Here is a 288358-nt window from a genome sequence, read left to right as displayed (position 1 = left end):
GATAGTGTTTTTCTCCTTGAGTTGTGATTGAGCAACGGTCTTAACGTATTTAGACCTAACATTCACTGGTGCCGAAACCCGGGACCTTATATCTTTTCTTCTGGATCGGCGCGGGCGCAACCGGACCATTAGTAAAACTGCCGGCACCCCCTCCTTTGCAGGGGTGGTCATAGTTTGCTCCAGCGCCGACCCGGGGGACGAGTGACGGGTCCCACGAACCAGGGAGAGCACTGATAAGGTGAGAAGCAGTTTTCTTTTCACCATAGTACCCGTGACGTACAACGGGGAGTGAAGACCGTGGTGGGTGACGTAATACTCACACGGCGTGGTAAAGGGACAGAGGGCAGACGGGAGTTGTTGTGTGGTGTTTCTTTGTGTGGTGTTTCTTTGTGGCGACAGTGTCTGTAAATCCTGTGCTGAGAACATGGGTAACGCGCAGCGTAAAGCATTGATGGAAAATAATGATGTGAAATTCATGCAGAGAAAGTATCCCGGTAGTTGTTGCTATCTGGAAAATTGGTACAAGAATTGTGGGTTTGCAGGGAAATTGTCAGATGAAGCTGGAATAGAGAAAGTGTCTATCTGGTGTGAGGGAAAGACAGTGAAGGCATTAAAAAAGTTACGTCCTAAGCAGGCTGAGTTAATAGCAGACCACTTAAGAGTAGTGTGTATCTGGAAAGATGCTATGAGTATCAGGAAAAAACAGATAGAGAAAGGTGAAGAGAGAAGGAAACAGAAAGTGTTAGCAGCAGCTAAAATACAGCCTTGTGATGAGACCGTGTGTGCACCGCGTAGAGTTGAGGAGACAAATCAGCAACAGATTGGGGCTGCAGGAGGTTTACAAGAGGGGGGTGCAGTTGTAGGGCAAGGAACAAAGGGACCTGTGACTAGGGCAGCTAAACAAAAGTCAAAACAGATGAAAGAAAGTGTTAACAGTGAGGAGGATGGGCAATATAATATAGCTCAGACGGGAATAGAGAAAAATCTATATCCAATTTTACCCATGATAGAGGTAGCTAATCCTCGTGCAGGAGAGCCCCTCGATCCACAGGATCCATTACAGGGTGCCCATCCCCCACAGCTGTTGTTGTTTCGGCCATGGACGGAACAAGAGGCATTAGATGCCTGTAAGGGCGTATGTGATGTCGAAAAAGACCCGACTGCTTATGCTGAACAAGTACGTGGGTTGATTGAGACATGGCATTTAAATGGACTGGAGGTGGAAAAGGTTCTAAAACTAACACTTAGACACCGATATCCAGTAGTGGTGGGCGGTTTTACCGGGAGACAAGTTAACCGTCAGCCCCTAGCACATAACTCTAATGAGCTGCGACAGCAGGTTGAGGCACTGATGCAAAGATGAGAGCTACTTACACTAAACCCCCAAGCCATGAAGAAATAAGTGCGTGTCGTCAGAAACCAGACGAGACGCCAATGGAATATCGTGCCCGTTTAGAAACGGTTTTTAGGACTAATAGCGGGCTTCCTCATTCTCCACTGGCGGATAATCCATACCAAATACAGCTAAAAATGTGGTTAATCAGTGGTTTGTTGCCAAACGTGTCAGATTTCATAAAAAGAAACTGTGTCACACACCGCACCCTCACTGTTCCAGAGCTAATGGAATGGGCCGAACATGCTTATGAAGTCACTGAAAGAAAGAAAGCAAAAACTGAGTCAGCTAATGTTAATGTATTGGCTGAGGCCATGGCTGCAGCTCTAGTGAGCCAACGCTCAGGGTTTAAAAGACAGGGAAAAAAGCCATACCGCACTAGAACGCCTGATGAGGAAAAACAAGCAAAAATAGATCGAGAAAAAAGACAATGTTTCATTTGTCATGAGGGAGGACATATGGCAAGAGATTGCCCAAAAAGAAAGCAAAAAACAGACCATACGTCGTTCGGGCAAACTCCTCGGCAGTGACGCCAGGACTGGCCGGAGGAAAATGTAATCAGTGACTCCGGAACAGATAATGAAACCTCAGAGTGTGACATAGCCTTTTTAGGGCAAGATGAGGATGTTGATCAATATGACAATGATTTACCTGCAGAATATGAACATCCCCCACCTTTAAATCCAAATCATTTTGTTGATTTCTCTATTTATGCAGCTGTAACATTAACACATGACAAATACCCAAAACGTACACTGTTGGTGGGACCAAAACAAACACCAGTCGCCTTTCTGTGTGATACAGGGGCTGATGTTTCGGTCCTCCGTGATCAGGTGGAGGGCGTAGTCACTTCCAAAAAGGTTATTGGCATAGTGGGAGTAGGTGGAAAGCCTCAATATGCATGTTGGTCTGAGGAGGTCATTGTGCAAGATGAAGATGGTTCATATCACACACACCCATTTATTTTGACAACTGATTGTCCTTTCAATTTAATGGGAAGAGACCTCCTCAGTAAATTACAGATCAGTTTAGTGCCAACGGCTAATGGAATAGTGCCAAAGAAACTTTTATCAGATACTAAAGAATCACTTATGGTGTTGCAAAGCCCAGTCATTCCTAATAAATTCTATACATTGGATCCAGTGTCAACAGGCCCTCGGTCAGTGGTTGGGTCTATGGAAGAACTGCGGGCTAAAATAGCTAAAACATTTGTCGTTCCCACAGATGCACAGACACAGTGGCCACCACATGTTACAATGATTTATGTCAGACCTGATGGGCCACTGCCAGGTCAACCAGACTGGCTACGGAGACCAGACCTGTCCCCTGAGGGCAGAGCAACTGCTAAAGCCTGGGAGGAAAAGTTCTTGCGATTGTCACCACAGAAAATAACATTGACAGACGTTTGTTGGTCTCCAGATGGATGGATTATAATCAGAGTGACGTTGCCTCCAGAGCTGACACCAATAAACCCCCCACGGTTTCCACACATCTGCTTACAAAAACCTGCACATAAACAGTGGAAAGATGCAAATGATCTGTTGGCTGCACTTCCTGTCAAGAGTGACCTTTGGAGGAAGGAGAGAAACAATGTATTCACATACAGAGGCTCCTTTTGTGGCTTTGTGAAAAAACAAATGTTGAACTGGTGTACTTTGGCGCCCCCTGCTGTGCATTTGGATGCATGACTGTCTGTGTGCACTCTGACTTCAGATGACTTTCCTTCAGTACCATCATGTCTGTGGGCTACATCAAAAACAGATGTTGGACTTATGACAACCGCAACATCTGTAACCATAGATCCAGCCACATCCCACAGGCCTCGAATTAGACAATATCCACTCAAATCAGATGCAAAAGAAGGAATAAAGCCTGTTATTAATGATTTACTTACTGCAGGCGTGTTACAGGAACATGACGCAGCTGAATGCAACACCCCCATCTTCCCTGTAAAAAAGCCACAAGGTGGCTGGAGAATGGTGCATGATTTAAGAGCAGTAAATCAGGCTGTTAAATCACGAGCTCCAAATGTACCAGACCCACACACATTGTTAAATGAATTACAACCCCATCAAAAATGGTTCACTGCAATTGATTTAAGTAATGCATTTTTCTCCATCCCTCTTCATAGTACAGCGCAGGGGTGGTTTGGATTCACATTTGAGAACAAAAAATATTCTTACACTCGCCTTCCACAAGGGTTCTGTGACAGCCCTACGATCTTTTCAGCGGAGATTAACAGATGCATCAGCCACCACACGTGGCCAGAGACCACACAGATAATTGTTTATGTTGATGACATTTTATTGGCAAGTCCCACCAAAGCGGAAAATGAAACAGAGGCAATCAGGCTGTTCACACATTTGGCAAAAACAGGAAATAAGGCCTCATTGGAAAAACTCCAATTTACACAGGAAAAAGTAACATTCCTTGGACATAATATTTCAGCTGAAGGGAAAGAACTTACCACATCACGTAGGGAAGCAGTACAAATGGCACCAAAACCGCTTACCGTCAGACAAATGATGGCCTTTTTAGGCCTAGCAAATTATTGCAGGTCGTGGATCGTTGATTATGCCATCATAACTGCCCCATTACAGAATCTAATGTTAGACACACATCAAACTTTAAGCGCACCTTTGCAGTGGACACCTGAAGCGGAAGAAGCATTTACAAAAGTGAAACAAATCATAACAGGAACAGGGGTTATGGCGCTGCCAGATTACAACAAGCCATTTACACAGTCTGTTGACTGTAAGGACGGTTACATGACATCAGTACTACTACAGCAATATGGTGAGAAGCAACGACCAATAGCCTATTACTCTAAACGATTAGATGATGTGGCTAGGGCGCTTCCCCATTGCGTTCAGGCGGTTTGCGCCGCGGCCATGGCTGTGCACGCGTCTGCTGAAGTAGTGTTGTTCCATCCTTTGACACTGTTAGTCAGCCATGCAGTTGACATCCTGTTGACACAAACAAAAATGTCATTCTTATCTCCTGCCAGGTTTTTACACCTTACTAATACCTTGTTGACACCAGCCAACCTCACTCTAAAGCGCTGTGCTGCTTTTAACCCAGCTACATTGATACCAACAGCTGACGATGGGACACCGCATGACTGTGGACAGTTAGTGTCGGTGACATGCAAACCACGTCCAGATTTGACAGACATTCCATTGGAAGACGGAGATGTAGTTTTTGTAGATGGCTCCTCCTCCAAAGCACCTGATGGAACAAATCATACTGGTTATGCAGTAGTTACATGCGACACTGTGTTAAAATCAGGCAAATTGGCTGGAAATCAGTCTGCACAGGCAGCTGAAATTGTGGCCTTAACAGAGGCCTGTAAACTTTTCAAAGGTAAGAAAGTCACAATTTACACTGATAGCCAGTATGCTTTCTCCACAGTTCATGTGTTTGCTGCTCAGTGGGCTAGGAGAGGTATGAAGACATCTAGTGGTAGGCCTGTGCAACATGCCTCCCTGTTAAAAGACCTTCTTGCTTCAGTCCTCTTACCTACATCATTGGCGATATGTAAATGCAAGGCACATACTGGCGCCACTGATGCTGTCTCTCTGGGTAATGCGAAAGCTGATGTTGAAGCTAAAAAAGCTGCCTTTACTGAAGCACTTACTGTTCAGTTGTTGCCTGTTGATGTTGTACCACTTGGCTTGCCGGATGAAGTCCTGATTGATATGCATGCTAATGCTTCTGAAAATGAAAAAACAAAATGGGTTACTGAAGGTGCTGTTAAAAATGACTCTGGAGTATACATGTTAAAGGACAAGCCGTGTTTGCCTAGAAGTCTGTTTGACGTCGTTGCTAGAATGAGCCATGGGTTGGCCCATGTCTCAACAGGAGGGATGGTAGACATAGTCAAACAGTCATTTCATATACCACTAGGACTCCAAACCCATTTTAAAAACTTTTGTCGTCAGTGTATCATCTGTTGCCGTCATAACCCTCAGGGTAATGTTAGGCCCCCTCGGGGTAAAACACCAGCTGGTACATATCCTTTTGAGATCATTATGATGGATTTCATAACACTGCACACTATTCAGAGGTATACGTATTGTTTGGTTCTGGTGGACTCATTCTCAAAATGGGTCACCATAGTGCCCGCTAAAACAAATGATGCAATGACAGTGGCAAAGGCCCTTTTGACACGTATAATACCTCAACATGGCATCCCACGACAGATTTGGAGCGACAATGGACCCCATTTTGTTAACAGAGTAATACTCCTGCTGACAGAAGCCATGGGCATTGAATTAAGACATCACTGCTCCTACCACCCAGCCAGTGCTGGATTGGTAGAACGCAACAATGGTACCATTAAAAACAGATTAAAAAAGGCTGTAGAACAAACAAACAGGCCCTGGCCAGAGTGTGTTCACCTGGTAGAAATGTATATGCGCATAACACCAAACACACAGGGTTTGACCCCCTTTGAGGTTGTCACAGGACGACCTTTTCACCTACCCCTCACCAGTTCTAAGTGGGTGCAGGATCAGGAGGGAGAGTTGGATCCAATAACAAAATGGATGGTTAAATTATTCACAGATGCTGAAATTGTTAAAGCTAATACACTGCCTAGTCTCTCTTTACCTGTTTCAGATTCCCTGCGTCCTGGTGATTGGGTCCTCATCAAGGTGATTAAGAGAAAACACTGGTGTACTCCACGGTGGGACGGTCCTTACACAGTTCTGCTAACCACACCAACTGCATTTAAGATAGCTGAAAGGCAAACGTGGATACACCAGTCACACGGGAAAAAGGTACTGAAACCCACCACAGCAGGTGATACACCCTAGTAAAACACAGAGATGGATCTGTTGTTCCTCCTCCTCCTCGTGGGATCCCAGGAAGTGCTAGCAGGGGCTCTAAGCTCACCTTGGTATGATTACACAGGTAGATGCCCCAAGGGCCTAAGCCTCATTATGTGCATACCACAAATACCGGACATTTTAAGTGACGTTACAATTCCACTAGAGGCCCTGGTTAATAAAGGCTACAAACCATGGAAACATGGTAAGGACTATGCAAATTATGATTGGTACATGCAAGTCCGGAGAGCAGACCAAACATGGTCTGCTCATGGTTGGTCTGACGTACCCCTCCATACAAGCTACACCCCTATTACCTGGCCCCTCACACCATCTACACGTACCGTTACAGCGGCATATCTGTCATTGCGAAAAACAATTGTCCAAAAACAAAACATCCTACTCCTAACCGTTAACACCACCGCGGTACCTCCTTCTTGTTTAGTTATGGGATTCTGCCCTGATGTACAAGGAACGGATCCCACCTTTTGGGTGAATATTTGTATTACACCTCCGGCCACTCCCGTTGTAGTTAAACCATGCATGGACATAGTGTTGTCTCCTGAGGCTAGACAGAATATACAAGTTATCAATGTTAAACCCATGTCAGCAGAAGAACCTGACTCGTTACTCGCATTACTGTCCGAGCATAATAATCACGTCCATCATCGTCTGCGCGCTAATTCTTGGTACCGTATGGTAGAACTATCTGCACGAACAGTAACTAATGATAGTTGCTATGTTTGCTCACATCTGCCGCATGCTGTAACATCCCCAACTCTGTTGTCTGCGTCCCTGCCAGCCCCTGACTCAAAGAACGTGCTAGATTGTTTACAAAATAAGTCCATGATCTCGTGCCCTCCTGTTCTACCAGTGCTAAAGACCCTCGAACCCCTAGGTCAGGCTGCTAAACACCTAAACACGCATGCTGTCCCCTGTGGTAATTATACTCACTGCTATCCTTTATGCGTACGGTTTATTGGTCCACCAACTAACACCAAAAGTCTACCATCAGTAGACATAAACCATTGTGCTACCGTTCAGAGCGTCAGTACGGTTGCCCCAATGTTTGCTAGAGACGGTGTTTGGTTGAAGTGCGGTGACAAAGTTTATCCTTCCCCTCCACTTAATATGTCAGCCGTTTGTGTACCAGTAGCAGTCACAGATGGGTCTTTCATAGTTCATATGACAATGCCTAGTCGTTCTCGTCGTGAGATTATAACCTTCACCCCTCATGATCCAATATGGGGCTCAAACGTCCCTCACGAACATAGACATTGGTCAACTAGCCAAAAAGTCGTTCTTGCTCTTTTTCCTAACATAGGCGTGGGTAAGAATTCCCTTATGATAGAGACCCTCCAATACCGCCTTCACATGCTTCTTAATGCTACTTTAGCTGTTGATAACAAAATGAATGCTAGAACAGCGGCCACCGCGCAAATGGCTATTCAGAACCGTATGGCCTTAGATACGATTTTAGCTTCCACAGGTGGTGTGTGTGCTATGGTGGGTGCTACCTGCTGTACATACATACCTAATAACTCCTCGGAGTCCATCGAAGACGCCCTGCAAACACTCCGCAACCTGGAAGGTGCCATGTCAGCTGATGAGTCCAATGTCCATTCATCCGGGTGGGACTGGCTGTTCCAAGGCTCCTGGTTCCAATTTCTGCTACGTCTGGGTCTCCCTCTTCTGGCTGTGCTGCTGGTCGGTGGTCTTGCCTGCTGCTGCATCGTCCCCTGTGTGAAGAAAGGCATAGACAACATGATCATCGGTGCTATGCAGGTCCAGGCTTCCCCAGAGTACCAACTCCATGTTATGGGTCTCTCCCCATCTGCCCCATTGATGGACTAAGACCCTGCCACACCTTCCCATCATCACAGTGAGCGGTAAAGGTTCACTGCTACTGAGGGTCATGTGCTGGTAACCTCTGACCCTCCCTTACCAACTCTAAAAACACACTGAGACTTAAAGCCCCATTTTCACACCATGGTTTTGGGTCATCATTTGTACATACACTCAGAACTGTCTCCAGATCACCGTGGATCAGAATCGATGTTCGCCCCAGCAGGGGGGGACGGTGGGGAATTTTTCCCGTACTAGCTGTCGGGTTTTCGCCCCACCTCACGGTGGTCATCCCTGTTGTTTTGGTCCTATGATGGCACCGGGTAAACCTGTGAAGACGCCCGTCGGCTTGATGTTTTCCAAACCCACAACAGGGCGGATATGTAAGATATGCTATAGTGTGTGTGTGTTTTTTACTACTTTATTAGTTATAATTAAATGATTAAACGATAGTTAGAATATGAAATTATCCATGATTAACTGTGTGTGTGTGTTTGCAAAACATATCCATTGTCCACCACAGCTGGTTTAAACTAGTTTGGGCCAGTGTGGGTGTACGTGACACACTGCATGGACATATGAGCTGTTTTCTCCCCCAAAGTTTTTGTGTTACCATATATGGTATTAAAACTGCACCCAGAGCGTTGTTGCACAGCCCATCTGGGTGTGGTCTATGTTTTCCTAATAAATACCTAGTTCTGAGGCATCACCTCAGAGCAACTCAACTTATATCGGACTTCTGTGTCTCTTTGTTGGGTTTTTCTCCGAGCTGCAGCTCGCACCTCTCTGCCTCTGGTCGCCTTTTAAGTCAGATAGTGTTTTTCTCCTTGAGTTGTGATTGAGCAACGGTCTTAACGTATTTAGACCTAACAAAGACAATAGTTTTTCGATTCTTTTCTGAGTTTTCTCCAATAATCAGAGGAGGACGCTGTGCATCTTGGGGCATTTGCTACTATATTGACCCAATGGCAGCAGAGGAAAAGAGAACACAAAACATTGATTGGTAGGTCAATTTACTCCCATTTAGTTTATGTTAAGGCTGCTGTGAACGATAATTTTATAATCAGATAAAGAAAGAGCGTAGGGCTCATTTTGGTTCTAATTTCTTCCCAGTATTCTCATTGATATTGCCTCACTTTGCACTTTGCTAAATGTTGGCCAGGTACTTTTAGTTTCATGAAAACACCAGAAATGTGTTGGGAAGTCACTTTAGCAATGTTTTGGGGGGCGTATGCAACAAATCACAGTATGAATGAAGTAAAAACACTTCTATGCAATGTTAGAGTGCTCACCTCTTACTGTAGCTGATCCCAGCCTAAAACATCAACACTAAAGCAAAATCAGAAGTTTCAAAACAACCCATTGGGAAGTGTTCAGAACAACGGATGCTGCTGCTAGTTGGACCAGACCATTGATCTCTCCTCAGTTTTATCACACAAATCCATATTTTTCAGTCCAACGGGACTTTTTGATGCCGTTGAGGTGTTGCTACACCCACCAGCAATGCATCTTTCCCCCTTTTTGTACAGAAATGTAATGAAATGTCAAACTTTTTGTGATCTTGTATGCATGTAAACAAACCCAGCATTCCAACTTTACGACACTTATGCTTTTTAGGCCATATCTGTCTTGAAATTTGTGAAATATTTTATGACTAAAACACTTGCTTTATGGTGAACAGTGCACAAAAAAATGTCATTACTGTTAAATCGGTTATAATACATGAAGATGTACTTTATGAAGAGTATAAGTTGTGTTGGTGATGGCACAGACAGGCAGTTTGTAATTGCAACGTCCATTTTCATGTTCCCTAATCCATGTGTTGTGTCCAGTTCAGGTTTGTGTCTCCAAATGCTGAGTCTTTTCATCAGCGGCTCCTCTTGCCTATTAATAATATAAAAGGCTCAAACATACTTGGGCGGACTCCGTGCACAACTGACTTTGTACAGACTGTCCGCTCTCCTCAGAACTTACACACCCGGGCGCATCGCCGCATAGTAGTTTCCATAAAACTCCTACATTCTACTTGTTTGAGCCTTAAGTGTATATTGCACTAACCGCTTGGTCATGGCACGGCAATCTGAAAGTTCTCACTAAATGTTCTTACCTAAAAAATAAAAAATAAATAAATAAATAAATGTTCTTACCTGTAAGAACCTCTCCATGCTGAGACTACTAATGTTGGATGCAGGCTCTGTGTAATCAGAATAGCTTGTATACGATCATCAATACTTTATGACACATCTCTAAAAATAAATCTGTTTCTAAAATATATGTAATGCCAAAAGTTTAAAAAGATTTCTTTAGACTTGAACACATCAAAAACAACAAAATGATTGACAGCTTTTCTCTTTTTTCAATTTAATCCAGGAGAATAACGAATTTATTAATTTATCCATCTATTTATTTATTCATCTAATCTGTATAGTGTCTACAAAATCTACTCTGCATTTCATGTCCTTCCTGAATACTTTGACTGTGACTGTTGCTACTTTGAGGACATCTGTGGAGCAAAGTACTGCTAAGGCCAGACACTGCCAAGTCTAATTAATCTCTGCATTCATATCATTGTTTCAAGAATAAAAGTCTGGGAGAGCAGATATTCATGCTAATGATAAACAGTAATCAATGAGTCCACTGTGTACACTGTTTTTTTGTCTCACACACTATGTTGTTCTCTCAATAGTTTCTGCTTTATTTCACTGCTTGGCAAACGGTGGACATTCTAACGAACTTTTGCTAAATCCGTTTATGTCTCTGACAGGTTTGAAGAGTGTCCTTTTCTTTTGAGAGACTTTGGTACTTTGAAGCATAGGCCTGTCTGAGCCCTGAGGGTGTAAACATTACATGCAAAGCTTGGCGGCACACACTATTAATGGGCTTGTCTCGTTTGCATGGGCAAAGTGATTTAAAGCTGTGGCAGGTGCCTCGGCGTGCAAAGAGCTGCACTGCATAGAGCGGCCTCAACAAAGAGCGCTGCTGTCCGGACGCTTTGTGGACAGGATATCCACAGATGTGGAGCCAAACCAGATGGCATGAACATCTGAGAGAAGAGGGAGAAGCAGGAGACAGAGGTATAAAGACACACTAAGTTGGAGAGGGACAAGGACAAGAGGACCAGACACAGGCCTAAGTTAAACTGTGTGAGCGTGGCCATGTGCGCCTGACATTTAGCCAGCCAAAGACTCTCCATTGACTCAGTCTGAGTAGTTCAAACCATGCCTGAGGGCCACGAAGAACAATGCCTGCTTTCTCCTTTAACCACCATCAAACACATGAATACGGCCACACGATAGAGCGCCTGTCAGAAGTGTAAAAACGCATGTAATGTATGAATACAGCTCTGTGGTATGCCTCATGCCGACAACCAGCCTTTAAACAAATTGCCCTTGTTTAGTGTCGTCCACTGCCCCATATCCCCCGGCACTTCATATCTGGAAACTTATCTGTATGAAGAGAATGCAAGACATGTGAAAGTGATGCATAAAATCAGGAGAAAAAAACAACTCCTTCTGAGCCTTTTACATCTGAGGCCATGCAGTTGTTCTACGATGAGACAAAGAGAATACGAGATGACAGTGTTAAAGCTGTTTAAATAACTTTTTGTCTTTGTGAAACTGAGATCCACAGAGTGGGGAGAGACAGTGTCACCCTAAGAAGGTTCACCACAGCCTGTGTGAGAGAAACTAGTGTGGAGCTGCAGTTACTGTGCACAGACGCCTCTAATCTCTCAGAATGGTTAGAATTAGCAGCAGGCTTCAAAAGGTTGAAGGTCTCTGTAACCAGAGTTGCCAGCTTTTAATAAAACATTGGAGTGAGATTCAGGGGGACAGACTAAAATTTTGTTGTTTAGGCCTACACATAATAGTTTAGCTTGTCAATTGATTTGATAGATATGATGCTGATCCCCTGCATCCTAATGACTTTGGGGGTTCCTGCTAGACATGGATAGTGTCAAATAGATTACATACCAATACCATACAGAGAGAGACAATGGTGGAATAGTGGAGGTCTGGCCAGTCCTGATCCACAACAATTTGATTGTGGTAGATAGGATTTCCTGCATTCTGGTGGTACATTGTCTGCACATGCTGTTGAAGGTCAACACTAGATGTAGTGCAATCCTTTTGAAACAGCAATGCATGTTTTAGTATTGTGAAGATTACCAACCCTCCCTAAAGAAGGGTAAGAAACACTTTATTAAAGGGAAAATATAAAAAGAGAGGGAAGTGTTACACCTAGGTGAGGGAGAAGGGAACAGGGAAGAGAGAGTCAGGGTAGGAAATGGAAAGGGTCGGGAGGGGTCCACTGTTTTAAGGTGAGAGTGAGATGTGATGTTGTGCATATTGTGTTGTGTTACACATTCAGCCAGTCTGGTGACAAGTGTGGAGAAATATAAGGTGATGACACAGCACCCAGAAGGTGAGTATTAGACTGGCATCTTTGTGTGTGGCCTGGTGGTAAAAGAAACTGGCTTATAATCGGAGGGTCACTGGTTCAAATCTCACCCGGGCCATCACTGTGGGATGTTTAGCAAGTCGATTACACTGCTCCTCAGGGATGGGTCAAATGTAGAGAACAACTTTTGTATATGTATAAACATATATGAAAATATGACAATTGTCTTTGGCTTTAGAGTTGTTTAATGAACCGATGATTTTGATCTTCATGCTCTATTTCTTTCATGTTAAAAACAGATTGAATCTGATTAATGGGGCTGTAGTTATAAGCAGGTGGAACAAATAGCTTTAAGATTTCTTTGATAGATATCTTTAAAAAAAAAAAGGGCTAGCACAGAAACTTTTAACAAATCTGACAATGGACATTTTTGAAAGATGTGGAACATTTGGCAAAGTTTGACCCTGTAATGAAGCAGCATGTTGTTAGGGAGCAAAATGGGACAGGCAGTCATATACATTATTTATGCAAAAGATTACAAAAGGAACTGATCAATTCGATCGGCACAAAAATATTAGAAAAAATCGTGGAGGAGATAAAATAAAAGTATTTCTCTATCATTTTGGATTTTTGGCCTGAGCCATGAAGAACAGCTTGGTGTTATTGTGAGGAATATGTCACTTGAAAGCATCCCAGAAGTTAAAGAACATTTCAGGGGGGTTTCTTGTGGCAGAGGAATCAACAGGTGAAAATGTATCCAAACTTTTCCTTGAGACACTAGAGAAACTAAACATCCCATATGAGGACTGCAGAGGTGTTTAGGCCAGACTACTTAAAAAAAGGCAAAAGCCTTTTATGTTCCATGTGCTGCCCACACTTTAAGCTGATATTCAGAGCTTCTGAGAAATCTGTTTATGTATCAATCTTTTGAAATGTGAAAAAGTACTAGTTTTACTATGGTCTACTGCTTCTGGTAGATTGGCAGAGGCAGTGGGAGGAAGTGGAGCTATTTAGGGCGGGACATCGAGACATTTCTCAGAAACTCGGGATATCAGCTTTAAGGCTTGGTTTCATTGATAAGGATTAAGTCTAGTCCCGGAGTAAAATGCAAGATTTCCCACATTTTATTTAAGCAGAGGTTTTTCATACTCACTCAGTATATGATAAATGGTAAAGGGACTTGATTTATATATGTGTATGTGGCTTGACCTAAGTGCTCTCATTTAATCTTACTACAGGACTCTGCAGTTTGGGACTAAGACAAATGTAAACCAAGCTCATGCTAATTACTGAAATGACCTAGCTTTACTAGTCTGATTTATACCTACTCCTGGCTTGATATAAGCTTTGTCTATGAAACCAGGCCTAAATCTTGAAGTAGCTGATGCTTCTAAGAGCCTCACCCCAGCGATGAGAGCACATGGATACGCACTGAGTATACACAACGCAGGCGAACAGTACACACGGCCAATGCGCAACATACTGGTCACCCTGTTTGTCCTTTTGAGATGGCTGAATGAGCTTTTTCTGTGGAACATTGCCAGCTCCATTTTGCCTGCTTAGTCTGGCAGGTTTATATTTCTGAGGCACAGTCCTGAATAATGAGGAAGTTTGCGGAAGGTGGGCAAGAAAAAGTGCCCGTACTGCGTACTGTTGCATACCAGCCCACTTAAAGCACTGACAACGACAATAAAGGAATCTCAATTTCCGTAGACTCAGTCGGGTGAGGTTAAAACTGTAATCATAGGAGTTCTTATTGTATTTGGCAATTGAGTATTGTGCTCAAACAGATACCTTTGAACAACATTTCCTTTCAAATTGTAACCTTGACCTTCACTCAAAGTCAAAAAATATTTTTTCCCTATAATTGAATGACACGTATGTCATCTCATAGGGGCAATGTCAAGGATGTGCAGTTGAACTTTTTTGGTGCCAAAATGTCAAGGTCAAGGTTGCGTCAAGTGTCAAAAACCAGAAATGTCCATATCTCTATGAATATTTATTGTACAAGTATGAGGCATACATTTATGACAAGCTCATCTCATGTGGAGTATTTTATTTAATTAGACCGAAGCTGTACGACCTACCACTAAAAAGATTGGTTGGGGTCAAAGTTCATGACGTCACAAAAAAATAAAATAAAAAATATTCCCTTTAACCTGGCCACAAATTGAGATACAGTGCTCAGACTGCTACATTGAAGAACATTTCCTTTCAATGTGTGAAATTGACCTTCGTTCAAGGTCAAAAAACAATAAAATATACATTTTTCTGTTTAACTTGGCCACAAATTGAGATACAACGCTCAGACTGGTACAATTGAACAAAATTTCCTTTCAATATGTGACCTACCAGTAAAAGGATCGGTAGGGGTCAAAGTTCATGACGTCACAAAAATAAATCATTTAAATTTTCCATACAACTTTGCCACAAATTCAGAGACAGTGCTCAGACTAGTACCATTAAACATTTCCTTTCAATGTGTGACCTTGACCTTCGCTCAAGGTCATATTTAAGGTCAAGGTCAGTCTTCTGTTGTTCCTGCATTATATAACTTGTCAACAAATCCAGATACAGGTTGTCATTTTTGTCAATTTTCAATTGCCAAATACGTATTCGCCTTGGGGTCTATTCACCTGTCTGGACTTAAGCCCTTTTTTACGCGCCTGCAGTTATGCGCTTCTCTCCTACGCGTATTCTCCAGTCCAGGTTCCTGACACGCCCCCACTGCGCGTAAGTAGACCAAAAGCATGTAGCATGTCAATGAAGGTGGTCTGACGCAAAGGAGGTGGACTGGGCCGTGATGTCATTTTTTTGGGGCTGTCTAGAAATCAGGGAACATGGAGTTTTCCCAACACGTAAATGTCATTGAAATCTGTGAAAATGATTAAGTGCACTTTTAATTTGAAACGCCTTTGTTGATAAACAATGTAACAGGTTGATTTGATCAGATTATTGATCAGATTATTGCAGTGTGAGACTTGGCTGCATTCTTCTGTCCGAGTCACTTAAAATCTCTCCTTTTTTCCCCTCATACTAACAGAAATGATCAGAACATCATCATCATCTGTCATCTATACGATACCTGCTCTAAAGCATGACAATGTGTGATGCGCTGCAGATTTGAGGAAATAACCCCTGCAGAGCTTCCTGCTTTAATACAGAGGAGACAGATGTTTGCAGTGAAACAGAACCATTGGGTTCCTACATAATACGCAGTTTTAAATATAAACAGTTTTATGGCTTATGGAGCTGATTTGAGCGAGTTCGAACTAAAGATGAGCCTCATTTAAATATGTGTGAGAACAGTTTCTGGTATCCATCCTGTCATGCGCATTTCACCAACCTTCGTATATGACAGCTTTTTTCACATATTATTTACTCTGTAGTGGGTCAAACTGTGGCTTTACGCTGGACATAGCATGAAAATAGTTGGACATCACTGTGGCAACTTGGACAGAAGTCTGACGTCTGTCAGTGTAATTAATAGATCTGCAGCAGCTGAGACACAACTCGGGTGAGCACAGCTACAGCTCCACAAACGCACGACCTGCCGTCTCTGCAGAAAAAAGAGTGGACGACACGGATAAAATATAATGAAATGTAACACATTTTGTCTCATCTACAACTGGTAAATGTGAACATATTAGAGACGCTGATGGTCAATTCCTTTGGCATGCTTGTGTGACTCCCACCACCCCCATGACAGCGTGACAGTGACAGTTTGGATAGGTTCTTTCCGGTAGTCTCTTCTGCAATATTATGAGTATGTGTGGCTTCAATTGTAACTAAGTCCATATTACTAGTGCAATATAATGTTTCACCTTATCGGGGTGCTGCACTTATTCCACGTTCAGAAGCGGGTAAGAGGAAAATGACTTAAGCAGACGAGAGAATGCACGCAAGACCAGATTTTAATGAGAACACCCACATTTCAGTGCTGCTCCACCCATAGTGCGTAACTGGGATGAAGGCGCACTGTGACTGACTTAAAGAGTAAGTACAACCCTGCCTTCTGCTGACCTCCCACTAGAAGGGAAAAAAATGTCTTGATTATGGGCGTTACTGCTGAAGCAGTAAGACACGTCCACTCAGATAGCCCGGTCGCTGTGCGCAGAGACAGACTGTAATACAAACAATGATGTGTGTACACACACACATAGCGAGTTCATAAGCTGAAATTTGTTACTACAATGACAGGCACACACAATCACGACATGAAGCTCACACACAGCCTTACAGACACCACACGCAGTAAACGGGTAAGACGGGAATATGCACAGTATGCGTCTGTAAATATGCACATGGCTTGATGAACCCTCTGATTAGCGCAGAATCTGTTCTTTATAGAAGCACAGAGACCAGTGGTGGCTGGCCAATAGAGGGCGCTAGGGTGCCACCTCACCACTCACCATGTTTGTTTGAGTGAGACGTAAAAATTAATAATGAATTGAAAATACTACAAAACAAATGTATATCTGTATTTAGACAATCAGAATAAATATTATATAGATGATGATGTGTGAAGTTGTTTCGTTCATCTGTGTCTGATTGGTGACATGTTTCCTCCTTGGGGCGCACTAATCTTTACCGTCTATTCTCTTTCAAAGTTGGGGTTGGGGGTAGAGGGCGGTGGCGTGGTGCGCCGGTTCCTCGGCTCCTAGGTGCTTTCTCGGGTGTGTATGTGTGGGGCAGTGGCTGCCTCTCGGCTTGGTGTCTTGGGGGCGTCTGGGGGGCTGCTCGGCCGGGGGGGTTGCCTGGGCTCCCTGGGCCCCGCTCTTTCTGCTAATCTGGCTGCGTCCTCAAGATTAGCGCTTGGGTTTGCAGTGGCGGTTTCTTGCACATACACGATGCACTAGCATGCCTTGGACTGTGGGATAAAACTTGTAGTGGGCTTAACTTTAGATACGTTGATCCCAAATACCTGTTTCAGGTATTACCACTCAATCCTTCCCTCTGCCCACAGCCACCACCATTATAGTTAAGTCTCACGCCTACATTTTCACATAGTGGCCAGTATACCGGACATTTTACAGTTAAATACGTAAAATTAAAACACTTTTACTAAAATGTTAAGCATGGGACTAGGATCAATCAACAGCTCTACTTCATACCCAAATACATATGTATTCAGCAGAAAAAAAGTTAAGTACAGGGGGAGAATAGCAAGCATTCAAAAACAAGGCTTTTTTGACTTACGCGCATGAGAGAATAGACCCCCTTGTGAATACAGGTAGTTATTATTATTTTTATTTCATAAGGACCCTAACACTGCAGACAGATGTTGACAGCAGAGTAAAACAAAGCCAAACACCCACACTGTGTCTAACAGCGCTGCTAACATGACCGGCCACGTCTCCTCTGACTTTAAAGCGAATTCTATTGAAAAGAAGATCCATTAAACAAGGAATTTCAGTCCAATTTGTCTTCAAAAGGGGTAAAAGAGCTCATTATGTGTGCCCTGCGCTTTCTTGACTATTAGAAAGAGACGTTAGTCATGCCTGCTTATCTCACAACCTTATGAGCACAGGATTAAAAGATCAAAGCCTGACTTAGGTTTAGTATGATCGAAAATGTAAGCTCCTTTTTCAGATGCACTATGGACTGGGCCTTTTATCCACTCTCAATGCTTGGATAAAAATATTGAAAACACATCTTTGATTCACTCCCAATCCAATGTGAATTTTTTGCTGCCCATGGCTCCCATAGCCAAGGATTTAAGTAGGTAGGCTACTGATCTATTTCAAAGTGGACTTTTTAAGACCTTTGAAGTAATTTCTTCTTGATTCGATGGACTTTAATAATGACAGTCACACAAACTCAGCTATTTTTACCAGAATTTTGGACTCCTCTAATGCTGGAGGTGTGGATGTCATCACTGATCAACTATACACTTGAAGGTTAAAGGTTTGAATTGATGCCCAAATAATGACACTCACCTACCAATGTTGGGAACTCTCTGTTCCCCATTACTGTAAACCAGTATAGGATGGACATTTACAGCACAAAAAAGACAGCATTGCAGTATGTTATGGCCTCAAGTTTTATGTTTCCAAAGCAGAGTGCACTTCACAATAAAAGAAGAGCTGGCATTAAACAGTAAATTAAGAATAGTTGCTTTCATGAAGAAGATCATTTCTCTGTTGTTGTTGTTGTTGAGGATTTTTGAAAGTGTACACCCTAAAACCATTTTTTTTTATAAGATTAGGCATGAAGTAATGTAATTTATTGATCCTATTCCCACTCTTTACATTTTAATCAAATTATTTAAATTTTTGGTTTTTCAGTTGTAAAATGTCAGAGTGACTACCCTCAATTGGTTGAATGCCAGTTGATACAATTGAATTTTGCTGTTGGCTGAGAATAGATCAGTGACATCTTTTTAGTGATGTCATGAACCATCACTGTTGGCCCCGCCCCTCTCATAAAAGATGGGAGGAGAAACTAGTGTTTCCTCCTATCACAGCCCTCAGTGAGCATTTATTGGCAGCTTCAATTTATTGACTATGGTGCCCCGGGGGGGCAGGGCTGCTGTGACTGGGCGTGTCTTAACTACTCTAGGAACCACGGCCATAATTAAGGCATTTTTGAACCATCTTCATTTATTCTAAGAACCCCAACAACATAGTATTGGAGGTTTATTTTTCCAAACTCGCCTTTGGAAGTGTTTTCGTCTGTCTGCTACAGCTGCTCGTGTAGGACGACCACAGAAGCGGCGCCCTCTGAGAACGCAAGGCATTGTGGGTAAATTGATTATCGTTTGTTGTTTAGCTCTGGACAGTGATCGTGTGTATCAAATATGAAGCAGTTTGAACTTTGCACTCTAGAGTTATAAGCGTTTTCGTATAACGGCGTAGTTATGGAAAGGGATTTTCCTGTGTGATTATAGGCCCCTCCCACTGGCCATGATGGGTAATTTGGTCATCGAGCGTTGTTTATGGATGGACAATCAACCTGTGTATCAAATATGAAGCAGTTTGAACTTTGCATTGGAGCGTTATAAGCATTTTCCTATTATAGCGTGCTGATAGCTAAGGATTCTCCCGTGTCATTATAGGCCCCTCCCACTGATCACAGCCTGTTGTTTCTTCAATAGGAATTTGCTACCCTCTGTGTAGGTTCATCCTACAGTGTTTTGAAGTCAACACGACATATCGTCTGTCTGCTACAGCTGCTCGTGTAGGACGACCACAGAAGCGGCGCCCTCTGAGAACGCAAGGCATTGTGGGTAAATTGGTTATCGTTTGTTGTTAAGCTCTGGACAGCGATCGTGTGTATCAAACATGAAGCAGTTTGAACTTTGCACTCTAGAGTTATAAGCGTTTTCGTATAACGGCGTAGTTATGGCGAGGGATTTTCGTGTGTCATTATAGGCCCCTCCCACTGGCCATGATGGGTAATTTGGTCATCGAGCGTTGTTTATGGATGGATAATCATCGTGTGTATCAAATATGAAGCAGTTTGAACTTTGCATTGAAGCGTTATAAGCATTTTCCTATTACAGCGTGTTGATGGCGAAGAATTTTCCAGTGACATTTTAGGCCCCTCCCACTGACCACAGTCTGTTGTTTCTTCAATAGGAATTTGCTCCCCTCTGTGTAGGTTCATCCTACAGTGTTTTGAAGTCAACACGACATATCGTCTGTCCGCTACAGCTGCTCGTGTTGGACGACCACAGAAGCGGCGCCCTCTGAGAACGCAAGGCATTATGGGTAAATTGGTTCTCGAGTTTTGTTTATGGCTGTACGGTCATCATGTGTATCAAATATGAAGCAGTTTGAACTTTGCATTCTAGAGTTATAAGCTTTTTCCTAGAACGGCGTCCTGTAAATGCTAACCGTGTACATGACCTTAAATGACACCGGTCGAAAACACAAGGCATGATGGGAAATGTTTCAAAGCAGTCATGACCAAGCTTGGGCACATGTCCTTTGTGTGAAATTTGAAGCTGATAGAAGTTTGTGTGTCAGAATTATGGAGATTTGGAATTTTTTGCGTGCTAACGAAAATTAGCATTGCATTTTTGTGGCGGCGCCACGACCAAACCGTGACAGATACGAAAATTCTTTCGATAACTTTTCATCTTCAATGGGTCCTATGTGGTGTTGCCAAGTTTTAAGCGAATCGGATGAATCCCCTCAGACTAGTTCGCGCAGATGCGTTTCGAGGGCGAAACGCCATTTTTGACCTTTGACCCATGATGGCTGACTTCCTGTTTGGTTTTGGGCGGGGTCACAATGTAACTTTTTGCTCATTCTGGGGCGAAGACTATATGTGGCGATTTTTGTGCAAATCGGTCAGACTTGGCGGTCGTGTGGTTCCATCGTTTGTTTTGGCGGCGAAAACGCACGCAACGCGTGCGTTTTCTGTCCATTTTTTTTCACGCCACCAAATTATCAAATTTTTCGCCAGGCCTGAGGTGCGTGTAAATTTCGGTGAGTTTTCGGGCATTTTTAGGGGGTCGAATTAGCGATCAAAGGTTGCCTGTGTATAATAGTGAAAAACATCGAAAACAATAGGTTCCTCTGTCCCATTCTGGGACATCGGACCCTAATAATAGGAAATAAAAGCGAAAACAATAGGTTCCTCTGTCCCATTCTGGGACATCGGACCCTAATAATTCACTGCACCATCATTACTTCAAAGGTACGTGAGCTATAGATCAAACAATATTACAATATAAAAAAACAATTGAGCCTCAAACGTGGATTCATTTAATCCTTTATATTATCCACAGGTTTGTATTCAGGGAACTTTACAACAGACGTCAGTAGATGTTTTAATGCAGATCAACCTCTCAGTGACTTTCACTTAATGCTCTGTATCCACAATGTTATAAAGAAAACTATCGTTTGCACACAAAAAAAATACAAAAAGAAAAACGTAAAGCAACACAACATTAGTAATGATGTGAGCACGTCTGTGGTGTGTGATCTTACTAAAGTGTTTCAGAGAAAAGTGTCAAGGTTCAGGTTCATTTAAGTGGTTCAGGTGGGCGGAGCCAGGTAGAAACCTGCCAGTGAGCAGGTTTAGTTCACGGACAGTGTTACCATGGTAACATACTCAGAGAAGAACATACCTCGCGTTTAGGAATTGGATACTCAGAGTTTCCCTCATTTGAGCCCGAACATACTCAGTTTGAACATAACCCGCTTTATGGAATACCCCTCTGAAGTTCCAGTATAAATATATTACACAGTGGTTCACAAAGTTTGTTTTTTTTTAAATTTCTGAATAATGATAAACACTTTGCTATGGAAAAAACAACTATAGAGCAAAATGATGAAATGAATGATTGATAACACACATTTTAAGGAAACTGATTTTTTAAACAAGTGAAATGAAACAGTATGTTGTGCCTCCTGAATAGATTTATTTCTAGTTTTTAGTCAAGACTGACTCTTGTATTTCAGTTCATATTCTGATCGAGATCATTTCTATCATCATTATTATGATTATCATTTTTAACTAAAAGTAAACATTACACTCTCCTGTGTGTGTCCATCTCAACAATTAATACCAACACCTGCATTGAGGGAAATTTGTTGTATTTGCTCGTTTTCCCCCTTGATCCACCTTAAAATTCATATTAGTGAATATTCATTAAGGGCGTTCACCTGACCTTTTATAGGCATATGGGAGGAGTATGACTCACGTGCGACAACTTTCGAGTTGATTGTCATTTATAAACGAAAACAGGCGTCGGACGAGTGTGCGCCCTCGTTTATAAGTCTGACAGTTTTTTTGCGTATGCACTTCCTGGTTTTTAGCGTACGTCAGCTGAAGTGATTTTACCTTGGCACAGTTTTAGAAATGATTCCCCTGGTGTGCAGGCTTGTGCAGTGGAGGAAAAGAGCAGAGACGGGCCGAGATGAAGATCATTAGAGCTTGTCCTCACTGTCTGGGAAAGGGGGCTCCTTTTGGGGTACCACTCCTTTGATACTACAGAAATAGTAAAAGCATGTAGTTTGGGGATGGGGGTTTGACAGGAGGCAGGGACAGAGTCCCATTTAAGGGGTGAGGGTCTTTGACACATTTGTAACACCAAACCCTCAGGGACAGCCCAGCAGCTGTGCAGGTCTAACTTTAATCTGTCTGAGTGTCTCCTCTCGTCATTTCAATATTTAAATTGTCAGACTCTATAAGCGTTTGATGTCAGCTCTTAACAAGCTTTGTCTGAAACCCTGACAGGCTATGGACCAATGGCTGTTTACTGCCAGGGATGGAAACAGCTGCCTTCCATTGTTTCGTCATGTGTCGATAAGATCCAATGAGACTACGTTGGTTGAATGACTGTATTAAAGGCTTGAAGCTATGTGTGCATCAGCAAGTCTATTTCATTCTTTCAGCAATCCTGATGACATTTTTGTCAATGTTGAATTTCTGTCAATATCAAAGGCTCTGTGTCTGATACATAAGTTGATGCAAATCATCAAGAAGCTCTCAGATTTGATCTGATTCCAGGCAGGAGATTGTGTGACAATGAATATATCAGCTCAAACAGAAAAAGGGACAACATAACGGTATTTATTTATTGTGGCAAGATTGCTTCCCAAGTAAGGGTTCATAGACAGGTCATGCACACGTTCTTCCATTTGAAAGGTTTTTATTTGCCAGTACATGCCTTAAGTCCACTCCTTGTAGAAGTAAGTGTCCTAATGTTGTTACATGATTAACCACAATGCACCACACCTGTGTATAATCAGCTAGAGTCTCTCACTGGCCCACATTTCTCCATAGATCCTCTCTACCCTGCTAACCACACACCACATTTCTTTTCTAAACTATATGTGGCAAAGGTAGGATAATAAGGATTAAAGAGCTTATTTGAATCACTAAAGTAAAGTCAAGTCAGATACCTCACGAGTTAAACTTTAACTTTTAATCAAACCCAGGTGGAACATTGTTTTGAAGATCAGCTGTTGCCCACTCTCTGTGCTGTATCCTCAAACTCTCATGTTTTGTGTCATCCCTATGTTGACATCACGCCGCTGAAAGATCCATAAGCTTTCAGGCTACTTGTGTATGTGTTCACTCTGACATTCATGTGTGACCTTCTTTTCCCCCAAGCTATGACATTCAACCCCCCACCAATCTGCTGTTTTTGAAAACCTTTAGTGCGTGTGAATATAAACCATCACAATACCTTATTTTCATGAATTCCCTCCATGGATGTGGGTCTTTACGTCACTACGTGCATTATCTATAATCCCCGTGTGGATCCTCTGCATTACTGGCAGCAGTTTAGCTTTTATTGTTCATGGACCTATCATATATCATATGGTGATCATTCTTTACGGCCGTAAAAACAGCAAGAGCTCATGAATGATTTATTTAAGCAGCCCAAGTTACTGAAAACACCCGCAGAGTTTAAAATGTAAAGAAATACTTCAGGAGACACTAGTTTTATACATATATTCTATAATTTTAAACATTTGTATAGTTCTGCCTCTGACTTTTTATATTTCCTCTGCACCATTTTACCGTAAAAGATTCCTGAGTTCACTAGTTTCAAAGGTTATTATAGGACACGTCATCTTCAGCGAGCTTTTAACAGCATCAGGGTACATTATTACATGTTTACACACAACCAGACCCCAGCATGGATCGTAGAAGTGGACTTTAGTATGGATACAATAAACAAAAACGCTCCTCCTGGCTTGGAACAAACAAACATAAGAATTAAACCAAATGGGACAGAACACTCAGTATTTTGGATAGGAAGAACTGCCCACAGCATCAAACAGCTACAGCTGGTTCAGAACGCTGCAGCTCGGGTCTTAACCAGAACAAAGAAGTCAGAACACATTACTCCAGTTTTAGTCTTTACACTGGCTCCCAGTCAGCCTCAGAATAGACTTTAAAGTTCTGCTGCTGGTGTATAAATCTGTGAATGGGTTTGGTCCAGAATACATCAGTGACATGTTAGTCAGGTATGAACCCAGCAGGTCTCTCAGATCTATGGACACAGGTCAGATAGTGGAGCCCAGAGCTCACAGTAAACATGGTGATGCTGCTTTTAGTTGTTATGCTGCAAAGAAGTGGAACAAACTGCCAGCAGAGCTGAAGTCAGCATCCAATGTGAACATTTTTAAATCAAAGTTAAAGGCACTTTTTTTCTCTACTGCGTATGAATGAGAGAGAGATTTTTGGTCATGTTATTGATGTCATGTGTTTGTTGATGATTTTAATTGATTTTACTGATGATTTTAAATGTTCTTATTGATTTTAAACAATTGAATGTTTTATCGTGTAAAGCACATTGAGTTGCCTTGTGTATGAAATGCGCTATACAAATAAATTTGCCTTGCCTTGCCACAGTGCAAAAAGGGATTTAAAAAAATCCACAGAGAGTTGACAAATGGTGCATGCGTGGACAGACTTGGAGCAACGAGGAGGTGCAGGTATTTGTAGTCAAATGGTCAGAAGATCAAAAAGTATATTGAAGATCAATGAGCCAGACTTCTTCTTCTCCTTTGTTATTTTTCTCCCTGTGAAGTGCTCTGGATAACAATCCCCTAAAGAAAAGCTCTTGCAACTGCACCAGGCAGTTTGGAACAATTCAAAGAGTGCATTATGAAAGTAAAGTCTGAGCCAATTCTTTAAATTATCAGCTTGTCCCTTCCTACTCAGACCGAGTCCTGAATTAGTCTGTTTGGGGAAGCAGCATTTGGGCACGATATCACCAGTGAATCCTGGAATGTTTGTCCGCCTGGAATGTGTGCTTCGATTGGAAGTTAACACACAAGTCTAGAGCAGGCAAATTTTAGAGCGTTCATGCTGGGCAATCTCAAAACATTTCCAATTAAATTCACCCCTGACCTGACAGAGAGCTGACTGACTGCTGCATCACCTTAAAAAATACCATAAAACATTCAAAGTGGCTCTTATGCGGACAGCGAGCAGTGAATAGGGGCAGGCGTGTGTAGATGTTTGAAAACTGGCCCTTAAGAGTATCCAAATCAGCCAGCAGGAAAAAGTAAAAATCACAGAGAAAACATTTGTCATTGTGTAAATTACTCAATAATTCAGTTGTAGATATCTCACAAAGTGGGGCACATTAGTGTTTCCACCCATAATCTGAAGCCCACTTGAGCTGAAACTGCTCTGTAGACAAAGTAATTGTAGACATTTGTACATTCAGGACTTGTTATTTGGCTTAATTCTCTTTTGTTTCACAAAGTATCACACAGACTGAACAAAGGATGAAACATTTAAAGATTGAATGAAACTAGATTTTTTTTTTTTTCCAATGAGAGGCTGCAGAGAGTCATAAATGTGAAAAGCCTGATTTTATTTAAACCATGTTTTTGATCAAACTTGCTACTAGTTAAAGCTGAGTGCACCATAAAAAAATAGTCTAAAGATTTTGACATTCACAGAATTAAAGGAGATGTCCAAAAAATGTAAGGGAAATTTGGTGTTCTCCTCAATTAATCATTAATCCATACGAGAACAAATAGAGTAGTGGGGGAAAGAACAAAGACTTTTTGATCATTTTTCACCATTCACTCCCAGATCTCCTTATTTAACTAGAAATGTGTCATGATCTCCCTTCAGTCTGTCCTTAATCTGGGTCAGGATGCTACACCTTTTGAGGACTGAGACGAAGAGGAACTGTTCCCCTCATCCCACCTCTCCGCCCCAGCTGGCTCTCCCTCTCCCTCTCGGTAGGCCTCCCCTGGGTCTTAGAGAAGATTAAAACAAACAGGACTTTAATCAGTGGGCCCAGTTTTTTTCTGCTTAGCTGCCGACAGAAGGAACCCTCTCCAGGAAGGCTGCCTCAAATCAAAGCTTCCTGCTCACCACTTGCTGCTTCGCCAATCCGCATCACAACAACAAAACCAGCAGAAACAATTATTTATTCCTTTTGATGTAGGTTTTGAAGTTACCCCACCTCTTCCACACACACACACCCCACCCCATCATCCACCCCTCCCGTTCCTCGCCCATCCCCTCTAGCTTTCTGTATCTTTTAATCCCAATGAAACAAGGTCATGCCAGCCTCCCTCTCGCTAAAGGAGGATCCTTTGAAGGAGCAGACACTCATGAATTGAGACCTTTTTCTTATTTTACACTGAGCTACAGAGTGCTACCGTTCAAGAATGAGTTCTCCAATTCAGGCTTGGCTTTAACTTATCACCTCCCTGCTGCGCGTGTCAGGGTGTAAATGTCACTTTCACAGAGTAATGTTCCCCACATCCCCGAAAAATTCTATTGAATCTGCTCAGTTTCATGGTGCAATAAGATTATTCACAGTTACTTCAGCAAATATGTTGCCACAACATCTGTGGCACAAAAAACTCATTTGTAGATGACCTGAAAACTGAATGTGCATATTATAATACTACAGTTTTTAAAGGGGCAGTATTATGAAAAAATCACTTTATAATGGTTTTGCTACAGTGATATACCTCTTTATCCTCATTTGAAGGGCCAAAGTTGAAAAAGTTCTTTTCCCTCGTTATTCCACATTTTGTAAAAAGTAAGTCAGTTTTTTGGCTGAAAACAATAACAACAGTGTGTGGATAGCGTCCACAGACATGCCTACTCATGAATTTGCATAAGAAGGCTGCAAATCAGCCCGTTTTTAGAATTGCTCAGAAATACAGTGACTTTTCAGAGGGCTAAAACTCCAGAAAAAATACGAGTTTGGGAAAATAAACCTCAAATACTATGTTGTTGGGGTTCTTTGAACAAATGGAGATCGAAGGAAAATAGCATAATAATGGACCCTTAACACTTAAAAGCTTCAATGTGAACTTTTTTGTATTGTTTGCTGTTATCTTGCAACATTACAACATTTTAGAGCTCAGCAAAGAACAAGATGCCACGGCTGATTGGAATAACTATTCTATGTGGATCCAAATCATCTGCTTTTTAGTGTGTTTAAAACAATCCCAGTCTTTTAAGAAACAACATCTGCTAAAGCTGTTTCATAAGACAGCAACCTCATCAAAAGGCTTTGCAGGAAAAAAGCTTGCATGATTACAGAATCATGTTTTTATCATTTCACAGATGTGCTTTGTTTAATGGCCCAATGGGGTTGTACAAGATAGTTCCACTTTAGATGAACTATAATGGAGGAACTCACAGGGTGAGTTCTTTACCCTCATAACTGTCACATTGAAATATAGATCTGGCAGTGCTGTGTTTGTAGATGATTTCCCAGTGTCCTAAAGTCACCACTATATTTGTCAGGGTTTAGGAGGATTGAACCAGGCTCATTGACAAATGTCTGCAGAGAAAGTTCAGTTCATTTACAAATAAAGGTTCAGTAGGGAGCAGAGTAGAGACTTCTAATTCACTTAAAAAACTGATGGACAAAACTTGGCAATAAACCAGATAAAAGCAAAAAAGAGATTTATACATAGGCACCTTCACTACAATATGAACAAATCTGAAATGCAAACCTAAATGCTAAACCACCAATTAATATATTATAATACACATAAGAACAAGGTATGTCACTCCAACTGCAGGAACAGAAATTGTATTGAAAGAATAAATGTTTTCAAAAGGCTACGTTCACACTGTAGGTCTTAACGTACGTTTTCTTTGTGTGTATCTGTGCTTGTTTATGTTCATATTACACAATAAATGTGTCTTCTATCAATTTGGAGTATGAACTGAATGCGACCCGGAAGTGACCCGCATGCGCAAAAGAAGCACTGCAGCACTACTTCCGCATGCAGGCACGCACTGAGTTTATAGAAGTAAATATGGAGGCATTTCATAGCGATGTGTGTGTGGCACAGATAATATGTATAAAACAATAGCTATTTATGAATATTAAAGATCCAGTCTTGTGCTATTTTTCACCCATCTCTATTTGTTCTAAGAACCCCAACAACATTTATTTTCCCAAACTCGCCTTTTTTCTGGAGTTTCAGCCCTCTGAAAAGTCACTTTCAGCCCACCCTTAAAACAGGCTGTTTTTGGGCCTTCGTGCATATACATGAGTAAGCTGCTTCAGAGTGTGTTTATCACAGCAGCAGGAGAGTAAACTGTCACTTTCTTCTCCTCCTCACCTCGTCTGACCACAGAAACAGTCCATTTAAGATGATTGTCCATTGTTTTGTCCTATTGCTGCGTCGCATTGGGTCACAAACACATCAGCGTACGGAGCCTCGTACCAGAGGAGCCCTGTACTAGCGGAGCCCCAGACTAGAGGAGCCCCGTACCAGCGGAGCCCCGTACCAACGAAGCCCCGTACCAGCGGAGCCCCGTACCAGCGGAGCCCCGTACTAGGGGAGCCCCGTACCAGCGGAGACCCGTACCAACGGAGCCCCGTACCAACGGAGCCCCGTACCAGCGGAGCCCCGAACCAACGGAGCCCCGTACCAGCGAAGACTCTTACCAGCGGAGCCTCGTAACAGCGAAGCCCCGTACCAGCGGAGCCCCGTACCAGCGGAGCCCCGTACTAGCGGAGCCCTGTACCAGCGGAGCCCCGTACCAGCGGAGCCCCGTACCAGCGGAGCCCCGTACCAGCGGAGCCCTGTACCAGTGGAGCCTCGTACCAGCGGAGCCCCGTACCAGCGGTGTCCGCCAGCGGAGGAGACGTAAGTGGTGTGATTGGAAGCAGAAGCGGGGATGTCGAGTATTTTTTTTTCCTCGTCTTTCACCTCCAAACAGGCTGGATGACAAGATGGTTCACCAAAAGAAGCACTGCAGCACTACTTCCGCATGCAGGCACGCACTAAGTTTATAGAAGTAAATATGGAGGCATTTCATAGCGATGTGTGTGTGGCACAGATAATATGTATAAAACAATAGCTATTTATGAATATTAAAGATCCAGTCTTGTGCTATTTTTCACCCATCTCTATTTGTTCTAAGAACCCCAACAACATTTATTTTCCTAAACTCGCCTTTTTTCTGGAGTTTCAGCCCTCTGAAAAGTCACTTTCAGCCCACCCTTAAAACAGGCTGTTTTTGGGCCTTCGTGCATATACATGAGTAAGCTGCTTCAGAGTGTGTTTATCACAGCAGCAGGAGAGTAAACTGTCACTTTCTTCTCCTCCTCACCTCGTCTGACCACAGAAACAGTCCATTTAAGATGATTGTCCATTGTTTTGTCCTATTGCTGCGTCGCATTGGGTCACAAACACATCAGCGTACGGAGCCTCGTACCAGAGGAGCCCTGTACTAGCGGAGCCCCAGACTAGAGGAGCCCCGTACCAGCGGAGCCCCGTACCAGCGGAGCCCCGTACCAGCAGAGCCCCGTACTAGGGGAGCCCCGTACCAGCGGAGACCCGTACCAATGGAGCCCCGTACCAACGGAGCCCCGTACCAGCGGAGCCCCGAACCAACGGAGCCCCGTACCAGCGAAGACTCTTACCAGCGGAGCCTCGTAACAGCGAAGCCCCGTACCAGCGGAGCCCCGTACCAGCGGAGCCCCGTACCAGCGGAGCCCCGTACTAGCGGAGCCCTGTACCAGCGGAGCCCCGTACCAGCGGAGCCCCGTACCAGCGGAGCCCCGTACCAGTGGAGCCTCGTACCAGCGGAGCCCCGTACCAGCGGTGTCCGCCAGCGGAGAAGACGTAAGTGGTGTGATTGGAAGCAGAAGCGGGGATGTCGAGTTTTTTTTTTTCTTCGTCTTTCACCTCCAAACAGGCTGGATGACAAGATGGTTCACCCTCAGCACCTGCATGTTTGTTCCATAGCGGAATGAACGGAGTAAACTAGAAACTATTTGGTCCATACACCTCTGTGTATCAATGTTTAATATTTATTGCAAATGAAATTTAGTTTTTTAAGAGAGACTTGATAAACCATTTTATTTATTGCTTTGGTTGTGTGTGGTTTTGCATTTGAGGTAGGTTTTTTTTCTTCATAGCGGGTCTATTTTGTTGTTTTTGTTTGTGATATCTATTGAAGTGCAATTTTTTGCTAACAGACTAAGAGTCCATTTTATTTTAAGTGTTTGTTTTATTTTATCTTGACGTTCCAGTTACAATGGTAAAAAATACTAATGAGAAATACAAGTTGATTGCATTTGAAAGGGTGTACTTGCATTATTATAATATGTTATCATTACATTAGTGGTTAATTTGGTCTAAAAAAAAATTCAGCCAGTTATGGCACAGTTATATCATTTATCGGCAATAATTTGTGGGACAATATGTTGTCCAGCAAAATCTGTTATCGGCCCAGGCCTACGACTGCTAAAAATGAAACTGATTGTGAACTCTCAGGCTGTGCTTCGGATTATCTTTACACTGAACGTAAAGATATTAACTGTGATATTAACTGTAATATCAACCTGCGTTTGCTATGTTTGTGTTACCTGTGAGGTAGTTTGAGAGGTAGGAGCTCACATTCTTATAGGGTATTAGGAGCCAGGATGGTCAGGAGGAGGAGTTTCCTCCTTATGAGTCATAAGGTGAGAAAAATCCAACTGGCCTGTTTGGATCTGACTTTTTATAAAATGTAGAACAAGGGAGGGAGGAAACATGACTTTTTTGACTTTGGCCCTCTGAATGAGGCTAAAGGAATGTATATCACTATATCAAAAATATATAAAGTGATTTTTTTCACAATACTGCCTCTTTAAGACACCTCTCTACTTCCACTTTCTACTTTTCACCTCTTCCTCCACCATTATTTTTTTTTCCAACCCTACAGCTCCTCTAGGCACACAGAATTATGACGTTATCACATTTTGATGACATAAAGGTCAGATAGTAATCGACATGGCCATGCAGACAGCAGTTGCATTGCAAAATATCAGATACATCTCAGATTTAGGACCACATATAAAAGTGACCTGGGTCGAATAAAAAAAAATTGATTTGTGCTGTTCAGTCTTGAACAGATCAGATTTGGGTCGCATTTGCCTGAACGTAGCCAAAAGCTGGACAATTGTTCTCTTCTTCAAGCTGTGCCAGACTCCAAGGGCGAAGCAAACTATATGTGCCTGATAATATCCGACTACTAAACAGGGCTGTAACAATCTGCCACAGCTAAGTGTAATAATGACACTATTACTACCCTTCAGGGGTCGCATGGACCGAATGTTTTCCGTCATTGTTGGTTTTGGTTTTTTTAAACAGTGATGGAAAAATCTGAAGGCCATCTCTAAACCCCAGACCACTTGGTGGGTGTAAATTGCATATTATTTAGCTATACCGTGGGATTTCTTCCTGCAGAAGTTAGTTCTTGTGGGATATGACTTGCAGACTTCTGCTCTTTTCGCTTATTCCCTGACTTAAAACTTTGGCTGAAATGGTACTTGTACGATAATTCCAGTCCCCAGTCTGGCAGCAAAAGCAAATTCAGTTTCCAGAACAACAACATCCAAATATTATCAATAAAATCAAATGTAATTCAAGTGACACGTAAAAATAGTTTATTATGGCATTTTCATGACCCAGTCAGTCAAAATGACAGACAATGAAAAAGTCTAGCGCAATCTCTGTCACACCTACCCTCTTCCAACAGCAAGAACCATATATAGGGCCCTATAAAATCTGCGTTAACGGAATCGCGGACGGAATCATGGAATCGACCAATGAAAATGGTTAAACGAGTAAATGGACAAAATCGGCATGAAACGCCATCACCGTGGGGCAAAGAACGTTTTTTATGGGGAAATGTTCCCGGGGGCCACTTATAAGGTGCACTGCCCTTCCCCCTCCTGTCCTGTTCTTATTAAACTCTGTCTAAACCACCAAAACTGTCTAAAAACAACGTTGAATGTCCGTTTAACTTTGCTGTGCCTGTAATGCTCCCCCCGTTTTTCGTGTAGCGTTATGGTGCTCTGTGAGAACGTGATCAGCTTTAATCATCTTCCCCTACTCAATGTTCGAACTGTTGTGCCAGGCTAACTAACTCAGTCCGTGTTGTCCTTTAGTTCTTTTTATTCCAGCCTTTTGAACGTGCCACATTCAAAGTCAGGAAGCTACCTCAAGTACAACCGTTTCAGTGGGAACTTCCAGTTTATAAAATAAAAGTCCGTTGGAGCAAAGTTATTAGAATGTTACATTCAAACAGCATCTCATCTGAGCTACAGAAGATAGGATCATTTCAATGATGTTAATTTAAACTAAGTTGATCAAAACTTAACCATTAAACCTGATCAGATTCAGTAAATCATTGATTCCTGAGAGGAAATTTGGTGACATTAATGCTGTTCTCATACATCTTCAAAAAGGAGAACTCCACATAATCCATGTCACTACAACTTATATCTACCTTTTATTTGTACTACTTGAGATACTTTATTGTTGACATATATTTTTGTTTAATTATGAGGTTTCTTTTTTTATTTATTAGTATTTATTGTGTTTCCTCACAGGAGATAAAAACTTAAGTTTTCTTTAAAAAATGATAAATATTAAAAAAAAAAAAAAAAAAAAAAAAAACAATTAAAAACATTAAAGTGCAAAAAAGGGAATTTGGGGAAAAAATAAAACTGAATTTGTAAAAAAAATAAAACTGATTCAATAGGGCCCTACATATACTTAAATGTTTTTAGCAAGAGTTCACAATCAAAAATGGTGAATGTCGTTAAATTTAAAGTGACTGATTTTAGATTGAAGGAACAAAAGCCAAAGATTTGAAGATGAGTAAAGGAGTTTTACTTAAGTATCTGCACAGGAGTTTACCGAAAAATCAGTTGGCTGAAAGTCTAACGTGGTCTCCTCAGAGTCACTGCCAAGTCCTTACCTCTCTTCCTTGGTACTTGTTTATATACCAGAGGTGATAGCTTTAGGCTGCTAAAGCTGTCTGTTATCTACGACTGTCTGTGTCAACTTCATAACATTATCTAACAAATATGTGACCTGACCTGCAACTCAGAAAAGACAGTCCAGTGACAAGGAGGACAATAAAGGCCAGGGATGTAGGACATAAGTATTATAAATAAATATCAAATTTTATTTGGCAAATTTCCCACATCCATGTCTGTTTGGCACGCGCGCACACACACACACACACAAGATGCATTCATAACATTAGACAGGTAAAAACAGACTAACTGTGAGTCAGGTCCCTGAATAGCATGGCTGGGCTTGTAAAAAAATTCATTTTCTGTTTAACAAGTGCCTTTAATGAGACTTTTTGTCTACTTTTTTGCCCATTTAAATTGGTGTTTAATTAAATTCTGTTTTTTAAAAAAAAAAATTAAAAATTCAAACTCTGGAAGGATTTCAGGGAAGACAGAAATCTGGCAGAGCTGAAAGGAAAAGAAAAAAAAAAAAAAGCTGACACCCAGACATTTCAAACAACCTGAACACAAAACCAGACACATCTGCCAACCTTCCACTGGTGCTTCTTCCACATAAAGCTGGAGATCCCTGCATTTAACCCATTGATCTGCTCAACCACACAGAAATTTTACTCTCCTAACTTTTTAGATATTTTTTTCTCACACATTCAAAATATTAATAAGCAGTGTGTTGAGAGGAAAAGTTTAAAATATACTTGTCATTGTTAAGGATGAGAATTTTGCTTGCAATCACATGAGAAAATGTTTGCAAATTATTGACTCAGCAAAGGTACAGATACTTGACTGGCTCTCTTTTCTCATTTCATCCATCCATTTATCCATTTTCTGACCCGCTTGTTCCTGTTTTCAAAGTTGCGGGGGTCTGCTGGAGCATATCTCCAGCTCTCAATGGGCGTTAGATGGGGTACACCCTGGACATGGTGCCAGTCCATCGCAGCATCGCAATTTAGAGACTGTTCTTATTCCAGAATGTTTACAAGATAAGTAAAACAGTATAAAATAAATGTATAACGTTACCTTTAATACCGCATGTCGTATCTCCTCTGCAAAATGTGCCTAACACAGTAACAGTCTTTATACTCATTACTTCCCATCTCATTTTACACCTCCATATTGGACCTCATGCCTGGACACTATATATTCCAGAACAGCATACTTCACTTTGTTTTGGTCTCATTGTCTTTTGTCATACCGACAATACTTTAAAAAACATTTTTTGTTTAATCACATATTGCAAGAAGCGGTTCTGCTATTGAAACCATTTAATTGCTCAAAATGCTTTGGAATGAGGATATACTAAAAACGGACACAAAAACAAAGAGATCTTTGTAAATATAGTCACAAAATGTAATTTATTGGCTTTGTTTCATCACTGCTCCTGACATTTAGATGTTGCAATTATTCCTGTTCAATTAAATTGTTGATTTTGTTACTTACTGCACACTTTTTATTGCTCTTGTAGGTGGTGTGTGTTTTCCCTGAAAAATACGAGCAATGAGAGTCTTTGACAAGCACTCCACGGCCCATTGGTTTGTCAGAAACAAATTGGGAATGTGCTGAAATGAAGAGTGTTTGAGTTACCCCGAGAGCTGCTAACAAGGCTACTCCGAGCTGGGTGGGGGTTTGCAAGGTGGGACAAATGCAGGCTCGCTCCACTGAACCTGTCCATACTGTGCACTTTCCCCACCCTGAAGATGTCTAAGAGCCTCCAGGGAACTGCATAATATCTAGACTTCCCTACACATTCTGTGGAAAAAAAGTTTATGGTGCAAGAGGGAAGGATGTTCTTAAGAGTTGTAATGGCTCAGATTTTCCGTGATGGTGGAAAATGGACGGAAAAAATGCACTTCCTAAAATAAAAATGGCTTTTTTTGTTGTTCTTTTAATACATAACAATATGCCCTGATATGTGAAGATCATGCTCTAACATGCAATTTTTTGGGACACTATCAAACATTTACACACAATTTTTCACTGTAAATATGTGGGCAAAGAGACAGACATTAATGTCAATTCTCACACAAAATACGACTTGACATGACCGAGTTCATTGGAAATATATAATGACATGGATTAAACTCTCACTGACATGTTTTGGGAAAATATCTATAGGTTATTTACATAACCACGGTTCTGCCAGGGACACTCCCACCTCCTATAAAAGGAGTGAGTGGACAGATAACCTAAGATATCTCCAGTGACGTGTCTAAATGACTATTGTCCTGACGTGAGGTCTGTTCTGATGAAGACTTTTGAGCGGCTTGCACTGGACTTCATTAAGAGCCAGATCCCTGCGTGTCGATCCGCTCCAGTTTGAGTACAAAGAAAACAGGAGTGTTGAGGATGCAATCTCCTTTGCTTTGAACTCTGTATACCAACATTTGGACAATGCTAAATCTCACGCGAGAATGATGTTCATTGATTACAGCTCTGCATTTAATTCTCTTGTCCCAGGTAAACTGATTGAAAAACTTACATCTCTTGGTCTGAGTGATGCTATGTGTAAGTAGATTTTTAGCTTTTTAACTGGTAGATCACAGAGAGTAAAAATCTATGACTGTCTTTCTGACAAAGTGTTTGCTAGTACTGGATCTCCTCAGGGGTGCAGTTTAAGTCCTTTGCTTTTGACTCTGTACACTCATGATTGTGCAGCTTCTTCTGACTTCAATTTGATCATCAAATAAGCTGATGATACCACCATTATTGGTCTCATCACTGAGAATGATGATTCATCTTATAGAGCAGAAATCAAAAATGTTGTTCAGTGGAGTAAAGAAAACAACCTCCTGCTGAACACATTTAAAACATGTGAGCTTGCTTTTGATTTTAGTCGTGGTAACTCACATGCCTGTTGTCATTGATAACTCTCAAGTGCAAATTGTTGAAGAGTGGAAGTTTCTGGGTTTAACTTTGTCTAATGACCTGAGGTGGGACAAAAAACACGTCTTTCTGCAGATACTTAGGGAATTTACAAATAACTAAGATTCTGCTTAACTTTTATTGCTGCACCATAGAAAGTCTGCTTGTTAGCTCTATGACTGTGTGGTTCGGGAACATCACAGCCAAAGAAAAGAGAGCTCTGAACAAGGTGGTACGCTCATCTCACTAATATTACTCATAGAAACAAGTTTATGTAAATAACCTAAAGTTCAATTTCATAATATTTTGTGAGATGTCTCACAATGAGATAGGGTAGCTCCCGTATTGCAGACATGATTATCACCGGATTGAGCCCATGTGAGGTCACCCAGCTGGAATTCCTTCATGTGGAGGCGACCAAGGCGGATCATAAGGTCGTCTGAAGCCATCAACCCAAGGAACCACAGACACAATCTGAACGGAGGGATTTGCCCGCCCTTCACCGCTCTGCGGAAAGGTGACATAGCAGAATGCGCGTGTGTGTCCTGGCCTCCATGTGCCAAAACCAGCCAATCGTCCAGATACGTAGCCAGGAGAATGCCCCGCCTCCTCAGCTGGGCTATCGCCGTTTCTGTGCAATGCACAAACATCTTCTGACTCAAAGAGAAGCTGAAAGGGATCCCACGGTATTTGTAACATATCCTCCTGAAAGCAAACTGTAGGTAGCTTCTGTGGAGAGGATATATTTTAATGTGGAAATACGTGTCCTTGATGTCAACAGATATGAACTAATCGCCAAAAAAATTATATTTGTGGATTTTCTTTTTCTTTTTTAAATGAACAGCTAGTTGTTCACCGGCCATTTTAAAAGAGTAGAATATGCGAGCAAGATGCATAGTTAGGTTTAAACTTCAGGCACAAAAGCCAGGGTTGGTGAATACAAATGAATGGATGTGGCTCATTGCTGGTGATAAACAATAGTTTCCAGATATGACAAAGGAGCCTGTGATTACTGCTGCCGCTGACAGCACCACTGTCACATGAAAGCTACCAAAAAACCCAAGCAATCAGTGACATATCCTGCAAAGCGAGAGAAAACATCAACAATCTTCATTCTTTTTTCTCCATTCTGCAAAGACCATTTAGTCTGAATTGAGTCATACTCACTGTGGGAGGAGGGCTTTGAAAATAACTTTTTAATCGGTGTGTCTCTGTTTTTCAGGGACTACAAAAAACCAACGAGTCCATTTCAGTCAATGTTTTAAACAAAAAAGAAAAGGGGGGAAAATGCCAAGCCTACCTGATGTTTCTATCTTTTTACTTTTCTTTTTTCATGAGGCACTGTCTCTGCCAGCGATCCCTTTATCTGCCTTTCATTAGCGCCTCTTAGTGGGGCGGGCATCTGGGAGCCAGTCACTTTCTCCCTGCCTGTGATGTTCCTGCAGATTACAGGTCTTTGAAGCTGCTGTACTCTACACACAGGCCCATGCCATCTGTCAGAGTGACGGCAAAGCAGTGGAATGGTGCTGAGACATGCTCCGTTAATCTGTACTTTTGTCTTTTATGTGTCACGCTTGGATGTTTCGCAGTGGTCTCACCTTTGTAATCTTCTGCTGGGGTGGGCCTGAAAGACTGTTCTCTGCACCACACAAACACACACACACACACACACACACACACACACACACAGACGGACCTTCTCTAATTATTCTCACCTGTGGGCATCAGTCTCAAATACAACAATTACCGTCATTCTCTCACAGTAAAATCTGGTTTCTTCCCACTTTTCCGAAGCCCCGGAAATAACTGTAATGTTTGATGTCCAACCAGTAGGAAAGAACTAATTGTTCATGAGTTTAGGACATTGTATGTTGGACATTGCTTCATAATTAAATGCCACAGACCAAACAGCCACAAACAACTAACAAAAATGGACTTTGATATTTTATCTAATCAGGTGATATGCTATTTAAGCAGAGATGGCCAACTCGGGACAAAAAAAAAAAAAAAACATCTGTGATTTTGTGAAATTTTCTGTCTTCTGTGTTTTGCAAGTGATTTTGTGCATTTTTTTGTTGCTGCATCGTGTTTTTCTGTTGTTTTGCTTTTTCTTCTTATTTTGTATTGTTTTGGGTCATTTTGGATATTTTTCCTTCATGTTGTGTGTTTGCAACTTGTAAAGAGCCATGGGTTGGGCTGACTGAAACCATCAGTCACATATTGTTGGGAAAGAAACTGATGCTCTGTGGGACACACACTCAAGCAAAAATGTAAATGCAAAGCCACAATCTGTGCAAAAATTTGGATTTCATGTCATTTTCTGTCAGGCATTCACACTGTCATGACCTCCGGAAGGCAAAGATCTTTGTGTTATTAGTTGTGGTTGGATTGTTAAACAAAGCCTCCAGCAGTGTGCCATGTCTTCTGAGGTTGGACACTGTAAGACAGTCAGTTGGAGTTTCCTAAACGATTCCGAGGAATATGAAATAAAAGTTCAAGTGACAGACCAGAATAAAAGGCCAAGATTTCGTCTGACGAAAACAGGTTTAATGTTTTGTGCCGTAATTGTTAAATTTTTAATCTTCTCCGTAATTTGTGCCATACAAATCTAGATTAAGTATATAGTATGTGTAACATGTATATCCTGCTACTTCTATAGACCTACAGCCTAAGAATTAATGACAGAAAGCTACAATCTATGTCTGTAAATATTCAAGTGCAGTGATTCATTTATTTACGTGACACACATTTTTTAATTGGAAATTACATGTTTGCCAAAAGCCTCACCTCACATCACTGGGCAGAGCAATAAACACTCATTAAGACCGGGAAGTTGTCTAGCAGCAATAACAATGCCATCCAACTGCATGAATGTGTTGGTACAGTACCTTCAATTTTATTGAGTGTGGAAAAACTCCTCTGACTTCTTTTTCCTGATCTATATGTTTTTAGCTGTTGTACCGGTACTTACTGTTTTTACTGTATTCTCTAGAAGTTCTCTGATGACTGTGCAGTGGTTATATGTATCAGGAAGGGGGACCTGCCACTAGGGGGAAATTTGATTATGGGCGGGGCTCCTGGAGAAGTAAGACTGCCCAGTCACAGCGCTGCAGTGATAGAGAGCTGTCTTCTCAACTACTACACACAAAACTATTCCCACCTCCCAACTTTTATAAGAGGGGCGGGGCCAACAGTGACAGTTGGTGATGCGCAATGGTCATAGCCAATAACAAAATTCAATTATAATAGCTTGCGTTCAACCCATATAGGGCAGTCACTCTGACATTTTACAACTAAATAGTTGGACAAGCATCAATCAAGCACTACTTGATACCCGAATACATATGGATTCAGCAGAACAAAGTGGGTTTGGGGTTTAGTTCCTCTTTAAGGAGAGACTGGCTCCATGGATGTCCACCCGAGTATGTTTGAGCCTTATGCTGCGTTCACACCAGATGCGTCACAAAATGTTCGTACGTCCTGATTACATACAAAGTCAATGGATAGATGCGTCCCAGATGCAAAATCTTTCCTGTGTGGCCGTGCGAGCCCGCTCCCAATTTTACGCATATTCGCAAGAGTTGAAAATATTGAACTCCTGCAACTGTTTCACATGACAAAAGCCAATCAGAGTCTATGTTGACGGACACCGGTCTGTTCACCCATTCAACCATGGAGTAGAAGCTGTGTGTGACCACCTGGAGCTGTATAACACAGCCTTTATAACTAGGACCGGACCAGGAAGGATTTGGCGTGGAGGAGAATCAGCGAGGAGGTGGTAGTAGCAGGTAAAAGTTCTCTCTGTTGTTTTCACCTTTGAAAGTCGGCACTGAGCAAGGATAACATTAGCTGCTAATCCCACCGGATTTTTTCACTGGTGTTTTATGTTTATGAGAGGAGAAAAAGGAGTGCAGCTCCTCGCTTCAGCAGACGGTGAAACCCACCGAGTTGGATGTGTTGCTGGTGGAGGAGTACAAATACCAGGGACAATGGGAAGAATACAGACTCCCTCTACAGGAAGGGCCAAAGCCGCCTCTATTTTCTGGGATGGCTGAGGTCCTTTAGCATTCAGCTGTTGTTTGCTGGGGGGGTTAACGCCAACAGACTCAACAGACTCATCCGCAAGGCCAGCAACATTGTTGAGGTAAAACTGGACTCTGATGGAGGTAACAGAGAGGAGGTAAAGTCCATCTTGGTCAATGTGTCCCACCCACTCCATAATGTGCTGGTCAGGAGCACCTTCAGCACCAGGCTGATCCCACCACAGTGCTCAACAGAACACCACAGGAAATCATTCAATCAAATCCTCACTTTGACCCAACAGCTCCTTGATTGTACAGTGTAGTTGGTAAATGGCTTACTTGACTTGTATATCTATACACTGTATCTGTATTATATTTGTACAGTATATTTGTATAATATTCTACTGGAATGTGTGCACTGGTATTTAATCCTATTTTAATCAACCGTCTTTTACTTAATTATGTTAGAATAATAATTTCCCCCCTGGGATCATTAAAGTATTTCTGATTCTGATTTTGTCAATACTAGGTCTATGTGTTTCACAGTCGCTTCATTATTCATCATTTTTAATGAGATTCATTAAAAATTATATGATGATATATCAGTATTTAGGGTTGGGACGATACACTGAGCTCAAGATACGATATGATCGATGATAATCGATTCCCAGTAAAGATAGTGTTTTTGGAAAGGAAAAACCACCAAAAATAATTAATAGTTGGAAAAATAACCATGCCTTTATTTAAAAGGTACCTGTATTGGAAATGTATATAACAAAACATGTTTAATGTATTACCAATAAACAATATATGTGCACATTTTTATTTAAAAAAAGCACATTAAAAGGGCTTTTTAGAACAATTTTCTACCTCGGGTTATATGGAGAGCTGCCATTTTGGTCAGGATATGAGGCACTATTGGTAATTGGCATGGCCTGTATTCTGTCTTCCTTATGCACACTGTACACGAAGACAGTAAGCTCAACACCTTCTGCTTATCAAAACTCTGCACACCAGGTTGACTGACTGAGCCCAGGTTTATTGACAGGTGAATGGGTGAAACTGAGTGACACGAGACATTTCTAAATTTAGCTGCATGAATTAAATGAATTACAGTAACTTAATGTTTTATCACTGAACAGAGAAAGGTAAAATCCTACATTTCTCACAATCCTTAGCCGTTCTCTGTAGTCCTTGTTCTCTTGGGACATGTTTTATCTATCGTAGCTCATCTGCCAGTCTCTCCTCTAAACTTTTGTTCATCTCTCCTGCTCTGTTTCACCTGGCAATGAAATACAGGTCGATGTTAGATTTAATGCGCGTCGATACAATGCCGAGCAGTGTTTTTGTGTGACACAAACAACACGGAAAAATCCACGCAGGAGTAAAATCTGAGCTTTGCGTTTAATTGGCCTGGTAAACTCCTCGTGGACTCTGCTTTGCGAGTTTCTGTATGTTTGAGCCTTTAGTGATAACAGTGCACCATCAAGATTGTAAGTTACGAGAGTATTAATTTTGACCTTTCTCACCAACAAGACAGAGCTGTTAACAGCAGAAACGAGACATGACTGAGTCGTAATGTGTTGGAAGTGCACAAATATGGCTAGCAACTGTGATGAAAGCTGCATGAAATGATATGTGTTCATTACTGGATGATGCTCCACTACCTCCGAGGACCAGCACCTGGCGCCGCCCGAACGAACAGGTAAGTTCTCATGACAGAGTTAATCATTTAGCCACAAAGAAATAAGCGTGAACAATGTGTTGGGGATTAAGGCTGAACAATTAACCTTAATCACATCAATATTAAAGTTTTCACTACTGAGATAACGTTATCTCAGATGCTGGAGGTTTTTTCTTCCGTCTTCATCATTTGAGTGATATATATGTTCAACAATCAGAATTGCAAAGAATCACCTTCCTGGGCTTCTGGCGAATCAGAAATGGTTACAGGACACAAGCTTGTATGCCCTACAGTGAGTCTGAGTTCGCTTACAACTACACTAGGCCCTATAAAATCCATGGAATCAAACAATGAAAACCGAATCTAATGTTGAACGCGGAAATAGATAGAATGGGGTTTAAACGCCATCACTGTGAGGGAAAGGACATTTTTTTTTTTTAATGCGGAAATGTCCTTCCCACTCTCATCCTGGCTGCTTCAAACACCACCTAAACAACGTCTAACCTGGCAAAAGAAAAAACTATGCAAATCATCCCTGACTCCTAAATCAGAACAGACCAGTGCCTGTTTAACGTGTCTGTAGAACTTTGTCTGTTTCTCATGTAGTGCTGTTCTCCGTGACAACAGCAGCTTTAATCAGTTTTACATGCTCAGAGTGTTTAAACATCTAATCAGAGCAAGAGAAGATCTGTGGTAAAAGTTGATCTATTGTGGACGGGACCACCGATACCAGGGATTGTAGAGTCTTAAACATCGTAGATTAATGACAATTTCTGATACCATTGTTGTGATACACACGGTGTGTATAATGTTTTGGACCCAGACGCACGACACAGAGACAGAGTTAACAGTGAACAAGTGATTTAATTTACAAGTGATGTGAATGTGCAGAGTCTTTCCTTCTTCAGTGAGCGGTGAGGTGAGCGGAGATCCCCGTCACAATCCTGAAGTCCCAAAACATGTGAGGTGAGTGTGGAGCAGAAGAGTAGCAGGCAGGCAGGAGGTGAGTATCGCTGAATGCTGGAGAATAAGGAGACACGAGGAGGTGGTAACAAAGACCATTGGGAAGAATACTTTCACTTAGAGCCGAGATCTGCGCGTTCGATACCACTGGGGTAGATAATAATCCGGCACTGAGTGGAGGTAGAGTCTGGTCTTTATGCACTGGAGGTTGATGAGCTGATGAGGAGAACCTGGCTGCCACACCTGCCGCTGATTACAGGAAACCACAGAGGAGGACACATCGGAGGAGCAGACAAAAACAAACACACACAAGTGGGAGGGCACTGCACAGAACTAACCATAACAACTATAAAATATTCTAACCCCTAGTGGTGAAAAAACACTTCTTACACATGATGTGTCTTGCACATTTATTTTTGTGTAATCATTATGGTCTGGAATGATGTCATCAGGAGCATTTAAATTAGATTCATTTAAATTAAGTTGATCAAAACTGAATCAATAAATCTGATCATATTCAGTAAACCATTGATCCCTGAGGGTAAATTGAGTGACAATGCTGCTCTCATACATCTTTATATGACATAAATAATTAAAAAGCAGCAGTCAGAATAATCCATGTCAGTACAATTTATATCTAACTTTTAAATGTATCTTACTCATTATTTTAAATTACATTTTTATTTTTGACATACATTTTTGTTTTGTTTTTTATTAGTATTTATTTTGTTTCCTCACAGTACAACTTTTATCTTTCTTTTAATTGTATCTTACTTTATTTTTGACATGCATTTTGGTTTAATTATGGGTTTTTTATTTATTACTATTTTGTTTCCTTACAGAAGTTAAAAACTAATATTTTCTGGAAAAATTGATTAATATTTAAAAAAAAAAATTGAATTTTTAAAAATGTATGTGGAAAACAGAATTTGGAGGAAAAAAATTAAACACATATAGACAACAGAGTAAACCAGAATACCAAGAAAAATCTGACAGACTCAGAAAGCAATAAACTAGTTTGTTTTAAAAATTAAAGATAGTGTTTAGTGTGGAGTGGATAGTGATGAGAGAAAAAAGAAAAAGAATGTTAAAGGGTGAAGACTGGAGATAATACACACGCACACACACAGAAACAATCTCACGAGGTAACGTGACACAAAAAATGATGTTTTATTCAGGGTTTGGGTTATGGTAAAGATACTAAATCTAGATGACGTTCATTGTTTTGCAATTGGTTCCCTGCAGCGCCACAGAAATTCATGGAACGCAGCACAAAAATTATTTGTGTCACTGAGGACAAAAACGTTTTATGCCAAGCAGCTTGAGAAATATGATCAAATCATGTTGCCACACATGAAGAATTGCCTAAAGTCATTTCTGTGACAGTTCCATGAACTCCACCATTTATGGACACTTACTGTAAAACCCTTTTTGGACTTAACAAAGTCAGTGTACTTTAATAATTGAGCAAAATCAGATTTTTTTTTTTTAATTCATGAGGCTTTTTGCTTAATTTTCTCCATTCTTTGTTCAAGCATCCAAAAGAAGCAGTACTGATTTTTTTGAGGGATGTTACATGTTTAGACTGACGACAGCCTTGTGTATGAGAATCTAGTTTACCTCTTCAATGGCGAGGGAGGGCTCAGAAAAGGGAGAGATTACACGCATCACGCTTCCACCTCAAACGGTGCTTCTCCCTGTCTCCAGATGATGAACTCTCATTGAGTTTGCAAAGACCGTCTCCCAGCGGCTGTCTTTCTGTGCATATGAACTTTTTTCAAACAGCCAACGATCTGACGTGGGATCGTCACCGAGCTCGCAGGCTTTGAACGCACACACCCCCTGTGTATTTCCCTCACCCCAGGACAATTGTCTTCACAGGCTCCGAGGGAATAAACGCCCAGTCCGACAGAAAATCAACCGCATCACACACACACACACACACACACACCACAAATCTAACCCCCAAAAACACACCTTGCTTGTCCTGTCATATACACTAAAATTATGACACATGTAAGCAACTGCGTATGTGTGAACAACACACTTTAGCAATTCCACTAGGTGTCCTCTGTCGAGTCTAACGTCAAACCAGCCTACTTATAAAAACTACTTTATCATTTTCGAAAGCAGAATAATACATTAAGTATCACAAAGCAGAGGGTGACATTAAACTACAAAAACATTAAGCAAGCCCAATAAAAAATACATTAGAGGGTGTGGATCATAGAACACGAGAGCGGAAAATTGAAGATGACAGCTTCATAATAAGAACAAAGGCTGGAACTTCAAATAACTTTGGTCAGGTTGGCTCAGTAGTCAGCGGTCCTGGTTTAGACTGGAGCTCAGGATCTTCATCATTACGCTTTGATGTCTCTTTGTCAATATGAAGCTGTTTTTAAAATGGTAAATCAAATTTAGTGAATACTTTATCTCCCTTCCCTCAAAAAACTCAATATGATGACGATAAACAACAGGACTGATAGTTTTGTCGTACAAACTGTGACAATAATAATGACACAGGAATCTCCAGCTGAGCCCACAGTGTGTTTTGCATGCAGATAAAAATAGTCGCCATACACAAACCGCTTTGACATCACGATTGATGTTCAATGACGTCAGCATGACAAAACTGACAGGCACGAGAAAAACACCAACCGACACAGAGTGAGTGGCATCTCTTCTTTGATGTTTCTGTCTGACGTACTTGTGATGGTTGGTCACATCATCAAAAACCCACTCGGCGACGGCGGTTGTAATGACCCCAAACGTTTCATGTGGCATAGCAGACAACTCTGACAACTTCCTGTCAAAAAAAATCTCACTCTTCAATGACTGCTCATTTTTCTCAATTCAGTGAATATGTATTTGTCTTCAGTCTGGTGTAATTACAGAAAATAGAAAGTAATATGTTTAATATCCACATTGACAAACAGGTAAAGGAAACAGGAGGAAAATGAGAATCAATAAGAGAATGTGGGTTTAAATTGGTGAGCACTGTAGGATTTGGTCTTTTGATAAAGATCTAATACATTTTTTTGTTTCAGTTTGTGTTGCTCCATTGATTTACTCTCAACATGAAGCATTAGGCTATTTGATACATTATTTGAATGTACTTTATTCAACTTCTTACATTGTAACAAGTATGAGTTCACTCAGAATGTTTTTCCGAAGTCTGGGTGGACCTTAAGGGGTTAACACTTTTAAACAAATGTATTTTGCTTTTGGAGCAATGATCTGAATAGCTTTAACAGAATCACCTGAAATAAATTCTAAAATGTCGTTTCTTTTCAAAAAAAAAAGGAAAAACAGACTTGTTTAATGGTTGTCTAATGAATTTATTATCCAAGAAATAAACATTGTTCAAATAAAGTAAAGGTAACTATATACCCTTTATATAACAATAAAAGTATGATGATATTTGAGTGTAACCATTCCATCTGAAATGTACTTTCGGCTTGAACTGGGATTTCTCCGGTTACTGAACCACTTCCTTACCGCCAATCTACGTAAGCCTCATTTGAATAATATGGCTATAGCAACTTTTATATAAATCGTATGCTGGTTAATTTCACATGATCTCATGCCACACCCCAAATTTCTCATTGGAAAATAAAAGTGGGATCACTGCTGTAGGTAGGACAGTGTCAGAGGGGAGGGGCTACACACTCAACTCAACTTTATCTATAGAGCCCTTTAAGGCAGACACAGCTGGCACAAAGTCCTGTTCACAGTAAATACAAACAACAGCAAAACAATAACATAAACTAAGTAAAACAAGAATAAAAACTGATGTCATTATAAAACACAACAGTGATGACAGACAAGCCACAAGACACTAAAACAGGGGCAGAGTTTCATACTGAGTTAAAAGGCAAGGATTAAAAATGGGTTTTAAGAACAGTTTTTAGAGAATACGGTGTAAAGAAGAGGAGAGAGTGTTTGGTCACAGTTGAACGTGATGGACAGATGGAAGTTGGAGATTTTTTCAGCCACATGTGAGTGGTCAATAAGTGTGGCTCCGTCTGTATGTGACCAATAAGAAGTGGAGAGGGGTGGAGTTACACACATAGAAGCACATTGCGCTCAGCGCGGCACAGAAAGTGCAGGAAGAGAGAGACAGAGTGAGAGGAGGACTCGTACACAGTGAAGGTGAGGGAAACGAGTAAAAGAAAACAGGCAAACAACCTGCACACACACACAAGAGCAGTCCCTTCATTACTAACACAAACTGGACCTTTATTACTGTAGCACTCTGTTTAATGTTAAATATACAAACAAAACCCTATACAATATACTAGGATTTGTTAAATAAATGTGGTTTCTCCTTCATGTGAAGCAGAACAGCCTGGGTGTATAGGTACAATTAGAGTTGCATAAATATATTTTTAAAATCCAATGTCAAGCCTGAATTGGCTTTTTCTCGCCCCATTATTAGCATACAAGGCTTACTTGTAGTGTACTCACACACTAGTAAACCAAAATTGAGTACATATACTAAATAGTGTTTAACTATGGTTAATATCACTATAATCTGCTATAGCAGATCAATAAAGTCCTGTCTAACTTCTCACGCAAAGGTCACTGCAGATTATTTAAGTGGAATGTCTAACATACTTAATATTCAATTTATTAAAAAAAAAAAACATTATTCCCAAAAATATTATGTAACTTGACTCACTGAACTATCACTCAACACAATCCTTGTTTATGTTGTTGATATCTTTTTAAACTTTATGGTTAAATATCAGCATACTCCTTCTGACAGTGATAGCAAAAACATCTTATCTAAAACATTTAATTAAAATTGGCTTTAGTCATGCATAAAATGATGAAACCAGTTCATCAAACACACACAAAAACAGGTCAAAACATTAAAAAGGATTTGTATAATTTTCTCAAGACGACGGATGTTATCAAAACAAAAACGTTCAAGTTGTAAGATTCAGAATAAACATTTACAAATCCCAAACATGTTTTTTTGTTTTGTTTTGTTGTGCTACTGATTATCACCAGAGAAACTAACACTGCACAAGTCAAATGGGATGGTTTCAAACCACAGTCGTGGAGCTAACCCAGTGTCCTGAGCACCAGTTTATCAGCACCACCAGTTCAGTCAAGCCATGTGTGAGGCAGATAAACACTTCAAAGCAAGACTTTGAGGTTGTTTCTTTTTGTGCGTGTATATGTATGTGCAAAGACCAAAACATCCCAGTTTCATCCCGTCTACAGAGCAAGCAAACTGTTTCCAGTGGTTCTACTGGGGTGCTGCTTTAATGTGGAAGCAGTCTCTGGTTCCTTTGGACCTTCTGTTATGACATAGTATATTACATTTTACTACATCTGCCATTTGTTACTTGTGTTTGGTGTAACTGATCTGCCTTTAATCCATGGACCTCTAATGCATCATAGCTTTGCAGCTGGACTACAGCAGCTGGATCCCACAGCGTCTCTGGGGCTGCAGAGGAAAGTCCTGGACTGGTTTGTTCAGCTCTTGGTTTAACACTACATCCAAGAAATTTCTTTGATTTTAACTTTGTCAGTCGAAACTCTTCTCGTTAAAATCTCCCACGCCAGTTCCGTTGAATCTGCTATGAAGCCTTTGAAAGACTTGTTAAAAAAAGCTCAGAGAACGAATAAATATTGTGGTACAAAATAGGGGAGATAAAGTAGAAGAAGTGAAAATGTTTCCCATATAGGTCACCTTTAGTAACATTCTTTAGTTTTAAATCTAATCCAATTAATTATTTCCTTTTTAAAAAATTATTATTATTACTACTTAGTATGTTTATATGCTAATAACACTTTTTATACTTCAGACAAAGGTTAATTTTTTTTTTTTTTTTGCTTTCCTGATGCAAACTCAGTCCGCTTTAATGGAAAAAACAAAAGCAAAATAATATTTGAATAAAGAAAATCAAAGAAACAAACCATCTGAATTATGAACCAGACACAAAGAGCAAACATAGAAGCAGGCAATCCCTAATTAGTGCAGGAAAGGTAATCAGGGAATGAGGAACACCTGAGTGGAAACAGGAGGATTCACTCAATGGCTGCATCCGAATAGTTCCTCCTATCTCCTTTACTATCCACTGTTCCTTCACCCCCGGAAGTGTTTAAGTGGTGGCCATGATAAAGAGTGTCCAAGTTCTCTTTAAGCTGAGGAAAAGAGGCTCAATGCTTCCTTTATAACCTCCTTTAGCCTAGGAAACACTGATGCATCCTTTACCAAAGGAGACGAGATGATACCGACCCACAATTCCTTGCGGTGACAACTTTAAAAAAAACAACCGAGCGCTTACGGAAACTCACGATGACCGACAAGTAACGGAGATCATGTAAGTTACCAATGCAATAATATGCCTTGAACAAATTTAAATAAATAATCAAAAACCCATATGTTATTATACATAATTCATATTTCTGATTGGAAGGTGAGTGTGAGTAACCATTCTCAATGTGACGTTTTTTTAGTTTCATTTTTGATCCTCGTAGCCTGGTAGCCTATTTTCCTTTGATTTAATTGTGATTTTTTTTTAGATTATAACAGGGGAAACTGTTATAAATTAGCTTTTAGTCCATTTTCGGAAATGTGTAGTTTTTTCACCACGGCAGACGTCATTGATTGTTAAAAAAAACGTGATGGCCTTTTTCTTAATCCTCTCCTAACACCTTTCCTTAATCATCCACGAAATTATGGAAAACTGGATAGGAAAGGAGATAGGAGGGACTATTCGGACGCAGCCTTTCTCTCTGCTCTTACCCACTGACAGGACCAGTGACATGCAGTTAGGGAAGGCAGGTCATCATGAGAATGAAAGTACTAACAATTATAAGGGAAATCATTTTCCTCACCTGACTGCTCATTGATTTAGTTTTCTGTATGACTTTAATAATTGTATGGTCAAAGTTGCTGAACTTATACATTTCCTATTGAAATGCATGGGAGAAGGGTGAGGTGAGGCAGGGATGATGTCACCCTCACTGATGCAGGCAGTTGGCACATGCCCATGTGTGTCTCTCTTTGTATATCATAATATACATGTTTGATTACACATGTAATAGACATATACAGTCAGTAAGATTCAAAGACAGATTTCACTTAAGGTGATTAATCAAGGTTAACATTTATTGTTTTTTCATTCAACTGCTAACAGGTGCACGTTGCTGAATGCTCTTCTGCTACGCAGAAGGTGGAGGTTTTATACCAAGTCTGTAATGATACACTCATTTAAATAGAATGGACTTCATAGTTCATATACAGTACAAATAAGGGTAAAGACAATACACACTTTTTTAGGAAAAACATAGATCAGCCAAAAAAACTAGGTAAATAAATACAAAAAAGAGCACAGCTGATACTAGAGGATGGACAAACAAACCGAACCCTGACGGGACCTGACAGTACCGAACGAGTTGAGTTCGGACAGATATTTATAACTGTTGTTTTTGTTGAGCAGCGTTCTTCCTGTCCTGTTGCAGCAGCTGTAGCTCTGAAGAATGCAGCTTTAACTGTAACAGTGAGAGCAGGATTCACGGTGGATGGAGAATGGAGCAGAGGAGAACAATTATAAAGGAATACACCACTGAAACATTCCTTTTTCTGCACAATAACATCCTTATCTTTGATACATGGATTATGTAAATAGATCCAATGGGTCTCTTGCGTGCACTGTGTCCCTGTGTTTCACTTTCGCTTGTTAACTGTGCGCTGATCTGATGTTGACATTTATCAGTTGTTTAAATATGTAATTTCTTTAAGAAAAAAATGAGGCTTTCAATGTCTGGTTGGACTCAGATGAGAAAATGCAGCTCGATCCACACTCCAACTATGGATTACTTATTTGCTCGCCGTTCATGTGACTGTTTACTGCAAGACCTGTGCACATGCCTCCGCATGCATCTGTGGCTGTTTTCTTTCAGTCTCCAAGCCATCTTCTTCTCATTCTTTCAGGTATTCAAGCCGTCGAGAACGCGCACCAGTGTGACGTCACCATCAGTGTCATTTTACTTCATGTCTGCAGAACTGCGTGGGAAATTTGTTGCCGGAACAGCAGTACAAATGTATCACACAATCTGTTCAAGACAATAGGGAGAAAAGTGTGTGGGCTCATTCTCTCTGGTTTAGAGCGCTTCATCAACCATTAGCATAAAAAGACTTAAAATAAAATGTCAGTGGGTAGTCTGTGCATGTTTGTTTTATGGTATGACTGGTGCCTGATTAGAAAATGTTTGAAAAATGATGTTTAAGATATTTCATAGAAAGATGAAAAATGCATCCATAACTCCAACAAAAACAAAACAAAATAAAATATTGTTGGTATTTTCAACTCTAATCATCGGTTTAAAAGCTAAGAGAATGAGGAATGTACTCTCATACACAGAGGATAACACAAACTGTTGGATGGATTTGCTTCGATTGAAGACTTAACAACAGAGCATCACAGTCACCTCTTTACCTGGAGACATGGATGACTCCAACAGTGGATTCAGTCAATCCTCATTCCTTTCAAACCTTGGCCCCTCATCATCTCTTGCCGTCTTCATAAAACCTGGAATGTGCTTCAAAGAATGCATACTATCTTTCCCGCATGAATAAAACATCTGTCGTTCATCAGGCCATACAACATGTGTCGATTTAACAGAGCAGTTCTGAGAAGCAGGGAAGCTCCAGTCTGCGTTAAGTCCCATGAAGCCCAAATCCAACTAAGTGTCATCCGTGCGCTTTTGGAGATTAACCTGATTTATTTCATCCAGATGCTGCTTTTCAAAACCTGGTGAAGTCAAAATTCCTTTTCAAAAGAATCCTGATGCAATTCGAGGTCAGCTAATGTAAACGCCCTGAATTACCAAAAAAAACTATAAAAAGGATTGAAAACAATTTTTTTTTTACCTGATACACCAATTTAAACAGCAATGGTACAAAACAGAATCAGCCGAGGGTAACTTTAACTATAACAGACGACCAGCAGACCTTAATAGGACAACCAGAGGACTCAAACACGCCCATTAAATGACTGAATATATTCAAGAAAACAATCATCATGGACTGACACTAAATTTTTAATTAATTCACAGGCCCAGAATCCACTTACGGTTTATAAAGTAGGCCTATACATTTAAATATATAGTTATAACTTGGTTAGTACAAACTACCACTATTAGCTAATGGCTAACTTTCATTAGCTAACAACTTTAGCTTGTAAGTTAGTTGTTATTCTTTTAAAGCGTTAACTGTGATGCAACTGGAACATTTTTCTTCATTTTTTAGTTGCCTGTGAACTATTTTATATTTTTGTAGGTCCTGACACTTTGTTTCATTAGTTGAATGCCTAGTTTCAACATTCACACAGTTGTACACTGTTTTCACATAAAACCTGAAGGTCACAGGGCAGAAGCTGGACTGCTTTGTGATAACTCGACCAATCACATCTTGCACCAATCTCACTCCTTGTACGGGCAGAGCCCAGCCCAGAAGATAATTGTTCTCCCATTTTCATATTGTACGGAGAGTGGAGCGCCTCACCATTCCACAAATTGCAGCTTTAAATGCTTTTTTACATGCCTGCAATTACGCTCCAGTCCAGGTTCCTGACACGCCCACCACGTATAAATCGACCAAAAGCGCATTTTTTGGGGCTGTAGAGAAATCACGTAACATGGAGTTTTCCCAACGCTTGTAAATGTCATTGAAATCCGTGAAAATGATAAAGTTCCCTTTTAATTTAAAAAACAATGTAACAGGTTGATTTGATAAGATTATTGCAGTGTGAGGATCGGGTGCATTTTTCTGTCTGAGCCACAGTTAAAATCTCTCTTTCCCTTCGGTACTAATGACAGATTAACGTTTGTTTGTATGGAAACCCTGATTTTATTAACTCCATACATTCCTACATTCATAAATGATGAGCACGCATTAGTCATTATCATCATCTGTCATCAATGTTTAACTTATTTATTATTGTAGTGGATCAAATTGTGGCTTTATGTTGTACATAGTATGAAAATAGTTGGACAATAGTCTGAGCCGCATGGACAGAAGTCTGAGGTCTGTCAGAGTTTCATTTTAATGAGTTTGCAGCAGTCGACGCAATCCTCGGCACACAGCGGCACCTCTGTACCCATGCACCATCCTCCCAGGAAAAGGAGTGGACAGAACGGCTGGTAAATGTGAACTTTTTAGAAATGCTGATGGTCAATCCTTTGGCGTTCTTGGGAACGCCCACATTTCAGGGCCTTTCCTTCATCCAAGTGCAAAACTTGGATGAAGGCGCGCAGCCAGAAACAGCGCCACTGCGAGCATGGGAGAATAGAGCCCGTAATGCCTAAATGGACTTTTCCATTGAAATGACAACGTGATGCTGGAGGGCAATGGTACGAAACATGACTTTCTCTGACCTCCATTTAAACTCTGGCCTTTGCTTTTATTTAGACAAGCAGGCAGATGTTTGGACAGTGGTGACCAATTGTTCACAACCAGTCTGTGACAGTTATGCATAATTTTGTCATGCTATCACAGCTAATAGGACCTAATCACAGGTATGATTAAAAGGTATTTTTTCTGCAAAATGTGTATTCAACCTGTGATTAAAATGGACATAAAATAATACATACATTTTTATAAACACATTATTGATTTAAGAGAAGAGTATTAAGGAAAAAAAGACACCAACATGCTCCATAATCCCAGCTCATTCAGATGATGCAGGGTTGGTGAGCACCTAATACAGTATTGTATGTCACTTTAGGGATCAATTACATATTGAAGGTGAGACGATATTGCAATGTCAACACGTCACAAAATCATCGTCGATGGTACAAGTGGTATCGCAAAGCTTACCTTGCCATCTCTGCTCGTGCTACAAACAAGAATGTATTTTCAACTGCAGGAGACACGGTAATGTAGAAAGGTGTCATTTGCCCCCAGAAAGTGTAGACATGCATGGTTATTTTCCGACAGCAAATTTGATTGATTTTGTATAAATTTCTTTACAAAACATTGTATTGTTTTTGCGAGACCGTTGTCGTCTATTGCATCTAATGGAAGCATCAATATAACCACAGGGTGCTTTTTGCTCGTGTGCTGTTATATATATATTTCAAAGCACATCCCACCAGTAAAAATGCTTGCCAATCTCTAACAGTCACTAAAGTCGTTCCATTATACAAAAATGGAGATAAACAAATTTTTACAAATTATAGGCCAGTCTCGTTGCTCCCACAATTTTCAAAAATTCTTGAAAAAGTATATGATAACAAATTAAAATGTTTTTTTTTTTTTTAGAAAAATGTGAAATACTAAATGAAGGTCAATATGGATTCTGGAGTAAAAAATCGACATCTATGGAGATCATTGAAGCTATAGAAGAGATTAATAATGCATTCGATAAGAAAGAGTATGCTGTGGGCATATTTATAGATCGAACAAAAAGCTTTTGATACAATTAATCACTCAATATTGTTAAGAAAATTAGAACTGTTTGGTATTTGGGGAGCTGGAATGGATGCAAAGCTATTTGTTGGGGAGCTATTTTTATGTTATGTTGTAATAAGCCACACCTACTTTGACCAATCGCAATTAACTTTGAGATACGGCCCCAGGAGCGACCCAAGGTCATACCCACCAAATTTGGTAAAAATCAGTCGTGCCATTTAAGAGATATAAATTTCCCATATTTTCAGGGCCCCCTAGTGGTGTAAATATTTTTACTGCATTTTAATTTAACTATATTCACAAAGTGAAAGTATAGAAATGCGGCTGTTTAGGATTGTGTTGTTTTATTAATAATAATAATAATAATAATAATAATAATAATAATAATAATAATTACAAAAGAATCATTAAATATTTCAGAAATTTCAGGCGACCCCACATAGGTTGAAAAAAAGATTTAGTGGCTCCAGAATAGATTTATTTCTATCGTTTTTATTATTTCCAGCCATCTCATGCCTGGGGGGACAAAGACTGACACTTTATTTGTTATTTTTCCACTCTGTCCCTCAAGTCCCCCCTGTAGTGCCATTGCGTAACCCTAGGAGTACACGTACCCCCATTTGAGAAACCGTGCTGTAAAGTAACGTCTAACAGGCCCCCGTACTGAAGACTTTCAAATCCTACTTTAAATCCACTTTTAATACATGGCTTTTAATTCACCTGAGTTTTTATTTAAAATGCGTTAGCACCCATTACAGCGCCACCTAGTATTGCACATTTTGGTATGACTGATCTGTGTGCTTTTATATATGTACCCTGTAAATTTCTCAGCCCTCAACCTAATACTCAGCTGAAATAAATGTTTGTTTATTTATATGTCATGATGTAATAAGCCACGCCCACTTTGACCAAAGATTTAGTGTTGTTAGAATTTATTTTGACAGAGATATGCAACAGTTATACATTTTTATAGCTAGCTAGAAAATTTACCCAGTAATTATTCGTGCATATTTTGAGCCAACAATGTAATGATGTAATAAGCCACGCCCACTTTGACCAATCGCAAATAACTTTGAGATATGGCATCAGGAGTGACCCAAGATCATACCCTCCAAATTTGGTAAAAATCGGTCTTGCCATTTAGGAAATATAAATTTCTCATAATTGCAGTGCTAGTGTTGGGGTGGTCAAGACCGGTCTTGGTCTCGAGACCAAATTTTAAAGGTCTTGGTCTTGTCTCGGTCTCTGAAGCATTTTGACTCGGTCTTGTCTCGGACTCGGGCTGCCCGGACTCGGGATTTTCCGTCAAGACCGTTCGAGACCAGCACTAATTCCTGCTATTTTTAAACTTTTTTATAATGTGATAATAACACGGAGAAGAACGGGATAAAACAATCCTTTATTCATTATTTAATCCACCCCGTATAATGACCACAATCTTCTTTAATGTGACTGTGTGTGTGTGTGTGTGTGTGTGTGTGTGCGTGTGTGTGTGTGTGGCTGCGGTGTCAGTTTGGACCGCGGAGCGCAAGGGAGAAATGAACTAATCACCGGTAAAAATCCCAGTAAAACTCCAGAAAACAATCACCAGTAATAAATATTATCTCCCTGGTAAAGACAGTAGCTCTAATAACTGGTAAAATGATAAACTGATGGTATTACAGCCTGTGAAGGCTGGATAGGGGACGCACTTACTCTGCTTCTGGGTCCTAGTGCCAGCCGAGCGATGAAGCCTGTTCCTTTTACCGTGTTTACTGAGGTCCGTGTGTGTTTAATAAGTCCGTGTGTGTTTAATAACTCCGTGTGTGTTTAATAAGTCCTTGTGTGTCCGTGTGAAAGTCTGCATGTTTATGCATCTGTCCATCCACTCTGTTCATTATATCCATGTCTTTTAAGGCTTTATTACATAATATCGGCTGTAGTCCGGGCCGCCGCCATCTTGGATTATGTCGTCACCAGCGCGTCATCGCCGCGCATCACAGAATGAGTCAAATAACTGTAAAGAGGTCTTATATTAGTCTATTATCTTTTAAAGTGTCTTTAGACTCCAATTACATGTATGTATATAATATGTTCCCCACAATATAAACAGGTTCACAATATAATTAATTTTTATAGTTTCTGTTTCCAGAATAATAATAATAATTCTCAAGAAGAACTATTGATTAATTTGTTACATGACTTTTCCAGGGTTTGAGTTTGTTTTATTTAGTTTCACATCTACCTGTAGCTCTATGTTTTTTACACTGCTGACAACTTGTTTGTAGTTTTATTTCAGAAAGTTTCACTTTTACAGTTACAGTTGGAAACCTTTGTTAATTGAATATCCTAGTTACATTACAGTAACCAAATTAAACTATATCACCTAAGTGAATTAATAAAAATAACCTGTGTAAAGGCTTTTTCAAACTAAAAAAATATCTTGTGAAATCTGTGACCTGTTGACCTGCACAACTGAAAGAATCAGAATCAAGAATCATTATTTCTTGGCAGAAATACTTTTAAACACTTGCTGTACATTCAGCAGACATAAAAATATTGTTTTTAAATATGTAGAATAATTGTGAATTTATCAGTAGCAGTAGTAGTTTTAATATTTTAGTTAATTTTTTGCAGGCACCTTTTTTGTCCGTCAAATGTATTTAAAATAAACTAAAATTAAAGAGAGAATGTTATTTAACTGTTGAACCTTGCCATAATTTTTATTTATTTATATATTTTTTTAAATTGAAAAAAAAATGTTTATGGTCTTGGTCTTGGTCTTGGTCTCGGCTTGTCTCGGTCTTGGTCTTGACTCGGTCTCGGCTCCCGAAAGTCTTGGTCTTGTCTTGGTCTCGGTGCATTCTGGTCTCGGGCAAGTCTTGGTCTCGGATAGTGCGGTCTTGAACACAACACTATGCAGTGCCCCCGAGAGGCCTAAGTTATTCAAATTTGGCTCATACCCCCACAGTCTCATGACAAGCAAGGATCTAAGAATTGGTGGTGTTAGAAAATATTTTGACCAAGATATGCAACAGTTTGCGTTTTGATAGCTAGCTAGAAAAGTTTACTCGTTAATATTTTGCCTGAACAAATTTTTTTGCTGAACTGTAGAACAGGTCCAATTGAAGACTCTACGTGCCAAGTTTCACGCTGATTAGACAAAACCCCAAAGAGGAATTTGAAAAAGTAGGTTTTTGATATGTCGTGACTTACAAAGAGCAATGTGCTGTGGGAGTGGGCATGGCCTATGTCAGAAGATGCGACTTTATGTAGAGAATATCTGGATATGAAGTTTTTAAAGATATGAATTAAATTGTGAAAGTTAGAGGCCAAAATGTTTTTGCAATTATCGCGCCACCTAGTGGCGCAATTTTTGGTCTTTGTGGTCTTCTTATCTACCCTGTACATTTCACTGCCCTCAAAATAATAATTCAGCAGAAATAAATGTTTGTTTATTTATGTGTTATGATGTAATAAGCCACGCCCACTTTGACCAATCGCGAATTACTTTGAGATATCGCCTCAGGAGGGACCCAAGATCATACCCTCCAAATTTGGTAAAAATTGGTCATGCCATTTAAGAGAAATAAATATTCGTTATTTGTAACGCCCCCTAGTGGTCTACATCATTCAAATTTGGCTCATTTCCTCACAGTCACATGCCAACTAAGGATCTCAGATTTGGTGTTGTTAGCATTTATTTTGACCGAGATATGTGCCAGTTAAGGTGTGAAAGTTACAGGCCAAAATGCATTTGCATCCATTATAGCGCCACCTAGTGGTGCACATTTTGGTATGGGTGATCTGTGTGCTCTTCTATAGTTACCCTGTAAATTTCACAGCCCTCAACATATTACTTCAGCTGAAATAAAGGTTTGTTTACTTATATATTATGTAGTAATAAGCCACGCCCACTTTGACCAATCGCTATTAACTTTGAGATACGGTCCCAGGTGCGAACCAAGGTCATACCCACCAAATTTGATAAAAATCGGTTCTGCCATTTAGGAAATATAAATTTCTCATAATTGCAGTGCCCCCGAGAGGCCTAATTTTTTAAAATTTGGCTCATACCCCCACAATCTTATGGCAACCAAGGATCTAAGAATTGGTGGTGTTAGCAAATATTTTGACCAAGATATGCAACAGTTTGTGTTTTTATAGCTCGCTAGAAAACTTTACTCGTTAATATTTTGCGCATATTTTGCCCGAACAAAGTTTTTTGCTAAACTCTAGATCAGGTCCAAATGAAGACTCTACGTGCCAAGTTTGATGCCGATTGGACAAAACCCCAAGGAGTAATTTGAAAAAGTAAATTTGTGATATGTAGTGACTTACAAAGAGCAATGTGCTGTGGGAGTGGGCGTGGCCTATGTCAGAAAATGCGACTCTATGTAGGAAACATGTGGATATGAATTTTATGAAGATGTGAATTAAATTGTGAAAGTTAAAGGCCAAAATGTTTTTGCAATTATAGCGCCACCTAGTGGGGCAATTTTTGGTATGGGTGATCTGTGTGGTCTTTTATATCTACCCTGTAAATTTCACTGCCCTCAACATAATAATTCAACAGAAATAAATGTTTGTTTATTTATGTGTTATTAGGTCATTAGCCACACCCACTTTGACCAATCGTGAATAACTTTGAGATATCGCCTCAGGAGTGACCCAAGATCATACCCTCCAAATTTGGTAACAATTGGTCGTGCCAATTAAGAGATATAAATATTCATTATTTGTAGCGCCCCCTAGTGGTCTACATCATTAAAATTTGGCGCATACCCTCACAGTCACATGCCAACTAAGGATCTCAGATTTGGTGTTGTTAGCATTTATTTTGACCAAGATATGCGCCAGTTTGCATTTTTATAGCTAGCTAGAAAACTTTACTCGCTAATAATTTGCGCATAATTTACCCGAACAAACTCATAGGGTTAACAGGAGATTACGTCCAACTGAAGACTCTACGTGCCAAGTTTCATGCTGATTGGACAAAACCCCAAGAAGGAGTTCGAAAAAGTAGGTTTTCCAGTTTTTGCAATTTTGCTCCGAGAAAAGTTTAGGCGGAAATGGGCGTGGCCTAGCCTTGGTGATTCAGTGCTATTCAAGGAATCTGTGGATATGAAGGTTTTAAATTTGCAACAAACGGTGTGGGAGTTATTGGCCAAAACGCGTTGACCTTTGTTATAGCGCCACCTGCTGGCGAACATATGTGATTTTTTTTGTGTCCAAGGTACACGGGGTGGTCTGGACCCAACCCCCAAGGGGCATCGCCCTACCTTGCACTGTTTAGCCTGCAGCACCACTTTTACCAGGGGAAAAATAAAAGGTAACAATAATCCTTACGATTACGTAATAATCGCTGGTCCTAGGTACGCGGTTCCCTGGCCCCGCGGGCTTGGCCCCCTAAATATAATAATAATAATAATAGGCAATAACAATTCTAAAAAGATTGTTGTGCTTAAAGAAGATTAACTATAACAGTAGCGATGATTTTTGTGATAAAACATTTTTTTTAATATATAGACTATAAATGTAAAGGGTGTATTTGGGTAAACAATGTAGGAGGAGTTCTTAGTTAACTAAGAATTAAAAAAAAAAAGCTGTTACATAAGAGATTGACAATAGATTGTGATCTACTAAAGTACTTTCCATCATTGGTAACATATACTTTTGTATATGTATATGTGTATATATAATTATGTGTATATGCATGCATATGTTTCTTGCATGTAAACTGTTTACCTGTTATATTAACTGTTTTGTGAAAGGAAGCAACTACTGATATGAAATTAGGATACTTACAGGGGTTGGAGGATCTTATAAGTTTACTTCTTCCCACTCCTTTTCGAGTTTACATACAGTGTTATGTATATACAAAAGTATGTTAATTCGAAGAAAGTCATGTATATATGTAATGTACATTGAACTCGGAATAAATCAAGCGATCAAATCTGAACAGTATTTTAATCCTGTCTCGCCCTCTCTCGGTCAGTGGCTGCAGGCTCTTTCTACCCGTTAGTACCGCCGCTGACCATGGGGTGACGCTGTGGCCCATATGTGCTCTATGTGCCCTATCCGCTGTGCAGTCAAGACAAAAGAAGAAGAACTAGCGCCTGACTAAAAACAAACAATGGGCAAAAAGCACAAGAAGTACAAGTCTGAGAAGCACGCTCACCAAGGTATTTGTTTTTAAATGTCTCACCGTTTACACTACATTCTATCTACTGTAGTGTGTTAAGAGGAAGATAGCTCCTCTGAATTGTAGTTAATAGTTGTGTTAGCTTCTGGATGCTAACTTGTTAGCTGTTCAGTGAGCAGCTTCTGCTAAAGACACCAATGATGCTCTCCAAGTGTGAGTGTGTATTTGATTCATTTTAACTATTTTAAAAACCATTAAACAACATTTGTTACACGAGTAATACGTATTTCATCTTTAATAGCATCGAGCTAATTGCCCTCGGCTGTTTGTAGCAGCCCTGTGCCGTTATCCGGAGACAGATGCGTTTAACTCTGCTGCACTGGTGTTATCGTGTTATTGGTAGCCATGGTAATCGATTACCAACCTCTTTTGTTGGCTTTGTCTGTAGGTGTTTAGCGTAATTAGTATAATACATTGGTGAGTGAAATAAAAACGAGTTGATAAATAATCCATAAATGTGTGGTTTCTTTCAACACCCATTATTTAAAAGAGATGTGGAAATAATTTCAGTAATTCTTTTTAGAAATATTGTCACTGAGAAAAATATTGTATCAGAAGTTTTACTTTGTAACATTTTTTTTTATACAGGTGCTGGTCATATAATTAGTTTCACTTTTTGAATGGAATTACTGAAATAAATCAACTTTTTCATGATATTCTAATTCTTTGACCAGCACCTGTATAGCATTTGTAAGGCACTGTATATTTTTAGGTTTTACAATTATTACAAATTAATATATAATCTACAGTAAGCGTTCTTAACCTTCTGCGTCTTTTAATTAACTTAATTTACGCACGTTTTCTCACCGATGGGGCCACAAAAATGTGATTTGAGGGCCACATTATCGATATTCATGTCAGTATTCCGAATAATGTCCAGTGTGGGCATTGATATAGAAATGAACAAATTGTGTGTGTGTGTGTGTGTGTGTGTGTGTGTGTGTGTGTGTGTGTGTCAGCTACAAAATTGAATTTAACTGCAGGTCTGCTTCCTGTAATATTTATGTATATATATATATATATATATATATATATATATATATATATATATAACAAACAGTAAAACTTCCATCTGCTTTCATCAGAGTATGGAGAAAGGCCACTGAAGCTAGTGTTAAAAGTCTCTGGAAACGAAGTAACAACAGGCAGCTCAAGTCGGGACACATTTTATGATGAACAGACAATGGACAACGACAAAGCCAGAGACAAGAAAAAGAAGAAGAAGAAGGAGAAAGACAGAGGCCTGAGTTCACCAGAGGATGAGCGGGCAAAGAAAAAGGTAGGACGGTGTCAGTGACAGCTGGTCAGCCACTGAGTCTTTTATAGGCAGATTTACAAACACAAATGAGCCCAATCGAGTGTCTTATTCATCATTTGATTGACAACAGACAATGGATTTAGTTTTATATCTCATATCTGCATTTTTTACACAAACGTGACATTTTTCATTTGAGGTGAACATTAATTCCAATTGAACCTTTTTCAAACTAGTGTTAACCTTCCCGCTTTAGTCTCCTAACTGGTTGGGGGACACAGAGGAGATCTGACTTTTCTGCCATTCCAACTTGAAAAAAAAAAATGTTATTATTGGATTTTCATAGAAAATGCATTTAATACATATCAGCTGACAAATATCAACATTTATTATATTTTATAATTAACTTTTTTTTTCTGCCTCCCCTTTCTGCACGTCACTGGGCAGTGTCAGAGTTCAGTTTTAAGGGGGTGTGCATGACGTGGTAATCATATTGGTATTTTCTCTTAGATGACCAAGAGGAAGAAAGGACATGACGCAGATGGAGATGATGACCGTGAGCAGAACAGGACACCCATACGATCAGAGATCAATAAACAAGAAGGTAGTTTCTCTACTCTAACTGTTTTTGACAGTTGCTTTCAGATTTAATCATGATGTGGTGTTTTTTGTTTTTTTTGTTTTGTTTGTTGCAGAAAAGGAACAAAGTCCTCTTCAGGAAGCTCTGAATCAGCTCATTAGACAGCTCCAAAGGTTCAGCTTCACTACAGAGTTAATGCACTCCCAGGCTCCCATTCATACTTTGTTTGTTCTGCAGGAAAGACCCCAGCGCGTTCTTCTCATTTCCAGTGACGGACCTCATTGCTCCTGGCTACTCTTTAGTCATTAGGCGTCCCATGGACTTCAGTACGATGAAGGAAAAGGTGAAGAAAGAGAGCTACCAGTCAGTGGAAGAACTCAAGGTCAGTTCGTCATGCATGACGTGCTGCTGATACATTTTTACATGTTTTTGCCAATTGTTTATTTTAAGGAGTATTTATTGTAGCAGTGTTATTGATGCAGGTGGACTTTAAGATCATGTGTGAGAACGCCATGATTTACAATAAGCCTGAGACCATCTACCATAAAGCAGCTCGAAAACTTCTGCACTCTGGAATGAAGATACTCAGCCAGGTAGGATAAGATACGCAGTAAAGAATATGTCAAAATATAATCCAGTACTGTTTGTTCCTGTAACAACTTATGTTAACCCACTGGTTGATTATCCTGTTTGGATAAATTGATTATGTAATTGGGATGAAGGGAAAGGGGATCAGGACCCTGTTCCAAGTGCCTAGATTAATAGTAAGTCCTGGTTATGTTCAGGCTAAGATAGGCATATACAGGACTTCCTTCTCCTAAAAGCTGGCTCACAGTAATCGAGACATTGTTGCCATGCAGACAGGTGTTCCCCCCCACGACAGAGCTGCTGGTTGCAGATAAAAATATTATTTTGCCATCAAAAGCCCTTTCTCAGTGTTGTTTTTGCTGTTTTATAGAAGGAAACCACTGTTTAGATGTTTGAGGTGTCATTATAGCAAAAAATATTAGCGCTAAAGTCACTGTTCTGCTTGATATGTTTCTTTTACAAAAAGCTCATTTTCTCTGTTTTTTGGTCAGAAACGGTTGTTTTTGGTGAAACCAGCCTATGTTTTACTGCTGATAACTAAAGAACGGAAAAAGATGTAAATATATTTTTTTCCTGATGAAAGAAGAGAGTCTAATCTTTGTTTTGGTGGTTTCTATGTTTACATCGTCATAGCACACAATACTCTGTGGGTCATGATAGATCAGTGAAAATCATCTAAAACGCCTGGCAATATGGGGTTGGCTGCTCTGAAAATGGCTGGCAGCCAATGAGTTAATACTAACCATAATTTTTTTTCTTAAATTAAGTACCTATGTTAATCAGCTCATATGCAACATGTACCAAAATGTGCAACTGATGGACACTTTACAGCAATAAATTGATCAAAACGGAGCTCTGTGGGACAGTTTCACCCAAAAAGATGAGGTCGTTGGTAAAACATGAGGTACAGCCAGGGCAATGTGAGCGAACGCCCAGGGTCTAATCTATGTTGGGGCGAGAGCTCACCCCACCTCAAATAAAACAACTCTCCAGTGGGTACAGGGGCTCCTCTAATATCACATCAACTTGATGCTGATAGTCACCCAAGTGTGTGTACACGCAGCTGATGTGACAGAAATATGTCCAAACACGGCCTGACCCGTCTGGTTCCGACGGGCATGGGTCAGGTATGATATGTATCCTGGAGGAGAGAGAGTGATAGACTGGTATCTGAATAATTATCCCAGTGAAAGTAGCTGAAGTAGAGAGGCGGGGCTTACAGTTAACAGACTGCATGCCAGGCTGACAACTTGTTGCTTTTTCTTCATAAAAACCAGTAGAAAGATAAATTAAGATCAATCCTATCCTTGTTTAATGCTGTTCAGCAGCACTGCAGGAATGTGGTTTAAAAAAAAAACATATACCGTACCATACAGAATTTCATTCTCGGCCTGTCACTGTCTGACAGTGTGTAATTGAAAGCCTCGTGCCTGCAGAATTGTCTAATTCTACTTAATAACAATGTAATGCAGTGCAAGTATGCCGTAGAAAAAGAATAGCTGTGTCAGTGTGACGATTAATGTGATTGCATACTGTCAAAGAACAATAGGCGGCACTCCATCCACTCGTGGTGCTCGTCATTTGCCGCAAATAGTTTTAGAGCTTGAAAATCCAGCCCGCAGACCCAGACACGACCGCTTCCTGGTCGCTGCAACACGTCGGTGACGTCATTACGCACACCACACGTACAACATCTGACCAGACACTGGACTGTCCGTGAGTTTCCTTTTAAGTATGTTTATTTTAGATCTCTTTGTGCTGTCAAAACGGCACTTCCGCATTCCGTCTGTGTGACGCCATTGACTCTTTTGCAGTACGTAAAAACTTTGTTTAATGTTCTTATATATAATGTTGAAAGTGAAAAAAAACGAAGCCAACCACAGTTCTGTTTATTTGTATACGCTGTGGAGCAAGGAAATTGGGGAGTGAGATCTTCTGACTCCTCTGGACCTTTTTGGATATTTTTGAGTTGGAGCTTTATTGTGTGTATTGGAGAGCAACTCACTCACACGTCACACGTCCGTGTATATATTTTCTGTGTTTATTTTTTCAATATACTTGCAAAGTTTTGTTTTTTTTTCAGTCTGTGTCATCTGTAAACAGGGTGTGTGCCTAGAAGCATATGTCCTGGTGAGGTTTGACATTTTAAAGGAAACTCACCGAGTATACAGACAAAATAAAACATATACTATATACTTGTACAAATATCCTATATGTCAGGAGGGAAACCTGGCTGGCACCCATAAAAACAGAACCTATCAATCATAGCAACAATAACCATTAACCAACTGCCAAACCGTCACAAATATACCAGTACGTATTTCTATGTTCAGTAGGAGACCGTGTGCTTCCTATTTCCATGGACTATTTATTGTAGGTGTAATAATTGACCGTATTTAACAGGAGGGGGCAGCAGAGAGCTATAGGTTGTTTTCTGTGAGTCTTTGCTGCATCATTGGTTCCACACTGAGTGTAGAAATGCTTTGTTTCCATTAGGAGAGGCTGGACAGCCTGAAGCAGAGCATAGACTTCATGTCTGGCCTGGAACCCTCTGGACCACATGCATTGAAGCCTGAGGAACAAGGGGATCAGAACAAAGAAGGACCAACAAACTCTGACACCAGCGAGCACTCCCAGACACCAAGCACAACAAGGTGCATCATCAACGCGTTCCCTCAGCCGTGCACGCATCCATTCATTGTTGTGAAAACGAAAGAGCTCAGAATGTTTTAAAGTGCATAGAAACGGTGCACACGTCTGCTTCCTGTGAGCCTGTTTTCCTCACCCTGAATAAGAAAATGTGTTCCACTGTACAGCTGCAGGCTCACAATGTGAGGAATGCCTCCCAACGTGCACAGACTCGTTGACACCGTGCTCGTTCTGCAGCAACATAATACTGGCAAAGCATTGAATTACCTTGGATCAGAGTCTGAGTCATCATTAAGCATACTTTCTACATTTTCATTTAACCTTACATACCCAGCACTTGTAAAACCTTAAAAGTTCACTGACGTCAGCAAAAGCTTTAAAGTAAAGGATGTGAGGACAGAAAGCAGATGTAGGCGTTAGAGGAGCAGAATTTCATTCCTTGAGCGTTTTTCATGCGTCACACATAGCTTTTTGGAGTCTGTGCAAGTTAAAAACATTTTTGTTCCTAGTCAATGCACATCATTTACTTTCTTTAATATGTCTGGTTTAAAGACAGGACAAGGATTCCAAGGACGAAGCAGCAAAGGCTGAGAAAGAGCTGGAGGAAATCCGCAAGGTCATCGAGGAGTCTGGAGGAAAGCTATCCAACAGAATGCTGCAGAGTGATGTGAGCAAACAGCGCTCAAGTCGCTTTTTCAATCACCTTCACAGTTAAATACTAGTTCTTCATGCATAAAGTAGAACCCAAAGTAAAAAAAAAAAGCTCTGAAGTTACACCAAGATTCATAGTGTGATTTAATTCCATGAGCTTTTGCACAACAGACTCAGGGATCAGAGACAGTGGATTTGTCCTAATAAATAAAAAGTTTTTCTTGTTTTTTGTCCCACTGTCACTGTTGTTGTTCAGGTGGAGTTTGTGAGACGGAAATCTGACGGCTCCACCACGCTGGCTTTCCTCAACCCAGCAGATCTGTCGGTAGGAGGTACGACCAGAGTAAGACTGTAGCTGAGCTCCAACACAGAGCTCATTCATTAAAGCAGTGTTTCTCAAATGGGGGTACGTGTAACCCTAGGGGTACGCAATGGCACTACAGGGGGTACTTGTGAGAGAGCGAGAGGAAAATTAACAGATAAAGTGTCAGTGTTTGTCCCGCCCCAGGCATGAGATGACTAAAAATGATTAAAAAAAAAAAACTATAGAAATAAATGTATTCAGAGGCCACTAAATCAGTGTTTTTCAGAAAAATGTAAAAAGATTTTTTCAATTATGTAATTATTATTCTTTAAAAAAATAAATAAATCAAAACAACACCCAATCTTAAACAATTGTATTTCTATACTTTCACTTTGTGAATCTAGTTTAAATAAAATGCAGTAAAAAAAAAAAAAAACTACTTCCAGAAAAAAAATGTCTTTGGGGTTGCCAGAAATTCTTGATAACAAAATGAGGTCACGATCCAAATAAAGGTTGGGAACCACTGCACTAAATACTGTTTATTTCTACTTACTGTATTTACAAAATAAGATTTTTTTAAAATGTGTGTTATCACTAGTTCAGTCCATCATTATGATCTATAGTTGTTTTTAAATAGTTTCTAAGCTAAATATCAGACAAAGGGGGACTTGGATTCAGAAATAAGAAAAAAGGTACTTGAGCCATAAAGGTTTGAGAATCACTGCTTTAAAGGAAACAAACTGATAACGGGAAAAAAATCCGGGATCATTGTTTTGAAAAGATTCAGTTTCTATCGTAGGTCGTAAAAGTGTTTTTACCTTTTTTTTCCCAGCGTTCTCAATTTTCTATCTGAGGTTCACCCCACAGATGTTAACTAATATTTTGTTTTAGTTACTTTTAATTGGCAGTTTTAAAGCAAAACTACTGTATTATAAAAGCTATGGTATGACTTCCAGATGTTGGCTACTGCCCTGTTAAACTGGGCATGATGTCCAAGCGGCTGCAGAGTGGCGTCAATGCGCTGCAGGGCTTCAGGGAGGACAAGAGGAACAGAATCTGCCCTGGTAAAGGAAAGATTTCTGTGGATAATGGATCCATGCCATGGCTTCCTTTCTGTCATTAACCATTACTCTCACATTCTATCACAGTCTCCTACGTGAACTACTCTCCGTTCACTTCCTACGCACCCACGTACGACTCCAGCTTTGCCAACATCAGCAAGGACGACTCTGACCTCATCTACTCCTTCTATGGAGAGGAGTCCAGTCTGCAGGGCTCAGACAGGTATGTCTACACGACCACTGACGCCCTGCATCTCTGCTACAAACGTCACTCAAAGCATTCCTACATTGATTGCCCACAGGTGTGTGTTTCTGTCTGTGATGTGACTTTGTTCTACCTGACGAGGTCAGTGGTCGGCCTAAATATGGACGTCACTGGTTTCACTTTGATCTCCTCCTCTTACAGGGTCCTAAAAGGCGTTAGATTCATAAATCTAAAAATAAGGCCTTAATTGTCATTAAAATGTCTTAAAGCAGCATAGGACAGGTTCTCTCACAACCAGAGAGAACAAGTCCACACACATTTCTCCCTATTGCTTTCAACAGATTGTGTGATACTGTTTGTACTGCTGTTCCGGGCACAAATTTTCCACGTAGTTCTGCAGACGTGATGTCAAATGCCGCTGATGCACATTCTCGACGGCTTGGAGAGGCGTCCCAGTACCGGAAATAAAAAGGAATTAGAAGAAGACAGCTTGGAGACTGAAAGAAGACGAGCACAGTGGACTAAACTACTGTTTGGTTCCACAGATGCATGCTGAGGCATGTGCACAGGTCTTGCAGTAAACGGTTGCATGAACGGCGAGTAAATAAATAACCGTGTCACAATTGGAGTGTGGATCGGGCAGCATTTCCTCGTCCTCGTCCTACCCAAAAGTAAAAACCTAATTTTTTTCTTAAATAAATTACATATATTATGTTTGTTTTAGTGGTAAGCAGTGATTGTATTAACAACTGATAATGTCAACATCAGATCAGTGCAAGGGTAACAAGCAAACGTCAAACATCAAAGATAAAGATAATCCATGTTATTGTGCAGAAAAAGGAAAGTTTCAGTGGTGTATTCCTTTATAATTGTTCTCCTCTGCTCCATTCTCCATCCACTGTGAATCCTGCTCTCACTGTTACAGTTAAAGCTGCATTCTTCAAGGTTGCAGCTGCTGCAGCAGGAAAGGAAGACACTATGTGACCGAACCCGACCATTAGTTCAAAATATCTGCCCGAACCCGACCCGTTCGGTGCTGTCGGGTCCCGTCAGGGTTCGATTGGGTATCCATACTCTAGTATCAGCTGTGCTCTGGTGATCAACAGTTCATGCACTCCCCCACGGTGGCTTGGCTAATGACTGTAGTTACACTAACCACCGTGGTGTCACTATAGAGTCTGATTTCTAGATCCTGCCCTATGCTCCGTTAAATAGATGTTTCAAAAGTCTTACATTTTAACACATAAGTATGATTTTATGATTGTAATTAGTCTCACATTTCAAAATAAATGGTAACATTGGTTTTTTTTTTTTTTTAAAAAATGTATAAACAACATGGGTAAATGTAAATTTATATAAAAATTGGCTGCCCAACAAAGATTTTTCTATGAAAAAAGGTCCGCACAACTGCGTGGTTAGCTCCCAGATTCGGTTTTATTTGACACCAAAAAAGTGACATGTCTGATGAAGGGCGGTCAGCCCGAAACGTCACTTTTTTGGTGTAAAATAAAACTGAAATTGGGAGCTAACCACGCAGTTGTGCGGACCTATTTTCATAGCATCTTTGGACCTTTTTGGTCCAGCACGCTGCCTCCAAAAAAAGGGCAGTGCATGTTTTTTGATTGTGCAACAAAGATTTTTCCTCATGGTTTTTATTTTTTGTTGTTTTATAGATTTCTTTGGGGGCCGCAATTTGCACGTCTGTACTAGACACTAGAAAAAAACGATCCTAACCCTCTGTAATAGGCATTTTTCTCCCCAAATGTGTTTACTGTGAAATTGTCTTAAAAATAATTTAATTTGACTAAAGCTGTAGAAACCCTGTTATTCTATTGAGTCTTAGCCACGATGCTGCAAGAAAATGTTAATTTTAACTTTATTGCGGATGAAGAAATGTTTATCTGATGTAACCACAAAAATATCATCAGACTCTCATAACTAAATACGTCATATTTTCATTATTACCTTAATATAAAACATGTGAGTTCAGTCGGTACGAAAGTAACACGTCCATTTATTTAGACCCAGCTGAACGTTCACTTGTCTAATGACGTCAACACGTAAAGCACGCAACACTCGTGTCAGTAATGGTCATTTAAAAGATCATTTAGTTTTTTAACATTCTGAAGTTTGAAAAAAAAAAAACAGACTTTCACTTTGGAAACAATCCTGTTATCATTGTCAGTAGTGACTGTTGATACTAAATTAATAATTATTATTTTATTCCTCATCTGTTTATGCTTTTTCAGATAAATGTTTTAGAAGCATCTTAAAATAATATATGAATTTAATAAATAACAAAAACATTTAAAGCAATAAAAAAATAGGTTTTGGTTGTTTTAGAGAGAGAATCTAAATGATTCTAATTATCTTATGGCAGATGTTTTGGCATAAAGTCCTACAGCTCTCCATTATTTATGTATATGTATATATGTAAGAACTGTAAGAATGTGAAACATGTTTTTGTGTCACAGCTTGTCAGAGTTCCTGTCCAAACCAGACGAGTACATTTACAAACTGGCAGACAATCTTTTGGATGCAATGACAAACGGCGAGCATTCAAAGGCTCTGAAGGAGAGCAACACTGTAAGGCCACACTGAGGGCAGCAGCAGCGCACGGTAAACGCATCAGGAAGTGAAGTGTGTGTTGTAATGTTTGCGTTTCTGTCGTCCTAACGCATTCAGCCCCTGGAGGAGATGGAAATCACACCCGAGGACACGGTGGACATGGAGGTTAGTGATGAATAACAAAGCAGCTCGTTTCCACTCTGCAGTGGATGTGATGTGAAAGAAGAGTTCTGCTGTCACGTCACTCGTCTGCTGGTGTGGATGCTTCATTTCACCAGCTGTGTCAACTCAGCCGCAGCCTCGTTCTTAGATGAAATCCATACATGCGTTGAAAACATTTTCCTTTGAAGAAGTCTTGGAGAGGCTGTGTTTTCTTTTAGCACCCCCTGCTCTTCAGAGCACAGCTAGCAAACAGCTAGCTCTCTGTGCTGCTGTTTGCTCGTCTTGGCTGACATCCAGCCCCCCCCCCTATGAGGTCTGACTGAATAGAAGCAAAGTAGTGTGACATGAGGATCCAAAATGGCAGCACTATTCCTCTGATGTGTCATCTGTTGAGTGTGTAATGCTTTCCTCTCATCTGTGACCCAACATGTCGTCTCCTCTCTTGTAGGTAGACGCTGACTCAGCAAACAGACAGGACCCTCTACACTCTGCTGGGGAGCTCTCTGGGGGTAAAATGTTTCTTATATTTCACTTTAGGGTTAGACACAATAAACTCGTCAACTTCTTTAGGGCCTGTACTACAAAACTGGATTTCCTCCTGTCGCGCTCATTTCTGGGATTTAAGCAGTGTGTGCTGGACTACGAAGCTGGATATTGTCTTACGAGGCTAAATTATCATGGTAACTTAGACTGAACATCTAACCTGATCTGGACCAAGTTTTGTTCTGGATAAGATCTGAGCGAGTACTAAAGTCCCGCCTCCTGACCAATCAGTTCTCTTATGGCGCGTTTCCACTGGCGGTACGGCTCTACTCGGCCCAAATCTACCTACTTTTTCCCGTTTCCTCTGGGATAAAGTACCTCCTCCGTGGTACCTGGTGCTGCTATTTTTTAGTGCCTCCTTTGTACTAAAGAAGCAGCCCTGGTCTGAAAATGTGACGTAGGCTCAAAGAAACACTGATTGGTTCTGAGAATCATTACAGCGTACAGTCATCAGCTCACACACAGAGAGGAAGCATTTGGCCACCATTGATTTTAATTGCAACCTTGTGAGGATGGCAGCAAAAAAGTGTAATCTGTGGAGTCTGGCAGTTTCACGTGTCAGGTTGGTGATCAATGGAAACGCCCCCAATAAACAGAATCCGGCCTTAAAGGTGAGGAGTGGGGAGCTGTGTAGAGAGGATACCGCCAATGGAAACGCACCATTAGAAAACAACCTGTCCAATAAAAGGAAGATCATTGTGAACACGTCTCTGTGTGGATCTGATGTGACGCTGACAGGAGAGAAAATATTTAGACATTGATGTAATCCTTTAATTTACCAATGACCTCCTATAGGAAACATATAGATGTACTGTATATGTGATGACTGACCGACCTTAGTCAGCTGATAAAACCTGCATGTGTCGGACGCTTTAAATCATTATTTTGTGGTGACACATAGAGCCTCAGTTTTGTAAGATAATATAAAATATGCATATATTTTACTTTATGATGTAGGCTGAGCTGTATGAACGCAGCATCAGAGCCACAGACAAGGTGAAAGTGATCAGTGTCTGTTTATTTTCTGTTTATAATCTCACTAATTTAAACATTATCACTCATCAGTTCCTGCATTAATTATTGCTTTTACTGCAGCAACAGTGTTGTTTTTGGTCTGATGTATGGATTTTAATTCTTCCTATGTTTAAAGAATTATTCCTTAGTTGTGACAAAAAATGCTCTCCACAGTGTCTCTGTGATTGGTCTGAAGCTGTAATCTCCTCCTCTGTCACAAGAGGGCGCACGTAGCCAGGCTGTATATATATATATATATTTATTTTTTTCTTTACACAATTCCTTAAAACAAGGTTACTGTATTTTCAGTTTGTTTAAATTCAGATTTTATGTCACCATGTGCTGCAACCTTTCAAGAACCTTCTCACACTCAGCTTTGTAACATTCAGTAAGACAATCAATGTGTCACATTAGCATGAATGCTACTCTGTCCTCCATCACAGATGTCCAGCAGAAACTCAATCAGACCACAAAGCTGTTGCAGGACTTACAGGAAGCACAGAAGGAGCGTCTGAGTGCCAAGCAGCCACCAAACATGATCTGCCTTTTGGCCCCCACCACCAAAGAGCTGGAGCTGGGTAAGACCCCCTCAGTACCCAGGCTGCACCAGTACAGAAAAGTATTAAGGCCACAGAAAAAAAAAATCATGCACTTCGCAAAAAAAAGTCAAAAAGCAAAGTCGAGATTTTTTTTTTGAGGTAAAAAAAAAAAAAAGTCGAAAATCAATGTCAACATTTTTTAGGGCCACTGAAGAAAAAAAAATATCCGAAGTAAAAAAAAAATGAATGCACTTCAAGAAAAAAGTCAAAAATTGATGTCAACTTTTTTCCATTTTGCTGACTGTGCAAAATGCCTGACAGGCAGTTTGAGGAACTGGTTAAAGGATACTTTAGAATAATACAGATGACTGTTGCTTCAAAGTGCAAAAACTGCGACTCTGCTTATGTTTCCTCGTTAGTCTGATGGTCAGTATCCCCGGCTGTCACGTGGGAGTCTGGGTTAAATTCCTCGATGGGGAGATTACATCATTATTTGTCCTGTGCTTTTTTTCTAAAACTCATGACTCATGTTAATGGAGATTTCTTCCTTCTCACTGCCCCACGTCTACATATCAGATCATTTACAGCTTTTTATGGTCACTTTTTACTGGAACCAGACTCTGTTCTTCTTACCGCGAACGCGATCACAGCAAGTTCAGACTGAGTCAGAATACGGACGCGATGGCTTCTAAACAAACTAAACAAGGTGATTTGACAACTTGATGCTGCTTATTGTTTCCTTTTATTACAAACTGGCTGACTTTTCCAATATCCAGGCTGTTCTGATCTCCGCTTCGTCTCCGTCCGTCAGTTCTCCTTACGTAAGCTTCTCCATCAGCCTCAGAGTCCAGGGAGTGTTTGTGACAAAATGACTGATCAGAATGATTCAGTGGGAGCGCTCGATTTAATGTAAACAGTTTAATTACCTTAACGTTCCTTTTATTCATCTAATGTGACAAAGCTCAATTTTTCGGCAGCATGAAGCTTGTAAAGCAGGAAAAATCACGAAATTAGCCGCCTTATTGTTTAATCCGCAGAATCCAAAGCATGGGAAACAAGTTCAGATGAATTACGGCCGGGCATGTGGAAGGTCTCGGTGCAGAATAGCATGTACCATGTTCCCGAGAATTCAGTCAAATGACTTGGTTCCACCGAGTAACTCACAAATAAATGAGAAAACAACTTTAATGGAAATTGCCAAAAAAAAAAGGATGGTTGTCAAATTGTGCGAGGCGTAATCATAATCTACGTTGAATTACCTTTGAAACAATATATCACACGACTTTTTCCATAAATTTGGAAATTACTGGAAATGTTGGGTGGGCCCCCGGACCCCACTTCAAAAAAAGGGCACCGAGCGTTGCATCATATTCATTCATAGATTATTCATACCAAACTGCATTCCGATCTAATGAGAACTAACGTAGTAGTAGTCATTTGAAAAAATACGAGGCAATGGGCCCCATTTTATATATTGGTATGTGCCAGTGATTCGTAAATAATGAGAAAACAACTTTTTTTTTTCTTTCTTTTGGGGCCCCAATTCGTAAATCGGCCCCGAGCGTCAATGCATACACATCCATAGATTATAGTTACCAAGTTTCAGCCCGAACCGTTCACGAATAACAGAGTAGCAATTTTATCGAGTGTACACAACAACAAGAACAAAGTGAGGTATTTTGTGTCCGTTAGCCCTGAAAAGTAGCGGCTTGTAGTCCAGCAATGATGGTATTTGCTGTCAAAGTTTTATTGAGCTGCTGATGTTTTTTTTTTCATGCACTAATAACTTTGATGTTGTGCAACCTGCAGCTGAGAAGGTGAAGATGAGCCTGGCTGAGCTGACGGGTCAGGTGGCTCCCTGTGATGTCAGCAGTGTTTACGGCATCAGGAAGGCCATGGGCATCGTTTTACCTCCTGACACAGAAGAACCTTTGATCAGCCTCACCACAGGTACGACATCTCACTATCACAGGCCAGCTTCTACCAACCACAGCATACCTCTAACTTCTCTTTCTGCCTTTCAGTTCAGGCTCCTGTTGAATCGACGCAGACAGCGACTTCAGTCATCAGCATGTAGTGAACAATTCAACAACAAGAACGTGCATCTGTGTGAATTTTAGTCAATAAATCATGTTTAATATAAACCTCATGTTTGGTGTTCTACTGCTGTACATGTAAGAAAACATGACATTGTTTAACTGTACAAAAGTCAAGGACTGGTTTGTTCACAGAAAGTAGATCATTGCGTAACAGTGCAGACACGAGATAAGGTCTGCAGACAAATCAAGTTTCAGAGTGGTTGGGTTTACGCTCTGAGCTGGGACAAATATTCACTACAGTCACAGCAAACAGCATCACAGATGTTCCTCACTGCTGCGTTTACACTTAAAAACATAATACTTTAACACACGCCATACATGCAGCTCACGCATTATCTACGCTAAAATGTAGAGCTTCAAATGTACAACAACAAACTATGGTCTGTAACAGTTGTCAGCATTCATCTGTCATCTCTCTACCACAGGTTTTCAACTCGTGGGTCAGGACCCAAAAGTCTATTTCCTTCCTGGGTTCATGTGGTCACTAAGATTTACTTGTGCAAAGAAATAAAAAGTATCTGTGATACTATAAAAACTGGCGATATTATAGTAGAGCTTAATCTGATCAAAGCTAAATCTTATTCAGAATATTCTGCACTTTTGGATTGATTCATGCCGTCTGCATACACTGGTTTTTCTATTCAAAAGCTCCATTAGATGGTGGCTTTTTTGCCCATAAAACACTAACTGTTGCTTCACTGTGGTGCTCTATTATTCCTAGAAAATGTTAGAACATTTCCCTTGATTTGGGGGTGAGTTCTCATTCGGGGGGCGGTTGAGCTCAGCAGTTTTATACCTATTTATTGTAATAAGGGCTTTGTGGAGAACTGTTCCCTCCACATTGTCAGAGTAGGATTTGAATATAAACCTCCTGTTTTACATTTCCTGCAATGGTGAATACTTTTTACATCCTGTCTGACAAACACTTCACATACGTCTTGCTCATTACACAGTAACAGCAGAGAATCCATGTGTTCTCATACCTGGATACAGGCAGCCTTCAGCGAAGTCCATTAAACAGTTCGGTTATGTTTAGCATTAGTACAATACACAGTTGTTTCACTATAATATTAGAGAGAGGAGAGGACATAGAAGCCACTAATGAGTGAACGTGGTTAGAAGAAGATGGTGTTTGTACATCCTGACCATGACTCCTGTGTGCCATCCATAGATTTTACATTCTGAAACTTTGCAAAAACACATGACTGTAGTCCCGGTCAATACGAGCCTTTGTAGCATTCAGGAGTTAAAAACCCCTCAGTGTGTGTGTGGGGGCGGGGGGGCGCAGTGGACAGGCCTCAGCTCAGGCCCATGCCTTGCTGCTTACTCATGTCAGTGCACAAAAAGAAGGTTTTCAGCTCTCCTTTCCCTTTGACGTTAATGAAACCTCGACACTCGCACGAATAGCCCAGCTTCATCAGCACGTCTGATGTTTCCTCAGTGACCTGGAAGAGTTCAGATTTTAAATGATCACCTTCATGTATGTCCAATTAGGGCTGCACAATTATGGCCAAAATGATAATACCCATTATTTGGATCAATATTGTAATCACGATTATTCATGTGTGACGCGTTGCTCGCTTGTTATTAAGGAAGCTCCTGGTGGTAGGACGACTACTGGGGTTGAGAATGTTCCTGGTCTGATATGCAGCAGAGCCTCATTGTAAATTTAATATGATTAATTGTGCAGCCCTACGTCCAATGGGAGGCTGTATCATTAGCAGCTCACCTGGATCTTTCCAAGCTCTCCAGTGCTCTCCATCCTGCTGGCTACGTTCACCGTGTTGCCCCAAATGTCGTACTGAGGTTTCCTCGCCCCGATGACTCCAGCTATCACTGCACCATGATTTATACCTGGACAGAGAAAAAAAGCAGGTGTGGCACATACCTTAGTTGTGAATTATTTAATTAACACAAAACTTAAAAGAAAAAGTTGCGGATCAAAGAAAACCAATATCACAAAAATAATGCTTAGCTAGCATTTTTTTTTTTTTTATCAAGGACATTCTTTAATAAATCAGATATTCAGTCAGCTTTCACTAGCAAGCTAAGAAGTTAGCATAACTTCCAACAAGGTTGACCTTTACTATGTTTAAATCTACTTCTCTAACCCTGGGACAACATGATAGAATGAAACCATACGTCATTCATAAAGATTAACACCTTAAAGCTTGACATTGTAGAAGGAAACTGTGTTTGTGGGCAAACATACCTGCACACATCCATTTGTCCATCAGAAATAATTGTGTTTATATAGGTTTTTAGTAAATTTATTGAAATAAACCATTTGGTTTTTGAAGACATAACATTTATTTATGGTGTGCAGAACCTAAATGTTAAGAAGTGCTCAATAAATAAAAACTCAAGCCAACACACACTTGAAATTCCTTTTTCATAAACAGATTTTTTTGGCATATGTTCAAACAAAGCTGTTAAACAGACAGTGGACTGACAGATTATTTGGTCACTCAGTGTGGCCATTTAGTGTTTATGTAAAGTAGTTTTATCTCAAAAGAATTGTAAATATTTGAGCGAAAACTCTGTTTTTGCTTGAATAATTTCATTGAAATATTTAGATGAGGATATCAGTCAGTCTGGGCTAAAGACAACAGACTGAGGAAGAGCTGGAGACAGAACCTCAATGGGCTGGGTCTGAATAGTTTCTCCTATCTCCTTTCCTATCCACTTTTCCTTAACCCTCGGAAGTGTTTAGGTGGCGGCCATGATAAGGAGCGTTCCAGTTCTCTTAAAGCTTAGGAAAGAAGGCTTAATACTTGTTTTATAACCTCCTTTAGCCTAGGGCTGTTTCTGAATAGTCCCTCCCATTCTTTAAATAATCTAAAACCCATATCTTATTATATGCAAACCATATTATCAGATTATAACTGACAAAACAGACACACTGTAGTTTAATGAGACATTTCTAGCCACATTTATTCAACATAATTTATATTTCTGAGTAGAAGGTGAGTATGAGCAACCATTCTCAATGTGACGTTCTTTTAGTTTCTGTTCCTCGTAGCCTAATAGCCTCTTTTCCTGTGATTTACATTCAAACCTTGTGATCTTTCAGATTATATCAGCGGAAACTGTAATAAATGTGCTTTCAGTCATTTTTTCAGAAATGTAGTTTTTTCACCACGGCAGACGTCACTAATATTATTATTAATATTATTACATCACCTAGTGGAAGTGCGTCTGATTGTCAAAACAACGTGATGGCCTTTCCCTAACTCCTTTAGGAAGTCTCTTAACACCTTTCCTTAACCCTGTGATGTCATCCACAGGGTTAAGAAAAGGTGGATAGGAAAAGAAATAGGAGGGACTATTGGGACACAGCCACAGCCATATCACGTGTGTGCATGATATACACACCTGTGTGAACCCTGAGTGGGCGGTTCACCTGCAGGTGTTACTCTACAGGCTGAGTGCTGGTGAAAGCCATCACACACACGTTATGGGGACACATGGTGTGCAGGGTGGGGTGTAGGGGTCCCATTCCTACCAACTCACTCACCTACACGTAGCCTGAAGCTGTTAAAGGAATGCCTGTTGATCCCGTCCAGTTTACCCATTAACGCGATGGCAAACTCCACCATGATCCCAATCTGTGCCTGCTGTCGCTCTACATCCTGCACACGCACACACACACACACACACACACACAGTAAATGATGCTCTGGTTGATTTTTCTAACATGTAATAAAAAGTCATGTGATCAGTCACTGGTCTGACCTGGTTGTTCTCCTGCCCCGGCGTCCCACTCAGCCCAGCAGCAGCCATGTAGGTGCTACCGATGGTTTTGATCTTCTCCACACCGCTGAACTTAGGCTTGGACAGCAGCTGCAGTGATGAGGAGGAAAACACAATGAGTGACAGGAAATGGGACTAAAACCGGGATTAGACAATAACAAAAAAAGAGAAACGCTGTCTTTCTCCTCGTTTTCCGACCTCATCAAAGTCAGCGATGATTTCGTTGAGGAGCCTCAAACATTCCAAGCCTTCTTTGTTGATATCACACTCAGTGTAAAACTCTTTGAAATCCGGTACGGACGCAAACATCACACACACGCAGTTGTAGGACTTGTAATAGAGATCCTGTTGGCACGAGCACAGAGAAGCAACAATGAGCAGATATCAGGGATATGTCTATAAAGCCTCCTGTGCTCATACAATGGAATAATACAAAGCAGTAGATATAAAAGACGAAGGCTAGACATGTGTTTCGTAGATTTTCAGCCTCTGTTTAAAAGAAGCACCTGTATAAATTCACCTAACGACTACTTCATAAGACACACCTGTTCAACACCTCATTACTTATCACCAGTGATCATGTTTACAGCCATTTTAGATTTAGTCTTATATTAGTTTTTCTCATTTTTATCCTCAATAGTTTCCGTCCAGTTTTATTCGATGAAAAGTAAATGGTTTTTAGTCAACTTTAATTATTAATGCTAGGCTAATACAGTGGTTCCCAAACTGGGGGACGCGAGACCAGCATGCTGAACATCAATGTTATTAATCAATATCAGTTTTGGAACATAAAATAACTTTGGCACAACAGCAAAAAATGATGGTATCATTATACGTTTCCTTTAATCTATTTCTCAGGTTCCCAAAGTGGGGTACGGGGGTTACATAAATACAAAATGAAAACTGGAAACTAGAATATAAATGGAGCAGCAGTCAGGAGCCTCCATGCAATACCACAAATTACACATTACCCATGGTTACAGATTATTGTTTATTATTATATATTATTCCTCAACAGAATAAGTCAAATTCAGACACATTTTTTACTGTATGGCTACATTATATATGACATTACATCAGTGGTTCTCAACTTATTTGGGTCATGACGCCATTTTAATATCACACATTGTTGACGTCTCAAGAGACTGTTTTTTCTTTTTCTTTCAAGAATTAACTTTTGATGTTTGTTGTGACACGTTTAGTGCTCACAGTTGAACATTTAGTGTGTGGTGTTATCATTTGAAATAAAATAGTAATTAAAACAGTTTAAGAATTCATTCTTTTACAGTATTTTTTCTTTTACTGTCAGAAATTATTAGACATTTCAGTGGACCCCATGTGTGGTTGCCGGGATTTCAACGGCAACCACACATGGGGTCACGACCCCAAAGTTGAAAAACCCAGCATTACATTATTATGTTTTTTAAGTGTGCAGGAGTAAGGGGTACATGGATTCAGGTTAAAGGATTGTGAAAAATTTAGGAACCACTGCTTTATTTAGTCAGAAAATGTGTGATGTTCTCTATGAAGGTGTTCTATCACGTGTTCTCTCCTACTGTACAAAAATGTGAATGTTAGGTTTTTAGATATCAAGTAAGAACAGAAGTCCAATGGTATGATGGGAAGTGACGTGGATTAGTGAGTAAAACAGTAATACACACAGGAACTACAGGAAAAGAAAACAGAAAATGCTGAATCTTCCTGCAAAGCTGTTGATAGCAGGAAGACATGTTCCAAAAAACGTGAGAAAGTGAGTAATGAGTGTGATATCAGCAGCACACAGTGTTATGAATGAACGGTACGTTGATTATTCAGCATGACACACACAGGCCTCAGCACACAGAGCAGCTCTTCTTATGCTCACATCACTTTTCCAAACTTCCCATTGCCCTATGGTCATTTTCCCCATCACAGTCCAGTCTTTGTCAGTGTGGCCCCTGCAGGCCACCAGTAGACAGTGGAAGCTCTGAGTGAGGCTGTGATCATGTTTCTCTGAGGCTGCAGCACCCCCCCCCCCCCCCCCCCTCACTGGGTGACAAGATGAAGGACTTTTCCCACAGTTGATGATTTATCAAAACATCCAGACACCAGCACAGCCTGTTCAATAAATCATGGGAATTATTGATTGATCTTCTCAAGTGGTTTTTACTCACTTTCACATCCTGAGTCAGATTTTTTAGTTTATCCTCTGATCACCAGAGGTGATGTGATGAAGTACAAAATACTTTGTTACTGTACTTTAGTAGTTTTTTCTGGTATCTGTACTTTACTTGAATATTTATTTATTTTTGGTGACTTTTTACTTTAGTGTACTTTCTACTCCTTACATTATAAGAATGAGCTTGTTACTTTTAAGACCTTGATGACATCACAACGTAAAAACACGCAAACAAACATGGCTATATTTAAATTATTTTTTGCAGTTGTTGGTGTTCAGAATAACTTATGGTGGATGCCGAAAAAGATTGTGGCATTTAAGAACTCTGTCAAATCTAAACATTTTATTTACAAATTGTATTTATTATGAGTGCTAAATTCTCCAGATATTTATAAGTAAGAGATTTAACTTGTTTCCATGTATCAGTTTCTCAGGTTCTTAAAAAATAAAAGATACGGAATTGGCTGGTTTAAAAACCTTTGCTCCCTTACTTTTGCTCAAGTAATGCTGCGTTCACACTGAATGGGTCTTCTGCGGCACCGGATGCATCTGCCGCACGAAACGTACCACAGGGTCCGCAGGATCAACAAATGTCCCCATTTGCTTCATAAACATGTCTTAAGCGAAGCCCCGCCCACCAGCGACGCATCCAACTCAGTGAGTTTCACTGCCTGCTGAAGCAAGGAGCTGTGCTCCTTTTTCTTCTCTCATAAACATAAACCACCAGTGAAAAAATCCGGTGTGATTAGCGACTAATGCTATCCTAGCTCAGTGCGACAGAGAGAACTTTTACCTGCTACTACCACCTCCTCACTGATTCTCCTCCACGCCTAATCCTTCCTAGTCCAGTCCCAGTTATAAACGCCATGTCACACAGCTCCAGGTGGTCACACACAGCTTCTACTTCATGGCTGAATGGGTGAACAGACCAGTGTCCGTGTTGATGACCTGACGTCATCGTCAACTAGTGTTGTGGTGGTCAAGACCGGTCTTGGTCTCGAGACCGGTCTCGAATTTTAAAGGTCTTGGTCTTGTCTCGGACTCTGAAGCATTTTGACTCAGTCTTGTCTCGGACTCGGGATTTTCCGTCAAGACCGTTCGAGACCAGCACTAATTCCTGCTATTTTTAAACTTTTTTATAATGTGATAATAACACGGAGAAGAACGGGATAAAACAATCCTTTATTCATTATTTAATCCACCCCGTATAATGACCACAACCTTCCTTAATGTGACTGAGTGACGTGTGTGACACACTCATACGTGTGTGACACACTCATACGTGTGTGACACACTCATACGTGTGTGACACACTCATACGTGTGTGGCTACGGTGTCAGTTTGGACCGCGGAGCGCAAGGGAGATATGAACTAATCACCGGTAAAAATCCCAGTAAAACTCCAGAAAACAATCACCAGTAATAAATATTATCTCCCTGGTAAAGACAGTAGCTCTAACAACAGGTAAAATGATAAACTGATGATATTACAGCCTGTGAAGGCTGGATAGGGGACGCACTTACTCTGCTTCTGGGTCCTAGTGCCAGCCGAGCGGTGAAGCCTGTTCCGTTTACCGTGTTTACTGAGGTCCGTGTGTGTTTAATAAGTCCTTGTGTGTCCGTGTGAAAGTCTGCATGTTTATGCATCTGTCCATCCACTCTTTTCATTATATCCATGTCTTTTAAGGCTTTTATTACATAATGTCGGCTGTAGTCCGGGCCGCCGCCATCTTGGTTTATGTCGTCACCAGCGCATCATCGCCGCAGATTTGCACAAGCCAGAATGAGTCAAATAACTGTAAAGAGGTCTTATATTAGTCTATTTTCTTTTTAAAGTGGTGTATTTTTGTGGCTTTAGACTCCAATTACATGTATGTATATAATATGTTCCCCACAATATAAACAGGTTCACAATATAATTATTTTTTATAGTTTCTGTTTCCACTGTAGAATAATAATAATTCTCAACAATAACTATTGATTAAGTTGTCACATGACTTTTCCAGGGTTTGAGTTTGTTTTATTTAGTTTCACATCTACCTGTAGCTCTATGTTTTTTAGATTGATGACAACTTGTTTGTAGTTTTATTTCAGAAAGTTTCACTTTTACAGTTACAGTTGGAAACCTTTGTTAATTGAATATCCTAGTTATATTACAGCAACCAAATTAAACTATATCAACTAAGTGAATTAATAAAAATAACCTGTGTAAAGGCTTTTTCAAACTAAAAAAATATCTTGTAAACTCTGTGACCTGTTGACCTGCACAACTCAAAGAATCAGAATCAAGAATCATTATTTCTTGGTAGAAATGCTTTTAAACACTTGCTGTACATTCAGCTGACATAAAAATCTTGTTTTCAAATATGTAGAATAATTGTGAATTTATCAGTAGCAGTAGTAGTTTTAATATTTTAGTTAATTTTTTGCAGGCACCTTTTTTGTCCGTCAAATGTATTTAAAATAAACTAAAATTAAAGAGAGAATGTTATTTAACTGTTGAACCTTGCCATAATTTTATTTATTTATATATTTTTTTAAATTGAAAAAAAAATGTTTATGGTCTTGGTCTTGGTCTCGGTTTGTCTCGGTCTTGGTCTTGACTCGGTCTCGGCTCCCGAAAGTCTTGGTCTTGTCTTGGTCTCGGTGCATTCTGGTCTCGGGCAAGTCTTGGTCTCGGATAGTGTGGTCTTGAACACAACACTATCGTCAACAAAGACTCTGATTGGCTTTTGTCATGCAAAACAGTCGCAGGAGTTCAATATTTTCAACTCTTACGAATGTGTGGATATGCGTAAAATTGGGAGCGCGCTTGCACAGCCAACGCTCTTGACGTTGCGGATTGCACCGCATTGCCGCACAGGATTTCGCATCTGGGACACATCTATCCATTGACTATGAATGTAATCTGGATGTACGGACATTTCGTGACGCATCCGGTGTGAACGCAGCATAAGGGAGCAACTTCACTACCTTTACTTTTACCAGAGTCATGTTTTATTCAAGTATCTTTACTTTTACTTGAGTACTGAAGACTAGTACTTTTACCACCAATGCTGATCACTAAAGCAATCTAAAGATCCCATTCATATCCACACCTCGTTCTTCTTGTTCTCCCCAACGAACAGCGCTGCTACGTGGGCTGGCAGCACGTTCTCCAACAGAAGGCGGTTCAGGTTCTCCCTGGTCTCAATCTCATCCTGCTCTGTGCGATTCTTGTACTTCAGCAAGAAGTCCTGTCGGAAACACGACTCGTTCTGCACCACAAACGAGAGAGCTTTCAAGTTGGCTGATGATGCAGATCATAAAGGAGTTAAAGTATGTGATTACCTGTTGGGCGATGATGAGCATGGTGATAAGAAACAGTGTGATGTATAAGCAGCTCATCACCTGAGGGTGTTTAACCAGCCCTAAACACCTGAGGATGGGCTCGTCTTCTCCACTGCAGGAAACACAAACACTGCTCACCTTCAACTATCTATACCAGTGTTTATAAAATGTGGGTACATGTACCCCTAGGTGTAAGCGACGGGACTACAGGGCTACAAATGTAACAAATTTAAGCATTAAAAATATGGGGTTTTATAATGTTTATTTTTAAATGATCTTGTTTAGAACATGAACTGAAAATACAAGTGTCAGTTTGGGTTCCACACCAGGAGGGAAATGACCAGAAATGATAAAAATGGTAGAAATAAATCTATTCAGGATGCACTAAATCAGTCTTTTTCAACCTTTGGGTCGTGACACCATCTGGGGACGCCTGGAATTTAAATGGGGTTGCCTGAAAAATGGTCACGATCCAAATAAGGTTGGGAACCACTGCACTTAACACTGTTTCATTCCACTTAATTACAAAATTACATGATTAAAAATTATTCATTCCATTATTATGCTCAGACTTAGATTTAGGAATAAGAGCAACTTGAGCCACAAAAGCACACGAACCACTGATTTATGCAATACACGTTGTGGGCTGAATTACGTAGACTAGCAAATGTATTTGTATAGCACATTTCATACACAAGGCAATTCATTGTGCTTTACGTGATTAAAAGATGCAGCAGAAAATATTCAACACCTTAAAAATCAATTTCAGCAGGTTGAAACTGAATTGACTTTATTTTATTAAACAAGCTCTCAGTGAATGAGGAAAAAACTAAATGTATCATTTTTGGGTCCAGTATGGCTCAACCCGATATAAAATTGCATTGGAATGGGATTGAAATAGAGCGGGATTATGAGACAAGGTTCTTGGGAGTGATTATCGACCATCAGACTAGCTGTAAACGTAAAATATCTAAAACAATTGGTATAAATCTTACATATTTGTTAAATATGAAATGCTTGCATATATTATACTCATCATTTGTGCTTCAATAACTGTCTTACTGCTCAGAAATTTGGGGAAATGCTTGAAAAACACGCATTGACCCAATATTTAAATTACAAAAAAGGGCAATAAGATTAATTAATAAAGTGGGATGCAGTGACCATACTAATGAACATTTAATAAAATCAAATATATATATATATATATATATATATATATATATATAAAATGTATGGATATAGTTACTTTAAACATACTAGAAATTTTGTTTCGAGTTGTAAACAAAGATCTTCCTATAGGTATTCAAGCATTCTTCAGATTAACAAACAGTCGTTATAATTGTAGAGGTTTTCTTCAATTTGATACAAAAAAAGCAAGAACTAAACTAGAACTAGATATTGTGGATCTGTTATTGAAATAAAAATGTGGAACGATCTTAATGATCTACTCAAATCAATTTACACACTATCTACATTTAAAAACACTTTAAAATATGAAATGATTAACGCATAAAAGTTGTCATAAAAGTAAAAAACAACAACAAAAAATCAGGAAAATAAGTTATTAAAGAAATTGTATTTTGAGTTGGAAATTATGAATGTATCAAATTTAATTGAGAATTGCTGTTGTGTTTAAATAGTTAAAATAGCTAATTTGTAATGTCTGGATGGGCAAGTTGCTTCAGCCCAATTCCTTTTTGGTTGACATGTATCAGGTGAATTTGGTATTTGTCAATGTACTGTGCATCGAATGAACAACCAAATAAAATTCATTCATTCATTCATTCATTCATTCATTCATTCATTCAATAAGAACATTAGAATCAGCAGAAAAACTTTAAATCTACAATAATATGACCAAAAATCTCCTCAGTCATATTCAGCAGAGAAAAAACAGTTCCTTTACTTTAATTTAAAAACGTTCACATGTGATGCTGACTTCAGCTCTGCTGCAGTTTGTTCCACTTCTTTGCAGCATAACAACTAAAAGCAGTGTCACCATGTTTACTGTGAACTCTGGCTCCACTATCTGACAAAGTAAATCTTCTACCCTCTTGTAAAAAAAAAACTGTATATTATTATATTTTCACTGACCTGCTGCAGTTCCAGCTGCCATTGATCTGAGAATTGAGGAACTTCCCATAGGACACAAAGAGGTCCCTCTTGGTGCTGAGGATGATGGTGTAGTACGCTGTGGAAGCCACGGCCAGGAAAAACACTTTGAGCTCAAAGCTCACCCGCAGGAAAATGCCACACGCAACCAGCGACAGGATACAGCAGAAGACGGAGTACTGAGGGAGAGAGAGAGGAAAACACACATTCCAGCTTCAATAAAAACACCTTTTTAATTCAGCCATGTTACAATGGAGTTTTCTTAGCGATGCTACTGTATGTTTAGGCATTAATGAACACTCTCTCCTCCATGGCATGCAAAAAGTAGAAATGTTAGCGAGCCTTTAAGAAGGAAAAACACAATGGCCATGTGGAGTAAACAGATGATAAAGAGACCAAACAACCCCGTATCTGCCCACATTTATCTACTATTGTAAGCTCATAAACAACAGTTCTCTTCTGTTCCATCAACAAGCAAAACCGCAGAGACTCATTTTAAAATCTCACGTGATTTCCGTCACAATTTGGACTTTCCCATCACATGCTGTTCTTCTGCTCCCAAAACTTTGATAAGATCCACTGATTAAATGATGTGACAGCAGGTTTATGGTTTGGAATTATGCCATTTAACCCGCAGCTTTGCACAAATATACCAAAAATGACATGGCTGAGGAGCTAATTTATTATGATGTGGCTAATGCAGGGCTGTCAAACTCATTGTAGTCCAGTTTAGTTTAAACACTTTAAATAAATCCCACATCAGCTAAACCAGTAAAATCATGTCATAATGACCTATTAAAAATATAAATAGCAACCTTTACGAGTGGTCTTGTCCAAATGAGAGAAAATACACTATTTTTGCTTTACGTTATGAACAATATGAAATGTCTTGCATGCATGTGTACATTACAACAATAGGAAAATAGGTCTACAAAGAAAACATTTAATCACAGGTATTTGGAGCTAAACCATGTAGTATTTTACTTTAAAGCTAAAACAAACTCGTGAAAAAAAAAAAAAAAATTGGGGGAAATCTCACTTGACATGCGCACACGCAAATCGTCTTTTTACTGATACTGGGCAAATGGTCAAGGACACCTTGGGAATGTTGTCGTTATTTTGTGTGTGTGTGTGTGTGTGTGTGTGTGTGTGTATGTGTGTGTGCGCGTGTGTGTGTGTGTGTTTAATAATGCTATCACTCACAGGCAGGCTGTAGAGGTCGTCATTGACATCTGTTTGGTCAAAGCACTGCAGGGAGAACCAAATACACAGAGTGACAAGCACGCAGTGGACAATGGAAGTGCTTTGAAGTTTGAATTGACGTCTGTGATTAGCGACGAGGCTAGAAATAGCAAAGTGCATGATGGTGAAGACATGTGAGCACATAGTATTACCAGGTTAAACACAGCTAAGATAATAATGGCTGCAGCTGTGATGATTGCCAGTGGAAGGCGCACACATGGGCGTTTGACCACGGCCTCAGAGACGTTGGGCAGCCATTGACACCTTGACAACTTCTCAGGAACAAAATGCTGCAAAGAGAGAAAGAAACAGATGGGTGAAGAGAGTCATGTAGTGAATGCTTTACACAGGAAACACTGCGTGTCACACAGTGAATGTCAGATGTCACCTGTGCAGTCACTGGGGCAACTATAGAGAGCAGCCATAGCTTCCATTACATGCTTCTTTACTCACCCAGGCTATTTCTGGCACAGTCTAATACGCACACATCCTTTACCCTTTGCTATATACACAAACTACTAGGAGTATATATCTATGTACCAAACTTTAATTTACAGTAAACACATTATTAGGTTAGTAAATATTTTTATTAACATTAACATGAATAATTTTATCCCTGTTGAACCAGGAATGTCAAACATGTATTCGGGCCTATACTACGAAGCTAGATTTTCTCTTATCGCGCTAACTTCCAGGATTTTTTCCATGTGTGCTGTACTACGAAGCTGGCAATCTTCTTTCCGGGCTAAATCTCCATGGTAACAGGCTGAACACCTAACCTGCTCGGGACCAAGTTATGAAGTGGACAAGCTCTGAGTGAGTACTAAAGCCCCGCCTCCTGACCAATCAGTTTTCTTGTAAAATGAGATGCCCATTGTTAAGGTGCTTTCACACTGAACGCGACCGCAGCGCTGCAGTAGTTTCCATCGCCCCCCGATGTGTCGTTTGCACATAGCGGTGCTTTTTGGTCCACGCTCTTGTTTGAACACTGCGTATGGATACACATATCAGAAGCTTTGCAATTGGTTTAAAAGTGTGGAGAAAATGTAAATAGCCACATGATTGGCTGAAAGCAAACACACCTGATTGGCTGATGAATCTGTCAATCAGTTTTATCAGCCAATGGTGACGTTTGTTGACCCGCAACGTCAGGGTTCACCGTACACATTTCTCTCACAAATACATAGCACAGAAGCAGTTTGTAAATGCACATTCAGCAATTTGCTGAAGTGTGCCTCAAAGTAATATTTGTGAAGTAGAACATGTGCATTTCAGAATTTATATTACAAGTTTGCATAAAATATATATTTGCGAAACAGATCATGTGCATTTGTGAATTTGAAATACAACTTCGAAACAAAGCATTCATGAAAAACCCTGCAAGAGTTCATTCATTATGATACTGTTCTGATTCCATAGACAAGGGATTTGTCGCTTTAAATCGCTTAAAAAGTTCAGATTTTTCAACTTTGAGCGACGACCTCGTCACTAAAATTACATGTTACGTTGCTTTAGGGGAGATAACTTCAGATCACGTCATTTACATTGATTTTATTGTAATCGCATTGCTTCATTCACTTCAGTCGCTTTCGGGGTGAAAGCACCTTTAGAAGATCCTGGTTGGTGCAGATCTGACAGCTGCGTTGAGGAAAGAAATATTATTAATGGATAAATGCAATCCTTTCATTTAGTGATGACATCCTTTAGGAAAGGTATAGATTTATATCTGGTGAACTGATCTACAGTCAGCTGATGAAGCCTGTCAGGTACTCTCTGTATCGGTGGATGGATGAACTCATTCATCCTTTCAAACGTACGCCATAGTGACATTGACAGTCCCAGCAGGAACATACTACAGTGAAACAATGTGCTCTCTCATCCCAGTGTGTGTGTGATAAATTGAGGAGGACTACCTGAATAGAAACATGTCTGTGCTGTAATAAAGTGAAAGTGATCAGAGCACTGTCCATTTATCATCCCGTGGATGAATATTGTATAATCATACGCTTTTACACATTAACAGTGTCAGCAGCTTCCTCAATTGTGACGTAAGTTGCTCTAAACAGTTTCTCTGTGATTGTGATTGGTCTGATGCTGCAATCTCCACCCATGTCACTGGAGCATGCACATAACCTGGCTGAAATCACCTCGCTTAAGTTAACATATTTATATCCTGCTTCATAGGACAGGGGCTCTCTGACAGAGAATGTTTGGTTAGGTGAGGCCCGCTAACGGAGATATTTCCCAGATACACCTATCCAGGATCGTAGTACTGGGCTCTTAATGAGAGACATTTGAAGTTGAAGCTGAGTGTGAGATTAATAAAAGGCATTGGTGAGATCCAGGAACATTAACAAAACTACCGTCCCCAGCAGTTTTAATTGCGAGCTCATTACGCAAATTCATGCAATTGACACATAGTAATTCACAACATAGTGTAACTTGTTCTTCGGTGCGCAGCTCACAATGTTAAAACAGATGGACGCACATTGCTAATGAGTCACAATGGGAAAAGTCAATTCTCTCACATTATTGCATCATTCTGAATATTTCTAATATGGCTTCAATCCTAAAGACAATATGACGTTCAGCTTTCAATTTCCATAATTTTAAATAAATTCCTCCATTTGTACCAGACCATAATGTTACTGTATGTGAATCAATTATTTTTAAGCAGAAAAAGCCAAGGTGGATAATGCTTCACAGGCCTTTAGTAAAGCACAGCTGGGAAAATGACAACCCGCAGCTTTTAGTCGTGTGTGGGAGAGTTCCCTGGCCATCTGACTTAACACACTGACCTGCAGGTGACCTGCGAAACAGATGGAGAGGTTCAGCAGCAACACACAAAGCAACACTCCAAAGGACATCGCCAACATCTGCCGACTGCAGAGAGAAGAAAATATCCAAAACGCAGGGTCAGCTTTAGAGATTACTGCTTTAAGGAGAAATTAACTGACATGTAAAGTTGTTTCAATTCTGCTAATTGTGCCATTATACTCACTCCTTTGTGACAAACATCTGAACCACAAAGATACAGAGGAAGATGAAGGTGGCACAGCCAACATAGTGTTTGAACATGGGTAAGTCCAAGGCTCGGTACTGAGAATAAACAAGGAAAACATGTCAGCCTCCTACAACCTAAAAGTATAATTCTTTACAAACCTGTTTTTCCAGATCTTTCTTTGGGAACCAGAGAGCTAAGCTGCTGCTCTCCTCAGACTTGGACCACTGCCTGGGACAAACAAAGACAACGCAATCATGAAAGCAAGTCAAAAGTAGTGTTATAGAATAACTCTACTATGCATATGCTAGGGTCTGTAGTGCATTTACAGGTTACTCAGATCTGAATGTGGCCTCGTGTAGATACTATGTTTTCATCTGTTCTGTTTTTACTCACAGTAAATGGAATAATTTCATAACAGTAACAACTCAACAAACAGCCCAGCAAGCTGCAGGCTAATGCACTTGTAATGTCAGTAGGTCAATATGCAGCAAGCTACTGGTGGACCGAAGGAAAACATTGCGCAGAAACACTGGATGCACTATATTTCAATGAGATATATTTCTCAGAGCCAATCTAGTGTAAACAGTGTTAAGCAATGCTGTAGTAATTTTGGCTGAAGCACAAAGAAACCTCAAGTGTTTGGCAGGGATTAGAAAAGGATTATGAAGTGTAACATTTGTTGGAGGTTTTCAATCTGGGGGTATGCAGTGGATTACAGGGGTGCACATGTAATTATTTGGTGAGGATAATGAGAGGCTGCCAATCTAAATGTGTATGCATTGTACACATTCTTCAGAAATTACTGCTTTTATCCTGACAACACCTGTTTTGCATTTGTGTGTGAATATGTGTGCACAGTAACTGTCGAGATGAAAAACAGAAGCAAGACAATCCTCAAAAGTCAATGTTCTGCTTGTTGAAACTGGGTTCACATGTTGATAAGTTCAATTTACCACAAACGTATTGTCTTTTCTTGTTTTTTTTTCATTTGTCTTTGATATTTTATGTTTTTACTGTTAATATGCTCTTTGTTTTTTTGTTTTTTTTTACATATTTTTCTTAAATTCTTGACACATATTTTATTTACAATGTATTTGGTAACACAAAGTTTATTTGTTTTGGAAACATTTCTCAACGTGGCCCCTCTCTTTTTACGTAAAATGATTCAGTCTACCTGCTCACAGCTTGTAAAGGCTAACTTTTCACAGACAATGAGTGGAGGTCATGGTGTACAGACAGAAATGGGTGGACTGTGTCACCCAGTTCTTCCACAGCCAAGGTTGGTCTGTTAGTGGTTCATGTGATGGAAAGTTCTGGAACACTAGCCTTTTGTCTATTCCTAACTTTATACATACCTTCTAAGACAGCTCACTCTTCTCCCCATAGTATCTCATATTACTGAAGAAAACTCTGGATTTTCACTGTCGTTTCAGTTTAACTCATTTATGCAGGCAAACGTTTAGTAAGCACTGCTAATATTTAATCAGTCAAGAGCAGCAGCAGCTGTCTGTCAGCCCCCTGCCCCACCTCAACAAGCCCAAGTACCCCCTGAGGATGGAGGTGAGCAGCAGTGTTAAATTAATCAATTACTAGAGAGAAAAACATTAAAGAATAAAATTTGTTGTGAAATTTTTAAAAATTCCTGAAAACACAATATACAACTAGAAAATTCTCATTCTTTTTTTAACCAAATTGTTTCACTTTCTACTGAAATTACAAAAAAAATTCAACATCTCCATTCATTCATTTTTATTTTTATTTTTTGTTTTTAATGTAAGTAATTGTCTTGAAATATAGAGCTAATAATGTAATCTAAATACATTTAACTGTATTTTCAGTGCTTCTCCTACCATTTAATGAAAGTCATAAATATCATCAAAATTTCCCAACTGGCCTGGGACCCAGTGAGGTTTATTTTCATGCCCAAATACCCTGGGAGTGCCCCTGGGTGGGAATGATTAAATATTAATACAATACATGACAATCACATGAAAATGCAATAGCCAAGCTAGAAACAAAATATTTTTTTCTGATGAAACTAGAGAGTCTAATATTTCAGAATCTGGTTTCAGATGTCAGATTGTTATAGTACAAAATATTCTGTGGTTCTTAAAAAATCAGTGAAAACCATCTAAAACGCCTGGCAATATGGGGTTGGCTGCTCTGAAAATGTCTGGCAGTGAATGAGTTAATAACCTGGCCCCTCCCCCTCCATACCTCTCTGACCTTCTGCAGCACTACCAACCCTCCAACCTCCTCAGTCCCATTGTCAAATCCAAGCACTGTACTTTGGGGGATAGAGCCTTCGCCACAGCCGCCCCCACCCTCTGGAACTCTCTCCCCACAAACATCTCTGCCTCAGACTCACTACAATCTTTCAAAACAGTTAAAAACCCACCTGTTCACTGAGTTTTCTTTAAAAGCTCTATATAAAAGTGATTATTATTATTATTATTATTATTATTATTATTAATAATAATAATAATAATAATAATATTATTATTAACATGAAATGAGTGCCGCAGACACATTTTAGCCTTACCTAAAGAGAAACCAATTATACTCATCGTCCCAAGCACTTCTCAAAAGTCATTGTTGCTAATAGTAATTGTCCCAGTCCCCCCGTCCCCCCCAACACACTTTTCAAAACAAACTGACGCCCTTGGCTATGAGCACTTATTGCAGTGCATATGTACGGAGGGCACATCAATTATGTCTGTATTAATGAATGAATGATTAATGGACATACTTGCTGCTGAGTTCATCTATGGTCGTGGTCATCTCATTGTGCAGTTCCTCATCAAACTTGGTCTTCTGGGATTTGTTCCTGCACAGAGAGCATCAGGATGGGACTGACTGACACACACACACACACACACACTATGACCAGAACAGATGCTGGAAAAACAGATCAGGTCATGTGGGTTTTCCACCATGGAGGAGAGTTAAAGTGATTGTGACCATTAGTGAGAAAAGACGACGATGGTTGGAGACAGTGAGAGGGTAGCGTTCAATGGATTGTTCTGGATGTGGGACACACACGACGTCGTGTGGGATAAGAAGGGGGCGTGTCTGTCCTGCTTCTCTCTGGAAACACCCTAGTAGGAAAACACTCACCCAGATGCCCAGACGTATACACACACGCCCAATATGATGTTTAGTCAGGGATTAGTGATTAATAGGAGTTTATCAATCCATTAACAAGGTTTAATGGGCAGCTTGTGTTCCTTTGATGGGAAAAAGGACTGTTAGAGGAAGGAATTACAACCTTTATTGGGAGTTAGTGTTGGGATGGCAAGGATCTCCACCTGGACAGTAGTTGTCAACTTGAATAACCACACTCCAAGTACATTACTGAAATATAAAATGTCAAACTGTAAACTAATATAGTGTATTTCACTGAGTTCTTCAAGTTACACTTTCAATAAAGTGATATAAATGTAAGAAGCAGGATTTATATTTCAATAATGGAAATACAATTTTTGACACAACCAAAAATATGCTGTTTGTGTGGGCTCATTTGCCAACTACTGCTCTGTCAGAATGGAGTCCTTGGAGGCTCCACTCACTTATAGCTGCTGAATGGAGAGGCAGACAAAGAGAACGGCTCCTCGAGAGACTCATCAAAGCTGTCAGGGTCCAACAGTAAGACACACAGACACAGCACATCACAACAGAGACACACACCCAACCAAATAACATCATATCAGATCAGTGGTTACACTGACGCTGCATGCTGGACATTGAAATCAAATCAACATAATCTGAAGGACACTGCATTCTCTTTCACTCATCTACTCTAATTACATCCCACACTGTTTGTGGAGCCAAGTCTCTGCCACCAATCAGTAGAAAGTTAGAAACCCTTTGAAGCTTTCTCTCTCCATTCACTGCCTGTGTCACATGATTACAGCCAGCCAACCAACCACTGATAGATTTAAGACAAATTACATATCCATAAAATATTTGAAGCAATAATAACAGCAGCAACCCAGCTGTAGGAGTTAGGGTGCTTTGTCACTTCTTTTACTTTGAAAAACAGGTTTTAAATTGGGAGATGAATGTTGCTTTTAAGTCTTTGCTGGACAGGCTCTAAAACAGTGTTTCTCAAATGGAGGTACGTGTACTCCTAGCGGTATGCAATGACGCCACTGAAAAGAGAGAGAGAGAGACAACCTTGGGGTTGGGAAACCATGTAGGGTCGCCAGGAGTTTAAATGTGGTTGCCTGAAATTTCTGAAAAATTAAAATACATTTTTTAAATGTTGTAATTATTGTTTGTTCTTTTTTATTAAAACAACACCATCTTAAATAACTGTATTTTTATACTTTCACTTTGTGAAATATAAATCGAGTTCAACTAAAATGAAGAATTTTAATTTTTTTTTATCTGAGCTTAAACATGATCAAAAAACTAATTCTAGAAAAAAATGTCTTTGGAGTCGCCAGAAATTCTTGACATCAAAATGGAGTCACGATCCAAATAAAGGTTGGGAACCACTACACTAAATACTGTTTCTTTCCACTTATTTACAAAATGAGATTATTTAAAATGTATGTAATCACTCATTCATTCCATCATTATGATCTATAGATGATTTTAAATAGTTTTCTAAGCAAAATGTTGTAGTTGTGAATTGGATTCAGAATTAAGAGAAAGGAAACCAAACTAGTTTGAGAGCCACTGCTCTAAAACATAATAATGGTATGTTATATATATACACATACATATATATATATATATATATATATATATATATATATATATATATATATATATATAATATATAATATAACATTGTGTTTATGTAAACTGAGATGTGTAAGAATTTGAAGATGCAAGATACTGTTTTATTTCTTGATGTCAATTTATTTAACTTTATTTTAAACTGTTTTTAAGTTTCCATTTACATGATCAATATAAATCAAATCAAACATTGTTCTTTATAATTGTAATTGTATATAATTTAATTTACTGTATTGTCTTCCTTGACAAGGTATTTTTTTGGCTCCAGGAGGACTTTAATCCAGGTGAGATGAAGTTAAATGGTTCCTTGTAGAGTAAAGGTTGCAGACCCCTGACCAGTGGAAGAAGGTTAGGAGACCCCACTATCAGAGCTGGACCCTCTGAATTTAATTCCATGGGGTGAAGCAATGCAGATGCTAAGTTGGTTATGCTACTGTTAAGTTCATTCAAGTACAATGTTTCTGCAAAATAAAAAAAAACAGAATACATGTAACCTGTTGTTATGCTTTGCTGTTATTTAAAAAAAATTTGTTACGTCTTCTTTTAAAATTATTACCTGTTATTTTAGCCACTGCTTGTTGCAGAAAAACTTAATATTGTCACTAAAACCTGAAAACATTTTGCAAATATCTGAAGTCATTGTCAATCTTTACTTCAAGTTAAGTCAACTAGTCATCAGCATGGATGGATATGCTATACACAGCTACTGTTTTTTTGTTTACTGTTTATTGTTTAACTTTACTTTTTACTGTTTAGTTTTACTGTTTTATTGGTTACTGTTTACTGTGTATTGACTTATTACTGTTATAGTGTTTACTGTCTACTGTTTATTGGTTACTGTTAATTGTACTTGTGTCTTGTGCCCTGCCTGTCTTGTATACTGATACTGGATGCCTTGAATTTCCCTCAGGACCAATAAAGTATCTATCTATCTATCTATCTGGCTATTCATCTTTTGCACCAGAAAGTCTGTTAATATTAGACGATGCTAATGTTAATTACAGCTAATGTACAGTACACAATGTAGGATTTTATGAACACACCGATATAGTGTTTTTAAAATCACACACCTTAAAGTTTGGGGATCTGGTACAATTTAAGACTGTACAGATAATGTATAAATCAAAAAATAAACAGCTACCTGGAAACACATCAAAACTGTTCACAGACAGACGGGGGGTTATAACTTTAGACGGAAACTAAACTGGGAGACTGTGGCTTAGTGGTAGAGTGGGTCGTCCAATAACCAAAGGGATGGGGGCAGGGGCGTAGCACCATATTTGGGCCCTGGGTACAAACCATCTTGTTGGGCCCCTACTGTAAGTTATGTACAGTTTAGTTTTTTGCCTTTTATAGATCTGTTCTACTATATTTTAGTGGTTTACTGAATATTGTGTTTGTGACTCCTAATAATTTTGCAATTTTGGCTGTTTTCCTTTCTTGAGGAAAGACATGGTTTCCTGCTGCTGTCTATCACCTGCTCCACGTCACAGCCACAGCGCAGCAACAGAACCACATGTGGGTCATACCATTTGAACTGTTTTAGGGTGGGGGAGGTGGAAAACTGTGCTTAACAACCAGCTTATTTTCACACAAGGCCCTTTTCATTCACATATACTATAAATAATCTAAAAATGTTTAAGTGCATTTTCGTACATATACTGTATAGAAAACAGTCTTCTGACCCCCCCCTCCCGCCTTGGGCCCTGGGTACTCAGTACCCTTTACTCCCCTAGTCCGACATCCATGGTTGAGGGTTCAAATCCCTCTCTAGCTGAGTCATTGTCATTGTGTCCTTGAGCAAGGCACGTTACCCACATTGCCTCGTATGAATGGGTATGAATTGTGCATGAATGTAGGTGCAAAATGGCAGCCACACTTCTGTCAGTATGCCCCAGAGCAGCTGTGGCTACATTGTAGCTTGCCATGACCGGTATGAGTCAGTGAGTGACTGGTGTGAAAAAAGCGCTTTATAATTCCAAGCCATATTATTATTATTATAATTATAATTATTATTATTATTAAACTTGAAACAACAGTATGCTCTGACTCATTTAAAAAGCAAGTGTATTTCCATTTGTGGGCTGGATTTGTGGAATGATCTTGATGAAACATTTAAACCAAGTTTGAACATAATGCAGTTTTTTTAAAAAATGTACAAAAGATATATCTTTGGAAATTACAGAAATGAAGGAGAATGTAAATCTCACAGATGTTGATAACACCTGTGCATTTTCTTTGTTTTTGCTGTGTTTTTCTCAATAGCTTGGTTACAGTATTTATTTGTATTGTCCATTTAGTTTATTTCATTGGATTTTGCAGTTGTTAACGGTGAAGAATGGGGGTAGGACATGACAAGCACAGGCTTCTTCCTATCCCTTGTCAAACGAATAAAATGTATGATACAGAAATGTACTTTTTTTGTTTCATAGAGATTTCTGTTGAGATTTGTTTATTCGTTCTCATACATTTTTTTTATTTGTTCGTTATAAATAAATACATAATGCTAATAAACTCATTAGTTAAACTGCAAGATAAAGATTATGTTTTAAAACATGTTCTACCTTATTCACAACAACCAGTGTAATACAGAACCTGTGCATGCCCTAATTAGTGTAATGAATGACAACCTGGGGAAGTCATTTGGCCAGTGGCAGTGAGAAACTGTGTTCAATAAAAACAGTATTTTAATAAAATAAGAAACTAAATAAGTGATATTAGGAGGATTTGTGATTTCACCTTTTTTAAGAATGGTTAAAAAGTAAAAGCACTTTAAACGAGATCTTTAGTTTCCCGATGAAAACAAACTAAGTATTACTCCAACATATTGTTCTCCCTGTTATATAAACAGCTAATTAGTGCCTACCTCTATCTAGAGACTTCCCAGCATCTTATTTCATGGTTTTGCACATTTGACATAAAGCAAGAAATAGGAAGCATTTGTGCAGCATCAGGAACATGAACAACAACCTCTTATTAGAAAACAGTTAAAACAAATGTTTTATGAAAAGTTTGACATCTTAGGATGCAAACATTGTTTGAATTTTGAGATCTGGAAACTATAAAGTAAACTTCTTTTGGGTTGTTCATTGTGAAGAACATTACTGAACATATTTCAAGTTGTCTCTGTAAAAATCCTTTATAAAGCTTCCATCACCTGTACTGTAAACTCTTATTACTAAAATGTGATGACACCATCTCTCCTCGTCATCCAAACACCCCTCCCCCACACTCCCCATACAGTACACACACTTAATACTCATAATTGGGTAAGATTTGACTCACCTCTCAGGGATCTTGTTACCGGGGGCAGATCGCAGAGGAATGTCCTGGAGAAGATTAAACAATAATCCCTCAGTGGAAAAAAAAATTCTGAATGACCTCAATGTTATGAAGTAATGTATCTTGATGTAACTCATCAGAACATCCTCAGTCTTGCACAGTTACCTTGAAACGTGACTTGCCATTGACGATAGTGTCCGGGGTAAAACCTTCTCTGTTCTGGAGGTGGGCGAATGGTTTGACGGCCCCCCAGGATTCAAGGTAGCGAGTCATACGCACAGACGCCCTCATCTTCAGACCGTCATTTACTCGTGGTTTAGGAGCAGCACGGGTGTTCAGGGAGGAATCCTTGGACTATTAAACATGAACAGGATTCATTTTACTGTCATAAATAGCAAAAACTCAACACATAACTGTTGTTATAGTAGGAGAGTATGTCCATATATTATATATTGTCCATTATAATAAAACAAAAACAGAATATGTCAAAGATTTAAGAGCACGAGAGTAAAAAAGACAGAAGAGGAATTTATATTGATAGACATCCAAAATAATATGAAATCAAAAATTATGACAATAGAAGATTAAAGGTCCACCCCTGTTCTGGACAGAAGATCCTTTTTCCAAATAAAAGTGGAAATGAACTAAACCAACAGAGCATTTACCCTTGGATCGATGACTAGGTAGGTTTGGATATTCAGCTCCTTGAGGTAGGGGTTCCTGAGGTGACCGTTGCCGTCTTCCACATCATAAGCCTTGTTCAGGTGCTTTAAAGTGGCCTCTGTGATGTGAACACGCCTGTTTAGGGAAGGCATAGGACCAGATCAGCAGCTGGTGCTGTTCTCTCTGAATCACACTCACCCTAATGTACCACTTATTGGAAGTACTTTATTAGAAAGATACCTGTGCTGTGAACTAATCCTTTATTCATGCTGATCTTAGAATACAAGTTTAAATGAAGCTATGGTAGATTTACCTGGATAGTCAATGTGGATACTGTAGTTTGCATTAGTGAAATGGTAGAACATTAAGGGGTGGATTCACTACAGGTTTAGGGGTATTAAAACGTGTGCAAATGTCACTCCACGTGCTAATAAGGGGTACAAACCCCAGGGAATCAGGACTGTACGTGTTCAGCGCGTCACAATGTGCCCACATTCCATTTAGTGCATTTCCCTCAGATGAATATGTAATGTAGGCGAATCACAAGAAAATGGCAGGGATAAATTCAAATAAATTAATGCAGCGGACGCAATGCAATTCATCAAATCTGGAAATGTTTGCGGTGACTGTTTCTGCGCTGAAAATAATACGACCCACAGGAATGTGCAAACACACACACAGATATAATAACTGCACTGAATGACTGAATGTTGACACAAAACACAGCGGAGATGGAAAAAATGAGAATGAGAAAATGCAGAGTAAAGTGTGTGTGTAATTTACACAGCGATGTTCACATGTTAAGTGTGCTTGACACAGTGCTGCTCAGAAGTTCAGACCTGCTGGATGATGTTTTCCATGGACTGATCACAGCAAAGTTTCAGGAACTGATGGAGCACACACATTAATTTAGGGGGAAAAAATATAATTAAGTTTAAAAGTTTATTAAACAGGATTTTTATTTGTTTATTTAGTTTTCTACATTATTGAACATTTGTGCAGCAGACATAAGTCCACCTGCCTCCAATTTCACTTCTTCAAATGCAGCTTTTTGCTTCTGTGCACTCATCTCTCCATGTTGAACAAGCAAAATGTTCATTTATATAGAATGGTTTCAACCACTTCTATACACACACCTATTTGCGCCGCAATCTTAGTGGATTCCCTACAGCAGGTGAAGAAACAGCACCACCAAAGGATTTAGGAACGCACCTGATTTACCACCCTTTATTTCAGATCTTAGTGAATCCTCCCCTTAGTCTGTTGCAGTGTTAAATCGGGAAAATTGTATACATTTATTTAGTTGCAGTCCTTGAATTACAAACAATAGAATAGCTTTCAATGTTAATATGGCGTTATGTGACTCAGACATAAAGACTTAATCGACACTATCACAAAGCAAGACAAAGGTTAAACAATTCCACATTCAATATTCAGTTAGTAAAAAGTGAATAGATTTAATGTTGATGTAAACCTAAGACAAACTTTTTACTGATATGACATCCTTTAAGTAAATCTATAAGAAAACAAGGTGAGCCTGAGGATGCACATATACTTACCCAGGGAGGCCTCCTGACTCCATGTGATTGGCCAGAGTGACGTCATGTGACCAAACATCAAACTGCCACTTGCGAAGGCCGATCACTCCACAGAGCACGTTTCCTGAGTGAACTCCCACCCTCATGTTGATTTCTGCTCCTGTGGCTTCACGTACCTGCCTAGAGGCGTTTATTACATGTCCATTTAAACTGCAAACAATCAGTCAATGCCAGATATTAAGAGAAACAAACACTCACTTGATGGCTTCACACATATCCAGCCCCATCTTGACACAGTTCTTGGCATGTTTAGGCAGAGACACTGGCAGCCCAGATACACAATAGTAGCAGTCTCCAAGAATCTTAATCCTCATGCATTCATTTTCCTTCAAAAAGTCAGGAAAACATTCACAATAAAAGTGACTACTCATCAAGTCATTCATCAGAATGTTTTCTAGACTCTTAGAGCTAACGTTTTACTTTTCAAATGTATTTTCTTTGCAGGAGAAAATTTAAAGTAATGACATACCTTTGCGATTTGGTCAAACTTCCCGAACAGTTCATTGAGCATAATAACGAGCTCCTTTGGAGAACAGTCACTGGCCAACCGTGTAAAACCAACAATGTCTGCGTACAGAATACTGGAGGAAAAAGATGAGAATCCATAAAACACATAAAATGAAAAACACAAAACTGTGTATGAAAATTAAACCAAAAACTCTTTTTTTGCACGACAAATGCCACTATGACTGAGTGTGAAATCTGTGGTCTATTGGAGAGGTAACAGGCCATCTCAACATATTTTGATTAAGAAAACTATTTCTACATACCACAGATTGATAATTCATTAGAAGAATTAAAAAAAAGCATAACACAGCCTGCAGAAAATCATTTAATCGTGCATTTATTTAATTATGTTTAAGTTATTATCAAGAAATAAGATGGAGAATATCCGTATATGCAGTGGAATCATTGAACCAGTGAAAGAAGGAGTGAAGGACACTGTTTAAACGTGCTCAAAGTAAACTATTCTTCACTGCACGGCGGCCTTTTGAACCCATTATGATCCAATATGGCCTGTTAATTGGGATGTTGCTTTACAAACAAAAACATCAGACTCATTTCCCATTAACCTACAGCAGACGTGATAAGTGACTGATTAAAAGGCCTGTCTGGTTCATTGTTGAATCATTAGAGTTGCCTGTCAGCAAACCACAGAGAGGACAAGAGAGAGAGAAAGAAAGAAAGATTATCTGAGTGACCTCACAGAGACCTCCATATACTGTGTTTATATACGAGCCACACTGTGTGAATCATGTGATGAAACTTGATCAGTTCCTCTTCCCATAATAATATAATTCTACATAATTCTGCAAATGAAAGCAAAGCAAAAAAACTACAGCTCTTAAGCTGAGTAATGTCATGACACGCACCCCTAGGGGTACACAATGGCACTACAGGGGGTACCAGAGAGAGAGAGAAGAAAATTAACAAATAAAGTATCAGTCTTGGACCCACACCAGGCGTGAGATGACCAAAAATAATTTTTAAAAAAGTATAGAAGTAAATCTATTCAGGTGCCACTAAATCAGTGTTTTTCAACCTTGGGGTCAAGACCCCATGAGGGGTCGCCTGAAATTTCTGAATTTTTTGAAGTTTCGTAATTATTATTCTATTTTTTAATGAAAACAACACAATCTTAAACAACTGTATTTCTATACTTTCACTTTGTGAAATATAAATCTATTTTAATTAAAATGTAGCAAAAAAGAACAGCAAAAAAAAAACTAAATATGAGCTCAACAACATCAAAAAATGTCTTTGGGGTCACCAGAAATTATTGATATCAAAATGGGGTCACGATCCAAAAAAGATCTGGAAGCCACCGCACTAAATACTATTTCATTCCACTTATTCATAAAATGAGATTATTTAAAATGTGTTTTATTACTCGTTCATTCCATCATTACGATCAATAGTTGTTTTTATATAGTTTTCTATGTAAAATGTTGTAGTCAGACAAAGAGGGTACTTGGATTCAGAAATAAGAAAAAAGGGGGTACTTGAGCAAAAAACTTTGAGAACCACTGGACCAAAGAGCTGTTGTCCACATGTTGCAGAGGAACAGTGACACTGCACTGGCTTAAAAAGTCAGGATGCATCAAACAACAGCTGATCAGAGATTTTCTTAGTGGTAATGAAAAAACTCAACCAATTCCTTTACAATGTTTAAAGCTGCTATCCCCAATATTTTTCATATAATAAAATCATAGCATACGCCAGATTGATCAATGAATCAAACATAATTTAGTCCAAAAAGAAAGGAAAAAGGTTGAAATTTCCACTGGACATGATGAACATATCACTTTCTATCTTGTCTGGTGAAGAAAAAAAAACAGGAAATCACAATTAGAATTAAGTGAAAACACTTAAATGCATCTGTTTGGAGGACTCAACATCCCACAATGCAATATGCAAAAATGCGCATTTCTGATCTTTTTCCTTTCTTTTTGGAATAAATGATGCTGGATTTATTGATCTATGAAGCATACACTATGATTTTATCTAATTAAGAAACTATCGGGGTAGCAGCTTTAACCTCAACTCCTAACTTAGTTAGAGCACACATGACAATAGCTGGGTTTCCATGACAGATTTTCACAAAATAAAAGCAATATTTCTAAATGTCGACAAAGTATAATTGCGCTTTGAATGTTGTTTCCTCGTAACTCCCGTGAAATCTCATCCCCTTTGCTGCAGGAAGACGGACACTCAGAACCTCCTAGTAACACTCTGTATTCCTTTGTCGTTTCACGTCTTATGTGGCAGTAATAATTTTAAAGTGTAATGCTAAGAAATGTTCCAGTCTCCTCTTCTTTTCACACGTACCGCGTCATGTTTTCTCTGAGAGAAGTGGTCATGTGACCAAGTACGTCACACTGTATTTGTGGAAAAAGTATTCCCATAGCGTTTTTGTGATACATTTCAATATCAAAATGTCTGAAATTCCTCCTCATGAAAGTGTAAAAAAATGTCGTGATATTACAAATTACAAATGTTGTGATATTACCAGTTTTTATTGTACTATTTGGATTTTATGAATTTCCAAGGGTAAAGGAAACCCAGCTATAGATTCCATCCTTGCTAGTGGTCAGTTTCACATCACAGTGTATGTACTGTCATCTGAACTCTCTCAATAACAGTGCAAATCAAGAACAGAGAATGCCTTTTCCCTTAACCCTTCAAACTTGGATCCACTAATTCTACAATGGCCACGGTTACATGATGTTTTTTAAATCAAAATTAGTTATTCCGAATTAAATCAGTCGGAATTAAAGGGTTTTGCTTCGTGTTTACATGGAAATAGTAATTGCCGAATTGAGGTTTACATGGAAAACCGGTTTATTCAGCTTTATTCAATTCCGCTTTAGGTCTGTAGGTTGGGAAGGCTCTGATTAGACAGGGGAAGAACATGACGTATCACGTCTATCGGGAAAAACACGCAACAAACCTTTTCTTGTCGGCTATAACACAGAACACCACACATGAGAATTGTTTTCACTTTTATTTTGATTTTAGTTTTGAAGCAGCAGCTCAACAATAACACACGGTTTCAGTTTGGACCACGGAGCGGAAGGGAGATTGGAATTAATCGCCAGTAAAAAGCCCAGTAAAACTCCGGAAAACAATCACCAAGAATAAATATTTGCTCCCTGGTAAAGATAGCAGCTCTAACAACCGTTACAATGGTAAACTTGGTGATATTACAGCCTGTGAATGCAGTACGGGGACGCATTTACTCCACCTCCGGGTCCTAGTGCCAGCCGTTCTGTGAAGCCTGTGTGTTTAATAAGTCTGGGGTGTCCGTGTGAAAGTCTGCATGTTTATGCTTCCGTCCATCCACTCTTTTCAATATATCCGTCTTTTAAGGCTCTTATTTAATAGTCGCGGCCAGAGTCCGGGCTGCCGCCATCCTTGATTATGTTGTCGTTGTGGTAAAGCGTGCATGCGCAGAACGACCGGAATTAACTTAAAGCAGAATTAAAGGTATTGTAAAGGATGTTTTTTTGACTTCTAATTCCGGGTGGATCATCAAGACTATTGGTCCTCCTAATTGTCAATCATTCTGGTGATTCGTTTACGTAAGGATGTCGTACGCACACACCCCTAGCTAATTTTGGCTTGCTGCGCATGCATACTTTCAAGTGTTTATGTGTCTCATGAGCAAAGGTTTCAGCCATTCATTGAAGCTCGCCATTCTCACTGGGTTAGGAGATTATTTCACACAATGGCGTGCGCTGAAAGCACAGGTTGGGCTTCCTGCTGATGCCTCACTTATGAGGCATCAGCAACTTGTAAACAGCGCTGTGCACGAGGAAAACTGGGCTTGTGCACGCTCTCTCGCACAGGTTTAATAGGCGTTCCCTCTTGGAAGCAGGTAGAGTGTTGCGCATGTGCATTTTTTTTCAAAAAATGGACAGGGCTTTCCTTTTCTAAACTTTGGGAAAATCATCCTCTATACCTTTAAGCGTTTACAAGAAAGAGGAATTATCTAATTCGGAATTCAAATTGGAATGAACCAGCCACCTAATTCGGATTTAAATTTAATTCTGAGTTAAATTAGCATTAAGAATAGTGTTTACAAGATCAGTTTAAAGAGAAATTAACTTTTATTCTGTTTTAAAAAGGAATTAAAGCTCCCAGTTAAACGTGGCCAGTGTGTAAAACCATCTGCTAGTTTATATATAACAAAAAAATACAAAGTTAACACTGAACTGATATACCTTTAAAATAAAGGAAAGAAAGCAGGTGGCGAGGTCTCTCACAGAGTTTGGTAGAAGCTTTGCCAACATCTGTCAGCACCCACTATATTAAAAATGTAGAAACAAAGGCGGCACTGAAATCACACTCACAAATCCTCCTCAGAGGGGTTAGCTTCAGGTGCACGCTTAATACTTACAACACAAGGTGAAATACACCAAGAGAAAAGCCACAATTATTCAGAGAAAAAGGAAGCCTCTATATATTTATGTTCATGAAAATATGCCTCAAAAGTAGGAAGAAAATGGTATTCATAGCAAGGAAAGTAAAAGTAGATGAGTTTCACATATCTACGTTGCAATTAAAACTGTCTAGAGACTAAACCCTATGAATGTGTGTTTGGTTGCTTTGTGCTTATACCTGACATTCTCATGCCTCTTCACATATAAGCTGTGAAAGTTGTTATCCTTGACCAGTCTCTGTTGCTCCTCTTTATCTTTGCAGTCCTGCAAGCGCTCCATTATTGCCAGTTTCATCTTCATGGAGATATAGACAGGCAGTACAGACTGCAGCAGGTTCTCCTGTATGTACACACAAAGAGGAAGATAACAGCCTTTTATATGAGCCCGGAAATTAAGCTGTTTTGACTTAGCATTCAGTGTGCAGTGACGAGTGGTCAAGGACACAGACGCACACACATGCACAAACGCACGCATACACAGAATAATGCACAAAAGCCAATTACTGTTTTGTCAAGCTTTGACAAGAACACTGTTTACCTTCATTTCACCATTGATTATTTCAAACATCATTTTACCTGTGTCCACGTTTTAGCTTCATTACTGTTGTCATGACACCAAAAGGCTTTTACCAGTCACTACCTGTTAATGCTTCAGTATCAATCCATTAATCAATGCTTCCATCCAGCAAATAAAAAGAATGACATCAACATTTGCAGGTTAGCATGTCGCTGTAAATGCTACTTCCCAGGGGCAAATAAAACACCACTTTTTGCACAAAAATCCAGTTCTATGCCAGATTGACTGAGCTGCAAAAACAGCACAATAGTCCGCAAGCAAGCATCTTCCATTCATAATTTTTTTAATTCAAAACAAATCAATCATACACTAAAGTCCACCACTTTGGGGTTTTTATTTATTTATTTTAAACTGTAACATTTATGTAACTTATCTCCTCCAACAATTTGTGCTCAATTGAGACCAGACTTGCTACAGCACATCTTCACACTGTCCTACACAAACAATCCACACAGATTTATGATTGATCTAAAATGTTTGACGGTAAACATTGTTGTAAACATTTACTTGCCAATTCTTGCTAAATACTTTTTCAATGTTAATTTTTAGGCCGGGGGCTACCGGCCCAATTTTTGATTTGGGACCCCAAAAGAAGAAAAAAGTCGATTCATTCATTTGCGAGTCAAATATTACAAAGTTTGGTGCTAGCGAATAATTGTCACATACCAATAGATAAATGGGGCCAATTACGTGTTACGGGGCGCCATTTTTCAAATGACTCCTCCATTAGTTCTCATTAGATCGGAATGCAGTTTGTTATGAATAATCTATGTGTAAAAATGATGAAACGCTCAGAGCCCTTTTTTGAAATGGGGTCCACTCCCCATTTCCGCTAATTTCCAAATTTATGGGAACATAGTCGAGTGATATATCGTTTCAAAGGTAATTCAACGTAGATTACAATTATGCCTCGCACAATTCAATTAGGGGCCCGGGGAACCACCCCCTTTTTTTCGGCAATTTCCATTAAAGTGGTTTTCTTATTTATTTGTCAGTCAAATATTGCGACAGTTGGTGGTTGCGAATCATTGACACATACCAGTATATGAATGGGGCCTATTACTCCGTATGTGCCACGGGGGTGCCAGGGGAACTCCGGGGGCCCCATTTTTCAAATGATTACTCCTCTGTTAATGCTCGTTGAATCAGGCTGTAATTTTACATGGATATTCTATGAGCGGATGTCAAGAGCCTCTCGGAGACCTTTTTTACTCGGTGGAATCAAGTCATTTGACTAAATTTTCGGGAACGTGGTACGTGCCATTAGGTGCGGAGACGTTCCACTGGCCTGGCTGTAGTTCATCCGAACTTGTTAAAAATGACTAAACTTTGGAGTCATATTCGATGATGTTTGGAAGATATACAAATTTCATCGTAAAAACAGATTTTTTAGAGCATTTAGAATTTTGCTCTTATGTGAAGAACTATGTTCAATGCAAATATGACCTTTTCAACATCATTTTATCACTTATGGCGCCAATAAATCATTGTTAAAAAACAAATCACCAAAATCTCCATGCTGTCTAGATGCAATATGTGTATTTTTGGATTTTTGTCCAATAATACCTGAATTTTTGTCAGCCATTGGAAATCTACCTTTAAATGCTAACATCTGCTGTCTTGCACACAGGTGACTGGCTTAGTTAATTAATTAAGCTACAGGTGACTTTTCCATGTACTAATTAGCTCAGTGACATAAAGTATTGGCTTTGTTTGAAGTCGCATAATAACGTACTACTCATAAACGAGTATGTTGTGCGTTCCCATTAGATAGGATGAAAAGATTGAGTATGCGAGAAATACCCAGATGTATACTATATGGGGACACTTTTTAAGTGTGTGTGATGGCCATGGAGGGTCTCCAAAATGTCAGCATGAAATGTGTTTTATGGATCAAATGAGCACATGTTGATACTTAAAATGTTTTCAGAACTTCAGCACAGCTAGAATACTTGTGCGAGCCAGGAAGTATAACCACATCACACCCATTCTGTTTTCACTGCACTGGCTTACAGTCTCTGCTCGGATAGAGTACAAAATCCTGCTACTCACTCACAAATGCATCGCTGGTCATGCTCCATTATACCTGCAGGAACTCATATCAAGCCAACCCTCAACCCACACCCTCAGGTCATCCAGTAGCCTCCACTTTCATGTTCCTGCCACCAAGCGCCAAACCACAGAGTCTTCTGCTCTGCTGCGCCAAGGTTTTGGAACAGCCTCCCCGTGGAGCTTAGAGAAATACAAAACCTGAACTTTTTTAAAGCTAAACTGAAACATAACTTTTTAAGAAACCTTATAATTGTGGATGTTTTTAAATGTTTGTGTTTTCCTGTAGCACTCTGAGATTCCCTGAATGAAAAGTGTGTTACAAATAAAATGTAATGTAACTTTGGGATAAGGACTGGCTCTAAGGACTGGGGTGCGAAACGGGGGTGGGCTCGTGTTGCGGCTACAGTCTATGGGCTGGAGTATGGGCTAGTGCAGCGGACAGGCGACCCCACTCACGCCGGATCTGACTTGCCGACTTCCCTTACTAAAGAATCCACATTTAACTGAACTATTGTGGCGATTAGTGCACCCAGTTAACCCAACACGAAACTACCATATTGTGCTCTTTTGGCTGACTCGTTTCAGCTGCCCACAGCAATGACGTATGTTGCCCGTATGTTGTGACGTCACATGGGAACTATGTATATCCGAGCCCGTGGTCACGTGACTGCCGTAAAGTGAAACATTCTCCTGGCACATTTCAGCAGGTCACATGACCTGGTGAAAGACTGTCCGTCTCTCCAAACTTACATAGTCAGTATTTCAAGAGGGAAGCCCCACTCGGAGCATTGATACTGTCAAGCGCTGTATATTGGCCTGAGGAATCATTTAAAATAACTCATATGGGTCAACTCTCAAGGTCAAAAAGTCCACGGTGTGCCTTTAAAGTAATCTAATCTAATGTTTTTACACATGCAAACTCTTTGTTAAAAAAAATAAACAAAAAAAAAAAAAAAAAAAAATAAACAGCAGTTCTGTAAATCCTGTTGCTTCACTTTTAGCTGTTTCATGGTGCGACAAAGCAGGACATAAAAACATAAACAGCTCTGTAGTGATTGTGCTACAGCAGCCAGAGGGCAAAAGAGAGCTCACTTTAGACAGAGATTAGAAGAGGCAACTTCTCATGAAATGATAAATCCTTCTTCATATCATCAGAAGAACATCAGGTCACATCATCTGACTTCAATGGCTAAGTTTCAAAACTTTAGTAAAACAGATTAATAAGTTTTATTACAGTAAGTCATAATGATGCATTTATATTGCAATGTGTGCTATTCTGAAGGAAAATACATTTTGACCATTATAAATTTAATTTTCAAACACCAGAGTTTTATTCTGTTAAATCATGCACAAGAAGATTAATATTGACTTTGACCTTTTTCTGCAGCTTAGATGATTTTCATTTCTTGTTGTTCTTATAAGAAAAGAAAATAGCTACATGTGTGCACAGTTACAAATACTTCATGTCATTACACAGATAGTTTGAAACTATTCATACTTAGAAGAACTCACTTCCTCTGTTAATTTAGTTGAATACTTTGGATCGGCGTGCTGCTGGAACACAGGTTTTTATTGGATCTAAAAAGGTAGTGTTTATTGAGGTCTAACCATAGATTCTTTTATTTTTTCTGAGTCAAAATCACTTCACTCTGGCTTTGATCCTACTGCAAACAGGCTTCAAGGTAAACAACACATGTTATGAACTCAGTGCTGTTCATCTCAGGCTTGGTCTGACAATGTTTCGGATTAGCTTTTATTGGATCTCAGAATCTTCTAGTTTCACGTGTCAAAGGTTTCCATTTCGCTTTGTTGGAAAGGCGCCATCACGAGCCTTTTATTTCTTAGGAGTGTTCCTGGATACTTTCTAGACCAAGGGTAAGACTTCTTAAGGACTCAGGAAAATGAAATGAAAAGAAATTTAATTTGAAGAGGTATTGGAGAGAAGGGAATAATAATATTTTTCACTGTTTGGTCTTTTTCTTTTCATAAACTTAAAAAAAAAAAAAACGTTTTAAAAAAATTCTAAAGATGTGTTATGGAGTTTGACTTTGATTCTCCACTATGTATTATTCTTCCTTCCTTACTTCCCTCCAATAAAGAATGTGTTCATGATGTGGCATTATCACAGAAATAAAACTTTTTTTCACATGGTAATATTTTTCTGCATTTATGGCATATTTTCCAGTACATTTTCAGTAGAATAACAGCTTGCAGAGACAAAACTCATCGAGTAATAATTGGAAGCATTGGGAGTAAAAGGTCAATTTTTTAAACAGTGCTTGAATAGGAATGTGCTGAAACTTTCCAATTGACACCATGTGATTTTATCATCAAATTCTCACCCGTCACCTCTGCTGGATAACTTTCAGAAGCCTGGTTTGAACAGCAGAGTATGCATATGTTCATGATTACATTATTTCTAGGAGTCGTGCCTGTAAAGAAGTGCTGCTTCCCCCTCAGAGCCTTTAATATTCAGTACCCATTCCTCTAATAGTGGTCGTGACCAATATAACCTTTGTTTGGTAACCACATTGAAAAAGGGATGTTATCTCAATGGCAATATGCAGCATTTTTAGTTTGGAACCTTTCTGCAGCCAGGAGCAGGGTTGGGGTCAGTTACAACTGTAATTGTGTAATTGGTAATTAATTACAATTATGATGTAATTATATTTTAAATCATAATTTAAAAAGATGTATTGCTGTTATAATTGTAATTGAACTGTAATTGAGTTCTGATAATTTACTTTGTAATTGTAATTGGCATGAACATTTTATCAAAACTGTCATTTGCAAGCTAACACAAGAGGAAGGCTGTTTAATGGGGTTATTTATTAAAGCCTCAGTAATTGTGATCAATTGTAATTGAACTTCAGTAATTGAGAACATAATTGTAATGGATTTCAGAGGAAAAATAATAATTGTAATTTTAATTGTAATTGGAAAACATTCTGGTAAACTTAATAATAATTTAGTTGAAATTTTTAATTTAAAATGTAATTGACCCCACCTGGCCTTTAGTGTGGTTGCATTTGTGGAGCTTGGTTTTCTCAATTTAGTAGTTGCATAACATTGTGTTCGGCATTATACTGGTTTACAGTATACCGAATACATGACCTTTTTTTTTTTTTTTTTAATGAAGTTTACATTTATCACAATAAGAGTATATAGTGGCTTAATGGTGTTGAGCAGTGGAATGTGGCACTGTAGAATATTGTATTATTTCAGTTGTATGTTGTAAGTGTGTTTCAAGTATGTTAAAGCCACATCTGTGTGAAGCACGTTGATGCAAATCTTCAAAATATTTCACATGTGGCAGAAGTCTCACACAGTGTCTCCACGATGCTGCAAATCTTTTATTATTTCCCGAAAGTAAGGGAGAGACTTGCAGCGTTGCAGATTTAGCTACTTTGTTGCTATAGTTAGCGAGTTTTCAGACTCCTACAGCGACTTCTTATCACAAAGAGGTACTAGCGACAATTATAGAAACTTTTTTCGCTGTTATGGGAGACTTTTCTCAAACTATTTTGCCCCATGTACCATGGACATTAGTGTGGATAGTAATGTTAATCTAGAATATTCATCCCCCTATGACTGTATAATGGGTCACTGTAAATTAATTTACTACAGTAATCATTCTCTAAATCTTTTGAAAATATGGTAAATTCCCAGTCATGCTTGAAGAAAAAAAGTCATACATTGAAATTGTTATATATTTTGCACTGTAATAACTGCTGCTTGATTTACATTATGTTTAATTTGTAATTGTTACACTAGAACTATGTGGTGCATGTGTTGTTTGTGTGTGCACAGCAGCCTCCATGTGGGCTGCTGTAAGTGACACTCTGTTGCTGCTGCTGCTAGGTTGGTGTACTGTGTGCACATAGAGAGAGAGAAGCGCTGCAGTAATATGTTTTTAACAGAGCATGTTATATTACTATGACTGTCGGATTAACGTTAGCTTGTTAGCTCCTCTGAGGGAGGGACTTTGGAAAGTTTGGAGGCAGGGAGAGCAGCGGGGAGGGAGGGAGAGAGAGGGATCTGAGAGTTACAGACGGCACCGTTAAAGTAACGTAATAAATGTACAATTACAAATCTGTTTCAAGCTAATTAAATACACCCGTAGAGAAGGTCTATTAATAAAGGACCACTACCTTTAATGAGCAACCCAGTATAAAAAAATTTATTAAAAAAAGGGGGCAAATTGAAAAACTGCTTTTTTCCCAGCAGGCTCTGGGAGTCAAAGAGAGTCACAGCAGATGTATCTGAAGACAACATAAGAATCTGACAAAAACCAATACAGCAGAGAAGGTTGTATCATTTGTTCCAACTTTTGGTCTTTGTTTGGCTGCGAAAAATAAATCATGGAATGGACAATATTGACATCTCAAGGTGTGCTGTGGTATCTGCAACCAAGACATTAGCAAGAAATGCTTGGAAGGCCTCCGTGGAAAAGCTTTGTTAGCCTAGCACAGCTTAAAGATACTCAGTCACACTTAAATCAGGGGAAACTTGGAGTTTAACGAGAGCGCCCCAAATATTTAAAGCAGAACAAAGTAACTTGCGCTTAGCGCTCCCCCTAAAGGTCCCTTGTGGTTATGTCACTGTCGTAAAAACTCAGCACCCCCCCGCCAACTGCCCCACCCCACAGCTACATGCGCACCTTTGCTGTCCCAAAACGGTAGCAACTGATCACTGAAAAATCCTAATACAACAGTGACACTAAGGGTGCTTTCACACGTATTGTCCCATGTGACCATGTGAACAGTATGAGGAAGAGAGACAAGTAAAATAAATGAATGATGTGGGAGAATGGATGAATGGATGGATGGATGGATGGATGGATGGATGGATGGATGGATGGATAGATGGTTAAAATTTGTAGACAACCGTGTGCAGCCACGTGGAGGATCATAATCTAGCATTAGTTTGTATTGGGCTGCCGTAAAGCAGTACGTCTTGCCACCGGGTCGGAGGCAGGGAAAGTTGCAAGTGCTGTTTTATGGCCAAGAACAGCAGGAGGAAATGAAAGACCCCCAATCACCCCATAAACACTTGTATTACCCTCACAGGGACTATGACAAGGATTTATAAAGGTGAAAAAAGCTCCTTAGTTCTGCTTTAAGGTGTTTTTTTTTTTTTTTTTTTTTTAAGTATTCCTGAAAACATTGGGATTATTGTATCCATTACCAGACTATTGTTACTGTAGTAGCTGTATTTTTACAATAGAAAAAGTGCCAATGGCTAGATGCATTTATTTCTGTTTTGCGTAGATTTGTCAATTTTATGGTTAAATTAAACAAATTCTGGCACAAGTATAGTATGTGTTTGGAAAGAATAAAAGCAAACCCCAACAACAGAACCAGGAAACAAACTGCCTGAATGTAGTGGAGCTAGCTAGTCAAGAACTAATGTACATTTCTTCTCAGTTTATTATAAATGATGATACAATTAGAAAATAAAAACTGTACTGGTATTATGATGTACAGGGAAGAGGAAGAGATTCTGATACACCAACCTGTTGTCTCTTCTCTATCTCCAGCTTCATCCGCATGCTCAGGCACCTCAGTGTATCCTGGAAAGTTTGCCGTAGGGTTTTCTCCATGAGGACTTTATGAAAGGCACCCACCACACTGCCACACAGAAACACCACCACGTTGGACAGCAGCTGCAGGAAGAAACACACCATAAAAATGCTGGAGCTGATATGGAGACATTACATAAGCACATCAAACATCTCTGCGATTAATGATCTTCCACTGCGTGAAATTTGTAAAATGATATTTGCAATGTAGAGAAAAAACAATTTCATGCCAAATAAACTCCTTTAATGTGATCGCCACCCCTTTTATCCTAAGGATTTAAATAATCTATTTTGAACTGGAGTTAAATGCTGCCACTCAGCTTCCCTAAGCATGATTCACTCTGATTATTCTCTTGTTATGAAACCCAGGGAACCTTAAAAAAATGGGCAGAAACTCCACAAAAATTAAGTCAAAAATCTTTGCAGCCAATTATGCTGATGGAAACTTGGCTGCTCAGCTGTAATACAGTTTCCAGATGAGGCATAAATCCCTCAGCTTATAGCTTTTTGTACGTAAAAAGGAACCCCTCACCAATAAAGACAGCACTAACAAGGTGCCAAAATACCCTTCAAATATCTGGCAAGACAATACTGCTCCATCACTTGCAATTTTCAACTAAAAAATGACTTTAGAGTGTTTCAAAGCGCTAAATATGAATAAGAAGTCATTAGATATATTTACATGGAGAAGCAAAAAGTATTTAACTCAAACTTTCTTAAATCATCCATTCCTTTAATGTATGTTATACAATATGGATTTGGTAACTTTGAGGTGAACACTGCTCAGATGGTAAAAGTTGAGAGGTTGACGGATCGATCATGAGACGATATTCTGTCAAAGTGTTCATGAGCAGGAGGACACAGAAGTACAGTAGCTCCCAGTGGATGATTTGTGTTGTATGGCAGCTCTGTCACCAATGATGCATGACTAAATAATTATATCTATACATATAATATAAAGCCCTTTGGAAGTACATGACAGCATATAAAAGTATGTGTTAGTCACCCCTAATCATATATTAAATAATGGTATAACCAGTTCATTCACAACTCTATTTGCACAGATAACTGGGTTCACTAAGGTCCCCATAACTTCCTGTCTTACACTTAGGAGTTACACACTGATTGATATAATCAACACAATACACTTGTATGCACAGTCGTGAAGGGTAAATTATCTTAAAGGTGTTACCTGCTGGGCCAGGTAAGGGGTAGTGTTATTGTTGTAAATAGTCAGACGCAGTGTAAGGGCCAAAATATGAGACAGGGAGGTGATGACGCTCAGCACCACAGCGTACCACAGCTGGAACGGCAGCATAGTGTACACTGTGAAGATGATGAAAAGGAAGAAAGGCACCTGGAAACGAAAAAGTTCAATTGAGTAAAAAAAACCTTTCATTGATCTTATATAGTCACAAAACCAATACTGTAGTAACCTAGCTCGCATGGCTTAGAGTGTGCACGGTGCATAGCCTTCACTACAGCAGACAGATACAAAATAGTCATTTTCTCTGCAATAGTTTCCAGAGGTGTAATGAGTACTGATATGTCCTACTCAAGTACAAGTACAAGTAAGTCATATATCAAATACAAGTAAAAAGTATCCCAATTAAATAGTACTCAAAGTAAAAGTTACTAGCTACTTTCACCCCCGACATTCATTTTTGGTAATAAATCTTGCTCCCTTGCATACAATAAACATCTCATGCATAAACTTATAAAGGCAGAGACCAAATCTTGAACTTAATTTATCTTCCACAAAGGCATCTGTATAAAATAAAAGGTTTGTGAAAATGTACAGTTATTTTTTAAATAAAATAACACCAATGAATTCAATTTAAAATAAAATAATCAGACTCTAAGTATAGCTCAATTCATTTTTTGTAGTTTCACAATGTGATCATCCGTTGATCATTTTAAAACTAAAAATAATAATTTACTCAGTAATAGGTATGTAACGATTAATCGTAAGGCAGTTAAAAATCGATTCATAGGTATCACGGTTGATATCGATTTTCTGGAAATTGAATCGCTATCCACAAGTGTAGGCGGCGGGCGGAGTCTGCTAATAGTTTCTTTCTGGCCGCCTTCTACTCTTGAATATGTTAATAAATGATTCATTACCCATTTAGCACCGAAAGAAAATCTGTAATATTACTTGAATATCTGTAAAAGTCACGTTTTTCTATTAGCTCTGTCTGCTAGCATAGCTTCTTTTCTTCACTGCAAGATATCCGCATGCCAACCGACCACTGTATTACCAGCGCCCTCTGCTGGTCCAAACAAATATGACATAAATCAGTGCAATCACGTTTTTTTTTTTTTTTTTTAAAGTCCAATTGTTAAGGCACAAAATACATTTTCAGTTGCACTTTTAAAAAGAAAAATAACTATTATGCAGTTTTGCATTGTTTATTATAGAACCAGAATTTAAATTAATAGGCTTCATTTTCATTTGTATTATTCCTTTATTTATTTAATTCAAGATTTATTTTTAGTTAAATTGCATTGTTTTGAATAGTTTATCAAGGAATTCTTTTGACAATGAAAAATAAAAGGAAAATAGTACAGTATTTTCTAGTTTTTTTCCCAAAAAAAAAATTTGTCTACAGTCTCATTTTGTAAAATAAATCGTGAGAGAATCGTATCGTGAACCCAGTATCGTGAATCGAATCGTATCGGGAGTTGAGTGGATCGTTACATCCCTACTCAGTAATGATTGGGTGTAGAAATGTAACAAATGACTTTATTACTTATAAAACATACTTAAATACAAGTAAAATTATTACTGATATATGAATTTACTCAAAAAGCACAAGTACCCATAAAAGCTACTTAACTACAGTTACGTGAGTACTTTCACCTGAGATAGTTTCTATGATGTTGATGTAACTACAAGTATATTTCCTCTGAATCTAGCCGACCACTGGTGGCATATCCTTTGAAAATGTTGATTTTACTCAGAGGTAAAAATAAATCAAGGAGCCAAAGAAAAAGCAGAAGAGGATAATATACATTAACATCTAATGAAGAACATTATCCATTTAGAATGACATTTTTATTTCCAGTGTGTAGAAAATTACGATTAATCATGTGTCCAATGTAGTGGATATCAGGTATCATCCAAGGTTTTTTCATGTCATGTAATTGCTGCACTGATTCTATAATAATATTCTACATGTATATAACTTGTATTTACAACCTGTTCATTTAAAATAAATATTTTTTGTGCAGATCAGCAATGTTTTTGATAATATAATAATATTTTATCATATTTTATAGACTTAAAAAGCAACAAAGAAATAAAGCAGCCTACAGAATAGTTCAGGAAATTAAAAATGTTAATCAAGATTGACACATTCATGTGTCAGCTTCACAGCTATGAGTCTCTTTGGTTTTCTTATTCATTCAGTCAGTTGGAATTTACCAAACAATGCTAGAACGACCTTGATAAACCTTGAGCATGAAAAATAGAACACATTGTCTTTGAACTTTATTAAGAGCTTCATTACTGTGCTAAATTTTTTCAGTCTTCAAAATGTTTGGGAACCACTGTCATAATGCATGTTTTGGGGTTGAGGGAGAAAGCAGGAAACCCACACACACTTGGTAATAACACCCACATTAGCACTAGTTATTAATCTACCATCTCTGTGCTGCTAGCCATGCCTCCACTTCCAGTTTATCAGAATGAAATGACCATTAATGGATGGTTTTTTAGTCGTATGTCTGCTCACCTGGTCCCAAGGTAAGATGATGGGACTGTTGAAGATGAAGGTGTACCCCAAGGTGAGGTGTGTGGCCCAGACAATGACACCAAGCAGACGCCTCCATCGCTGAGAGAGCATGTCTGTGCACACCAGCACAAAGACAGCCAAGAACACACACAGGCTGCCGCTCACCACACTCACAAAGGCACAATGCTCCTCTGGACTCTACAACAGCAGAGCAAAGAAAAAAATAAACATACCATCAATTACAGACAACACAGAAATAGCATGTATTTGAATGCATGGTGTGCATGTTGCACAGTTTTCCAGTTGGATTTCAGTTTTTTTTACCTCGGCCAATGAGGTTGATTACGTCAAAAGTATTTAAAATAATTTTTTTAAGAGACCTTAAGCTATGGAAGATTAAATTACATTTTGGAGGGGACCGGAGTCAATATACTCATTTTGCATCAGTTTCAATAATCGAAAAATCTCTCTCTCTCTCTCATCATTGGCACAAATTCAATGGTTGAGAACGTGCCTGATTTGGTATGCAGCAGAGCCCACATTTTAAATCTAAATATTGCAGATGATCAAGTTAATTTAATTGTTGCAACCAAAATTGTGATCATAATTCAAATTCGATTAATTGTGCAGCCCTACTGTGCATACTGCTGTATTTAGGTGTGCATGTTTGCAAGAAGCAGCACATTTGTCCATAAAAATCCCCTCACGTGTCCGAATAGATACAAGCTGTCATTTTGCTGTAAGTGGGACGAAGAGAGAGAGAGAAATGAAGAGAGAATGTGTGTTGGAGGAAGCACATGGGAGGAAACAAGGGGTTAAGAGAGCTCTTAAGAGTCAGACAAACGCACAAAGTCATTGTTAATGGAGCTCTACAAGGAGAAGGCCATCTCTGAATTGTATGGTGAGCTTTCTGGTTACCATGGCAGCGTTGGAAAAGGCCAGATCTCAACTGAAGCATTTCCCTCTCCCTGTATCGCCATGAGACTTAACAAAACATTTTTTGAATGTAGAAAAAGAGCAATTGCATGTAACAGCTGAATAGAGAAACCATGAGAACACAGACAAATGAAATGTTCAACATGTGGTATTGGAACAAAGATTGAAATAAATCTCTAATCTCCAAACTTCCCCAGAATTTAAAAAAAAACTGCATTTAACTATGGAAGAAGTGACAAATACACTTTACAAGTATCTCACTCCAGCCTTTGAAATGTACATCTACTTGGTGGGTTTGAGAGAAACCTTCAATGCAAACACTTCACTGATCTTATCTGTAGGCCATGAACATAAGTAACATTTTTTATTATTACTTCAGTGGGTTTTCCTCTTAGCTTGACACTCCAATGTCCACGGAAGAGGCGTTACGTAAGTTAACAGTGACTTAGTGACATCTACTTCCTGCCCATTCTTTACATTAATGTTATGCAAGCTTCAGCCTTGCCATGTCCCCTTGCTACTCTGCCAACACATAACAGTGTTTAAGTGTGTGTGAGAGTGATGGAAAAGAGAAAAATACTTGAGTGATGGAGCCTCAGCTGTCAAGGCACTGAGTGAATTTTGCATATTTAGACTCAAAACAAGAGATTTACTAAGACAGACAAGAAAATAACAAAATGGAAAAACAGTGTGGGTGTGTGTGGAGCTAAAAGGCCAAAACCAGTGGGTGTAAGCACACATGCGGTGTTTCATGGAGGAGGACATATTGTAGTGTGTGAGGACTGCTGCACAATAAAAGGAAGGTTACCAGCTGTGCTGATGCCTGCAGACAGATCTGCACAAGCCAATAAAAATCTGACTGTTCCTCACAGTCACAACTGTGCAGCTGAACACTCAACAGGATTGTTTTAAACACCACTTCCTGTCATCTTGTTTCATTTTCTAGTTCCTCAAACTACGTAGCAAACACTTTATTTGTCCTAAAAATAATTTTTGTGAATTATTGTTGAGAATGATCTCTGTAGACATTGATCGATTGTCTTCTTTTTTAATGAGCTAAATATTTATTTTCTTAGACTAAAACTATATGTTAGGTAAGGATGTCCTTACCTTGCTTTGCTTCATTTACAGTTTCAGCCATCATCAGAGCTGTCAAAACTCAGTCACCATAATAATAAATAAATAATTCAAGTAAACAGTATGATTTTATTACTAAACAGTACGGAATTCAACTTCCTATCCGGTACAATCTCATAGTGTCCTTTGCAACACGAGAAAGCAGAAAGAATGTACGATGAAACAAACAAACTACAGACCTTATACATAAATTTAATGGATACCAGGAAAGTTAAGGGTACATTTCTCACTAGAAGCCACAAACTATCTTAATATATAGCAATGTCCAGTAGAACCTGAAGGAATGTCTGCTATGTTTTCCATTTCTCAACAGGACTGACTCGGCGGTCACGTTACCTTAAGTATTCCCCATTGAAAAGACTGAGCAGATGATGCATAGTCACTAGGGTGAGTAAGGATGTTGCAATACGATACGCAACACGATACTTGGGTCACGATACAATATTGTCACAATATTGCAATATTCTACCCAGTTAATATCAAAATTAAACGTAGAGATGAAAAATCAAGTTTCTGTATATGTTCGACAGAAGATATTAAACATTCAGAGGACAAACTGAGTCAAAACTATTTGCTTCAAAACATCTTATTTATTATTATTATTATTATTATTATTGTTATTATTATTATATCTACGGTGACATCTACCGAAGTGGAGGTGCAGAAGAGGCACAATTTTCAAGGTTTTTATGTAGGAACAGGAGCTGGTCAACATTCCCAGTAGTTAAGCTGCTCCGCTGAGGAGTGACAATGTCTCCAGCAGTAGAAAACACACATCCATGAAAATGTGAAAAATATTGTTTAAATATCAGGGGAAAAAAAAAACCTTTATTTTTAATCGATTTAAAAAACGGCCCCCCAAAAAAATCGCAATATATATCGTGAAATCGATTTTTTTCACACCCCGAGTAGTCACTTTCAGAGGCGTTTGTGTTAAACGTCAATGCATCGCGCAGTGGACAAGCGTAATTGTAGTGAGACTGGGTTAAAAGTAAAGCTCACCAAGACCCCCTCACCCCTGTTGATGGTGATGCCCTTACGCCTTATTTCTATGGTCTTCTTTATTCACCTTTTGAATTTTTGCTCTCTTGAGCTCAAAAAAAAGCTTTGAGGATCCCCGGCCCGATCAGCTGTTTATAGATGCATCACACTAGGAAGCAGGGACTGTTTTGACAGCTCTGATGATGCATGAAGTGTCAGCAGAAACGGTCAGCAAAGAAAAGCAAGGTAAAGACATCCTCTGTAGACCTACAATCTGTATCACCAATAACATAATAATTTGTTGGTTTTACATAATCTAGCAACAATCTAAATTTACATCAGCTATTTTTACACCTTCAGCTCTCGACTCTTTTACATTCAAACAGTTACACAATCACTGACTTGTTCACTCATCCATCAGCTGTACTGCGATGGGAAGTGAAGAGCATTTTTAAAGTAGCCATCATGGTAAAGGAAGAGCTTCTCACTGCCTACACTTTTTAAATTCAAGTGAACTTTACAGCAAACACACAGTCACATCTTTGGCTTATTCTCACTTTTTTCTCCAGGACCCTCCTTTGTGCATAAACTGAATTAAGACACCACAAGGCTTGTAATGCATCTTAATCAGTGTATATGATCCTACTTTTTAAACTTAAAAAGTTTTGTTCATGTGATGGCTAAAATTTTTAGCCGTTAAATAAAGGGATTGTTAATCAATAGACTGTACTCTAGGAGAAATACTACCTACTTGAACCACTCTAGGGGGTGAAAGTTTTGCTTATCGAAATGAAGCATCTTAGTTGTAATTTTGTAGGTGTGTGGAGTTTAATAGTTTATCATCATTTCCATTTTGCTTATCTCATGCACTGGCATTGAGCAGCTAGTGAGATCATAACAACTTCTGCACACATTCTTCTGTTATCAGTTTTACGATATAGTCTACGCTAATTGCATTAGTGTGCAATTCATGTACAATTCAATGAACTTTATTTATATAGTGCCAATTACAACACTCACTGCAGTTTGCGGCTGAAAGAGATCATAGATCACACTTTTTCAGGTTTATTACACTGTTTGACTCAACTAGAAATGTGAAAATGACCTTTATTCTTTTTACTGGAATTAAGAGGAACCCTTTGAACCCTGTAACCCATGCAAATTGTTGATGATGTTTCGATGATGTTTGGAAATCATCGGACTTTTAACTCAAAAACTGAATTTTTTTACAGTATTTTGAATTTCGCTCTCACGCAAAAATAGCATTTCTAAACATCCGTTTTGCATTAAGGGAGCAATACATCATTGTTTAAAACAAATTACCAACATCGCAATTTGTGGATTTTTGTCTTAACTGAATTTTTGACAGGCGTTTGAAATCTGCCTTTAAACGCTAACAGCTTTTTCTTTTGCTAGTTACAGTAGCTCAGTAACAGAGGATGTTATGAAATAGTTGTAGATTAATTATGTGTTTGACTTATTGATTTACTGACTAATCATTGCAGCTGTAGAATTCCTATAACAAGTGACAAATAGTTTTAAACATAAGTTCTGCAGTAGTCTCTTGCTCATTAAAGCAGAACTAAGTAACTTTTTCACCTTAATAAATCCTTCTCGTAGTCCCTATGAGGGTAATACAAGTGTTTATGGGGTGATTGGGGGGTCTCTCCCTGCTGTCTCTGGTAGAAAACAGCACTTGCTATTTTCCTGCCTCCGACCCGGTGGCAAGACGTACTAATTTACGGCAGCCCAATACAGTGTGTGTGATTGTGCAACAGGCACGCGCGCACACATGCAACCAAGTGCTCCATCAGGCAGTACACACACAAATATTCATCCATCTATCTAGCCATCCATCTTCAGAGCCGCTTTGTCAGCACACAAACAAACACATCACACACATTTCCACACTCTCTCTTCCTCATACTGTTCACATGGTCACATGGGACAATATATGTGAAAGCACCCTTAATGTCACTGTTGTATTAGGATTTTACAGTGATCATTGGGAGAGCAAAGGTGCGCATGTAGCTGTGGGGTGGGGCAGACGGCGGGGGGTGTAGAGTGTTTACAACAGTGACATAACCAAAACGGAACTTTAGGGGGAGCGCTAAACGCAAGTTACTTAGTTCTGCTTTAATTCAGTGACAGAGCATTGTCTCTTGTGCCAAAAATTGTGAGTTCAAGTCTCAACTGATGTAAAATACACAATAGAATGCCTCCTTTTTTCATCTTCCTCCTCTATACCACCTGAGCCATATAGGTCGTCTTCTTATCAAGAGGTTGTGGGTTCGAGCCAAAGGCTATACCTGACTATATGTCAAAGTGTCATTGGGCAAGACACTGAACTATAAGTTGCTCCAAACGGTCGACTAGCACTATACATGGCAGTTCTGTACCATTGGTGAATGAAAGAGCTGATAATGTAAAGTGCTTTTGGAACTGCTTCAGAACTTTATAAATCAAGTCCCTTTAACATTTGCTTAGAAGTTCCTAATTTTGCCTAAAATATCCTGGCCCCTACCATTGCTGCACAGCAGCTATAATTTCATTGTTTTACAATTCGTGTGTAGCAAAATGTGCCATTATAAATAGAGGGTTAAATTGGATTCCTTTAATATTTTTGGACATTGAAAATTCCAGAACTTTTAAATGCTAACTAAAGCAAGATAGTTTGTTTCACATGGATCATCTTACAACTAAAAGTAACAGAGGTTGATGTACTTAAAGAATGAAATAATCACAAAGTAAAAATCAAGGTTAAGTTAAAGGATACAACCGGGGCCGGTTCTACGGGGATTGCACCGAGCCCAGGCCTGCGGGGGGGCCCTCCTCACCAATCCTCCCAAATAATAAAATTCTGATTATTATTTTTTTTTTTTTTTTTTGTCACTCAGTACAAGAGGCCCTTTATGTTGCTCTTACGTTTTCCCCCTCCATAACGAGTTATTTTCAAAAATGTCTCAAAACGTGTGTCGTTACGCCCTCCACCTTTAGTTAGTATTGCCCATGCTGCATACGCGAGAGAGACTTGAGGAAAACGCTAGACATTCAGACCGTGACTTGCCAACATGTCGGTAAATAAATTAAAATTGGGATGCCAGAAATGGAGAGAGGTAAAACGAAAAGTAGAAAATACAAAAAAGGAGGCAGAAAATGCTAAAAAGGTTTACCAGGGCTCTACACTAACTTTTCCAGTGGTGGGACCAAATTTTGTGCTGGTGGGACCAACTGAAAAAGTTGGTCGCACCAGCACAGAATTTGGTCGCATCCTTTTTTTTTGAAGGGGGGGTGTACAGCATAGCCATGCATGCTAATGAATAGACTTAACTGGCGTACCATAGTTTTGTATGAAGTAAAGACTCCACAAAGACTCGAGATACATTTGCTCAATGTTTTAGTGTCAATATTAAGTTTTTCTGCAAAAAGCAGTGGCTGAATAACAGGTAATTTATTTTATATAATTTTAAAAGAAGATGTAACATTTTTTTTCAAATAACAGTAAAGCATAACAACAGGTTACATGTATTCTGTTTTTTTTATTTTGCAGAAATGCTGTACTTGATTAACTTAACAGTAGCATAACCAACTTAGCATCTGCATTGCTTCACCTCATGGAATTAAATTCAGAGGGTCCAGCTCTGATAGTGGGGTCTCCTAACCCTCTTCCCCCTGATCAGGGGTCTGCAACCTTTAAGGAACCATTTAACCTCATCTCACCTGGATTAATGTCCTCCTGGAGCCAAATAATACCTTCTCAATGAAGACAATACAGTGTGTTAAATCATATACAGTTAAAATTATATAGAATAATGTTTGATTTAATTTGATGTGATTTATATTGATCATGTAAATGGAAACTTAAAAATAGCTTAAAATAAATTGACATCAAGAAATAAAACAGTATCTTGCATCTTAAAATTCTTTGCACCTCAGTTTACATGAACACAATGTTATATAAAGCAGACTTTTTTTTAGTTAATGTATTTGAAAGTAAAAAGTAACTTGAATTTGACACATGATCATGTGATCAACACATGCTAATTACTCATTTCTTGCCACACACAAAACATACATATTTACCTGCACATTGGTGGTTAAATTAATCTGTTCTCACACAATTGAAATCTCTATTTTTCTTCAAGAATAGTGTTTGTGTTGGTTTAGTTATTTTACCAGGGATTTAAAACTCAGTCATTGTACAACGTGATTTATGTTAGGTTGACAAATTGTTATATCTTGATTTTATTTGTCAATAATCATTAATAGCCCCTGTAAAAATTAACTTTATTTCAATAGTTTTTTTTAAAGCTACAGGGAGCCATTGCAAAAAAGTCAAAGGTCCAAATTAGGCCCCAGAGCTGCAGGTTGCAGACCCCTGCCCTGGGAGAACCACAAATGAACATCTGGCCTGGCATCATAGTCCATCAGTTCTGGTCCCTCCATGCTGGTTCTGATGAGCGTGTACATTGTATCACTGAGCTCAGCATGTTTTTCCTTTTCACTGCTGCCCTCAATATGAGCGCACACTCAGTGAAGGACTCGTTATGCCTGGCTCCATTCATAGCGGACCACACGCACTCCAAAGGAGCACAATGGTGTTTATACTCAGCTTATTCACCGTTGCATTATCCGCAGTAAAGTTGCATGAGCGTGGACCGTCTCCTCACCCGCAGAACTGCGGTCAAGACAGCCTCTACTCCAAAATCCTCGCTCAACCTAGCCGCCAGCCAATTTGCAGTGCCTGTTCATAGACAGTTTTACGGTAATCCCACAGCGCGAAAAGAAAGAGAAAGAGAAGTGCACTCTGTGGGACGTGACGTAGCGCTCAGGCGCTCCGTGTAACACCCTATACAAACTCGCACGGATGCGACCAGATAAAATTTTCACTCGCACACACTGAAAAACTACTCGTATATGCGACCATTTTGGTTGCAGTGTCGAGCCCTGTTTACGGTTCGTGGTTTAATGTTCGGGCTGCCGCAGCAGAAGAACAAGAAGACACTGTGGATGTCCCTCTGAGTACCAAACCCCCCTCCTCCACTTACTCCCCTCAGCAGCCACAGAGACGAATTAAGAGTTAGTTAGTAAAATCACGCTATCATGCTAAATCCACCTTTTTAGCCCTTAAATGCATTTTGATGTATATTTAGATTGTTTAGAAGTACAGAAAAGTTCAAATTAGTCTCTTCAGGTGCTCTGTAGATATCTTTATATTCTGTTTTGCTCATATTTTTCAATCTGTTTCGATTTTTCTATTCTCTATTACGTTTTTTGAACTATTACATCACAGTATTTGCAGCGGAACTGCCAAATTAGGACATCGACTCCAGGCCCAACATTTCGAGCAATCCGCCATTTTTATTTCTCGCTGCGATTTTGTAGTCCAGGCTCAAGGATGCCGAAGTTATGAGAGAAGAAATCAAAATGTTCGGTTGTTGGATGTAGTAACCCACACGCTTCATTACACCGTCTCCCAGCATCAGAACCTTTTCGAAGTGCCTGGTTGAGTTTTATTTTTTACGGAAATGTACCCACATCTGTGGGTAAGGTCATTTTTGTGTGCGCGAAGCACTTCAAGGATGACTGCTTCTGCAACCTCCGCCAGTATAAAGAAGGATTTTCCGAAAGACTTCGTCTGATTGAGGGGTCAATTCCTTCCATCTTTGGAGACGACGAACAGAGCACTTCGGTAAGCTGTAAATAATGCTAAAAAGTGTGATGATAAGACGTCCCTGTCATTGTTTTGTTAGCATTAGCAGTTGCACCGTCTTCATATGTTAGCGCTGTGTGCTCGTTTTAGATCCTTGATGATATGGCCTACGTGATTTAATTTAAGTCTAAAGTTTTCATTAGTCATTTCATTTTGCCATTTTTGTCTCCGAAAAGACTGTATTAAAATGCATTTCGTGACGTTAGCTTGGCGCTAGCGTTAGCTCGGCACTAGCGTTAGCTCGGCGCTAGCTTTAGCTCGGCACTAGCGTTAGCTCGGCACTAGCGTTAGCTCGGCACTAGCGTTAGCTCACTTGTTAACATCCATATGAAGACATTGTTCTGCAGGTTCATCATCTTCATTTTCATCTCGCTCTGCTGGGTCCAACTCTGGCTCGAACATGTAAGGCTGGATGGACAAGTCTTCCGTTGTTGACATTTTGTAAATAACGTGTGAATAAAAAATTTCTGCGCCGCTAGACAATCGAATCTCTTCTATCAAACTACAAAAATGGCCGAGCAGGGTGGAGTTGAACCGAGTGTCACCTTTGCAACCTGGAGAGGGGGCGGGGCATGGAATGTCTCATTTGCATTTAAAGAGGCCGCACCAAAACGAGTTGCTCTCAGAAGCACATCAGAAAAGGGGTAGAAAAGGGGCCTGTGGAGCTATAATAATGAGGAATTCAGACCCAAGCATTGCAGTTACGCTTTATATAGACCACAACTGTATGATTTATATGTAAAAAGGAAGGATTTAAAACCATGATATGTCCACTTTAAAGCTCCGTCCAAGCGCTCAGTACAAATCCGGAAGTAAGCAAGTCTGACTCAACTTTGGCATCCCATTACCATGGCTCCCTTATAGGGAGTAGTGGTGGCCTAGTGGTTAAGGACGCTGGGCTTGTAATCGGAGGGTTGCCGGTTCAAGCCTCACCGGGGCCGTCACTGTGGGATGTTGAGCAAGTCCCTTAACCCCTAACTGCTCCCCAGGCGCCGCAAAATGGCTGCCGACTGCTCCTCAGGGATGGGTTAAGTGCAGAAGACAAATTCCAATAATGTACTAACATTACATGGCCAATTAAAGGCGAAAGCCCGATTTAATCTTTAATCTTAATCTTAATCTTAATCTTAATCTTAATCTTTAATCTTAATCTTAAGTGTTATATCGTAATACTTCTGATGATAGTATCTGATGAATTCATAATTGTCAGTAATAATAAATCAATAATTGATAGTCAATTGTAGTAGTACAAAAAACTGTAGAGCACTTTGGTCAGCTGAAGTTGTTTTTAAAATGTGCACAAATGCACATAATTTGTTTTACAAATGATGATATTGTTCTCTACACTTATGTTAATAAAGGTCTCTGTGTGACATTAGACATGTGGCTTTAACTGACTTACCATATTTTAAGGGTTTGCCTCTGAAAAAATAAACTAATAGGTACGTTATGCTATAATAGTTAGGGGAAACCCCAATGCTCAATATATATTGAGTATTGCCATTCTGGTTCAATTGTATGCATCAAAGCATCATCTCAAGGCAGGGGGACAAATATTGAGATATATATTGCAATATATTTGATAGCTTGTAAATATCGCCCAGCCCTAGTTGGTGGTGGTGGTGGGGGGGGCGGGGGGGGGAGCTACGCATTGGTTTTGCTCCCCGGCCCAGAATTTGATAGGACCGGCCCTGGATACAACCTCTGTGTAATTGCCAGTTACCACAATGTAACAGCAAGGATTATTAACTGTATTATTAACAATGCTGATCAAAGATAAACATTTAAAGTTTGAGCTATAGTGTTTCAAAAGCTTTTGGACACATTTCATCTGCTTCGTGCAGGCTACTGTGCAATTAATTGCGCGAAGATAACTAAAGTAAGTGTAAACACTGATAAAACCTCTGTGACCACAGAGATATCTTTAAAAAGGACTCACCAGCCGAAGGGCAAAGAAAAGGATGAGAAGAATTCCACAGGACAGCATTGACAGGCCCAGCAGGAGAACCAGTGGCTGATACTGGCTGATGCAGGAGAATTTGCGATACAGCGCCTCATTTTTCAGCTCCTGGTCATTCAACAGGTACTTTCCCTTAGCTGGCATGGCTGACACCACTTAGAGAGGCATATCAGATGCAGCCACAACTAAGGTTTCCATGTGCAGGCCAGCTGATTCAAGATAAAGTAGACATCTGTTGGGCTTTTGATGGTCCAGTAAAATGTGTGTATCCTCTTCAACATGGCATGTTGATACCAGTTGCTGCTTTGCTCAGATTTGTTGTGGCTCCACAAGTTGCCCTCTTTGCCTTGCTCTCAGTCTCTCTCCACTCAGCTACTTCTTTTGTGTCTGCTATCCTCTGTCTGTCGCTAGCAAACAGAAGTGCTTCATCTTTTGCCAGCTACTGTGTTGCACCCTTTAGTGGGTTTGCGTAATAAGTTCTGGGCCGTGAGACACAGGAGGATAAGAGGAGAGGGGTGTAGAAGGAGAGCTGGTGGGAAAGAGGAGCTGGTCAACAGCGTTCTCACTTGGATTCAGCAGCAAAGAGATCAGCAGCTCAGGTCCGTAGTGGCAGCTGAACCTGAGAGAGGTGGAAAATAAAGTGTGGATGAAAAAAAATCCACACACTTGAAAACAACAGCTTAAAGAATAACAAAATCCCAAAACTTTTTCTTCTGAAAACAAATCAAAATAAACAAAAGCAGTGTTTTTAATTAATTCTTGACAAACTCTTGGGGCCTATACTACAAAGCTGGATTTCCTCTTTTCACGCTAACTTCCGGTATTTAATCGGTGTGTGCTATACTACAAAGCTCCCAAAGTCTTACGGGTCTTAATCACCATGGTAACTTAGGCTGAATGACTAACCTGGTCAGGACCAGGTTTTATTCTGGCTAGGATCTGAGTGAGTACTAAAGCTCCGCCTCCTGACCAATCAGTTCTCTTAGTAAACAACTTGCTCAATAAAAGGAGGATCATTCTGTGGACACGTCACTGTGTAGATCTGATGTGACGCTGACAGGAGAGAAAATATTTATCCTTTATTCACCGATGACATCCTACAGGAAAAATATAGATTTATATCTGATGGACTGACCTCTGCGATTGTGATTGGTCTGTCGCTGTAATCTCCCTCTGTCAATAGGCTCAAATCAATGCGCTTAACTTAGCGTGTTGTAATTGAGATTCGTAGGACAGTTTCTCTATGACGAACAATGTTTGGTTAGGTGAAGCCCACTTACAGAGATAAATCCAGGATAGGAGCATTTTTTTACATTTCCAGTCGAGACGCACGTCAGCCAACAAGAAAGAAACACATACAGCAAGTTTATTGTTAATAGAGAATCACATTTTCCTTAATTTCCTTCTTCCCACAGTGTGTGTAGAAAAAGCTGATTTATGTTTGCCTTTGGCAGGTATCTACAACAGTTGTAATGTTCCATAAAAAGAGTAGAGAAGGGGAGAAGCAGGCTTTCTCAAGCCTTAAAGCTGATATCCGGAGTTTCTGAGAAATCTGTTTATGTATCATTCTTTTGATATGCAAAATAATACCTAACTATTATTTTACTATGGTCTACTGCCGGTCATTCATATACATTAATGTATATAAGTCCCTCCTTCGTCCTATAGACCCCTATACAAATAGAACTGATCGCCGAGGGAGCCCAGCCAATAGGCTTTGACTTCCTAGAGTGTGAACTGTGGCACAAACGTAGAGGCGTAGATTTTGGTAGATTAGCAGAGCAGGAAGTAGAGCTGAGTGGGGCCGGGACATCGAGACGTTCTCTCAGAAGCTCAGGATAGCAGCTTTAAGCAGCACACCACTGGAAGTCCGAGGGCAGTAAAAGCAGTCGGACAGGTGGGGAGGTAACCCCTGACTGAGCGTGTCTTATCTGCTCCATGAGCAATGCCCATAAGCTAGGCATTCTTTAAATTTCCCCCCTAGTGGCAGATCAGCAAAAAACGGTGTCTGTATTCACAAAACATTCTAAAGCCCTATTCGCACTTGATTAGTTTTACCTAGGGACCACATGCAATTTGTAATAATTGCGGAGAATGTCTCTGATGTTAATCCAGTGCGAATCGGCCATGTCAGTCATTTGTAAAGTAAAAATTCCCCCGCAAATGACCTACTTTATTTTGCTGAACTCCGAGGTCCTGGGATAATACTAATCTAATGTGAATAGGCCTCTCTGTGATTTGGACAGAAATGAGCGGGATCTGATGAGTGATTACACGTTGTTCTGTTTCCGGGATGCATGTTTATTTAATTTTGGCAAAGAATGGAGGCTGCATATGAGTGTTTAGAAAACCTTTTGGGTCCCGGGCCAGCAAAACCTTATTGGCCCATAACGTACGGCAACAAAAAGAGAAATGGAGCAATATCAGAAGCAAATGGTGGATCACGTTGTATTTTGCACTGAGCGGTAACAATCTTTTTTTCCTGTTTGTAGCCTTCTATTTAATACAGCTGGCTAGCGCTAGTAGTAACACAGAAACAAGCTGTGGTCATAAGCCTGCAAAGTTGTTTTAACACCAACTAACACATACATCACTCCGGGAGTTGTCCGTACATTTCAGCAAAATCTCAGGCTTCGATTATTCCATGCAAATGCGTCACATGAAAAGCAGACGTTGGCGGGTCATTTATTTAATACATGGGGTCCCCAGATAATACTGATCCTGTGCGAATTTGGCTTAAGACTAAAAGAATTACAATTCCTCGAATTTAAAGATTTTTTAGAATTTTTCTCGTTAGGATAAAAGCATTTTAGGCCTTAAGAAAGCTCCTAAGGTGAAAAGCTGTTAGGAGGAGTGAGGAGGTGTTTTAAGAAGCGTAAAAGTGTCTTAAACAGACGCTACTGGTTTGATCGTGCAGAGATAATGTTTGAAGTTAACTGTATTGGGGATGTGTACGTGTGCTTTTCCCAAACACAGCGTAACGTAATAACAGAGTGCTCAGTCAGTCTATTACAGCGCTTTCACAGCCTTGTATTGCGTTTTGTTCGCTCCCCGCGATACTGAAAAGGAGCAAGCTGCTGGTCATTTCATGCCAACAAACGTACATCCACAGCCATAGTGGGCTTCCCTGGCATTGTTGGTGTTACTGCGTTTGCAGAACTGCACCATCACAAGATGAGGCATTTATGTTAAACAGAAAACTTTAAAAGCATAAATAATTCTAAAACATTCATACAATTATTAGAATTATAATAGAGTAACTTCTACAACATTCAACTGTTCAAGTCAAACTTGTGTGCTGCGATCAGTACCAGCGCTTCTCACACTCACAATAAGCATATTATAGCAAATATTATATGCAAATGATCTTTATATTCTGTATTTATGTTATTTCAACCCTGTGTGCTGCTTTTCTTTTCTTTCTGTAATGCTGCTGAAAATGTAATTTTCCTGACGAAGCCTTCCCAAGGGATTAATAAAGTCTATCTAATCTAATATCATCTAATCAAGATAATTATCAGCATGTGAATGAGGAACGTTCAAACATTTTTTTAGGCTATGTACAAATTAATTTAATTTTGCTGAGTTTTACCATAATGACAACATTTATTTCACGATTACACATTTGCTAATGTAGTCAGTTGATTTTACTGTCTACTCATAACTAGGACTAAGTGAAATGTTTAGTGAAGTGAAATGCTACGAGCAAAATCATTTCATATTCATCCACGCACTGTAGGAAAAAGAATTAAGAATAAGAATTTTGAGAACATCAATAAAGATAAGTTACCCGACCCCAACCCAAAAAAATAAAAATAAATCTCAACCGATTTACACAATTCACATAAATGATTAATTTGAAATAAAATCGGTGGAAGTCCGGAGATCAGCGGAAGATTGCCATCTATGATAGTTAGCAAATTTTTCAATAGTGTGCCGTTATTGATGGCAGCCCCTACATCAGACACAATCCCTCACAGCTGCAGCACAATCACCGCTAGCATATCCGCAGCCTGGCTGGCTTTGCTTCATTTCATCATGTAGAGACTATGAACAGAGCTGTAGGGGCTTACATATCGTAAAACAAACTATTGCAATATTAGTGAATTAAAAAGAGATTACTATTAAAAGAAAACCCCTTTTTTTTTAATTCAGCTTCATTTGATAATTATTACAATGATTCCTTCTAAACTGCTAACTAGGCTAAACAAGCCATTAAAGAATAAAAAGACTCCAATTTCTTAAGTGATTATGATTAAATATGTAAGAGGAAACGTAAAGATAGTTGAGCTGATGACACTATTAGGTGTGCCAAAAACAAACGCTGAAGTAAACAGATACAAACAATATGTTATGTTATAGATGTGGTATCTGAAAGCCACACAGAGACCAGATTATACAACCATTAAGTGAACCCGTTGGCATGAAAGCCTTTCTTTCACACCAAAGTGAAACAAACCTCGTACCAAGCTTTTTGCCTTGATTGGTTCCTCCTCAGTGGCACACAGGAACAGAAGCCATAGCTCTAAGCTCTCCAATCATTGATGGTTGTCAGATGACCCAAGACCTCATTTTTAAACTGGCATTTGACAGGGCAGGAGAGCACATCCACCCTGATGGAGCTTTTAACATGAGATTGTAATGTTACCTTAGAGCTGTGAATGTACGCTTCATTAGTGCATGTAGCCCCCCAGCAAGCTGTGCTGCCAGCGTTCACCATAAAGCCTCAGCACAGTGGTAAACAGGCGTCACTGAATCCTCCAACAGGAGAGGAACAAAAAACGACCAGCGTCACCGAGCTGTTGCTTGTGAGCTGTAAGAATGTGTGGATCACTGTGTCCATAGCGTGTCCATAGAGACTGACGTGTGATGGAGAATGAGTGCTTCTCTTTCTCTGGGTTTCTGTGAACAGCTCAGGGACAACAGCTACCTGACTGAGACAAATGTGAAGCATTGAAACGTTACAGCAAATGTGTCTAAACTACGGCACATGGGCCAAATGGGGCCTGCAGTCCAACAATTATGCCCCAAAACTGAGGATGCTCATGGTTAACCGTTTAAACGATAACAAAAACTTATGTATGATATGTATTCTGTGTGAGCGCGTCTCAGAGGAAAAACAAGGAGGAGGGGTGAGGGATAGACTGACATCTGAACAATAGATCCATGTTTTGAATCTACCTTCATGATCATAGCTAAAGCAGAGAGGCAGGTCTTACAGTTAAAAGACAAGCTAGGCTTATCCGTGTATCATTCATTCATTCGTTTTTCATTACGTAACAAAAACATGAAAAACAAAAAAAACACTCATTATTTGATATTTGTTTCTAAAACCAAAATGAAAAAATGGAAAACGCCTTATTTTTCAAATTCAAGCTCTTTTGCTTCAGTACAAAAAACGGAAAACGAACACCTCGTTTTCTCCATTACCGGTTTGCCAAAGTATTTGACCCGAAAGTGAATCGTTACACATTCTGAGATATATTCAGCTTTGCAACACTTAGGAGTCTCTAAATCCTCCGAAATGTCCGTGAGGAGGTTCTGTGCCCAACACCAGCTAAAACGAAAAGGACACGTTTCGGATGCACAGTTGGAAGCATCTTGTCATGCCGAACTGCGGTTAGCATAGCCGTTAGCGTCGGATGAGAGTACACTTCCGGGTCAAGAACTTAGGCAAATCGGTAATGAAGAACATGAATAAAGGTTTTAGTTTTCCGTTTTTTGTTTTCTGTACCGAAGCAAAAGAGCTTGAATTAGAAAAACAAGGCGTTTTCCGTTTTTTCATTTTGGTTTTGGAAACAAATATCAAATGAGTGTTTTGTTTTTGATACATAATGATAAACAAATGAACGAATGATACACGGATTTAGGTTGACAACATGTTGCTTTTTCTTAATAAAAACTAGTAAAAAGATAAAGATAAATGCTATCCTCGTTTAATGCTGTTCAAGCAGGACGGCAGGAGTGCAATTTCAAAAATCCTAATATTCTGTTAGTGTGTATGTGCAAAAATGAAGCCAAATGGAAAATATTTTTTCCATCAGTACGTCTATACTGAATGGGTCATTTACAGACTGTGACTGTCACTGTTTGAGATTGCAGGCCTTGTGTCAGTTTTTGTTTACACCTTGTGCCTGTAGAATTGCAGTATAATTAAACTGTCTTCTCAAGAACACTATATGCCTCTATACTGGCTGAAAAAACGTGGGTTTTGAAAGCATTGAAAACTTTGAATCTGACAATTTCCAATGTCCTGTGGGGTTCCTCAGGGCACTGTTCGCACATAACTACTGTAATTTCCGGAATATAAGCCGTTACTTTTTTCCCACACTTTGAAACCTGCGGCTTAAACAATGACGCGGCTAATTCATGGATTTTTTCCCAGTTTTACAAGCTTCATGCCACCAAAAAAGTTGAGCTCCATCACATTAGACAAATAAAATTACCGTTAACGTGGACCAATGAAACTGATTACATTAAATTGAGCGCTCCCATTGAATCATTCTGATCAATTATTTTGTCAGAACACAGCCTGGATTCTGAGGCTGATGGAGAAGCTTAGATAAGGAGAACTGATGGATGGAGACGGAGCGGAGAACAGAACAGCCTGGATACAGTTAAAGTTAGCCGGATTGTAAGAAGGAAACAATAAACAGGATAAAGTTGCATCGTTTGTTTAGAAGTGATCGCGTCCTGATTCTGATTCAGTGTCTACTAGACGTGATTGCTCTGCGGTAGTTCATGGTAAGAAGAACAGACGAAGTGGTCCATCAGTCGGGATCCAATAAAAAGTGACCATCAAAATGTGTAAATTAACTGATATGTAGACGCGGGCAGTGAGGAGGAGACTTCATGTGGAGATGGAAACTCATCAGTTGAAATATAACAGCCCGCCTACCTGTCCGTTCTGATTGGCCGAGTCGTCTGAAGGCCACCCTTATCAGCCAATAGAGAGCGGCCTATGTGACGATGTGGCATTTGTGTGGATTTTTCTTGGAAAATGGCAAAATTATTGGAATGCGGCCAATACAGCGGTGCACTCTACAGTCCGGAAATTACGGTATATCTATCACTGAACCCAGATGACTATGGTCCCATTGTGGTGATGTGTGACTGCTTAGAAAATATAAACTGCTGAATGTGTGAAAACTTCCTTTTACTGGAGGTGAATGTGCTTGGTAACAGTGAAAAGAGGACTGCTGTCAGCAAGTCTCCATCTTTAAAAACTAAAGACCAGGTCAAAAACCTTGGTGTTCTGACCGACTCAGATCTGACATTCAGCTGTCAGATCAAATCTATCCCAAAAACAGCTTCTACCACCTAAAGAACATCTGCAGAGTGAAAGGTTTAATGACTCAGGAGAAACTGCTCCATGCTTTTATCTCCAGCAGACTGGACTATTGTAATGGTCTTCCGACAGAAATCCCCCAAAAAAGCATCAAATATCAACAGCTGGTTCAGAACGCTGCAGCTCGGGTCTGAACCAGAACAAAGGGGCTGTCCAATAACCAAAGGGTTTGGGGTTCAAATCCCACTCTAGCCAAGTCATTGTCTCTGTGTCCTTGGGCAAGGCACTTCACCGACATTGTCTAGTGTGAATGTGGTGTGAGTGTGTGAATGTTGGGGGTGGTTGGAGGGACCAATGGTTCACTATGGCAGCCTCGCTGCACATTAGTCTTAAGTGCTTTGAGTGTCTATGAAAAAAGCGCTATATAAAATCCAATGCATTATTATCAATATTATTTTATCGTAAACTACACCTGAAATCTGGCCTTAAAAGTTTGACCAGCCCGGCAGAAATCGGCCCGAAAACTGTACATAACCAAAGCCCATTTTTTCCAAAGCCTGAACCGTTACAGCCCGACATTATTCAAACTTGTGCTGCATAGACAGTCTTTTGCTTTTTGTCAAGAATGAGTTGCTTTTGTATTATTTATTTTAGATCATTTATCAATTTGCCGAAGGCAAGCCTTTATTTCCCCCAGGGTCCATTTGTGTGTGTTTTACGCATTACTCAAAACAAAGACTGCAATGATTAGTCCACATATTCGATAATGTCAACTACAAAAATTCGTTCACGTTGTAATTATGTTGTAAATTGATCAAATCCACCACCAGCCAGTGGCCATTTCCTGCTTTAATGTTACATTAATTGCTGGTGACAGTGTCATCCCCACCATTTACTTTCAACAAGTAAACAGCTAAGAATAATGAAGCAACAAACAAATAAGCTCAAGTCTGAGTTTCTAAAGTTTGTCACCATTTCAAGAAAAACAAACTTGCAAAAAAATTTCAGTGTAAACTGTGAAGTTCAGCTCTCATTCCAAGGCAGCGCCACAGGAGACAAACATCTTAAAGGCAAAAACCCAGAACAGCTGTTTTCGAGTATGGCAAAAAGCAAAATCATTGCAACGTTGATATCTCATGGATGTTTTATTTCTAACCAAATGCCGATTTGGTGTTTTGCCTAGTTTATGTTTAATGTGCCAAGGTGCGCTTACGTCACGCACTCAAAGGAAGAAGAATGAAATAGTGGACATTTTTGTTTTTAGCAGCAAGAAGACAGAAGAAAGATGGGACGATGAGGAAAGTGAATAAGGCACTAAGAAAAGTGTGGGAGCATTTTAAGCTGGACAACAAGGCGAACACTGTTATGTGTGTTCACTGTAAGACATCCCTTGCATACCACAACAGTACATCTTCAATGCTGCAGCATCACCATCGTAGGCACTCAGTTAACTGCGACAGCACTGAGCCCTAGACAAGGTCAAATTAAGTTAACGAAGCCGCAGCGCAAAATAATGAGGTTAAGAGTGAATGTACATTGCCAGGTTTCTGTTAATTATGACTACTGTTGATGGTGGCTTGGTAATGATGCTCCTAAAACTGCAAGTTAGTCATACAGGATTTATTTAATCTGTAAAAACACAACGCTGTAGGATGACGAAGATGAGAAATAAAAACATAGTAATGTTAGCTAAAAGGACAAGATTGTTATACTTAAATTCTGTTATGCCTGTAAATTCTGATACTTGTGGCCAAAGTGAAGATGCATATTATGAATGTAATGTTTCATTTTATATTTTCAAGTCACAGATTTTCAAGCTGCAATTGCCATTTGCTGTTGTCCAAAAAAGGAAACAATTGTTCGTTCAGTATTAAGTGGAATGTCTTATTCTCACGTATATTTTTAATAGGTCTTTATCTAAACATATATAATAAATAATAAAAGACATTTAATGTTCACAATAAAGATTAATAAATGTCTATTTATTATTATCAACATCACACAGTGGACCAACTGTGTTAACTACATTATTAATCTCTAAAGAATCTGTGATCTTGCTAATTTTGAACCAGAATTGAATTGGATTGTGTGTGTGTGTGTGTGTGTGTGTGTGTGTGTGTGTGTGTGTGTGTGTGTGTGTGTGTGTGTGTGTGTGTGTGTGTGTGTGTGTGTGTGTGTGTGTGTGTGTGTGTGTGTGTGTGTGTGTGTGTGTGTGTGTGTGTGTGTGTGTGTGTGCGTGTGCACTTTAAAGAGGCTTCCTCAAAAAATATGTTATTTATACTTTAAAGCAGCTCTATAGGTTTTAAACTTTACAGTGGTTTTGTTTTACTTGTTTAAGACCACTTTCAAGTTTGTATTATTCATGTTATTTTTGTGATCACAATGATGTACTATGTTACAAATGCTGAAGCTGCTACAGCACATCCAGCCACAGGTAAATAAGACAAACACATATCGGAATGTTAAAGGGGACAAATCATGGTTTTAAATCCTTCCTTTTTACATATAAATCATACAGTTGTGGTCTATATAAAGCGGAACTGCAATGCTTGGGTCTGAATTCCTCATTATTATAGCTCCACAGGCCCCTTTTCTACCCCTTTTCTGATGTGCTTCTGAGAGCAACTCGTTTTGGTGCGGTCTCTTTAAATGCAAATGAGACACTCCATACCCCGCCCCCTCTTCAGGTGACACTCGGTTCAACTCCACCCTGCTCGGCCATTTTTGTAGTTTGATAGAAGAGATACGGCTATGTAGCGGCGCATAAACTTTTTATTCAGAGGTTATTTACAAAATGTGAACAACAGAAGACTTGTCCATCCAGCCTTACATGTTCGAGCCAGAGTCGGACCCGGCGGAGCGAGATGAAAATGAAGATGATGAACCTGCAGACCCCTAACAAGTGAGCTAACACAAGCACCGAGCTAACGCTAGCGCCAAGCTAACGTCACGAAATGCATTTTAATACAGTCTTTTCAAAGACAAAAACGGCAAAATGAAATGACTAATGAAAACTTTAGACTTAAATTAAATCACGTAGGCCATATCATCAAGGATCTAAAATGAGCACACAGCGCTAACATATGAAGTCTGAAGATGTGCAACTGCTAATGTTAACAAAACAATGACAGGGACGTCTTATCATCATACTTTTTAGCGTTATTAACAGCTTACCGAAGTGCTCTGTTCGTCGTCTCCAAAGATAGAAGGAATTGAACCCTCAATCAGACAAAGTCTTTCGGCAAATCCTTCTTTATACTGGCAGAGGTTGCAGAAGCAGTCATCCTTGAAGTGCTTCGCGCACACAAAAATGACCTTACCCACAGATGTGGGCACATTTCTGTAAAAAATAAAACTCAACCAGGCACTTTGAAAAGGTTCTGATGCTGGGAGACGGTGTAATGAAGCGTGTGGGTTACTACATCCAACAACCAAACATTTTGATTTCTCCTCTCGTAACTTCGGCATCCTTGAGCTTGGACTACAAAATAAAAGCGAGAAATAAAAATGGCGGATTGCTCGAAGTGTTGGACCTGGAGTTGATGCACTAATTTGGCAGTTCCGCTGCAAATACTGTGATGTAATAGTTCAAAGAACGTAATAGAGAATAGAAAAATCAAAACAGATTGAAAAATATGAGCAAAACAGAATATAAAGACATCTACGGAGCACCTGAAGAGACTAATTTGATTCTAAGCACTCTAAATATACAACAAAATGCATTTAAGGGCTAAAAAAGTGGATTTAGCATGATATTTTAGCAGACTAATACAGGTTTCTTTATTACAATGTTTATACTTCATATGTTGTAACTAGGTGGTTTGTTCACAAAGCTACTTCTTTTCTTATCTTCATAGCTGTGAATATATTCTTCATGGAAGAACTTATACCCCTTATCAAGTTTATTTGTTCGGGTATTTGCCGCTGCAATTGTATCCGCGTCAGTGAATGAAAAAGCTGGCAAGTTGAGCAACGCTGTTTAAAAAACAAGTAATTTTCCCTTAGACCCGCAATAACAGGAAGTTACTCGACACAAGGAGGCACTACTTCTGGTTGTCATGAAAAAGGTCTATTGTCCCACCCCTAATGTTATTTGTGCAGCATTTGGGGTGAAAGCTTTTAATTAATTTGGAGGGTTTTGTATCTGATGCATACTCTATGGGAGCTCATAATCTTTCCTACAATTGAATGCATGCTTAGTTCCATGTAGTATTTTGTTCATCAATATAATGAAACTTCTTTTTAAAGCTTGCCTTACACAGTGTGTCCCATCTAAAAGCAGCTATGCTAAAACCTTAGTTAATGCTGGCTGGAAATGGCTCGTTCATTCCCTTTGTGATATATAATCACCTCATTGGTAATAAACCAATCTTAGCTAAAGATTGGTAAACATATTTAATGATAGTCCATCCTATTCAAAACCTTTTCATGGTGAGCAAACAGACAAAAGTTGTTCCAAAACTAACCTCCCTGCTTTTATGGCCGTTTTAGAGCTTTTGTGCTGGTATTCACTAAGCTTAGAGAAAAAAGCGGACAAAGAGTGACCTCAGTCAAAGAAAATAGAGACATTTCTCTGTCCATGCTCCAAGGGCCCAGTGTTAAAGGTCATGTTTAAAAGAAAAACAAATTCCAAATGGCTTAAAGGCTCATCAGCCAAATATTAGAGTCAGAAAACACTGTTATGTACGGTATGTCTTCAAACCTATTTGACTGCCAGACATGAGGAAGGTTAATGTCTGCATAATGGCCTAAAAGAATATTACAGCTGAAGTGTTTTTGTTTTTTTTTTTTATAGCCTCAGTTTTAATTAAAAAAAAAAACACTTAAAAACATTAAAATTGCATTACATTTTCAGTAAACTATTTGATTAAGAATAGGAGATTACTGATTTATTGATCAAACCAGTAGTTAAATACTATATTTGTAATTGATGCTGGTTTATATCCTATTGTGCCCAACAGGATTAGCTTGTATTAGTGCTCGAGCTGCAGCGTTCAGCTTTGTATTTTATTAATTGAGAATTTTCTGAGTGGAATTGGTGTTCAGTTACTTCTCAGTTCAGCTGTAATAGAACTGTCAGGGTCTGTTTGTTTTTTTTGTTTAGCCCTTGTGGCCCTCCTTTAGTTTTTCTGTAAGTCTTATTTAATTCTGTGAAGTCTTAGGACTTAATGCTCAAATCCAATTTTTTTGCCCCAATGCGACCTGTATCTGATCTTTTTATGGCAGTCTGAATGACCCAAATACCATTTTTTTAAATGCGAACCAGGTCACTTGGATATGTAGTCCTAAATCAGATACGTATCCGATCCTTTGCCATGCAACTGCAGGCGGATTTAATGCGCGTTTGATAAGTTGACATCATTATTACCAGCTGGAGCTGTGAGTGCAGCATCGCTGCAGGCTGTGAGCTGTCCTCTGGAGCAGAGAGGGACAGGATTTCAGCATCCACTGTTGATAAAATCCCATTTCTGCACAAGAACATGGATTATCGTTATGTTTGATACGTGGTTTATGTATTAGATCCAATGTCTAATGCCTGTGTGTGTTTAACGTGTGCTTGTTACCCCGTGCACTGATCTGTTATGTTTACATTAACAGTTGTCTGTTAATAAAAGCAAACTCACCACTAAAATGAACATAAATATATCATTTGTATGAGGAAAAAATAGGTTTTAATTGTCGGGTTCGGGTCAAAATGTGAAGGTTCATATAATTCATGATAACTGATCTGTGTTTAAAAGCAAAATGGCAGAGCAAAAAGCCAAAACAAAATATTTGTCTTTTCTTTTTCCTCATCCTCTGGTGCAAAGGAGGACGAGGATCATTCATTCTCCAGCTCCACTGCACAAAAACTCTGACAATGCGCATGCAGGTCAGTTTGGAGCAGCAAACCTTTCAGACTGGAGTCTGATACAGGTCACATTTTAATGGTGATGTGAACGGACAAACAAAAAAAATCAGATCTGTAAAAAAATCGGAATTGAGCATTAAGGCTTGCAGTGTGAACAAAGCCTTAGTTTCTAGTTCTTGTTTCATGTTTTAACACTTGTCTCTCTGTGCTTCCAGGTGTCCTGTTCGTGTCTCCACCTCTCGGTGATGTTTGGGTTGTCAGTGATTATCTCCCTCATGTTTTGCACTCAGGTGTAGCCAAGTGTTACCAATAAAGCCTCTCTCACTATTTAGCTGAGTGTTTGACACAGAATGATTGCAGGATTACTGTCTATGATACCCTCCTTGTGTACTGCAGCATTTCTCCCCAGCAACTAGTTTTCCCTGTGGCTCCTTTGGTTTTTGAGTTTTTATTTTGTTTTATTTTGTTATTAAATTCTGGACACTTACTTTAATTGTTATACCTGCCTGCTGCCTCCTCCACCACCACACTCACAGTTCCCGACAAGGACTACTTAATGGAAAAAAACAAGCCTAACACCGGATTTCCACTGGATGCGTAACTGCTCTGCTGCGTAACTGCCGCGCAATCTGCAGTCCTTCAATCCCCACCGCCTCTGGTTTTGCAGCTTATCTGTTGCTGTACAGACTCAGAGGATCCCGCTAATTCACGTGTAATATACAGTATATGTGATACAACCATGGATAAATGAAAAAAAAAAAAGGGTTAATTTTTTTCAAAAATGTGATATCAGCAGAAATAATTTATTTTCCTGAGTCCGAATCTGTGCTCGGTTTCTAGATATAGTCCGAAATGGGCCCGCTGGAGGCCCCGGAATGTCTGTGTTTTCGTCAACATGGGGTAACCTCGGTCAAAGGATGGAATTACGATCCGCTTTGAACACGAAGTATTTTATTTTGAAAGTAATCCAGGTATTTTATTCTGTTTCTATGCATTACTTCCTGTCCCGCACAGGCTTATTTTATTTAAATTGTTGCAGCACAGCTCCAGCGTCAAGCTAAAAACAGGAGGGCTGTGTATCTGCTGCAGAGGGTTCTGGAATGATGGAGCAGGTACGGATGTGGTGAAAATTGGCACATTGACTTTAATGGAAACCTATCAGCTGAGTTGCGGTTCCGCAGCAGTTTCGGAGCAGTTTCGTTTGCGGTGGAAATTGGGGATTAGATCTCAATTTTCAAAATTGGTACTTAGCTGATACTGTATGTAACAGTACAATACATGCTGTACATTGAATAATCAAACCATTGTTACCTGGTTTAATGGTTGATCCTTGTGTCCCTTTCAAAATTAATATGCAATTCATTCTCTAGCTTTTGTGCTTAGTATGACCCAACACAAGACAATTATAATGGAGGACCTTTTCTGCTTTCCACAAATGGATACAATTTGGTTGATGTTAGATTGTCATTATTTTGAATTTGAACTCTATAAACATTTGTTTTAGATTCACCAAGGATTAGTATTAGTATTGATTACAATATACATTTGATTAAATTGTTACATGTGTTTTTAATGACTACATTGAATATTCTTTTTGGACTGTATTGAGCCTGGACTGCCAGTGCCAATGTTATCATCCCAAAGCTGAGCTACACAGAAGCCTCTTAAACCAGCCGATGACTGATGTATGTACAGCGATGCGCCCAGTATATTAGATTAGGCTCTTTGTCCTTTCCTCCAATCCGCTCGGTACTGTCTACTGGTATTGAATTAACTACATTCACCAGGAGGAGCTGCTGAAACCTAACAATATTAACAGGATGCTATTTCAGCCCTGTTTTCAGGCCTAAATGCTATTGTTTATAATAAATACAGGAAGTGCAACCAGAAGCACCACATGTTGAAGCCAGCCATTACAACTAAGACACTTAACTTCTATAAACTGGGGCCACATCAAACCACCCCAGGTGACAACATTATATTTTGCATAAAATAGGATTGTGTAGAAGTTAAAAAAAAATAATTATTATATGATCATAATTAATCACAATAATGAACAGCCATGCAAAGTTTACAATTACTTCTATGTATTTTCTTTTAAGTGAACTTTTAAAAAGTTCTCACTTATTGAAGCACCTCTATGGCTGCCAATGTTCTGTGATTGCAGATAGAACTGCGATATAAAATTGAAAAATCTGTGTGATCTGTTTATATTCCGGGTTGTAGCTAATCCCCCACTTAAATTCTGATCCTTGTTGTATATCCATCAAACTGCTTACACACCATTTACACTGATGTCCACCCCATACTCATTCTCATTCTACTCACACATAGTCTAGCACCAGGTGTTTCCATGCAGGCAGACCTGATAATACTGTATCATGTTTTTCTGCAGTCTGTGCCTTCTCCTCGCCCTCCTCTCTCTTTTCTGTTTCAGGTTCTTGAAACTGGAGCTGGCAGTTCCTGATCTGTGGTTCACGACTCAACTAGTCTGGGACACTGATGTTCTATCTCTCTATCCTGTTCTGTTCTCTTCCTTCTGTCCACTAACCCCAACCAGTCAAAGCAGATGTTCTCCCCTTTGAGCCTGGTTCTAACTAGGGATGGGCGATATTGACAACAAAAAAAAATTATCCCGATAATTTCTAGTATTTATCACGATAACGATAAACATCACGATAAAAAAAAAAAAACTATAAATAAATTCCCAACTTAAAGTTTAAACATGTTACTTACAAACACAAATACATTTGAACACATTAACACCTTAAAAATCAGATCACTCTATTAGTGTTATTGTATGAAATTAATTGATTTCCTCACTTAAAATAAAATTATTTTCTAAAAAAAAAAAAAAGCACATGAAAAGCACAAATAACTCCATCAGTGTTATTACTGTTGCTGAATCTTGTTTCATTCATTTTATGAGTTACATAAAGTTATGGTTAATAAATAACTCTCTGATTTCCTAAAATTAAACCAGATCAAGCTGATGATTTAATCATTCAGTATATTTAGGTGTAAATATCTCAATAGTTACATTAGTCTAATGGGACCAGTTTTGTCTGTGAACACGTGAAATACAATTAAAAAATATTGCGTTTCACAAGTTTGAATGAATACATAGTGACATTAATATTATGCTAATATTTATTTCACACATGTGACATGTTTAGCTTTTATCCTTCCATACAAGTGTTAAAATCTGACCATAAACAAATCGATGGCTCTCTGTGGCTTTATGACAGTAAGACGTGTTCTTTTTACTTGGTCTATTTCTTGTATGAAATGATTAGCATTAGCTCTTAGACCAGTCTGTGTGTCGGTGGGTTAGCTTAACATAGTTAGCTTTAGTTGAGTTTCCAGTTCATAATCGATGCCATGGGTTCATCTCTGTACCCGTGTTTGTGGAACTTTGGGTGGACATGATGGAGGAACTTGGACTAGTTCACTTTGTTGGATGGTTATCTGGTCTGAACCAAGTAGCGATCCATGATGTATCGCAGCTCGGCAGCTTCAGGTAGCCGTGACGAGAGTGGGTGCGAGAGTTGGGGGCGGGAGGCGTGGTTCACACCGCGGCCGCAGAGGCTTTGCTGTGGAGCTCCCATAAACAGTGTTCCGCTCCGAAGAATAATAAGTTGACAACATACAGGGCCAGTTTTGGCCCGTGGAACAAGGATTTTATGGGACATTCTTGGCTAAATTGAGGGACAAATGGCCCGTGGCCCTCGCTAATTTCCGACATGGGAATTTATTGTTTATATTCTTACCGGTGAGAGTGTTTTTGACGATAAATCATAAATGATAAAATATTGCACATTCTTAGTAAACATGTTCCTTACAAACACAAATAAATCTGAATACATCAACACTAGACACAATTAAAATGGCTACAATAACTGCTGACTCAAACAGCTCATGATCTGATATTTTCTGGAATATATTTGTGCATGTGGATCACTATTAGTGTTATTGTATGTAATTCATTTATTTCTTCACTTGAAATTTAATTTTATTAAAAAAAAATTTTAAAAGCACATTAAAAGCACAAATAACTTCAATAGTGTTTTTACTGCTGATGAAATATAATTAAAAAATATTGCGTTTCACAAATTGGGATGAATGAATAGTGACATTACTTATTATGCTAATATTTATTTCACACAATGTGTGACATGTTGAGCTTTTATTTTTCCATACAAGTGTTAAATCTGACCATAAACAAATCGATGGCTCTCTGTGGTTTGATGACAGTAAGACGTGTTCTTTTTACTTGGTCTATTATTCCTTATATGGAGTGGTTAGCGTTAGCACTTAGCTCAGTCTGTATGTCGGTGTGTTAGCTTAGCATAGTTAGCTTTAGTTGAGTTTCCAGTTCATAATCGTTGCTACAGGTTCATCTCTGTCCCAGTGTTTGTGGAACTTTGGGTGGATCTGACGGAGGAACTTGAATCGGTTCCCTTTGTTAGATGGTTATCTGGTTTTAACCAAGTAGGATAATAGCTTCTGGTAGCCATGACAAACACCTCAAACACATACCGACGGCAGTGTGTGCGGGGGGCCGTGGCGGTGCACACCGTGCAGAGCTTCCGTAAACAACGTTCCACTCCAGAGAATAATAAGTTGTTGACAGCAAACAGGTAGTTTTGGTCCTTCAAGAATTTGTGCTAAATAAATAAAGTTAAATTGAATTGAATCCCGATATATCCCATTTAAAATCTTGCGCTACTTGTAACAGTTTGTCCCAGTAATCGTGTTATCCTGTGATTAAAAACACATGCAGAGCTTCATAACATCATGCACCTGGTATCAAGTAAAATGAAAGAACTACCATTATTCAACCTGCCTGGAACTGGAACACCTAACAGTTTGGGCTTAGATTGGATCATAGATAGCCCACATGGTTAGAGATTTTGATGTACATTTATACACGGGATTTTTTCTCATAAAAACAAAAAAGAAATTCTTACCAAAACTAAATTCAGAACAACAGAAATAAGAGGAAAGCATTGCATGAAGTGAGAGGGCTCCTTGTTTGCAGTTACATCACAGTCAAAGGGTTTTCTAACTGGACAAACTTTAACTCTGGCTCAAAGAGGCCTCTCTGGAAGACCCACACACCGCCGACACCACCAATAAGAAAACCATAATTACCTGTCTTAACGCCAGCTGGCTTACCGGCATCCAAAGAGAAAACCACAACATCTGCAGCCAGTACAAAGAGTTGTTTACAGAGCTAAAAACCTCATAGTGCACACTAACATGCAGAGCTGCAACAGTGCAATTGTGCGACATCTTCAGAACAGCATGATAATGATAATTTTCTAGGTTACTGTGAAGCTCTAGCTGCTGACAAGCCAATCTGGTGCATTTCTGTGAAAATCTACAGTCATAACGGTGTTTTTTTAAATGTATCAGTGATTCATCATCACCCATGTGCACCGCTCTCTGCACTGGCTGCCTTTCCTTGTCTGGCAAGGCAATGAAAAGTAAGAAGTACCTTCAAATACAGGATATCAGGTTCACACAGAAGTGGACAAGATTATAGGTGTAATACCAGCTTGCCATGCTCTAATTAGCTTCTTCCATAGAGGAGGGATTAGTTATTCCTTTGTGTAATCTAATGCCATTAAAGAGACTCATTGCATAATATGCTCATTCCAAACACATTGTTTATTATCTTTAGGATGGATGCATAGACTATGTAAGGCCACACAGGACTAAACACCCACAAATGCTTCAGTTAAAGCATCTTATCTAAATTAATGATTAAAATTATGCGTAGGTTTTTTGGCTAGACTGTGACACATTGTCCAAATACATAAAAGGTAGGTGTGTGTGTGTGTGTGTGTGCGTGTGTGCGTGCGTGCGTGCGTGCGTGACTAGCCTTAAAGCACAGCAACTGGTAAATCTCCACCAGTCATGTCAGGCCAATGAGGAGCCACCAAGATCAGTGCATGGCCGTGATCCCTCACCCTGGACAGAGTGGGGGTATCAGGGCCAACGGGGGGAATGAGTAGCACGTGCAGTCAACCATCTGCTAGTGCGTCTACGCCAAGGGGAGCATCCGTACTGCGCAGGGAGTAAAACAATGCGCACTGCACGTTTTCCCTCGCGGCACCTCAATCCGTCCCTAACGGGCCCACAACTGTTTCACCACCTCTGGGTGTAATATCCACTCCCCGTACATTGGCGCAACTCTGGACAACAGGTCTGCACCCGTGTGCATCGCCCTCAGTGAGAGGAGACGACCACAGCTCCACAGGATAAGATTGCGTGCCAACATATGCAACCAACGGGAGCGCAACCCACCCTGGCTGTTGACGTACGCCACAGAAGTGGTATTGTCCATCCTCACCAGGACCTGATGCCCTAAGAGAGAAGGAAGAAAGTGCTTCAGCGAGAGGAACACCGCTGAGAGCTCCATCTAATTCATGTGAGAGTGCTAGAGGTCTGCATTCCAGCGGCCCCTCACAGACAAGCCCTTGTGAACTCCACGTGAGCCCACCGGGCTGGCATCCGTGGAGACCACCTTCCCGAACGTGATGGTGCCCATGGGTTCACCATGCAGGAGGAAACCTGAAGCCCACCAGTGGCGCAGAGCCGCGTCACACTCTGGCGTAACCACACCCTCTGTGTGCCATGATGCACAGGGCTCAGCCCATGTGAGGCCACCCACAGCTGGAATTCCTTCATATGGAGGTGTCTGCGGTGACCACTGTCCTGGACATGGTGGTGCCCATAGGCATCCCTTGCGCCAGGAAAAATGGGGGGTGCCAGTGCACCGTCCTTTTCATCACTACATTAAATTCCAACCCTTTAATTAGAGGACGACCCCTAAAACTAAATTAATGTGAACTTTCAAATGTCAAAACGTGCACATTACATTTTACCTTGCACTGGGAGTGTGTGCCAAGAGAAGTCGGTGTGTATGTTCAAAGTTTTCAAAACCCAAACACTCCAAAGACTTTGCTCCATCACACACTCAAAAAACAGTTCTTTAACACTGAGGTTCCACAGGAGCTGAATTCTCCAGTTATTTGGATTAAGGTGTAAGCTTCTACACTGAAACTGGAGCACAATGAACTGCTTGATTGGTCTAGTTAAGACATGTCATATTTCTACCAGACACAAAGGCAGCCTCTGCATATGGTTGATGGGGGTTACTCTCTGTTGTAGGCATGCTACATGTAAACCATTTTAATATACTGAATGTGTAACAGGGACACGAGACGCTGACAGCATGCACAAGATGTGCTGCATGGCATGGCACACTCTGCTAAGCCCACAATTACAGCTGTGCAGCAACAGAGAGGTCAGACGATGGGAGTGACGCAGAAAGAGCATGAAAGGATCTCATTACCTCAAATGCCTCCTGAGAGCTGTGGCTGATGCAGGTTGAGAATTTACCTGATTGCGCTGTTGTTTCTCACCGAGTGTCTTCATTAGCACTTTTCCAGATAAATTCTGTCCCATTTGTACTTGGATGAACCACAGCTTTTCGTCTTGAAGTAGGCTTTACATTGGCATTGCCAGAGGTACGCCGCTCCCTCAGACTAAATAGAGGCTTTGTCTGGGGTAACTTTGCAGCATAGGGCAGTGCTCCCTTTCCAGCCCCATATTTTGTTTCAAAGCTGAGAAAAGCTTGGGGAAATGTTGCTGCAGTGTAGCCAAACTGTCAGAATTGTCTCCAGACAGCATAACCCTCACTAGTTCTACTGTAGAAGAAGTTTGGCTGAGATTGGTGATCAGGAAATTCCTGCTGCCGGCTCTTACAGCTCCTATGGGCAGGAATTGGCTCCTGATGACTAGTGTTTCACAGCTGCCTCTCCCAATCATGAATCACAACCTGACTGAGCTGAATTTAGAAAAACTGAAGGTGTGAAGACTTCATTCTACGTCAGGTGTATGACTCCAACAAAAACTACAAAATGTGACTCAGGATCATGAGTTAAGGACAGAATAGTTTTCTACACTAATGAATAATGATTCAAAACAATAACCAAAAATATTACTTTACTTTAGGCTTTACACAATCAGGATTTTTGGGCCGATCACCGATCAGTGAGTTTAAAAATACCGATCACCTATCCCATCATATAAATTCAGATTGTTTTTTTTAGGTACCGACCGAATTCCTTCAGAACCACCTGATACAGATTCACGGAAAATCAAACGGTACCATTTTTTGGCACCACAACGCACCCTTGTGACTGTGAGGAGTGGAAAAGTTGAAGAATTTCCATGCAGGACATAAACATAACATTTGTTGTCAGTGTGTGTGTGTGTGTGTGTGTGTGTGGATGCTTGGCCCTTTAATTGTGAATTAATGCCCAAGTCGCTCAACCAGTGTGCAAAGCGAGAGAGCGTGAGAGACCGGAGCAGATCGATTATAAGCTGTATGCCGTTTTTCAGTGATTGGCAAAATAAACGTTGCAGCTGTTGATAAAACCGGAGTCCCATGTTATAATGACTGCTGTGAAGCAACAACAAGAGAGTTGGAGATGAAGCTGCAGAGGCAGACTACACTGGAACTATGTAAAGCCTCAATCAGCATTAGCATTAGGAGCAAATACATATTTACTGACTGTGGAATCGCAAAACCTGCTGTTGCTTATAGTCCATATTCACAGGTACACGAGGGTGTGGCGCGCACACACACACGTACGCTTCTGTTTCCACCACCGCCCTAAAATGGACAGAAGTGTCGGTATGAAAGCGAAAGTGAATGGGAGGCATCGTTCTGCTTTAGGACTCTCACATTTAACATGCGCGAGCTGAATAAACAACACAAGCGCGCACACATACAAACACACACAGGCGGTAACAGCAGATGCTGCCCCCGCTTTCAGAGCCAGTAGAATGGGGAAGAAGTCCGATGCTCAGACGCTTTGCTCCAACCGAGAGATGTTTGCTAATAGGTTTTCACCTTTGTGCACAAATGTGGGTGAAATAAAGCCATGTCACGTAAAGCAAACAACTCTTCGGCATAAATGAGATGATAAAACAATGCAATGGGAGTTTCATCACGACAATGACGTCATCGGATTGGCGAATTAAGACAATACAGCTGATCACATGAATTGCATAAAATGTAAAATATCGCTCGATCCGATATATAACTGATGAGATTGCTGTAAAGTCTACTTTACTTACTTTAACTTGTTTTTCATTTAGCGTCGACTTACTTTTAACATTTAGCTGGCCCTACGACCTTTTTTATGTCAGCTCTGTTCTTTCTGTAATTAAATCAGAGGTTATTTCTTCATATAGGATTTGGACAGGTGTGAATACTTCATTGAGCTCAAATGGGAGTCAAGAAGTGTCTCTGGTTCTAAATTCAGGGAGTCAGTTCAACAGCCAGAGAGCTGTATGAAAGCGTGAGCCAAATAACTGAAAATATGCACACCTGCAAGAACTTTCCCTTTCATAAATGATTATCCACTTTAAAGTTTGAACAATTGAAATGCTGATAGTGTTGTACACATCCTACAGGCCCAGTTTCGTATGTACACAACAGTTATAAATGAGGCTGCCGAAAAGCAAGTGAACCAGAGAGACTGCTGTAGGGAGTGTGGCATGCGAGTGAGTGCCGCCGGCGTGGAAAATTTGGAAATTTATAACTCTTGGAGGGCCAAAATTAGTGAAGTAAAGCTAAAGCAGTTTTTTTCATCTTTGTTACTGCCTTACTTTTAGGGGTGGGCCATCTAAAGGACCTGCCGATTCGATTCGATTTTGATTCAGGGTGCTACGATTCGATTAATCAACAATTATTGCGATAATAATGATTATTACAATTTTTATGCATCTTTTTTTCTTTTCCTCACTTTGTGGCTATTTCATACTTTTAAACAAGGTATATGTGTTGCTTAAAAATGGATTCATAGGTATCACGGTTGATATCGATTTTTTTGAAAATTGAATCGCAGTACTTTTTTTAAACAGCAGAGCAGAGCTATACATTTATCCTTCTCGCCCAAAAGTGTAGGTGGCGGGCGGAATCTGCTACTAGTTTCTTTCTGGCCGCCTTCTACTCTTAAATATGTTCATAAATGGTTCATTACCCCTTTAGCACCGAAAGAATATCTGTAATATTACGTGAATATCCATAAAAGTCATGTTGTTCTATTAGCTCTGTCTGCTAGCATAGCATCTCTTCTTCACTGCAAGAATTTCTGCATGCCAACCGACCACTGAGTTACTAGCGCCCTCTGCTGGTTCAAACAAATATCTGACCTAAATACAGTGCAGACTGTTTTTTTTTGTTTTTTTTTTTAAAGTCCAATTGTTAAGGCACAAAATACATTTTCAGTTTCACTTTAAAAAAGAGAATGAACTATTATGCAATTTTGCATTGTTTACTATAGAACCACAATTTAAATTAATAGGCTTCTTCTTCATTTGTATTATTCCTTTATTTATTTCATTCAAGATTTATTTTTAGTAAAATTGCATTGTTTTGAATAGTTTATCAAGGAATTCTTTTGACAATGAAAAATAAAAGGAAAATAGTACAGTATTTTCTAGTTTTTTTTTCCCCATAAAGAAATAAAGGAATATTTTTCAGTCATCTTTTGTCTACAGTCCCATTTTGTAAAATAAATCATGAGAGAATCGTATCGTGAACCCAGTATCGTGAATCGAATCGTATTGGGAGTTGAGTGAATCGTTAAGAGTCCCTGGCAGGGACTGAAAGTGCTGAGACAAATGTGCAGCTACTCATCATCGTTAATGTCTTCACTTTCAAATTATTGTGTAAGAAAAGGTGCTGGTCAACATGCTTCAGTTTACTGTGCTCTGCTGTGCAGTTACATAGCGGTCCGTGTTTCTAGACGGGCCCTTCCAGGCCACGGTTTGTTTGAGCCTCCATGCACAGTGGAGTCCGGGCTGTCTGCACTCCTCAGAGCTTAAATACGTGGACAGTGAGTACGGTTACGTAAGCAAAGGATGCACACAGGCAGCATCGGGGGCAGCTAAAGGGCGGCAGGGGTCCTCAGGTTAAGACGGGAGTGTTTGAGCCAATCGCTTGTATTAAATAGACGGTGCAGCTGATGAATACGTTTCTCGGTTATGCAGATTAAAAAGAGGGTTAAAACAACTTGTGCACACCTGAGTCCCTTTTGTGTCCAAGTGTGCAACAATTATTACAACGGTACCGATTTAAAAAAGGAAAAAACAACAGAAAATCCCCCCAGCGTTGCTGAAAATTGAACGTAGGGGGCGCCATTGCTCCGTAGGGGAGCAAAATTACAATGGTGGGGGACCCTATGCTTAACAGCACTGGCAAAGAACCCTGATAGTATCTCAGTCCATTTTACCATGTGTCTGCATAAACCTTAAATATAGTAAAATTACGACATACAGTGAAACATCTCCAAACGCTTCCTTGTGCTGACAATCTGAAAAACAGCAAGAAAACATCTATGCACAACAACAGAGCAACAAACTAAACTAGATACATTTAGATACACTGTACCGTTTACTGCATCGTGAGTCACTTTGGACATTACTGAATAAAGCATTGTCCTAAAATACGAACTCTGTAAATTTCCAGATGCTTGGTTCAAAGTCAAACCAAACCAAATGTGAGCAAAGATTAAGTTAGACAAGTCCATAACCCAAGTGTAGAATTCACTGCAAATCACTGCAGAAGGTGTTCTGGGAACTTTGGTTTGTTTTATGTCCAATCCATCTTATTAGTTTGTCCTTAACTTCCTCTTTGTCCCAAAACTTTTGCAGAGTTGGCAATAGACCAAATTTGTTGTCAAAGAATATCAACTGTCATACAATGGCCTGCATTAATTAGGCAGACCGAGGGCTGGCACAACAAATGACAGGGCATACATGAGTTTCAGGGTTTACCCATTTCTGCGTCACATCCACATTATGTTACACTTTTCTGTTTTCTTTCTGTTTAATCATTTGACTGTTTTGACTTTATAGGCTATTGAAAATCCAAAAATCATAAGAAACATGCTAAATTCTTGGGTTAATAAATTCAATTACTAGCCACGCACTGCTAGATCTCAGCCTCCCATTTAATGGAAAAAATACCATGGAAATCTGTGATATGGTCTCAAAACATTATTTATTGAACCTTATTCATCTCCAACCAGCGAATCACCCTCACATTTTGCACAAAACCTCGTGCAGCCGTGTGATTCTAGAAGTTTCTGCCATGATGTGTCACCAGGTAAACTGAGCACCAGTTCAAGTAATACACCATTAGCTAAACCTGCCTTTTTATTAGTGCCTTTTCACATTTGAATGCAGGCATAATAATATGATCTGCATGTTGTCCACAACACATTAAAAACACACTTCAGATGAAACTCTGCATAGAATTATAAAATTATGGTCATATTTATCAGTTTGTCAAACTTATTAGTAATATATCCCCAAAACGGGCAGGAGAGGAATTTCCCTGTCTTGTTGGGGCCAGATTTTATATACTGTATATATATAAGGATGCACCGATCGATCGGCCAGTGCTGATTTCCCTTATTTTGGGGGACCGGCGATTGGCCAAACCTTGCATATGAAACCAGTCTTTTAGGCCGATCTTTTTTTAAAGTCTGTCCTAAAGTCAGCCACAGTTTTCTTCTACTGCAAGATGAATGACAGATTCGCCCACCAGGTCATGTGTGTATGTGCGTGCATGCGCAGGCCTTTGCAACACAGGATATAAAAAACAGTCACCCGGAGCACGGTTAGCTTAGCATGTCGGAAGTATTACACAAAAAAACAGAGCAAAGGATCGCAATTTGTAATTACTGTAACGTGAAAATAAGTGGTGGTGGAGCTGCAAACAAAACGCTACCTAGCAATCAAGCTAATGCTAAAGCTAATGCTAAAGCAAGCGGCGCAAAGATCCAGTGGTCCGCTGAGAGTGCTTATCAGTGAAAAGAGCAAAGCTACTTCGAGGAAAATGATGGAGTTCACAGCTTTGGATTTGAAGAAAAACCTTCCACTAATGAACAAGTGACTGTACTAAGACTGAGAACAACTAACCTGTGTTATGTTCATTCTGCCATTACCCGTTAACTTATGAAAATGTTACACGTGATACACTTTATTATTTCTGGACAATGTTTGAATTTTAGGAGCTTTTATCTTGTAAGCTGTTGCAAGTTATTTTTAGAATAATATTTTTACATTTAAATATCCACAAAGCTGCTGCATTTGAACATTTTTTATTTTTTCTCTACAAGGAAACTTAAAACTCAGGACACTTTATTGATGCTTTAGGATGTCTTCTTAAAGCTGGGGTACTCAATGTATTTACTTTCATTAAAAAAAAAAATCTTATTAGCATCATATAGTATATTGTAAAAGTAATCACTTCTGAAAAATCATACGTCTGCGTGCTGTGTGTGCCTTATAATTAAGTATTTTAGTTAATAAAACCCCGGAAAACAAAGTCTTGGCAGTCACCCCCTCCAGCTCCAATCACAAGATTTAGAGAAAGGAGGGATGAGCAGAGCCCACGAAGGAGCCTCCTCTTTGGCTACTGCCAAAGAATAGTGAAGCGCGTGCACGGTGCAAACTTGTTTTCAGTCTTGGACTAACTTTGGACGTGCAAGTGGCTGTTTTCCTTCGAGACAGGTAATCTAATGTTCCATTTTCCAATATTTTGTATGCATCGTTTTGCGTGGCGACGTGTTTAACCGGTAGTGCACATTAAGCTCTTGTGCACGATTTTGTGCACTTCCATGAGAGGAGGAGACTGGGAGGGATTATCGGAGTGGGGGATGGGATTTACGGTTCGAATTAAGCCATGCCCCTCTGTCATGGTTCAAGATTCAAGTAGTGCAGCTTTAGTTTGTCCTGTAGCTTATTATTATATCATCTACCTCAAACCCTGTGATTTTCTGCATTTTTCTTTATTTGCAAAATAATGCTGTGTGCACTTTATTTTTGGCAAAGAGCTCCAAACAGGTCTGCAGTGGAACCTGTTGGGCATGTTTATTTTGTTTTTAAAATATGAAAAATTAAAGACTAAATAAAGTGACATAATTTAGTATTTTGGGCAGAAATGTTTTCAACTTTTTAATTATATTTGAGATAACTACCTCATGTGCAGTTAAAACAACACTTTTGTATTGTTTCACAGGTATTGTTCAATGTTTTACAATAAAATCAGATTGGAACATTCAAGGTATATGCTGTCAGTTATGAAAAAAATTGGGATCGGCCAAAATCAGTATCGGCAGGTCAGGCTTTTAAACAAATCGGTGATCGGCCAGAAAATCGGTGCACCCCTATATACAGTGGGGCAAAAAAGTACTTAGTCAACCACCAACTGTGCAAGTTCTCCCACTTAAAAAGATGAGAGAGGCCTGTAATTTTCATCATAGGTATACCTCAACTATGAGAGACAAAATGAGAAAAATATCCATGCAAATCACATTGTAGGATTTTTAATGAATTTATTTGCAAATTATGGTGGAAAATAAGAATTTGGTCAATAACAAAAGTTAATCTCAATACTTTGTAATGTACCCTTTGTTGGCAATGACAGGTCAAACGTTTTCTGTAAGTCTTCACAAGGTTTTCACACACTGTTGCTGGTATTTTGGCCCATTCCTCCATGCAGATCTCCTCTAGAGCAGTGATGTTTTGGGGCTGTCACTGGGCAACACGTACTTTAAACTCCCTTCAAAGATACTCTATGAGGTTGAAATCTGGAGACTGGCTACTCCACTCCAGGATCTTGAAATGCTTCTTACGAAGCCATTCCTTCGTTGCCCGGGCCGTGTATTTGGGATCATTGTTGTGCTGAAAGACCCAGCCATGTTTCATCTTCAATTCCCTTGCTGATGGAAGGAGATTTTCAGTCAAAATCTCACGATACATGACCCCCATTCATCCCTTTACACGGATAAAACGTCCTGGTCCCTTTGCAGAGAAACAGCCCCAAAGCATGATGTTACCACCCCCATGCTTTACAGTAGGTATGGTGTTCTTTGGATGCAACTCAGCACTCTTTCTCCTTCAAACACGACGAGTTGAGTTTTTACCAAAAAGTTCGATTTTTTTCAATCGTTGTATCAGCTCTAGCTCAAACTCATGTTCTCACACCTCTTCTGTGTCAAATGACTCTGAGTAAATGGGCAAAAGTTGTAAACAGAGGCTGTAAGGGGACTTTCTAGAGAAGTGCTGCACCTCGTTTCGTGGTGGATAACATGATACAAGATCATTTTTATCAAACGCAGCAGAGTAGAAGTCTGTCTGTCGGTTGTTCTGTGTGGTGTTATATATATATATATATATATATATATATATAGGCATATATATATAGGCAAGGCAAGGCAAATGTATTTGTATAGCGCATTTCATACACAAGGCAATGATCAAAAAGTGCAACAGAAAACATCAACAGCTTCAAAATCAATAAGAACATTAAAATCATCAGTAAAAACATTTAAAATAATCAGTAAAGACATTTAAAATCAGCAACAAACACATTACATCAACAACAGCATGACCAAAAATCTACCTCTCATACGCATCAGCGAAAAAGTGTCTTTAACATTGATTTTAAAATGTTCACATTAGATGCAGTTTGTTCTACTTCTTTGCAGCATAAAAAGTAGCATCACCATGTTTGCTGTGAACTCCAGCCTTCACTATCTGACCTGTGTCCATAGATCTGAGAGACCTGCTGGGTTCATACCTGACTAACATCTCACTGATATATATATATATATATATATATATATATATATATAGAGAGAGAGAGAGAGAGAGAGAGAGAGAGAGAGAGAGACATTTTGACTTTTGATGTCTGGTGTACTTACAGTATAACATCTGGTGGGAAAAAACCTCACCAAACAAAGAAAAGTCAACATTTGAAACAGCAAAACAAGACGAGCACACTCCATGACACAATGAAACAATTTCCCTCTGCGGACATTAGGATCAATCACAGAAACAAAACTACTGACAGCAATGAACCATGAAGGACCCTCCATGGTAAATCACCACCACGCTTTGTAAGTGGAGCTTTATAAAGAGCTTTTTTCCTAGGTTTCTGAGTTTCTGACAGAGCCAGGTGAGCTCTCCATGGGGGGGAGAGAGAGAAAGAGAGAGAGAGAGCGAGAGAAACATACAATGTAATAAAATCAATGTACACACACAAGTGTGTCATTAAGATCAACAATAAACACACGTAGTTCTCCCGTCAGAGCAGAGGTGTCAGACATTTACATTAATGAGCTAGCACAATCATTAGAACAGTCTACAGCACCAAACATCCTGCTGGCAGTCACCATACAGCAACACCTGTACCTCCAGCACAAATCCTCCCAAACCTGGATCTTACAAGTGAACCAATCCAAAACTAAAAAAAAAAAGTGATATTCCAAATATAGCCCCCAGCACTCCAAACACAAATTCTTCCTAAATAAGACGGCCCAAGAACACACCAAAAACTACACCTACCTGGGCCTGAACATCAGCTCCACGGGAAACTTCAACAAAGCTGTGAAAGACCTGAGGATCAAGACCAGAAGAGCGTTCTACTCCATCAAAAAGAACATAAAATTAGACACCCAAGTCCAAATTTGGCTTAAAATATTAAACTTGGTTATAGAACCTAGGTCTGGGCCGATAATCAATAAATTCATTAACAGGACGATAAAATAAAATGAACTCGGGAAGTTTGTCAGCCTTGATATATTGCCATATGCATGCATATTTGGCGACGCGCATGTCGGCTGCAGAGGCTTGTGTGAGCAACGGCTAGTAAACATCAGATAACTCAGTCAGTTCTAATAATTTATCAGTGAACCTGCAGTGTAATTACTCTAAAATAGCCTACGACCGCCAGGCAATTTAGATATAGGTAAATCAAACACTTATAGTTCGGTAGATGCGGCAACTCTGGCTACACCCAGCAGCCTGTGAGGAAGCAGAGCCTCTCACCAGCAGTGTCCGCCAGCGGAGGAGACGTTATAGTGGGGATGGCGAGCGGGGCTAGCATCCAAGCTATGTCTAAGTATTTAGTTTTCCTCGTCTTTCACCTCCAAACAGGCTGGATGACAAGACGGTTCACCCTCAGCACCTGAGCATGTTTGTTCCATAGCGGAATGAACGTAGTAAACTAGAAACTATTTGTCCATTCTGTATGGTTTAAGACCGAATAAAAACAAAACAGAATGAAACAGGGGAGGCGGGGCCACTAGCATTTTTGTTTACAAAGGTTCTAACTGGATTAGAAGTGTTACCTGTTCAGGGATGTACAACTATATACCTCTGTGTATCAATATTTAATATTTATTGCAAGTGCAATTTTGTTTTTTGAGAGAGACTTGATAAACCATTTTATTTATTGCCTTGGTTGTGTGTGGTTTTGCATTTGAGGTGTTTTTTCTTAACAGAGACAGATTTTTTAATATTTATTATAATTGTGTGTACATTGTACTACGTCACACTTGCTTTGGTAATGTAAACTTGTCTCTCATGCCAATAAAGCTGTTTTGAATTGAAGTGAGAGAGAGAGAGAGAGAGAGAGAGAGAGAGAGAGAGAGAGAGAGAGAGAGAGAGAGAGAGAGTTGAATACTTTTTCAACAAATATGAATGCACGTTTCTGCCTGCAAAACTTAGAACATGTCCATTTAGGTTTTGTGGAAGCAAGAAAGAAAAGAAGCATTTAATAAGGCTTTTAAGAAAGGCTTATTATAATAAAAGTAACAGTGTGCTGTCTAACAATCTCCACTGGCTATTGTTCATTAAAGGATATCTGTTTTAAATGTGGGAAAGTAAAACTACAACAAAAGTTGTTGATCCTATTTATTATTATTATTGATTAAAGCCATTATATTGTGCATTCAACCCTTAAAAACAGTTGTAAATGTATTCAAACACAATACAAAGGCCCGTTTGTGAACACACTATAACATACCTGAGGCTGACACACATACCTATTTTCCACAGGCTTATCCTCTCTTCATTCCTTCATTCAGCTCTTTGTTTTACGTATAACAATCCTTTCTATGGTTACATCTCAAAGCACTTTCAAAGAGCTTGAACACAAGGATGCAGCTTTATAATACTCTCTCTGAAGGCCAACTGTACCCCGAGAAGTACAGCCGACTTCACACCACCTCACTTCCTCGGCACCGTAATGCATTTCCCTAACAACTCTACAAGGACAGCTTCATAAAAAGGGAACCTAGACATTTGTCAGAATAAAAGCTGTTATGAATACAACGCCAGATTATGACTTATGTCACGATGACAGATCCTATTAGATAAGACTAAAACAATGATTCTGGGTGTATGGCTGCACTGAGCAATAAAAATTCAATCAGTTTTACATCAACTGCATGTGATGTGATCCTAATTCTGCCAAGAGCACTAACCAAAGGCAGGATAGCACCACAGCTTGTTAATGGAACAGTAATATGCTTTTGACTGACATCTGAGCCTAAATGCGTTGCTCCACTAGACCTCTACATCCCAAAGACAGACGCCAATGGCCCGTGGGACAGCCTCACAAAGGAAGCACTGAGTGTGTGTGTGTGTGGGTGTCCATGTGACAGAAGCCAGACCTTTTGATGACAAGCATTGGCATAACAAGGGCAAAGGGCAGCCTATGGCAAATCAGGAGATGATTAAAAATATTTCAAAACAAGAGCAAAAACCTCCACCAAGCAGCAAATATCATATTTGCCAGATGTTGTCAGTTTTCTGGATCAGTGATCCTGATCATTGTGCTATGATCATTTACACATTTATATCCCTATTAGTAACAATGCAGTAGGTCCAAATGTATAAATTGCCTATTTTTTTCAAGAATTACAATGAAATATGCAATTCTCTCAAGATCCAAAAGAAACTAGGTGGGAAAAATCAACCCAACATAACTGAGTTTAATTTCATGAAGATCGGTAAATTACAATTACATTACATTTTGTCAAAATCTGTTGAGTACTTTTGATGTAATACTACGAACCTCCTTGACGGAGGTAAAAATCCATCCATCTATTTTCCAAATCACTTGCTCCATTTCAGGGTCGTAGGGGTCTGCTGGTGACTATCTTCAGCTTTCTTCATGCACTAGGCACAGACAACCACTCACACAGCCTAACAGTCATGTTTTCAGACTGAGTGAGGAAGTCCACTCCAGGGCTTGAACCTAGTACATTTTTGCTGTGAGGAGGTGAAAATAAAAAGTTATGATTTTAATTATAAACTTAAAATTAATGGGAGGTTTTTTGATGAATGATCCTTGCTGCATACATTGCTGGCTTTTGACTACTTAGATAGTTTTCAGTAACAATTACAATTAGTGGTTTTCAAGTGATATGTATTCAATGCACACATACACAATACAGTAAGGCGTAATCTCCTCTTATGCAGGAAGAATTGTGTAATCTCTAATTTATTGCAACATATTTACTCTACTTAATGGTTCATTTGCAAACTCTTCTCCTTCAACAGAGAGCCTATCCTGGAAAATCACTTCATCCAAGCACAATGAGATGCTAGTTTACAGTATATACCAGTAGCCTCCCAGTAGTATGAGAATTACTTAAAATATAATTTCACCAAACAGTTTTTAACAAGTTTGCGCCTGAGTAGCCACAAAATGAAACACGTTTTCAAATTAATTTGATAAACATCTTAAGGTCTTTTAGTGTCAGGCAAGTGATATCGACATTATAAATTACACTGTATTGTCTTTGGTTGGTTCGTAACGCCTTTCACCAGTAGCACCTTCATAAAGTGTGCTAAAGTAAATTTCTCAATTGGTTCTTTTCCAGATGGGATACTCACATAAGTGTTATATAAAGCCATTGAGCCACAGCGAGAAAAGTGCACTAAAAAATGACAAAATGAGGGAGAGCAAGACACACAGTGACGAGAACCATGCCACCCTCTGGGTGAGCATTTAGAGGAAGCAGAAATCAGTATGTGATTACTGCAGATAAGTTTCACATTCAACAGTCAGCAATTGGTCAAAAACTCTGACTTTTTACATGCATCTTATAAACAATTTTTTTAGCTCAGGGCTTTTTTTTTATTTTTCCAAAATCTGGGGCTTCTGGATCCTGATGTTTGGATGTTTGGCTGATCAAATTCATGATCAGCACCAAAAGGTTTACATTGAGTCATAGCCTAATGGAATTGTTGTTATTCACCATATTTATACAGCAGATTACAATAAGTGTTTTTGCTAAAGGGTTGTTGATAGTGGAGGTGTGCGGGAAATGGAAAATCAACTTACTGAGTCAAGAGGGAATTCTTTAATGGCACCAAAAAAGCATCCCGTCTCCTTTGTCCTAACCCTTCACAAAAAGCAAAAAGTGGTTTAATGTCCCTGTAGTATCTTTGTGGCCAAAATGCATTAGTAAACTTAAATAGTACAGATAATTTAACCTTAATCATAACAGAATAAATACTAGGAAAGACCTGTATTCGCAAGGCAAAAACATATTTGGCAATTGAAAATTGGCAAATAGAATTGTTCATGTGAAAGACAGTTTATTGTGTGTATTTTATTGTTGAGTAATGTCCCTTTATGTTGTTCTTTTTACTAATTAATTTGAAAGTAATAATGCAGAAAAAACAAACTTGAGCAAAGGTCAAGGTCACACATTAAAAGGAAATGTTGTTAGATGGTACCAATCTGAGCATTGTATCTCAATTTGTGGCCAAGTTATAGGGAAAAGGCCTGAGAGCATTGACATCTTTGTTCACTTTTCTGAGGAGATATTGACCTTAAATATGACCTTGAGCAAAGGTCAAGGTCACAAATTGAAAGAAAATGCTGTTCAATGGTATCAGTGGCCAAGTTATAGGAAAAAAAATATTTTCTATTTTCTTTTGTGACATCATAAATTTTGATCCCTACCAATCTTTTTACTGGTAGGTCGTACAGCTTCGGTCCAGTAAAATAAAATGTTCCACTTGAGATGAGCTTTTCATAAATGTAGGCATTTAACTTCTGCAATAAATATTCATAGAGATATGGAACATTTTGGTTTTGACACTTGACACGATCTTGACTTTGACCTTGACATTTTGGCTCTAAAAATGGTCGACTGCACATCCTTGACGTATGAGATGACATACGTGTCATTGGTGGTGCATTATTAGCCTAGGAGGAGTTCCACGACAAAGGAGAACAGTATACGAGAACAGTATTTGTCAATTTTCAATTGCCAAATACAATAACAGTGCACTTAGTAAGAGATCTGAAACTGGAGAAACAGGAAGAACATTTAATGACAGCTCATGACAATATAGAGGAACAAAAAAAGGGAATTAATGTAAAGGTAGAGGTTAACCGATTTGGGATTTTCAAAGGCCAATGCAATTAAACATTAAAAAAAAGAAATTTCAGCCAATGGCTGATATCTAAAGCTGATTTTGGAAGCTGATATACTTTTTTTTTAAAGCACATTGATTATGAAGGACAATTGAAACACTCATATGAAATAAATGTATATATTAGAAATTAAATGAAATACACCAATAGAACTCTTACCATTTATTGAACTTTAAATATACCCATACACAAACCAAGTAAAACAAAAATCCTTATCCTATTAAGGATATAATAGGATAAGGATATTTGATCAGGCACTATTATATTATATACTTATCCTTTTGTATCGGCTTTTATTTGTAAGCCTATTGGCTTCTACCTCTCCCATGCACATGCTATTATCATTACTTTTTTTGTTGTTTATTCATACACCTATGTTTTTATGTTCTTTCTTTTTTCCTTTCGTGGCTACTCTAAAGTGCTAAAAAAATATTGAAAAAAGTCCATATATCACCCGATATATCGGTCGACCTCTATATAAAGGTGTGCATTTATGTGCTCTATAAGAACACTTTCAAAAACAAAGAATCATGCCAAGCAATCAAATTACAATTACAACCCATTTAGTTATGGAATGAGATCCATCTTTGCTTTATTTATTTGTACAGGAGTTCTGAGGTTGTTGGAAAGAAATAAGAAAAAGACAGTTAAAGATACATTAACATCAATGCATCGATTGAGTTATTGATTCTCTAAACCAGAGATGGGCAACTTCTATCACAGTGGGGGCCACATTGAGTGATTGCCAGATCCGAGGGCCACATTATCAACATTGATGTCAGCATTTATAATAATGACCAATCTCAGCATTAATACAGGAAATAACAAAGGGTTTTGTGTATTTTTGTTGTTTTGTGTGTTTTTGGAGTCAATTTGTGTTATTTTTGTTGTCATTTTGAAAGATTTTCTAGTTTTTCTGTTGTTGTTTTGCATATTCTTCTGTATGTTTGTAATCATCCTGTGTGTTTTGGTGGTAATATTGTGTATTTATGATCTCATGTTGTGTAATTTTGTTGATAGTGTTTATTTTAAATAATTTCTGTTTAATTCTGCTGTTGCTTTTTTGTATTTTCAGTAGTTCCTGGTTGTTACTTCGAGGGCCGCACAAATGTATACTGAGGGCAGCATGTGGCCCCCAGACCACCTTATTTTAAAAAGCCTACAACAGCCCATGCAAATCCCACTCACAAAGAAAGGAAAATCCAATCTTTGGGGTTTCAAGAGAAACTGTGCTTGTCTTTGTATCAAACAGCAAGTAATAACAGTCTATAACAATATGGGTCTGACAAGTTAGATTTTTCTAAACGCCTCAGCATGTGTCCACATAGTTTCCAAGCCTTGTCTTTTTAATGCTCAGGGGGCAGCAGTATAACAAATAAGCATCAGGCTTTAAAAGGGGGTAAAAACCTCATTCTTTGGAGGGTTCAAACCAACAAGCTGGGTCTCCTGCAGGCTCAGTGACGTCAATAACAGACACCCTTTGACTCTGACACGAAACCCAATCCAGGTTGCCTCCTGTTCATTTCTGTTATTTATCTGTGCTGAGGAAGTGTTCAATGTTACAGCCCCAGGAAATCCTGGGAGTGAAGGATAGAGGAAAGCATCACCTAAAGTGAAGGTCATCTCCACCCAAAACTGCCTCCACTAGAGCTAAAGCCAGCATGAGCAAAGAAAAGCTTAGGATCACTTTGAATACATTGAACAAAGCTTAATCAGAGTGAAAGCAATAGTAGAAGTTTGGTGCTACCACTGGGCTTTAATCTCTAATAAGATGGCCACGTTTACATGGGAGCTTTAATTCCTCTTTAATTCAGAATAAAAGTTCATTCCTCTTTAAACTGACCTTGTAAACACTTAATTCCTATGCAAATTTAATCCTGAGTTAAATTTAAATCCAAATTAGGTGGTTGGTTTATTCTGATTTCATTTCTGAATTAAATAATTCCTCTATCTTGTAAACACTTAATTCTGCTTTATGTACGACTTGCCGTGATGACGCGCTGGTAAAAACATAGTCCAGGATGGCCACCCGGACTCCAGCTGAGACTATTTATTCAATAAGAGCCTTAAAAGACGTGTATATAATGAAAAGAGTGGATGAATGGAAGCATAAACATGCAGACATTCACATGGACACACGGACTTATTACACATACTCGGACATCGGCAAACAGACAAGGCTTCATCAGGGCATGAAGCACCAGAGCTTCACTAATGATGCACGGATCATAATAAAGTTAATTTTAGACTCAACGTCCTGTATAGTGGAGGTAGAACAGCTGTTGCATTAACCGTTGGCTCTGATTGGCCAAAATATGAACTTCTATCTCATTCTCCTGCTCAGCAGATGAAAGTAACACCGTGTGTAAAAACAGTTCTCATGTGGCCTTCTAAGACAAAAAGAAAAGGTTCGTTGTGTGTTTTTTCCCGATGGACTTGATATGTCACGTTTGCCCCCTGTCCAATCAGAACCCTTCCCAACCCCCAGACCTAAAGCGTAATTGAATAAAGCAGAATAAAGCTGTTTTCCATGTAAACCTCAATTCAGAACTACTATTTCCAGGTAAACACAAAGCAGAACTTTAATTCAGAACAATTTAATCCAGAATAATTAAATGTATGCAGTGAATGCTTCTTTTAGACTCACACAATAAATGCATTTTTAATGAGGTGATTTTCTGTTTTTTAATTTAGAAGAAAACCCCAATGAAAAGAAATACAGATAAAGTGTCTATAAGATGCACAGCAAAAGGTTATGTTGAAAAGGATTAGTGGTGATCTCTGGCGGGAAGAAGCAGTGTGAGTTAATGTGACCAATTAGTCTCCAGTGTGTTTTCAGGGATTAGCACCAAGAGAAACCCTTCTCAATTCAAGCCCAAGGGGGGTGAGAGACACTGAAAGCTAAGAGCATGCTTTCAAGTGGATAAGTGAATGTGAGGATGAAAAAAAACTGGAGATGGAGAGAGAGAAGATGTGAGACATCATCACCAGCACAGTGAGTGGCTGGAAGCATCATCAGGTCTTAGAACTGAAAATACCCATTATGTCAGCACCCCTGCCTGCATGCACATGTGCGTATGTGTGCAAGAGTGTCTCTTTCATAAGGGAAAAATTGGTGTTATTGTTTTTTTATGACATACATCCAGGGCGTCTGATTGCAGAATCAGACTGAAAAAGTGCAATTCGCGTTCTGAAAACAAAAATATGTCTGAGCTATTTCCTTTTTCTCTCTCTCTTTATTTAAAATTGGGCCCTAAAATGACACTGAAATGCCTCACGTGCATGTTGTGGGACAATATCACGCATTTACATGCCATTTTCATGGGATAACGGGTGGATGAATGTCTAGATACCAAAAATAATAGGTGTGTGCCATCTAAAGGCTCAAACATACTCAGGCGGATACTCGCAAACCAGAGTCTGCGAGGAGTTCGCCAGGCCAATTAAATGCAAAGCTCAGGACGAACTTCTACGCGTAGTTGGTGTCACACAAAACACTGCTCGGCATTGAATCAACCCGCATTAAATGAAACACCAACCTGCATTTCACCTCCTGGTGAAACAGAGCAGGAGAGATGAACACAAGTTTAGAGGAGAAACTGGCAGACAAGCTACGACAGAACTAGCAACACCTTTAAAACACGTCCCAGGAGTACAAGGACTACAGTGCTAAGAATCATGGGATATGTAGGATTTTAATGGAAACTGATTTTTGACATCTGAAGCATATAAAATGTAAAACCCTATTTAGCATGTTTGATACGACTTAGGGAAGTTTAATAGCCAGTAAAGAAATCTAACAGTGAAAGATGATGAAAAAGAAAGCAAACGTGACGTGGTAAATCCTGAAACAGAATTAATTACATTTTTAAATGGAAAATCGCAGGCCCTAGATATAATTTGTCTCCGTGGGTTAAAAAATAACAATTGACATTCATTGCATCTCGTTAGAAATGATTAGACATCCAAAATTTTTAAAACCCAAATGTTTGGGTCAGCTGCTTAATCATTGCATTGCATTGTACTTTCATTCTGAATGGAGGTATAATAATAATTATGATATAATCTTGCAAAAAATTAAATAAACAAGACAACAGTCGCTCTTTAACATATACACAAAGGTAATGCCAGGATCTAAACTATACTGCACATTTTGATAGGATGCTAGAACAATATATTTTATAAAGTTGCAAACCAAAAATGGATGCAAAAGTTGAACAAAGAAGTAGAGCACATGTGCATCTCTATTTCACAGATGGCGTCAACCCTTCTTTGCAGGACTTCTCTTCTGTTACTTCCTGTGATAGCGCCGCATATTTCCTGCCAAAGTCACAGTCATATCAAGCAAAGACATAGTGTCATAGACTGCATGTGTTCATGATAGATCACAAGATTTGATGCCATTCCACTACTAAGAACAGTGGATTCAAAAACAAACTTTCTTTTTTTTTTTTAAAGTGGATCAAAATTTTAAAAAGAAACAAAATACTTCTTATTTTCTTTGAGCACTGATTATTCAGGACTCAGGCTTGAGTGTTGCCTGACAAACAGCAAACCAAAACGCATTAACAATGAGTAAACTTATAAATATTAGTTCACCAAAGCTTCACTAAAGTCACTCATTTTATCAAAAGTGCTTAACCATTTTCATAGAGGTTTGAGACAAACTAGTAAACACAGATAATACACTGATTATTACATGAAACAAAACTGATCAGTTGCAGGTGTTTGGCAATGGTAGGGAAAGCTTTCCAGGCTCAAGACTGCAATTAAAATTGGTCGTATATGCAACAATTTTTTCAGTGTGTGCGAGTGAAAATTCCATCTGGTCGCATCTGTGCGAGTGCGTAGGATAATCTTATTTTGAAAATCCAAAAGGAAGAAACTTCCTCCTGTGACTTAGGGTCTGACATGGACACTACACGCGCCGCCATGTCCCCAAACACACAGCTGCTGCGTCACCAACACTAGGGACAGACAAGGTCCATGCTGCATTCACGGACACTGGGACAAACACACACAGCTGCTGCGACACCAACACTGGGGACAGGCGTCCAGGCACACAAAACCGAACGCATGGGGGGCACGACGAATCGGACTGACGGAGCGCTTATCGGACCTAAGGTGTGAGGCGGGGAAGAACGCGCCAAGCGAGCGTACACACGCAGCGCACACACGATTCCACACCAAAGTGGAAGACCTCAGCAGAATCAGCATTGAGGGGCCAGAACTGATGGACTATGATGCCAGGCCAGATGTCCAGCTGTGGTTCTCCCAGAAGACGGTTAGGAGACTCCGTCCACTATAAGAGTTGGCCCCTCTGAGTTGAATTCCATGGGGTGAAGCAATGCAGATGCTAAGTGGGTTATGCTACTGTTAAGTTAATTCAAGTACAGCATTTCTGCAAAATAAAAAAAAACAGAAAACATGTAACCTGTTGTTATGCTTTGCTGTTATTTAAAACATTTTTGTTACGTCTTCTTTTAAAAGTATATAAAATAAATGACCTGTTATTTCTGCCACTGTTTGTTGCTGAAAATGGACACTAAAACATTATAACATTTCTAAAATATCATATCTTGAGTCATTGTCAATCCTCAACTACGGTACGCCAGTTAAGTCATTACAGCATAGCCATGCATCAGTATGCATGGCTATGCTGTAACCCCCCACCCAACCCCACACGCTCTAAACAAAAAAAGGGTGCGACCAACTGAGAAAGTTAGTCGCACCAGTGCCACCATTGGAAAAGTTTGTGTTGAGTCCGGGCTTTGCAGTTTGATTGATTAAAAATATATTTTCAATTTCATTAATTATTTTAAATTATAAAGTTATTTGACAGAATAGTAGACTGCGAAGATTTTGAGTCAGATTTTTCTGGTCTGGCCTAGAGTAAATACAGCATATGATCTATAATAGGGCTGGGGCGATATGCTTTTGTCCCGATTTGATTTTTATCCCAATACTTGGGTGCTGATTCCATTTATATTACGATTCGGATTTACTGTTATTATCACCATTCAATAGTAACGATTATTTTAATTTCCTTATATTTCCGATCCAAAAACAAAAGGTGCATCACACACTTCTAGGGACAATGTATGAGTCATTGTTTTATAAACACAATGCACAACACTAGCGATGGGTATGGAATTCTGTACTTTCATACCGACCGCATTCCATCGGTACTACTGAGTACCCATTCATGGAAAATCAAACAATTCTATGTTACATTTTGGTACCTAAATGCATCCTTTTGACTGGTATGGAGTGGGAGAGTAGGTGATTTTCCATGTCGGACATGAACACAGCATTGCACGCACAAGAGCATAATGACATCAGTCGTCAGTAGCTCTAGGCTCAGATGATAGAAACAAGTCAAAAGCATTGCTGTGCTTTTCAAAATGTGGTTCAGATTACGCTCATTCAAGCGTCTTCCACTCATTCAGACTGACTTTCCACAGCAGAGATACATTAGTGTGGATGTGGCTCAGGCTCAGCTCTCGCCTGAAAAACTTGACACAGTGTTAAAAGAACTGCACAACCAACGAAGTCAAACGGTATTATAACAGTATTATACCTTTATTTATTTTTATTCCATCCTCTTTTGCACATTTGTTTTAAACTTATTAACCCTCCATGGACCCCCATCAGAAAATGTGTACAGTTGAGTAGCGGTACTGGGAATCAGTTTTGTATCAGTTCAAATGTAGCGTTGCTCGCTCTTACGTATATCTTAACTGCAAATGAAAGTGCACTTCATTATAAATAAATATATATATATATATATATATACATATATATATATATATATATGTGTGTGTGTATATATATATATATATATATTGTCCTTTTTTAAACAAAATCAAGCAGAAATTGCAGGATATACCATCACCGACTTATTTTGGAACAAAATCACGCATGTATGCACAAATTTCCACCATAAAACGGGTGAATTAATGTCTGGCAATTTAAGTAAAAGTAAAGATGCCAAATCTTGCGTAAAATCTGGCATGATTTCAGCACATGCATTTGGCGCAGTGACAACAGAGAAATATGAAATAATAATTGTTAACTCACTTGACCGTATTAAGCATGTTTGGAAGGATTTCGGGACGTTTAAAAGCCAATAATTTTGAGACTGAAAATAAAAGCCTGTAGTAGCGTTAACCTAAGACAACATATAGAAACTTGGTAAAAATAGAAATATATTGATACAAAAATAACATTTCCAATGAGTATAACCCAACCGCTTGATATGATAATCGCCTGAAGGAATTTCAACGTCCTTTATTCCAAGCCATCTTTCTGTGTCGCCTACATGGTGAGCTAGGTTAGTGAGGCCGAGCAAGAAGAAAAACAAAACAGCCTCACCACTGCTTATTAAGAGGTTTGTTGCAAAACAACAGGCAAGAAAGTAGAGCGTGACATCACTTTAAAGCAATGTTTTTCAACCACAATGCTTTCCAAGGCACCTCATCAAGGATACGCCTCGGAAAAAAAGCCCAATATTACTCTGTCTGTGTGTCCACAATGTTCATTTGGTTATAGATATGCTTCTCTGCCTTCCACATTCACAGGAAGAGAATCTAAATATTCCTCCCTGTCAGCAGGTGGCAGTAGGTATAACACACTGGCATGCATTGTAATGCTGTAAAATTATTTAACGGTCCAGTAATTTGCTATTTTCACCCATCTCTATTTGTTCTAAGAACCCAACAACATAGTATTTGAAGTTTATTTTCCCAAACTCGCCTGTTTTCTGGAGTTTTAGTCTCTGAAAAGTTCCTTTCAGAGCGCTCCTAAAAACAGGCTGTTTTTGGGGCATATGCATGAGTGGGCGTAAACACACACTACTTCAGACGCTGCTCCGGCGTGTGTGCTTATCACAGCAGCAGCAGCAGAAGCAACAGCAGCAGTAACCATACCAGCCTGTCATTGCCCGATCTCGTTAGATCTCAGAAGCTAAGCAGGTCCTGGTTAGTAGTTGGATGGGAGACCACTAAGAATTTCAGGTGCCACAGTGGGGGACAGTCACTCCAGTGGTATCTGTCATTGTGTCCTTGGGCAAGGCACTTCACCCACATTGCCTACTATGAATGTAATGTGTAGCAAAACCATTGTAAAGTGAATAACACTAAACAGGGATATTTTAGGCAGTGGTAGGGAGGAGTAACTGAGAAAATACTGCTGTTGGTCAACCCGGGGACAAGCTTTACTCATTACAATTGACAAAGGGATTAGAAATTAAATCAACCAAATGATGTGCATCAGTAGCACAAAGGACACCATAATGATATTGATCCCTTTATGCAGTAAAGTGAGGCCAAATGTATGAGTCCTTTAGTGCACTGACATTTATGTTACACTGAAATATGATCGCACTAGTTGAAATCATTCAGTCATTGGAGAACAAATATGTAATGCATGAGCAAACATCTCTAAACACTATGACATCAATCACATTTTCTCTAAATAGAAAAACACCACTCTTTGATAGAAGATGTACATAATGTGGGCATTCATCTTTTTATTTCTTATCTGTTATTAACCTGCATTGCTTTCCTCTATTTAATGGCTTTGCACTTTACTGCTACCAACTAACCTCAATGAATCAAATGTAAGCCTTACTATGGTACAAAGTCAGAAAGTTGCATAAAAGAGTTAAACTAATAAATGATAGATGTAGCGTGAGATAGTAACCCATTGTGTAGATGTTTCAGGTCAGCGTTACAAAGCTCGGCAGAACTTCTGCAGACTTGTACAAAACAAACATTTCCCGCCCTCAAATATTTTGAGGTCAGGTTGGAAGAGAAGTCAACGTGTCACTGACAAGAAAGCTATTTAAGATTTGCTTGGCAGCCAGCTGCAGAATTTGCTCCTTCAAAATAAGACACTTGAACCTAAAAATTATAGTTGAAAGTAGAGAAGATTCGTTTAGCTCAATCTGTGGTCACATGAATGTGTTCCGACAGAGGCTGACAGTCATTAAAGCATGAGTTATAAAGGCTCATTAACAGCTAACACTGAGGCCTGCTCATTAATCTCATCAATGATCATTAGTTAGTTCACTGTTTCCCAAACAGGGGTACGTGTGGCCCTAGAAGTCCATAAACACTTTGCTGGGGCTACTTAGAAATCTTTATTCATTTATGTGTGGTACAATACACAAATCATCAAAACATTTACAACAAAATAAATCAGTTAAAAAACTCACAAAAATGTCAAGAACAGAAGAAGAATAGAGTTCAGAGGAGCCTGTTACCAGGGTTGGGGTCAATTACGTTTTTCAATTATAATTACATTTTCAATTATCCATGTTTAATTACAATTCAATTCTAATTACGGTTAGCAATTGCAATTCTTATTTTTGCCCTAAAAGTAAATTACAATTACAATTTTACTATTTTATTTATATAACGCTTAAAAACTGCCCACGTGGCCTCAAAGTGCTTTATTATCTCATGTAGTTTATATTTTAGTGTACTATGTACTGTATGCTTGTCACATATAGGCCTGTTGTAATGATTGTCTGTGTATTAGGGATGTCCCAATACAACTTTTTCATTTCAGATATGATACCATTATTGCAGCCTTGCGTATCGGCTGATACACAAGGATACGATATTGATCTGATACATCAGCATGAACCGTGCATACGTATATTACTTTTCTTTTAATTAAAAAAAATAACCTATTTTGTCGTGTGGAATGCTAGAAAAGGCTTGATCAAGTGATGTCACTCAAACAGAGAACATTAGTCAGCAACAGTAGGTATGAGAAAAACTGACCCATTTATTATTAACCAATTGGTTACATATATTTTAACCTTCAACATAATATCTACTGTATTCTACAATTGAATAACATAAATAAAAAAAAATGAATTGGGGAAGGAAAAAAAAAAAATCAGAAATTTGAATCCAATATTCGTTTTCAGGCTGATATCAGACCGATATCCGATATAGATACACCCCTAGCGTGTATGGTGTTGTTTTAGCATCGTCATATTTACATTTTAGTGCATTTATTACAATATCTTATGGAAAAGCCCAACTAGGGACAAGAGTTGGAATTTAGCAATAGCTATAAACTCTTTGTACTAAACATTCACATCATTATTATGATGTAAAATTGTCCCAATTTAAATAAAATTATATCTTCACACAAACCCACTACCACAAATTGACAAATTGTTATAGAATTTTCTTGGCAATTACGATTTGAAAGTCAGTTATCTAAACTCAATTACATTGGCAACAGATACAAATACAATTCTAATTACACCATAATTGTAATTAATTATCAATTCCGCAATTACAATTATAAATGACTCCAACCCTGCCTGCCATCATGTGAACAGTGATGAGAGGCTACTCATCTTTTAGAAGAGGTTCAGGGAGTACATGAGACAAAAAGTTTACAAACTACTGAGTTAGTTGATGAAACCAGTGGTTCTCAAACTTTTTTGGCTCAAGTACCCCCGTTCTCTTACTTTTGAATCCAGGTACCCCATTTGTCCAACTACAACATTTTGCTCAGAATTCTGTGAAAAAAACAACTATAGAGCATAATGATAGAATCTAAAGAATATCATGTTGTAAATAAGTAGAATGAAACACTATTTAGTGCCTCCTTATTTCTATTTATCTTCCTCCTGATGTGGAACCAAGACTGATCCTTGTATTTTCACTTCATGTTCTAATCAAAATCATTTCTATCATCATTGTGTGTGTGTGTGTGTGTGTGTGTGTGTGTGTGTGTGTGTGTGTGTGTGTGTGTGTGTGTATTTTGTTGTTGTCTGCTCTTTTTAGTATTCAGTATATTTTTATCTTTGTGTGTTGTTGGTATTATTTAAATTATTCTATGTCAGTCTGTGTTTTTGGTGTTGTTTGGTTGTTTCTGATGTCACTTTGTACGTTCCACTGTTATTTTGTAGTGATCGTTTGTATTTTTCTCTCATTTAGTGTGTTTTTGGTGTCATTTTGTGTATTTTGTTGTTTCTTCTTTTTTATTATTTTCTGTTTTTTTTCTTTCTCTCTTACTTTGTGTGTTTTTGTTGTCGTCTTGTGAGTTGCCGGTAATATTTAGTATGATTATCATTATTAACTAAAAATACACATCATAAAACCCCACATTTTTAATGGTTGCATCTGTTAATTTTCCTCTCTCTATCTATCTAGTACCCTGCCATCCCTATTTGAGAAACAGCGGTTTAAATGAACACAGTGTCAGATGGAGCAGCAGCAGCTCCAATACTGGAGGTAACGCTCTGTGTAACTTCTACTTTACGACAGTGTGGACGACGCCAGTTCAACTCTTTTAAAATGCCGTGTTTGAATGTATGTCCACACTAATGAGACTGGAGGTAAAATAGAGGAAGTTTTGTGTTCAACAGTCGCAGGAGCAACAGGTCGGTCCTCCAGCAGCTCTTTAACCGTTCTACAGTTAATAGTAAATAGTTCTCCATCCTACCTGTGGCTCCACTGTCTGTCCGCTGCTCCCACTGACTCTTTACACGGTGGAACATAAACACCCGGCCCGGTACCTGCTCCCGCTCAGCGCGTGCTGCTCAGTGCTCAGACGTCCACGAGCTCGGTTACCGCAGAAAGTATCAGCGCGCGCTGCTGAGGACGCTCCTCCCCCTCCTCCATCGTGTCCATCACACCCACGCGCACACGCCGCGTTATTAAAGCCTTTATTTAAACACAGCTCAGGACTTTTTAATGGATTCACAGTGTGAATAAAGCCCTTACTGAGTAAATTATTGTTGGTTTTTTTTTTTTTGTTTGTTTTGTTTTAAAATGATTCACAGACATTAGTGAACCTACAAAAAATTAAATGACCAGACAACAATTAAATGCATCACATCATAGACGACCAATCAGATTAAAAGTAATGTAATGCAGCAAAACAGCATTAAATGCTGGTTATTTTCTCAGTTTTAGAGTTCATAAATGTAACCACACTTCGAGCCTGACTTTTTTTTTTTTTTTTTTTTGATTGAATGAATTGGTGTTATTTTTATTTTACAACTAATTGTACATTATTGGCAAACCTTTTATTTTATACAGATGCTTTTGTGGAAAATAAATCAAGTTCCAACTGTGGTAGATTTGATATTTTCCTTTTTAAGTTTTGACATGAGATGTTTACTGTATGTGAGAGAGCCGTGACAAGATTTATTACCAACAATAAATGTGGGGGTTAAAGTAACTAGTAACTTTTACTCTGAGTACTATTTATTTGAGCAACTTTTTACTTGTACTTGAGTATTTTATGTAACAGTACTTGTACTTGAGTAGATATATCACTCTTTACACATTTGGTCCTTGTTAACGTTCATATTTTACTCACACAGTCTTTCAATCAATCAATCAATCTTTATTTGTATAGCGCCAAATCATAACCAATGGTATCTCAACCATGTCGCCTGTTGATTTCCACAAAGTATCTGTGTCTGTGTGTGTGTGTGTATCTGTGTGTGTCTGTATCTGTGTCTGTGTGTCTGTAGGCTCACCCTCACTGGAACATCTACTGCAGTCCAGGGCCCATAGGTGTCACCTTAATGTTAGGTCACGGGACAAATACAGACCAGTTTGACGTCAATGAGCAAATTCAAGATTAATGTGCCCTAGTTTGCACTTCCACTGGTCACAGAGAAATTATATGTTAAAGCAGGGGTCACCAACACGGTGCCTGCAGGCCCCAGGTAGCCCTCATGGACCATGTGAGGGGCCCCCAGGAACTGTAGTCACCAATGAGCTCCAATGAGAAAGATAAATACATAAGATATGTAATTAGTACTTTAAATAGAATTAAATACTGCTGATAAGGTTTTTGTATTAAATTAACCATTGTTAAATGTTTATTTTCACTGAAACATTGGGACAAATGTTTTTAAGTGTTGCAGAGATTTGGTGTATGGTCAGTGGTATGTTATTTATAATATATTTTCAAAAACACAAGGTGGATTTTTGTAAAAAAATCAGCTGATTACAGCCCATCACATGGAAAGATTAGTGTGCATAGTCTGTCAAGTCAAATAGTCCATTAAATGTAAAAAAAAAAAAAAAAAAACAACCTTTCTTTACTTTGATTTTATGTTAACATTTGTTCTTCAAAAAGAAAGTTAAACTCATAAATTTAGCAGCCCCAGAAATAAATCATGCAATTGACAATTTTTCACTATTAAATTGCAGTGGTTTCTTACCTTTATGTTTTTAAAATACATCCAGTCTTCTGCTTAAAATCATCGATGCACTATAACTTACCTTAAATCTATTGGAAGTTCTTATTCTTGCAGTGATTTAGACTTACATCATGAAACTGGTTTTCACATCTTCACCTTGGCTGGAGTTTCAAACTTCTCAGTAGCTGATAAGATATATATATTTATATTGTACGTTATATTGAACTAATACACTAAGTCCATAAAAACAGACCTGGTAATTCCAAAGGTTGGCTAGGAAGACACACATACCTTGACAAAAGTCATTTCTCATTCCATTACTGTGCATTCATTGTGAAAATACTATGAATAAAGCAGTATCAAATGTATCTGAGCTTCTTCACTTTGGTTCAGTGTCAAAATCTGCCAATGGCTCAATCCTGTTACATTAAAAAGTAGAAATTAACATGAACTCACTGCTGCTGTAAATTAGCACTTATTATAGTGTCTGGATGAGTTGGACATTTCACTGCAGCCAATTTGAATAAAACAAAACTGCATGTCAACATAATGGTTTGATGGTATCATTTTATTGCATGAATTGTAAATAGCTGCAGAGAAACAACATTTCAGATGAATAGTTAAGTTCAAAGCCTTCCTGAAGTGAGGAGCTGCTCCACTGACATTCAGATGGCACAACTTCACCTTTCCTCCTTCTGTCCACCATAAACACCAGCGCTTATATACTGCATTTTAGCCTCAAAGTGATAAAGAACTGGAAAGCTGTGTCAGTTCAGACTGTAAGTAGAGTTAAATCTACCTTACAGGGTAACACAATCATTATACAGTCACTGGGGTGGATAAATCATCACTGTTTTCTATGGCTGAATATTTGAGTCCAGGGCGATTAAACTGTGCTTTAAGATTATAGTCCCTTTGAGCAAGTGACCAGTTCTTCATATCATCTATGTGCCACTTTGTGTGTGATAGAAATGGATCAGTCTGTGCCAATTTCAAATGTAAATGTTTATTCAAATGTAGTATATAAGCGTGGAGTCTAAGATTTAGCATGATGTCACCATCTACAGGTTAGTTTTTGTACTGCAATAACAGCAGGTAATATATTAAAAAAAACACAAAAACACTCCCTTTTAAAGTAAGTAGGCCAGCCACCAAAAAAACTCAACTTTCTCATATGATTTGTAAAATGGTCTCCATTTTAAGTAACTTGGTCACTTACTCAAATAAAGAAAGAAAAAAAGAACATAATAAAAGTTGGTAATTTTACTCAATCTGAATGTCTGTTTCTACCCCACGACTTTTATTTCAAAGATATGGGCTCTATAGTTAATAATACAACTGTTCATACTATGTTCATATAATTAATAAAAAAATAAATACATTTAACAAATACAAATAATTTTTCGATTGGTAATTACCAAAAACAGATTATCGCCCACAGTCATAAAGTTGACACATTTCAAGTGTAGGATATTTTTTTTTGTCAATAAAAACCATAAATCACAACATATTGATAGAAATCTGCCTCTACTCTGCTCAGCTAAACGTCTGCTCACCTACAGAGGCCGTGCAGGTGTTGAGCACCGGCTAGTTCAGGGCTACAAACGTTAGCACTGTAGCACTCACAGAAACAATCAGGACAAAAAGAGATGCTGATGATTTGTGTTGGCAATGGGGCCAGAGCTAGCTCAACTCTGGCCGAAAAAGCAGTGGGTACAATATAGTAAAAAGGTCATATCAAACACATTTTCTAGCATGTTTTAACTGTCCATTTTTTTTCTGTTTACGAACCTTTTTTTCTTTTTATACAAATCTTAGAATAATCTGTGTTGAAATAACAAAGCAAATTTAACTAGCAAAACAAAACAAAAAAGAAACCTCATGCATAAGTGTTTCGCCACTCTTACTGATTGCATTTGTAGGCGATCACTTTAAACCTTGGTTTGTTGTTCGACCTCGTATTTTTTTAATTTTTTTTGTGTGTGCGTACATTTTAACCATCTGCTCTTTTCCATTATTATTCAATAAAATTTCCTCCATCCTATCTTCCTGCCAGCTATTGCTCTGGGGTCCATATGCCCACTTTGTCTATTCCTGCACAGCACGAGCTGTGAGGGCGCTGGCTTCATGAAGGAACAGATTATTTTGGAAACTGTTTTTTAAAAACCTTTTTGTACTTTTGAGTTCAGGTCTCACATTTTAATTTTTTGTTGTTTTTTTTGTCAGTTTTCTTTCTGCTAGAGGCTAGTATGAACCTCTGGAGGCTGGAGTCTGGCATCAGAGGTTGCCATGATGACAGTCAGTCAGTTACAGACAGGAACGGCGTTTGGGTAGGATTGGGGGAGGGGCACTGTAGGAAAGCTACTCCTATCTGCACAGATCCTCATGTGTGGAGTCCCGCACATTTTTCCTCTTCTTGCTGTTGCCATGTTGGTGTGGCTTGTTGTTAGGGTGACTTTTTGTGTTAGAGGAGTTCTGCTGCCCGTGATGGCCGCTTTTGTTGTGTGAATGAGATATCCTGGCCTGGGAGAAGAGAAGAGAACAGAATTCACTAAGAGATGCTGCTAGAGTTTATTCAGCACCACCTGATCAATCAAAGGAGTCACTATATTGTGAATAAATCCACTAATAGTAATTAATCACAGGTTAAGTATACAATAATCAAGTCAGTCAACAAGTGTTAATCCAGATTACTGATCATTGATCATTTCATAAGCCTTTCCTACAGTAGTTTGTTGTAAATGCTGTCTTTTAAAGCTGCTACCCTGATATTTTTTAGAAAGTTTCTATTCGTATGGTTGCCGTACGAACGACCACGGTGGTATCGGTATGCTTACCAAAGTACATGTATGTAGCATCTTAGGGTTAGGGTTATAACCCTATATCGCAACAATTTTTAGGGTTAGGTTACGGTTAGATTTAGCCTTAGTCACTTGACCTAAACTGGCCAATGATTGACCTATCACGTGACCTAAACTGGCCAATGAGGGGCGCTGCGTACGGATAGAATGTCGGTCAATTGATACGGCAACCGTACGGATAGCCACTGCCTATTTTTCAATTAGATAAAATTGTAGTGTATGCCTCATAGATCAAAGAAATTATGTTTGATTAATTGATCCATGAGGCATACACTATGATTTTATCTAATAAGAACTTATCGGGGTAGCAGCTTTAATTCTGAGAATGTGCTGACTCATCTTACCATACAGGACATCTACAGGCTAATCGCTACATTGGACAGCTCCACATTAGAAGTCCAAATGATTCCTTAAAGAACAAGCAGATACCTTTCCTCCTTTGTTGTTTCCAGATGGAGTGATGCTGGTGTGGCTGTGTGTCCGGTGGTTACTGACCACACTGGACTTTTCTCTGTGAGCACTAGAGCCTCTGCTGGACTGTTGTTTGGCTGTCTTACATGGTGTGCCATCAGAGTCCTGAATAAAAAAAAGCATGTTCATGAAACGCAAAACAACAAAGCAAGAAGTGTTTATTTTCTTTGTGCAGGACTGACCGCATCGCTGGAGGTGGAAGTGCAGGTACTAGAAGAAGGCGTAAGGGGGAAGGAGTCGGGAGAGGAGCGCAGTGAGGGAGAAGGAGAAGAGGAGTTGGAAGACGTTTTGCTGTTGGGCGCCAACGGTAGAACCACCACGTCATCACTGCCATCAGACACATTGTTGTTGCACTCATCCAGGTGCTGGGACTCCAACAAGCTGACGTCATTTCCTGAGCAGATGGAGACCAAATGGTTGTGAGTTGGATTGAGGGAAGGTGGGAAAACTTGCTGGGTAATAGTCAGGGTTGAGGTCAATTACATTTCTCAGTTTTCAATTACCCATGTTCAATTACAACTCAATTATGATTACACTGACCGGCATTTTTTCCAATTACAATAATTTTTTCTCCTCAGAAAGTCAATTACATTCTCAATTACTAAAGTTCAATTACAAGTAGTTGCAATTACTGAGACTGAAATAAATAACCTAATAAAAGTTAACTTTTCTCTTGTGTTAGCTTTCTGTTAGCATCTCTTATGATAACGGGTCCTAAATCAGCTGCAAAATACACTAAAAATAAATATCATCTAATTTATTTCCTATCTATTGGTTACCTTGTTAGGCTTCCTAATGAAAATATAGGTTTTATTATATTTGGTGTGGGCGTTTGAGCCTTTTTTGTGTCAGTATACTCCTAGATTACATTTTTTTGAAATGCTAAAATGTGGGAAAGCTAGATATGACACATTTTAATAATCTTATGTGTGTAGAACTATAAATTGAACTGTAGCACGGCTCCACAGTTTAGCATTAAATTATAATTGATACCTTTTATGGAATTTTCATGGCAATTACAATTACTTGAACTCAATTTTTAATTACAATTGGAATTAAAATTATGCCATTATTGTAATTAATTATCAATTACGCAAATACAATCATAACTGACCCCAACCCTGATAATAGTGAACTAAGCGGGATTCAAAAAGCTAATGTAAAGATCAGATTAGTCAAAAATATGTTGAGCTTACTGTTGAGTGGCAGATCATTTGGAGACGGGCTCTCCCAGTTCTTTCGGATCCATTCCCTGTACTCGTCCACTTCCTGAGTGACCCGAATTATTCGACCAAGTATACTGTGGTGGCAGAAAAAACCCCAAAAACACCTTCTATGTAAGCCTTTGCAAAGCGGTCTAAAATACAATGTTTCTGAAGTTCCTCTTACCTCTCCGTGTCGTTGTTGGGGTAGTACTTAGCAATAGGTGACACAGCGTGGCTGAGCACCACATAGGCATAGTCGAACGCCTGCTTCACCTGCATGGCGCCATATGAACTTCTACCAACATCGTTGTCTGTGCAACACAAACAGATGGAGCTTATAGTGTGTCCGGTGGCTTCTGTTGATGATGTGTGGTCCTACCTGGCTGTAGCGGGTCCTCAATGTAGAGCATGGAGGGCCTGTAGCCGTCCATCATGTTCTTTTGAACATCGTCCTTGGCAACGTAGCAACCTCCATCCTTAATCCGAATGCCCGTTTTCAAGTAGTTGAAGTGGCGGCCATACAGCTCAAAAAACTCTATCAGCAGCACGCCGATGTTGATGTTGGGGCTGCAGACGTCCTCTCTGTAGTGAAGCTGGTAGAACAAATACATGTCAAAACTTCTCACAACTCAAATTTAATGTAGTTATGTACTGAATAAATAGGAATATATTCAAGGAATAGGAATAAATGTTATTCATTTACTAGAATACTAAAGCCAATGTTTTATTCGCTAATCTTTCATTTAGAATTTATATTTATTTTTGCTGTAAATGTGGTTTGCTTCTGAGAGTAATAAAGCATTATTGGCAAATGGTATCCATCAACCTAAAAGTCTGAATGGAACTGGAACAGAAGGTCATTAGTTTTGTCACCGTGTGCTTTTTTTTCTCCACAGGTGTAAAAAGGGAAAAATACAAAAGGCCATTGACGCAAACGACGGAGGTCAGTCTACGAAGGAAAATGAGAAACTTCAGTTTAAATGAGTGAGTGGCATCACCAAACACCTAAATAAACATGACAATGTTTGATAAGAGCTTTTCTCAAAGATATCTTCTCTTTACTTCAACAAGCTTTTTAAAAATAAGAATATTATTGTCTTTAGTGTTCACCCATACTGATGCAGGGAATCTACGTGTGTTTCCACAGCTCCTTAAACGGTCTGACAGAAGTGCGTCTATTAACAACCACACCAATTAACAGAACACCAAATTCATTCATCCTTTCACATCGATACACGGGCTGCTGTACTCAAGTTAGGTTAAACAAAGATTTTCGTGTTTCAACTGATAAGTTTCCATCTCCACATGAAGTCTCCTCCTCACTGCCCAATGTCGACATATCAGTCAATTTACAGCTTTTTATGGTCACTTTTTACTGGAACCAGACTGATACACCATTTTTGTCTGTTCTTCTTACTGTTAACTACCGGAGCGATCACATCTAGTACAGATTATGAGTCAGAATACGGACGCAATCGCTTCTAAACAACCTAAACGTGGGGATTTGGCAACTTTATGCTGTTTATCGTTTCCTTCTTTTACAAACGGAGTGACTTTTTAATGTAGACGGAGCGGAGATCAGAGCAGCCTGGATACAGTCTGTATCTCAACTCCGTCTGTCCATCCTCCTTACGGAAGCTTCTACATCAGCCTCAGTAACCAGAGCACCGATCAATCCTGAACCAGACTAATGTGATGATTTAACAACTTCAAGCAGTTTGTTTTCATCTATTACAAACTGGCTGACTTTTACGTTATACAGGCTGCCACGTCACTGTCTCTCTCTCTGACAACATTTCTCCATGTTGTTGCCATAATGAGGGTGTGTGCATGACAAAATGTCTGATCAGAATGATTCAATAGGAGCGCAAACAATTTAATGTTAACGTTATCTTTAGTCCACCTGGTCTAATGTGACGGAGCTCAATTTTTTTGGCGGCATGAAGCTTGAAAACCGGAAAAAAATCCACAAATTAGCCGCGTCATAGTTTAAGCCGCAGGGTTCAAAGTGTGGAAGTAAAGTAGCGGCTTGTAGTCCGCCAATTACGGTAAATTGTTTTCTTATAGCTACACATCTTATTACAGTCCCAATCCTTTGAGTCCGCTTCAGGTTCAGGATATTACTTTCCACATGGTTGTCTAACAAATGAGAAACTACTCGCTGTATCAGTTAGAGTTAAATAACTTGTTGCCAGCTGAAACATCCATGCAGTAATTATCCAATGGGAGGCTTTGTTGGATTAAATACAAATTATTAACTTTTTTGGCCACTCGGTGTGTTTCTTAGATTGTGTTTTTCATTGATTGTAATTCACTGAAGTAGTAAGCCTATTCAAGTAAACTGGATTGTATTACTAGTTGTGACATTATTTTTATATGAAGAGGATTACAGTAATCTATAGGGATGTAATGATTCACTCAACTCCCATACGATTGGATTCACAACACTCGGTTCACGATACGATTCTCTCACGATTTATTTTTACAAAATCGGACTGTAGACAAATGACTGAAAAATATTCCTTTATTTTTTGGGGGGGAAAAACTGTACTATTTTCCTTTTATTTTTCATTGTCAAAAGAATGCCTTGATGAACTATTTAAAACAATGCAATTTAACTAAAAATAAATCCTGAATGAAATAAATAAAGGAATAATTTTTCTTTTTAAAAGTGCAACTGAAAATGTATTTTGTGCCTTAACAATTGGACCAGCAGAGGGTGATGGTAACCCAGTGGTTGGTTGGCATTCAGCTAGTGAATAAGAAATGCTATGCACTAGCAAACAGAGCTAATACAAATAGGTGACTTTTACAGATATTCACGTACTATTGCAGATATTATTTCGGCGCTAAAGGGGCAAGGAATCATTTATGAATACGTTTAAGAGTAGTAGGCGATTAAGTCCGCCGCCTACGCTTCTGGACAAGAGAAGGAGAAATAGATACTTTAGTAGTAGTACTGCGATTCAATTTTCAGAGTATCGATATGAACCGTGATACCTATGAATCGATTTTTAACTGCCTTACGATTAATCGTTACATCCCTAGTAATCTATTGTCACATATACATGCATACATGTTTGTTGTTCTGCTTTTAACTCATTCTTATAAAAGTACAAACCTGAAGGAAGCTGACAGCCATTAAAAAGAGACTGTAGGAGCCGATTCCACCTGTAAACACCTCATTAAGGTCCCTCTGCAGAAGGAACTGCTTCAGCACCAGAACCAGGTAAGGCAGCACAGGGTATTTCTATGGAGACAATAACAAAAGGTAGATACAGCAAAGGACAGTGTGTAGAGAACATTTAATTTTAAACACCTACAGCACCCTCTGGAGGGGGAAATACACAAAAGTTTTGCTAAAAAAAAAAAAACCTACCAGATTCTACTGTTATGGGCTTGTTTACACATTCAAATATTTATAGATGTATATAAATTCTATGAAGCATGGCAAAAAGTTGTGGGTTAAGGTTTAAACCTAGAGCACACATCAGTTAGGTCATGTACAAAGAACAAGGGACCACAAACTGTTAGTCAAACACATCCCTAAAAAAAAAAGATAAAATCCCCATGAAACTTTAGAACCTTTGCATTAACTAACATGCATCTAATATAATATAATAGCCGTGATGATTACTAAAGCACACCTCTTTGAATTCCTTGATGAGCCGGGCAGCTTGGACGCCACTCTGGACGTTGAAACTGATGTCCACTTTGACTTCAGTGAAGGAGTCGGTCAGTTTGATAATGGGAACCTGAGAGAACACGCACAACAATCAGTCAGACAAAAAAGACTGCCAACAAATGTAAATCCTTTTTGAGGCCAAATATATACCACACAAGCAACTGTACAGGGATACTAATCACACACACACACACACACACACACACACACACACACACACACACACACACACACACACACACACACACACACACACACACACACACACACACACACACACACACACACACACACACACACACACACACACACACACACACACACACACACACACACACACACACACACACACACACACACACACAGCAGAGCCAACAGGAATTTGGAGCGGTCCCAGTAGTTGGGATTAATATGATTTAAAAGAACGATAACTGATACTGGAGATGTTGAGAGGACTGTCAGTGTCACCATGCTGATTGATGACTTCATGATTCATCGTTGACTATTATTGAGCATCACTTTTGCCTGGACCTGCTTACAGTTAACCATAAATGAGATGCTTGATATTTGCTGTAGTTCAATTTAGTGTTAACCCTTTAAGGCCAAGCACAGAATCATACTTGATATATCTAACAACTTTACACTTAATTTATACAAGTGCAAATCCTTGTACCACTGCATTTTATTATTGTACTTGATTTATTAAATGTATGCACTGCAAAATAAAAATTAGATGTGTTTGAATCAAGTCTTACTGTAGCTTTGTCCAACACTTTGATGGAATTTTCATCGGCTATGTTCCTCTTCCGTAGAGCCTCTTCTAACGTCCAGAGAGGCAGAGTCTCCCACTTCCCAAAAACTACCAAGTCAATGTCACTGAGGAGAAAAAAAACATGACCAAGTGCTACACTTTAAACTTTGTAATGTATTTCCATATTATTCATTATAATCTTTAACAATACAGATTAACATTTGAATAACTGAAGAAGCGTTTGGTGAGAAGTGAAACTTCAAGTCCAGTTATCTAAACTAAGCCAATAGAATCACCATGACTGAACCTTCATAGATAATCCTACATAGAGCAACGTTGATAATGCCAAAAGAAATGTTTAGTTTTTCTGGCAGAATTACAAGCACACAAACTGAATACGGTGTGAGTTACTTCTCAGACCAGCACTATTATATTTAGAGTACTGTATTATTTTTGTTTCCCTGATGGTTTGCTTGATTCCCTTCACTGCCTCAAACGATTACCTGTTCTGACTGAGAAAGTTCCAGGCAGTTTTTGTCCATTCAATGGCTCAGTGTGTCAGGAAAATCAAAACCAATTCATTGTAAAAGTCCTTTTGAGACTCGCAGAAAGCATATTTTCTTGTATTACCTGCTTATTGTTAGAACTAGTTCTGACATTTGCACAATGTGCTTCTACCTCATTACATACTTTATATTCATTCTCATCAGCAGGAATGATAAATACAGGAATTGCAGCCATTTTTTTTTTTTTAAAAGTCCCCCACATTTGCACTGTGCACATTTATTTTCATCTCCTACGGATTCCTAAGTGTAACTTCTGTCAAATTAAGTAAATAGCCCAAGTGTTTTAACTATTACTGTATTTATCGCCTTTTTCCTTAAAATAGATTAAATACATCTGAAATAAAATTAAAATTAAAGAAAGTCATTCTAGATTAATATGAGCTGTAACCACTCAGAGGAGCATGTTAAATCACTCTTCTGTTAATTTTGTTAAAAAAAATTAACCTGGAGGAGAATACAAGGTTAGACATGGCACTTCCCACATCAGCAATTCTGACATTTTTATGCCTTTATTATTTATCTACAGTTTGAAAAAAAAGGCAGATATTTCAAATGTAGTTGGCTCACCTTGTTGGCAGATACAGGCCAGTGCTGAAACTCCCAAATACTTGGACCTGGTGAAAGAGGACAAGCACGGTCACATACAGATACTCCTTTAAAGGCTACTTCTGTCAAGTTTTTGTTATCACATCATGATGTTTTCTTTAATCTCTTGCGCACCCTTTTTTGATGTTGTGATTTGGACGGAATAGGTGCCAAGAAAATTCAAATCCACGCCCTTTAATTTTCTCACGCATTTACAGCTACAAAGAACAAAGGAAAGTGATTCATTTCAATGACATGTGCTGTAGTGATGAGGAGCATAAACACACTGGAAAAGCATGGCGACAACCTGAGGGCTAACGCTTGAAGAAAAATATCTTTATTAAATTAAGACATTTAATAAAGATATTTTTGGGGAGCCTTGAAGGCATTTTTTAATATAGGTAATTATTAGGTACTTAAAAATAAATATCTATATATTTTCCAATTGAGAAGACTGCCTTTTTGACAGTCTTATATTAGGTTTAGTTTATGGAATGCATACCTCCCTAATTTACCACCTAATCCTGATGAGAATGTTTGAACCACGACAACATTTTTTTTGTTGCTTAAGACGCTCCAAATTAGGAGTGTTAAACTCGTTTCTTCTCAGGGGCCAAATATGGAGCAGTTTGATCTGAAGTGGGCCACAGATGAACATTGTGCCCTAGTTTGCTATAAATTACAAATACAGTAATGCATGAAAGCAATAAGTGACATAACAGTGCCTGCAGGATTGTACTTTCAAATCAATGATTTTGTAACTAATGTGTGTGTGATTTTTGTGGGATTGTTTTTAAAAAAAATTGCAGGATAAAAAAAAAAAAAATAGGAGCGCTGCAAATATTGCTCAGTTTCATTGAACTACTGTAATTTATGGGCTATAAAGCGCACTGTTTTATTGGCCGCATAACACTAATTTTTCTTCTTCACTTTAACATATTTAACACGGCAAATTACACCTTTAAAAATACATATCCAACAAAAATAAACATTTTAGGGTTAGGGATTGAGTTAGGTTTAGAGTTAGGGTTAGGGATAGAGTTACAGTAACAGTTAGGGTTAGTGATAGTTACAGTTACAGTTAGAGTTAGGGTTAGAGATAGAGTTACAGTAACAGTTAGAGTTAGGGATAGAGTTACAGTAATAGTTAGAGATAGTGATAGAGTTACAGTTAGGGATAGGAATAGAAATAGGGATAGAGTTACAGTTAGGGTTAGGGCAAGAATAAAAGGGTAAGTGGGGTAGCTAGAAATAAATATGAGCTACACGGAACTTTAAGTCACGTGGTGCACCTATCACGTGGCCTAAACTGGCCAATGGCTGCGATCAGAACAGCCTGTATCCAGGCTGTTCTGATCTCCACTCCGTCTGTCCGTCCTCCTTACGGAAGCGTCTCCATCAACCTCAGAGTCCAGAGCACCAATCAATCCTGAACAAACCTAACGCGGTGATTTAACAACTTTATGCAGTCCGCCCTTTCCTATTACCATGCATTAAGATTAATGGCACGACTCACACTAATGCCAGCAACTGACACACACTGTTCAGAACTCTATTCCGATTCGTTAAGTGACGATAGAATGTCAAGAATGACGGCAAAAAATATATTTGTAAAGCATTATTGTTTGGTATAAACCTGGCATGAAAGCCCTCTAGTTAGGCCTAGCCCTAGCTAGCTAACTAGCCATAGACATTTCAGTCATTACTGAATAGATTACAATTTAAATGTAGGCTAATTCATAATCAATGTAAAAAAATCAGTCAGAAATTAGATCCCCAAAATACACAACCTACCATTAACAAAATGTCTACTGCAAACATACGACCACTTTGATTTTGGGCTCCATGTAGTTCCGTCGTTGTTCGTTCGCCTCAGTGCTTGGATCCATAATTTCCGTTTCTGGCCTTTTTCTGTAGGTATTCTGTAAACGATATCTTTTCGTTCAGCGTGGTTATGACAGCCAAATATAACGCAGGATTGGGGCATTCTATGATAAAAATCTGCCAGACTGCAAGATCTCCACCGTGTTGTCAGCGGTCAATGGCGGTTGTCAAGCAAAAGCATACCCCTCTTAAAATGGTGATGCGCGTTGCTAGGTTAAGTGCTAATATCATGCCAAACTGGCTGACTTTTACTGCATCCACACTGCTGCAACGAGTGCTTGCTCGCTCTCTTTCTCTCTCTCTTGCTCTCTCCCTCTCTGACAACATTTCTCTGCATCATTGCTAATGATGAGGCAGTGTACATCATGACAAAATGAGTGATCAGAATGAATCTGTGAGAGCAAAAACAATATAACATTGACAATTTCATTGTTCCACCTGGTCTAATGTGACAGATCTCAATTTTGTGGCAGCATGAAGCTCTGGAAAAATCCACAATTTAGCCACGTAATTGTTTAAGCGGCCATTATAAGTAGCGGCTTATAGTCCAGAAATTATGGTAGTTACTTCGAAGGGGCAGTAATAACTACTAACTGAACTGTTAGGTAATTTATACAATGATACGTGTCATTTTGTACTTTTTCCTGCAGGCCACATTGGATGTTTTCAAGGGCTGGATTTGGCACAAGGCGCATGTGTGTCATAGTCAAACATCTTGAGTTTAATATGTGCTCCAAAGAGAGAATAAAAGGCAAAGCTAAAATACAAAAATTGCCAAAAATGAAACTAAAATCTGAGACTGTTGATTCATATAATATAACAATATTAGGAGAGCACTGATAGGATGGGAATACTGCACGTGCAGTAAAAAGGCAATAGGTTACCCTGGACCAAAAGTTTGCGAACCACGAGTACATATCCCACTCCCACTCAGTGGAAAGTGCACATTTGCATGAACCAGCTGATAAGTAGAGTAAATAATAAATGTCTGCTTGCTTTAAACACTCCCACTCGTTGATAAAGACCATCGCTGGTTGGCAGATGGTCTAAACTATGATTCCCTTAAGCGTTTGGGTCAGTCTCCTCCTATGGGAGCTCATGCTGCAGCAGAACATATTCACCCATTTATGACACAAACTGCAGTCATTGAAATAATAATATGTTGTGTCGATAGGGCTTTATTTTTGAGATTGAAGATCAATCAAACAACTTAATTCTAAGGCTGACATTTTAACGCATTCATTGCGATTAATTAATTTCAGTAAAAAATAATGCATAAAAAAATCCAACACCGTTAATCGCAGTCCAAACAGCATGGAACCTTTCTTTCAACAGTTCCCTATATACCTATAATTAGTGATAAACGATACATCGGCCGGCCGATATTATCGGCCGATTTTTGCATTTTTTTACGTGCATCGGCCGATGCGGGCTGCTGCGTTCACTGATCCACATTATTTACAGAGAGCAGAAGTATTTTTAACTTGTTCTTGTTCTACATCACCTGTTTTTAATATTTGTTTGATTTTACTTGTTGTGCTACCTCACCTTTGTTAATTTCAATAAATGTTCCTTTTATAAAAATTGAGACTCGTACCATTTGTTATCATCGTGTAATTTTTATGATGTAAATTGAAGGAGAAAAAGGAGTATCGGCTCAAAAAAAATCAGCAGTCCGTATCCGTCATCGGCTAAGGCTGATGGAAAAAAAAATCGGTATCAACATCAGCCCTAAAGAAGAAGAAAAAATTGGTCTATTCCTACCCATAATGCTGATGCAGAGACTACTGGAGCTTTTCAGCCTCCACTACCACCTCAATGCTAAATATGTAGCAGCTAGCACAGACAGCTAGCATGGACACTCAGACAGTGCTTGCTGCAACATGCTAAGAGCATGCAAATTACAGGGTTCAGAGCCAAATGAATATGTCCATGACTGACAAATGAACAAAGTCTGAAGGTGAGAAAAAGCAACAAGTTTGGTGTTCAATAATTGTATTGATCATAAAAATATTCGTACTATTTTTCATAGGGATATAACGATTCACTCAAATCCTGATATAATTCGATTCACGATACTGGGTTCACGATACTATTCTCTCATGATTTATTTTACAAAATGAGACTGCAGAAAAATGATGACTGAAAAATATTTATTTTTTTGGGGAAAAAACTATAAAAAAACTGTACTGTTTTCCTTTTATTTTTCATTGTCAAAAGAATCTCTTGATAAACTATTCAAAACAATGGAATTTAACTAAAAATAAATCTTGAATGAAATAAATAAAGGAATAATACAAATGAAGAAGAAGCCTATTAATTTAAATTCTGGTTCTATAGTAAACAATGCAAAACTACCTAAAAGTTCCTTTTCTTTTTAAAAGTGCAACTGAAAATGCATTTTGTGCCTTAACAATTGGACTTAAAAAAAAAAAAAGTAATTTCACTGTATGTAGGTCAGATATTTGTTTGGACCAGCAGAGGTCCAGTGGTCGGTTGGCATTCAGATATCCTTGCAGTGAAGAAGAGATGCTATGCTAGCAGACAGAGCTAATAGAAAAACGTGACTTTTACAGATATTCACATAATATTGCAGATATTTTTCCGGTGCTAAAGGGGTAAAGAATTTATGAACATATTCATTTATGAACATATTTAAGAGTAGAAGGCGGCCAGAAAGAAAGTATTAGCAGATTCTGCCCACTGCCAACACTTCTGGATAGCACCCTGCTGGTTTAAAAAAAGTACTGCGATTAAATTTTCACAGTATCGATGTGAATCGTGATACCTATGAATCGATTTTTAACTGCCTTGCAATTAATCGTTACATCCCTATTTTTTTATGTGCTAACTTCATAGCACTACATATGGACCTGATGTTTTATTTCATTTATATTTTCTATTATTTGTAAATTGACTTAAGTACACAGCAATATTTCCCCCTGATGGTCTAAACTAAAGGTGTCAACAGCCCTCAGGGCTTGTCTCACATACAGAGAAATGGAAATGTCTACGCTTGCATCTGTTCAAGTCTGTTAAAAACTATAAATTACTTTATAAAGCTACTTTGTTATATATCAATATTTTTGATCCCCCACAATAATGTAATTAATTAGGGCTTTACTCAGCAATTTTTAGGTGAGATTAAAAAAGAGAGATTAGATTACGGTAATAAATTACAGAGCATAATTAATGAATTGCAGTATTTTTTAAATCTCTAGACAGCACTACTTAATTCAATCCTGATCCTATATCACTAGTCAGCTCATTATTTTAAAACAGCATTAAAAATAACATAAAGACCGTCATCACAACATCTTCAAACACTTCTCAGTCACATGTGAAAATCCAAACCTGCAGAATATTTACATATTAAACACATAGATTAGCCTTTGATTTCTTAATCTGCCACTAAAAAGACTTAAATATTTACAAGCATCCCTTTACAACCACCCAGAGGGTGTTGCACAAATAGACTTAAGCCTTGACCCTGCTTTACACCCTTAAATCTACTCATGTCCTACAAGTGCCAGTGGCAGATAGACTGTTTTATAGCATGTCACATGTTGTAGTGTAAGCAGATTGTAAAAGAGAATTTGTGAATGATCACACTTCCATGAGGCCTAAAGTAATTGTTGGCAGTCACAAAGGTGAGCCCTTTCATACAAGACCATGGTAGTAGGATTCAGACATACGTGTAAACACACTTTAACAATATCAGACATGCAGGCACTACTTTATGAACCTAGCTGGATAGATCTTCTTTTGGCTGTCTGAATTTGGAATCTAAAATAAGTAGTCCATTACAGTGACTGGGTGACCACGTGCATACTCTATAGTGGAAAAAGAGCCAAGTCAGTCAGGATTGGAGCACTGTGGTGCTCCTTGATTTAGGACTTGCTGGGTTTAGAGCTGGCACACACTTTGAAGTGTGCTGCTATATCAGTGGGATCAAAGTCAGTCAGGGTAATAATTCCTGTCACGGTGCTGATAAACAGGGCCCAAACACGGTCTTGTGCAGCAGATAACAAAAACAAAAACGTGGTTGATGAAAAGCTGAAGCTTTAACCTTTTCACTTGATTTAACCTACTGCTATTACAACTGTGATAATGGAGAGCTGTAAATTACACACTGTGCTTAAACATGTGGTGCATTAGAGTTAAGTGTTTATAACATGTTTGGTAGCTGTTATGAACAGACTCTTGAAGTGTAAAGATTAGATATTCCAGTTTCACTAAAAGATCCTGATAATACACAGAGTCCTAAAATCATGACACACAATGCTCATAAAAATCATTGAATGATTATCAAACTGTTGAAAGAACCAAAGCTTTCACTGGATCAGCTCTTGTGTTTGGCCCTGCTGTGTACTGTACTTGGATTAAGATGTGGGGTCCTTGCCCAGTGACCCACAGTAGTGAACAGATACAAAATGTCCACACTGCCCTACCGTAACACCACTGCAGAAATACAGTAGCGTTTAGTAGTGAAAAATAATTAATCGCTATTTAAGTAAAAATGATTATCAATCAATTCTCAAAATTATCAAAATTGATTTACATTTTTCAAATTGTAATTTAAAAAATCCACCAAGCCCTCCTAATTTGTATATTTTATAGACCCTGTATAATATTGAAGGTGCTGTGAAGTGTTAATAAAAAGAGAAGCCACACATTTCTGCAACTGACCAATGTTAATGGCAAGTTCAATTATTAGCAATAATCAAATATCTAATTGATGATCATCAACAATCAAAAATTGGTTTGTAATAAAATCATGACTTAATGGCAAAACTGGGCTGTTTAACCAACCCTTAGAATTGCACAAGGTATAGGTGTGGTTGGTTTTCAAAATAAAAGCCACTGGGGAAAAAAGTATCCAATGGCCCTGTACCCAAAAGTGGTTAGGACCCTGTGTTATATAATTCATATATACATTTGAGGAGGGTAAACAAAAATAAAATAGACGCTACATTCTGATCGTTTTCATGTGAATTGACTTTCACTTTGAAAGTAAAACTTAACCCACAGTTAACCATCTTTTCCTTCATCACCTTTTCTTCCTGTACCAACTGTAGCATTCAGTTAGCAACTATATGATCTCCATTGCCGACTAAATGTAATGTTTTAGTGAACAGAAGAGGTACCTCAGCGCTGGGCCACAGGTCATGGATCACTCCCTTTATTCTATCCACCACCTCCAATCTCATGTCTTCCTCTTCTGGCCGTGGGGAAATGTACTTGTAGAAATCATTGATCTCCTCATGTAACCTGCAGAGCACAGAAAACAGAGCTGTGAGAAAAACGGAAAACACACAATCCAAAAAAGAACAACAGCTGGCTTGGATTTTTCTTTATAGAGGCAAAATAATGGTCTTAATTCCAGTAAGTTCATTTTATCTTCCTTTTTCAAAGGTATGTTAAAGTTTTGTTCATTCAGATAGGGTTTTTTAGGACATTTCCTACAAAAACATGTCTGAAAAAACAAAACCTTAACATATATTTCAAAAAACAGTAGTTGTATAAGGGTGAGCTAACAGACTGCAATCACAATAAAACCAATGCTATAAATGCAAAACTAAACTGAGTGTGTTGTGTTTTTTTTCACACCTTAAAGAAGGGGCTGTCCCACCCTGCATTTGGCACAATAAAATGTATTTTCTGGTATTATCCCATACGTCACATTGGTTGCAACCACATGATAGTAACAACACAAGCAGAGGTGCTCACACTTGCTTGATCTGAGCCCCAACCTTTATCTTTGGTAAATAAATAGTAGTAGGATTTACAAAGTCCGTAGGAGTGCTTTGAAGGTTCATTACAGGGTTCCTACAGCTTCGGTTAAATTAAATTCAAGACTTTTTAAGACTTTTGAATTTAAATTTAAGACCAACTTCACATTAAACATAATTGGGGGAATCAATTACATAGTGTTAGGGTAATTTTGTTCTAGTGTCTGCACTGGACAACTGGTGGCCCCCAAAGTAAACGGACAAAAATACACAAAAAAACTGACTAAAAATAATGTGTGGGAATAATTACAATCATAAAATCATATTTATGTGTTAAAATTTAAGGACAATAGAGGCCTATTTTTAGATTCATGAATTTAATGGCTTTTAAGACTTTTTAAGGATCCGCAGGAACCCTGTATTATGATAATCCAGGAATGAAAAATGAAGCAAAAAAACAAAACAAAAAAACAGCTTGTTGTACATATTGTTCAGTAACACTTTAGCAGTCAGACAACAAAACCTTATGCCAATAAAGGCAGAATTAATAAACCAGGACAACATTGATTCATACACAACATATACAGTATATCAGAACTAATACAAACATTTCATTTTGGAAAAATGGCAGGAGAATAAGACTGGTTAATAATATTCAGTTGTCGATGGATTCAGTTGACCACAATCTTTGTGAATTAAATTAAATTAAAAATAAATTAGTTAATTAATCAGAGACAGTTTCTTTTTTTCTGTAATAACAATAAAACTATTAATTTCTGTTTACATCACGACTGAAGGTCAACAGCAATTCCAAAAGTCCACATGTTTTGTTCCAGCAACAGTGAGTTTGATTTTTTTTTAATTGAAAGAAATATGCCTTGAAAATAAAACAAGGAGACAAATAAACTCTTAAAAAAATGAACTAGAAAAAAAAATGCAGAAGTGAATGTTACAACTGTTAATAAACTGTTGTTCTTCTTAAGGCAGCTAGGAGTCCTCCCTGAGTCAGTATTAACACATTATATTTATGCTGACCCAACAAAAAACCATGAATTTGGGGGAGAAAGGCAATGGGACTTGAATTGCCCTTGGAACAGGTCGCTCTGCCCACATGTACTGACCTTAAGATTTCTACTGACCAGTGCTGTCCACATGCACGGTCTCTAAGGACAGACAATTAGTATGAACATAAACAAGTTGGCAAGTGCACCAACACGCCCACAGTGAGCGAGAAGGACCCACATTAGGTCAGAAACTTGGCTTAGTTCCTTTAGACCAGGGGTCTGCAACCTGTGGCTCTCCAGCCTCATGTGGCTCTTTGACTATTTTGCAATGGCTCCCTATAGCTTTAAAAACTTTTTTTTAATAATTGTCATTTCTTACAGAAGATGATAATAAACTTCAAATAAAATAATAATAAAACAATTTGTTAAACTAAAAATGAATCACATAGTGCAATAACTCCGCCACATCTACAGACTATCAACTTTCCTTGCACCTGTGGCTAACCTTAAGTTTTACGTCTCTGGTAAGATAACTAACAAAAATACTATTCTGGAAGAAAATAGAGATTTCATTTGTGTGAGGGAAGATTTATTTAACTGCCAACATGCCACCTTAATATGCACGCTTGATATGTTGCAAGAAATTAGCAATTAGCATGTGTTATCAAATTCAAGTTATTTGTAGCCCTACAAATATAATAACTCCCAAAAATCTTGTTTACATTAAATTTTTTGACATCATTTTAACTAATATATAATTTTATACACTTATCTTCAGTGAGATGGATTTTTTTCCGGCTCTGGAAGGATTTTAAATAATCCAGGTGAGGTTAGGCAAAATGGCTCCTTTGAGAGTAAATGTTGCACACCTCTGCTTTAGACAATGAGAAAGGACATGTAACAAATCCTTCTACACTTCTCAATGTATAAAGACAACAGAGCAAAGCCTGCTGAAGATCAGCTTGTTGGTTGCAACAGATTGACCGTTGTTTGGATCACACCCTGAGGAGTAGTTTGAAAGTATGTAGTTTACAATATGTAACAAGCCCTTTCTCCTGCCAACAATTAAAATTTATTAGGTTTGAACCTGGGTCCTGAACTCGAGCCGAATGGATAAAAATAAAAATATATGAAGAGGTGGCAGATAATCCATAATTCATGTGGCATAATGAGACCATCATCCAAAACATTCTGCAGAATAAAATTATCATGGTGTAAATATTTTTTTGCCTTTAGTCTCTTGGTAAATATAAATAATGCTGTATTTGCCCAAAACAGTAGAAAAGACATAGATAATTGCCAGCTGCTTACAGGCCATCATTTGGATATTAAACCTTAGGCATGCAAAGCTTCCAAAATGTAATTTAACCAAAACAATGACATATTCGACATCTTCAGATGTTTGCTGTTGTCAGGCAGGATGTTGCTTGGTTTTGTGTAAAGCTTTGGAAAAGCCTGGCTGAGTTTTCAGTGGAAACAGCCCAATGACAAAGATCAAAACACAACAGCAGAGAATCCTCCCTTTGTGTCTCCCTAAAACACAAGGCAGCTGATATTAAGTCTATCCTGTTTTCCAACCTGCAAACGACGCATTATCCAACTGAACATATATACAGAACCAGGAAACTTCCTTTATTTATACAAGACTCAATTCTACATCAGTTGAATTTAAACAGGGCCTCGTTTTTTTTGCATGATTCATTGCTGTTTTATTCAAATAATCAAAATTAATTAATTAATGTCTCAATTTATGTTTTGTAGGGCTGGGCGATATGGACCAAAGCTCATATCTCAATATTTTTTCTGTAAATGGCAATACAGTATACAATATGAATCTCAATATTTTTAACTCAAAGTCAGACCAGAAAGACAATTCTGGGTTAGAATTACTGATGAAAAATGCAACACAGCCAGATTTGTTAACAAACAGCTGCACAATATCTGCCAACAAGTATTTTACTTCTCATTTTACTACAAAATAAGCAATAAAATACATATCTCAGAAATATGGAAAAATTGTTTGACTGTACTCTATGAATAAATGTTATACTTGTATTATGTGATTGTATAAATCAAAACAAGTAAAATAAATAAATCTTGATATAGGCTATATTGTCATTTTCTATATCGCCAAAATAGAAAACTCTATATATTTTGAATCTTGATATATAGCTCTACTAAAAGGAGAGCTAAGGATTGGTCTGTTTTCTCTCTCCCCTTTCACAGAAACAACAGCCTCCTCTACAACCTTAAGTTTCATTTCAGAGAAAATAGAAACTCACCAGTATTGAGCTGCAACACATGAGTTTTGATTTTAAAGCCAAGATAACAGATCTCTGTTTGGTTCATTTAAGTCACCCCAACTCCAAGTCTGCACAGGGGGAAATAAATAATGTTATGTATAAATGTAAAGGTAGAGAAAGCATGAACAGCTCCATGAACCAGACCTTAGCTGTAGGCGTTTTTCACACATTCCCTTCAACAGCACCATTAGGTTTCGTTTCACAGGCACAGCTACCTCACCATGTGACCTGGGTAAGCATAAAAAAAACAACCTCCCTTCTCATGCTCCACCTTTTCGGATCAGATTAAATCTCAGCCATGCAGCTTGCCTAGAGAGCATGTGCACCCTTGGCACTCCTTTCAGATAATCCTTTTGTCCATATCATAGTAATGTTATGTAATGTTGTGGAACAGCTTCACAGACAGCTAAAGTGCCTGTCAGGGAAATAACACCATCTCGTCCTTACACTCCTGCTTAACTGTTCTTCACACCGTTTTCCACAGTCTGAACTGTGGCAAGTTTGGCTTTCAGACTGTTCTACAAAATACAAACATTTGTTCTGTTCTGGTGGTTTGAATTTTTCACACTTTCCTCAAAGGTACCTTTGAAAACTCAGATTTTTAAGCATAAAAATGTGAACAAATACACTTCTCTCAGTTTAATACATTATGTTGCACCAAATAATACACACTATATATATATATATATTTTTTTTTTTTTACACAAAAACTGCCAAACAATTCACTAATTTTGCCAAATTTCAAGGAAAATGGGGGGGGTAGTGGCAAAGAGAAAATGATAAATAGAGGAGGATTAAAAATGTAAGACAATGAGTGAGTGTCACAAAGAAAGGAAAGGCACACAGAGGTGATAGCAGAAAAATGAGGAGAGGCAGGATCGGGTGTGGTGCTGAAATGCCTTCTAGTGAATGAGAACCATCTGCTACAATGGGCAGAAAGGAGAAAAATTGGTTATTGTGTCAGTGACACCCTGCTTGCTGGAACAGCATGTATCTTTGGGTGTAATCTATACATTGACTGACTGACAGGAAAAGGAATGCATCAGATGATCCTGGTAGAACCAATGTGAAACTTCATATTTACATAGTTTAAATTTAAAATGTATAAAGCCACCTGCTTTCTGGGGGTTCTAAAGTTTATTGTAAAATAATACCCTGGATGCAGAAAATGCACATTACAATAAAAAGACAACTAAATTGAATGGGAGAGCCAAGAGTCAAGTTAACATTTAGGGCTGCAGTAAACAACTCTTTAATCATGTCAAAGAAATCACCCGTTTGAGTGTTTATGCTTTTTGTACTAATTTCACAAAAAAATAATATATATATTTCTTTTTTATTTCATAGTTATCCAATTCTCATTATTTTAACAACTCTACTTAAGCTCCTCCCACTTTATGAATACATAGTTCCGGCGGGCACTGTACTAGTATCTTAAACAACACAACTACATTATTTCACTAAATATGCATTAATATCCAAATTGAGGTAAAACAAAACTTTTCATCCAAAAGATCAACAATAAACAATAGCATCTTGTATTTTAGTATTTAACCAAAAAAGTTAGACAAAACCATTTACATTTTATAACCAATACTACTCCCTTAAATATGGAGCAAAATACCACAACATTACCATTTCTCTGTTTGCTTTTTTATTGACTTTAATATATCAACGTACGTAATTATATTTAAAATTACAAGAAGGTACAGGTGATTCTGCATCTTTACTCGTGGTCACTAGTTTTATATGGAATTAAACTAAAAAAAAGTGCTGCCTTTAAGAAATGCTAAAACTGCTTCACAAGAAACACGTCACAAAGTGTCACTGTCTTTTTTTAAGTAAACTTTGATTCAACAATTTTTTCTGCCAGACGGTGCAGGCATGGGTGAGCCCGCAGAGTGGACTGGACAGAAGTATACAGTGAAAGTGGGGTGTTTCATTAAAAGCATCAAAGAGTGAAAACCAGAGCCAGTGGTCTAAAAATGATGGATTGACTCCATTGAGAGCAGGATATCCACCTTTTAGGACAAGATAAAAATCCTCATATTTGAATATCAATTATAGCCTTAACCAAACACTCAGTTTAAGAAGACCGGGCAAGAGAATCTTTGCAGCAAGTGTGAAGGGTTTAACCCTGTAGAGGCTGACCGCACAATTATTGTCAACGTAAATGTGAAAACAGGTACTTTTGAACCCTCGTGGATTTCGCCATAAACACTGGTAAGATTCCCATTAGGAGAGGACTTTACAGAAACTGCTTTGAGTAGTTTTTTTTGGTGTTGTTTTTAATCACTGGACAGCTGCTTTATTATAGCCAGCTGCTGAACAGTTAATGCTTGGTTCACTGCCTTAAAAGCCCAGCTGTAGTCTGCAGATTTCAGCTAGATATTTTTCTGTCGGATAATGTCGCTTCAAGGATATAAACAGTCCATAAATAAACCGGACCTCAGACTAACCTGACTATAGTTCCAGCACTTCTGGTGCGCCAGTAAGCCGAATGCCAGTAGTCCCCGTCAATGCCGGAGCCGTGTCCTTCTAGCTATAGTTCCGTCAGTGTTTCTTTTTTTATGTAAATTTATTTTTAAAGGTGGAATTTGCTGTGTTAAATATGTTAAAATGAAAAAAAAAAAACGTCAGAAGTGGGATGTGAACCCATGTCAGCGGAAGGAAAAATTCTTGTGTATAGCGCCTTAGGCCAATCCGCCATCCTTCATTTATGACCTATTCATATAAAGTACATTAGGCCTGGGCAATTATATGATCGCGATTAATGATTGTGAGAAATTTCAGGTCGATTACGGTGATCAGCTGTGAGCATATTGACTTGGTCACACATGGTGGAAATGTGTGTGGCTGCAAGACACATCCAGTAGGTGGCAGTAATGCAGCGCTTTGGATGCAAACCGCCATAATACTCCATAAAAAAGAAGGCGGCGGCCAAGTGCATGACAACAGCCAATCAGAGTCTACTTTTTCCTGCTCCAATTCCGCTTGTAAGTTGCTGGAGATGTAAACAGAATGAGCGAACGTGAAGATAAACGTGGAGCTGAGAGCAGCGAAACAGATGTGAGCCATGACTTGGAGTTATCCTCCAAAGATGAGGCTATTATTGAGAAGAAGAGTTACTCAACGTCGGTTGTGTGGCGGTGGTTTGGGTATCTCCGAAGTGACGTAGAACAAATTAAGCTAATGTGCAAGGTATGTCGGTGGTCAGTGCCCTCAAAAACCGGCAACACAACAAATTTGTTTAATCATTTGAAGAAGTATCACCCAAGTGATTATACAGAAAGCATGAAAATGCGAGCGGAGTCTGCACAGCCTGCCACTGCTGCTAGCACACGTAGCATTAGCAGTTCAGCCACTACTAGCGATGCAGCCACCAAACAAAAGCAGCAATCAGTAGTGTCATCTTTTGCGGCCATTGCGCCATATGAGCAACATTCCAAGAGGAGAAAAACGATTACTCGCGCGATTGCTTTTTGTCTAGCAAAAGACATGATACCTTTAAACTCAGTGGAGAAAGATGGATTTAAGCATTTACTCAAAATGCTGGACCCGAGGTACCAAATCCCTGGCAGAAAATACTTTTCTCAAACTGCAATGCCACAGCTATATGACGAATGCCACGGAAAGCTGGAGGCTGAGCTTAAAGATGTGAAATACTTTGCAACTACCAGTGACCTTTGGTCGAGTCGCACATCTGAGCCTTATTTGAGTCTCACAATACATTATATTGATGAGGAGTGGGGTCTTCAAAGCACGTGTTTGCAGACAGTGTATTTTCCGGGGGACCACACTGCCGAAATAATCAGTCAGGGAATGAAGGATGCACTGGAATCATGGGCCTTAGCAAAGACCAACAGGTGTGCATCACAACAAATAACTGAGCCAACATAGTAAAAGCTGTTGCTCTCAAAGGCTGGACTCGGCTGCAATGTTTCGGTCACCGGCTGCACTCAGCTATAGGTGAGTAAATAACAAGAAAGTTGCTCCATGTAAATTTTTAGCTTTAAAAATAACAGATATTGGTTACATATTTTATTAAATCACTATTTTTTCTGACGCTATACAGTATCTGTCTGACATATCAAGTTTTTGGCTGTCCCTTGATAACTTTTGATAATAGTTCCTGAATAACATCTGAAAATATTTCAAAATAACATTTTGATTTTATTGTTGTAGATTTTTGTAGTTTTTTATTTTATTTTGAAGTCTAAATGTATTTTCTAAATGTATGTGAACTGTAATGATATATTGTGTTTATATTAAGAGTTCGTAATTAATTATGTATTTTTTACTTTTCTTTAGAGGGAAGCATGAAGGACAAGAGGATTGAGAGAGCCATCAGTACGTCCAAGAAAGTGGTCAGTGCTTTTTCTTACTCATAAAAGAACTCAAAAAGAAAAGGGCACTAGCAGCTGCCCATGACGAACTCGAACTGCCGAAGCACAGGTTGATCACAGAATCCCCTACCAGGTCGGGGTCCCGTCATGCCATGATAGCAAGAGTACTGGAGCAGGAGAAGGCTATTGCAAAGGTTTGCAAAGACATTGATGTCTTGGAGTCTGTCCACAAGGCCCTAAATCCACTTGTTGACTTCACTGATGCCCTTTCTGGGGAAGCATATGTCAGTGTCTCTTGTGTGAAACCTGTCCTTCACCTCTTCAACAAAGAGGTCTTAAAGCCAGAAGATACTGACACAGATCTCACCAAGACCATCAAGAGTTCAGTCATCACCTACTTAAATAAAAAAATTGATGATGCTGCTACTGATGACCTCCTGTGCATGGCAACCCTTGTTGATCCTCGCTTTAAGATCCACTACATCCAGGCTGACAAAGTAGAGGCCGTGAGGGCCAATGCTGTCTCTCAAATGTTGGACGAATGGAAGACATCACAGTCTAGGGATACTACATCAGCAGAAGCTACAACTTCAGCTACACCAGTGAAAATACAGAAGAAAACACGTGGCAGCTTTTTCAAAAAGCCCTACTCCGTGTCTACTTCTGGTCTAACTGACCAGCAGGCTGTTGAGGCAGAACTCAACAGTTACCTGCAATGCCAAATGTAGACAGTGAAACCAATTCGTTGGCATGGTGGAAGACCCACTCCACAACATATCCCAGAGTTAGCCAATTGGCAAGGCAGTACCTCTGTATTCCTACCACCACCTCACCCTCAGAGAGGGCTTTTAGCACAGAGGGCAATATAGTGTCCTGCTACAGGGCAGCTTTAAAGCCAGATGCTGTAGACAGGCTAGGCTTTCTGGCAAAAAACCTAGGCCTAAGTTCTAAATAATGTGCACGAGATTCAGCATGTGTAATTTTTTACAAGTTGTGCACATTTTATTCAGGTAGTTTGTAGCATGTAAGATGATACACATTTGAAATAAGCAATTGTGTTAACAGGGTATGTAGCATCTCAACTTGAAAATGATAATGTTTACATTTTAAAGATGTCTTCATTTTCTCTGAGGGGGCAGTGTGTTAATTTTGTATCTTACCTCCAAAAATACTCAGGACTGTAAACTGGTTCACTGTTATATTTTTCTACATTCATTGCACTGTTGAGTGAAAATTGTTCTTATATTGTTCTATATTTATTTTATTTTATTTGCTTTATATGTTAATATAATGTTTAGTTTACTGTTTCAAATATTGACCATGAGAATTGTTTTTTTTAAAGGCATTTGATTGGCGTATTCAATGCTGCTAATTTTTATTGGGTTAGATTATCTAACCATTACATTTTTTCATTATCCCCAGGGGGCGATTTGTTTATTTTGATCATGCATACCTGCAAAAACAGTCCGGACTGTAAACGAGTTCCTGTTATTCTATATTTTTCTACCTTTGTTATACTGTTGAGTAAAATGTTTTTAAAATATTTTCTATGTTCATCTTATTTAATTTGCTATTTACTTCATATGTTATTAAAACATTGAAATAATCTCTAGTGTCTTCAGTTTTCAGTACAGATACTTTAAAACTGGCAGTTTGAAAACAAATTTAAAAAATCGTGATAATAATCGAGATCGGACGATATGAAAAAATAAATCGTGATCATTATTTTTCCCTTATCGCTCAGCCCTAAAGTACATACACTCCCAGATAATACAGTTGCAATCACTTTTAAATGAAGCTTGAGTGCCTACATCACACTATGTTTGTGCCCCTGCACCAGTAACAATACAGTGCACCGTAAGGGAGTAAACAGATAACATCAATTGTTTGCAGTTCAAAATAGGATCAACTATCAAAGGAAGTAGGGGTGTTCGCATCTCACAGATGGCATATTCATTAATGTTTCATCAAATTAACTGATCTGAGGTGCCGAATGTTGGCCATGGGGACAACCCGGCTCCCGTTACACAAACAACACCCTGCTGCTGACAGTTGATGATAGAGCAGGTCATGTCTGAGGGACCCTGAGGAAACCTGCAGTCCAAACATAAACAGCTGGACCATAAATGTGAGATCAAATATGGTTCAGTGAGGTTTAGAAAATTACATTGCTGGAGTGCAACTGCATAGAGAGACATACATTATTTTACAAATTTCAAGGGATAAACCGAAAAGACAATTATTGAAACTGAAAAAAATAAACTGAGGACGAAAAACTATGCATTTATGGCTCTGAAATGTCTACTAACCTCACTAAAATTAAAACATTGCAATTGTATAAATTCATATGAATGCTTCAAAGAATAAATCACTTAAAAATACAAAATTTTTATTTAGCACCGACATCGACAACAATGCACAATGTAAAAAATAAATAAAATGTTTAACTTGTCCCTATCGTACATTAAATAATATTGTACAGGCCTATAACTGACTGAGCTAGTGGAAGAGAGCCATTGTAATCATAACAAGAAGAAATCTCAACCCAAAGGTCAAAGATAAAATGAAATAAATTGAAACAAGAAAATAAGAGCACCACAGGCTAAGAGGAAGTCAAGGAAAACAAAATGCTGTATGTATTGCACTGACTACATCAGTATGAAACACAGGAAAGGTTTAATTGGACAGGAAGAAGCACAAAAAATGAACGACATTTTTCTCTACACATGGGATGGCTGAGCCGTGGACAGCTGCCCACTCGTGCTGTTTGGAGGCAGCCGGTTTCACTTTAGATCTCGAAGGAAGCACACGCAAAACGTTCTCTAAAAATTCACACGCCCTGGCCGGGGGCCAGTCAGAGAGCAAAGACTGAAAGAGGAGAGGGTGACACCGATGCCAAAGTCAGTGGAGACGGGATGAACCACAGTTCTAATATTGGTGCTTAAGTCACTGAGGTGCTATCTGTGTGTGAGTACTGGGTACCATAAATATCTCAGAGACAGCAGAAGTAATGGTAATAAAAGCATGCACTGAAGCAGCACATGGTGAGCAATGAACAACACGTTTCATCATTAACCTACCAAATGCCTGCCTAGATTGTCATCTGCCTTAGTGGAAAAAGACATTAGGATCAGGAAATGATAATTCTGGTTGGAATTACTGTAATGTTTTCAGAAACAATGGGAGGCTTTAGTACAAGATCAAATTTGTTCTAATAGATCAAATTTGATGAGTGGATTTCAAACTAAAGCTGTAAGCATACCAAAAACTTGGGTCAAGTATGCTAACAACCCTTATCATCTCCTTTTTCCTGCTTATGCTAGACCAAGGGCCTCATTTATAAACGTTGTGCAAAATGAATTTAGCATAACAACTGACACCAGTACATCAACTTTGACTATTGTGCACAAATATTTTAGAGACGTGGGAAACTGATAATGTCAGTATGGTGAAGAATTGAAGCCTGATCCATCTCACACATTCAATGTTATCACATATCAGAGTAAAAGGTCTCTGTAATCATAAACACCCAAGTGTGCAGTGTTGGGATGTGTTCTTTTAGCGAGACATTAGGCCACTGTTACACTATCTTTATATTAAGGCTTCGACTGAAAATCTTTTCAGTAGCCTAACAGGAAAAATGTGCATACTTTTATAATCTGATCAATTTAGTGCACAATGACCTGGCTTAATGCATACTTCATTTATCCCGACGGACAACAGTGTTGAGAACAGAGGGCAGCCACATGCTGTGTGTAACGGCTGGCCCTTTGGCAAGTACATAAACACTTAAAACCTTTAAAGCTTGATTTATAGGGATGTAACGATTAATTGTAAGGCAGTTCAAAATCGATTCATAGGTATCACGATTGACATCGATACATTGAAAATTGAATCGCAGTACTTTTTTTAAACAGCAGGGCGCTGTCCAGAAGTGTTGGCAGTGGGCGGAATCTGCTAATACTTTCTTTCTGGCCGCCTTCTACTCTTAAATATGTTCATAAATGATTCTTTACCCCTTCTTTACTGGCACCCTGTACACAGCGCATCCATTACAAAGTCCTGCTCATCCCCTACAAAGCCCTCAAAAAGCTTGCCCCTCCGCTCTGCCGACTTAAACCTTCCTAAACCCATCACCAAAACAAAGCATCGAACACAGGGGGACCGAGCCTTCACCATTGCTGTCCCAACCCTCTGGAACTCACTCCCCATCCACATTAGAAACTCGGACTCACTGACCATCTACAAAAAACTGCTCAAAACTCACCTGTTTCAGCTCGCCTACAACCCACAATAGCACTCCCATTCTTTGTTTGTCTGTTTCATTTTGTGCATGAAATTATGTTAGTAAAATTATGTATTATTATTTGTGTTTCTTCGCCAGACAAGGACAGTGATTCACTGACACTATTCTTTTCTAGTTTGTTCCCAATATTTCCTGTGATATGTGAATGAAGTAAAATCACTTATATTCATCCAACTCCACACTCGAGCGATAACTGTCACTCAATAGAATGCATTATCACCTAAAATTAAAACAGCTGTAGAGCCAAATGTTTTTTTTTTTTAAACAAAATGTAAAAAATGATGTCACTGTGGTGCACTGGTGACCACTGCTGCATCCTAGTGCAGGAATATATCACGATTTTTTCTTTGTGAAATCACGATCACGATTTTTTTTCATTCAAATAATTTAGACTATTTTAAAGTTATTTACCAATAAAACAAACCAAATCACCTACTTAAAATCATCACCCTAATTGGAAAAAAGGAATAAATGATAATTTAGGACAAGGTAATACGCAGTGGATCTCCTATTGCTTTACCGTGTCTGCCTCGTTAAAAGCCAAAATAGTTCCAAATGGGACTTTTGGAGTTTATTTTTTTGAGCAAAATTAGTGATGCCACTGACGACAACGCCGCCGCAGCAGACTCGCCGTTCGGACCCGGTGCTTCTGCCATGTGTTGTCTTGTGTTTGTGAGTGTAAGCCATCACGTGTCCAGGCGAGACAGAACTTTACAAACCAAACAAACCAACAAACTGTTGGTTTGTTTTAAGGTAAAGACTACACTGCTTACCGTCATCAAACCACAAATGGCCACCGATTTACTTATGGTAATATTTAAAACTTGTATGGTAGGCTAAAAGCTAACATGTCACATGTTGAGTGAAATAAATGTTAGCATTAAAACGTCACTGTTTTTATCCGTCCCGATATTTCACATGTTTACAAGACAAATTATCCCCATTAGACAGTAATGTAACTATTGTGTTAATGTGTAATGTGGTGAAATACCAAAATATCCTGTTAGTACTGCTTTCAGTAGATGAATGATTAAATCATCAAGCCTGATCTTGTTTAATTATAAGAAATCAGAGAAATATCTAGTAAGGATGCATGATCGACAACCGAAAATGCACTTTTGGACCATTTTTGGCCGCATGATTAATATTTCTCCCTTATTGTATTTAGGGAAACATTTACATTTGTACATGTCAACACTACAGCATTCTCGTTGACTACCAAAGTACTAGTCATTTGTTTTAAGTGATGTAATAATGTACGAGCAGCATGTGTTTTAATAAATGTAAGTGTGATAAAAACACACCTAAAACAAAAAAGCTTTAAAATGATCAATGTTCGGGTGTAAATGTCCAAACTACAGCACATTTGAATCTGCTGTGCTGGTGGGAGCTCGCCAGCAGGCGTCTGCATGGAGCTGCTCAAAAGAAATCCTGCGCCGTCTGGAAATGGACAAAGTTATGTAAACTGCTTAACAACTTTCAGGCTATACACCAACCCCATTCAACATCAGCTGGGTGTCAATACGTGGGCTGATCACAGTTAGCAAAGATGGAGCAGCCGAGCTAGCTAACATTAGCATCTCATCTTTGGCAATGATGAAATTATGTCAGGGCAGAGAAGATTCAATCATTGAGAAGGTAACTCAGGTATGAAGAGGATGTTTTCAGATCAATATAAAATGGAGGTGTCCCGATCCAATAAAGGTCCGATATGGCATATCGAATTAAAATTTCCGGATTGTCCGATTTTTTTTTCCTAAATTCATTTTCTAATTTTTTTTATTCAATTGTAGAATACTGAAGATATTATATTGAAAATTAAAATTTATGTAACCAATTGGTTAACAATAAATGGGTCAGTTTTTCTCATACCTAGTGTTGCTGACTATTGTTCTCTGAGTAACATCACTTGATCAAGCCTTTTCTAACATTCCACACTACAAAATAAGTAATTATTATTGCGTTTTTAAAGAAACGAGAGAGAGAAGAAAAAAAAGTATGTATGATTCATGTCGATATCTGAACAATATCGGTATCGGCCAATACGCAAGGTTGCAATATTGGTATGTCGGAAATGAAAAAGCTGTATTGGGACTACGGGTGGCAGCCTCTGGGTACCTCACGGTACGATACGCGATACAAAGCTTACAATAACGATTATCTCACGATATGACGATTATCAATATATTGATCAGAAATCAATCTACGATAATCTATGACATAAGAAAAAAACAAGATTAAGTGAAAACGTTTTTTTTTTTATTTTACATCTCTGAAAGACAATAAATTGAAAAAGTGACCTATGACAATTTTAGTGCAACATTTCTGTAAATAAGTGTCAACATACCAATGTAAACAAATAACAGTCTTCAATAGTGCTTTCTGGAAACAAAAAATAGGGTCATTCTTACCAGTGACACCATTATAGTGCAATATTCCAGTAAACAAAATATTGGCAACATTTCTGTGAAGATTTACCTGCACATTTTAGTGAAAAAGCAGAAAAGGTTTAAAATATATATATATATATATCGCTGTATCGAGATATAGTCACACTCCTAATCGGGACATCCCGAATATTAAATGTGCACAATATTCTTAAAGACAGTGTTTTGACCTTGTAGTTTTTTTGTGCTTAACGTGAACCGTCTTAGAAAAACCTTGTGTAAGAGACTAGTCCACTTCAATAAGGAAACATCAGTGTTGTCGACAAGGAAAATAGTCGGTTAGTTAGTTTACCTTAGTCTGGTTTGAGAGGTAGCTTTAGGGCAGCACTGACCTGCCACACAACAAGACACTCCAGGACTCATTTAGCACAATGACCCATCACAGTTTCTAACAATGTCCTTCTGTTTTTAAATGGCAGGAAGTTTGGAGTGCCTCTTGCTTCCACTGTAAAAGCCCACAACTCAACGGCCGAGCAGAGCACAGTTCACTAAACAGAGATGGGCCACAACTCTCCCAGGCTAAACACACTTCCTGTGCCTACGTTAAGAACGTAAATAGCTTGTCTACATGGACGGAAAGGGAAAATTAGGCCTAAACACTCCCTTGAAGCACATAGTCTGATTGGATGAGCAGAGAATGAGCTTAAGTTTCTGTTCAAAGAGGCTTGACTTTGTTGGAAGTGAAACTGTGTGCAGCATGTAAACACTGATCCAAAGCCATCAAGGGGTGAGCCTGCTAGGATTTGACTTCTTAGTTTTAGAAGAACTGGAAGAGTGTCAAACACAAATAAGCACATGCCTCTGCTTCTCCAGTTAACCCACATGGCCAAATTTAGTGTAGAGACTGACCCGTGGAAAAATGCTTTCACCCTCAGCTGTTTGTAAATGTGAAATGCTTATAAGTGGCCTCCTGCTCCTGCTCTCAAAGTCAAATCATTTTCAGTTGGAAAAAAAAATATGTCGAGTGCCTTATTTTTATTTTCAATAAAGGCAAAATAAACAACTTACAATCCAAGCTGTTCCAACTTTTCATTAAAATAAGCAATGCCTTCTCTCACAAGCTTGAAGCTCATGTTTACAAAACCATCAGATGCCCTGCCTTTCCTGTTTCAACTGTAGTCCAGCAAGCCAGCTGACCAGGTGAACCACAGAGGCTTTAGCTGAAGTACTTTATTTACCGTGCGATACCAGCAAACACTCCAAGTCTGACACTGTTAAACTGTGAACTCAGAGCTGATAAGACATTCTGGAAACTTTGCGAGAAATTGTGATAAGCCTAATGGGTCAGAGAGCCATGAGGCAGTGAGAGTGACTCAATAAAAAAGAAAAATATCTTGCTTTGCTATTGAAGTCCAAGAATACTAAGCATGAATGAAGAGGATTTTAACAAAAGGGGATTGGAAAAAAAAAAGAAAAAAAACTCCACACACGCAGCCTTTATACTCTTGCTGCAGGTACAGTACCCATGTACCCTTTCTATAATGGCTTTACACATAGTGTGAGAGAAAGAGCACTCTCAGTGGTTGGTAAGCTCTGAAGTTCAAGTTCTGGTGCTAACAGACCTAATCACTAAGGAATGGCCTTCTACAAACAAAGAGCTCCCATATTACTATAAATGAGGATCAGCCAAACACAGACTTCTACTCGTCTAAACAGGTCTGACAGGGGATCACTAGAATTATCCAATGGTTAAAGCATTAGTTAAGCAGTCTTACTGTCTAATGGGGCCAGCTTTGTATTGTGAACACATGAAATATAAATTAAAAATATTGTGATTCACAAGGTGGGATGGATGAATAGTGATATTAGTATTTATGCTAACATTTATTTCACAAGACGTGTGACATGTTAGCTTGTATCCTTCCATACACGTGTTAAATCTGACCATAAAGTAAATCAGTGGCTCTTTGTGGTTTGATGACAGTAAGCTGGGTACTTTTTTCTTGGTCTCTTCCTTTCATGAAGTCGTTAGCCCTTAGCCCAGCTTTATGTGTCGATGGGTTAGCTTAGCTTAGTTAGCTGTAGTTGAGTTTCCAGTTCATAACTGCTGCTAACTGGTTAAACTCCCACTGTGTTTGTGGGAACTTTGGATGGATCTGGCGGAGGATCTTAGAATGGCTCATTTTGTTGGATGGTTGTTTGGTCTTAACTAAGTAGTGGTGCGTGATGGGTTGCTGCACGGCAGCTTCAGGGAGGCTGTGACGAGCACCGACGTCTGTGTGTGTGAGGGACGGGACGGCGGAGGCGGTACACACCGCGGAGGCTCTGCTGTGGAGCTCCCATGAACATCGCTTTGCTCCAAAGATTAATAAGTTGTTGACAACAAACTTGGGGGCAGTTTTGGCCCATGGAACAAGGTTTTGGGGCATTATTGGCTAAATTGATGGAAAAATGGCCCTCGCTAATTTCCGACATGAGAATATCATGGGATGACACATTCTTACCGCTGAGAATGTTTTTGATATATTGTAAATTATAACATATCGCACATTCTTAATTGCCAGTACCCCTTAGTTCATGCTATGCATAATTTATTTGTCAACAGCATGACTCAGATTAAAGACTTTCATGCCTCCATTTCTGATGTTTTGGCCATTTTATATTTTGACCTTAACCTTTTGATATATTTTTAAAGAGTTGTTCCACAATGTATTATTGATGGATGAGGAAATGTTTTGTGTGCCTGTAAAAGTCTGTCCTATAATGTTAGAAAAGACATTTAAAAATGTTTCTATGTAGCCCCTGAGATGTGTTCAAGTACCCCTGGTTGGAAACTACTGATCTGTGGAACAAGTGGCAAGGATAGCACAGAAAGAAAAAAAAGGGCTTAGTATTCTATTTTTAATGTATACTGCACAGTGAATCTTCTTAACACACACTGACCACAACTAGTCACATGTCCTTGTGTTATGAATAATGAAATGCACAACATCAACGACAACCACTGTTTTCAGTTAACGAATTGACTTTCGCAAAAGCCCCGCCCCCCTAATTTTACGTTTGTGATGTCCGTCATGTTCCTGAGTTGGTCTCCTCTGTAAAGGCTGGGAGAAGTCTACTGGTGTGTGTTAGTGACTATTTTTGGAGCAATACCTGTACAATATCATCCAAATCCAGGCAAAAGGGGTTACAATATGCTGTGGGGGGATATATTCCAAATAGTAAAATAAACAAAGAGTTGTTCCACAATGTATTACTGATGGATGAGGAAATGTTTTGTGTGTGTAAAAGTCTGTCCTATAATGTTAGAAAAGACATTTAAAAATATTTCTATGTAGCCCCTGAGATGTGTTCAAGTCTACACTATTTTCATATAATCTATTCAGATCAGTGTTTAAACTGACACAATAGGATAAATATTTTTTTCTTATTTTTGTGGATTGTCACATAGCGCTGCCATCGCTCTGTGAAAACATGATCAGCTTTAATCAGCTTCATCTGCTCAGTGTTTAACAACATCTAATCTGAGCTACAGTAGATCTGTGGTAAAGTTGTTCTGTTGTTGTGGATGAGACCATCAGGGATTGTAGAGTCTGAAACATCGTAGGTTAATAGAGCCCTATAAAATCTGTTTTTTTTTTTCCAAATTCCATGTTTTCCACTTTAATTTTTTAAAATTAGTTTGTTGTTTTTAGAAATATTAATTATTTTTTTCATAAAATATCAGTTTTTAACTCTTGTGAGGAAACAAATTAAAATTAAAAAAAAAAACAATTAAACAAAAATGTCAAAAAATAAAGTAAGATAGAATTAAAAGATTTAAGTTGTAGTGACATGGATTATCCTGACTGCTCCTTTTTAATTATGTATGTCTAAAAATGTATGAGAACCGCATTAATGTCAGTCACCCAATTCCCGCTCAGGGATCAATGGTTTGCTGAATCTGAGCAGGTTTATTGATTAAGTTTTGATCAACTTAATTTAAATGATCCTGATGACATAATTCCAGATCATAATGATTACATAAAAATAAATGGACACAAGAATGCATCAGTTGTTTCACCACTGGAGTTCAGAATATTTTACAAATATACAGTATCAGAAGTTATCATTAACCTACAATGTTTAAGACTCTACAATCCTTGGAATCGTTGGTCCCGTCCACAAGATGCAACGTTTTCCCACGGATCTTCTGTAGCTCTGATGAGATGTTGTTCAAATGCTCTGAGCCGGTGAAACTGATTAAAGCTGATGATGTTTTCACGGAGGACTGCTGCGCTACATGAGAAACGGACAGAGTTTTACAGGTACAGCAAAGTTAAACAGCCACTGGTGGCTCTGTTTTTAGGAGTCAGTGAGGATATGCACAGTTTTTGGGTGAGGGTGGAGAGCGGTGCACCTAATGAGTGCTCCCCGGATTATTTCCCCATAAAAAACGTTCCTTGCCTCACAGTGATTCCGTCCGCAATTCTGTTAACGCAAATTTTATAGGGCCCACGGTTCGTGATAACTTCTGATACTGTAAAATATTCTGGCTCCTAGTGGTGAAATAACTGATGCATCCTTGCGTCTATTTATTTTTGTGTAATCATTACGGTCTTGAATGATGTCATCAAGATCATTTAAATTACATTAATTTAAACTAAGTAGATCAAAACTTAATCAATAAGCCTGATCAGATTCAGTAAACCTCTGATCCCTGAGGGGAAATTGGGTGACATTAATGCTGCTCTCAAACATCTTTATATGACATGAATAATTAAGTCAGTACACTTACAACTTATATCTACCTTTTAATTGTATCTTACTCATTATTTTTATTTATTGTTTTTTTTTTTTACATAAATTTTTGCTTAATTATAGCTTTCTTTTTTATTAGTATTTATTTTGTTTCCTCACAGTACAACTTATATCTACCTTTAAATAGTGGTGGGAACCTCTGGGTACCTCACGATACGTGATACAAAGCTCACGATAACGATTATCTCACAATATGACGATACTGCAATTAGTCAGAAATCAATCTACAATAATCTGACATAAGAAAAAAAGATTAAGTGAAAAAATACAATTTTTATTTTACCTCTTTGAAAGATAATAAATTGAAAAAGTGTCCTATGAACAGTGACACTATTTTAGTGCAACATTTCTGTAAATACTGTAAGTGTCAACATACCAATGTAAACAAATAAGTATCTCCAATAGTGCTTTCTGTAAACAAAAAATAGGGTCTTTCTTACCAGTGACACCAGTATAGTGCAATATTCCAGTAAATAATGTATTGGTTCCTTCAACAAACCGTGACAAAATTTCTGTGAAGACGTACCTGCACATTTTAGTGAAAAAGCAGGGGGAGAAAAAAAAATAAATAAAAATCGATACTTAACGAGAGCATATCGATAATTGATCGTGCGGAAAAATAACGCGATATATCGCCGTATCAAGCTTTTGTCACACTCCTACCTTTAAATTGTCTTACTTTATTTCTGACATACATTTTTGTTTAAATATGGTTTTTTTTAAATTTACTAGTATTTCTTTTGTTTCCTCACATGAGTTAAAAAATAAAATTTTCTGAAAAAAATGTATATTTCTAAAAAATGAATGTGGAAAACACGAATTTGGAGAAAAAAATAAACAAAAATTGGGGGGAAAAGTGTATGCATTTAAATGTATAAAATATTATTAAAAATTGTAAATCCATTCACAATGGCATTATCTGTCAGAAAAATTGCAATTAGGTTTCTTTGTCAAAATCATGCAGCCCTAATCTGTGTATATGTTGTGGAGGGCACCGGACTAACTGAGTCGTTATGCAGCTGTGATAGACCACATACACATGTGGTGGAAATGGACACATTGACTAGAGTGGAAACCAATCAGCTCTCTTGCTGTTGCACAGCAGTTACACATCCAGTGAAAATTGGTGGCTAGTATCACACCACCATTAAAAATTACAGAAGGTTGTAGATTTAAATTATTTTAAAAAACGACATGATGCTAAAGGTATAATTTCTATTGCAATTATTAATCGTATCATTGTAGCCTGTCTGGATTAAAGAGTACTCTGGTATTTAGTAATAATCATTTGAAATATATAGATTTACTGATTTTAAAGAAAGTTGTTGTGTTGTGTTTTTGACCATTTTGATGTGATTAACATGTAGCTTTCATAAAATTTGCCTTTTGTTTTTCGTAAAAAGACATTAACATGTTAGAAAAATATAATGTCATGATCTCTCTTAAAAATAAAACAAATCAATGATGTGATGGTATGGGAAGATAGAAGGAAAATAAATTCAGCCAACACTAGAGTGAACACAAATCTGTGAAAAAAAAGTGTGAATAATAGGAATGTTACGGTAATGACGATATCACAATATTACAAGTGCCTCAATATCTTCGTGGTTTTGCCATCAAGGGTTTTAGAAGGTTCGTGGATACTCTAAATGCTCAGTTTTTACTCCTAACCTTAAATGTTGACATGTTCATCTTTCTATAAGGCAGTATCCACTACTTTGATTTCTCATTATCTAATTGTTTGTTACTCGGCTGTTTCTATACCCGTGTGGCTTTTAAGAATGTTCCTGACTCGATTTGAATTATTGCACTTCAGCTAAAGAATCTGTATCTGTTAGTAGGTAGTATTTAGATTATGTCGTAAAATTAAAAGTATGATAATAAATACAGTCAAAATAAATAGTGAACAGACAATTTGTCAATGGTCATCATTCTTGGTATTGTTTGCATTGCTGCAAACTGTGTGCACGGCTTTCCTGTAAAACTGAGCTTTCCCACAATATCGCAATAATAACCTTACCGTGCGGTGACAACGAACTGTGAGATTTAGATATCGTTACACCTCAAGTGAATAATGAAAGGCGTGGTTTAAAACTAAAATCCTAGAATAACTTCTCTCTGTGCTGACAGCCATAGTTTGACAGAGGGTGGTGGTTACATAAAGTGTCAGTGAGTTTGACAGCCTCACTCCTCCCTTTCCTACTCATTTATCTGCTGGTATCCAGTGTAACCTCAGTCCCACCAAACACTGGAAGCCCTGGCAACTTTAGAAGCTCACACCATGAAGGGGTCCCCCAGCAGTGAAACACTGTAAGGGGCTTCCTCGTTTAAAGCCTGCTCAGATCAAGTCCTAATAATAATATTATAATGGTGATCAAACTCTCTTACCCCACTATTCCTTCAGAGTAGTTCCTGTCTTTCCATGGCGTGCCTGTGTAGCCGACGTAGTCCCCAGGGTGGCTAACGTTACCACTGCTGTAGAGGCTGGAATTGAATCCAAAAGTGCTAGCTTTATTGTCCCTCTTCCTTTTGTTGGGGTGTCCGTCCGTGGGTCCCCTACCCAGCACAGCGGACCCCTGCTGCTGGTGGTGGTGGTTGTGGCCTCCCCCGCTGACACCGCCCCTGCCTGTCCGCTGGTTGTGGTTGCTGTTAGCTTCCAGTGGTATGAAATCCCGCTGCTCTGTCACATCTCCGTCCTCTATGGAAGTCGACATCCCGCGAGTGTTGGCTTCTTGGTTTAAGTCCAGTGTCCCGTGTCTGTGGACCAGGATGGCTCCCCTCGTCCCGGTCGCTCTCTGCTTGGACAAGTAGCCGTTATTTACATGCAAAGAGCCAAGCCCTTGTGTTGCCTCCCAGATCTGCATCCACAGGTTGTTAGCGGGTCCGCGTTGTTCTGGTTGATACCAGGCGATTCTCGGATCCATCAAACGACCCTGTCAGGCACACTGCCCCCCCCCCCCCCCCGCCCACCCCACCACCAGCCGAGCAACGCTCAGCTCGTGTGCAGCTAGCCAGGTCGTTAGCTAGCCTGCTAATAGTAGCCTGCCTGTACTTCTTTATAAAACACACACCTTCTCAGGGTAAGGACGTTACACACAGCTGTCAGCCGAAAGTCACCCACAGGTACAGGCCACACGACACGACTCAGGAGTTAAAACCGGCGTGGTGGATTCACTGAGGGTGGGAGACGGAGGAAACAGTGCTGCCTGAAGGAGAACCTCTGATCCTTTCCTCCTATCATTCTGTCTCTCAATGGCGGCGTGGACGCTGCTGTGCGCATGTGCGAAAGGAGTGAAAGGGGCGGAGTCGCACTTTGTTACGCAACAGACAAGCGCGTTCAGTTACATAACAAAGTCTGATTTATTTTCTGCCTTCACAGTAAACTAACCGTATTAACTTTTTACTTACACGGACTATTTTTGCCTTAAGCTTATGATATAGTTTGAAACCTATTGTGTATAAATGATGTGGTTATGGAAAACAATGATTACAATTTAAAAAAAAAAATAGGATTACAAATTATTGACTGGACAAACTACATTTTACGTCCCAGCCATTAAATTATTTATATTAAAAAAAAAAAAAAAATCAATGTACGATTTGGAAAAGCAATTAGTTGATGAGTAACTAGTACTTGTTCTGACACAAAATCTAAATAAACTTGGGTAAAATATTGAGTTTTTTTCTTTTTTTAAAAAAATCAAATGTGTCTGGAACATCTCAAAATGTAATTTTTATCCTCTTGTCCCACCCCCTTGATGACCAAACGGGACCTCAACTAAAACATTTAAAACCCAATTTTATTTTGTTGATGGATGTCTCTTGGAATTATGGTAACGTTTGTTACTGTTAAAACAGTGAAATGTATTAATATTGAATAATAGCAGAAACACTGTTATAATCGCAATATGTATGAATGGGAAAATTTCACTTTATTTTTGCCAATTATTAAATAACTGGTAAACATAAAAATGCCACATGATAGCAGGAGTGTCCTTAGCATTCTGTACGCTGGGGTACAGTGATCGATAAACTGACTAAATTTAGGGGACAAGTTATCAAAAATCTATTCTATAATAATAATACAATAGTGAGGATGCTATACATCTAATTAATAAGAACCATGACTTCACACAGCGTTGTGTATGCATATGTTAGAAGTGTAAGACAAGTGCTTGGAAGGGCCAGGCTATTTGTGTGTGTGTACTAAATTTAATTGACGGGTATATTTTAGGTTCTTATAGAATGATTTTTCAATGATCAAAACAGATGGAGCAAGCTAACGCCTACATTTTACTAGTCATTTTAATTCTTTAAATACAATTGTATTAATTACTTGTCCTTTAGTGAGTAGTTTTAAAAGTTGTGAATTCATTGGTGTGATTAGGAAAAAATTACAAAAAAACATCATCAGGACACCACAAGTTTGTACTTTTGAGAGCATTCAAACTGTCAAAATTAATATCTGTGTAAGATTTTGGTTTTTCTTCACTGTGTCATTCTTTGCTTACCTTACAAAATAAAATACAACAGTAAAGACTTTGCATCATTGGCTTTAACATTCAATATTTATATATATATATATATATATTTTTTTTAAAGGATTTTTTGGGCTCTAGTGGCCTTTATATGACAGTTGCTTGACAGGAAGGGGATCAGAGAGAGCAGGGAATGACACGCAGCGAGGGGTCCCAGGCCGGGAATCGAACCTGGACCGGCTGCAGGTGAGGAGCTACAGCCTCCGTACATAGGGTGGGCGCTCAACCCACTGAGCTACACACCACCCCCAATATTTATATTTTTAAAGAACCAAAGTACTGACAAAATTGACATGCTGTAATACATTACTTTTTTTTTTAAGATGTTTATCCACATAAGCACATTTAATTCTCAGCATTCTGGTATAATGCCATGCTGAGCACTGATGGCTTAACAAAAATGACTTATGAGATCAATGTTCACATTAAATTTCAGAAAGTGTACAAGGGTAAAATATTTAAAGTGATCAGCCATAACTAAATGAATAAAGAAAGTTACACTGCAATTGGGACCCATTACTGAAAAAGATGGATCAAACATTGGTTTTTTTTTTTTTAAATTTTAAATCAATGCAGATGTGGGAAAAACTACAAAAAATACAAAATCCCTCTATCAAAAGCCAATTGGGGAGACTGGACTCATTCATCAAATGAAATTGTTTAGCATGTTCCTAGGTGGATCAGGGAACATGAAGCAGTGATTGGTTCATTGATAACTGATGCTCATTGATGAGTTGTGATAACTGACTTGTGATGCAATCCCATAATTTACAGATCTCATCAATACAGCTAAAGCATTGACTCAAAACATTGATTCTTCAGATGTTGTTTAGAGGCGAGTATTAGTGGGATGAAAAAACTAAATTATAAGACCAAGGTCCCAACTCTGGGAACTTCAAGTATTAGCAGCGCACCCATAGTGGTCTGGTGGAGGCCAAGCCACAGGCTAAGGTGACATTCAGAACCCAGATAAAAGACAGACTTTTATGATTAATGTAAGCTGATCCTTGACCATGTGGCACAAATGAAAAACGGTGAATGAAATCCAAATTTATTTAGTTTTGAAAAAGTTCCGTAATGGTTACAAAATTTGTTTGTGAAAATAACCACTTTTATCAAAGGTGTTAGTGCGTTTCAGATCCTTACATGATCTGGATTTTCATACTCAACACACGTTGTGTGGTACATAGGGTCCTGTCACACAGAGGAAGTGATTTGGTTGTGACTGTTTTTTTAACTATAGTAGCAGATTCTTCACCATCTTTTTGCAAACATTTTAATACACAGAGAATTTTTTTTCCAAAACTCAAATTTCCTGCTACGAGTGGTTAATTCTCTTTCGAGAAAAAACTAAAATCTACTAAAATATCCCTAAGAATTTGTAAAAAGCCTTTTTCATGATAAAGCGGTCACTTGAGGCCGTTAAGCCTCACCGAAGTATAAATCAAGAAAGACAAATGTTTTGCTTATTAAAATATAAATAAAATAAGCTACTGGTGTGAGCCTATCACACATCAGCTCTTAAAGTGGTACTTGAAAACCTGAATCTATAAATTCAATTCTCTTTAGGTTAAATGTAGGGAGATAGTTGTTCGCTGAAATGCATAGCAATAATTATTAATAAAGAAACTCTCCCATTTCTGAAAATTGGGCCAACCCTTATTCAGATAAAATTAACATAAATAGTTTGTACATAATGAAAAATTTCCTCAATTTTTCAGTGTCTTGTCCAAATATCCGATAAACCTTCTCAGGTTCACTTTGATGTTGTCCAGTACACATAGCTGCTGTGGACTGTATTTGCCTCTTCCTTCTTTGCGAATCTAGAAGAAAAAAAAAGTGAAGTCAACAACAAAATGAAAGCCAGTAATCTGAAGATGACCTTTAATGGCGGATAAATACCTTGGCTTTAAACACAGATTGAATTGTCTTCAATGAATGAAGTAAATTGATGTGTTTCGCAGCTGCTTCGGCCTCATCGCCGTCTGCAAACACATCAAACAGAGCATCCAAGGCTTCTCCGTTTACCACTAGGTTGGCATCTTTTGAGGCTACTTGAAGTAAGGCGCTACCGATCATCTGTGGGAACAAAGGGTCTTAGCTCAAAAATGCACCAACGCCAAAACTGGCAGAGAGGAACCAATTCCACACCTGCAGGGTTGCTGCTGAGCCCTTCTCTTTGGCTAATGTGCTGCCGGTGATACCCAGAATGGCCACGGCATTTACTCTCACGCTCACCACATTGCAGCGGTTGGCGGCTTCGCACAGGCTCATCAACTGCTGTGGGCTCATACACTGACAAAAACAAAAGACCTCCATGTATATGCTGAGTCGAGTAAATAAAACTGGTCAAACCAATGAGTTCTAAACAAACACTGTTTGAAAAATGAATAAAATGACAGAAAAATACAAAATCTAGTTTCAGTAATGCAGTTTCCACCATTTGAAATTCCCGCGACCCATTGAAAACAGGTCTGTGACACTTTTGAAGTTGAAAATCTTTTTTTTCTAAAATTCAGTCCTGGAGGTCCACAGTCCTACAGATTTCAGTCATTTACCTTCTCTTATGCACTGCTGACATACAAACACCAAAGGCATAAAAAAGGGGACAAAAAATATCCATTGTAAGGGGTCTGAGGGGGCTCCTCCCTCAGAGAAACATTTCTATTTTAACAAATAAATTAAGCAATATTGAACACTCTAAAGAGTGAAGGCATACACTATTTCCTTCAAGCAAAAAAAACATGTATTCACGCCACTCAAGTTGTGGTTTGTGAAAAACAATTACAATATATATAACGAATTGTGATGTTAAATTAAAAGTACCAAACATTTGTACTGTTTTTCGCTTTGTTACTTTACATCACTACCATTTTTATTTCTGTTTTTTTTTAAGAAGTATTAAATATAATATAAATTATAAATTAAATATATATATTAGTTTTCAACTCCTGCAAGGAAACAAAATGAATATTAACAAAAAAAAAGATAACCATAATTAAACAGAAATGTATGTAAAAATAAAAGTGTAATTATGACATGGATTATTCTGACTGCTCCTTTTTAATGATTTATAATAAATATTTCATATAAAGATGATGTATGAGACCAGCATTAATGTCACCCAATTACCCCTCAGGGATCAATAATTTACTGAATCTGAGCAGGTTTACTAAGTTTTGATCAACTTACCTTAAATTACCATAATTTAAATTATTCTGATATTATTCCAGATGATTAGACAAAAATAAATAGACAAAATGCATCAGTTGTTTCATCACTATGGGCCAGATTATTAGAATCTATCAAGTTATCATGAACCTACAATGTTTTAGACTCTACAATCCCTGGAATCAGTCTCGTCCATAACCACAGAACAACTTGTTCCCACAGATCTACTGTAGCTCTGATGAGATGTTGTTCATATTAAACATTGTGAGCAGGTGAAGCTGACGGAGGCTGCTCAGCCCCTCCCTCCCTGTTTGTAGCTTCACCAGAAAGGGTACAGGGGTAGCTTCACAGACACTAAAGTTAAGCGGGAACTTCTCGGCTCTGTATTTAGGAATTCATGATGAGTTTGGTAGTTTAGTCGGTGTTGTGGGTGGCCGATTGGACATGTGTATAGCTCTGGATCGGAGGGGAGAAATGAACGGCCCATTCGTCATGACGGCATTTTATTCACATTATATCACTTTCAGTGGATTACATTTTTATTGGTCGATTAAATAATTCCTTAATGTTGAAGATATAGGGCCCTACATACCTGATAAGCATCTGCGTGTTTTCACAGTCAAGTGAAAACGGTCTAATTCAGTCATGTGACATGTCCAAAGGAGGTCCGTCCAGAGCGCGAGCGCTGAGGCCTATGCACTCACATATTGGTCCGTCGCGGAGTAATATGTAGAAATTTGGCTATTTGAACAAATCTGTTTGTGTATAGTAGATATGTGTGGAATGAATCTATGTTCCAGCGTGCAATCAGTGGCAAACAGCCTATGACGATGACGCCTCGCTTTTATTTATTTAGTATTTATTTAGTTTCCTCACAGTATAACTTATATCTACCTTTTAATTGTATCTTACTTTATTTTTGACATACGTTTTTGTTTAATTATGGTTTTTTTATTTATTAGTATTTCGTTTCCTTACAGGAGTTAAAAACTAATATTTTCTTTAAAAATTGATTAATATTTCTAAAAAAAAAAACCCTGATTTTTAAAAAATTGAAGTGGAAAACAGAATTTGGAAAAAGAAAAAAAAAAAAACGCGGACTGGCGCCCTGTCCAGGGTGTACCCCCGCCAAGCGCCCTATGAGAGCCGGAAATTGGCACCGGCAGACCCCCGCGACCCTGTTAAACGGGAATAAGCGGGTATGAAAATGGATGGATGGATGGAAAAAAAAAATGCACATGCATTTAAATGTATAAAATATTTTTAAAAATCATAAATAGAAACAAAATCACAATAAATGTAAGAAAAATCTAAATCGTGCAGCCCTAATCCACACTGCAGCCCACCAGGACCAAATTCAATCACAACTAATCCAGTACCTGAGGGATATTTTTGGAGGCAATCATCTGTAAGAGGGACCGCATGGCACTGATAACAGCTTCCAGGAACTCATCGTCTTTTGGCATTTCTGAAAGAGAGCCAAAAAAGAAAAGAAACAAACCTTAAGACAGTTAATCACTTCTTTGTTAGTTGGATTTTTAGAGCACTTAAGCTTACTGTACTTATGACACCATTCCAACATGCTTCTTTACATCTTGTAAAGGGAGAAAAGCAAATTAGACACATTGTATGATCACAAGTATTTACCTGCACTGCCAAAGACGAGCGTGGACAGATGCTGAGCTGCTGCCTGCAGCGCTGCCGGCCCGCCCAGAGCCTCAGCATCCATGGTGGAGAGGGCGCTGTGGAGACACGTCAGTGCCCGCGACTGAATACGGTGCATTCTGAAAGACACATGATTAGGTCAATATGAAGAAAGAGATAAATAATTCAATAAGACAGTTTTGAAGCCATCTGTTAGTTTCAAACATGGATGAAATAAAGAATCTTTTTACTTTTTTATCAGGCCTCTCCAAGAGGAACTCTGCTGGCACATGTCTAACGCTTCTTTACGTGGGAAGCTCGTCTTCCTGAGAACCTAGAGGTCAAAGAACAAAGATTACAACAATGTACGAGATGCACAAGTTTTAATTCAAGGTTTTTTCTTCACAATTTAAACTTTAGGAATAAACATTTTTTAGTCACGTGAAACATGTGCCCTCCGGTTATCACACGTTGTACTTCTGACTGGATAAATAAATGATCAATGAGGCCTGGTGACACCAAATTGTAATAACAGGCCAGATGTTTGAATTAGGTTTGAAGATACAGGTTAATGGAAACGTTGGGCTTCTAACTCACAGTATAGTCTGTAGGAATAAATCAGCATTTTTCCATGATCAACACATAGACTTCATATATGTAGACACCTCCAGAGAGGCAGGACTAAGTGCTGCCATCTTGTGTGTGGGGAGCAGACTGCGGGAGAGCTCAAAATCCAATGGAGAAAAGAGCCAATCAATAATCTCAAAGCAGAATTAATTACTGAATTTATTGATTTCCAAAGCTTTGATTCTTTTCCCCTCATATATAGCTATGACCACTACAAAATACACAACATAAGTAGGAATAATTGTTTTAGGTAGGATACTTAATGCTAGGTTAATTCTATTGCTGTGCTACTGTTAATGTTGATGCTAGGTTAATACTATTGCTAGGCTAATGCTAGATAATGCTAATGCCAATGATAAGCTAATGCAGTGCGACGCAGGCCAGCACCTGCATCCTCACTTGCAAATATTCTAGTTATTATTATTATATATTATTCCTCAACAGGATAGGTAATGTCACATTGTATGTGACATTACGTTTTTTAAGTGAAGGAGTAGGGGTACATGTCTTCAGCTTAAAGGGGACATAACATGCTAAATCCACTTTTTTAGCCCTTAAATGCATTTTGTTGTATATTTAGAGTGCTTAGAAGTCCAGAAAAAATCAAATTAGTCTCTTCAGGTGCTCCGTAGATATCTTTATATTCTGTTTTGCTCATATTTTTCAATCTGTTTCGATTTTTCTATTCTCTATTAAGTTTTTTGAACAATAACGTCACAGTATTTGCAGCGGAACTGCCAAATTAGTACATCAACTCCAGGTCCAACACTTCGAGCAATCCGCCATTTTTATTTCTCGCTTTTATTTTGTAGTCCAAGCTCCAGGATGCCGAAGTTACGAGAGGATAAGTCAAAATGTTCGGTTGTTGGATGTAGTAACCCACACGCTTCATTACACCGTCTCCCAGCATCAGAACCTTTTCAAAGTGCCTGGTTGAGTTTTATTTTTTACGGAAATGTACCCACATCTGTGGGTAAGGTCATTTTTGTGTGCGCAAAGCACTTCAAGGATGACTGCTTCATCAACCTCCGCCAGTATAAAGAAGGATTTGCCGAAAGACTTTGTCTGATTGAGGGTTCAATTCCTTCTATCTTTGGAGACGACGAACAGAGAACTTCGGTAAGCTGTAAATAACGCTAAAGAGTGTGATGATAAGACGTCCCTGTCATTGTTTTGTTAGCATTAGCAGTTGCACCGTCTTCAGTCTTCATATGTTAGCGCTGTGTGCTCATTTTAGATCCTTGATGATATGGCCTACGTGATTTAATTTAAGTCTAAAGTTTTCATTAGTCATTTCATTTTGCCATTTTTGTCTCCGAAAAGACTGTATTAAAATGCATTTCGTGACGTTAGCTTGGTGCTAGCGTTAGCTCGGTGCTTGTGTTAGCTCACATGTTAGGGTTCTGCAGGTTCATCATCTTCATTTTCATCTCGCTCTGCTGGGTCAGACTCTGGCTCAAACATGTAAGGCTGGATGGACAAGTCTTCTGTTGTTGACATTTTGTAAATAACCTCTGAATAAAAAGTTTATGAGCCGCTACATAGCCGTATCTCTTCTATCAAACTACAAAAATGGCCGAGCAGGGTGGAGTTGAACCGAGTGTCACCTGAAGAGGGGGCGGGGTATGGAGTGTCTCATTTGCATTTAAAGAGACCGCACCAAAACGAGTTGCTCTTAGAAGCACATCAGAAAAGGGGTAGAAAAGGGGTCTGTGGAGCTATAATAATGAGGAATTCAGACCCAAGCATTGCAGTTCCGCTTTATATAGACCACAACTGTATGATTTATATGTAAAAAGGAAGGATTTAAAACCATGATATGTCCCCTTTAAATGTCTGAAGGGGTACCGAACTGTGAAAAGTTTGGGAACCACTGAATTAGAGGGTAAGATAATAAGGAAGGCTAGCAGTAACTTAAAAAGATAGTATTTTAAAAATACCGTGTATCTTATATTATATATAACATACCACAACCCGTACACCAGATCTGCAACACTTAAAAACATTTTTGCAATGTTTTAGTGAAAATAAACATTTAAAGATGGTAATTTAAGACAAACTATATCACATGCAGCAGTATTTACCTCTAATAAGTACTACATCTGTCATATGTATTTATCTTTGTGAGTTTGAATCCTGGAAAGTTAGTCAGATTTTAGATGGAGCTCATTGGTGACTAGAGCTCCTGAGGGCAACTCACATGGTCCATGAGGGCTACCTGGAGCCCGCGGGCACGTTGGTGACTCCTGAACTAAATGATCTCTGCAGTTAGGTGAGGGGAAAAAATATCAGTATCAACCTTGGTTATTGGCCAAATTAGTTGTAAAATATTGGCCAAAAATAGTGGAAATCGAAGCCTCAGCGTAACTTTAAACACAGAATGGCTGTAGTGCTTAATGAGTTCAGTGCTATTTGCCTTTTCTGGTATGCTGTGGTTGATCAAAGCTCCTTGGACCTCAGCTGACAAACACAGTGGAGACATCAGGTTGGATACTCCTTCACAGAGGCTGTCGGGACACAGGTCGCTTTCGTCGCTGCTGGATTCTTCTTCCCACTCGTCATCAGAGGGATCTGAACAAGGACATAGAATCAATCAGAGAAATGACAGAGGAGTCCTAAGAATGCAGTACTGCACTCAAACATAGACGTTGAGCTGCAGTGGTACTTCCAATACAAAACACATATTTGGTGGCTGTGTCGCAGAACATCCATTTGAGGAAAAGTGTCTGAGGTCAGCAGTGCTGTCCGTTACTGCGACACTTACCGTCAGAACAGCACATGTTGACGATGATCTCAAAGGACGTCTGCTGGGCTGTCAGCAAGGCCGTAGCTTCCCTCAGTTCCTCCTTCCCCCTCTGGACAATATTAACAAGCAACTGTATGAGTCAACATCTTTCTAAATCAGTGACCGTTAGCACTATTACCACCCAGACTGGGCTTTGTTACTGACAGAGACAATCCTGCAGTCCTGTTTCAATGTCATGATGCAACAATGTCCCTTTGAGGGAAAACTCACATATAATCAATAATAGAAGAGATTTTTCTTAGAATTTATACAAGACACGTGAACAACAGGAATATTTACACAAAGTAGACATTCAGTAGAGTTCTTTGTTGTGTATATTAGGCTTGGGCGATATCCAAATGTTGATACCGTCAAACCATAGCTCCAAACCAGAGCTCCATAGACACACACACTCTTGTGTGTGTGTCTATGGAGCTCAGTGACAGGGGGGAGAGCGAGGACTTCTCCGGACGTATGTTTACAGCACTTATCATTACAGTGCCACTTTTACGGTTTAAATGATCAACTTACAGTTAGTAAAGAATTAGTTCACTCAGAATGTAGGCTCATTCAAGAAACGATTAGAACTAAACTGATATAGTTTAAACAGGACCAGTTTACTCAGCTTTAATTTTCACAATAGTTTTACTTTAGATCAGCTTCAGCTGTGTACATGTGCCATGTACTACTATTGGCTTGGAGGAGTATTACTCATTCAAACTTGAAATTAAAGCCACATTGAAATTGTCACATGGGGAAAAAAAATCAAATCAAAAAACAAAAATTCATTTTTTATTTATTTTATTCAATTGTAGAATACAGTAGATATTATGTTGATATTATGTATGTAACCAATTGGTTAACAATAAATTGGTCACTTTTTCTCTCACCTAATGTTGCTGACTATTGTTCTCTGTTGGATAACATCACCTGATGAAGCCTTTTCTAACATTCCACACTACAAAATAAGTTATTACTAAAAAAAAAAGGAATAAAAGTATGTATGATTCATGCTGAGATCGTGTCGGATCGATAACGGTATCAGCCGATACGCAAGGCTGCAATATTGGTATCATATCGGAAATGAAAAAGCTGTATCGAGACATCCCTACTTACTTTATTTCATATCAAACATGACTAAAAATGAGTGTGCTTGGCTTTTGTTTTGTATGTAAACATTTCTGAAGCATTAATCAGCATTTTCACTGGCACTTATTTATTTACTTGTTTGTCTTGTTAGCACGATCAGCTCAAAAGCTCTTAATGGACCTTGACGAAAATTTAAACTTAGACCTTACACCATGGAAGATTCCATTAAAACTCACAGGGGATGCACATCAATATACAGATTCGTTATATGTTTCAAAATTTGAAAAATCTTTTTTTCTCATCATTGGCGAAATTTCAGATATTAATAAAACCATATCGGGCGACCGTGGCTCAGGTGGTAGCGGGTCGTCTTCTGATCGAGAGGTTGGGGGTTCGATCCCAGTACCTGACTATGTGTCGAAGTGTCCTTGGGCAAGACACTGAACCCTAAGTTGCTCCCAGTGGTCGACTAGCGCCTTGCATGGCAGTCCTGTCCCACTGGTGTGTGAATGTGAGAGTGATTGGGTGAATGAGCTGATATGTAAAGCGCTTTGAGACTGCTTCGGTGTGGTGATAAAGCGCTATATAAAATCAAGTCCAAGTCCATATCTCGGTTTGTAATTGACCATTTTTTATGAAATTTGACTCAGTTATGTCAGGTTGGTTCCTAAATTACCCCACCAACTTTCATCTAGATCAGATCCGGATTGTGCTTTTCATTTTACGCAATTTTTCGAAAAAAAAAGGAAGGTGACCATACATTTGAACCTACTGTATGGTTATTGATGGTGATAGAAGACAATCCATATAACTGCCAATATCTGTCAAATAGGAGATTTGGTGCTTGGCCGAGGTTTGTGCTCTTGTTGGATTTGTTTTAAAGTTTATTTGTGTTATTTGTGAGTTGGTGTACTGTTCACTAGGCTTTACACAATCAGGATTTTTGGGCCGATCATCGATCAGTGAGTTAAAAAAAAAATCACCAATGAAATCACATGAGTAGGGATTGGTGCAGAATTCAGTACTTTCTTAGGTACCGACCAAATTCTCTGGGGACTACCTGGTATCAACTGATGTAAAATCAAACGGCACCATGTTGCAGTACCTAAACGCATCCTTGTGAATGTGAGAAAGTGGAAGAGTAGGTGATTTCAGTAAACACTACAGACGGTAAGCAGTCCAAAGTATGGATCTGCTTTTTAAAATGGGATGCAGACACGAGCTACAAAACCTTCACCCAAAAACATGACAGGTGTGAATGTGAGCTTTACTCCAGCACTTGAAAACCATTTAATTTAGTCATCTGAAAAGCGTGCTGTGTTGATTACAAGATGAGGCAGACCACACTGAACTGGTTCTGTGGCCATTGTAAAACCCACTGAAGTCCCTATTCACAGGTACACAGCCGAGATGGGGCACACACAAGTTTGGTATTAAAGGTAAAGTGCACACACGCACACAGTTTCACTTATATGCATAAACGCTAGTTAAAGGCTAGTACTATAAAGCCCTGTCACTAGAGCTAACATGTCGGTGGTTTGGAACGTCTTTAGAGTAAATGAAACAAATTAAACAATTCAATGGGAACATCTAAAGAAAGAATAAATGCAACAATTTTGTCACTGATCGGATTGACTAATTATGACGTTAAAGCCAATCATATCAATTGCATAAAATGTAAAATATCAGCCTATCCAATATAGCTGAGCAGATCGTTGTAAAGCCTAGTGTTCACATAGACTTTAGATGTGAGTGCATAACCCCGCAGCTCATTACAGATATAGATACAGAGGACACTTACAGGCAGGAGGTCAGAGAAGTCACCATCAACCCTTGCAGATTTTCCATTTCTCTTCCGTCTGGGATCATCCTCCTCCTCTTCCTCCATCTCCTCCAAAGCTTCCACATCTCCTGTGACCTGGTCGTCCCCGTCTGTCGCCACAGCTGAGTTCCTGAGTCGAACCTCCTCAGCCTGTCTGAGCTCTGGAATCAGGACGCCTGCGTCCACATCTAGGCACTGTGAGAGGGTGGCCACTACAGTGCTGAGGGTTTGTGCCTGACAGGCAGCGGGGAGGCTTCCCTTCAGGTTCCACAGAGTGCCTGAAGAACAGTTTACAGTGAGAGCTCTGAAAGCTACTTACGACAATTGTTTTTGTTTCTATCAAAAATAACGTAGTGATTGCATAATTGCTACAGACATGCAAAAACAGCTGTGCTCAGTCTACATTTTAGGTCACCCTCAAGTCTCAGAGTGAGGTATCAGGCATCAGGAAAACCTCTGTCATTTATCAGACCAAACAGAATCATGTCTCAGCAAAACCTCCATCAGATGAAACGGCCTCACATGTCAAACCAAGCGCCGTCAAATTACACAACTGCACTTATCAAAACAAGCACCGTCAAATGGCGCAGCCTCAGGCTTCAAAATAAAAGTCATAGGACTCAACGGCCTCAGGCCTTAAAACACAACATGGTGTTTTATTTTGAAGGAAACTAAAGTACACATGTGGAAGTTGAAAAGTCGTTATTTCCCTTTATTGCTTAAAAGTTATGATAGATCAACATATTGTTTCATTAATAGTTAAATGAAACGTTGATATATCTTAACCCTTAAAAATAAATAGAAAATAACAGCTTTCAAATGACTGTCGTATCCGAAGCAGCACATATTGATGACGTCGTGTAATTCCGTATGTGTATTTTGAAAGCTGTGATTTAAATTTTTAAAGCTTTTCCTGACACCCGATACCTCACTCTGACACCTGAGAATGTCCTAAAATGTACACCGTACAGCTGTGCTCAGTATCTTTTCACTCTTCACTTCATTGTATAAAAGCAAAGTAATAAACAACTTCTGATTAATAGTCAACCCTCCCATTACCATATCAAGTCTTCTGTGTGTTTCAGTGCTGTTTTATCATCAAAGAATAAAAAATCCATGTGAAGTGACTCAACCTGCAGCCAAAGTCCTGAGGAGTGTGTGCGCCATGCTGGGCTCAGATGACAGCAGTACACCCTCCAGGGCGCTGAGCACAGCAGGGCTGATGCTGCACAGCAGCTCTGGGTTATCCTCAGTCACAGTGTGCAGACATTGAGCTAAACAACACAGAGGAGACAAGTTACAAGCTAAATGTATCCCCATGCTGAAGTCACATTCACTTTAAGTTTAGCCAGAAATAAATCCGACACTAGCTTCACACTGGTCACTTCTGATGTATTCAACCATAGTAACATATCTGAATCCCAGACAGACTGGAGAATTAAATCATTTGGTAAATCTGTCCTGATTAATTTGTAGATCAACAGTAATAAACAAAGTAATGTTAGTGTTTTGACAGCTTAGTGTTATCTAATGAAAAGCATGTTATGTAGAAACTATTCAGTAACATTTTATTGGAAGTTTTATAAATAAGGCTGACATTATGCTGTCATTATTATGACATGACACCTGTCATTAGCATTAATTAGGTGTCATGAAGGCTGTCATTAAGTGTTGTTCATTAGTAAATTATGACATCTTTGGAGCTATGTTGGCATTTTTTGGGTTATAGGTTGACAGCTGAGAAAGGGTGAATTACAAGTCTCTGCTACTAGGTTTTATAGGGGGTGGGGCCAACAGTGCTTCAATTGTAATAGCCAGGTTTCAAACCACAGAGGGCAGTCACGCTTATGTTTTATAACAAAATAAGCAAAATTGGTATACTTTGACTTAAATGGTGAGAGTTGGACCAAGATAATTCTACAGTACTACTTAACACCAAATACATACAGTAAGTAGTCAGCAGAGAAACAGTGACTTTGGGATTTAGTTACTCTTTAATTGGGCAATAGTATATTTTATCCAGTTACTTCATTATTTGAAGGAATAATCGACATAATACTTGATTACAAAATATTAGACGCAGCCCTAATGTCACACAATGTAATTCATATGAAAAAAATAATAATAAAAAAGGTATTAGAATTACAAAAAGAACACTACATTTAATTTAAAATGGATTGGATAACTATTTACAAAACAGATTACAGAGCAATATAAGATAGTCAATATACATTAAAGGAAACAAGTGCACAATATTAACACTAAATAGCATAACAGCCCAGTCAAGGGCTCTGTACGCAGCACATTAACGTAATGCAAACAGCATAGATTCTATAAAATAATCTTTTGTATTTTAATTATTGTTGTTTTTTAAAGTTGCACAGTTTAAACATACCAGCAGATATGGCCAGTTCCAAATTACTGGGGTACCTCTCCAAACACTGGATGACCACATCCAGCAGTCCTGATTTGTTGAAGACAGACAGCGCTTGACTGCTGCTCTCACTGGCAGAAAGTGAAGTAAAAGTGTTACAAAAATGTCCATGATTCCAAAATGAATTCACTCCTAAATCCTGCTCTGAATCAAGTCAGTGTCTGAGGTAGTGGTGCAACGGATCAAAAAAACTCACGGTTCGGATCGTATCATGAGTTGAGTCCCGGATCGGATAATTTTTCGGATCAGCAGAAAAAAAAAGACAAATAACTTTGCTCTCCATTTATTTTGTAGAAGACTCATTAAATACAAACAACATTTTACTTGAAGTGTCAATCCAATGCTTAAATAACATTTTTAATTACATAAAAACTAATTAAAGTCAAATATAAGGCATGATAGCGTCATCCTTTAAACAGGTAACTGTATGACAAAAGACATGACACCTTTTTTTAAACATGGAGAGTGAATTAAACACTTGCCTATGCCCACATTATCAAAAAAGAATAAAAGAAAGAAAAGAAAGCAGATCTGACTTTACAATTTCAAATTCCTACAATAGACAAAGATGGCCATCCGGACTCAAGCCAATATTTATTTAATAAGAGCCTTAAAAGACATGGATGGACGGAGGCGTAAACTAGACAACATTCACATGGACTAATTATGCACGTGCACACAGAGCTGTTCACACACACGCACGGACACACGCACGGACGAATGTCGCAAACGAAACAGGCTTCATCAAAGCATTACTAATGATGCGCAAATCATTATAAAAAAAAAAAGTTTTTTCTTCGTTAACCAATCCGCGCACCATGTGCGTGCCGAACCATGGAGAGAGATCTGTGCAGATCACGAATCAATGATAATCCGTTGCATCACTAGTCTGAGGTCCTGAATCACTAATCAAACTGGTGTCTGAGGCTTACCATAGGTTCCACAGGAGGTTCACAGCCTCATTGGTGATATCCTCCACTGGATTTTTCTGATCTTTCATGGACACCACGGCATTGTCAAAACCAGCACAACACTGGACAAATAAACATGTGACATTTTGTATAATTAACATTTGAAAGCTGCTCAATAATGAACCAAATTTACAAAACGGAAAACCTCAATGAAAACCATACAGATATGATTTAACAGTGGCCTGACGACGACTCCATGCTGCTGGCACTGCTGTGATGGGCAACGATCACATTGGTCCTGAGCTACATTAACCTTTCCATGACTCAAGACAGCAGCAGTCCACCTAAAGGGTACGTGCACTACTCATGTTTACAACATCAATCATGTTTTATTAGGGATGTAACGATTCACTCAACTCCCGATACGATTCACGATACTGGGTTCACGATACGATTCCCTCACGATTTATTTTACAAAATGGGACTGTAGACAAATTTTTTTGGGGGGGAAAAAAACTAGAAAATACTGTATTTTCCTTTTATTTTTCATTGTCAAAAGAATTCCTTGATAAACTATTCAAAACAATGCAATTTAACTAAAAATAAATCATGAATGAAATAAATAAAGGAATAATAGAAATGAAAATGAAGCCTATTAATTTAAATTCTGGTTCTAAAATAAACAATGCAAAACTGCATAATAGTTCTTTTTCTTTTAAAAGTGCAACTGAAAATGTATTTTGTGCCTTAACAATTGGACTTTAAAAAAAAAAAAAAGTGATTGCACTAATTTATGTCATATTTGTTTGGACCAGCAGAGGGGCGCTGGTAACAATGGTCGGTTGGCATGCAGATATCTTGCAGTGAAGAAGAGAAGCTATGCTAGCAGACAGAGCTAATAGAAAAACGTGACTTTTACAGATATTCAAGTAATATTACAGATATTCTTTCGGTGCTAAAGGGGAAATGAATCATTTATTAACATATTTAAGAGTAGAAGGCAGCCAGAAAGAAAGTATTAGCAGACTCCGCCCGCCGCCTACACTTGTGGATAGCGCCCACTGCTGGTTAAAAAAGGTACTGCGATTTAATTTTCAGAAAATCGATATCAACCGTGATACCTATGAATCGATTTTTAACTGCCTTACGATTAATCGTTACATCCCTATGTTTTATGCATTATCAAAAAAAACACACCTTAAAAGTCAACAAAGTTATGCGTGGAGGCACATATGATGTGACAAATAATTCACAAGTAATTTCCTGTTCTCAGTTTTGACTCAAGTAACTCCTGAACACGCCAAGTATTTCTAGATCACATACTGTAAAAGAGACTATACAACTAGTCTGTGTCACTACCAGCTCAATAAAGGGATCCTCCACTGTTTTTACAAGTGTGGCCTAAAATCTTTCAAATGTACTTATTAGAAAATAAATGCCTAACAAAACTAATTATTATGCACCACATTCATTTAAAGCTGTAGTCTGTAAAATCCTCTCTCCGCTCCATTTTGAAACTTAACCTCCCTTACCGGTATCTTTTGTGAACACTCTTAGCAACTTTTTTCTCAATAGAGACTAGTGAAAAATGTAGAGATGCTATCTTGTGTTTTAGAGACTCTAATATGAATGCCCATATCACTCTGTAGTTACTGCCCTGAACAGCTCTCTCTGAAACCAGTACGTGGGGCACACTCTATGCAGCCAAGGGAATCCGCGAGGACACAAAGCGGTCCGTTTCACCCAAGTATTTTTGTGCCTTAATTAGATTGTTGCTTCTCCAACCAGTGACACCAAAAAAACTTACATACTGCAGCTTTAATTGCCTCTTAAATATCAAATTACTTTACAGTTTTAGAGCCTGTGTTCCACCATCTTGAAATCACATGATTGATGATGTCACACCCATTGTTTCTATTGGAGTGAAGCATTCAGCCAGCTTTTTACATCATTTAGCAGCTTTTTACATCATTTAGCCAGTTTTTTTTACATCATTTAGCGAGCTTTTTAGATCATTTAGCAGCTTTTTACAAAATTTTCCCAGCTTTTTACATAATTTAGTAGCATTTAGATACTTAAGCAAGCTTTTTAGATCACTTAACAGCTTTTTACAAAATACACCCAGCTTTTTACATCATCTAGCAAACTTTTTATATCATTTAGCCAGCTTTTTAGATAATTTAGCAGCTTTTTACATCATTCAGCCAGCTTTTTAGATCATTTAGCAGCTTTTTACAAAATTTACCCAGCTTTTTACATCATTTAGCCAGCTTTTTACATAGTTTAGTAACATTTAGATACTTATCAACCATCGTTCCTGTCCCTAAAAAGCTGAGGATCACAGGACTTAATGACTACAGACCCATCGCTCTGACATCTGTGGTCATGAAGTCCTTTGAACGCCTCATGCTCTCCCACATCAAGGACATCACCGACCCCCACCTGGACCCCCTGCAGTTTGCCTATAGATCCAACAGGTCAGTAGACGATGCTGTAAACCTGGCTCTCCACTTCATCCTCCAGCACCTGGACTCCCCAGGCTCCTACGCCAGGATCCTGTTTGTGGACTTCAGCTCTGCTTTTAATACAATAATCCCAGCTCTCCTTCAGGACAAGCTTTCCCAGCTGAACGTGCCAGACTCCACCTGCAGGTGGATCACAGACTTCCTGTCTGACAGGAAGCAGCACGTGAAGCTGGGAAAAACCATCTCTGCTCCCCGGACCATCAGCACTGGATCTCCTCAGGGCTGTGTTCTTTCTCCTCTGCTCTTCTCCCTGTACACCAACAGCTGCACCTCCTCTCACCAGTCGGTCAAACTCCTGAAGTTTGCAGACGACACGACCATCATCGGTCTCATCGCTGATGGAGACGAGTCCGACTACAGGTGGGAGACAGACCGGCTGGTGTCCTGGTGCAGCCAGAACAACCTGGAGCTCAATGCTTTAAAGACAGTGGAGATGATAGCAGACTTCAGGAAGAACCCAGCCCCCCTCACCCCCCTCACCCTGGGAGACTCTACAGTGAGCTCTGTAGAGTACTTCTGCTTCCTGGGGACCATCATCACTCAGGACCTCAAGTGGGAGCTGAACATCAGCTCCCTTATCAAAAAAGCTCAGCAGAGGATGTACTTTTTGCGGCAGCTGAAGAAGTTCAGTCTGCCAACAAAGATGATGGTGAACTTCTACAGCTCCATCATCCAGTCCATCCTCTGCTCCTCCATCACCATCTGGTACGCTGCAGCTACGGCCAAGGACAAGGCCAGACTGCAGCGTATCATCCACTCTGCAGAGAAGGTCATCGGCTGCAATCTGCCCTCCCTCCAGGACCTGTACGCCTCCAGGATTTTGAGGCGTGCAGGAAAGATTGTGGCCGACCCCTCCCACCCCGGTCATAAACTGTTTCAATCTCTCCCTTCTGGTAGGAGGTTTCGGTCCATCAGGACCAGAACCTCCAGACACAAAAACAGCTTCTTTCCCTCTGCCACCATCCACATGAACACACCCCAAGTCACCCACTGAACCCCCCACCCGATCACCACCTCCACCAGCTTGATACCTGCTGCACTGTATATATATATTTATATTTATATTTATCCTATTTATCCTTTATTCTCTATCTATCCTTTATTTATCCCTCATCCTTTATATTTATCATTATTATTATTATTATTGTTGCTGGGTTGTTCTTTGTTGTTTTTGTTTTTATTTCTTTTTGTAGCTTGTTTTGTGCACCAACCACCAAGTCAAATTCCTTGTACTGTCCTCAAAACTGTACATGGCAAATAAAACATTTCTGATTCTGATTCTGATTAAGCAAGCTTTTTAGATCATTTAGCAGATTTTTACAAAATGTACCCAACTTTTTACATCAATTAGCCAGTTTTTTTACATCATTTAGCCAGTTTTTTTTGCATCATTCAGCCAGCTTTTTAGCTCAGTTAGCAGCTTTTTACATCATTCAGCCAGCTTTTTAGATCAGTTAGCAGCTTTTCCGGTCAAAATGCCAACTTGTGCTGCTTTTGGTTGCTCGAAAAAAACAGGAAAAGTTAAAGATGGCGATGTAGCCCTTCTTTGTTTCTCATAGAGAACAAAAACAGTTGAAACACTCATTAAGTGAACTTACATTTTATAAGGATTAAAGTAAAATATTGATTTCCAAACCTCTCGAAGCAGTGCTGTCAGTGGAGTCATGACGTCGTGCTTCACCATGTCCTCACACACCTCATGGCCTCCACATGCACTAAGGTTCCTGTCATGATGAGAGGAAGAGCCATCGGTCAGTGCCGGCTGTGCTGACTGGGTTTCTCAATACAGAGAGCAACTGTCTTACTTTGAGATGGAGAAAATAAAATCCAATCACAGCCTTAAAGGACTGCAGGAGGAGCCATGGATATTATCAAGAAATCAACAGTGAGTGCAAGAAGGACTAAAGACGATGTAAGGTATACAGTGATAACCTGCAAACAGAGAAATAAGAGCAAAACGCATCATTCTCCATTTTCATTTGGGCTGTGGCGCCCCTCCCTGTAGATGAACACACACTGTACCCCTGGTACTCTAACTCAATGGGATTGTTACTGTCAAAGGGAATTAATATATATATAATGAATGAAATATATGTATTTCATTCAATGTTTAACAATATTCGAATGTGTAACAGCCATTTACCTTTTCTCTAATTGCACCTGTTATCATTAAGTGTTAGTTTCATTAGGCAGCACCCACATGGAGTCTAATGGTTCATCCTGATATTGTTTATAAAGGTTCACTGTTTGAAATGCCCTTTCTTTTTACTAAATAAATATTATTTTGGGGGTCTTTTCAAACCTCGAGACATGAACCAATTGCAGCACTTGTAACTAGGAATGTCTTGATATACCTTCTTCACTTCCAATACGATACCAATATTGCAGCCTTGAGTATTGGCCGACACCGATATCGACCCGATACAATAACAGCACGAATCATATATACTTATATATCAGCAACAGTAGGTATGAGAAAAACTGACCCATTTATTATTAACCAATTGCTTACATAAATTTTAACCTTCAACATAATATCTACAGTATTCTACAATTGAATAAATATAATATATATCAGAGATTTTAGATGCAGTCCGATAAAATACGATTTTCATTTTCTGGCTGCTATCAAGATCAGATCAGGACCCTCTACTTGTAACAAAAAAAAAAAAGCGTAAAATGAGGGCACTCGCTGAATAAAAGTATCATGGATCCCAATGTGTAAATCTAAATGTAACAACCCCTGATGGATTAGACAAGCCCGTCATTACAGCAAATGCAGTGTAATCAAACTAACAATCCATTTGATTAACAACAGGCAGATGCTTCAATCATTAAAATCTATCAAACTGCAATACTATCATCACCAAGTAGAAAATCATTATAAAAAAAATAAAGCACAGCAGTCTCAATTACGGTACTAAATTAAAACTCAGGGCTTTGTTGTTGCCAGCTCTCAGCTTTAGCTTTGCAATTGACACAGACCTGCAAACCATTCAGCCTATGAACAGTGTTTTTTTTAAACTATATCAGTGTAAAAGTAAAAGAAGCTTAGATCAAAAAGAATAATTGAAAAAGAGACCATTTGTAATCAATACTCAACAGAATAATTTAATCTATGAACTTTAATGAAATGCCCCCACACTGGAGGGGATGCATTTGGTCTGGCTGTGCCATCTCTAAACGCTAGAGGAGAAAACACACTTTAGACGACAATAAGTCCTTATGTGCACGGTACCGATAGCTCATAAGAAAACTATCATTTCAGTCACAGTTTCATCTCTTCTGAACTTAAACATATCAATGCTTCTGCTTGCATTTTAACCATGTTGGTACATCACAGATCAGAACATGATGCAAGTCCATTCACACACCAATGTACTCTTTACTCATCAACTAGCCTTCATTATCCAAATCCATCGTCTTATTCTTTCTCTCCTTCAACTTGAAACAATTTGCAACTGGAGCTGATTCTATCTCAGGAGTGGGCAACTCCAGTCCTTGAGGGCCGAATTCCTGAGACTTTTAGATGTGTCCCTGTTCCAACACACCTGAATCAAACGAATGGCTCGTTATCATGCTTTTGCAGAGCCTAATGACAACACATTGGTTTCAATGAAAACACACCAAAAAAACGTGACTTTTTTGGTGTAAATTAAAATTGGAAGCTAACCACGCAGTTGTGTTGACCATTTTATCTTTGGACTTTTTTGATCCAGCACACTGCCTCAAAAAGGAATGTGCATGTTTTTTGATTGTAACACATCGGTGTCAACCAGGTGTGTTGGAGCAGGGACACATCTAAAAATTTCAGGAATTTGGCCCTCGAGGACTGGAGTTGCCGATCCCTGCTCTAGCTGCATTTCCTTTACCCTTGGAAATGTGCTAAATATAAATAGTGCAATAAAAACTGGTGATGGAAAAAACACTCAAATATCCTCAAAAGCCTTTACGCTTTCATGAGGAGTTATTTCAGACGTTTTGATATTAAAATGTGTTTTCGCTATGAAAACACTTTCCGAAATACACATCACAGGACGTGAGGAGACCCAGACATTTCTAAGCATTATAAATAAAAATTATTAGTGCCACATTAGATGTGAAACAACTAAACAATACAGAGTGTTATTGGGAGCTTCTGAGGGTCCATCTTTCTGCAGCGAAGTCTCATAGTATGAGATTTCACGGGAGTTCCAAAGTTCCTCCCCAAAACTATGTTCAACAGAAACACATTCAAAGCGCAATTATACTTTGTCGACATTTAGAAACATCGCTTTTATTTTGCGAAAATCTGTAATGGAAACCCAGCTACTATCTAGCTTGATCTAACTGGCTGATCCTTAAAAGTATTGTTATGGCAATTATTATATTCATCATCATATCGTCAAATGTATATTCATGTGTACAATTTGTCATGGTTTAATACATGATGACTGCATTACTCTTTGCACTTTTTGAACAGCTGAGTCATGTTAAACAGTATAGATCGTATTGTACTCAGTGCAACACAGAGTCTCTGCTGAAGGCCAAACTCAAACTCACATGCAGATATACACGAACACACACACTATCAAGGATAGATAAGAGTGGCACCCAATCTTCTTCATAATATACACATCTTCATCATCCTCAAACGTTTCCACTGTTGGGCATCTGACTCCCTCCTTCTCCTCACCTCAGGGTGGAACTTTTTCTGTTATCTGTATAAAAGCTTAGCTGTGAAACTGTTAGTTAGAGTGGGTCTTGCCTTTTTGCTCTGCCACAAGCCTTTTGCCATTCATTCTTTCAGGATGGAAGCTTCTTTTTTATTCCTTTTTTTATTTAATTTTATAATAAATCTTTTTTTATAAAATCATCAATGGTCCGACTGGACTCCATCATTCAACCAGAGCAATAAATCATGTCTCCAAATGAGGACAACCGCAAATTTGCCGAGACAGTATGCACTGGTGTTGTCAAAAAACTCGATACAGAATAAAGTATCAATACCAAAAAAAAAAAAAACTGAGTATCAGATACGATACTCACTTGCAAAAGTATTGATACTAACAGCACCATGTTCATCTCTTAATATATATGGTTTATCTCTAGTTTTTTTTTTTCCACGCCTGTTTCAATTGACAACTTTATTCTCTGCTGCAGACAAACAGACCCACGTGCAGCCCCTCCCCTCAGCTGCAGCTGAACACACTACCCCATCATAACACTGAGTTAGCTGATGTCGGCACGACTGCAGCATGGCTCGTGCTGCTGCTGGGGGGTCTGCACTACCGGTTTTAATCAAAAATGAGAGGGAAAAAGTTGGGAAGTATTGTGTATATCAAGCAAATGCCAAAGGGAAGGCAATGAATTTAGACAAGCCTGTAGACTAGCAACGCTTCAAAGTGGTGGCTACAAAGTCCAGAGAGGTATTCCATAAAGCGGGTTATGTTCAAACGCTGAGTATGTTCAGGCTCAAATGAAGGAAACTGAGTATCCCATTCCTAAACGCGAGGTATGTTCTTCTCTGAGTATGTTACCATGGCAACATTGTCCGTGAACTAAACCTGGTTGCTGGCAGGTTTTATCAAAGAAACCCTGGGTTTCTACCTGGCTCCGCCCACTTGAACACCGTTTCTGAACACTTTAATGAACCGTAACACTTTTCTCTGACACACATTATTCACATCACATACACCACAGACGTGTTCACATCATTACTAATGTTGTGTTGCTTTACGTTTTTTTTTTTTGTGTGCAAACGGTAGTTTTCTATATAACATTGTGGATACAGTTCATTAAGTGAAAGACACTGAGAGGTTGAGCTGCATTAAAACATCTACTGACGCCTGTAGTAAAGTTCACTGAATACAAACCTGTGGATAATATAAAGGAGGAGATGACAATTTAAATGAATCCACTTTTAAGGCCCGATTGTTGTTTTATATTGTTATACAGTTAAATCTGTAGATCATGCATCTTTGAAGATATGATGGTGCAGTGAGTTGTGAAGCTGCTCTTGGAAGCGATAGGTCACGGGTTGGCGTCCCGCTTCAGGGGTTTTTTTATGACGTCGAGATGACTCTGGCGAGAAAATTACATTAAAAATCAATATAAATTATGCAATATCAAAAGGCAGTCACTGTCTTTATATCCAGTGTAACGGGAGGGCTCTCTATGTAGCCATCCCATGCTGCTGCCATGTCTCCTCAGACACATTTTATTCATATTATTCCCTGCTCGTCACGTCATTGAGGAGATAAAGTGATGAAGCGACCAAAAAGTGTGACTAACTATGGGTGATTTAAGCCACTATAGTCACTGAAGACTGAATGCACCTTTAGAACAGGCTCATATTCTTCAAACACCGGCTTATTTCACCCATTAAGGTGAATAAATCACTCTCTTCCGGGTGGTTGCCATGACAGCTCGAGTAAATCTCTGATCCACTGATGATGGCTTTTTATCGCGAGTGTGCACAACAGTAACCCAAGGTTTACATACTCAGGGTTGATTGACCCACTTCATACCAGCTGTAATAGAATCCGATATCCAGTGTTTCCCATCGCGGGGTATGTTGACCCAGAGTTTATGGATAGACTCAGAGTTTGTTAACCCTCCTTTATGGAACACCCCTCAGTAGCGTAAAGCATCTGAAAGACCAACACCACGGTCTCTATGAGGAATTTCAAAAGGTCAGTAAAGCTCCTGTTTCAGCAACATTGAAGTATTATACAGTTATCATGAATGATAACTCATCCGGCAGCAGACGTTAACTTTAGATGTTTAAGAATTTGCCGATAGCCACGTTAGCCGTTTCGTATTAAGCTAGCAGCTATGGCTAATAATAAAACGACCAACGTTAATGTGGGAACTTGGTAGCAAACGTTAGCAGTCCTGCCCGCCTGGAACATAAACAGACTATGTTTAATTGAAGGACAACACAATTGTATTTTTGTCTGAAAGAGTTATGTTTCTCTTAAAGTCCCAGAATGAAGTTGAGAAAAGTCGTCCAGCAGCTACTAGACAGAAACCATGGCAACCTGAGACTCAGCCTACCCCACCAGCCCTTTTTGACCATATATGCAGCCAAGTCACCAGACGCACATAACATAAACAGGGCTGTAGCCGAATACTTGAGCAAATTTGGCACATTGTTCTTAAAAATGTTTAAAAGTTAGTATTTGCTTTGCACTATGTACTTAAGTTTTAATTGTTTACAGGTGTTAAATGTTGCACTACATTTCACTTCATTTAAAAACACTTTGTATACTGTTCATAGTTTGTATTCTCAACTTTATTAAAGGAAATTATCCTTCTAAATTTTTTTGCCCCATGGTATCAAAAATGGTATCGAGTATTTAGTTTTTTTTCCTGAGTATTGGTATCGAGATTGAAAGACTAGTATTGTGACAACCCTAGTATGCACCTGTCTGAACCTCTAGTGTTTAACATGTTGTGTTGACACAGTCGATCCCAGTCCCATTCAATTCATTAACCTTAATAAACAGAACATATACATTATGAGACCATAGGGGGAAGTTGACGAACCCACAGAAGATCCACATAAAAACACGTGAGTGGTGCAACTGGTGAAAAGGGCAGAAATTAGTGGTGTGATTATCTGGACTTTTTGTTCATTTAGCAGAAGAACTTGCAGAGACCACAGTCTGACCTGAGCGCCCCGGTGGCCGTCTCTCTGACATTCAGGCTACTGTCCAGCAGTAAGGGGCCCAGACGCCTCACAGCATCCCTCTGGAGGAAGCCTGGGATGGTTTGGCTCTGCTGCACCACCCGAGATATGCTGGCACAGGCAAACTCTCGCTTATCAGCACTGGGACTCTGCAGCTGTAGGAGAAAGAATGAAAAATATTTTTTACAAGACTGTTTCCCAGGTCTATGATGCAGAGGATGAAGGTGAAATTGGGTCAAAATGGGTAAATATATATATGTATATATATAAATCACATATTAAAAAGAAAATTACAAAAAAGAGAAAACGACAACAAAAATTATGACCAAGTACACAACATACTTTTCAGCTACTTGTTTTACACCAAACGCTCTTTCTGCCTCATTGAAAATCTTATTGGAAACAAACTGAAAAGTAGCAAAAAGAAGCCAAGACATCCATTCCCTTAGTGACAAATTCCACAACATACTTAATACTTGATCTATCGTGGTTTTTGTTCTGTTTTCAATTATTGCTTACTCACTAATTTCATATAAATGCCAGTTTAAAAATTGGAACACAAGATTGAAAAACTATAATAATATTCAGGGGGTTTTGCCTTTATTCATTGTCATATATGTTTACATATATATGAAATGTGTTCCCTGCATTGGACCCATCCATAAGAACAGAACAGTTGGGACTTGCAAAACATCCCACAACTATCATAAACTCATCTGGGTCAAATGATTATAGGGTGTAAAGGGCTTTTAAAAGCTTGTCATCAAACAAAAAAGTTGTTTAGCATTACTAAAGCTGAAGCAGCAGGTCTCAGTTTTTGAACACATTTTGACAGAGGCTTGTTATTTACTCTTCTATTAACCTAAAAGGCAAGAACTCATTGGAAAACTGAGGGATTTCTAGAAAACATGTTTGTTATTTAGAGATAGACAATATTATCAGCCCACCTATTTTATCAGATGATATTAGCCATAAATTGTGATATCACCAATATTAAAACACCAAAGTGCTGTTGCTTGTGACATCTAAAAGGAGTATGACACTTTTTTCATTACTTTCCGTAAGTTGAATAATTATTCTTATTTTGCAAAGATTAAGTTTATTTATGTAATACATATGAGGCATCACATTAAAAGTAGCCATAACCTGTTATTTCCATGGAAAGACATATGTGAAGTGCATACGACCATGTATGTTGATGGGGACAGGATCTTATATATATATTAGCGTCGGTTAATATCAAAAATCTGAAATTTAGTGTTGAACAATATAGGTAAAAAGCTAGTGTTTATTTTTTAAATGAAATGTCCCTTAATCACAGTGAAGCATATTTCACAGAGAACTGAAGCTAAGGAATGATCATAAACATAGCCCTTGTAACAATAGTAGTAATAATAACTCAAGTGTTTTACTTTCTAATTTACATGTAAGATTACACATTACAACTGGGATGTTAAATGGTGTCTTTGTCCCTTCAGTGAATATTTGGTATGGTCTAATCATAAATCATATATGAAGAAATAATTACATTATTGACACAATCTTAGCAACATAATGTGTTTACTGACAAAAACAGAAGCAGAAAAGCACACACTAGTGTGTCAGTCAGAGGTTCATTGAGGCACGTTTTTAAAGAGTGTTCCTACTTTGTCGAGCAGCTCAGCCGCCGGTCCTTCACCCCCACCGTCCTCCTCCTCTTCCTCCTTCTCTGCACTCACCGGCAGCCCCACAGCATGGAACTGTGGCCGTTTAAACTTGGTGGTTTTACTTTTTCCCATTTTAGCAGATAAATGCCAAGATATTCATGGACAGTGCTACACAGTTCGGTAGACGGCTGCTAACACTGGGTTCCTGCTGTGAACAGGAAGGCCATGTGGAAGACAGGGATCTGCCGTAAAGTGCATGTTGCTAACGTAAAACAGTGACGCTGCCGTAAAAACACGACCAAGAATTCATGACGTAATATTTGTTCTCGTTGATTGCTGTCGCAAATTGTGTTGCTATTTCTCAGAAAAGTTGTTATTTTTAGGTCCTTTTAATTAAAAAGACAACTCTCCGTTTAAAGCTATAATAGTTTAGAACAAATTCTCTATTTTATGCTGTATAATAATACATTAATAATAGTAATAAAAATACACTGAAAACAAATATTTCCTATCTCTTGGTTACCTTGTTAGGCTTCTTAATCAATGATAATAAAGCTTTTAATACTTTTGGTGTGGACATATGAATCTTTTTTGTGTCAATATACGATTTATTTTTTTTAAATTGTAAAATGTGGGAAAGCTTGATCTAAAACACATTTTAATAATTGTTAACTAAATACATGTAGAACTATACATAGAACTGTAACATGGTTCCCAAATTTTGCGTTGAATTATATTTGACAGTTTTTATAGAATTTTCATGACAATTACAGTTACAAAGTCAATTGCCTGAACTCAATTACAATTTAATTACAATAGCAACAGATTTTTAAAATTACAATTACAAATATAATGAGGCCAAAACTGTAATTATTTATCAATTACGCAACTACATTTATACGTTTTTAAGGATGGAGTTTCTTTGTGCATGCTCTATAGCAGGGTCAACACGGTGCCTGCGGTCCCCAGGCAGCCCACATGGACCATGTGAGGGGTCCTAGGAACTCATAGTCACCAATGAGCTCCAACTGCTGGTTTTTGATGTACTGATGTATGAATGTATTTATTGTTGTTGTAACTTTGTCTGCTGCTGCCATGCTAGGTCCCTCTTGAAAAATAGATTTCTAATCTCAATGAGCCTTTTATCTGGTTAAATAAAGGATATAATAATAATAATTAAAAAAAAAGAATCCAATTTACTTTCCAGGATTCAAATGCACAGAAATAAATACACATATTACTAGTACTGGATCTTAGAATTAAATACGGCTGATGAAGTTTTTGTTTTAAATGAACCATCTTTAAATGTTTACTTTCACTGAAACATTGGGACAAATGTTTTTAAGTGTTGCAGACATTTGGTGTATGGTCAGTGTTATGTCATATATGATATATTTTAGTGAAAATAGTGCACTGTGGTGTCATGTAACTGCTTTCAATTATAGCTAAAAATAGATGGTGGTATGCACTTAAATTAGAGCTTGAAAAAAGTTGAATGTAATTTCATTATTACATTCATTATTGTGTGTTAAGGTATGAACAGTGGAGATAGCATTTTTAGCCCCAGAAAGTCCTGTTCTCTCCTAACCGGTTCATCCTAAAGTGAACCCAGATCTGTGGCGTGCACAGGTAGACATTAGGTGGTGCTAATGTACCTGCCCTTTGCCATCTGGACCAAGCAAGTACCCTTTTGAAAGTTCTTTTTTTTTTTTTTTTGTGGCCCATGCTGACATGATCATCTGTAAGTGCTCGTCGATTAAAAGCGTGATAATAATGCCACAATTAATATTCTCCTGAAGCTGGGAAAAACCATCTCTGCTCCCTGGACCATCAGCACTGGATCTCCTCAGGGCTGTGTTCTTTCTCCTCTGCTCTTCTCCCTGTACACCAACAGCTGCACCTCCTCTCATCAGTCGGTCAAACTCCTGAAGTTTGCAGACGACACGACCATCATCGGTCTCCTCTCTGATGGAGACGAGTCTGACTACAGGTGGGAGACAGACCGTCTGGTGTCCTGGTGTAGCCAGAACAACCTGGAGCTCAACGCTTTAAAGACAGTGGAGATGATAGCAGACTTCAGGAAGAACCCAGGCCCCCTCACCCCCCTCACCCTGGGAGACTCTACAGTGAGCTCTGTGGAGTACTTCTGCTTCCTGGGGACCATCATCACTCAGGACCTCAAGTGGGAGCTGAACATCAGCTCCCTTATCAAAAAAGCTCAGCAGAGGATGTACTTCCTGCGGCAGCTGAAGAAGTTCAGTCTGCCAACAAAGATGATGGTGAACTTCTACATCTCCATCATCCAGTCCATCCTCTGCTCCTCCATCACCATCTGGTACGCTGCAGCTACGGCCAAGGACAAGGCCAGACTGCAGCGTATCATCCACTCTGCAGAGAAGATCATCGGCTGCAATCTGCCCTCCCTCCAGGACCTGTACGCCTCCAGGATTTTGAGGCGTGCAGGAAAGATTGTGGCCGACCCCTCCCACCCCGGTCATAAACTGTTTCAATCTCTCCCTTCTGGAAGGAGGTTTCAGTCCATCAGGACCAGAACTTCCAGACACAAAAACAGCTTCTTTCCCTCTGCCACCATCCACATGAACACACCCCAAGTCACGCACTGAACCCCACCCCCCACCCGATCACCACCTCCATGATGACATTATCTGCTGCACTGTATATATATATATATATATTTATCCTATTTATCCTTTATTCTCTATCTATCCTTTATTTATCCCTCATCCTTTATATTTATCATTATTATTATTATTATTGTTGCTGGGTTGTTCTTCGTTTTTTATTTTTTGTTGTTGTTTGTTTTGTGCACCAACTACCAAGACAAATTCCTTGTACTGTCCTTAAAACTGTACATGGCCATTAAAAACATTTCTGATTCTGATTCTGATAACCAAACATTCTTATTCATATTGTTGGTCTCTTTTTATTTACCAATTACAGAGGAAGATGAAGATGAAAGGTTAAAGTCAAGAGTCATGTTCACTGTTTAGGACATTTTAAAGCTCAGATTTTAAAATTCAACTGTTCCTCTAATTTTACTGAAATATCTTAAAAGCTGTCCACATTTTATTTTAACTACACTAAGTGGTTTGGCTCCACTAAATTAAGCATTAAGCTATTTTAGCTAATTATATTATTTTGTACCAACGAGCTATTTCTATGTCACAAGACTACAGTAATCTTGTATTTACCTTAATAGGCTATATTCAACCTTAAAAATAGGCTATTACTAAAACTATTATTCTACTCTAGGCAGCTACAGCAGGAAAGCAGTAGGCCATCTACCAGTAAAGAAGTTGAAATAGATGAATTTCCAGATTCATCTACAGATAAAGCAGAGTCCAAAGCAGCAACAAGTCTATGCACAGTCACAGAATCAGGAGTGCTGTCTGATGAATGATGGAGAACAAGAAAGGCATGATGTAGCAGCTATATGTGAAAGAGTGTGTTGTAGTGTCAAACTGTACCAGTTCAAAGGTCAAGTAATTTTATTAAGATATTGACTGTAAATAAATATGAATAATAAATAAATAAATTGACTGTAAATAAATATGCAGTTACATTCAACATGTGCCTGTAATTGTTATTTATTTTTTAAATCTCACACTGCTATAATAAGGCAGCCGTCAGTTCTACATGCCATATAAAGTTTTCACTGAGCACCTGCCCCCAAAATGTCTGTGCACGCCACTGTGGGGAACACCTGCTTTATCAACTCAGCTCTGCAATGCCTTAAACCCACTATTAGCAAACTACATGCTGACCTGGAAGCACAGCATGACATGTCATTTTCTTATTTCCTAATCGGTTTTGACTATTTTCATTTATTGCAAGCTCACAGTAACATTGGTTTAAATGTAAATCCTGTCTTCATATTTTCTGCCCGACATTGTGTAAAACTATTATGCCACATTAAGACCAAGAGCCCTAACATATATGTGATCACCTCAGCCAAGAGGTCATGTTTTCATTTGTGTTTGTTAGACCGTCCGTCTGTTAATGTGGATGTTTGTTAGCAGAACATCTCAAGTTCTGAACATATTTACTGTAAATTAAATTTTGTTTGCTGATAGACAATTTCAAAAGGAATGAGTTTGACTTTGAAAATGATACAACGGGTATTGTGAATACAGTATCCTGTAGATATTTGGCTGGTTTTACAGTACCACTTGCTAGTGACTTTGTGCTGTTCCTTTGTTCTGAACTTAAAGCTGCAGTTTGTAAGTTGTTTTTTTTTTTTGCATCATTTGGTCCTTCTCCTGACTCTGTAAATGAACTTTAGAAATACAGGAGCGAGGTGCAAGACTTCAGCCAATCAGAGATCTTTCTACAAACAAGCGTGCTCCATGAGCTGTTTCTGGGCATTTCTATTGGCTGCATGACTGAAGTTAAGCGTGTTCACGTACCATCAGTAATAAACGTGGATTTGTGGACGTTCCAGCAGAAGGCACAACAGCTACACAGCAAATCAAGTGGAAAAAGGCAGACCGATGTGGAGAAGCAACAGAATACAGTTACAAACACACTGAGGAGGAACGGATCGCTTTCGCTTTGCATCTTCGTGGACCTCTGAGAGTGGAGGGTCAACAGCACACACACACTGGCTTTAGAGGGAAAGCAAGAACATAAACATAAATTGCGTGTGAACTTGCATTCATGGTAGAGTCTCCAAAACACCAGAAAAATCTCCACTAACACAGAATAATATCACTACATTTGTCACTAGTCTCTATTGAGAAAAAGTCACTAAGAGCGTTCACAAAGACACCAGTTAAGGAGGTTGAGTTTCAATTTCAAAACAGAGCAGAGGATTCTACATACTGCAGCTTTAAGTAGTGGCTTGCTAACTTGCTAATCGTTGAAGTGATAATATTTTATCTTTTAGGATACACAGTAATGTTGAACAGTTTTGTGCCCAATTGTAGCTGGGGTAGCCACCAGTAGACCCCCATGACCTTATATAGTCATTGTTATAAACCGGTCACAACTAGTTTTTTGTTGGTTATAGGAATTTGCAAGAACAAAAAAAACGTAAAGTAACAGAACCTAGGCTTCCGTTTATAAATTCAATATGCAGCATATGCATTATTATTTTTATTGAATTGTTGCTCCCTACAAGTATTAAAATAGTAACTGTGGGACACAATATGTTCTCTAGCGGTTTCTACAACTAAAATCATAAAGAGTAAAACAACAAGTGGCCACATGACAAAACTCTGAGATACATTTCCACAAAAACAGGACAATGCAAAATTGAGTATTATATTTTGTATTCAGGTAATCTGTCCAGAAGGGTTTTTTTTCTGGAATCATTAAAGTGTTGTACCATAAATGCCCTGTGATATGAGACATATCTGATAATCGGCAATTGTTTACCAAGAGAAAAATAAAGACAAATATTAATACAGGTATTTATTAGGTAAATAATCCTAAAAATAAAAGCATTGAGATAAAATTCATGCTCAGCAGCAGAAATAAGCACATCTCACACTGAGAATGTTAAAATGGCCACATCAGTTCATTCCTTTGACTCCACCGTGATGCCACAATGTGCCTGAGTTGCTGCACAGGCCTCGCACTGGCCTTCTGAATGTCACTACATCGTCAAACACTGATTCAGAAAGAAGCACGGAGGTCTGTTGTTACTGGATGTGCGGTCGAGGTTTGAGAATGAGTTTCCCCGTCTGTGAAAAGAACAAAAACTCAGTAAATTCCAAACACTTGCAACCCCTCAGAAGAAACATATCCACATACAGAGTCGTAATCAGTCAACTCACATCATCACAGGACATGTTGTATTCTGCTAAAACTGTGCGACAACGTGCAGCAATACTGTAGAGACAAAGTCAAAGACACCAACCAGTAATGGGACAGCATAGCAACAAATATCTTCATATATACTCAAAACAAATGGAAAGGATACATTGAGGGTGCAACAACTCGTTTGTGTATTCCCGCAAAAAAAAGTGCTATTAGGGTGATGCAGCTGATGGTGAAGAAAGGATGGTTCCACAGCGATGAAAAGAAAGAGACCTGCCCAACAATAAAACATAGAAAGATTCAACATGAAAATATATAAAGCATTCATAAAACAGTAACACAGATCAGCAGTTCTGTTTCCTGAGGTTTGTAGTATTACAAGTAGTGTAGGCCTCCAATTTTCCATTTTTGATTTCCCAAATTCCTTTTCAGGGTTTGCCCATTTCAGCGTCACATTACACGTTTCCGTAATACAAAACGTGCCAAATAGCGTTAATAGAGTCAACTACTCTAATGCTGCACTCACACCAAACGCGTTTCGGGCATCAAAATAGCACCTCATGCCCCTAGTTGGACGCTTGTACTCATTGAATCAGACGCTTGTCACAAAGCATCGAAGACGCTCTGGACACACGTCCAAACATGTTGCTGGTGGTGTTCAGACAATGGATGACATTGTGGTGATCAGTTACGTTCATAATTCACCCAGTGACTGTGAAGTGGTGGGGAACATTGTGTTGAGGAGGCGATGTTTCCGGTCGGATGTATTTTGGTGTGACTCAGTGTGTGCACTGTGATGTTAGAGGGCTATAGAGAAGTGAGGGTGAAGGGAGAATAAAGTTTGGAGTTTCTTGCTGAACACGCCGCCTCAGACTCCCGTTCATCGGCTCTACATTATCGAGAAAGTAGCTTGGTTTTATTTGCTCCTCGGCGCCGTTTCTGGATTCACCAGAGCTGCGCTCGGACTAGAGTCGCTTTCAGCGCTGCTTCCATCTCTCCTGTGCCCAGTTTGATGACCTGCTGACCCGTATCGGTGCTCGCATCTCCTACCAGGACACCAACTACAGGCGCTCTATTCCAGCAGAAGAGTGCCTGTCTATCTGTCTCTGGTTAGTGTTTGTTGTTTTTTTTCATTATTCTGAATTTGTCACAGTTGGGGAAAGCTCCTGATTGGTTGATATGCCACGATATGCCCTGAAAATTCAACAATCCCAACTCTAGCGTCGGCCGCGCTGGACGCACGTCAGAAGCTTGAAATCTGAAAACGCGCAGCATACGCCACGCGTAAAGCTTCAAAACGCACCACACAGGAGGCGCGGGACTTCTCGACGCTCCTAAAAGCGCGTCCACCACATGTTGTCTATGTAAACCTGATGCTCTCGACGTGTTTGGTGTGAACATGCCATTATTATTTTAAATTTTATTTGCTTCAAGGGATTTACAAAATGTTAAGCTGACCAGGAAAAATACCATGGAAATGTGTGATATGGTTCCAAAACATCAACAAAACTTTAAATTAAAACCCTGCACAGCCCTGTGATTAGAGATGCTTCTGCCATGACATGTCACCAGATAAAATGACCACCATTTCAACTAATACACCAACAGCTAAACCTCTCTCTGTTCCAGATCCTTTTCAGATTTAAATAAAGTTCATCACTGAACATTAAAAACACCATCCAGATGAAGAGCTGCATGTATTTTAAATCACAGTATAACATGATCACTAAACCTTAACACGTAGCACAACATTTTAAACAGGATTATCGGCGAAACTGGACTTATTTGTTCGTTTGTCACACATTGATTCAATCACCCGCTTCCTGGTGATAAATAGCATGTAAATGCGTGATACTGTCCCAAAACATGTTGAGGCACAAATTTTAAATCGACTTATTTTTCACCAGGAAGGATTACTGATGTTTGATCATTTTCCAACAGGCCATTATCGACAAAACCAGTGGTAAAAATATTGGCATATCGAATACCTGCCAAAAATACAATATTGTGCATCCCTAGGTCAGATTGCTTTTACTGCTTCAGAATGTGAATTCTGTGTTTTCGGAGGCCCCATTAAAGATATGTTTCACTCCCACTTGAAGAACACAGTTTGTCATAATTCTGCAATGCTGAAAGCATGAATGGAAAGCACCAGTTGCTTCACTACAAACATACCTTCTGTGTGTCAGGGTCTATTAACCAGTTCCAAGCTCCAGTAGCTGTGCAAACAGACACCACTATAAGAATCACTGGAAAAACAGAGAAGGATGAGATTACATTGTCAAGGACATTTAAGCAAATCGTCAATATATGTCCAGTAGGGCTGGGCGATCTAGCCTAAAATAAAATCTCAGATTTTATTACAAAAAATTCGATTAATGACTTTTTTCCGATTTTACCCCCCTACTTAAAAAAAAAAAAAAAAAAGACACACGATAGCAATGTCTCAAAACAAAAACAAAATGAACCCCTATTTACATCCTGGAATGAAAGTGCCAGCTGTGTTTTTGTTAAAAATAAAAACGTTTTTAAGAGTAAATTGTTAACATTCACATTAATAGCTGCACCATTTTCAAACACATTAACAAAGAATTCTCTCAATATTTAACCTGAAGAAAAACCTAAAATAATGAAGTTGTTCAAACAATGCCACAAGTGACAGGGCAACATGGCAGGAACGTACAGTGCACTGCATCTTACTCTTAGCAAAACTCTACATTTTCATAGTTCTGTAATAGCTATACAGTATATTACCGGGTAAGAAAGGGGGCTGTAGCAAGAGAAGAAAAAAGTAAATTTTTTTTATATATTTTTTTTTTCAAATCGCCCGCAACAAAAAACTCAAATTAATCTTAAAAAAAAATAACATAAAAAAAAAATTGATGAATCGCCCAGGCCTAATGTCCAGTTTGTTTTGTCAATGACAACTGATCACCAGTTTAAAACATTAGTTTAAAATCCATAATTCTGACAAAAAGCAATAGTTGTTGCAGTAAAAGCAGGAAAGAAGGCTTACAGGCACGAAGCTGCCGACACTGTTAATGTGTAAAAGCTTCAGATTATCCAATATTAATCCATGGGATGATAAACGGACAGCGCTCTGATCACTTTCACTTTATTACAGCATACATGTGTTTCTATTCTACTCAATTTATCACACACATTGGAATGAGAGCACATTGTTTCACTATAGTATGTTCCTGCTGAGGCTGTATGTGATGGCACTACAGGGGGTACTTGAGAAAGTGAGAGGGGGAATTTAACAATTAAAAGCATTTTAAAAAATGGGTTTTTATAGTGTTTTTTTTTAGTTAAACATGATAATCATCATAATGGTGATGGAAATTACCTTGATTTGAAGATGAACTGAAAATACAAAAGTCAGTCTTTGTCCCAAACCAGGAAGGAAAGGACCAAAAATGATAAAAACTATGGAAATAAATGTAATCAGTGTGCACTGAATACTGTTTCATTCCACTTCTTTACAAAATAAAATGCTTTAAAATGTGTGTTATCACTCATTCCATCATTATGCTCTATAGTTGTTTTTTCATAGTATTCTCAGCAAAATGTAGTCAGAGTCGAACAAAGGGGGTGATGGAGCCAAAAAAACCTTGAGAAACACTGCCATAGTGCATGTATGAATGTTGCGATTGTACTTCATCCATGTAATAGAGATCATTACTTAGATGCGGGAATGGAGCAGCGCACACAAGAAATGATGCACGCCACAATGGATGTGCACTCAATTGGAGACAGAGCAGATTTCACTGTGTTAACAAGATAAGATGCTCTGCATGAACAATTTAAATGCACTTTTTTGCTTTTGTGTGGGAACCTATTTAATTTGATCTTTCAGCAGCCCTATCATTTATGGCAGTGGCTATCCGCACGTAGACATATCAATATACCCACATTCTATCTGTATGTAGCGCCCTTCATTGGCCAGTTTAGGCAACATAATAGGTCACGTGACTGAGACGCTACGTACTTGCAATTCTGTTTGCTATTAATACGTAGATTCTTAAAGTACGTTACGGACACACTACGTATTTCTGAATCATACGTAGCACCCCTCATTGGCCAGTACTTCTGTTTGCTATTAATACGTAGATTCCTAAACTACGTTATAGACTAACTAACTCTAAATTTCTGAAGTAGATTTGAATTTCTTGCCACCGTGAATTCATATGTGTATCGCTTGTTCAGTCATTTTTTTGTCCACACGGGATGGTCACACGACTTCCGGTAACGACATTGGTCTTTCTTACCAGTGACACCATTATAGCGCAATATTCCAGTAAACAATATATTGGTTCCTTCAACAAACAGTGACAAAATTTCTGTGAAGACGTACTTCCACATTTTAGTGAATAAGTAAAAAAGGTTTTTGGAAAATAAATAAAAAATACTTAGCAGGAGCATATCGATAATCGATCGTGTGGGAAAAAAAATCACGATATATCGCCATATCGAGATATTGTCACACTCCTAATACATAGGTTGGGTCAAGTTAAACTTTTTATTTCATTGTGTATTGATGGAATGTCAGTGCTAAATAAATAAATACATTGTCATGCTTTACCGCGACCCTGATAAACGGGAATAAGCGGGTATGAAGATGAATGGATGGCTGGATGTCATGCTTTAATTTTGGTGAGGTTAGTCAGACAGAGGCATAAATGCAATGGTACTAATAATTTGCATAATAATGTCTTTGTGTTTCGGTGTTTTCTCATTTTCGGTGTCGGGCAAGAATTTTTATTTTAGTGCATCCCTAGTATTTATATTTTTCTTATGTAATTTTGCTCAAAGAAAATTGAACAGTGGGAAACGACCAACATGTATTGATGGTAAACGATTATCATGATTTTCCTCTACCATGGAGGATGCATAGAGCCATAGCAGTGGGTCACTTACTTCTCCATCGGCCTGTGGCAGGTTGTAAACAGGACACATACTCAGTCAGCCTTCTCTCAAAGGCCTTCAGGTCTGCAACACAAACAATCAAACCACAATTTAACTATTTTTCTGCTGGAAAATACATTCTCAACAGAATTTTACACCCACAGGGTTACTCTAAATGAGATTTAAAAGCCGTTTTAAATCTTTAACATTAAACGGAAGGATCTATTAAGAGCGGTGCAACGGTAGTTTATTCACCACAATACCAGGTTAAATGGTTTTATGTATTAGCTTATAACAAAGTAGCAATACGAACAGTGACTGCTGTCCCACTAGCTAGCAAGCTAACTGGAGTTCACAGCAAGCTAATGTACGTTCACAGTTACCTCTTGTCATTGAATGCATGCCTTCACCTCAGCTCAGACACATATTCATCTCTGTGTGTTCCAAACTGTGGGAATTGTAGCTTCTTTATCGGTTCCTTACCTTCGGCCTGCTCCAAGGAGTTCATCTTTGATCCCAACACACTGCGACCCGAACCGATGGACGGGTCTATCCACCAATCACCGTTGGACTACCTAATTTACTGCAACCTGATAGGGTGGAGAGCGCTACCAATCTTCAAGCTCCTCCTACTTCATGTTATGAAAGTGTAATACCGCATTACACCAGTAGGGGGGGGGGGGGATTGAGGATTTTCTCCCTCAATTTTTTAAAACCAAAATCAGGCCAAAATACCACAAAACATAGAGATACCGTCAGAGTCTCAGAGGTGTAAAGTAACCAAGTACAAATGCTTAAATACTGCATTGAAAAGCACTTTTTACTTTATATTGAATTGACTCTTAAGTACTTGTACATTTTTGTTATTTCGTTTGAGCAGCAAATAAAATGTAGGATCAGACTGACATTTTTGCTGACTGGGTGATATTTCATTTTATTTATTGGTTTATTTATCAGTGTACATTATTATCAATACTGAAAATATACCAGAATTAGCCAAAAGGCTATTTTTCATTTGCATTTGAAGATAATAGTATATTGAATTTTAATATTTATTTGATCGAGTCTGATAACTCCAGTGATTATACAGTTTTTTTTATCTATACTTTTACTGATTTTCACTGTCACTTGTGTTTTTAATTTGAAATACTATTTATTGATAATTTTAATTTGAATGATGAAGAATTGTGGCATACAGTAAATGAGACAGGTCTGTAGTTTGTGAAATGGTGCCTGTTTCCAACTTTGTGTGGGGCTATGACTTTTGCTGTTCATATTTTTTGGAAATGTATTCATGACAAATTACAGATACATGTCAGTCACCTTCAAAATCCCCTCCCCTATTCTGTGTTTCATTTACCATTACTATTCCTGAAGCAGCTGAGATTCTGTTTTGTAAATGTAAACTTATTGCAGGTCGATTGATAAGGCTGCAGTAAAAGTATGTGGAAATGTTGAAGATTGATAAGGTTCTTTGTCGTCTGCACTTCATGTAATTAGTGAATCTTTCCTTCTGATGCTGCAATGCTTTAATGCATTAATTCAGCAGTTCCGCAGCATTGTGGTGTGGTGTACCCAAAAAAACCAATTGTTGTAGTTAAAAATTAAAAACATTTTAAATATTTTATAGTGTATACATGCATAACAGATTTGAACAGAGAAGCTCAATCTGGCTTTGACAAAGGTCAGGACTTCTAGGAGAGAACAACTTCTCAAGAAAGAACTGAGAAATGAACAGAAATCCTTCTTTTCTGTTCAGTACAGCAACATGTATTTCGATATCATTATTTATTATTTATTGTTTATTGGGATCCTCATTAACTTCCTGGGGTCCCTAATTAAAAGCAACAAAATATTTACAATAAATATACATGAGCAAAAACAGAATAAAATACAATCACATGCAATTACAAATACAATAATGAAAAAAAAACTGTAATAGAACAATACATGTCTCAATCTCACATGTACAATAGGGTTTTTAGTATTTATTTATTTATTTTTAATATATATACATTTGTTGAATTTCTCAGTTTTTAAAGCAATTTATTCCATCGTTGAGGTTTACATAAGTATCTAATATTTTTAAATAATGAAGCTGGTTTACCGCTCAGGATAATTTTCTAAATAATAGTAGGTTGTATTGTATTTTGTCTTGGAGCATTGGCCAAGACAAGGTACAATGCATTTCTTTAACGCGAGTGAAATAAGGACACTTTGATTCTAGGTGGGCCGCCTTGTTTAAGACGACTTGAAGCCTTGCTACATTTGTTCTATGGGTGTAGGTTTGATTTTGACATTGGCAGGGACCGGTTCCTTGTATATGGTATAATCCATCTTAAAGTTACTGTATTTCTTGTGCCTTGTATAATGGGAACTGTTAGGATATTGCATCTGTCACGGAAAGCAGACAGGACTCAATTGCAGGACTCACAGACCAATAAGAGTAATAAACACAGGCAGGATTTATAGGTGACATGATGATAGCAGACTGGCTACAGGTGTGGTGCTGACAGGACCACCCAGAACATGTGACCCTCCCACTAGTTGAGGGTGATCGTCAGCCTAGTCCCTCACAGCATCCTCCTTTCTGTCAGCCCTTTTGAACCTTTTCCTTGTTAATTTAGATGTCCTGCACTATCTTGATGGTAGAACATTGAACAGATTAATGCACATCTGGGTTTTTTTTTTGTGTGTGTCCCTGTGATGAGGTTTTTAATATACACAAGTGCAGTGCCCATAAGAAGTATGTATATATTTAGCACTGTAATATAGGCTAGCATACATCTGCAGCTTGCTGAGAGAGAGAGAGAGAGAGAGAGAGAGAGAAAGAGTGTCTGTGTGTGTGTCTGTGAGAGAGAGAGAGAGAGAGAGAGAGAGAGAGAGAGAGAGCGAGAGAGAGAGAATTAGACCTAATCAATCAATTACTTCACTAATCAATCAATCTTTATTTACAGTTCCAGAGAACTGTGTTAAATGGCTTGTTGTCATGGTGTGTTTACTGTGTCAGCACTTCTGTAAAAACGACATTGCTCAGAAAGTGACGCTTTTTCTTTGTTTCTTTGTTGAGAGCAAGTATGCAATGTCTGTTTGATCTTCCAACTTTACTGGCAGCAATGTAGAATTGTCCATGGCTGAACAAATCTCTTGTGCAGAAAACACCAACATGTTGCAAAGACTGACCCTTATTCACAATCATGGCAAAGCAGGGTCTCACTGGAAATTGTTTCTGCCACAAGGTGAATGGAAAGATGTCAGTATGAGGTTGATTTGTGGAATTAAGAGTGTGTGTCCGGCATTGACATCAATTACAGATTTTTCAACTAAGAGGTGTTGGCAGTATTTGTTCTATGATGTACCTTGAGTCATTGCAATGTTGATTTTGTTGGTCAAGATTTTGCAGTAGCATGATCATCATTCCCACATTTAAAGTTACGCAATGAGGAAGCATTACGAATTACCTTCAGAATCTGTAGTGTCAACGCTGTTGCAAACATGTTCTTCTCCCGGAAATATATTGGTCATGTACTCATTTACTATGTCGACTTCAGAGTTAGTTGGGCATAAATGACACGACCGCATAGCCACGTTGGACGGTAAATGTTGGCCAGCACGTCTTCATATACCCAATGAACAGTGTCTTTCAGTTTATCACCAGGAATTGTCAGTGTGTCATTGAGTTTAATGGCAAATTCACCCTCTTCTGGCACTACTGGAATTTTAGCCTCGCCAAGGTCTAAGAGAAATCTGGCAAAATCTTTTTCAGCTTGTTGATGTTCTGACGTTCAAGCAGCAGCCATGTTGAAAGTCTCTGTAACAGTGATTTAGCATTTTAAAAAAAGTCACAAAATAACTAGAAATGTGTTCATGAGTGGTTAAAGGCTTTTTCCAAGGCAGTGTATGTATAGACACCCTTGAGATTGATAATATTGCTTAAATGTGCAATTTGTTGCAGAAATACTGTATATGTATGCAAAGAGAGTGGCTCTGTAACCTCTTGCTTTTTACTTAATAAAATCCAAATTGAACAATAATACTTGTGTGTTTGTTGTGACTTACAGCGGAGCCACAATTTTCCTTGTAAACTGCACCGACCTGCAGCCCTGTCCGTCAGAACGTACGCTGACAAAGCAGCAAGTATGGAAATGATAATATCTTATCAATCACTACTGAGGACACGTTCTTTTTGCGCATTTTTCTTTTTTTGTTTTGTTTTAAATAACTTATTTGAGGTTGAAAAACCTGATTTTACGTCATATATGACGATGAATAGCAGTTACGTCGTGAAGGAAAGCTGAGATGCCATTTAACTTTTCTGTTCAGTTTTTTTGTCTTTTTTGAGCTGTCAAAAAGAGTTGTTTTGCAGTAAACTGTTCTAATCAAGCTATGAAATCTAAGGGATCTTTGCAGTTTTTTTGGTTGGTAAAAAAGTGGGATTTATGTGTCATTGGGTGGTTAAAGTTGTTATCTAGCTAGCTAACACGGAAGCGGTATAAGCTAGCTAAATTAGCTGAAATGGTGTCAAGCTAGATTACTTATCCAGCATTATTTATCTTTTTTATTTTATTTTTTAACATGACAATGTTAAATGTAACTGACATGCTATGTTTCTTGATATTATTATAACATTATTTATTATTTATTAAACCAAATCATAACAAAAAATGCGGTTCATTGACTGTACAGTTATGTAACACCAAAAATAAATACTTCTGGTAAGGTCCCAAAAAAGAATTTTTGATACCGTCAAGCCTCCCTATTTTACTGTGGTATACGGTATTACCGTGACTAATAAAAAATTTGACGTAAGGCTCAGGGTGCGTTCACACTGAACACCTGCGTGTGTGTGTATGTGCGTGTGCGTGTATTGTCATAATTTTTATTATCAAGGATGAAATTGTTACAAAGTCCAATTGATGGTTTTTAAACCGTTTTCTGTCCTCTATGGATTCATTTTTTTTAAAAAATGAGAAAGATAAATGTTCTTTTGGGCAAGAGCAGTTTTTTATTTATTTTTTTTATCTTGGATGTAGAGTCAGGGATCTTTGTTAAGGTTATAATGTCCTCATTGGAACAAAATGTCTGTTGATTTTCTCTCAGGCAAATCCTGTACTTAAAAACCTGAAAGGAGTAATAATTAAAATGTTCTGATCCTCTTTATAACATTGTGGTTATAATGAAAATATTTAACCAGTGTTGGATGTCATCTTTATTTGGATCCTTTTGAAAAGTATCAATAGTTTCTAAATAGGGTTCAATAATCAGGTAAAAAATAACCACTACTAAATAAATGCTTGTGCTCACCCCCTGTCTTGGAATGAACCATTTTTGTTTCAGTGTTGGACACAATGAATTATCAAAATGTTATGTGACTATGAATAAGTGAAACTACATGAGGACAACAGTTGTTTTCTTACCCCAGAGAGTTCATGAAATGCACTGATGTGATGAATTGTGCTTTTTAATGTGAAAAGAAGAATAAGAACGTACCTTCTTGTAAGTTTCTTATTCTTATTTCTATAACTAGTTTTAGGGGTCTTATGATAGCCTTATCAAAAAACCCCAAAATAATCCAAAAGTTTTACATTTTTATGCTTTATTAAAGCCATAGCTCTGAAATTTGGGAGTTTCTTCACATTTTAACCCAAGTTTAAGTGTGCTCATCATATTTAAACTTGTTTTAAGGGTCTTAAAATTAAGGGAAAAGAGGACCATGGACCTCTGGCCAACAGTCCAGTCCTTCTTCCTCTTTTTTTCTGCAAAAACTCAGAAGTAAATGGTGATTTCTTCACAGTATTCACATTTTTGAAATCCTGTTTTCGTGGGTTTTATGAGCTGGAAGCCCAAATTATGTAAAAATAAACAAATAAATACTTGAAATCATTTGATAAATACTTGAAATCGTTTAAATTGTGGGCCCTGAATCTATAATCTATGAAAGTTTAACTTTTTGAATGGAAACTTTTCCATGATATTTTGGAAAGGGCCTGTGTGCGTGTGTGTGTGTGTTGGTGTAATAATCTGAAAAATAATAAATAAAACATTTTAAAATTACATTTCTAATCAATAGTTTTATTAATCTAAATATGTATATATATAAAACTCCGATACAGTAGGTGGCGATATGCTCCTCTCAAGTATGGTTGCAATCCTCCAGAAAACTAAATGAAGACTTCCCATAACTCCCTTGTTTGTAGTTCACATATTAGCCAACTAGCTAGCACGCATTCCACTAAAGTGACACAAAAACAAACAGGTTGAGGGGGTAAATAAAAGTTATTCTGTGACTTTTGACTCGGAATGATAAAACCATAGCTTTGTGCACCTTAACGCCTCGCAGGTCTGTATTTTGTTTTTGGAGTTTGATTAATAGGACGTGTTGTTAACATTAGCACTACTAACGGCTAGCTTGCTAACGTTGCACAATTACAACATTTTACCCAGGTGGGCATTTAGCTAGCGTCGCAGAAAGCGTTTCAGATGTGGTCTTTTACATCAACAAAACTAAAAAAAAAAAAAAAAAAAAGTGCATTCCCCTGTGTAGTATGTTTTAACTCGTAAAACATGTTGTTTCATCTGTCCGATATTGGGCGCATAGCATAAGCTAAATTGCTAATCTGCCCCTTACACGGCGCGGATTTTGAAAGTCCTGCTGCTACATAACATTAAAGAATAACATAAAGCAGTATTTTGTTGGTTTGTTTTTGTTCACCGCAATGAACATGTGTTCAAGCTGATTGGTCTGAAGTGACTCATTAGAATCAAGACACAGGAACTCAAGTGGTCTTAATGTCAATCGCAGTTTGTGTTTCCACAACAGAGCCAGCAGCAGCCTTTAATCACCTGAGACAGTGAAGAGTTAATGTTAACAAGTAGCTGGCGAACTCATCTCCATGGTTACATACTGACAACAAAATTCGCACTTCACAGCCCTTGTCATTATCCACCTGGAAAGCGTTCGAATCACATGCGCACTGTTCATATGCTACTCTTTGAACTGATCACCTATTAAATGTCTGAGTCACCATCACTATCTTCTACAGGAGACATGACCTCCATTGGCCTCAGCGACACAATCCCTGTGCTCCAAAACCTGGAGCCTGGGATGGGTAAACGTGCAGCCATGCTGGGACTGTCTGCTGGACTGGAGGGGGCCGAGCTGGAGCTGCAGAAAATGCTGATTGATGAGAGGATGAAGAGCGAAAACCACAAAACCAACTACCAAATTCTAAAGACGGAACATTCCTGGTACAGTTTGTTTTTTTATTGATCATCTAGAGCTGATCATTATGGAAGTTCACTAATTTTTTTTTTAGTATTCTTCCCTCTTTTTCAGGGTCATTTTTCCTGTTTTTCGTAGTCATTTTTTCAGAGTCATTTTTTTCTGTTTTTCAGAATTAAGGAAAGCATCAAAGCATATACTGATCATTTTCATTAATTTTTTATCAAATTAAACAAGCTGGCCATGATTGCTTTCATTAAAGAAATAAATGCATCAGTTGTTTCAAATGCCCTCTAAGCTCAGAAAAAAATTGTCTGAAAAAGAGAAATATAATTGTCTGAAAAACAAAACTAAAATTGTGTCCTAAAAACAGAGAAAAATTAGCATGAAAAACAGAAAAATATTAGTCCAAAAAATACGAAAAAGAAAATTGCCAGAAAAATAAATTATTCAGTAAAAACAGATGTATTATTTTTTTCCCAAGTGAATGCAATGAGCTTTCGTACAGAATTCATTTACATACAGAAATGACTAAACTGAACATGGATATATTAGACAACTTTACCATTCAATCATTTTCAGTTGTGTAGTAAAATTATTGTATCATTCTTTCTGTCTTTGTGGTTGCTCTGGTGCAGCCTGCAGGATGAGTTTACGCGTGTGCAGAGTGAACTGCGGCGTCTGCAGAGCGACCAGCAGTCCGAGCAAGAGAAAGTGAAGCTGCTATTTGCTGAGCTGCAAGGAGAGCTGCTGGACAAAACCAGAGAGCTGGAGGATCTGCGACTGCTGGTACAGATCCTCTTTATCTCCCCTTTTATTGTCTGCATTTTCTTTATTATATGATCCAGTTCAACGGATATTCTCATTTTTCATCTGCAGATAAACACCAATGTGTCTATGTACTTGTGTGCTTGTATGTGAATATTACAGGTGTATTATTGTAAATGACCATACCCAATGCCCAGAATTTGGACCCTGTCTTTTTTGCACCTTTTATATGGGGGCAAGGTTTCATATCCAATTGCATAGAAAATGGACCCCGACACTATAATACACATTAAATACAAGATATGTGTGTTCTGTTTAGGTGATGACTCCTCAACGACTGGAGTTACTCAGAGCTCAGGTTCAGCAGGAGATGGAGGCACCAGTTAGAGAAAGGTTCAACATGCTGGAGCAGGTCAGTATGCTTTGGCTAATTAAACCCAATTTGTGATGAGAGAAGCATAAACTCAATCTTCCTCTGGATTTAATCTAATGGTATTTTTTTAATCTGTTGTGAATTACTAGCCCACTGAAAGCCTAAGCTCATTCTGTTGCTCTGGAGTATTTCATGGTTAACTGTGTTTTAATGGAAATGTATTCCTCCTCCTTAGTATTGTAATATATGCTCTGTTTGCGTTACATTTGTGATTAGCTCATCATCTAAGTGCATCTTATAAGTAGCCTTAGATGCTAATTTGAAAAATCCTTTCTGACGTTGTGTGCACAGGAGACGGAGAAGTACAGAGCCTGAGTACAACAGGGTGAGGTACGACTACACCATCCTCAAGTCCCAGTTTGACCACCAGACAAACGAACACGCTCGCGTCCTCGAAGACAGAAGGATCCGTTATGAGGCCGAGGTAATTTATTTCTTCTAATAGCAGTTGTAACATTACAGCAGTGGTTCCCAACAATTTTCTTGTCCTGACCCCATTTTAATATCACAAACTTCTGGGGATCCCAGACATTTTTTTCCCTCTAAAATTGTTGAAGTTTTTTTGATTGTTTGCTATACTGCGTTACAAATACAGAGTAGCCAGGATTAGTGCACAATGTGATAAATGCGCCAGCTCAGATAGTTTTACACTGTATTTTATTTGAACTAGATTTACAGTATGTTTGAAAAAGTGAAAGTATAGAACACAGTTGTTGAGATTGTGTGTAGTTTTTTTAAATATGAAAAACAACAATATTTAATTAAGCTTTGAGCTTTCTGCCTCTTTCTGCACTTTATATCTATTTCTGTGATATGTATTGTTTTTTTATTGTGCAAAATAGATGAGTAAAATAAAGGAAATATATATTTTTTTAAATAAATAAAAATATATAATATATAATCTTAATTTGTAATTTATTTTTTTTAATTATTACTAGACATTTTTTTAATATTAAAAAAAACGCTCTGAGCAATATATCAAGATTCAAGATATATTGAGTTTTCTATTGAGGCGAAATAGAAAATTACAATATTACCTACATTAATATATTATATATATATATATATATATTGTAGCTTATTTTGTATTAAAATACAGCATGAACGCACAGTTAGATGAATTTCTGAGTGCGTCCTAACCCAGACCTAGCGCCCAGCAAGCCACTACAGAACTCACTCACACACTCTGTCCCTTAAAGTCAAAAGTAACATATTGTGCAGCTGTTTGTCACTAAATGTGCCTGTGTGGCATTTTGCTTCAGCAAATTTAACCAATAATTGTCTTTCTGGTGAGACTTTATTTGAATTAAAATAAATGAGATTTATGTCTTGTAATTTGAGAAAAAACATATTGAGATATGAGTTTTGGACCATATCACACAGACCTATTTTAAATGTGTTTATTTATGAGTTTGGGTGGATGTCCTGTTGTCAGATCGGTCGTCTGGAGAAGGATCGAGAGGAACTGGTGACTCAGTATCAGGAATCAGACATTCTGCGTGACGGCAAACGAGTGGAGACTCTGCTGAGGGAGAAAGCCCAGCTCCACCTGCGGATGAAGGGGCTCGAGGCAGAAGTGGCTGAGCTTCAAGCTCAGAAGGAGAGTTCGGGTCAGCAAGCCGAGAGCGTGCACGCATCCAGAACAGACAACTGTCAGAGTCTCAGGCGGCACTGAGACCCTGGAGGTGAGAGCAGCAAAGCTACCACGCCAGGGTGTCAGACTCTGTTGCTGCTGGTTGTTAAATAAAATGTGATTGGTTGGTGGTGTTACAGGCGGAGCGTCTGTCGTTGCGTAAGCAACTGGAGCGGATGGAGAGTGAGCTGGGTTTTGAGCTGCGAGCAGAGCATCCTGTTGTCAGGGAAGCTGCACAAAGCGGAGCGGGAAGTCAGCAGCCTCTGCTCTCAGTACGATAAAGTCATCCTCCATTACTTTAAACAAAAAACAACTACTCAACAAGCTTGCTGTTGGAGATCATTAGATAAATATTTAGCTTTTTGGTTAACACTTAACTTGGTTTGATACATAAGGCTGACATTACGCTGTCATTATTGTCATTAGCATTATTGTAATGACATGAAGGTCATTAAGCTGTGGAATTTTGACACCTTTGGAGCTATGTTGGCATTTTTTGGGTTAGGTGGGAGGGATTTTGTGAGGTTAGGGTTAGGGTAACGGACAACACTTAATGACAGCCTTCATGACACCTTATTCATGCTAATCAGAATCAGAATCAGAATCTTTTATGACAGGTGTCATGCCATAATAATGACAGCGGAATGTCAGCCCTTATGTATAAACATCAAGTAAAGTGTTACCGCTTTTTAAAAAAAAGTAATACAATTCCCACTGTCCTTTGGATCTGATTGCATCTTCATTATCACAGTTCGAACTTGAGGTCATTGTATGTTGATAGACAGGTTGGGAATAAACACGAAAGGACCCATTAGGGATCAGGAGACAGTGTTATAATGACATGATATTGGCTATAAATGTTTCCTTTGTCCTAAAATGCAGACATCGTAGTTTCTAAAAGTGGGGTGAGTTGGAAACTTTGGAACTGTGAAAGTTCTTGATGCAGCATAAATTGAAGTCTGTGTCCTTTAACAAAGGCAGCCCACAGATCAAAAAGACTCACCCTTAAATACTGTGAATAATATCCGTTATGTTTTACATCTTAGCTGGAAAGCCTGAAGTATTCTCACAAGATGGAAATGGCCACTGTGAAGCTGGACTGTGCTCGAGCTAAAGGAGAGATGGAGAGGGAGAGAGACACACTGCAGAGACAGATTGATGGTACCCGCACACACAAAAGACGCTCAAGATATACAGATTATATTTTAATAGTTAACACATTTTATCATCTATGAAGTATTCCCACACACACATTTCTCAGTGTAATCTGATTCTTCCATAACCCTGTTAGAGGATAGCACCAATAAATGCAGCCCTGTTGGTTAATTACTGTACAGCAGTAACGGCGCCAGGATTTTGATGTGGGTGGGCTCCCAGAAAACTAAATGGGCCAGTTAAAATAAGCCAAAAAAACCGCATCTTCGTTCCAGCGTTTTTCTGCAGCTGACACCTCTGAACTCTGCCATTCTCATTTAAAAATTCAGACAAATTACAATAAAGGCAATAATGTTTGTGTGATTTAAAGTTATGATTATTCTGAATAGCATTTTATATTGGCCCAACAAAGCAAAGCAACATTATGTTGCATATTTCAGCTATAAGGCATTAAATGTCAATGTCAATGTCAATGTCAGGTTTATTTATATAGCACATTTCAAAATAGCTACAACTGCCCAAAGTGCTGTACAGCAAACATTATAAAATACAATGTAAAAACAGTCACAAAATATACAGCATAAAACAATGATAATAAAATACATGGGATCTGCTCAACTTGTGTTGAAAGCCAAAGCAAAAAGATGGGTTTCAACAATGACTTAAAAACATGAATGGACTGGGCCATTTTGACATTCAGCGGAAGGCTGTTCCAGAGACTCGGAGCCGCTACGGCAAAAGCCCGGTCTCCTCTGGTTTTGCGCTTAGCTATTGGCACCACCAGAGTCAATTGATTGGACGATCTCAGTGTTCGACCTGGATCACGGATCAACAAAAGCTCCGAGAGGTAGGATGGAGCCAACCCATTCAGACATTTACAAACCATCAACAGTATCTTGAACTGAATCCTAAAACTGACTGGAAGCCAGTGCAGAGAGGCCAACACAGGAGTTATGTGCTCACGTTTCCTCGTTCCCGTGAGCAAACGCGCCGCTGCGTTTGAACCAACTGCAGACGCCGGATGGAAGTTTGATCAAGCCCACAGTACAGAGAGTTACAATAATCTAAGTGACACGTAATAAAAGCATGAATGACATGCTCCAGGTCGGCCGTGAGGCAAATAGGATTTGATTTTGCTGAGCAAACGCAGCTGACAAAAGCTATTTTTGAACTTATTTGTCTGTCAAACTTAAATGAATTGTCCAAAACAACCCCAAGATTCCGAGCAGAGTCGTGGAAATAAGATACTCAAAGGGCCCAGAGCAGTGACATCACACGAGTTACCAAATACAACAATTTCAGTTTTGGAGTCATTAAGCTTTAGGCAATTTGGAGCCATCCAGTCCTTTACTTCCTCTAAACAATCAAACAAAACTGAGCATTGTCTGTGCCTGGCTTCAAAGGCAGATAAATTGCAGGTTGTCTGCAAAACAATGAAAGTCAATTTTATATTTTCTGAAAATTAACCCAATGGGCAACATATACATTGAAAACAATAAGGGGCCCAAAATGGAGCCCTGCGGCACGCCGCAGCTGAGTGGGCAACTCCAGAAACGTAAGGACCAAGGTGGACGGCAAAAGATCAATTTTCAAGGTACGATCTAAACCAACTTAAGGCAGTACCTTTAATGCCAACATGATTTTTTGAGGCGTGAAAGCAATATTTCATGGTTGACAGTTGTCAAATGCTGCCGTTAAATCTAAAAGTACCAAAACAGTAGAGCAGCCTGAATCAACAGTTAAAATAAGGTCATTAAAAACTCTTAAGAGTTGCAGTCTCAGTGCTGTGACGTAACTTAAAGCCAGATTGAAATTTTTCTAAAATACATTTACATCCAGATAAGTTGTATTTGAGCAAAAAACCAGTTTTTCCAAGATTTTTGATAAGAACGGCAATTTAGAAATTGGCCTGTAGTTTGCCAGGACTTCAAAGTCCAGGTTTTGCTTCTTAAGCAGAGGCTGAACAACAGCATGTTTAAAGGAACTTGGAACGCAGCCTGATGTCAGCGAGGAGGAATTATAATCGCCAGCATATGAGGCCCAATCACGCCCAAAACATCTTTGAGCAATTTAGGAGGGAGACAATCAAGCGGACAGTTAGAAGCTCTTAATTTATGCACAACAAAGGACAGGTCGCTAAGGGACACAGGTTCAAAATGCTCAAAAGTTGCAGAACACACAGAAGTAAACACAGGGATCAACTACTTTGAAAGAAGAGGTTGAGTCCCTAATAGCAGTAATCTTGTCAACAAAAAATTTCAGAAACTTTCACACAAAGTTTGAGAATGTACAACATAGTTTGAGTCAGTAGGTTTCACAAGTCTATTTAAACACATTAAACAGAACTTGGGGTCTGTTATGATTTGTAGAAATCAAGTTTGACATGTAATCAGCTTTAGCACACTTCACAGCTTTCTGATAATTTGATAAACAGTCTCGCAAATGCCCAAAGAAACGTGAGCTTGTCATTTTTCCACCTCCTTTCTGCGCGTCTACATTCACGCCTAAGTGTACGAGTAGAGTCATTCAACCATGGTTCAGACACAGACTTAGATTGAACCATTTTCAAAGGAGAAATCAGGTCTAAAATGGAGGAGCATGTAGAACTAAACATGCTAGTGGCCTCTTCAACAGAACAAGGTGATAAGACCAGTGTGGGCACCAGATGAGTAAAAGCATTTGAGAATTCTTCTGCTGTCGCGGGCTCGTAATGCGCCGCATACGCGCCGCGGCGCACGGTTTAGCTGGAGCACACGGAAGTGTTAGTGAAAACAAAACTGGCAAATGGTCCGATATCTGCATGCTACAGAGATTATCAATGCTTACATTTAAACCATGAGACAACACGAGATCAAGTGTATGCCCCTTTTCATGTGTAGGGCCAGTAACCCACTGTGTAAGATTAAAAGAATCGATGGCACTTAAAAAGTCCTTTACCAGAGGCTTTGAGTCACAGCAAACATGTATGTTAAAATCACCCACAATTAAGAACGGTTCCTGCTACAAAGTCGGAAAAGTCTGCAATGAAGTCTTTGTTAAACTTTGGAGGTCGATATACCAGCGCGACAGGACAGGCACAGTGCTCTGTATTTCAATCACTGCAGTTCAAAGCTTGAGAAAGTTGTTGCTAGACGTTGTCGGCATTTAAGACTGATTTAAACACGACTAGCCCTCCGCCCTTTCCAGAGGTACGGGGAGAGCTAAAAAACGAGCCGCCTGGAGGAAGGAGTTCAGAGAAAGCTGAAGACTCACCAGGACGTAACCATGTCTCTGTCAGAAACATGATATCCAAATGCTGGGAAACGAAGAAATCGTTGAGTACGAAGGTCTTGTTTGCCAGCGACCTGACATTAAGCAGTGCCATGCGAAGTATATCCACGTTTTCGGTGAAGAAGCTGTGCGAGCAAGCGAAGGTTTTCCTGTTGACGCCGCGGTGGTTAGCAGCTCTGGGACGCCGGGTGCGGAGCCGCTCCGAGAGTTGCGACGGCATCAGCTGATGCCCCTCCTGGATACCACTGGGCAATACGGGATGAGACAACGCTCACTTCCCCGAGATGTAGCTGGGTTTCCATAGCCGCCTTTCTTTCCGGATCGAAGGTAAGCTCTGATTTTAATCAAAATACCTCCACGCTTCCGTCTTCGGCGGGAGCGTCTGCTCCAGGGCACAGCAAAAGGTGTGCGCAGAACGCCCGGTGGAGACGCGAGGAGTGGCGGTGGAGGACATGAAGACTGTCTAGCTGCACAGTTCCTCAAGAAAGCTTCATGAGATGCTCGAATGTTCAACAATGTTTGACGGTCATACACAAGCATCACAGATCCATTAGTACAGCAAACACAAATCCATACAATGAGCAATATGCAAAGTAGAGCAGGGAGACGGAGCGCCGTGCACACTGCTGGCGCCATCTTTGCCAAGTAAAAGGGATTCATGTAAGGCTTTAAAATTTAATAGGGCTCACGTTAAAAAAAAATAATACTTATAATCATTTTAAATTCATTCTAAAATCTTAAAAACAGAAACATAAATAAGTCCTGCACTACTGTGTTCCACAACAGCACAAGTAATTTTTTTTTGCATTAAAAGGCTTTTAACTTGTTTTACCAACAACATGTGGCTCTGCACGGTGCCATCGTTGTTATGAGGCGTCAGACAATAGGTTTTTAGAGGAAGTTCGACTTTACCGTGTAGGAGCTCCGACTCTAGAAAGCGACCTGCGGTAGATAAAAACAGAGTTCTGAGTTGCATTGAATGCATCATGGCAGAGACTTCCTGGTAACAATGCAGCCTGTGGGCGGAGCTTAAGAGCCCACATGTGGGATGCAAGCTGCTGATTGGCTGAAAGCCTTTCACTGAACGCTTTCCATGGGCTGGTTATTGGATGAACAGCGCCACCAATGGCGCCGCGTCTGCTGTACAGTAAAGTACACAACTCAAAATACACAAAATGAGGTTTCCATTATTTTCATTGGTCACAGATTAATTAAGCAGCAAGCCATGCAGACTCAACTCCCATTTATAAGCAATATAATTAAAAAATGTAGAATATATACCAGAGATGGGGAACTTTTATCACAGCAGAGGCTACAATAATATGATTGTCTGATCTGAGGGACATATTATCAACATTCAAGGAGATTTAGAATAATGCCCAATCTGACAATGAATACAGGAAAGAACAAAATGTTTTTTGTGTTTAGAGTCATTTTGTGTATTTCATTGTTATTCAGAGTCCTTTTTGTTGGCCTTTTTTGTGTTTTTGGAGACATTTGGCCCCTGGGCCGCCAGTTGCCCATGTTTAATATGTGCAGTATATTCTTTAAGAGTGTCACCCTTTCACACAACTATGTGTCTCAGATTTGCAAACAGATGTGGAGGTTGTCACAGCGGCTTTAGAGCGGCACAAAGAAGTTTTGGTGGAGACGCAGAGAGAGACGGCGCGTAGGGTGCAGTGTGCACGAGAGGAGGAGCTCCGCAAGTCTGCAGCTCTGCTTGAGGAGAAGTGAGAATCTCTCTTTCATTTCTGCTCCATGGCTCTGCAGGTTGACTGCATTTAGTCATAGAAACTAAGAAACACATATGGAGGAGTTTAAGCTCATTTTTGCTGTTGTCATCAACTGTGTTGACATTAGGTTGGAGTTGGAGCACCGCCTTGCATCTATAGAACACCAGAGGGCACTGCAGGAAGCCTCTGATCACAACCTGAAGGAGGATTGGGAGGAGCGTCTCCGCAGAGTCCAGCAAAGCGAGGAATGTGCTCGTAAAGAGCTGCATAACCTGAGGTGTGTGTTCTTAATGTTAGCATGTGTCTGTTGTCACAAGGTGCTGCACGCAATTATCGGCCAAAATAACATTTCAAAAGTTTCTTCCCTCTGCTATTATGACTGAGAACAGACAGAATGACACACATTGTGTTTCCTTTAGAGGCACTTATTATTTTATTTCTCATAATTTTTACACTTTCTTCAGCCACTGATACTATATGGACCAATGGCAATATGGACCAAAACTCATGTCTCTATTTTTTCTCAAAATAGCGATATAAGATATAAATCTTGATCATTTTATTTCAAATCAAATCTGACCAGAAAGACAATTCTGGGTTAAATCTGATGATCCAAATTCCACACAGGCACATTTACTAACAAAAAAAAGCACAATATCTGCCACTTTAGTCTTTTTCTCCTCTTAAGAGGACAGCACGTGTGAGTGAGTTCTGTTTATGGATAATTAGGGAATTTTATGGAATATATTAGTGCATTGGATCACTCATTAGTGTTATTGTATGTAATTATGTATTTCCTTACTTAAAATATTATTTCAAAAAAAAAAAAAAGCACATGAAAAGCACAAATAACTCCATCAGGGTTTTTACTGTTGCTGAATCTTGTCTCATTCATCTTATGAGTTACATAAAGTTATGGTTAATAAATAACTCTCTGATTTCCTATAATTGAACCATATCAAGCTGATGATTTAATCATTCAGTATATTTAGGTGTAATAATCTCAATAGTTACATTAGTCTAATGGGACCAGTTTTGTCTGTGAACACGTGAATATAATTAAAAAATATTGCGTTTCACAAGTTTGAATGGATGCATAGTGACATTAATATTATGCTAATATTTATTTCACATGTGACATGTTTAGCTTTTATCCTTCCATACAAGTGTTAAATCTGACATAAACAAATTGGTGGCTTTATGACAGTAAGACGTGTTCTTTTTACTTGGTATATTTCTTATATGGAGTGGTTAGCATTAGCTCTTAGCCCATGTGTGTCGGTATGTTTGCTTAGCATAGTTAGCTTTAGTTGAGTTTCCAGTTCTTAATTGACGCTATGGTTTCATCTCTGTACCCGTGTTTGTGGAACTTTGGGTGGACATGACGGAAGAACTTGAATCGGTTCACTTTGTTGGATGGTTATCTGGTCTGAACCAAGTAGCGGTCCATGATGTATCGCAGCTCGGCAGCTTCAGGTAGCTAAGACGTAGTCTGTGGGTGTGAGAGGGTTAAGGGCGGAAAGCAGCAGTGGTGTACACCGTCTCCGCGGAGGCTTCGCTACGGAGCTGCCGTGAATAGTGTTCCGCTCCAGAGAATAATAAGTTGACAACAAACAGGGCCAGTTTTAGCCTGTGGAACAAGGATTTTATGGGCAGTAACCAGTATTTTAAGTTAGCTTAAGCTATAAAAAATACTGTATATGTATCAATGTAGGCAATATTGCAATTTTTTAGATTCCCAAAATAGAAAACTCCATATATCTTGAATCTGGACATATTGCCCAGCTCTAACTGATACACACGTCTTTAGACAACTCAGTCATCCTGCTTTTCTTTCACCATCTTACCTACTGTATCAGTTACTTATCTGATGTACAGTGAAGTGTTTTTTTAATGATGTGATCTTGTTGTCTTTAGATGTAAAGTCCAGCAGCAGAGCTCACAGGCTGAGGAGCTTGAGAGGCAGAAAGCAGAATTTGCCGACCTACAGCAGGTAAATTCAATACATTCAGGAATTTGTGCACATTGGAGTAAATATAAATGTTTGTTTGGCATGATAGCAAAACCAGGTTCTTGGAGTGCAGCTTGAAAGGCTGTCCCGCTCTGAAAGTGACTTGAAGGAGACAAAACAGCGCCTTCAACAAGTGTCAGAGAGACTGAGGGAGGAGCTTAGAGCAGCCCTGGCCCAGGCAGAGAAGAGCCAAGATGAAGCTGAGCGGTGCGTCTGCATTGCATGCTGTCGCCAATACATCATTGGATATTAGTTTTGTTTACTCTCACTAATTCACTAACTTCCACTGGCACTATGCTGCGTCCTCAGGTTGATGGAGCAGCGTCAAGTTGAGTGGTTCCAGGAGGAACATAAGCTGCAGCAGCGAGAGGCGGAGTTACAGCAGAAATACAGTCATGTGAAAGAGAAACTGCAGAGGGCAGCAATGGCTCAGAAGAAGGTAGAGCTGACAGCTCACACAGTATATTAACCAGCATGTGGGAAAAGAAGAACTAATGCAGATGATTTTTGTGTTTTTCAGAGAATGGTGCTGACGGAGAGCAAAGAGAGGAAACACCTGAATAAGATTGAGCTTCTGGAGGCCAGGATAGTAGAGCTGGAGCTGCAAGCTGCTCTCTATAAAAAGTAACTATTGACTGTCTGCTAAAGCTGTACCATTTTACCTCAAAACTATATCCTGATTTTTTTACTTTAAAAACTTGATTTTCAATTTCAAGTATTTTTTTCTCTCTTTAAAAACAAAGCAAAACACTGGATTAAATAATTTCAAGTATTTTCTTTTAATTAAAAAAGGGACAAAACAAAGTGTAACTGCAAAGCTTTAATAAAGAATGTTGCATTCCCTGTGGGTTTGATAAGATAACAACCTGTCCATCCAAAAATGAATCCCTTGGGATTTAAAAAAATAACTGATAATAAAGAACCTTACACAAAATTCACATTAAAAAAGCAGAGGTTTTAGCAGGGGTCTATCACTTTAAACATGTTTTTTCAACAGTTTGTAAAGGGATCATGTCCTTAGCAACATGGAATGCCACCACATCTGTAAACATCGCTTGGGTAGCGCAATTTTTTTACAAAGACGGCCTAGGGAGAGAGACTCATGTCGCGACAACCCTCGTAAATGGAAAAATTGATTTTGGATTTTGGCTTTTCAAAATCGCCCTCAATAAATAATAAAATTTTGATTTTATATCGATTAATCGTGCAGCCTTTCGGTCTGCTCATGTCAGTGCTGAGATTTCTTTAGATTTTGGGCCTATTTTTTCCTGATAGTTCCTTTGTCTTTCTCAGGCAGTTGGACGAACAACCTAAACTGAGGAGACGTCTGAAGGAGCTACAGCAGAGACTCACTGAGTTTCATCAGCTCCTGCTCAGTGATCCCGGTACTCTGCTGACGTCCTCAGCCGCCCCCCTGCTGGGTCTGGGCTCTGACAGCTTGTCAATAATTAACCCTGTGAGTAGACATTCACATATACGCTCATTCTCACCAGCTGTAAAGTCACTTAGAATACTAACCATCAGGATTAAAGGCCAGTGTCTCATAATTTAGACAATAATATAGAGCCCTTTAAAACGTTATATATAATGTATATTTATGTAAATGAAATATCTGAAAACACATTGTAAGGTTTTTCTCTCTACCTTCTTCCTGGATCTTTGAATTGGTGCAGGTGTGAGGACATATGACAATATTTGGTCTTTTTCTATGTGGTGTATTCTAGTTACAGTCACAAGCAAAGTGTTAGCAGGCCTGCTGCTCTTATATTTACGGCTCAGGCACAGGTGAGTATCAGAAGCATTAGTGTTTCTCTGTCTCTGAGTGTCTATCTGTCTATATGTTCAAAAGTAAACATTTATTAAAATTAATTTAGGAATTTAAAAGAATTTCATTGTTCAATCTTGGTGTAAAAGTAATGTGAATTATGAACAAAAAAGTAAAACTAAAAAAAATTGGTTTTAACAGCATTATTCAGTTTTTACAGTGAAGGTAAATAGTTAATGTTTTCAACTGAAAACATAACAAATTTAGATCTGAAATAAAATTTAAAAAAAAACAAATTGAAGTGATTTGCTCAATTTACGTCTTTAATAGTTGATTTAAGTTGCCATAAGAAAAACAAAGCCATGGTTAAAAGCTATAATTATTACTATAGTTGTTGGTTTCTCCTGCTTTTATATGTACCTTTATGTTTATGGCCAAACCCTCTTCTAAACATATGAGAAAGTATTGAATTAGGAGAGACTGGTTCTATACTTAAAGGATTTTAACTTTTAAGTCATTTTGGCATCGCTGATACATGACGATCATCTTTTTATTATATACTTATACTAGATTACTACATCTGTGGAGAAAAGAGATGAAATATTAGAATGAATCAAACCTTTAATGGGATCAAAGGTTACACACACACACACACACACACACACACACCACCACACACAGAGCATGGCTAACACTATAGACAGTCTGATATTCAAACAGCTGTGTTCTTTCTGTCTGCAGCAGGAGGATTTTTCTGCACTGCATCGGAGGATGGATAACCTGGAAAGTGCCCAGCAGCAGCAGCAGCTGGAGGAGGAACTGGAATATCTGGTTCACCAAGGATCAGGACATCACAGCTGAGGCTGATGAGACACTGTATACAGCAGGTGTCACAGGGGGCAAAATAAACTGTGTATGTTGGCTGATTTCTGTGGCAGTGCAGAGAGACGAATTAAATGGTATGCCTTTCAGATATTGGCCACAATGTCCTCAGGGTTAGATTATTGTTTTTAAATGCATGTTTATGTTTACTATGAAGCCATTCAGAGGAAAACTGTTTACATGGCACTATAGAAGGAACCGTTTCAACGGCACAAATTCATAGGAAACGGTTCCAAACCAGATTAAGAGATAACTAACAGGCAGCCACATGATCAGCCACGCCCTCCGTGCTCCTTGATGCACTACCTCAGCTGCTCTTCCTTTACTGAGCAACCTCCATATCAGCCAAGCATGTCCTCTATCCTCTGCTCTTCCACGTGTTGCCTTCGCCACATCATCTTCAGGAAGGCTCAGTCCCACAAGCAGCTCTTTTGTCCATCAAAAGTGTTTTTTACATGCTGTAGTTGCTTTGTGAGCTTAACAGGAACTCCATTCTGCTCCAACTTCTCTTTAATCTGCAAAAACGATACACATCCAAAGAATGTATATGACATTTGTGTTGTTTTTTAAACTACTCCTGCACAGTTTTTTGTAAATGTGTAAAAATGTGTATGAATGATCACTGATGGAGTAAGTGTAACTGTTTGTTACAAAACAAAACACAAAAACAGGAAACGCCAGCCTGATCAGTGAAGCTGAGGTTAAGAAGGATGGCTTCACTGTTACACGTGGCACAGTTTCACAAGGGAAGTTGTCACTAGCTGCAGCTTTAGGCGTCGCCTTTTCCTTGTAGTTCACAGAGATGCACGCAAACATAAAATCCTTTTAACCCTGTCATTGCACTTCAGCTTGCAGAAGTATAAGCCTCATAGATCAATAAATCCAAGATCATGTGTGCACAAAAAAGATGTAAAAGGTTGAAATTGACTTGAAAGTTTGTTTTCATTCCCATGTGTGTAAAGCACCACACACTAGAGGTCAGTATTGAAGTCTGCTGAATATTAATTGTATTTACCAATACAAGCTATAATAATATCTAATAAGTTCACTGGTATTTACTGCAGTGTCACTAAAATCACTGCAGCCTTCATTTGTCTCCTGCTGATTATAGTACCACTCTTGGTATATGTACAGTACAGTGAGGAACAAGTATTTGAACACCCTGCAATTTTGCAAGTTCTCCCACTTAGAAATTATGAAGTGGTCTGAAATTTACATAGTAGGTGCATTTTCACTGTGAAAGACAGAATGAAAAAAATGATCAAGTAATCACATTGTATGATTTTTAAATAATTTATATGTTTTATTGCTGCCCATAAGCATTTGAACACCTGTCAATCAGCAAGAATTTTGCCGTTAAAAAGTCCACCGCTCCTCCACTTATTAATCTAAATTAGCAGCACCTGTTTGAGCTCGTTAAAGACTCCTGACCATTCCACGGTCAGGCTGTGTCCGAATAGTCTCTCCTATCTCCTTTCCTATCCATTTTTCCATAACCCCGTGGATGACGTCACAGGGTTAAGGAAAGGTGTTAGGAGAGGAGTTAAGGAAAGGCGATCACGTTTGTTTTGACAATCAGACGCACTTCCTCTAGACATAATAATCAGACAGCCGCAAAGGTTAGTGACGTCTGCCGTGGTAAAAAAAAAAAAAACCAAACAAACAAAAAACACTACAAATGCTCAAAAATGGACTAAAAGCGCATTTATAACACTTTCCGATAATATAATCTAAAAAATCACAAGGTTTGAATGTAAATCAAAGAAAAAGAGGTTACCACGCTACGAGGAACAAAAGTGAAACAAAAAGAATTTCACATTGAGAATGTGAAAAGTTAGAAAACTTTAAACAACAGATAAGAACAGAAACGTGGAAGGAGGTTTTTACAAAACAAGATGTGAACATTGCATATGACACATTCACAGACACAATAACTACAATAACAATAAATGCTGCCCTTTGAAACAAATAACAATCAAACGTAAGACAAACAAAATACCATGGATTGATAAAAAATTAGCATGCAAAAAACATTATATAACAAATGTCTTAAAGACAAAACATTGAAAACAGAACTACGATACAAAAATACAGAAACAAAGTCAACAATCTCCTAGGAGAAAAAAAAGAGAATATTATGAAAAACAATTAAAAGAGAATAAAAACAAAACCAAAAACTTTGGGAAATTATAAACTCCATAATTATGTGTAAAAGCAAAGAGGAAGCCACAGACAAAAATTCTTGAAAAATTGTTCATGAAAAGGCTGGACAAATTCATAGAAGAGAACAATTTATTACATGAAGGCCAATATGGGTTCAGATAAGGACGTTCAACAGCAATGGCTATAACTGACACCACGGAAAATATAAGAGATGCATTAGAAATAATTTATTTGTATTCGACATTTTTTTGGACCTTAAATAAGCATTTGACACAATAAACCATGACATTCTGGAAGAAAAACTTCAAAAATACGGCATTAGGCACAACGCCCTAAACTGGATTAAAAGTTATATGAGAAATAGGAGACAATATGTTGACTTCGAACAAAACATATCAATATGCCAAACCATACAATGTGGTGTGCCACAGGGTTCGATATTAGGGCCAAAACTGTTCATTCTATATATAAAGGACATTTTCAAAGTCTCAAATTGCCTCAAACTTACGCTGTTTGCAGACGACACAACCATCCTATGTTCAGGTAAAGACATTAAAACTCTAATAGAAATGACGAATGAGGAACTATCAAAAATCCAAACATGGCTCAATGTAAATAAACTAGCCCTAAACGTCAGTAAAACAAAATTCATCAGTTTTGGAAATAAAAAAATAACAGAAGACATTAGACTGAAACTCGACAGGTAAACAGGTAAAAGAATATAGAGCACTAGGAGTGTGGATAGATGAGAAACTGACTTGGAAAAAGCACATACAAGTAGTTAAAAACAAAGTTGCCAAAAGCAGCTACATCCTATGGAAATTACAACAAATACTACATACCAAATCACTGAAGACAATCTATTCTTCCCTTATTGGGTCACATTTAAATTATTGCTCTGAAATCTGGGGAAACACCTACAAAACGTATCTTGAACCTTTATTTAAACTTAAAAAAAAGCAATTAGAATTCTATATAAAGCACCACACAACGCACACCCAAACTATTTGAAATGGCCAAATACCTAAAACTGCAAGAAATAATACACTACAACACACAAATTCTCGCATTTAGGGCTTCACTTAAAACACTCCCATATCAAATACAAAAACGTTTCACATACAAACAAACGGCTTATGAACTAATACATAGTAATGTGTTTATACAAGAAAGGGTTAAATCTAACATTGGAAAATACAGCACTGTCAATAGAGCTATCAACAGCTGGAATAACCTTGATGTAGAGACAAAACAAGCTGCAGATTTAAAGAAAAAACTCGGAACACATTCTTACACGAATACAAGATCAACACAGCAACGAGATGGAACTTATCAACTGGTCATTGAACACAATCGACTCAAACTTCACAAACAGAAGATCACTACAACACAAACCAGCGTGTCCAAAAGAGACATTCCCGAGTGGTTACGTCATGAATGGAAAGGGAAAAACCCAAATGCTGTGCCTCTCAATCCTCTCAGTGGAAGATGTGGAGGACCTCTAACTGTTAGGGGTCATGATCATTGGCCTGCTAATGATGGGGGTATGTGCCTTTCTAATCCTTCGTATGCTAAGAAATCTTTCTGAAGATATCAAGGTACTTCAAACAAAAATGAACTTTTCTTTTGAACTGGAGGAACGCAAACAACGTCTGGGAATGAAATCCGCAGAGAACAAGGCCGAGACGAACAACGATAGAGAGGAGGAGGAATAAAAAAAGACAACACTGACTACAGATGAGAATAAATCCGACACAAAAAAGGACAAAAAAAAATGAAATTGTGTTCAGAACAACCTAAGAATGTTTGACCAGAGAGACAAGCTTTGATGTAAATTTTCTGTGTTCAAAACAGGGGACGGGACTTAGATAAGCAAACTGCTTCTCTCGTCTCCTTTTTCGGCATGTACAAAAAAAAAAAAAAAAAAAAAAGTGAATGTAACCATGTCGGAAATAAACTGAATAAATAAAGAAATAAATAAATGTGAATTATGTTGAATAAAACATAATGGAGCTAAAAATGTTTCTGATCCCTTTTCTTGAACGACAGTGTCTGTTTAAGTCATTTATAATCTTATATGTCTTACAAACAACAAGATATAGGTTTTAGATTATTTAAAGTTCTTCAAAGCATATTATTGCATTGGTAATTTACATGATCTCCGACTTCGTCCCTTGTCTGTCATCGTGAGTTTCTGTGAGCGCTCGGGTGTGCATGTCCCTTTAAATGTTGTTGTTGCAAGGAATTGTGGGTCAGCATTATCTCATCTCCTTTGGTTAAGGGTGCATTAGTGTTTCCTAGGAGGTTTAAAGGAGGTTGTAAAGGAAGCATTGGGCCTCCTTCCCTCAGCTTAAAGAGAACTCAGACCCTCTTTATCATGGCCCCCACTTATGTAGGTGAAGGAACAGTGGATAGGAAAGGAGATAGGAGGGACTATTCGGACACAGGCTCTGTCAGACTCCAACTACTACCATGGGCAGGACCATGGGGTCACTTGGATGGCTAACTACACTATACTGATCCCTTAATGTTAGGGGATTAAATTCACCATTTAAGCTCTCAAAGTGGTAGAATTATTGAAAAGGAAAATGTTAATGTGGCTCTCCTATTGGAGATTCATCTAGAACCACCTGATGTCCGTCGTATGCAGAACAAACTCTACAGAGTAGTAGCATCCTCTGGGGATGGTTCAAAGACTAAAGAGGTTATGATTATAATGAAACGTAAACTGAATCTGGCATTTGATATATTAGTAATAATAATTCAGGGAGATTGGCTTATTGTGGGGTTTCTATCCAAGGGAAGAAAATAGCCTTTGCAAGTTTATACATGCCCACAATCTTTGATTCATCTTACCTTCCTTGGTTAACCAAAGAGTTATTGTGTCTCTCTAATCACTCACTTATTGTAGGATCAGACATGAATACATTTTTGATTGTAATCTGGATAGATCTAATTCATCGGGGGACATTCATTTAGTGAATATATGGAGGATTCAGAATCCTATGGCTGAAGATTACACAAACCGGTACTTCTCCCCATATTAAAATGTTCTCAAGAATAGACTATATCCACACCAAACCTGATCCCAACTGTAGATGAAGATAGATTCCTACCTCATATTATCTAATCTGATCATAATACAATAATAACTTCATTTAATCTGGTTCTCCTACAACGTACCAAGGTACCCTTTCCAGGTGGAGGTTTAATACAACTCTTTTTTTAAATTAAAAATATCTTTCACAAGTTAAAACTAAATTGGTAGAATTTGTTAATATTAACAAAGAGTAAGTCTCGGATAACGCAGTTGTATGGTTATCGATCACGGGCTTTCTGCGACGCAATGCGATTGAGGTCTCATCCTTTCTTAAAGAATGAAGATTGCAAAAGATTTCCCAATTGGAACAGGCTTGCAGTAATTTAGAGAAAGAGCTTAAGGACAACTATGGTGGAAATAAAACTTAAGTCAGTGAGGGCAGAGCTAGACAATATATTGAGGAAGCGAGTTGAATTAATGATGTAGATGTCCAAACTTTGTCATGACCTTTGAGGTTTGTCTGTGTTATGATGCATGTTTGTAATCCTGAATAGCACGTGTCCTATTTGACGGTTTTGACTTTGATGTTGTAATAATGTAGGACTGTGTGTCCGGTGGGGAAGGGGAGGAGGCGAGACAGGGGGAGGGATGTGGGGGCATTCTGTGTTATGGGAGGGGGTGGGAGGAGGGGAGGAAGGGGGGGGGGGGGTGGGGGGGGGGGGGGGGGGGGGATTGTGATTTTGTGTTTATTTTCTGAGTTATTGTTTAAAATCAATAAAAAGTTGATTACAAAAAAAAAAATTAAAAATTCTGTCTCTCACAGTGGAAATGCACCTATGATGTACATACATACATATAGAGCTACACAAATTGTTCTCTGCTTTTTAACCCATCTCAGAGGACCAGTGGGCAGTAATGTAAAAATGATGTGTGTGTTATCTTTTGTATTTTTGTTGCCATTTTGCACTTTTGGAATAATGTTTTGTTTTTTGTATATTTTCTTGTTACATTTGTAGTCCTTGGGTGTTTTTTAAGTCATGTGTTATTTTTGTTGTCATTTTACTTTTTGTTATATTATTGTGTATCTGATATATTTTCATTTAATTTTGTGCATTTTGTAGTGTTCAAAATCATTTTTCATCTACATTATAATTCCATCCATCCATTTTCTGATCCGCTTGCTCCTTTTTTCAGGGTGGCGAGGGTCTGTTGGTGCCTCTCTCCAGCTCTCATTGGGCGTTAACTTCAATCAGTTATGTTTTATGATTATGGGAATAAGCCGGAGTACCTGGAGAAAACCCCACACAGCATGGGGAGAACACACAGAAAGGACCCAAGTGTCCACGCCAGGGCTTGAACCCATGACCTTCTTGCTGTGAGGTGGATGTGCTAACCACTCGCCCACCATGTGCCCTAAATTATAATTAAACATGTTTATCTTTATATCCGTTATTAATACACGTTGTAAATAATAACACAGGCAGTCTTCAAATATTTTACAACTATAAAATAATCAAACATTTATATAAAAAAATTATATATTTAATCTAGGTTGTCACACAGCTCAGTTACAGTCTAAGTCTCAGGTACATTATTAATATTTTTAATTGACAATTTAACTCTGCTTTTCTGAAATAATTTATTTACAACAGTACAGTATATATTTTACACCATAATCAAGTCTAAATATTGTTAAATTTGCATGAACAAAAACTCACATTGCTATGCTATGCTATTTTTTTCTATGTGCAGCAGAGTAATACTCACTGCACTTATATGAATTGTTAAGAGCTTACAATTTAACTTGAAAAGCCAAACATCTTCTCTAGTCTGAAATGTGGACCACTTACTGGTATTAATTAAAGCCTCCTGTGTTTCAGTGAGGGTGCAGATAGTCATCATGAGACCAGAACTTTCCTGTTTTTGGTATAACTCAATGCAACTAACGCCAGTTGGTTGAATTGGTCTGTCTTACTTTTTAAGTCTGTTTTATTAGTCTTTATTGAGAAACAGACAGATTTGGAGTAACTGGTTTCTCCATGGTAAAGGAGAAAGAAGATGAATCCACTGCAGGACTTGTCCTCGCTCCACGTAGAAGCAGGTTATGATCCACAAACACTCGCCCAATTCCTTTGTTTAACCTCAGCCTTCATTGGTTGTAGTTTCAATCCTGGAGCTTGTGCTTTATTCTTTTGTGAAAGTGTCTGGGGCCATGGATCAGTTTTCTTCATCAGCTTCACAAGCTGTAAACTATAAACCTTCTTCCCCCAAGCTAGGGTTGGTGTACGCTTTATGTAGAAAAGGATCTCATCGTCTTTGTCGTGTGACGCAGCATTTGTAACCATTCTCTTGTTTTTCAGTGGTCGACTTGAATTTCAAAAAAGCTTAAGTTTTCCAAACTGTGGTACAAAGCTGTTTATTCCTTCACCAAGGATCAAAGCTGAAATACTGTAAAAAAGAACTCCTGCCATGACATCACAGCCTCTGATGTCATGGCAAAGATTCTTAATCTGATAGGCTGTTAAGAGCCCCAATGTAGGTAGGGTTTGGGTCTTTGGGTGTGTGTGTGTGTGTGTGTGGGGGGGGGGGGTAGGCATGGGAGGCAGCCTGTGCTTTGTGGCCTGGCTGGTCTACGTCGGGTGGGGCTGGTTCGCTGGCTGGGTCTGCTGGCCCCCCATAGGTGCCATTCCGTGGCTGGGGGGTGCCACACTGTAGTCTGCTCAGGGGCTGGTTGCTGTTTGGTGTGGTGCCAGAGGTTTGCTGGTGCTCTCTCTCCTGGTGCCTCCCTGCCGACAGTGTTCTGGGTTCTCCCCATAATTTTTCACAGTTCATGTACCCTCTCAGACATTTAACCTGAAACTATGTACCCCTACTCCTGCACACTTAAAACATAATGATGTAATGTGATATATAATGTAGCCCAAGTGCCTACAGTGAATTTCACCTATCATGTTGAGGAATCATATATAATAATAATAATAATATTTGCATTTGAGGATGCAAGTGACCATGCAGGTGCTGGCCTTCGTACTGCATTAGCTTATTGTTGGCATTAGCTAGCATTTGCATTAAATTAGCAATAACCAAGCAATAGCATTAATCTCACATCAACATTAACATTAGCATAGTATTAATATTGACCTAATATAAGCTTTAATATAGCAGTATCATTAGCTTAACAATAGCGGCGTATCCATAACAGCCACAATTTATTTATTATTACTGCAGGTTCCACAAAATACTTATTTTAAATTTGAAAACAGCATCTAGGAATTAGTCTTTTGAATAAAATGTCATTCTTGTCTATACAGTGTGTGTGAGTATTTATTAGTGTGCCTGTGCAGAAAACGTAAAAAAAGCCAAAACATTTATAATAATAATAACACATCATTTTGTATATTTCTTTTCAAGAAACTCAAGACATGCTACTAGTGCCTCTTCCACATTTTGCAATCTTCTAAACAAACAATAAAATAAGTCAGACATCAAACAGAGCAATTATTTAAGGGCAAAAACATGTTACATTAAGAAGAGGAGCTAAAATGTCGCTAAATGCCTCTGCAGAGTTATATATACAATAGTCATGGTTTATTAAAATACATAATTGTATTTTTTTTCAAAACAAATAATTGCAAGAAACAAAGAGGTCGATTATATAAGATTCATTGTTTTTTTATTTCTCTTTCACACATTTTTTTATATTTAGGTTCTAAATTCTTGTTTTTATTATAAACCAATAAAGTTGGCATAGGCCTCTAAACTGAGAGCAGATAACACAAGGTTTGATCAGTTCTGTGTGTGCCTTGATTTCTAAGATTTATAAAGCTGGATGAATGCCTGAAAGCATAAACAATCCAAGGTTAGAGGCTGACGCAATCCTTTTCAACAAATGCTTTAAAGTTGTAATGTTTTCCATGCATTAATTGCACTTTTATATCAACTGGTACAGTGCCCGTCGGGGGTATGCATTCATGTGGGAGCATAAGGGGTATAAGTGCGTATTTTTGTATCTTTCTGTTGTGCTTTTGTGCCATTTTTGTATCATTATTGTTTTTGTTATTCATTTTTATATTTTTTTGGTTGATGTATTTTTCTGTAATGTCTGTTTTTGAGTCATTATGTGTATTTTTGTATCTTTCTGTTGTGCTTTTGTGCATTTTTGTATAATTATTGTTTTTTGTTGCCATTGCAGTGTGATTCTGGAATGTATTTGTGTATCTTTTTTATTGTAGTTTTGTGCATTTATGTTGTTATTTTGTGTATTTTTGTATAAATATTTAGTTTTGTGTATTTGAGTCATTTTCATATGTTTGTTGTTGTTGGTGTATTTTCTGTAATGTATGTTTTTTGGAGTAATTTTGTGTGTTTTCGAGCTTTTTGTATATTTTTTATGCATTTCTGTTGTCATTTTGTGGTACTTTTTGTATAAACATGTTTGTTTTAGTTTTAATTTTTTTTAACTCATTTAGTATATTTTTATTATGACTTACTGTGTGTGTGTGTGTCAGCCATCTCCTCACGCGTTATCTATCACACATGCGCGTGTGCTTCTTGCACATAATCCGTCGCAGGTTGTTAAGAGAGACACTATAATCATTAGCGATCATGCCCCGATATCCCTCACCCTGAAGTGTGACTCTAATCAGAAATTATCCTCTCTGTGGCGCTTTAATACTTCATTACTTAATGACAGTGAATTGGTTTAAAATGATAAGATTCTCTGGAAGTGTCACCGTCCTACTCTGGGAAACCGGCAAGGCTGTCATCAGAGGGACAGATTATATCATACTCTCTTATAAGAAAAAACAGGAACAGATAGCAGAAAAAACGATTGAAGAAAAAATTAAGAAACTTACGGAAGAATACGCAGCTAACCCGTCTGAACTTTTATGGAAAAACTCCAAAATACAAAACTTAATCTGGACATTTTATCTAAAAAAACTGATTTTATTTTGCCAGCAATTACGGTACAAAAAAATTTGACTACAATAATAAATCAGGCAAATATTTAGCAAATCAGCTTAAACACAACAAAGAAAACTATTTCATAGCAGCAATCTCATACCTCAGGACATTAATAAGATTTTTCATGATTACTATCAAAACCTATACTCATCAAACTTAAACTCTGACCCTGAAGATATGAAAACCTTCCTCAATAACTTAAACCTACCACAGCTCACCATAGAGCAGAAAACCACCTGAGACTCACCATTAACTTTACAAGAACTAACAAAATGCTTTGGATAGCATGTCAACCAGGCAAAGCACCAGGTCCAGATGGGTCCCCTGCTGAATCCTAAAACATTCTGGTCAATACTGGCTCCGCTCTTTTTCAGAGTAGTAACAGAGATTAAAAATAAAGGTTATGTAGGAGGTCACATGAATACAGCAAACATTAAATTACTACTTAAACCAGACAAAAACCCCATGTTACCCTCAAGTTACCGTCCCCATCTCACTTATTAACACAGACATAAAAATTATTTCCAAAGCACTCACTTCCAGGTTAGAGGAAGTCGTACAATCAATTATATACCAAGACCAGGACAGGATTTATTAAAATAGACACTCCACAGACAATGTTAGAAGGCTGTTTATTTGATCAACATGGCACAGAACTCTAAAAAGAAAACAATAATCTTGTCACTAGACGCAGAAAAGCATTCGATAGAGTCAACTGGTCATTCTTCCTTGTTGTCCTTGGCAAATTTGGCTTTGGTGAATCATTCATACAATGGATCTCCACCCTATACTCTAAACTAAGGCCTCAGTAACCACAAACAAAATAACATCCCAAAGCTTCACACTGCAGAGGGGAACCAGACAAGGCTGCCCACTCTCACCTTTGGTCTTGCAATATTTGGTGAACCTCTCGCAGCAGCTGTTCGTCAGAAAACTGTTATAAGGAATCCACTCATCCATCTCAGAACACAAAATTAATCTTTATGCGGATGATATTTACTCTATTTGGAAGAAACCCCAATCCTCATTAGAATAATTATTTAAACTAATAAACAGCTTCTCTAAACTATCAGACTATTCCATTAACTGGTCAAATCATCAATCCCTTCCATTAACAAAAAATTCATGGAACCCAGCAACCCAAAACCCACAATACCCCCTCCCCCACAAATACAATTAAATATCTAGGCTTAAATATATCACCAAACCTAAATGAATTATATTAAACTGAACCTAGACCCGCTGTTGGATAAAGTCACAGAAGACCCTGCGGAGATGGAACAATCATCCCATCTCACTCCTTGGCAGAATAGCCTCAGTTAAAATGAAAATCTTACCTAAAATAAACTATTTGTTCTCTATGATCCCACTGAAACCACCAACGCAATGGTTCAAAAGATTAGATTCGGCAATTACAAAATTCTATGTAGGAATAAAAAAACAAAAATAAGCCTTTCAACCCTTCAAAATAATAAAAGCGAGGGAGGGTTGGAAGCCCCCTAACTTCACGCATTATTACCTAGCAAACCAAATTCTATATTTAACAGAATGGCTAAAACCAAAAGAATACCACAACACCTGGCTAGAAATAGAACAGCGAGACTGCAAACATATTAAACTCTCTGATCTCCCTTTTATCACTGCAACCCTCAAACGTCATAACTGCTTAAAAAACCCACTGATGCCTCCACCCTGACTGCGTGTGGAAAGCCCAGGCATTACAAATGTTCAATTAAAACTAGCATGCTGTCTCCAATCTGGCACAACCCTGAATTCAGAAAAAGAAAAACACCGCTCTATCTAAAAACATGGAAGAGAGCGGAATTATTCATCTCCAAGACCTCTTCGAAACGATAAGCTCAGGACATATAACAATCTAACCCAAACATTCAATATAAATAAAAGTAATTTTCTTCAGTACTTACAAGTAACAGAGACAATTAAGAAAATACGGCAATAGATTTAATCACCTACAACTCCAGAACTGGCCATATATATGAAAAATATCTCAACAAAAACAAAAAAAACCTCTCAAAAATATACACTACACTACACTACACTAACTCTAATCACTTACCAATCACTAAATGGGAAGCTGAACTCTCAATCACTTCGAACACCAATTTCTGGACTGAAATTTGTTGTAATACTTTTAAAATGACTAAAAACACAAATCTTAGCTAATTCAATACAAGGTCCTCCACCGATCCCACTTACCCAACAGAAAATGTATAAAATGGGCTTCTCCCCAACAGACATCTGCTCTCAGTGCACCCAGGGAACAGCTGATTCATATTTACATGCCGTATGGCTTTGTTCGCCAGTTCAACAGTTTGGTTTTCTAGTCACTGAAAAACTGTCTGTTAGGAGACCTGACTATGCTTGATATTCCAGTAAACCAATCACAATCCATCCTTGCGCACTCGCCATAGCAAAAAAAACAAATTACTGAATTGGAAAGATAAAAATCATTAAGCATAAACAATGGCGAAATCCCCTCATAGAATTTATTTCCATGGAAAAGATGTCTGCTCTCAGAAAAAATAAAATAACCTGCTTTGAGGAGCGTTGGACTCCTTTTCTAATTGCATTGAATCTCGATTTTTCATTTTTAGCCTGATGATCTAGCCTGCAAGCAACTTCCAGCACCACTCTTTACTAACACCACTGATCTAACTGTAGACCTGGACATCCATGGGCTTGTGGGGGTGGCCTTGACCTGGGTGGCTTGAGTGGGTTGCTGGGGTGTTTTGGGTGCCTCTGCGGGGGGCGTGCGTCCCTTTCGGGTGCTCTTGTGGTCCCTGTGCGGTTTGGTGTTGCTCTCCTGCCCCATTTGTGCACTTCTGGGTGGCCCTTGGGGCTGAGGGCCTGCGTGTTTCTCTGCCACTCTTTCCTCTTGCTCTCTGTCCCCCTGTCTCGTCCTGCACCCCTCCTACGCCTTCACTCTGCGCCTGCTCTCCAGTTGGGTTTGGCATGGGGGCTCCTGTCAGCCCGGGATGCTGGTGGGGGGCGGGTAGCTTGGGGGTTGGCTCGTCTGGGGTGGTGGGGTTTATGGCTTCGGGAAGGGGGTCCGGGACGGGGTGGCTGCTCGTGGGGGCAACGATTGCTTCATGGGTTGTTGGGTGACGGGGTGTTGCGGTGGGTT

At 38.8% G+C, this 288358-nt stretch overlaps 7 protein-coding genes and 1 long non-coding RNA gene across 15 annotated transcripts in view; 2 read left to right on the top strand and 6 right to left on the bottom strand.

Annotated features, from left to right (window-relative positions):
- Positions 1 to 4286: 4286 nt before the first annotated feature.
- LOC114461202 (uncharacterized) lies at positions 4287 to 7828 on the bottom strand. The gene is made up of 5 exons (XR_003673819.1): positions 7757 to 7828; positions 6005 to 6133; positions 5031 to 5107; positions 4441 to 4621; positions 4287 to 4359 (listed from the first exon to the last, which is right to left on the bottom strand). It is a non-coding gene; the product is annotated as an uncharacterized LOC114461202 (long non-coding RNA).
- Positions 7829 to 60195: 52367 nt separating this feature from the next.
- brd7 (bromodomain containing 7) lies at positions 60196 to 74605 on the top strand. Its single transcript, XM_028475176.1, has 17 exons — positions 60196 to 60322; positions 61428 to 61621; positions 62108 to 62201; positions 62293 to 62350; positions 62415 to 62559; positions 62660 to 62770; positions 65262 to 65419; positions 65967 to 66081; positions 66322 to 66397; positions 67326 to 67433; positions 67518 to 67653; positions 70110 to 70221; positions 70321 to 70368; positions 70814 to 70874; positions 72366 to 72500; positions 74271 to 74411; positions 74486 to 74605. Exons 1-17 carry the CDS (start codon positions 60274 to 60276, stop codon positions 74536 to 74538), a joined length of 1794 nt encoding a protein of 597 aa, XP_028330977.1. The 5' UTR covers positions 60196 to 60273; the 3' UTR covers positions 74539 to 74605.
- On the bottom strand, positions 74572 to 174167 carry adcy7 (adenylate cyclase 7). 7 transcript variants are annotated; one of them, XM_028475114.1, is made up of 28 exons: positions 174018 to 174164; positions 161439 to 161499; positions 128046 to 128685; positions 117340 to 117537; positions 114795 to 114959; positions 113537 to 113686; positions 105572 to 105732; positions 100920 to 101031; positions 100649 to 100776; positions 100412 to 100570; positions 98855 to 98987; positions 98355 to 98543; positions 98193 to 98236; positions 93731 to 93790; positions 92911 to 92988; positions 90320 to 90389; positions 90159 to 90256; positions 89956 to 90040; positions 87310 to 87447; positions 87119 to 87163; positions 85898 to 86094; positions 83801 to 83912; positions 83569 to 83727; positions 78512 to 78658; positions 78296 to 78403; positions 78078 to 78192; positions 76290 to 76414; positions 75859 to 76005 (listed from the first exon to the last, which is right to left on the bottom strand). In XM_028475114.1, the coding sequence occupies exons 3-28, from the start codon at positions 128208 to 128210 to the stop codon at positions 75859 to 75861; spliced, it is 3288 nt and encodes a 1095-aa protein (XP_028330915.1). In that variant the 5' UTR covers positions 128211 to 128685; positions 161439 to 161499; positions 174018 to 174164. The 7 variants fall into 7 exon arrangements, with proteins under 7 accessions (XP_028330921.1, XP_028330915.1, XP_028330966.1 ...); XM_028475120.1 differs by lacking the exon at positions 161439 to 161499 and having other exon boundaries at positions 74572 to 76005; positions 174018 to 174167; XM_028475165.1 differs by lacking the exon at positions 128046 to 128685.
- A 2117-nt stretch (positions 174168 to 176284) lies between these two features.
- On the bottom strand, positions 176285 to 215873 carry tent4b (terminal nucleotidyltransferase 4B). The gene is made up of 12 exons (XM_028434706.1): positions 215009 to 215873; positions 192890 to 193013; positions 185841 to 185887; positions 184712 to 184832; positions 183919 to 184026; positions 183393 to 183521; positions 180651 to 180864; positions 180456 to 180582; positions 180263 to 180366; positions 179249 to 179460; positions 179025 to 179171; positions 176285 to 178257 (listed from the first exon to the last, which is right to left on the bottom strand). The coding sequence occupies exons 1-12, from the start codon at positions 215542 to 215544 to the stop codon at positions 178102 to 178104; spliced, it is 2025 nt and encodes a 674-aa protein (XP_028290507.1). The 5' UTR covers positions 215545 to 215873; the 3' UTR covers positions 176285 to 178101.
- Positions 215874 to 217768: 1895 nt separating this feature from the next.
- On the bottom strand, positions 217769 to 243726 carry heatr3 (HEAT repeat containing 3). The gene is made up of 15 exons (XM_028443307.1): positions 243485 to 243726; positions 241821 to 241993; positions 235803 to 235890; positions 231663 to 231763; positions 230692 to 230801; positions 229430 to 229570; positions 228276 to 228574; positions 225365 to 225455; positions 225017 to 225171; positions 222225 to 222307; positions 221977 to 222113; positions 221709 to 221797; positions 219310 to 219453; positions 219061 to 219237; positions 217769 to 218981 (listed from the first exon to the last, which is right to left on the bottom strand). Exons 1-15 carry the CDS (start codon positions 243614 to 243616, stop codon positions 218868 to 218870), a joined length of 2034 nt encoding a protein of 677 aa, XP_028299108.1. The 5' UTR covers positions 243617 to 243726; the 3' UTR covers positions 217769 to 218867.
- Positions 243727 to 248902: 5176 nt separating this feature from the next.
- cnep1r1 (CTD nuclear envelope phosphatase 1 regulatory subunit 1) lies at positions 248903 to 254771 on the bottom strand. Of its 2 annotated transcripts, none has more exons than XM_028438811.1 (6): positions 254657 to 254771; positions 254186 to 254257; positions 251441 to 251514; positions 249429 to 249538; positions 249283 to 249337; positions 248903 to 249189 (listed from the first exon to the last, which is right to left on the bottom strand). In XM_028438811.1, exons 1-6 carry the CDS (start codon positions 254679 to 254681, stop codon positions 249148 to 249150), a joined length of 378 nt encoding a protein of 125 aa, XP_028294612.1. In that variant the 5' UTR covers positions 254682 to 254771; the 3' UTR covers positions 248903 to 249147. The 2 variants fall into 2 exon arrangements, with proteins under 2 accessions (XP_028294612.1, XP_028294624.1); XM_028438823.1 differs by having other exon boundaries at positions 254557 to 254696.
- A 5588-nt stretch (positions 254772 to 260359) lies between these two features.
- Positions 260360 to 275620, top strand: LOC114456025 (centrosomal protein of 83 kDa-like). Its single transcript, XM_028437493.1, is given in 18 exon segments — positions 260360 to 260513; positions 261217 to 261421; positions 262034 to 262184; positions 262483 to 262575; positions 262888 to 262908; positions 262910 to 263020; positions 264032 to 264224; positions 264227 to 264281; positions 264370 to 264500; positions 265274 to 265390; positions 270240 to 270384; positions 270515 to 270664; positions 272305 to 272380; positions 272448 to 272605; positions 272708 to 272837; positions 272919 to 273022; positions 273692 to 273854; positions 274905 to 275620. Coding segments are annotated over 17 exon segments (2118 nt in total). The 5' UTR covers positions 260360 to 260513; positions 261217 to 261221; the 3' UTR covers positions 275025 to 275620.
- Positions 275621 to 284058: 8438 nt separating this feature from the next.
- Positions 284059 to 288358, bottom strand: part of LOC114459414 (proline-rich protein 2-like) — a 4841-nt gene continuing 541 nt past the window's right edge. The window contains exons 1-2 of the mRNA XM_028441672.1: positions 288150 to 288358; positions 284059 to 284085 (exon numbers count right to left, since the gene is read on the bottom strand). The exon at positions 288150 to 288358 is cut by the window's right edge and continues 541 nt beyond it. Coding sequence (XP_028297473.1) covers positions 284059 to 284085; positions 288150 to 288358 — 236 coding nt within the window. The remainder of the gene's footprint in view (positions 284086 to 288149) is intronic.

The sequence above is a fragment of the Gouania willdenowi genome, chromosome 3 (genome assembly GCF_900634775.1).
Source record: "Gouania willdenowi chromosome 3, fGouWil2.1, whole genome shotgun sequence".
NCBI classification, from domain to species: Eukaryota; Metazoa; Chordata; class Actinopteri; order Blenniiformes; family Gobiesocidae; genus Gouania; species Gouania willdenowi.
Note: the sequence above shows the minus strand (reverse complement) of the source record. Positions and strands in the feature narration are given on the sequence as shown.

Coding starts and splice junctions, on each gene's coding strand:
- brd7 (XM_028475176.1), top strand. CDS start 60,274: ATGGGCAAAAAGCACAAGAAGTACAAGTCTGAGAAGCACGCTCACCAA. Junction 67,654..70,109: donor AGTCTGCAGGGCTCAGACAG/GTATGTCTACAC, acceptor TTTGTGTCACAG/CTTGTCAGAGTTCCTGTCCA. Junction 70,369..70,813: donor AGGACACGGTGGACATGGAG/GTTAGTGATGAA, acceptor CCTCTCTTGTAG/GTAGACGCTGACTCAGCAAA.
- adcy7 (XM_028475120.1), bottom strand. CDS start 128,210: ATGCCAGCTAAGGGAAAGTACCTGTTGAATGACCAGGAGCTGAAAAAT. Junction 100,571..100,648: donor GATATGTGTGAAGCCATCAA/GTGAGTGTTTGT, acceptor AAACGCCTCTAG/GCAGGTACGTGAAGCCACAG. Junction 98,237..98,354: donor ATGGCAAGTCACGTTTCAAG/GTAACTGTGCAA, acceptor AATCTTCTCCAG/GACATTCCTCTGCGATCTGC.
- tent4b (XM_028434706.1), bottom strand. CDS start 215,544: ATGGATCCGAGAATCGCCTGGTATCAACCAGAACAACGCGGACCCGCT. Junction 185,888..192,889: donor ACCTGTGGCCCAGCGCTGAG/GTACCTCTTCTG, acceptor CTCTTTCACCAG/GTCCAAGTATTTGGGAGTTT. Junction 184,027..184,711: donor AAGTGTTGGACAAAGCTACA/GTAAGACTTGAT, acceptor GTGTTCTCTCAG/GTTCCCATTATCAAACTGAC.
- heatr3 (XM_028443307.1), bottom strand. CDS start 243,616: ATGGGAAAAAGTAAAACCACCAAGTTTAAACGGCCACAGTTCCATGCT. Junction 222,308..225,016: donor ACCACAGCATACCAGAAAAG/GCAAATAGCACT, acceptor TTTGACCTCTAG/GTTCTCAGGAAGACGAGCTT. Junction 221,798..221,976: donor GCTCGTCTTTGGCAGTGCAG/GTAAATACTTGT, acceptor GCTCTCTTTCAG/AAATGCCAAAAGACGATGAG.
- cnep1r1 (XM_028438811.1), bottom strand. CDS start 254,681: ATGAACTCCTTGGAGCAGGCCGAAG. Junction 251,515..254,185: donor TGCCACAGGCCGATGGAGAA/GTAAGTGACCCA, acceptor CTGTTTTTCCAG/TGATTCTTATAGTGGTGTCT. Junction 249,338..249,428: donor CGAGTTGTTGCACCCTCAAT/GTATCCTTTCCA, acceptor TTGTCTCTACAG/TATTGCTGCACGTTGTCGCA.